At 41.0% G+C, this 269,415-nt stretch overlaps 1 protein-coding gene across 1 annotated transcript; it reads right to left on the minus strand.

Moving 5' to 3' along the window:
• Positions 1 to 2,026: 2,026 nt before the first annotated feature.
• On the minus strand, positions 2,027 to 110,204 carry LOC134576925 (mucin-3B-like). The gene is made up of 26 exons (XM_063435593.1): positions 109,948 to 110,204; positions 64,848 to 74,294; positions 63,265 to 63,386; positions 60,963 to 61,030; positions 59,671 to 59,855; positions 58,883 to 59,048; positions 48,684 to 55,381; positions 47,509 to 47,630; positions 46,052 to 46,119; positions 43,176 to 43,364; positions 32,427 to 39,688; positions 30,446 to 30,567; positions 26,320 to 26,387; positions 25,018 to 25,202; positions 24,485 to 24,650; positions 20,196 to 24,301; positions 15,261 to 19,304; positions 13,227 to 14,486; positions 12,053 to 12,156; positions 11,662 to 11,726; positions 9,209 to 9,402; positions 8,115 to 8,280; positions 5,320 to 5,484; positions 3,721 to 3,794; positions 3,282 to 3,418; positions 2,027 to 2,245 (listed from the first exon to the last, which is right to left on the minus strand). Exons 1-26 carry the CDS (start codon positions 110,045 to 110,047, stop codon positions 2,195 to 2,197), a joined length of 35,334 nt encoding a protein of 11,777 aa, XP_063291663.1. The 5' UTR covers positions 110,048 to 110,204; the 3' UTR covers positions 2,027 to 2,194.
• Positions 110,205 to 269,415: the final 159,211 nt, after the last annotated feature.

A 269,415-nucleotide genomic window follows, 5' to 3' on the forward strand; every position in this document is an offset into this window, starting at 1 on the left:
GGGTCCCCCAGCCACCCTCTTTAAAATTAAATAACCCTGGCTACCCTCGCACCCTAATAATGATGAGGGGGGGGGGGTAAATAAAACGAATACCTGTATGTTGATAAATTCTACTTACCATCAGAAAAATAATTTCTTCTAATGCTTATTTTCTTTAGCCCCGGAAAAAGCTAAATTAAAATCCATACAATTTTAGCAAATAAATCATCGCACTTATGACAAATCACGGCTTGAACTATCTTGCTTTGCATGTAATGCGTCTATCTCATATATTAGTTTCCCCTTTTACGTTGCATTACTGAAATAAATGAACTTTTGCACGATATTCAAATTTTTCGAGTATCACCTGTATATGTATCCTAATGAATTGTTACAGTCATGCAAATTGGCTAAATCAATACCCAAATTGCTGAAAATTGTTGCAATTTGTGGATTATTGTGTGTGAATTGTAAAATTTAAGATCTTATGTGAAGCCAAGCCAATGATTTACCAATTTGATTTAACATCAATCTCCTTTAGTAATATTGGAAGTGTTTGCAGGGGGTATAATAATATATGGTACATAACTGTTTAATAAATATAAGTAAAAAAAAAATTCCCATTGACCTCGATGGCTGCCAACCTCCAGTATGAGTCTACTTGCTTGTACTCTGGGAGGCTGCCTATCGCCTTTGTGCTCTCTCTGATGAAGTGCTTTCAGTAGTGTCAGAATCTGCTCAGTGTGTTTTGTCCATTACTACTAGCCTTCATCGGGGAGAATGAGCTTTAGAAAGTGTAATAGTAGAAAATAAAAATTAATTGAGCAGATTCCGTCGTTACTGGGAGAGACATTGTATCAGAGAGCACAAAGGCAACAGAGAGCCATCCAGGGTTTAAATTTGATTAATATTGGAGCTTAATGAATTGAATGTAAAGTCGGTGCAACAAAATGTGCAGGCAGACTTCTGCCAATTCTAACAGATATTTTCATTACCAAAAGTTGTCACTAGCACCATTTTCACAGCAAACTGAATGGGAAAATGACTTAAAGGAAAACCTCCAACACCATAACCACTATAGCCTAGTATAGTGGTTATGGTGCCACGTGTGCCCTGGCACCCTCCGACATTAATTCGCCCTCCTACACTGCCTGCTTCTGAATTCCAATGGATAAATGTTGTCCCCTTACCGGGGCTGCAGTAGTTATAATGCTTGGGGTAACCCTTTAAGTGAGTAACCCCGTTATAGAATTTGTGTCACACCTGACTTGTATAATAACGATGCTAGTGGTATAATACTAAGAATATATAGCATACCAGTGTATTTTAAAGGAGAGAACAGACAAACCCAAACACCATTGATAGAATGTTCTGAAATAGTTTGATAAAAATGTATTTGCTGTTATCATCTGGAAATAAAATATATACTTTACATATATCTTAACCATTAAACAGATCGTATAATCTGTGCATTATAAACATTACATAAATAATATCGTAGTAAACATTTCCGTATATTATCATCCATTAAAGCTACACATCATATAATTTCTTTTCATTCATTTAGTATAAAAATATTTAAAAACAATATATATGTGCAATTTTACTCAATAGTCATACATTCAGTAGCTATGATGGCAGCATGTCAAGTGCATAAACATAAACTAAAAAACAATTTGTTCATATATTCATTAATAATTAATTAATAAGTTAGATCCATCTTTTGTAGCCTTACTTGAGAAATAAATTTGCCTACTTGCAGTACCACATATGGCCACCAGATGAAAGCTATTATGCACCTGTGTCAATGATTTATGTGCATCTCCCTATAATAAGTACTTGGCATTTATATTTATTGAATTAGACAATTCTGAGGTATTACATAGTTTCAGAGTGCAATATGCCAAGTCAAAAATTCCCGTGTTCTCTCTATTAAACAGCAATAATAATATAGTAAGTATAAATACAGAAATGTATTCTATATATATATATATATATATATACATCGTAATATATATATATATATATATATATATATATATATATATAAAATGAAAGTGCATATGATTTATCCATTTCATATGATGAATGACAAGACCGTAGTTACATTGTTCTTTTCCATTTACATGGGGAAAATACATTTGCTTCGAATAGTTTGTTAATACCAACACAGGACAGTAAAATTCGATATATTAACTGTCATTGCGTGGTCAAATCATGTTTCCTTGTCATCTTGTGGAGCCAGCTCTGGTCTTTTTATTTTGTACTGTTGAGGGAAAAGGGAGGGGAAAAGTCTGTTAAATGTACATAGTTTTTTGTGAAATCAGAGAATATTTAGCACATATATAAATACATATACACATTAGACTTCTGCACAAGTGTGTTTCAGCTAGGACGAACGAATGTATCAATCGATTCATTTGGGATTTACCTGTAGAGACTTATTCATGTAAATAGACTCTACGTGTATTTCCTTGGTGGGTCGATTCGTTTGGGTGCAAATAAAACACATTCTATTTGTTTGTCTCATCTAATATGCATTTGTGCAGAGGTCTAATACATGTTAAAAATGTACAGACCTGTGAGAACAGACCTGTGATTCACAAATTAAATGCATTACATTATATTGATTAGTGATTTGTGTATGCATAATGTCCCCAATAAAAACTGTGATTTTGAGCTGTGGCCAACTCAGACTTTCATTATGCTACCTTTTGCAATTAAATGTAACATGGTCTGATTTCTCTTTAAAAAAAAAAAAAGCTTACTATTGAGTGTTACAAGCAGTAGACATTTTGTTGAATATTTAAATTCCTTGCAGTCCCACTTATAGCAACTAGATGACGTGTTATGCACTTACTCCTCCTTAAGACCCACTCCTAAAAAAATTTAGTTCAAATTCTGCCCAAATATATATTTTTTTATCTTCTAAGTTAAATAGGTGAATTGAAAAAAAAAGCAAATCAATTCAGCTGTCATGCCAGCTCGTTTTTTTTTTTTTTACCTAAACCTTGTGATTTTGTGAATAACAATAATACTAACATATTTAACCAGGAAAGGTACATTCAGATTACTCTGGTTTCCAGGTACGTAATGGGGATGTTACTTTTGCCCAACATCCAGGGATATATATCATTCTCTGTGAATGGATAATAAAACATTGTTCTAAAAAACAAACTACCACATCTTGGAAAGTGACAGTCCTTCATTCCTAAACATGCAAGTACGGCAATACTGCACATAGTATTGTTTATCTTCTGATCATTAATATATAGTAATCCGTCGTGTTCATGTTGCCATACCTCTTGTGAAGTATCTACAGTTTCCAATCTGGGACGATATACTCCAGTAGAAAGATCACTGCTGCCAGATTGGCTTCCTTCTAAGTCATATCTTCCAGACTTAGAAAAACTCCCAAGGGAGGACAAGGGGTCGAGATCTAAATAGGGAGTAAAAAGTGTTAGTGAGTGTAAACTGTAATACTGAAATAATTCATGAGCAAAGAGATGTCTAGATGTGCAAGCATCAATATATTCAGCAAATGAGTCAGATATCAGAAGATACAAATCAAAGTTTGTATTTACTATACCCTCCTAGCTTGTGTTCTGTAAAGCAGTGTCAATTGATAGCAAGAGAGCTAGGCATGAACTTTCAACTAGTCCACTTAATTAATAGGGTTTCCATCATCTTATGTATCAGCCAAATGATTGAACATCAGTCGGGAAACTGATGACCCATTACCTGTGTGTTTGAAATTCCAGTTCTCTTCATCCAAAGAATACCATCGTTTGGAATTCCGTCTCTCTTCAAAAAGACTACAAAATAAATAAATGATTTCATAATTTAAAAATTATTTTATATATATATATATATATATATATATATATATATATATATATACACACACACACACGAAAATACACAAGTCTACCTAATTTAAAATAAAGGTTAAGCTGTGTTATTTCCTGCAAGGCACTACGGTCTGCATTTTAGAAGGATCATCGTGATCATCGTGTTTCACTTTATATAGAGCATGGCTAGGTAACCTCCAGCACTCCAGATGTAGACTACATCAACCATGATGCTTTGCTAGCGTTATGACTGTAAGAGCATCATGAAAGATGTATTCCATAACATCTGGAGTGCCGAATGTTGCCTACCCTCGAGGGAAGAAAATCATTGTGTAACATTGCTAATGGAACAAGAAAGTTAATTTTGCTTGAATATTAAATGGGCAATTAACATCCCATTGTACTGGTTATTCTGCCAAGCGTCTATGAGTACCACCTCAATCTATTTGGGACTAGTTTGACAAAACTCAGGGTTTTCCCCAGCAGACTGCCCCCTTGTCCAGCGAACTGGTTATATGTAATTTACATTTCTGCATTATCAATATCAGTTTCATTCAACCTGGATGGTAGTGATGGACTGAGATTAGTGGAGATGGGTTATCCCAGAGCTTAAGATGTGAACTGATCACAGATGCCCGCGTTGCATGCATGAGACATGCATGCATGAGAGTACAGCAAAGACATGGGCTCTTTGTAAATGTACCCTCTAAGAGGCAAAGACAGAGGTGGTGTCATAGAAACATAGAAACATAGAATGTGACGGCAGATAAGAACCATCCGGCCCATCTAGTCTGCTCAGTTTTCTAAATACTTTCATTAGTCCCTGGCATTATCTTATAGTTAGGATAGCCTTATGCCTATCCCACGCATGCTTAAACTCCTTTACTGTGTTAACCTCTACCACTTCAGCTGGAAGGCTATTCCATGCATCCACTACCCTCTCAGTAAAGTAATACTTCCTGATATTATTTTTAAACCTTTGTCCCTCTAATTTTAGACTATGTCCTCTTGTTGTCAGGTAAGTATTTATTTATTGTTCTCCTCTGCTTCCTCCATGCAAGCAAACATGTAACTTTGTCGGGAGAGGTGGTGAGAAGTCTTTGCAAAAAAATGCATATATTCCAAATTTACACACATTAAGCTGAAAATAATACGCATTTGAAAAGAAAAATGGCAGATCGGCTTTAAAGAAAAATTGTCCTAAAAATCGTTTGAGCAGGGTTCTCGTCAACCTATTGTTCCTGTGACATTTTGTAATTCTCATTTATTGTTAAATATCCCCTTTTTATAATATTGTTAAGTGCTGCGTAATAAGTTGGCGCTATATAAACGCTCAAAATAATAATAATAAAAATGCAAATACATAACTATCAAGTGTAAGATAATAATAGAAAATAATGTCCAATAACAGTGTTACTCCCCTTCTGATTGCTATATCGTAAAAAAAATCATAAGAAAATACAGAGATGAACATATAATAAAGACTTACCGTGACTTTTTCTTATTTTTGAAAACGAATACAGCAAAGATTAAAACAATCAGGAGCAGGAGCGCACCGCCAATTACACCAAATATTAAACCATAAAAACCGGCACTCCTTTCATAAGTACTGCAGTCTGCACCACCGTATTGGTAAAAATCATACTGATAACACCTGCAAACAAACATACAAAACAAGGTTAGCTCTGCAAAGCACTGCAATCTTTCCGAGCTCCATTTTAATCTACATATGGACGTGTGTTATTATTCATTTTAATTTACTAAGAAACATAATATTTTATCATGGCCAAGATTATTTTTTTAAAATGACAGATATAGAAGATCATCTGTAACTTGGGTTAAAGGAACACTATAGGGCAAGAACACAAACATGTATTCCTGACCCAATAGTATTAAAAACACCATTTAGCATCTTACCTTTATTCCAGTCTGCTGCTGCTGACTCTGCCCCTGATCTGCCTGCTTGGCTGACATCTTCAGAAGTGGTGATCTGAGCTAATCCCAATGCTTTCCAATATGAAAGCATTGGATTGGCTGAGACTTTCACGGAGGTAGATCAGGGGCAGAGCCAGCACAAGCCAAACACAGCACTGGCCAATCCGCAATCCTCAGATTATTTGAATCAATGCATCTCTATGAGGAAAGTTCAGTGCCTGCATGCAGAGGGTGGAGACACTGAATGGCAGTACTGCACAGTGGGCAGCACTACCCCAGGAAGCACCTCTGGCAGCCATCTGAGGAGTGGCCTATTTATCACTAGGCTGTAATGTAAACACTGCATTTTCTCTGAAAAGACAGTGTTTACCGCAAAAAGACTGAAGAGAATGATTTTACTCACCAGAACAAATACAATAAGCTGTAGTTGTTCTTGTAACTATAGTGTCACTTTAACATACTTTTGCGTTATGATCCAATTTCTTTTAACATACTTTTGCGTTATCATCCAATTTCTTTTAAATTTATATAGGGAGAGGTATTAGCAGTAGAACGAGGGAAGTGCTCATGCCATTGTACATAACACTGGTGAGACCACTGTGCGTCCTACGCGTTTCGTCCTAAGATATTTTTCGTCCAAAATATTTTTGCTCTAACTTATGCACCAAGTCCCTGAGGAAGTCCCATCTTAGGACGAAACGCGTAGGACGCCCAGCGGTGACATGCTAATTGTTTTAAACTTATATGTAAGTTATTAAATTTATTTTTTACTTCACTCTGGAACTGCACTTTATTTCTCCATATATTTTCTCTTTTGAGTTAATATTTCAACCCACTGATGGGAGTATGAAGATGAACATAGAAAATATTGAAGAAAAGGATTTCATTCAAAGCTGTTTTACATCTAACAATTTGTGAGTGGCCAATTGTAAATTATACATCTTCATTTACTCTCACACAGTTAAGCGCTATGTTTTTCCATTTTATCTGTATTTAGCAGATTATCCCCTATTCTATTTGTAAGTATAAAATACCTAAAATGTAAAATAAATTGCTTGAAATAGCTAGCATTTCAAATTATTCAATTCAGTCTCTAAACTTTTTCCAAAATTTCATAAATGTTTTTTTTCTTATACAATGTTAAACTTATTATCTGATACTTCCTTAAGATTTATTGTTTATATTGTTTTAGCTTCCAGCTTTTAGGATTGGACATTTGGAAGGGAAGAGGCAGAGAGCAGCACCCAGTGAACCAGAGATAAGAAGTATAACTGATAGTAAGTGGTTTGATTACTTATATTAGGGGGGTGGCAGGACACTCCAGGGACCATAAGACTACTGGTGTCTGTACTGGTTATGGGTCTTTGCGTGATCCTTTAAAGGGAAACTATAGTGCCAGGAAAACAAAGTTGTTTTCCTGGCACTATAGCTCCCCTCACATGAGGATGTCCAGCGTCAGTTAGGGCATTATCCCCTCATTGCCCCACCAATAGGAGAAGGACAATAAACTGTCCACATCTATTTACGTATTTAAATGTCCCCACCCTATGCCAACAGGTCCCACCCCTGTCATTTCTCCATGGGATGGCTGTACATTTGCCCAATGGCTACCCAGTTGCTAGTTTAGTAAAGTTAGTTACAAGTTCTGGCTCATTGTAATATGGGGGTCTTATTAACCCCCATAGGGTTTTTTTTTTTTTTAAGTATTTAATGGGGCTGTCGGCTAGCAAGTGCTAGCATCCACATAATTAACCCTTGTGTTGCTGTCAAATAGTACTTAAAATTATTGTTTGCTTTCATAAAGGCATATAAACAATAATATGCAAATGCTGGATGCATTGGGTCCTTATTCAGTTTCAAATCGGTACTTTGTGTATCTTCTAGAACCTTTATTCATAAAGCTTTCAGATGTGAAATGAATGGTTTTAAATACATCCTAGTGATTGCTGCAGATTAGCTTGGACTGACTGAATTCCAACTGTATTTAGCTTTAGTAAATATGAGAATTTTGAGGTTGCGATGTTTAGTGAATAACCCTGTAAATGCTGTTTTAATGTTAAATAGGCTCTGGTGAAACTAAAAGAATCAGTGGAATCATAGAAGATGTATGGATGTATTTCTCAATTACATATGAGGATGGCCTATTGCAGGTATAGGCAACCTTTGGCACTCCATATGTTGTGGACTACAGATGTTGTGGACTACATCCCCCATAATGCTCTTACACACATAATGCTGGCAAAGCATCATGGGAGGTGTAGTCCAAAATACCTGCAGTGCCTATGCCTGGCCTATTGCATACACTTTCTTGATTTAATAATAATTTTACGTGCAAATGTAGATACTTACGTGCAAGCTGCACCATCATTTGTGTTTTGACAATCTCCATGATGATTGCAGAAGGCTGGATTATTTAAACAAGGTCCTACACAGAAACAGTACAGAGCATTGCATTCTATGGTGTAATCTGGATATCCCAGCGAGCAGTTCATGTATGGCAACAAATCTGTGACATCTGGGAAAGAGATTAGACAAATCTTGAAATATAGTTTGGTGACAGAGTTCCTAAAGTACAGTGAACCCTTTATGAGTGTCTTGTTCATTGAGGTCAGGGCTCGAGTTCAGCAGGAACGCGTGGGAACGGCGTTCCTGCACTTTTTTTTCAGCAGGAACGCCGTTCCCGTTGCTCCTGCAGGCACTCAAATGCCCCCATGCTCCCCCTGTCATTGGGGGGCCCAAGAGGAGGCCTGATGGCCACCTGATGGACCCCCCCGGTGGGCGGCTGTCTCCCGGTCAGACGCTGCGAGGGAGCTGTGTTCTCTCTGCTCCCTCTCGCCCACGCCATTTGTTGATGCCGGGAGACATTCTGGAGAAGAGAGAACACGGCTCCCTCGCAGCGTCTGACAGCGAGATAGGCACCCGCCACACTGAAGCCCCACTGGACCCCAGGGATAGGTCCACACCAGCTATCCAGGTAGGGAGGCTGGGTGGACAGTTGTACATTTAAAAAAAATTATAATTTTGTGTGTCTGTGAGTGTGTGTGTGTGTCTGTGAGTTTATGTGTGTGTGTGTGTGAGAGTGTGTGTGTGTATCTGTGTGTCTGAGTGTGTGAGTGTATGTGTGTGTGTGTGTGTATGTGTCTGTGTGTATGTGCACCTGTCAGTGTGTGTGTGCACGCGTATAAGTGTATATTATTTTTTTTTGGGGGGGGGGGGGTGGATCTTGGGTGAGTTCCCACACATTATTCCCCAGGACTTGACCCCTGTTTGAGGCATTTTCATCTTTGGGCAAACTCCCATTCTGCTCACTATCAAACTCTGGGGTTTATTCACTATATTGTAAATGAATAGTTGACATTTATCATTGCAGAAGCATTTAGCCCACCATGCTAACTCTACTTCAGTCAAGCTCTTACCAGATCATCAACTTAATTACTACTTACTATTTATAGAGGCAGTACTAGGTATAATATTAAGCAGTTGAGTGTTGCCATTCACCAAGCTTGTGATTTTAGCCAATGATTGCGTAAATGAACTGTTGACGGCATCCGATAAATTTGTATTTATAAAGTTAATGCCAGATTGGTTGTTTGGATAAGCATACTCTGCTGTACTGTTCACACGAATGCTCCCGGCACTGTAAAGAAAAAGTAAATATTATTGACGAAAGAGAAGGCAAGGGCCGCTAACAAGGATTTATATCTCTCTAGACAAATATTTAGCTTGTGATCACCTCATTTATCCAACATTTTCCTAGATTTTTTTTTTTATTTTTTTCACTTTCATTTCTGTAGTCTCTTTCTCTCTTTTAATCTCACTAACTTCTTATTTCTCAGTCTCAACTTCATCTCTTTTCGGAAATGTGTGTTAAAGAATGCATGTGCATTGCATGGGACTTGTAAATAGAATATTATTACATTGGTTGGAGTAGGAATTCCCCAGATCATCACTGGATTTCTGTGGAACACATTTGCTCAGAAATTCCCTTGAGGATTTCCTAAATTGACTGGACTGATTTTATGAAATACTCCAATAAATGGGGGGACCTACCCTAAAGACCTTTGCCTGTTTACTTAAACATCGTCATTATACTTTTACTCTTCTACTCTCTACCCTCTATCCCATAATATAGTATAATACAGCATACCTATGTATAGATATGTGGAACTTAGCACTTCACTTAGCACATCATGTGCTTACACAGGATACCCTACCTTCACTAGAGACTTAAACATCTAAACCCACACCTGCATTATCTGACCCCTGGCATTATCACCAACTTTTCATAGCCTCTTTACCATATCTGTTATGGCCTAGATTTTTTGAGAACTTACGCACATCTGAAAGTTACCCTTCATATCATTTACCTACAATTTATGCCAGCGGAATATTTTCTACTACATTATACCAACCAATGGGAGATTGAAGTGGGGATTTACCTATCTCAAGCACAATGGCAAAAAAATATGTATATGACTCACAAATGCTCAATGTCTTCCAGGGTTCAGGAATCTGTGTCACGCCAAGGGTGCATAATTCATTGTTACACAATAAAATATTGCCATTTAACCCCTTAAGGACAGACGACGGATATATTCCGTCATGATTCCCTTTTATTCCAGAAGTTGTGTCATTAAGGGGTTAATGTAATTTGTGTAGTGCATATATGATTTGGCCACTTGGTTGCAAGGTCAGATGACAGAAAGGACAATGTAAATTGCACAGGAATGTAAAAGGGATCAAATGGTTTACCATATAGCTTGATCCTTTGATTAATCAAAGGCTCTGCAAGGTGTGAGAAGTCACACATAAGTGGCCTGGAAGTCTGGTTTAAATATAAACTAGCTTACTTCAACCTGTACCTTTTAATTGATGAGTTAATTTCTTTGATATGTTAATGCTCATTAGCATTGAAGAAAAAACCCAAAAAACAAACAACAACTCTTGTTTTCCAGTATCATATCCAAAAGAAAGAAACATTAATATTTACCCACAGAATAATAATTGAGCCTCATTTTGTTATATTTGGAATGTGACCAGCACAAGCTTCTAATCAATCCCAAACATGATTTGGGAGGCTGCTTTTGGTTGGTTACTGTGTATGCTGGATATGAGGGAGCATGTGGTTTCTATGTATGGGAATACTCTGTGTGTTGTATGTGGGGAGGCTGTGCATGGTGTACCTGTAAGTGGTATAGGTGTTTTTTTGTTTGTTTGTTTTTTTAAGAGTGGAGTCTATGTTTAAATTATGTGTGCAGTATGTGGAGTGGCTGTGTGTATTGTGTGTTGCTGTGTGTATTGTGGGGATGCAGAGGAATCCCATCACTTTAGGCTCGGGAGGCTGGGATTTCTGGTGGTCCAATCAAAGGCATGATATGATGCCTGGTAGTACAGTGAGGGACTTTTTGGTCTCAACCTCTAGTGGGGTCTAGATCAGGTTTGATACAATTTGTCAATGTTGAATTGCTTGGGAGTTCAGATAGTGATCCATACCTAATGGGAGTAAAGACCACCAGATCCCTCACTGTAGTTGTCTCCCAATTGGCCTCTGAATCTGCACAGCAGGTTCCTCCTGACTATAAGTTCCCCTTAACCCCTCTAAATTCCACTTCACCCCAGACTCACCCTTATGCTTAGCTTCCTAACCCTAACTACCACTTATCAGGTCCCAGGCTTATGCCTCCCCTAAACTTCCAGCCAGCTGTTACTATAAACTGTGCCATTGTTAACAGCTCCATAATTCTCTGTTTTAATGACATTCCATAACGTCTGTAAGGATATCAATATTTAAAACATTTGTTTCCACTGTGATTTAGTTTAATTGCTTACAGCAGTCAATGTGAGATTGTACATGTGGAATTGAATCTACTTAAGAACAAACATTTTTTTTAATTACCTGAAGCTAAAAGATGTTATTGATACAAAATACTCCGGTGAAGCGGTCGTGTAGATCTCAATAAGCTGTAAAAATCAAGTCAATTATTTATACATATGAATTATCATACATATAAGCTTATAAAGAAACTGATTTGCTTATAAAATAAAAATAAATATTAAAATATATTATTCTTATTGGAACTTCTCACACATACACAATTACATGACTGCATTGCATTTCCATTTACTTTTTTAGTTTTTTTGCCCTACATACTTTATGCATGTATTTTCCACATCCACCAGTCAATCTCATTTTTCCTGCTCACTGTAGTGTGTTTTAAACTAATATTCAGATTACAAAATTATTACAATTCATTCTTATTACTTTTTATTATTACTTCCATACTTACAAGTGTATATAACATATTCTTCCAACTATTAATCGTAATGTTGCTGTAAGTTAAGCTTATAGATATCAATACATTTATTTGCCTCTTTGGTTGCTTCTGTGTATCTGCAAAAGGAGAAAAAACAAACATTGTTTTGAATGTATTTGCCATTTAATTATAAAGTTTGCTAAGAGTATTAAAAAATTGAAGATTATCAAACCCTTTAGGGTTAAAAAAAAAAAAATGGAGGAAGGGAGAAGATTAAAAAAAAAAGAGGAATAAAATGCGTAGCCTAGTCATTGTGCAAGAATCCGTCGGGGTATTTAACAGAACTATAACGTTAATAAATTCAGACCCTCACACTTTTGGGAAACTAACTAGAGCAGTTACAGGAACACTCCAAATCCCACAGCTTATTATAGTGAATAAGGTTCCACAGGCCACAATCAACAACCTCTATGAGAGAGGAGATGTGTTGCGCTGTGTGAGGCAAATGTTGGTCACACCAGATACTGACTGGTTTTCCGACCCCCCCCCCCCCCAACCCCCCCAGACCTTCCCAACACAGTAAAACTGCACATTTTAGATTGGTCTTTTATTGTGGCCAACCTAAGGCACACCTGTGCAATAATCATGCTGTAAAATCAGTGGATGGATTATCTCGGTAAAGGAGAAGTGCTCACTAACACAGATTTAGAAAAATGTGTGAACAATACCTATACCTACTAGAGCCCCTATCCCGGCAGTCTCCAGGTAAGTTGTCAAACTGTTCTAAAACGGTTTGACTACTTATTCTGGGAGGGCACCACGGCACTCCAGGCACCATAACCATTACATAGAGCTGTAGTGGTTGTTGTGCCTGGATTGTTCCTTTAAATAATCTACCAGTGCCGCTCCCGAGATTAGGTCCTGGATCCGCCCCGTCTATAATTAACCTTTTCTAACTCACTCCACACATTAACAATCAACTCAGCTTACGTTTTAGTTTTAAATGTGTAAATGTCAAAATACTGTACAGGAGAGTGTTAAAATCATTGAAATTTTGGTTTATAAGTGCTTTTTTTTCTACATGTATAATTAAAGTATTACACTTTTTTTTAAGGAATGATAGACAGCAAAATACAACCAATATCCAAAGGTATTATTGTGTGATTAGATGATTAGATATATATATAGACATTATCCAAGCTCTTACCTATAACGGTTCCGGTAACATTTTTTCCAAATTCACATGAATCTCCAATAAAACCGTCTACACATTTGCAGACACATTCTCCGGTAGTAGAATTATCTGAACACTGCTGGTTACTATTGCCAGTGCATGGCTTTTGAGTAGACTTGAGAGATGAAGTTGTAGGCATTGATGTGATTATAGTTGATGATAATGTTGTAACAGTGCTTGTACTGGTCAGATGTGTAGATCTGAATGTTGTAACCAGTCCAGTAGTTCTGTTGAGTGTGGATAGAGATGATGATGGCGTGGATCCATGTGTTGTGGTCAGTGTAGATAAAGAATAGGAAGTCTGAGTTGTAGGTCGTTGGGTACTGCTAGAAGCATGGACAGTAGTTGATTTATTTGTTGAAGTCAATGTTGTGCTTGAAGATAATGATATACTAGAAAAACTTGGAGATGGTTCTGTTTGAGAAGAAACTGTTGTAAGTGTGTTCATTGTGGGCTGTGTTTCGGTGAAACTCAGTGTGGATGAAATAACTGGAAGCACAGTTATGGTACCTGTGAAAGGCAATGTCTGAGAAGTCTTTGCTTGAGTTGCGGATGTTAAGGATGTAAATGTTGACATAGTGATTGGTGAAAATTCAGTTGCTGTACTGGATGAAGGTTCTCTTTGAGTCGAGGTTTTGCTACCTGTAAAAGGCAATGTCTCAGAAGTCTCTCTTTGAGTTGCACTTGATGGGGATGTACCAGTTGTGGTCTCAGTCAGAGGTGAACTTTCAGTTGCTTTACTAGTAAAATATACTCTTTGAGTTGAGCTTATAGTACCTGTGAAAGGCAAGGTCTCAGTAGTCTCTGTTTGAGTTGCACTTGATGGTGATGTAAAAGTTGCTGTCTCAGTCAGAGTTGAACTTTCAATTGCTCTACTAGTAGACGATTCTCTATGAGTTGAGCTTATGGTGAAAGGAAATGTCTCAGAAGTCTCTGTTTTAGTTGCACTTGATATTGATGTAAATGAGGATGTCTCAGTCAGAGGTGTACTTTCAGTTGCTCTACTAGATGAAGGTTCCGTTTGAGTTGAACTTATGGTCCCTGTAAAAGGTAATGTCTCATAAGTCTCTGTTTGAGTTGCAGTTGTGGTAATCTCAGTCAGAGGTGAACTTTCAATTGCTCTACTAGTAGAAGATACTCCTTGAGTTGAGCTTATGGTGAAAGGGAATGTCTCAGAAGTCTCTGTTTTAGTTGCACTTGATATTGATGTAAATGAGGATGTCTCAGTCAGAGGTGAACTTTCAGTTGCTCTACTAGATAAAGGTTCCATTTGAGTTGAACTTATGGTTCCTGTAATAGGTAATGTCTCAGAAGTCTCTGTTTGAGTTGCACTTGAAGTTGATGTAAATGAGGGTGTCTCAGTCAGAGGTGAACTTTCAGTTACTCTACTAGATGAAGGTTCCGTTTGACTTGAACTTATGGTCCCTGTAAAAGGTAATGTCTCAGAAGTCTCTGTTTGAGTTGCAGTTGTGGTAATCTCAGTCAGAGGTGAACTTTCAGTTGCTCTACTAGTAAACGATACTCTTTGAGTTGAGCTTATGGTACCTGTGAAAGGCAAGGTCTCAGAGGTCTCTGTTTGAGTTGCACTTGATGGTGATGTAAAAGTTGCTGTCTCAGTCTGAGGTGAACTTTCAGTTGCTGTACTAGTAGAAGATTCTCTTTGAGTTGAGCTTATGGTGAAAGGCAATGTCTCAAAAGTCTCAGTTTGAGTTGCACTTGTGGTAATCTCAGTCAGAGGTGAACTTTCAGTTGCTCTACTAGTAAACGATACACTTTGAGTTGAGCTTATGGTACCTGTGAAAGGCAAGGTCTCAGAGGTCTCTGTTTGAGTTGAACTGGATGGTGATGTAAAAGTGTCTGTCTCAGTCAGAGGTGAACTTTCAGTTGCTCTACTAGATGAAGGTTCCGTTTGAGTTGAACTTATGCTCCCTGTAAAAGGTAATGTCTCAGAAGTCTCTTTTTGAGTTGCACTTGATGGGGATGTGAATGAGGATGTCTCAGTCAGAGGTGAACTTTCAGTTGCTCTACTAGTAGAGGATACTCTTTGAGTTGAACTTATAGTGAAAGGCAATGTCTCAGAAGTCTCTGTTTGTGTTTCACTTGATGTTGATGTAAATGAGGATGTCTCAGTCAGAGGTGAACTTTCAGTTGCTCTACTAGATGATGGTTCCGTTTGAGTTGAACCTATGGTCCCTGTAAAAGGTAATGTCTCAGAAGTCTCTGTTTCAGTTGCAGTTGTGGTAATCTCAGTCAGAGGTGAACTTTCAGTTGCTCTACTAGTAAACGATACTCTTTGAGTTGAGCTTATGGTACCTGTGAAAGGCAAGGTCTCAGAGGACTCTGTTTGAGTTGCACTTGATGGTGATATAAAAGTTGCTGTCTCAGTCAGAGGTGAACTTTCAGTTGCTGTACTAGTAGAAAATTCTCTTTGAGTTGAGCTTATGGTGAAAGGCAATGTCTCAAAAGTCTCTGTTTGAGTTGCACTTGATGTTGATGTAAATAAGGATGTCTCAGTCAGAGGTGAACTTTCAGTTGCTCTACTAGATGAAGGTTCTGTTCGAGTTGAACTTATGGTCCCTGTAAAAGGTAATGTCTCAGAAGTCTCTGTTTGAGTTGCACTTGATGTTGATGTGAATGAGGATGTCTCAGTCAGAGGTGAACTTTCAGTTGCTCTACTAGATGAAGGTTCCGTTTGAGTTGAACTTATGGTCCCTGTAAAAGGTAATGTCTCAGAAGTCTCTGTTTGAGTTGCAGTTGTGGTAATCTCAGTCAGAGGTAAACTTTCAGTTGCTCTACTAGTAAACGATACTCCTTGAGTTGAGCTTATGGTGAAAGGGAATGTCTCAGAAGTCTCTGTTTTAGTTGCACTTGATATTGATGTAAATGAGGATGTCTCAGTCAGAGGTGTACTTTCAGTTGCTCTACTAGATGAAGGTTCCGTTTGAGTTGAACTTATGGTCCCTGTAAAAGGTAATGTCTCAGAAGTATCTGTTTGAGTTGTAGTTGTAGTAATCTCAGTCAGAGGTGAACTTTCAGTTGCTCTACTAGTAAACGATACACTTTGAGTTGAGCTTATGGTACCGGTGAAAGGCAAGGTCTCAGAGGTCTCTGTTTGAGTTGCACTTGATGGTGATGTAAAAGTTGCTGTCTCAGTCAGAGGTGAACTTTCAGTTGCTGTACTAGTAGAAGATTCTCTTTGAGTTGAGCTTATGGTGAAAGGCAATGTCTCAAAAGTCTCTGTTTGAGTTGAACTGGATGGTGATGTAAAAGTGTCTGTCTTAGTCAGAGGTGAACTTTCAGTTGCTCTACTAGATGAAGGTTCCGTTTGAGTTGAACTTATGCTCCCTGTAAAAGGTAATGTCTCAGAAGTCTCTTTTTGAGTTGCACTTGATGGGGATGTGAATGAGGATGTCTCAGTCAGAGGGGAACTTTCAGTTGCTCTACTAGTAGAGGATACTCTTTGAGTTGAACTTATAGTGAAAGGTAATGTCTCAGAAGTCTCTGTTTGTGTTTCACTTGATGTTGATGTAAATGAGGATGTCTCAGTCAGAGGTGAACTTTCAGTTGCTCTACTAGATGATGGTTCCGTTTGAGTTGAACCTATGGTCCCTGTAAAAGGTAATGTCTCAGAAGTCTCTATTTGAGTTGCAGTTGTGGTAATCTCAGTCAGAGGTGAACTTTCAGTTGCTCTACTAGTAAACAATACTCTTTGAGTTGAGCTTATGGTACCTGTGAAAGGCAAGGTCTCAGAGGACTCTGTTTGAGTTGCACTTGATGGTGATATAAAAGTTGCTGTCTCAGTCAGAGGTGAACTTTCAGTTGCTGTACTAGTAGAAAATTCTCTTTGAGTTGAGCTTATGGTGAAAGGCAATGTCTCAAAAGTCTCTGTTTGAGTTGCACTTGATGTTGATGTAAATAAGGATGTCTCAGTCAGAGGTGAACTTTCAGTTGCTCTACTAGATGAAGGTTCTGTTCGAGTTGAACTTATGGTCCCTGTAAAAGGTAATGTCTCAGAAGTCTCTGTTTGAGTTGCACTTGATGTTGATGTGAATGAGGATGTCTCAGTCAGAGGTGAACTTTCAGTTGCTCTACTAGATGAAGGTTCCGTTTGAGTTGAACTTATGGTCCCTGTAAAAGGTAATGTCTCAGAAGTCTCTGTTTGAGTTGCAGTTGTGGTAATCTCAGTCAGAGGTAAACTTTCAGTTGCTCTACTAGTAAACGATACTCCTTGAGTTGAGCTTATGGTGAAAGGGAATGTCTCAGAAGTCTCTGTTTTAGTTGCACTTGATATTGATGTAAATGAGGATGTCTCAGTCAGAGGTGTACTTTCAGTTGCTCTACTAGATGAAGGTTCCGTTTGAGTTGAACTTATGGTCCCTGTAAAAGGTAATGTCTCAGAAGTATCTGTTTGAGTTGTAGTTGTAGTAATCTCAGTCAGAGGTGAACTTTCAGTTGCTCTACTAGTAAACGATACACTTTGAGTTGAGCTTATGGTACCGGTGAAAGGCAAGGTCTCAGAGGTCTCTGTTTGAGTTGCACTTGATGGTGATGTAAAAGTTGCTGTCTCAGTCAGAGGTGAACTTTCAGTTGCTGTACTAGTAGAAGATTCTCTTTGAGTTGAGCTTATGGTGAAAGGCAATGTCTCAAAAGTCTCTGTTTGAGTTGCACTTGATGTTGATGTAAATAAGGATGTCTCAGTCAGAGGTGAACTTTCAGTTGCTCTACTAGATGAATGTTCTGTTTGAGTTGAACTTATGATCCCTGTAAAAGGTAATGTCTCAGAAGTCTCTGTTTGAGTTGCAGTTGTCGTAATCTCAGTCAGAGGTGAACTTTCAATTGCACTACTAGTAGAAGATACTCTTTGAGTTGAGTTTATGGTGAAAGGGAATGTCTCAGAAGTCTCTGTTTGAGTTGCACTTGATGGTGATGTAAAAGTTGCTGTCTCAGTCAGAGGTGAACTTTCAGTTGCTGTACTAGTAGAAGATTCTCTTTGAGTTGAGCTTATGGTGAAAGGCAATGTCTCAAAAGTCTCAGTTTGAGTTGCACTTGTGGTAATCTCAGTCAGAGGTGAACTTTCAGTTGCTCTACTAGTAAACGATACACTTTGAGTTGAGCTTATGGTACCGGTGAAAGGCAAGGTCTCAGAGGTCTCTGTTTGAGTTGAACTTGATGGTGATGTAAAAGTGTCTGTCTCAGTCAGAGGTGAACTTTCACTTGCTCTACTAGATGAACGTTCCGTTTGAGTTGAACTTATGCTCCCTATAAAAGGTAATGTCTCAGAAGTCTCTTTTTGAGTTGCAGTTGATGGGGATGTGAATGAGGATGTCTCAGTCAGAGGTGAACTTTCAGTTGCTCTACTAGTAGAGGATACTCTTTGAGTTGAACTTATAGTGAAAGGCAATGTCTCAGAAGTCTCTGTTTGTGTTTCACTTGATGTTGATGTAAATGAGGATGTCTCAGTCAGAGGTGAACTTTCAGTTGCTCTACTAGATGATTGTTCCGTTTGAGTTGAACCTATGGTCCCTGTAAAAGGTAATGTCTCAGAAGTCTCTGTTTGAGTTGCAGTTGTGGTAATCTCAGTCAGAGGTGAACTTTCAGTTGCTCTACTAGTAAACGATACTCTTTGAGTTGAGCTTATGGTACCTGTGAAAGGCAAGGTCTCAGAGGTCTCTGTTTGAGACGCACTTGATGGTGATATAAAAGTTGCTGTCTCAGTCAGAGGTGAACTTTCAGTTGCTGTACTAGTAGAAGATCCTCTTTGAGTTGAGCTTATGGTGAAAGGCAATGTCTCAAAAGTCTCTGTTTGAGTTGCACTTGATGTTGATGTAAATAAGGATGTCTCAGTCAGAGGTGAACTTTCAGTTGCTCTACTAGATGAAGGTTCTGTTCGAGTTGAACTTATGGTCCCTGTAAAAGGTAATGTCTCAGAAGTCTCTGTTTGAGTTGCACTTGATGTTGATGTGAATGAGGATGTCTCAGTCAGAGGTGAACTTTCAGTTGCTCTACTAGATGAAGGTTCCGTTTGAGTTGAACTTATGGTCCCTGTAAAAGGTAATGTCTCAGAAGTCTCTGTTTGAGTTGCACTTGATGTTGATGTAAATGAGGATGTCTCGGTCAGAGCTATACTTTCAGTTACTCTACTAGATGAAGGTTCCGATTGAGTTGAAGTTATGGTCCCTGTAAAAGGTAATGTCTCAGAAGTCTCTGTTTGAGTTGCACTTGATGTTGATGTAAATGAGGATGTCTCAGTCAGAGGTGAACTTTCAGTTGCTCTACTAGATGAAGGTTCTGTTTGAGTTGAACTTATGGTCCCAGTAAAAGGTAATGTCTCAGAAGTCTCTGTTTGAGTTGCAGTTGTGGTAATCTCAGTCAGAGGTGAACTTTCAGTTGCTCTACTAGTAAACGATACTCTTTGAGTTGAGCTTATGGTACCTGTGAAAGGCAAGGTCTCAGGGGTCTCTGTTTGAGTTGCACTTGATGGTGATGTAAAAGTTGCTGTCTCAGTCAGAGGTGAACTTTCAGTTGCTGTACCAGTAGAAGATTCTCTTTGAGTTGAGCTTATGGTGAAAGGCAATGTCTCAAAAGTCTCAGTTTGAGTTGCAGTTGTGGTAATCTCAGTCAGAGGTGAACTTTCAATTGCTCTACTAGTAGAAGATACTCTTTGAGTTGAGCTTATGGTGAAAGGGAATGTCTCAGAAGTCTCTGTTTGAGTTGCACTTGATGGTGATGTAAAAGTTGCTGTCTCAGTCAGAGGTGAACTTTCAGTTGGTGTACTAGTAGAAGATTCTCTTTGAGTTGAGCTTATGGTGAAAGGCAATGTCTGAAAAGTCTCTGTTTGAGTTGCACTTGATGTTGATGTAAAAGTTGCTGTCTCAGTCAGAGGTGAACTTTCAGTTGCTTTACTAGTAGAAGATTCTCTTTGAGTTGAGCTTATGGTGAAAGGCAATGTCTCAGAAGTCTCTGTTTGAGTTGCAGTCGATGGGGATGTAAATGAGGATGTCTCAGTAAGAGGTGAACTTTGAGTTGCTCTACTAGTAAAAGATACTCTTTGAGTTGAGCTTATGGTACCTGTGAAAGGCAAGGTCTCAGAGGTCTCTGTTTGAGTTGCACTTGATGGTGATGTAAAAGTTGCTGTCTCAGTCAGAGATGAACTTTCAGTTTCTGTACTAGTAGAAGATTCTCTTTGAGTTGAGCTTATGGTGAAAGGCAATGTCTCAAAGGTCTCTGTTTGAGTTGCACTTGATGTTGATGTAAATAAGGATGCCTCAGTCAGAGGTGAACTTTCAGTTGCTCTACTAGATGAAGGTTCCGTTTGAGTTGAACTTATGGTTCCTGTAAAAGGTAATGTCTCTGGAGTCTCTGTTTGAGTTGCAGTCGATGGGGATGTAAATGAGAATGTCTCAGTCAGAGGTGAACTTTCAGTTACTCTACTAGATGAAGGTTCCGTTTGAGTTGAACTTATGCTTCCTGTAAAAGGTAATGTCTCAGAAGTCTCTGTTTGAGTTGTAGTTGTGGTAATCTCAGTCAGAGGTGAACTTTCAGTTGCTCTACTAGTAAACGATACACTTTGAGTTGAGCTTATGGTACCTGTGAAAGGCAAGGTCTCAGAGGTCTCTGTTTGAGTTGCACTTAATGGTGATGTAAAACTTGCTCTCTCAGTCAGAGGTGAACTTTCAGTTGCTTTACTAGTAGAAGATTCTCTTTGAGTTGAGCTTATGGTGAAAGGCAATGTCTCAGAAGTCTCTGTTTGAGTTGCAATTGATGGTGATGTAAAAGTTGCTGTCTCAGTCAGAGGTGAACTTTCAGTTTCTGTACTAGTAGAAGATTCTCTTTGAGTTGAGCTTATGGTGAAAGGCAATGTCTCAAAAGTCTCGGTTTGAGTTGCACTGGATGTTGATGTAAATAAGGATGTCTCAGTCAGAGGTGAACTTTCAGTTGCTCTACTAGATGAAGGTTCCGTTTGAGTTGAACTTATGGTTCCTGTAAAAGGTAATGTCTCTGGAGTCTCTGTTTGAGTTGCACTTGATGTTGCTGTGAATGAGGATGTCTCAGTCAGAGGTGAACTTTCAGTTGCTCTACTAGATGAAGGTTCCGTTTGAGTTGAACTTATGGTCCCTGTAAAAGGTAATGTCTCAGAAGTCTCTGTTTGAGTTGCAGTTGTGGTAATCTCAGTCAGAGGTGAACTTTCAGTTGCTCTACTAGTAAACGATACTCTTTGAGTTGAGCTTACGGTACCTGTGAAAGGCAAGGTCTCAGATGTGTCTGTTTGAGTTGCACTTGATGGTGATGTAAAAGTTGCTGTCTCAGTCAGAGGTGAACTTTCAGTTGCTGTACTAGTAGAAGATTCTCTTTGAGTTGAGCTAACGGTGAAATACAATGTCTCAAAAGTCTCGGTTTGAGTTGCACTGGATGTTGATGTAAATAAGGATGTCTCAGTCAGAGGTGAACTTTCAGTTGCTCTACTAGATGAAGTTTCTGTTTGAGTTGAACTTATGGTCCCTGTAAAAGGTAATGTCTCAGAAGTCTCTGTTTGAGTTGCAGTTGTGGTAACCTCTGTCAGAGGTGAACTTTCAGTTTCTGTACTAGTAGAAGATTCTCTTTGAGTTGAGCTTATGGTGAAAGGCAATGTCTCAAAAATCTCTGTTTGAGTTGCACTTGATGTTGATGTAAATAAGGATGTCTCAGTCAGAGGTGAACTTTCAGTTGCTCTACTAGTAAAATATACTCTTTGAGTTGAGCTTATGGTACCTGTGAAAGGCAAGGTCTCAGAGGTCTCTGTTTGAGTTGCACTTGATGGTGATGTAAAAGTTGCTGTCTCAGTCAGAGGTGAACTTTCAGTTTCTTTACTAGTAGAAGATTCTCTTTGAGTTGAGCTTATGGTGAAAGGCAATGTCTCAAAAGTTTCTGTTTGAGTTGCACTTGATGTTGCTGTAAATAAGGATGTCTCAGTCAGAGGTGAACTTTCAGTTGCTCTACTAGATGAAGTTTCTGTTTGAGTTGAACTTATGGTCCCTGTAAAAGGTAATGTCTCAGAAGTCTCTGTTTGAGTTGCAGTTGTGGTAACCTCTGTCAGAGGTGAACTTTCAGTTGCTATACTAGTAGATGATTCTCTTTGAGTTGAGCTTATGGTGAAAGGCAATGTCTCAGAAGTTTCTGTTTGACTTGCACTTGATGTTGATGTAAATGAGGATGTCTCAGTCACAGGTGAACTTTCAGTTACTCTACTAGATGAAAGTTCAGTTTGAGTTGAACTTATGGTCCCTGTGAAAGGCAAGGTCTGAGAAGTCTCTGTTTGAGTTGCACTTGATGGTGATGTAAAAGTTGCTGTCTCAGTCAGAGGTGAACTTTCAGTTGCTTTACTAGTATAAGATTCTCTTTGAGTTGAGCTTATGGTGAAAGGCAATGTCTCAGAAGTCTCTGTTTGAGTTGCAATTGATGGGGATTTAAAAGTTTCTGTCTCAGTCAGAGGTGAACTGTCAGTTGCTCTACTAGATAAAGATTCTCTTTGAGTTGAACTTATGGTCCCTGTAAAAGGTAATGTCTCAAAAGTCTCTGTTTGAGTTGCAGTCGATGGGGATGTAAATGAGGATGTCTCAGTCAAAGGTGAACTTTCAGTTACTCTACTAGATGAAGGTTCCGTTTGAGTTGAACTTATGCTCCCTGTAAAAGGTAATGTCTCAGAAGTCTCTGTTTGAGTTGTAGTTGTGCTACTCTCAGTCAGATGTGAACTTTCAGTTACTCTACTAGTAAAAGATACTCTTTGAGTTGAGCTTATGGTACCTGTGAAAGGCAAGGTCTCAGAGGACTCTGTTTGAGTTGCACTTGATGGTGATGTAAAAGTTGCTGTCTCAGTCAGAGGTGAACTTTCAGTTTCTGTACTAGTAGAAGATTCTCTTTGAGTTGAGCTTATGGTGAAAGGCAATGTCTCAAAAGTCTCTGTTTGAGTTGCACTTGATGTTGATGTAAATAAGGATGTCTCAGTCAGAGGTGAACTTTCAGTTGCTCTACTAGATGAAGGTTCCGTTTTAGTTGAACTTATGGTTCCTGTAAAAGGTAATGTCTCTGGAGTCTCTGTTTGAGTTGTACTTGATGTTGCTGTGAATGAGGATGTCTCAGTCAGAGGTGAACTTTCAGTTGCTCTACTAGATGAAGGTTCCGTTTGAGTTGAACTTATGGTACCTGTGAAAGGCAAGGTCTCAGAGGTCTCTGTTTGAGTTGCACTTGATGGTGATGTAAAAGTTGCTGTCTCAGTCAGAGGTGAACTTTCAGTTTCTGTACTAGTAGAAGATTCTCTTTGAGTTGAGCTTATGGTGAAAGGCAATGTCTCAAAAGTCTCTGTTTGAGTTGCACTTGATATTGATGTAAATAAGGATGTCTCAGTCAGAGGTGAATTTTCAGTTGCTCTACTAGATGAAGTTTCCGTTTGAGTTGAACTTATGCTTCCTGTAAAAGGTAATGTCTCAGAAGTCTCTGTTTGAGTTGTAGTTGTGGTAATCTCAGTCAGAGGTGAACTTTCAGTTGCTCTACTAGATGAAGGTTCTGTTTGAGTTGAACTTATGGTCCCTGTAAAAGGTAATGTCTCAGAAGTCTCTGTTTGAGTTGCAGTTGTGATAACCTCAGTCAGAGGTGAACTTTCAGTTGCTCTACTAGATGAAGGTTCCGTTTGAGTTGAACTTATGGTACCTGTGAAAGGCAAGGTCTCAGAGGTCTCTGTTTGACTTGCACTGGATGTTGATGTAAATGAGGATGTCTCAGTCAGAGGTGAACTTTCAGTTACTCTACTAGATGAAGGTTCCGTTTGAGTTGAACTTATGGTCCCTGTAAAAGGCAATGTCTCAGAAGTCTCTGTTTTAGTTTCAGTTAATGGAGATGTAAAGGATAACATCTCAGTAACTGGTGAAGTTTCGGGCGCTCTGCTTGTTGAACTCATTGCTTGTACGCTGGTAGATGTCTGCTCTGTTTGAAAGGACACAGAATATTCTGTAACAGTTGCAAATGTCGTGGTTCCTGAAATTTCACAGTTTGTTCCATAATATGCATCTGGACACCTGTCAGAAAGAATTATTATATGTGAGACTTTATTACAATATCACAGGGTCATTTTATGTAGCTGATAGAATATTAATGTTTAAAGGTTCTAATGCATTGGTGTCACTGTCATTATATGTATGTTGTTAACAGTGGCATTAAATTGTATCTTTCAATCTTAGACGTTAATGAACTTTACATACGTGCACATTGGTCCACTGAATGTGTTTGTACAGTTGCCTCCATTTAAGCAGCTTGATGCATCAATCTGACATGGTCCCGTGCACTCACATGACTGACCATTACATTGTACACTGTAGTTTGCAAATGTTGTGCTGCAGCTCAAAAATGGTCGTAGATCAGTTACATCTAAAGGAATAAAAGATGTTTATTATAGAAGAAAAATAATACTTGTTTGATGCATTGTTCTTTGTATTATCTTAGTATTATTATTTTTACTTTTTGAATATGAGAAAAAAATGCTTTGTTTATCCCTTGCTGATAAGGTTAATATTTATGATGATCAGTGCTCTTTGGTGCATTCCACAGTTGCACTGATACAATGTTAACAGGAACAAATGTAAAACAATACAAGGAGATAACAAGTTTATTGTTGACGTGGTAGACTTTCTACAAAAGTACAATGATAATTATCAACTTGAGTTATATACTTATTTACTCTCCTAAAAAAAAAAAAAGCTACTATGAAATATAATAATAATTATACATTGCATACTTGTTATTGGAGATGTTTCAGATGCGACATTCAGGAGTGTAACGGTTGAATTGTCTATGGTTACTTGTGAATTATTAAATTGACGTTGAACTTCAGAAGTCAAATTTTCATTTATGAAGTCAATACCCGTCTGATTGTTAGGATAATCATAGACTCCTGAAGTGTTGGCTATGATACTTCCATTACTGAAATATGACAGAGGAAAGAAAAAGAAAAGATTATAAAAGATAGAATAAACCTAGAGATATTTCTATATTAGGTAATAACGCACATTTTTACAATACAATACAATTGCTTGGCAGGGTTCTAGAACACAATTTTATGTATTTCCGAAAAAAACAACCAGAATTAATACTGCACAGGAAGGAAAGTAACTTCTCTTCATCTAGAATCTTCATTCTTCATCTAGAATCTAATAGTTCCAATGTCCAAGCTATCGTCTGAGCATGGTTACTATCATCTATCTCCAAACCCATTCACATGTGCCTATTTACAGAGATACATTTTACAGGTTTTAAGGATGCCAAGGTGCTACTTGTAGATGTCACAAAAATGGTTATGAAGTGTGGGGGCAATTTGGGACTGATCAATTTGGAGCGCAAAGAAAATTAATTTGATTCGTTTGTACCAGCTAAAAATCAGTAATGTGTAAGTCTACCAAATACCCATCATTTTACATGATATGTTTAAATCAGAGCATATAAATAATTCTGATATAGGGAATGGGAAATTGGAGATGAGTAATGATATGAAGTACAGTAATTAAAGGGACACTATAGGCACCAGAAACACTAAAGTTTATTATAGTGGTTCTGGGCCACAAATACCATCTCTGCAGCCTTAGCATTGTAAACATTGCGTAATATGAGAAAGGGTAATGTCTAAACCATCTGCCTAACGCCACAAATAGTGGCAGTCACTAGTAGGGCTTCCTGGCTTCGTTACTGGAAAAATTGCAGGACAGAAATTCATTGTATCCACACTCAGCATGGAGAGGCTGAAGGCTCTACTTACAGATGCATTGAGTTAATACATCTCAATAAGGAGAGTAGGTAGGGTAACATTTTAGCTTTAGGGATCCATGTTTGTATTCATAACTCTATGGTGTTCTTAAAAAAAAAAAAAATAATTAAACTTATACTAAGTGTAATTGTGTTCTAAGAAAGGTATAGTGTAATGTTCAGCTATTCCCCAATTCATTATTATTAATAAATGTCATTGGGGTTATATGCTGGTGCCAAAAATGGATGTTGATCTAAGATATATAGCAAATATGAAAGTCGATTAATCTCATATAGATACCTGAATCCATGGATTATAATCCGTACAAAGTACAGTGGTGCTGCGTCTCTGTATTTATTGGTAAAAGTCTAAAAAAGAAGAAAATATAAAATCTATATTAATTAACCAGTTTATTATTGGTTACATAATCAGCCACTTCAGATTGGTGGATGATTTGTGCAGGGTAACCAATACATAAATAACAAATTATAGTTACTAAAATGTTATTACTAAAAACACTTTTTGAAAATTCATATCTGCCCCCTAGTGGCAGTGATATATAAGGCAAAAGCAGTAAGCAGTATATATTAAAAACCAACAACAAAAATTACTATAGAGATAACATTAAGAAATGTTTCTGGGGGGCGGGGCCAAGTCAGCAAGCTGAGAAGTCGCAGAAAAGCTGGGCTCCCGCTGTACTTGCCAATTTCTTGTTAAAAACTCACTAAGTTGAAGCCTAAAGAATCCGGGATAAGCCACCAACAACAGAGGTGACCCGGTAGCAAACCTGAAACCCTTATTGAGTGCTCGACGAATCAGACGCCCAGAATTGAAAGCCGCGGCCTGCGGGGCATGGGGACGGGGAGAGGTGTCCCCTCTCCTCGCCCAGACACTGGAGGCACGGCCCAACAGATGCCCTGCTCCCCCCCAGGACCGGTGGGGGTTATCCCGGTCCAAGCAAAGAAGCAACCTAACCACGACTGCGCCAGCTGAGACGCATGGCGAACAGCGGAACGACATGAAGCGAGACAACATGGCCGCCGCCATGTGCACCTGGCCTGCAAGGAATGCGGAGCTTGAAGCTAAACTGGACGAGCTGTTCGCCAGGTTCTGGCATCCAGGGAGCAACTGGCAGACACAAACGTACCTGCAAAGCAGCTGACACTCACCCGCACAGAGCCGGCACCACCGCGAGCTCCAGTGACACACAAGGTGAGCCACAGCCAGCAGATACGTGGAGTCTACGGGCTGAAGCAACAGCAACTGCCAACAGCAGTGGCAAACCACAAAACCCACCCGGCGAACTCTACTCAACGTCCAACGTCCAACGCACCCACAGACGATGCTGAGGAGACAGTACACCATCACAGACAGGAATGGGAGGCGGCTGAAGCTACCTGCATGGGCCGCGCCAAAACCCATATTCCGACTAGGAGCAGAGGCAAGGGCTTATTCGGACACACTCCTGTGCAAAACCCGGGCAATACGCTCGACGCACCTCACCGCACAGGGAGACCAAGCCGTTACCAGGCCCGTGTACACTTCTTACAATCTGGGGGTTCACCTGGAGGTAACCCTCCCATGCCACCCATACACCCGGGGAGGCAGCCGAGCTCCGGCGGATCCTTGGGCCCACAACCCTGTTGATGGGGTCAATGGACATGTGGCAAGAGCCCCTGCTAATGCCTCGGGCCGAAGACACACAACACCTGGACGACGGCCAACCAGGAAGTACGGGGGGAGAGCTGCAAAGCGGGGAGCAAGGCGCCTGGCGGGCCCGGACAGACACAACGATATGGTCACCACGATGGGCCAGGAAACAGTCAACCTCCCAAAACATACTAGTGGCATCGGGTGAAGCGCCCCTGCAACCCACATCTAGGCTTCCAGCCTAGACACCACGCAGGACTTCGGACACCCTCACATTCATGTAACTATATATTTGCCTAGTGCTACAAACGCCACCTCCCATGTAACTTAACTTAACCATATACTGCTAGCGGCAATACACAGCGGCAGCTCTATAAGCTTGCTTTCCCTTTATGTTAGTAAAAGGTACTGGGCCGCCTGAGCCAAAAAGTTAGCCTAACCTGTCAGCGTATACCTATCTTGTATCATGCAGGCGCAGGGTACCCACTAGCTCCATCATATATATGCTGCCTACTACCATAGCATGCATCCTTTAGACACAGTAGCACTAAATATACAAACCATAATCTAACGAGACAGTAAGCTAGTGGTTAGATTGAATACACCACAAAAATATACTACACGTTTGCCCTACAAACATTAATAGTGCTAAACATAATCCTGCTGAGCTTGATTGATTTGTTTAACTTGATGCTGTTTGGTAATCACATGTTAATATCAGCTGGCACCGCTCAACCTATATGCTCGAAGGGATTTAGCTACCAAATGTGTAACTTATTTGATGTTGTTGCTACCCAGCCATAGAGTAAACCAGGTTAGGCTTGAGACTTAATTATTTAGCCTGTTTAACCATAGCCATAACTGCTTAGCAATTTTGGAGCCTAGGGTCGTTTGCCTATAGTTCCTGTTTACACTGAGAGGCCATATGATTAAAGTATGTGATACTCAAGTGTGTCTCCAGCCAACTCTTACAATTGTGACCTAGGGCGGTTTACCTAGCTTGATGAGACCACCTGTAGAAAATGGTGATAATCAAATATATGCATCTCATGGAGCAAAGTGTTTCTTTAACTTGTGAGAAGCTTACTGTCTACCCATGTGTTACCAAATGTCTGACTATAATAATTTAGCATGTTGCCAACCGGATCTTATGATCGATCCCTAGCTTGTATTTTCAAACTAAAGTTTAACAACAAAAATTTAAAAATGAGGCATCGCAATTCTGGAAATGTAACTTACCGTATATACTCGAGTATAAGCCGACCCGAATATAAGCCGAGGCCCCTAATTTTACCCCAAAAAACTGGGAAAATATATTGACTTGAGTATAAGACTAGGGTGGAAAATGCAGCAGCTACTGGTAAATCTCTAAATAAAATTAGATCCTAAAAAAATTATATTAATTGAATATTTATTTACAGTGTGTGTATACAATGAATGCAGTGTGTGTGTGTGTGTGTGTGTGTATGAATGCAGTGTGTATATGAATGCTGTGTGTGTATGCAGTGTGTGTATGAATGCAGTGTGTATATAATGAATGGATTGCAGTGCGTGTATATGAGTGCAGTGTGTGTATATGAGTGCAGTGTGTGTATGATTGCAGTGTGTGTGTAATGAATGCAGTGCAGTGTGTGTATGAGTGCAGTGTGTATGCAGTGTGTATATAATGAATGCAGTGCAGTGTGTGTATATGAGTGCAGTGTGTATATATGAGTGCAGTGTGTATGTATGAATGCAGTGTGTATGAATGCAGTGTGTATATAATGAATGGAGTGCAGTGTGTATATGAGTGCAGTGTGTGTGTATGAGTGCAGTGTGTATGCAGTGTGTATATAATGAATGCAGTGCAGTGTGTGTATGAGTGCAGTGTGAATGCAGTGTGTGTATGTGTGTATGTATGAATGCAGTGTGTATGCAGTGTGTGTATGAATGCAGTGTGTATGCAGTGTGTATATATAAGGAATGCAGTGCAGTGTGTGTATGAGTGCAGTGTGAATGCAGTGTGTGTATGTGTGTATGTATGAATGCAGTGTGTATGCAGTGTGTGTATGAATGCAGTGTGTGTGAGTGCAGTGTGTGTGTGTGTGAGTGCAGAGCATTGGTGGGGGTGGGCATTTTATTAATTATTATTATTTAATTATTATTGTAATATATATATTTTTTTAATGTTGTTATTATTTTTTTTATTTTTTTATTATTATTTTTTTAATTTATTTTTTCGTCCCCCCTCCCTGCTTGTTAGCTGGCCAGGGAGGGGGGCTCTCACTCCCTGGTGGTCCAGTGGATGGGCTGTAGGAGGGGGGCTGTCAGGAAGCTGTAACTTACCTGCACCGCAGCTCCTGTCAGCTCCCTTCTCTCTCCTCCGTCCGTGCAGCTCCCAGGTCAGCTTCCTCTGCAACTCTCGCTCGCAGGTAAGTTACAGCTTCCTGACAGCCCCCGGTACTTGTCTGTATTATGGCAATGAAAATTGCCATAATACAGACAACTGACTCGAGTATAAGACGAGTGAGTGTTTTTCAGCACAAAAAATGTGCTGAAAAACTCGTCTTATACTCGAGTATATACGGTAATCTTGCCGATTGATGTATCAACCCTATACTGTAAATCACTCGTACATTTCCCCCAATTTCTCTTCTGTACCCCATCTTATATGCCTTTAATAAAAGAAAGATTGACAAAAAAAAAAGAAATGTTTCTGGTACTGATGAAAAAAAAAAAACACCACTAGAAATATATAAATAAACATTTCAACGGTAGTTCTGTAATATCATCTTACCTCATTTATGGTAATTGAAAGACTAATGTATTCTGCCGAAGATGCGTTTTGGAGTGCGTTAGTGAAAATTGTATTTATTGAAATTAATACATTCACAAACTTTTGTGGAACCCTGTTGGTATCTGTATAAGAATAAATAGTAAATTTGTTATTTAGTATATTTCGAACAGGAATTTAAAATAGTGCAATTCAAGTTTAAAAATCTTTGTCTTCAAAGCAATTAAACCCTTAATGAAAGTAATTTGTCAACTTAAGATAACACTCTTTTTGATTGATAACATTACAACCAACATATCACAATTTTGTTTCCCACTTGGAAAGTTTATTAAAGTAATACTTAAGGCATCCAGACCATTTCATTTCATTGAAGTGGTCTGGGTGTAGTGCCTGTGTATGTTTAAACCCGCAATGTAAAAGATTGCAGTTTCTGAGAAACAGACAGCCACTGGAGGTGCTTCCTGCTCCCTAAAAGAGTTTTACTCCATGAAATGCCATTGGACGACCTCATGCTTTGGATGATATTGCCCAACATCCAGGTGATGTTACTATTACCAAGTTAGTGGTACTCATTTTATCTACTTTGGCAGGGTGAGGGCCTGGGTCAACAATGCTAGGATTTGAACCTGTGACCCCCAAGGGTTGAACAGATTCTACTGATGATGCAGTAGCTCACTGAGCTATCTCACCTTCAAAATCCCCAAAAGAAACATTGATTCCATAACTTTCTATGGGGAAGCTTTAATGCATGTGCAGCAAGTGTCACACATGTACATTATGTAAGACCAGCGCATTGACGTTGCAGGAGGAGGAGACACCAACTAGCACCAAGGAATGCATGGCACTGGAATTAAGGTAAGTAAATAAGGGTTTTTAACCCTTTAGATAGCCAACCAGGGGGGACCTATTAAATTTGGGAGAGGGTCACTACAAGGATAGGAGTTGCAATGCATGAGACCTAGCCAACATAAGAGAAAAAAAAGTGTTTTTAACCCTTTAATCATCAGACAGTTGGGGGGAGTACAGGTTTGTATTTCTAACGCTATAGTGTTTCTTTAACATATCACAACGTGTATGCTTCATTCAATTAATCTAGAAGGATGTGATACAGGGCAACCTAGTGGCCACTTTAAAAATGATAACATCACCTTAAACCAGGGGTGGTCAGGCTTTGGCAACATGCCACCTTTGTTTTTTGTAGCAACAACTACCATGCTGTCAGTACTGCATTAATGACCCTGATCTAAGTATACTTATATTAATTATCTATTTATTTATATTCAGTAGGAAAGTGTCATCAATAGTGTGCAGTAGTCTCTTACAGTAAATGACTGTATATATATATATATCTATATATATCTATATATATCTATATATATATATATATAGATATATATAGATATATATATACACACAACAGGCCCTAGTTTAAATTACATATTATTATTACCATTTATATAGCTCCAATATATTGCATAGCATATATGTCCTTACCCCAAACATTTTTTTTTATTCTTTATTTAAACACATAAAATGGTACAGAATAAACAGAAAGGTTACACAAAAACTTTTACAAAGAGTAATGAAAACATTTTTAAAATTTTGTACGCATTTTCAAAGAAAATTACAGGATCTGGACTGAGCTCCCAAAATAAGAAAAGATAAAGGTTGAGGAAAAAGGGAGAGTAGGAAAACAAAACAGAGAAGTTAAGGAAGGAAAGACGAGTCTCACCTATTTTGTTTTGAATTTATAGTAATTAATCCATGTCACATGGAAAGTTTTTATATCGTAAAATTGTACAGATTAAAGGCCCACTGACTGTATTTTGTGAAAACCCCAAATGTGCAAGACATAATTTAAAAATGAATCATTCATATTTTTTTTATGAATACAAATCTACTGAAACCTTTCCAAAGCATAATATTTAACAATAAATTAACACATTGCACAGTAGTCTGAAAAACTACAAAAATATTATCTTACCAATCACAGCATCGACTTTCTGGTTCCCAATCTCACAGGAGTCTCCACTTGCATAGGGAGGACAGACATTTGAAGCACTGGATGTGGATGGTTTCTGACTCTTAGTTGTTATGCTAGGGGATAAAGTAGTGGAGGACTCACTAGTTGTGTTTTTTGTAATGGGAGAACTTTCAGTTGCAGCAATAGTTGGATTTTCTGTTTGAGTTGACGTTTGGATCCCTGTAAGAGGTGAAGTCTCAGAAGTAGATAAACTAATTGTTGGTGTAATCGTGGAAGACTCAGTTGAAGTTAGGCTTGATGTTTGATTTATAGTTGATATTTCTGTTTCAGCTGAACTTGCAGTATTTGTAATAGATGAAGTTGGAATTTCAGTTGATCGAGATGGAACAGATGAAGTTTCAGTCAGAGAAGTTGGAGATTCTGCAGTAGTTGAGAGTTCTGTTATTGTCCCTGTAAAAGCTGAAGACTCAGAAGTAGATATAGCTATTGATGGTGTTACAGTTGAGATTTCAGCTGAGGTTAGACTTGATGTGTGCATTGATAGCTGTGTTTGAGCTGAGATTTCTGTATGTGTGATGGATGATGTTTCTGTTTGAGTTTTAGATGATGGAGGTATAACAGTTGAAGTCTCTGTCAGAGGAGAACTTTCAGTTGATGCGATAGTAGAAGTTTCAGTTTGACTTGAAGTTACTGTTGCTGTAAAAGTGGAAGATTCGGAAGAAAATATACTGATTGTTGGTGTTATAGTTGAAGTTTCAGTTGGGATTAAGCTTGATGTGTGTGTTTCTATTTCAGTTGAATTTGCTGTATGTGTTACAGATGAAGTCTCTGTTTGTGTTGCAGTTGATGGATATGAAATTGTTGTGGTTTCTGTTAAAATAGAATTTTCAGATGTTGGAATAGTTGAACTTTCTGTTTGAGTTGACGTTTGGATCCCTGTAAGAGGTGAAGTCTCAGAAGTAGATAAACGAATTGTTGGTGTAATAGTGGAAGACTCAGTTGAAATTAGGCTTGATGTTTGATTTATAGTTATTTCTGTTTCAACTGAACTTGCAGTATTTGTAATAGATGAATTTGCAGTTTCAGTTGATGGAGATGGAACAGATGAAGTTTCAGTCAGAGAAGTTGCAGATTCTGCAGTAGTTGAGAGTTCTGTCTTTGTCCCTGTAAAAGCTGAAGACTCGGAAGTAGATATAGCTATTGATGGTGTTACAGTTGAGATTTCAGCTGAGGTTAGACTTGATGTGTGCATTGATAGCTGTGTTTGAGCTGAGATTTCTGTATGTGTGATGGATGATGTTTCTGTTTGAGTTGTAGATGATGGAGGTATAACAGTTGAAGTCTCTGTCAGAGGAGAACTTTCGGTTGATGCGATAGTAGAAGTTTCAGTTTGACTTGAAGTTACTGTTGCTGTAAAAGGGGAAGATTCAGAAGAAAATATATTGATTGTTGGTGTTATAGTTGAAGTTTCAGTTGGGATTAAGCTTGATGTGTGTGTTTCTATTTCAGTTGAATTTGCTGTATGTGTTACAGATGAAGTCTCTGTTTGTGTTGCAGTTGATGGATATGAAATTGTTGTGGTTTCTGTTAAAATAGAACTTTCAGATGTTGGAATAATTGAACTTTCTGTTTGAGTTGACATTTTAATCCCTGTAAGTGGTAAAGTCTCATAAGTAGATAAACTAATTGTTGGTGTAATCGTGGAAGACTCAGTTGAAGTTAGGCTTGATGTTTGATTTATAGTTGATATTTCTGTTTCAACTGAACTTGCAGTATTTGTAATAGATGAAGTTGGAATTTCAGTTGATGGAGATGGAACAGATGAAGTTTCAGTCAGAGAAGTTGGAGATTCTGCAGTAGTTGAAAGTTGTGTTATTGTCCCTGTAAAAGCTGAAGACTCGGAAGTAGATATACCTATTGATGGTGTTACAGTTGAGATTTCAGCTGAGGTTAGACTTGATGTGTGCATTGATATCTGTGTTTGAGCTGAGATTTCTGTATGTGTGATAGATGATGTTTCTGTTTGAGTTGTAGATGATGGAGGTATAACTCTTGAAGTCTCTGTCAGAGGAGAACTTTCGGTTGATGCGATAGTAGAAGTTTCAGTTTGACTTGAAGTTACTGTTGCTGTAAAAGGGGAAGATTCAGAAGAAAATATATTGATTGTTGGTGTTATAGTTGAAGTTTCAGTTGGGATGAAGTTTGAGGTGTGTGTTTCTATTTCAGTTGAATTTGCTGTATGTGTTACAGATGAAGTCTCTGTTTGTGTTGCAGTTGATGCATATGAAATTGTTGTGGTTTCTGTTAAAATAGAACTTTCAGATGTTGGACTAATTGAAGTTTCTGTGTGAGTTGACGTTTTAATCCCTGTAAGAGGTGAAGTCTCATAAGTAGATAAACTAATTGTTGGTGTAATAGTGGAAGACTCAGTTGAAGTTAGGCTTGATGTTTGATTTATAGTTGATATTTCTGTTTCAGCTGAACTTACAGTATTTGTAATAGATGAAGTTGGAGTTTCAGTTGATGTTGATGGAACAGATGAAGTTTCAGTCAGAGAAGTTGGAGATTGTGCAGTAGTTGAAAGTGTTCTAATTGTCCCTGTAAAAGCTGAAGACTCTGAAGTAGATAAAGCATTTGATGGTGTTACAGTTGAGATTTCAGCTGAGGTTAGACTTGATGTGTGCATTGATAGCTGTGTTTGAGCTGAGATTTCTGTATGTGTGATGGATGATGTTTCTGTTTGAGTTGTAGTTGATGGAGGTATAACAGTTGAAGTCTCTGTCAGAGGAGAACTTTCGGTTGATGCAATAGTAGAAGTTTCAGTTTGACTTGAAGTTACTGTCGCTGTAAAAGTGGAAGATTCGGAAGAAAATATACTGATTGTTGGTGTTGTATTTGCAGTTTCAGTTGGGATTAAGCTTGATGTGTGTGTTTCTATTTCAGTTGAATTTGCTGTATGTGTTACAGATGAAGTCTCTGTTTGTATTGCAGTTGATGGATATGAAATTGTTGTGGTTTCTGTTAAAATAGAATTTTCAGATGTTGGAATAGTTGAACTTTCTGTTTGAGTTGACGTTTTAATCCCTGTAAGAGGTAAAGTCTCATAAGTAGATAAACTAATTGTTGGTGTAATCGTGGAAGACTCAGTTGAAGTTAGGCTTGATGTTTGATTTATAGTTGATATTTCTGTTTCAACTGAACTTACAGTATTTGTAATAGATGAAGTTGGAATTTCAGTTGATGGAGATGAAACAGATGAAGTTTCAGTCAGAGAAGTTGGAGATTCTGCAGTAGTTGAAAGTTGTGTTATTGTCCCTGTAATAGCTGAAGACTCGGAAGTAGATATAGCTATTGATGGTGTTACAGTTGAGATTTCAGCTGAGGTTAGACTTGATGTGTGCATTGATAGCTGTGTTTGAGCTGAGATTTCTGTATGTGTGATAGATGATGTTTCTGTTTGAGTTGTAGCTGATGGAGTTATAACAGTTGAAGTCTCTGTCAAAGGAGAACTTTCAGTTGATGCGATAGTAGATGTTTCAGTTTGACTTGAAGTTACTGTCGCTGTAAAAGTGGAAGATTCTGAAGAAAATTTACTGATTGTTGGTGTTATAGTTGAAGTTTCAGTTGGGATGAAGTTTGAGGTGTGTGTTTCTATTTCAGTTGAATTTGCTGTATGTGTTACAGATGAAGTCTCTGTTTGTGTTGCAGTTGATGCATATGAAATTGTTGTGGTTTCTGTTAAAATAGAACTTTCAGATGTTGGACTAATTGAAGTTTCTGTGTGAGTTGACGTTTTAATCCCTGTAAGAGGTGAAGTCTCATAAGTAGATAAACTAATTGTTGGTGTAATAGTGGAAGACTCAGTTGAAGTTAGGCTTGATGTTTGATTTATAGTTGATATTTCTGTTTCAGCTGAACTTACAGTATTTGTAATAGATGAAGTTGGAGTTTCAGTTGATGTTGATGGAACAGATGAAGTTTCAGTCAGAGAAGTTGCAGATTCTGCAGTAGTTGAAAGTGTTCTAATTGTCCCTGTAAAAGCTGAAGACTCTGAAGTAGATAAAGCATTTGATGGTGTTACAGTTGAGATTTCAGCTGAGGTTAGACTTGATGTGTGCATTGATAGCTGTGTTTGAGCTGAGATTTCTGTATGTGTGATGGATGATGTTTCTGTTTGAGTTGTAGTTGATGGAGGTATAACAGTTGAAGTCTCTGTCAGAGGAGAACTTTCGGTTGATGCAATAGTAGAAGTTTCAGTTTGACTTGAAGTTACTGTCGCTGTAAAAGTGGAAGATTCGGAAGAAAATATACTGATTGTTGGTGTTGTATTTGCAGTTTCAGTTGGGATTAAGCTTGATGTGTGTGTTTCTATTTCAGTTGAATTTGCTGTATGTGTTACAGATGAAGTCTCTGTTTGTATTGCAGTTGATGGATATGAAATTGTTGTGGTTTCTGTTAAAATAGAATTTTCAGATGTTGGAATAGTTGAACTTTCTGTTTGAGTTGACGTTTTAATCCCTGTAAGAGGTAAAGTCTCATAAGTAGATAAACTAATTGTTGGTGTAATCGTGGAAGACTCAGTTGAAGTTAGGCTTGATGTTTGATTTATAGTTGATATTTCTGTTTCAACTGAACTTACAGTATTTGTAATAGATGAAGTTGGAATTTCAGTTGATGGAGATGAAACAGATGAAGTTTCAGTCAGAGAAGTTGGAGATTCTGCAGTAGTTGAAAGTTGTGTTATTGTCCCTGTAATAGCTGAAGACTCGGAAGTAGATATAGCTATTGATGGTGTTACAGTTGAGATTTCAGCTGAGGTTAGACTTGATGTGTGCACTGATAGCTGTGTTTGAGCTGAGATTTCTGTATGTGTGATAGATGATGTTTCTGTTTGAGTTGTAGCTGATGGAGTTATAACAGTTGAAGTCTCTGTCAAAGGAGAACTTTCAGTTGATGCGATAGTAGATGTTTCAGTTTGACTTGAAGTTACTGTCGCTGTAAAAGTGGAAGATTCGGAAGAAAATTTACTGATTGTTGGTGTTATAGTTGAAGTTTCAGTTGGGATTAAGCTTGAAGTGTGTGTTTCTATTTCAGTTGAATTTGCTGTATGTGTTACAGATGAAGTCTCTGGTTGTGTTGCTGTTAATGCAGATGAAACTGTTGAGGTTTCCGTTAAAGGTGAACTTTCAGTTGCAGGAATAGTTGGATTTTCTGTTTGAGTTGACGTTTGGATCCCTGTAGGAGGTGAAGTCTCAGAAGTAGATAAACGAATTGTTGGTGTAATAGTGGAAGACTCAGTTGAAATTAGGCTTGATGTTTGATTTATAGTTATTTCTGTTTCAACTGAACTTGCAGTATTTGTAATAGATGAATTTGCAGTTTCAGTTGATGGAGATGGAACAGATGAAGTTTCAGTCAGAGAAGTTGCAGATTCTGCAGTAGTTGAGAGTTCTGTCTTTGTCCCTGTAAAAGCTGAAGACTCTGAAGTAGATAAAGCATTTGATGGTGTTACAGTTGAGATTTCAGCTGAGGTTAGACTTGATGTGTGCATTGATAGCTGTGTTTGAGCTGAGATTTCTGTATGTGTGATGGATGATGTTTCTGTTTGAGTTGTAGATGATGGAGGTATAACAGTTGAAGTCTCTGTCAGAGGAGAACTTTCGGTTGATGCAATAGTAGAAGTTTCAGTTTGACTTGAAGTTACTGTCGCTGTAAAAGTGGAAGATTCGGAAGAAAATATACTGATTGTTGGTGTTGTATTTGCAGTTTCAGTTGGGATTAAGCTTGATGTGTGTGTTTCTATTTCAGTTGAATTTGCTATATGTGTTACAGATGAAGTCTCTGTTTGTATTGGAGTTGATGGATATGAAATTGTTGTGGTTTCTGTTAAAATAGAATTTTCAGATGTTGGAATAGTTGAACTTTCTGTTTGAGTTGACGTTTTAATCCCTGTAAGAGGTAAAGTCTCATAAGTAGATAAACTAATTGTTGGTGTAATCGTGGAAGACTCAGTTGAAGTTAGGCTTGATGTTTGATTTATAGTTGATATTTCTGTTTCAACTGAACTTACAGTATTTGTAATAGATGAAGTTGGAATTTCAGTTGATGGAGATGAAACAGATGAAGTTTCAGTCAGAGAAGTTGGAGATTCTGCAGTAGTTGAAAGTTGTGTTATTGTCCCTGTAATAGCTGAAGACTCGGAAGTAGATATAGCTATTGATGGTGTTACAGTTGAGATTTCAGCTGAGGTTAGACTTGATGTGTGCATTGATAGCTGTGTTTGAGCTGAGATTTCTGTATGTGTGATGGATGATGCTTCTGTTTGAGTTGTAGATGATGGAGGTATAACAGTTGAAGTCTCTGTCAGAGGAGAACTTTCGGTTGATGTGATAGTAGAAGTTTCAGTTTGACTTGAAGTTACTGTTGCTGTAAAAGGGGAAGATTCGGAAGAAAATATATTGATTGTTGGTGTTATAGTTGAAGTTTCAGTTGGGATTAAGCTTGATGTGTGTGTTTCTATTTCAGTTGAATTTGCTGTATGCGTTACAGATGAAGTCTCTGTTTGTGTTGCTGTTAATGCAGATGAAACTGTTGAGGTTTCTGTTAAAGGAGAACGTTCAGTTGCAGGAATAGTTGAACTTTTTGTTTGAGTTGACGTTTTAATCCCTGTAAGAGGTGAAGTCTCAGAAGTAGATAAACTAATTGTTGGTGTAATAGTGGAAGACTCAGTTGAGGTTAGGCTTAATGTTTGATTTACAGTTGTAATTTCAGTTTCACCTGAGCTTACAGTATTAGTAATAGATGAAGTTGGAGTTTCAGATGATGGAGATGGAACATATGAAGTTTCAGTCAGAGTAGTTGGAGATTCTGCAGTAGTTGAAAGTGTTCTTATTGTCCCTGTAAAAGCTGAAGACTCTGATGGTATTACAGTTGAGATTTCGGCTGAGGTTGGACTTGGGGTATGTGTTATAGATTGAGTCCTTGTTTGAGTTTCAGTTGATGGAGATGGAACAGTTGAAGTCTCAGTTAGAGAAGTAGTAGCAAGTTCTGTTTGAGTTGAAGTTATGATTTCTATGAAAGGCGAAGTCTCAGAAAGAGATGACGTAATTGTGGATGCTATAGTTGAGGGCTCAGTTGGGTTTAAGCTTGTTGTGTCTGTAACATTTGATAGCTCTGTTTGAGCTGAATTTGATTCTGTTGTAGTTGCAAATGTTGTAGCATTGAAACTTTCACAGTTGGTTCCAAAATAGGAATCTGAGCATCTGCAACAATATATTTTATTTTTAGTTTTGGCATTTCAAATCAACATCAACAAGGTGTGCTTTTTAATGGCTTTTAGATGATTTTGAAATTGTATACGTTTGCTAGAAAATGCATAGAAAATATAAATATAAAATAATGTTTTTACATTTTTAATATCTGAAGCAAGTTGAATGTGTATGGATTAATCACATCAATTTGTGTAATTACTAAATGTAGTAAACTTTAAAATCCCACCGCACACTCTTCTTACATACATATGTTTATGGAAACAAAACAAAGGAAAGTCAAGGCAAGACAGCACTATATGTTAGTGAGGGAAAAAAAATATATGACTTATACGGATTAAAAGGCTGGAATATCCTTCCAGCTGAAGTGGTAGAGGTTAACACAGTAAAGGAGTTTAAGCATGCGTGGGATAGACATAAGGCTATCCTAACTATAAGATAAGGCCAGGGACTAATGAAAGTAAGTAGAAAACTGGGCAGACTAGATGGGCCGAATGGTTCTTATCTGCCATCACATTCTATGTTTCTATGTTTCTATGTTTCTAAAATCCAACAAATAAATAGGCATAAACTGGCTACCATAAAAATTGTTGTGAAGTTTACTATGGGGGTAATATTTAATGATAGTGTAGGGGTTATTGTTAAGTGTAATTTATTATGGTAGTGTTGGGGTTTAGGGGAGGACTTCACTGTAAGGACAGCACGTGGACATATGTATCCCAGTGCTGCTATAGATTAGTGGAAGTTATAGTGCCAAGTGGCAGCTTTTTCATTAAAATGGTAGGCGAAGTGTAGTTCTCACTAATCTCAAACAGACATATATGTCCACGTTCTGCCTGTGATTCGGGCTTCCCTACTGCACAGTGGTGATCTGTGCATTGTTACCCATCAGTTATGGATACTGTTTGCTAATTATATGCTCTCTTTTTTCTACAAAACATAGCACTTAACATGACAAAAAATATCAAGATTTCATCAAGTGGTACTTTCAACTGGACACGAGGAGGTCACGCTGGGTGACTGAAAGCTGGTTGACTAAATATTTATTTATTTTTTTGTTATTGGCTGCATTTCGAAAAAGAAATGCAACCTATGTTGTCTTTAATAGTGACAAACTATTCTATTCTATTTTGTAAACAACTTGGGCAGGGCTGGATTTCCTGGTGTACAGAGTGTGCTCTTGCCTACAGGCTAGTGCCTGTTAGAGGAACTGAAAGTGCTAGAAGTTTACTCTGCTTCGGCCTACTCTTCCCGCTGTGCCTTGTTATCTCTGAGGCTGTATGTATGAGGGAGCCTGATCTCTGCAAAGCTCCTCTCTGAGACTGAACACAGCAATCTCCAACCTCAATGAAGCATGGTAGTTACATATTCAAACACAATTCTACCCAGGTTCAGACTGGGCATCAGACACACTGGGCCAATACACACATAGACATACACAACATTCTTTTATCATATTTACATAAACAGGTTTGCTTGTGATGCAAATTTGGCGCTGACTTTGGGCCTGATGTTGATAAGTTAAATATTAAGTGCACAGCTGAGTCTCAATATAGATATGTGTACAGCAGCACTAAAGAACAGTCGCTTTACTTTAAATCAAATTACAGTCAGAACATTCTATAAGCATTTGTGGCTATATCTGCTGACACAGGGGCCCTTATGAACAAATATCCACCACAACACTTACAAGAGCCTAGTAATATTTTTACACACTTACAAAACTTAGATTGAAATAGTGTACTTGATAAAGGAGCATTCAGAATTATCTGTTCATGAATGTAACTTCCCTTATGCCAATGTATTAAAAAACAAACAAAAACGTTTTTTCTATGTTTGCAAAGTTTCGGTTTAGTATTTTCAGATATATATTTATTTATTATTTGTTATTTGTCACTTTGCGGCAGTCATAGTACTCATTATATTGCTATGTAAGATTGTGAAATGTCTACTCTTTTCCTACTGGAAGGCCCACAGTCGATGGAAGGGCTACCCAAAATGGCCAGTGAGGTTGCACACCTTTTCCAGGTGGTTAATGTGCTCCCAACCAATATCAGAATTAGAATCTTCTGGTATTGGTTGGACAGAACATTAACCACCAGGAAAACCTGGAAAAACTTGATATATAGATACATCACTAACAATACTAATATTCACATCACTATCACTTTTTAAGTTTAACTGCTAGCACGTGTATAGATGTTTAGTAATATAATTTTAATGCAATTTCCTTTCTCTACCACCAGTCCATCAATTCAAGACTTCTATGCCAAAACATGATGGACATGATGGACAAGAGACACTGGGAGCCCTCCTACAGGTAAATTTCCAAATGTCCCCTCCCACACAGAAACACCTCCACCACCAACGTGGTCTACCTCCCATACTCCTCCAATGTGTGGCCTTGGGTAAATGTTCCCAAGCAGGACTAGTTCTGTGGGAAGAGGGCAAGATGTAGGTGGGTCCGGTGTTAGCGTTACATTATAGGAAAACACATAAAGCAGAATGACTAAGCAATCCCAGCGCAGAACAGAAGGAATGCTCTAACTTCATAGCTCAATAGGATCTACATATGGTTAATCAGTGCTATATTCTTTGCCTAATTAGGCATTAGAGCTTAAAAAGAACCTGTCACTACAGTTTCACTTCAAGTATATTATTAATAGTTGTGTTCAATTGTGTTGTTTTAGACATGGATTTACATACGTGCACATTGCTCCATCCGCTCTATTTGTACAGTTGCCCCCATTTAAACAGTATGATGTATTTGCTTCACATGGCCCGGTGCATGTACAGGACTCGTTAGTACACTGCATACTGTAGTTTGCGAAAGTGGTGTTACACGTCATATACGGCATGAGTTGAGATACATCTATAAGGATAACAAAATTTCACTACAGTAGAAAAAATACACTTTATTTATTAATATATAATTTTTATGAGCCTAATACTGTGGTCATTATTCTACTTTTTGAACTCCTTTTATTTTTTATTTTACTTGTGTTTTAATGCCAATAAAGTCATTGTTTAACGTTGCAAACAAACAAGGCTCATAACTATATAAAATAGTGTTTCAGGAAGTTGTCCCATAAGAGTTATACTGATAAACAAAAATGTAAAGAACATAAATGCAAGTTTCGTGTCAAGATGGGGAACTATTGGTTGAGTTTCATGGGAGTTACGGTCCAAGTCCCCCTTTACCTATAATAATTGTGATACCAGGAGTATTCAGGGCCGGCGCTACCATTAAGGCGAATAAGGCATTCGCCTAGGGCGCCGGCCTCTTAAAACCGTAAGACCTTTTAAAATCTATCATGCCACTGTATAGCACAGCAATAAATAATGAACATTTCAGGCAATCACAATAGAAGCACCTGAAAAAAGCCAAACATTAACATTAACATTAATGTTAAATAATTTGGGGCTTGACATGAGCTTTACTCTATCAAATGATAATAATCATAATAAAACAATATGTTACATACTTGATAATGTAGATGATTCAGATGTCACATTCAGGAGTGTGGCGGTTGAGTTATCTACGGTTATTTGTGAATTGTTAAATTGACTTTGAACTTCAGAAGTCAAGTTATTATTTATGAAGTCAATACCCGTCTGGTTGTTGGGATAATCGTAGACCCCTGAAGTATTAGCTATGATACTTCCACTACTGTAGAATGATAGAGATGAATAAAACAAGCAATTAACATTCTGAACTATTACTTACATTTCCCATTTATAGCAATAATACCATATTAATAAATAAGGCATATCAATTACTTAGTATAATTCCTCTAAAAAAAAATGCATAGGCTAAATCAAATAATACAAATAATAAAAACACAATAAGCATGATGACTCTCAAAAACCTAGAATCTTATGATCCACCAATTTCCGGGTTATATCATTTCTCCTCTGCCACCTTTTACCTCATTGCCTATTGTCCTTTAAGACCTTCTTCTACAAAAGTACTATATATTTAGATTAAAACCTACAGGCAATATTTTCTACTATTTTGTCTTTTAAGATTTCTAAATTATATACACCTCTGACTATAACCCAACCTATGGGTTATTGATGTATTTTGTAAAACACCTAGGGAAATTAAGAGTTGTTAAATAAATAAATATTCTAAACGTAGCAGAAATCTCTCCAAGTTACTCTTTCCCCATACGATGTAGCTTTCAACGTCTCTCCTATAGAGATGATTGAAGCAGATATTAAGTTGCAGGTCGACAATGTTCGTGATAACATCATTTTGAGTTGATACAGGTTATATATAAGTTAAATGTGTGTAAAATTGGGCAAATTTGAAAAAGTGGGGCAAGCACTATGGAAACCAAATTAAATGTTCCTGTTTATTACATCACTCTTGGACAGTTGTCCCATATCCTCTCATTATACTTGGCCTGTTTAAGTGTCTGTTCCTTGGTATAATGGTGAATGTTTAATTTGGAAATGATTTAAATGGGGAACGTAATTCCTAAAGCTATCTTTTTTTTCTATATTTAATCAACAGTGCGAGATATATATATATCAAACTGTATCCTTTATTTCAAGGTGATGGAGTTTGCGGGAAGACGAACAGCATGGAGTAGCAATTGATTACAGGTTATTAGAAGTTCAAGTCAAGAGGACAAAGTGAGGATTATGTGGTGGGATGGGAAAATAAAGATTAAGAATGACATTTACATGTACGAAATGGAAAACATATTACCGTATATACTCGAGTATAAGACGAGTTTTTCAGCACATTTTTTGTGCTGAAAAACTCCCACTCGTCTTATACTCGAGTGAGTGTCTGTATTATGGCAATTTTCATTGCCATAATACAGACTGGGGGGAGAGGGGGGCTGGCAGAGCTGTAACTTACCTTCACAGCAGCTCCTGTCAGCTCCCTTCTCTCTCCTCCGTCCGTGCAGCTCCCAGGTCGGCTTCCTCTGCAACTCTCGCGAGAGCCGCGGGGTCAGAGGGTTGCCACGGGTTACCGTGGCAACGCTCCGCGCGGCCGCGAGAGTTGCAGAGGAAGCTGACCTGGGAGCTGCACGGACGGAGGAGAGAGAAGGGAGCTGACAGGAGCTGCGGTGAAGGTAAGTTACAGCTTCCTGCCAGCCCCCCTCCTACAGCCCATCCACTGGACCACCAGGGAGTGAGAGCCCCCCTCCCTGGCCAGCTAACAGGCAGGGAGGGGGGACGAAAAAAATATTAATAAAACAAATAAGAAAAAAAATATTAAAATAATAATAACAAAAAAAATAATACAATTAATAATAAAATAAAAAAATAATTACCTAAAAAAAATAACAAAAAAAAATATTAAGATAATAATTAATAAAATGCCCAACCCCCACCAATGCTCTGCACACACACACACACACACACACACACACACACACACACACACACACACACACACACACACTGCACTGCATTCATTATATACACACTGCATTCATACACACTGCACTCATACACACACACTGCACTGCATTCATTATACACACACTGCATACACACTGCACTCACACATACACACTGCATTCATCATTCATTATATACACACTGCACTCATATACACACTGCACTCATATACACACACTGCACTCATATACACACACTGCACTCATATACACACACTGCACTCATATACACACACTGCACTCATATACACACACTGCACTGCATTCATTATACACACACTGCACTCATATACACACACTACACTCATACACACACTGCATACACACTGCACTCATACACACACTGCACTGCATTCATTATATACACACTGCATTCATACACACACACACACTGCACTCATATACACACACTGCACTCATACACACACTGCACTCATACACACACTGCACTCATACACACACTGCACTGCATTCATTATACACACACTGCACTCATATACACACACTGCACTCCATTCATTATATACACACTGCACTCATACACACTGCATACACACACACTGCATTCATATACACACTGCATTCATTATATACACACGCTGTAAATAAATATTCAGTTAATATAATTTTTTTAGGATCTAATTTTATTTAGAAATAAACCACCCTAGTCTTATACTCGAGTCAATACGTTTTCCCAATTTTTGGGGGTAAAATTAGGGGCCTCGGCTTATATTCGGGTCGGCTTATACTCGAGTATATACGGTACATATTCTACGTGGTGAAATGTATGAATATCTGTATATATTCCCTCTACCTAATGATCATTATATATGCTGGTATGCATGCTGTTGTCATTACAAATGTCAAATTAGGGTATGTTGCCATACATTTTTATTACAGGATAAATAGCAAAGTCAGGTTAATCTCATTTAGATACCTGAATCCATAGATTATAATGTCCACAAAGTACAGTGGTGCTGCTGCTTTGTATATTTCAGAAAAAATCTAAAGAAACAAAATAATATGAAAGTTAAATCAATTAGTAGGTTCATTAAATGCATTACATTTTTTTTCAAAATCAATTGACTAAATATTATAAATAATAGAAACATAGAATGTGACGGCAGATAAGAACCATTCGGCCCATCTAGTCTGCCCAATTTTTTTAATACTTTTAATTAGTTCCTGGCCTTTTCGTATAGTTAGGATAGCCTTATGCATATCCCACGCATGCTTAAACTCCTTTACTGTGTTAACCTCTACCACTTCAGCTGGAAGGCTATTCCATGCATTCCCTACCCTCTCAGTAAAGTAATACTTCCTGATATTATTTTTAAACCTTTGTCCCTCTAATTTAAGACTATGTCCTCTTGTTGTGGTAGTTTTTCTTCTTTTAAATATAGTCTCCTCCTTTACTGTGTTGATTCCCTTTATGTATTTAAATGTTTCTATCATATCCCCCCTGTCTCGTCTTTCCTCCAAGCTATACATGTTAAGATCCTTTAACCTTTCCTGGTAAGTTTTATCCTGCAATCCATGAACTCTCTCTAAAGTATCAATATCCTTCTGGAGATACGGTCTCCAGTACTGCGTACAATACTCCAAGTGAGGTCTCACCAGTGTTTTGTACAATGGCATGAGCACTTCCCTCTTTCTACTGCTAATACTTCTCCCTATACAACCCAGCATTCTGCTAGCATTTCCTGCTGCTCTATTACATTGTCTGCCTACCTTTAAGTCAGGGCTGTCCAGCCTGCAGCCCGCCAGATGTTGCTGAACTACAACTCCCATGATTCTTTCAATGAAACAGATAGCCAGGGAATCATGGGAGTTGTAGTTCAGCAACATCTGCTTTAAGTCATAAAATGAAAAAGTCAGAAATAATCACCCCTAAATCCCTTTCCTCAGATGTTGAGGTTAGGACTCTATCAAATATTCTGTACTCTGCCTTTGTGTTTTTACGTCCAAGATGCATTCTCTTGCGCTTATCCACATTAAATGTCAGTTGCCACAACTCTGACCATTTTTCTAGTTTACCTAAATCATTTGCCATTTGGCTTATCCCTCCTAGAACATCAACCATGTTACATATCTTAGTATCATCAGCAAAAAGACATACCTTACCATCAAGACCTTCTGCAATATCACTAATAAAAATATTAAAGAGAATGGGTCCAAGTACAGATCCCTGAGGTACCCCACTGGTGACAAGCCCATGCTTCAAATATACTCCATTGACTACAACCCTATGGTGCCTGTCATCTGCCACTGCCTTACCCATTCAACATAGATATTATCTCAAACAAAATATTAATAATAAAAATAATAATAATAATATAAAAGGTTTAGGTATAAGTAACCAATGCACCAGTAGAAATGTCAATATTTCCTTACCTGGGTTATGCTATTGGAAAGATTTATGTATGCTGTACTAGACGAGTTCATCAGATCATTATCAAAGTTTTTATTTATTGAAATCAATACATTAACAAGCTTCCTTGGAGCACGACTAGTATCTGCAGAAATGAATAAAGAGTAAATTACTACAAGTAAAAAATGACTTAGAATATTGTGACTATGATGTAAAAATGTGTGCCACTAACACTTTGAAATCCTTAATTCCTAACTATTATCATGGAGTTTCAATTCCTTAAGATAATGGTCTCACTCTACAGTGAAAATACTAAATAAATGATAACTTGCATTCCATTCTTCGTATCTAAGGAGTACGGGACAATCTACAGACCACGCTTATTTTAGTTTGAACTGCTACATAGGAATTTAACAATTAATAAACTGTAGGTAGATAGATAGATAGATAGATAGATAGACAGAGCTATAGATGTACGATTTAGTACTACTAATTTCATTTTGTAAAATCTGGTATGTATTAAAGCTTAATATCCCTGTTTCTCAAGTTATATTGTTATATTGCAAATTCTCAAGTAAAACTGTAATACTGCATCTTTTTCTTTATTCTACTTTATACAGGGGTCATCCCCCACAAGGAGGTACCAGTCATTAAAGGCTCCATCTTTTCTCGTTTCTTTCTTTGTCTAACATCGAAGTGTAATACTGCATTACTCAATATTTTCTCTGCTTTCTGTACTACCTCTAGTAGTGTATATAGATAAATGAAAATCTTTGCAGTGATAAGAGATATAACTTGTAAGTGATAAGTATTTTAACTTTAAACTTGTAAATTTAAGCATATATCATCTATACATGAATATTGCATTGCCCAACTGTTATCATATTGTCATTATCTGTGTTGTTCTTGACTTTAGACATTAGAATAGTCCAAATATTTCCAGTTTGTTTGCAAATTTCAAGATTAAGGGGCCACTACATCTATATATTAATAAAACTTTTTCTGAAATCATACCTAATTCACTCCTATTCTGTATTAAAATCTTGTGTTAAACTCAATAAATCATAAATTAGAATGTCAAGACTCTGAAATACTTAACATAATTAACACTCATTTCATAAAAATAAAAATAAATAAATCAAATAATTATAGTATTGAGAAAGATAATGTATTTAAAAAAACAACAACATTTTCTTACCAATCACAACATCCACGTTCTGCTTTCCAATTTCACATGAGTTTCCACTTGCATGCGGTGGACAAATATTAGAAGCAGTGGACGTAGACGTCTTCAGACTTGTAGCTGTTATGCTTGGTAATATAGCAGTGGATGTCTCACTAATTGTCCCGAGAACTGAGGACATTGATGCATGTGTTGCAGTCACAGGTGCAGATTGTGCAGCTGTATGACTGGTACTGAAGATAGGCAGAGAGGAAAATGTAATTTCATTTGCTGAAGACATTTCTAGAGTACTATGTTGACTTGTTACTTTACTTGAAACACTAGTAGTTTCTGCTAATGAAGATGTTTTCTGAGTAATGGAAGTTGGTTCTTTGCTTGATATACTAGTCTCAGTTGTCACGGGAGATAATGTAGTCAATGTAGTCTCCAATGTTGAAGAGAGTAAAATGGGACTGATTGTAGCAAGTGCAGAAGATGATTCTGTGTTAGACGTAGACTCTATACTACTTGATTGCTCATGACTAGTAGTGTTTGTGGTTATACCAGAAGTTATAAAGCTGGTGGATTCACTAGTTGTGTGGTGACTTGATGGTAAAATTGCAGATGATGTAGATGAAGATACTGACTGAGTACTTGCTTGACTGGCTGTACTAGGGATAGGCTCAGAGGAAGATGTTGTTTCTGCTAATGAAGATGTTTTCTGAGTAATGGAAGTTGGTTCTTTGCTTGATATACTAGTCTCAGTTGTCACTGGGGATAATGTAGTCAATGCAGTCTCCAATGTTGAAGAAAGTGAAATGGGATTGATGGTAGTAGTTAATGCAGAGGATTCTGTATTAGACGTAGACTCTACACTACTTGATTGTTCATGACTAGTACTTTTTGTGCTTATACCAAAAGTTATAGAGCTAGTGAATTCACTAGTTGTGTGGTGACTTGATGGTAAAATTTCAGATGATGTAGATGAAGATACAGACTGGGTACTTGCTTGACTGGCAGTACTAGAGAAAGGCTCAGAGGAAGATGTAGTTTCTGCTAATGAAGATGTTTCCTGAGTAATGGAAGTTTGTTCTTTGCTTGATATATTAGTCTCAGTTGTCACAGGAGATAATGTAGTCAATGTAGTCTCCAATGTTGAAGAAAGTGAAATGGGACTGATTGTAGTAGATACAGAAGATAATTCTGTATTAGAAGTAGACTCTATACTACTGGATTGCTCACGACTAGTACTGTTTGTGGTTATGCCAGAAGTTATAAAGTTGGTGGATTCACTACTTGTGTGGTGACTTGATGGTAAAATTGCAGATGATGTAGATGAAGATACTGACTGAGTACTTGCTTGACTGGCTGTACTAGGGATAGGCTCAGAGGAAGATGTGGTTTCTGCTAATGAAGATGTTTTCTGAGTAATGGAAGTTGGTTCTTTGCTTGATATACTAGTCTCAGTTGTCACTGGGGATAATGTAGTCAATGCAGTCTCCAATGTTGAAGAAAGTGAAATGGGATTGATGGTAGTAGTTAATGCAGAGGATTCTGTATAAGACGTAGACTCTACACTACTTGATTGTTCATGACTAGTACTTTTTGTGCTTATACCAGAAGTTATAGAGCTGGTGAATTCACTAGTTGTGTGGTGACTTGATGGTAAAATTTCAGATGATGTAGATGAAGATACAGACTGGGTACTTGCTTGACTGGCAGTACTAGAGAGAGGCTCAGAGGAAGATGTACTTTCTGCTAATGAAGATGTTTCCTGAGTAATGGAAGTTGGTTCTTTGCTTGATATATTAGTCTCAGTTGTCACAGGAGATAATGTAGTCAATGTAGTCTCCAATGTTGAAGAAAGTGAAATGGAACTGATTGTAGTAGATACAGAAGATAGTTCTGTATTAGAAGTAGACTCTATACTACTGGATTGCTCACGACTAGTACTCTTTGTGGTTATGCCAGAAGTTATAAAGCTGGTGGATTCACTACTTGTGTGGTGACTTGATGGTACAATTGCAGATGATGTAGATGAAGATACCGACTGGGTACTTGCTTGACTGGCAGTACTAGGGATAGGCTCAGAGGAAGATGTAGTTTCTGCTAATGAAGATGTTTCCTGAGTAATGGAAGTTGGTTCTTTGCTTGATATACTAGTCTCAGTTGTCACAGAAGATAATGTAGTCTCCAATGTTGAAGAAAGTGAAATGGGACTGATTGTAGTAGATACAGAGGAAGATTCTGTATTAGATGTAGACTCTATACTACTTGATTGCTCATGACTAGTACTGTTTGTGGTTATACCAGAAGTTATAAAGCTGGTGGATTCACTAGTTGTGTGGTGACTTGATGGTAAAATTTGAGATGTTGTAGATGGAGATACAGACTGGGTGCTTGCTTGACTCACAGTACTAGAGATAGGCTCAGAGGAAGATGTAGTTTCTGCTAATGAAGATGTTTCCTGAGTAATGGAAGTTGGTTCTTTGCTTGATATACTAGTCTCAGTTGTCACAGAAGATAATGTAGTCTCCAATGTTGAAGAAAGTGAAATGGGACTGATTGTAGTAGATACAGAGGAAGATTCTGTATTAGATGTAGACTCTATACTACTTGATTGCTCATGACTAGTACTGTTTGTGGTTATACCAGAAGTTATAAAGCTGGTGGATTCACTAGTTGTATGGTGACTTGATGGTAAAATTGCAGATGATGTAGATGAAGATACTGACTGAGTACTTGCTTGACTGGCTGTACTAGGGATAGGCTCAGAGGAAGATGTGGTTTCTGCTAATGAAGATGTTTTCTGAGTAATGGAAGTTGGTTCTTTGCTTGATATACTAGTCTCAGTTGTCACTGGGGATAATGTAGTCAATGCAGTCTCCAATGTTGAAGAAAGTGAAATGGGACTGATTGTAGTAGATACAGAGGAAGATTCTGTATTAGATGTAGACTCTATACTACTTGATTGCTCATGACTAGTACTGTTTGTGGTTATACCAGAAGTTATAAAGCTGGTGGATTCACTAGTTGTGTGGTGACTTGATGGTAAAATTTGAGATGTTGTAGATGGAGATACAGACTGGGTGCTTGCTTGACTCACAGTACTAGAGATAGGCTCAGAGGCAGATGTAGTTTCTGCTAATGAAGATGTTTTCTGAGTAATGGAAGTTGGTTCTTTGCTTGATATACTAGTCTCAGTTGTCAATGCAGTCTCCAATGTTGAAGAAAGTGAAATGGAATTGATTGTAGTAGATAATGCAGAGGATTCTGTATTAGACGTAGACTCTACACTACTTAATTGCTCATGACTAGTACTTTTTGTGCTTATACCAGAAGTTATAGAGCTGGTAAATTCACTAGTTGTGTGGTAACTTGATGGTACAATTGCAAATGTTGTAGATGGAGGTAAAGAATAGGTACTTGCTTGACTGGCAGTACTAGGGACAGGCTCAGAGGAAGATGTAGTTTCTGCTAATGAAGATGTTTCCTGAGTAATCGAAGTTGGTTCTTTGCTTGATATACTAGTCTCAGTTGTCAATGGAGATAATGTAGTCAATGTAGTCTCCAATGTTGAAGAAAGTGAAATGGGACTGATTGTAGTAGGTACGGAAGACGATTCTGTGTTAGAAGTAGGCTCTATACTACTTAATTGCTCATGACTAGTACTTTTTGTGCTTATACCAGAAGTTATAGAGCTGGTAAATTCACTAGTTGTGTGGTAACTTGATGGTACAATTGCAAATGTTGTAGATGGAGGTAAAGAATAGGTACTTGCTTGACTGGCAGTACTAGGGACAGGCTCAGAGGAAGATGTAGTTTCTGCTAATGAAGATGTTTCCTGAGTAATCGAAGTTGGTTCTTTGCTTGATATACTAGCCTCAGTTGTCAATGGAGATAATGTAGTCAATGTAGTCTCCAATGTTGAAGAAAGTGAAATGGGACTGATTGTAGTAGGTACGGAAGACGATTCTGTGTTAGAAGTAGGCTCTATACTACTTGATTGCTCACGACTAGTACTGTTTGTGGTTATACCAGTAGTTATAAAGCTGGTGGATTCACTAGTTGTATGGTGACTTGATGGTAAAATTGCAGATGATGTAGATGAAGATACTGACTGAGTACTTGCTTGACTGGCTGTACTAGGGATAGGCTCAGAGGAAGATGTGGTTTCTGCTAATGAAGATGTTTTCTGAGTAATGGAAGTTGGTTCTTTGCTTGATATACTAGTCTCAGTTGTCACTGGAGATAATGTAGTCAATGCAGTCTCCAATGTTGAAGAAAGTGAAATGGGATTGATGGTAGTAGTTAATGCAGAGGATTCTGTATTAGACGTAGACTCTACACTACTTGATTGTTCATGACTAGTGCTTTTTGTGCTTATACCAGAAGTTATAGAGCTGGTAAATTCACTAGTTGTGTGGTGACTTGATGGTAAAATTTGAGATGTTGTAGATGGAGAGACAGACTGGGTGCTTGCTTGACTGGCAGTACTAGGGATAGGCTCAGAGGCAGATGTAGTTTCTGCTAATGAAGATGTTTTCTGAGTAATGGAAGTTGGTTCTTTGCTTGATATACTAGTCTCAGTTGTCAATGCAGTCTCCAATGTTGAAGAAAGTGAAATGGAATTGATTGTAGTAGATAATGCAGAGGATTCTGTATTAGACGTAGACTCTACACTACTTGATTGTTCATGACTAGTACTTTTTGTGCTTATACCAGAAGTTATAGAGCTGGTAAATTCACTCGTTGTGTGGTAACTTGATGGTAAAATTGCAAATGTTGTAGATGGAGATATAGAATGGGTACCTGCTTGACTGGCAGTACTAGGGACAGGCTCAGAGGAAGAAGTAGTTTCTGCTAATGAAGATGTTTCCTGAGTAATGGAAGTTGGTCCTTTGCTTGATATACTAGTCTCAGTTGTCACAGAAGATAATGTAGTCTCCAATGTTGAAGAAAGTGAAATGGGACTGATTGTAGTAGATACAGAGGAAGATTCTGTATTAGATGTAGACTCTATACTACTTGATTGCTCATGACTAGTACTGTTTGTTGTTATACCAGAAGTTATAAAGCTGGTGGATTCACTAGCTGTGTGGTGACTTGATGGTAAAATTGCAGATGATGTAGATGAAGATACAGACTGGGTACTTGCTTGACTGGCAGTACTAGAAAAAGGCTCAGAGGAAGATGTAGTTTCTGCTAATGAAGATATTTTCTGAGTAATGGAAGTTGGTTCTTTGCTTGATATACTAGTCTCAGTTGTCACTAGAGATAATGTAGTCAATGTAGTCTCCAATGTTGAAGAAAGTGAAATGGGACTGATTGTAGTAGGTGCAGAAGACGATTCTGTGTTAGAAGTAGACTCTATATTACTTGATTGCTCACGACTAGTACTGTTTGTGGTTATACCAGTAGTTATAAAGCTGGTGGATTCACTAGTTGTGTGGTGACTTGATGGTAACATTTGAGATGTTGTAGATTGAGATACAGACTGGGTGCTTGCTTGACTGGCAGTACTAGGAATAGACTCAGAGGAAGATGTTGTTTCTGCTAACGAAGATGCTTCCTGAGTAATTGTAGTTGGTTCTTTGCTTGATATACTAGTCTCAGTTGTCACAGAAGATAATGAAGTCTCCAATGTTGAAGAAAGTGAAATGGGACTGATTGTAGTAGATACCGAAGATGATTCTGTGTTAGAAGTAGACTCTATACTACTTGATTGCTCATGACTAGTACTGTTTGTGGTTATACCAGAAGTTAAAAAGCTGGTGGATTCACTAGTTGTGTGGTGACTTGATGGTAACATTGCAGATGATGTAGAGGAAGATACAGACTGGGTACTTGCTTGACTGGCAGTACTAGGGACAGGCTCAGAGGAAGATGTAGTTTCCGCTAATGAAGATGTTTCCTGAGTAATGGAAGTTGGTTCTTTGCTTGATATACTAGTCTCAGTTGTCACGGGCAATGTGGTCTCCAATGCTGAAGAAAGTGAAATGGGATGGATTGTTGTAGGTCGACTAGATGTTACGCTTTCTGTGTTAATAGTAGATTCTATACTGCTTGACTGCTCATGGCTAGTACTATTTGTGGTTATACCCGACGTTATAGTACCGGATGATATACTACTGTCTTGACTTGATGGTAAAATTGTAGATGTTGAAGCTTGACTGGCTGTACTTGGGACATACTCCGTGTTTATTGCTGAAGATGTTTCTTGTGTACTGGAAGTGGTTAATCCTTTACTTGCAACACTCGTCTCACTTTCTGCAGCTGTTGATGTACTTAATGCAGTCTCAGATGGTACAGAATGTGATGTAATTGAGGAATATGTAGTTTCTCCTGCAATGGTGGTTTCTTGCGTACTTAAAATTTCACTTGCAGTTTGTGTTTCAACTGTTGACTCTGATAGAACTGTACTTGTAAATTTGATTGTTGAAAATTCTGTCGGATTTAATTTTGATGTTTGTGTGATAGATGATGTCTCCATGTGAGTTACACTTGGTTCTGAGTAAGTAAATGTGCTTGTTTCAGCAGAATGTGAAGTTACTGTAGCTGTTGAGGGTTCAGCTTCAGTTGGGGTTAAGTTTTCTGTGAAATGTGAAGTGTCTAACTGAGAATAAGTTACTGTTTCAGTAGAAAGTGATGATTCTGTTGTTACAGTTGTAGATTCACTTGCAATTGTTGTAGTTTCAATTTCACAGTATGTTCCAGAATACGGGGCCGGACATCTATCGGAATAATTGTTTTGTTGTTATTATTGTTGTTAATATTATTTTGTAACATATCATCCATCAATATATACACGCACAAAACTTTTTAATATAACTAGTATTTATCACAAAAAACACTGTACAGTTGCAAGAAAAAGTATGTAAACCCTTTGGAATGATATGGATTTCTGCACAAATTGGTCATAAAATGTGATCTGATCATCATCTAAGTCACAACAATAGACAATCACATCTGCTTAAACTAATAACACACAAAGAATGAAATGTTGACATGTTTTTATTGAACACACCATGTAAACATTCACAGTGCAGGTGGAAAAAGTATGTGAACCCCTAGACTAATGACATCGCCAAGAGATAATTGGAGTGAGATGTCAGCCAACTGGAGTCCAATCAATGAGATGAGATTGGAGGTGTTGGTTACAGTTGCCCTGCCCTATAAGAAAAAAACACACCAGTTCTGGGTTGCTTTTCACAAGAAGCATTGCCTCGTGTGAATGATGCCTTGCACAAAAGAGCTCTCAGAAGAACGATTACGAATTGTTGACTTGCATGAAGCTGGAAAGGGTTATAAAAGTACCAAAAGCCTTGCTGTTCATCAGTCCACAGTAAGACAAATTGTCTATAAATGGAGAAAGTTCAGCACTGCTGCTACTCTTCCTAGGAATGGCCGTCCTGTAAAGATGACTGAGCACAGCGCAGACTGCTCAATGAGGTGAAGAAGAATCCTAGAGTGTCAGCTAAAGACTTACAAAAGTCACTGGCAAATGCTAACATCCCTGTTAGCAAATCTACAATACGTAAAATACTAAACAAGAATGGATTTCATGGGAGGATACCACAGAGGAAGCCACTGCTGTCCAAACAAAACATTGCTGCACGTTTACACAAGTTTACACAAGAGCACCTAGATGTTCCACAGCAGTATTGGCAAAATATTCTGTGGACAGATGAAACCAAAGTTAAGTTGTTTGGAAGAAACACACAACACTATGTGTGGCGAAAAAGAGGCACAGCACACCAACATCAAAACCTCATCCTAACTGTGAAGTATGGTGGTGGGGGCATCATGGTTTGGGGCTGCTTTCATCAAGACATTTTTGCAGGAGAACTTAAGGCCATCTGTCTACCAGCTTAAGCTCAACAGAAGATGGGTGTTGCAACAGGACAATGACCCAAACCATAGAAGTAAATCAACAACAGAATGGCTTAAACAGAAGAAAATACGCCTTCTGAAGTGGCCCAGTCAGAGTCCTGACCTCAACCCGATTGAGATGCTGTGGCATGACCTCAAGAAAGCGATTCACACCAGACATCCCAAGAATATTGCTGAACTGAAACAGTTCTGTAAAGTGGAATGGTCAAGAATTCCTCCTGACCGTTGTGCACGTCTGATCTGCAACTACAGGAAATGTTTGGTTGAAGTTATTGCTGCCAAAGGAGGTTCAACCAGTTATTAAATCCACGGGTTCACATACTTTTTCCACCTGCACTGTGAATGTTTACATGGTGTGTTCAATAAAAACATGGCAACATTTCATTCATTAGATGATGATCAGATCACATTTTATGACCGATTTGTGCAGAAATCCATATCATTCAAAAGGGTTCACATACTTTTTTTTTGCAACTGTATTTTCACTTTTGACTTCAAATCTGGGACTATTCCTATTTACCTTATAAAATGTATATAATTTACCGGTAATTATAAAATATATTTTAAAAATATAATAAATAATTAACTTTTTAAACTATTTAAGGAACACCTCTTCTAAAGCCATAAAGTTAAACGTACAGACTTACCTTACCCTCCACTCCCATACTCCTATTTTCTCACCAATACTATCGGTGGGATTTCCATACATTAAATATACTTAATCAGATGTTTAAAAACATTGTTTCATATTTAAGTTTAAATTAAAAAAATGAAAAATGTTGTAGTTGCGCAAAGAATAAAATGCAATAAATAAATATGTGTTCAACTTTCCCTTGCATTGAGGACACCTGCTGTTCCCATAACCGAGAGCAGGGTTCATATTGCTCAATGCTATACGACTAGAGCTTTCAAAAAGCTCCATCTAAATAAGTGGCCATTTGTTCATTTTATCACATAATATGCTACTTTTGAAGTCTACAATATGAGCCTTTTACTTGTGTTTTCTTTATGATTTTGGGTCTGATATTTACTCATATGTTCTACAGAACCTTCGATAAGAGCTTGCTGCTATATACCACCAATCCTACATCAAGGTGAGGATGACCACCTCACCTTGATCCTCCACAAACAGACTTCTGTACACATATACTGTATATATTTATTACATTTTATTTTTGCTGCAACTACCACCTTTTTTATGTATTTATTTGTTTGCTGCCTACACCCCTTCCACTCTAGCGCTCCCCTACCTCTCTTTCTTGTTTCCTATTGAAGCTTACTTAGTTAAGCATGGGGAAATGACAGCAAATATATGTATAGATTTCCTGCTCCGCCATAAGGCAAAAGGACTATGTGCCAATATATCTCTCTATTTATCAGTTATGAGAAGTAGGTTTACAATTATTTGCAATTAAAAGCCGTCTTTTAACCAATTAAACACAGCCTTCTAACCACCTTGTTAGTGGTGATGTCACAGTTTGCTGTTCTTGCCTAAGGAATGAGTCATAACGCTGTGCATTTGCAACTCTACCAAACAACACAGCTGCAACATTGAAACAATGAGACACTCATTTAACCTGGAATCTCTCCTTAAGGATACGCTCAGGGCCAATCCTGAGTGGGTGCCAAGTGCCCAGGTGCTCTGTAGATAGAGGCGGATCGGTGGGTTGTACAGCAACAGGCCCTGCCCCTCATGTTATTATAGGCTCCTCTCCCTCACCGACAAGCTGCTTGGGGATGACTTGGCATACTTTCCACCCAACCAGGATTGGCCCTGGGCACACTCCGGACACCTCAAGGTTTGCAGTAATGCTTTATGTTAAAGAGTGTGCCCTATTTTTTCATTTTACAAAAAGTGCAGATTTCAGTAGAAATTCATTTTGGTATAACCCCTGACTGTCAGTCACACAAAAGGTCCAGTTACTTCCTGGTTTGTTAAGCTCAGTGGAGTGAAATCCGAGTGAAAGGCAAATGCCTAGAGCACCTTCCTTGCAAAGACTTCTCATTGATCTGCATTAAGAAGTCTGTGATTGGACAGCCACATACAGTCTGGGTGGGGTTAGAAGGGGAGGGCTTGCAAAGGCTGCTGACAAGAGATCTGCAGCTTTTGAAGCTGTTTTTAGATATGCCACTATGAATAATTAAATGCACACATACATGTTTTAAACAGGGTTATATCTGTGAATTTTAACAAAAAAATGTCATGGTCATTTCTCCAGCTGGAAGAGCATAAACATATGATGGATTTCTATTTATTAGAACAGCAATTGCTTTAAGTGTTATTAAAGATGACATCCAATTATGTATTTAATTTCAAGGATGTTATTATTTAATTTACTTACTTGCACTGTGGTCCATCCATTGTGTTTGTACAATTTCCTCCATTTGTGCAGTTTAATGGATTATCTTCGCAAGGCCCGATGCACACACAGGACTCACTATTACATTGCAATGTATAATTTGCGAAGCTAGTGTTACACGCCATATACGTCTTCAGGTCAGATACAGCTAAGAGAAAAAGAGATGTTTAGTGGGGAATACAAAATTGGAAAACACTTCTCTCTAATTCTCTCTCTGTCTCTCTCTTTTTTCTGTCTTTTAGCATTTATAGCAATGGATAGATGGAAATGTTTGTTTAAAATGAATCTAAAGTGCAGAATACTACATAGTATCACTTTAAAGACATTAAGTGTGCCCAGGCCAATAGACTCCAAGATGTTGGAGAAATACAAATCCCATGTTGCCTTGTCATTTGTATGGTTAGAAAAGCATCATGAGAGTTTTAGTACTACAAGGGTTGGGGGGTCTACTTCCTGGCCAGTGCCACCCCTGCACTAACACTGTTATTCCCAAACTACTTGCAAATATACACATTATAGAGATTATAAAAAAGACTATTCAATCTCCTGGACATCTATTGTCTTTTCTAGTTTTGTATCCCTACGCAAAACCTGAAGCAGTCTGCCAAGAAAAATAATAAAGTAAAGTTTGGAAAAGAGGATATAGAAGGAACATATGTACATTTCATACTAAATACGTCTACTGAAATCCTTGAAACGCTAATAATAAAAGACATTTGTAACAGTTCAAGATGTCTTATTTTAACTATAATTCACAATTAGTTGCCTACATGATATTGTAGAAGGGCCGGACGTTGCATTCAAGAATGTGGCAGTTGAGTTGTTTACAGTTATTTCCGTACTGTTAAATTCTTGTTGGACTTGGGAAGTCAGGTTTTGATTTAGAAAGTCAATACCAGTCTGGTTGTTGGGGTAGTCGTAGACTCCTGAAGTGTTAGCTATAACACTTCCACTACTGTAAAAAAATAAGATGTAAAGAAAAACATGAACAAACAATAAAACTTCCTTGCATTTCAAGTACACTTGCAATAGAACCATGTTAATAACATAGCCACTAAATGAGCGAGGAATTGGACAAGGTAAACTATTGTTAAAAAAAATCTGATTGGCTTATGTCACCCATGTTATATTACGGTGGGACCTGTGGAAAGAGATATGTAAATGATTGCTGCAAATAATTTACAGAAAAATTGTGATTGGATGACTCAAGACAAGGTGCTGCAGCAACTAAATAAAATTAATGTTAATAATGCTCTGGGTCCTGACGGTATTCACCCATGAAAACTTAAGGAGCTAAGTGTAGAAATAAGTGAACCTCTGTTTTTAAACTTTCAGGATTCTCTTCTTTCAGGAATTGTACCGGACGATTAGAGGAATGCAGATATGGTTCCTATATTCCAAAGGGTTTAAACTCTTTACCTGTAAATGATAGACCTGTGAGCTTAATTTATGTGGCTGGTAAAGTATTTGACGGTTTATTAAGGGATAATAATCAGGAATTTATTGGAAAACAAAAATGCTATTAGCAAAATTCAGCATGGTTTTATGAAACATAGGTCATGTCAAACTAACTTAATTGCATTCTATGAAGAAGGAAGTAGAATTATAAATCAGGGTGTTGCAGTGGATATGAGCTACTTGGATTTTGATACAATTCCATGCGATAGATTAGTGTTTTTAAACTAAAATAAATTTGTCTAGATGAAAATTCTTGAGTAGAACGATGGCTTAAAGATAGAGTACAGAGAGTTGTCATTAATTTAACATTTCAAAGCTGGACAAAAGTGGTAAGCGGTGTTCCTCAGTGTTCTTGAACCACTTTTATTTAACATATTGATAAATGATCTTGAAAAAGTAAGTGAAGATCCTGTTTCAGTGTTTGCAAATGACACAAAACTCTGTAACAGGATATTACTTTGCTGCAGATGGATTTAGATAAATTGGGGGATTGGGTAAAGTAACCCTCTAATTGTTTTCCCTTTGTCAGAATTGTGTTCTACGATCAAAAATTCAGGTTGATTTAACAACTAGAAATAAAAGCCACCCAATCTCATTTACATACCTGAAGCCATTGATTATAACCCCCACAAAGTACAATGGAGCAGCTGCTCTGTATATCTCAGCAAAAATCTGATGAAAGAAAATAATATAAAGGTATATGTTAATTGCATTATAATTAAACCTTTGAATGCACACTTACCAATTGTCTTGATTTTCACGGGACAGTTCCAGTTTTTGGCCTCCTGTCGCAATCTATAATCATCTCAGGACGCTATGCCCCTTTTTAACAAATTATCATGCATACCACTTGTTCATGCGCGAAGTGGGCATTAAAGGGCCTGTGGCACTATGACACCAGTAATACACGGCATCCTTAATTTGTAATTGTAAGTGGGATAACATTTGTTTTCTTTGTCTAACACTGGTGCTGTGCTGTAGATATGGTAGCTTGGGTGAATTAGGCGCTCGCTATATATAGTAGAGTGATGTGGCAGCAGTAACCAGTACAAGGAACCCCAACCTTGTGATGGATAAATGTGAAAAAAAAGGGAAGGAAACCGCGCCTTAAATGAAAAGATATATACAAATATATATATATATATATATATATACGTACACAGAGGTTGTAGTTTATAGTCTTCTTTACACAGTAGACCTCAAAAAAAGCATAAAACATAAAAGACAATGATAGTGTAGTATATTTAAATATGGTGGGTGGATAAATAGTTGTAGATATTCCACACTCACATGGCCCAGAGCTAACTCAAAGCTCAGCTGTTATCTCGCCTGGACGGAACAATCCCCGTCTAAGGATATATGGGGTCCTCACACTCTCATATGGGCGGTATATGTAAAATAAAAGAACTCCAAATAGTACAGTATGTATTGTTAAAATATGTGAATAAGTAATAAAAATATCGTACTCACATTTGCTAGAGCAGAACTTGCTCTAGTCTTAATGGCATAGGTGGTATAGTCCCCACCAAGGAACAAGCAGGTAACCAGGAGTGAAAAAAATAAAAAATCCGAAATATAGTAAGTAAGGATAATTTATTTAACAATAGTTAAAAGAGAGATTTAAAAATATAAATATATAGTCTCTAAAATCCACTTAAGTGGTGGGGACTATACCACCTATGCCATTAAGACTAGAGCAAGTTCTGCTCTAGCAAATGTGAGTACGATATTTTTATTACTTATTCACATATTTTAACAATACATACTGTACTATTTGGAGTTCTTTTATTTTACATATACCGCCCATATGAGAGTGTGAGGACCCCATATATCCTTAGACGGGGATTGTTCCGTCCAGGCGAGATAACAGCTGAGCTCTGAGTTAGCTCTGGGCCATGTGAGTGTGGAATATCTACAACTATTTATCCACCCACCATATTTAAATATACTACACTATCATTGTCTTTTATGTTTTATGCTTTTTTTGAGGTCTACTGTGTAAAGAAGACTATAAACTACAAACTCTGTGTACGTATATATATATATATATATATATATTTGTATATATCTGTGCTGTAGATATATCGTTCCTATCCTATGGATGTGCTTTAGAGGAGGTTTTGGGAGCTTAGTGATATAATCTACATTATAAGCAACTGTTGGGTCTAATTAACATTATTATATATTGGAACGGCTATAAATTATGTGACTTGAGTCATACGGTGGAGGTATAGTATGCTATAGTATGAAAAATGGTTGCCACGGCTATCACATCTGTAACCTGCTTACTTGATTGTTGCTAAGTGTGCCAGTACTTTTGTTCAAATGTTGGCAGCTATATAGAATGTCGGGGAGCCAGTAGATCAATGGCTTAATTTTTGTATTTAGCTCAATTAAAAACATGACCTGCCAAAAAACTGTATTTTAAATTTAAGATCAGAATAACTGAACTGAAAAACATAGCTGAAACAATTTTACTTATTTGGCTATTAAAGTCTAACAATTCAAATTGACTTTAAGTCATTTTTAAGTCTCACCAGAATAATAGAAACTTGTGAATAGATGTAAACAGAAGTCTAGATTCTATTAGATGAGATAGGCTTTTTTTTTTTTTGTAATTGAAAAGCAACGTCCAAATAGGAAAACTGATATTCATTTAAAATCAAGAGAAATCTCATCTCATCTAATATAATATCCAGAATGTAGACAAAAAATAAAAACAATTCTTTACTGAACAGGATTGCTCTTTTTCCAGATTTGCTGGTCATCCAAAAAAAATTTTTAATAACATTTTTAATATAGATATGACTACCACTTACTTTACAAAGTAAAATAAAAATACAATTTGTAATGTTAATATATATTATCAATCTTGACACGAAAAAAAACACAGAAGTTAGTTTTACCTGGGTAATAGTATTTGAAAGAGTTTGGTATTCTTCACTCGATTTGTTTTCTAAATTGCTATTAAATACTTCATTTATTGATATCAATATGTGCACTACTTTGTTTGGAACGTTGTTCTTATCTGTAAAAAATAAATCACATTTTATTGTTTTTGAGAAATGACAAAATCTAAGCGCAGCATGAATAAATTAGTGTTTAAAATAAACCAAAACCAAAACATATATATAGGACTCATACAATATATGTCTTTGTACGAAAGCCCTTTAAATGCTTATTCAAGTCACACACTTTCTACAGTTTGTTGAAGTCCAAGTAAGGGAGCATCCTATTGGCTCTGCTAAAATTTGTCATGTTGCCTGACCAATAAGACACACTGTTACATTGGAGACATAAAGTTGTGAACCATTCAGAATCAAAAATATAAAATGACAAAAAAACACGTATTAATGTGTTTATTACATTTACTGAACATATATTATGTTGGGGATTTTCGAAAGAAAAAAAATGTAAATCACTAGGAAAAACGAGTATATTAAGGGGAAAATGTAAGTCTGATGCTCTGTGCTAACATTTATGTGCGAGTTTCTAGCGCTCTTCCTTAAAAGGCACCTAGAAACATTGTCCACCATTATAGTCTGCTGTTCATAACCTAGATTTAAGAAACATTGCTGCATTTTAGCAATACCACAATACCCCAAATGCTGCTAACGCACTTTTCTGCAACCTAATCTTTAACATTTTATAATAACCTGCTAAATGCTATGAGCTCATTGCCGTACTGTGGTTTCTAGCTTTTTAGATCGTTATACTTTTTCAGATAGTACATTGGTTACTCCTGGTGTCTGTGATCCTTGACTTGGCTCACTTCTTCTTACTGTTGACCTCTGGTCCCCATCAATAGAGTTATTCCCTATCCTACTACTCTGTAATTGTGTTTCATGTCTTAGAGATTTTTTTTGTTACATTAAGTCCAACCGTGGTTAAGTTCGATAGAACATGTTTCCCTTTTTCAAATTCAGTTTCTATACTGACCTACAAATTGCATGTTCAGACTATTACTAATCCTTACAAGTGGTAATCAAAATAAAATGACTTTAGTATTATACATTAAAGAGGCATGGGAGATGTACTTAGTGAACTTTATAGTAGAATATGTATGGGTATAAAAAAAATCCACATATAACTGCATGTTATTTTTTTATAATCCACTATATTGACTAATATATTTAGTAATTGCATATTTCTCAAATTTATAATTAGGTTGGTAATTTACGCACTGGGCAGATATGTTATTGTGGTCATGTTGAGCAACAAAATACTCACAGAAATTGGCACCTTTTCCCCTTAATTTCAGTTAGGATTTATTTAACTAATTTCTACTTACAGGAATACTTTAAGAATCTGTTAGAATATACCACAATGCTAGAGTGCTATTCTAAACAAGGATAAACCGAGGGCATGCAGATATAAAGCAAAATGCATCATTATTCTTTCTCAGCAAAATAAGGATATAGAGATTTACATTAAAGAAAAGGAGAATATTAAAATTACAAAATACATCCAAATGAAAACACTGCCTTACCAATTACAACGCCCACGTTTTGATTTCCAACCTCACAGGAGTCTCCACTTGCATAAGGAGGACATGTTGTAGGTGGTTTTGTTGTTGCTGTTGTGAAAGTGTTCAGACTGGTAGTAGTTAAGCCAGAGGATGTAATACTGGTAGATTTATTAGTTGTAACTGAGTTTGATGTTATTAGTGAAGATTCAGGGCTAAAACTTTCTGTGGGTACGCTGGAGGTCACAGGAGTGGCTAATTCACTAGGTGTACTTTGTGTTGATGTTGGGATCGGAGCTGTTGCAGACAGGGCTTCAGTGTTAGTAACCTTATTACTGGTACTGCTGTGGATTGCAGAAGTTAACGAAGTCAATGTTTGTATAGATGTAGGAGACTCTGTAAGAGTTGATTGCTCACCAATGGTACCTTTAGTTGTTATACCAGAGGTGACATGACTGGATGTTTCAGTTTGTGAGCTTTGGGATGATGTTGATGTTGGAGGTGTTGTAGAGCTAGCTTCTGTTTGGGTAACTCCATGGCTTGTAGTAATAAGGAGTGTGGTAGGTATGGCAGAAGATGATGTTTGAATTAATGAAGGAGACTCTGCACTGGTGGATTGCTCATGTCTGGTACTTTGAATAGTTGTGGAAGAGGTCACCGGACTGGATGTTTCACTAAGTGTGCTCTGTGTAGCTCCATGACTGGTAGTGCTGTGAATTGCAGAAGTGAATGCAGATGTTGAGGTGTGTATTGATGTTGGAGATTCTGTACTAGTTGATTGTTCAGGGCTGATACTTTTTGTGGTTATGCTGGAGGTCAGAAGAGTGGATGATTCATTAGGTGTACTTTGTGTTGATGTTGGGATTGGAGCTGTTATAGACAGGGCTTCAGTGTTAGTAACCCCATTACTGGTTGTGCTGTGGATTGCAGAAGTTAATGAAGACAATGTTTGTATAGATGTAGGAGACTCTGTAAGAGTTGATTGCTCACCAATGGTACCTTTAGTTGTTATACCAGAGGTGACATGACTGGATGTTTCAGTTTGTGAGCTTTGGGATGATGTTGATGTTGGAGGTGTTGTAGAGCCAGCGTCTGTTTGGGTAACTTCATAAGTTGTAGATAAAAGGAGTGTGGTAGGTATGGCAGAAGTTAAAGTTTGAATTGATGAAGGAGACTCTGCACTGGTGGATTGCTCATGTCTGGTACTTTGAATAATTGTGGAAGAGGTCACCGAACTGGATGTTCCACTAAGTGTGCTCTGAATTGCAGAAGTGTATGCAGATGTTGAGGTGTGTATTAATGTTGGAAATTCTGTACTAGTTGATTGTTCAGGGCTGATACCAAGGGTACCAATGGTACCTTTAGTTGTTATACCAGAGGTGACATGACTGGATGTTTCAGTTTGTGAGCTTTGGGATGATGTTGATGTTGGAGGTGTTGTAGAGCTAGCTTCTGTTTGGGTAACTCCATGGCTTGTAGTAATAAGGAGTGTGGTAGGTATGGCAGAAGATGATGTTCGAATTGATGAAGGAGACTCTGCACTGGTGGATTGCTCATTTATGGTACTTTGAATAGTTGTGGAAGGGGTCACCAGATTGGATGTTTCACTAAGTGTGCTTTGTGTAACTCCATGACCGGTAGTGCTGTGAATTGCAGAAGTGAATGCAGATGTTGATGTGTTTATTGATGTAAGTGATTCTGTGCTAGTTGATTGTTCAGGGCTGATACTTTTTTTGGTTATGCTGGAGGTCAGAAGAGTGGATGATTCATTAGGTGTACTTTGTGTTGATGTTGGGGTTGGAGATGTTGTAGACAGGGCTTCAGTGTTAGTAACCCCATTACTGGTTGTGCTGTGGATTGCAGAAGTTAATGAAGACAATGTTTGTATAGATGTAGTAGACTCTGTAAGAGTTGATTGCTCACCAATGGTACCTTTGGTTGTTATACCAGAGGGAACATGACTGGATGTTTCAGTATGTGAGCTTTGGGATGATGTTGATGTTGGAGGTGTTGTAGAGCCAGCTTCTGTTTGGGTAACTCCATGGCTTGTAGTAATAAGGAGTGTGGTAGGTATGGCAGAAGTCGATGTTTGAATTGATGAAGGAGACTCTGCACTGCTGGATTGCTCATGTCTGGTACTTTGAATAGTTGTGGAAGTGGTCACCGGACTGGCTGTTTCACTAAGTGTGCTTTGTGTAACTCCATAACTGGTAGTGCTGTGAATTGCAGAAGTGAATGCAGATGTTGAGGTGTGATTTGATGTAGGAGATTCTGTACTAGTTGATTGTTCAGGGCTGATACTTTTTGTGGTTACGCTGGAGGTCACAAGTGTGGATGATTCAGTAGGTGTACTTTGTGTTGATGTTGGGATTGGAGCTGTTGTAGACAGGTCTTCAGTGTTAGTAACCCCATTACTGGTAGTGCTGTGTATGGCAGAAGTTAACAAAGTCAATGTTTGTTTAGATGTAGGAGACTCTGTAACAGTTGATTGCTCACCAATGGTACCTTTAGTAGTTATACCAGAGGTGACATGACTGGATGTTTCAGTTTGCGAGCTTTGGGATGATGTTGATGTTGGAGGTGTTGTAGATCCAGCTTCTGTTTGGGTAACACCATGGCTTGTAGTTATAAGGAGTGTGGTAGGTATGGCAGAAGCCGATGTTTGAATTGATGAAGGAGACTCTGCACTGGTGGATTGCTCATGTCTGGTACTTTGAATAATTGTGGAAGAGGTCACCGAACTGGATGTTCCACTAAGTGTGCTCTGAATTGCAGAAGTGTATGCAGATGTTGAGGTGTGTATTGATGTTGGAAATTCTGTACTAGTTGATTGTTCAGGGCTGATACCAAGGGTACCAATGGTACCTTTAGTTGTTATACCAGAGGTGACATGACTGGATGTTTCAGTTTGTGAGCTTTGGGATGATGTTGATGTTGGAGGTGTTGTAGAGCTAGCTTCTGTTTGGGTAACTCCATGGCTTGTAGTAATAAGGAGTGTGGTAGGTATGGCAGAAGATGATGTTCGAATTGATGAAGGAGACTCTGCACTGGTGGATTGCTCATTTATGGTACTTTGAATAGTTGTGGAAGGGGTCACCAGATTGGATGTTTCACTAAGTGTGCTTTGTGTAACTCCATGACCGGTAGTGCTGTGAATTGCAGAAGTGAATGCAGATGTTGATGTGTTTATTGATGTAAGTGATTCTGTGCTAGTTGATTGTTCAGGGCTGATACTTTTTTTGGTTATGCTGGAGGTCAGAAGAGTGGATGATTCATTAGGTGTACTTTGTGTTGATGTTGGGGTTGGAGATGTTGTAGACAGGGCTTCAGTGTTAGTAACCCCATTACTGGTTGTGCTGTGGATTGCAGAAGTTAATGAAGACAATGTTTGTATAGATGTAGTAGACTCTGTAAGAGTTGATTGCTCACCAATGGTACCTTTGGTTGTTATACCAGAGGGAACATGACTGGATGTTTCAGTATGTGAGCTTTGGGATGATGTTGATGTTGGAGGTGTTGTAGAGCCAGCTTCTGTTTGGGTAACTCCATGGCTTGTAGTAATAAGGAGTGTGGTAGGTATGGCAGAAGTCGATGTTTGAATTGATGAAGGAGACTCTGCACTGCTGGATTGCTCATGTCTGGTACTTTGAATAGTTGTGGAAGTGGTCACCGGACTGGCTGTTTCACTAAGTGTGCTTTGTGTAACTCCATAACTGGTAGTGCTGTGAATTGCAGAAGTGAATGCAGATGTTGAGGTGTGATTTGATGTAGGAGATTCTGTACTAGTTGATTGTTCAGGGCTGATACTTTTTGTGGTTACGCTGGAGGTCACAAGTGTGGATGATTCAGTAGGTGTACTTTGTGTTGATGTTGGGATTGGAGCTGTTGTAGACAGGTCTTCAGTGTTAGTAACCCCATTACTGGTAGTGCTGTGTATGGCAGAAGTTAACAAAGTCAATGTTTGTTTAGATGTAGGAGACTCTGTAACAGTTGATTGCTCACCAATGGTACCTTTAGTAGTTATACCAGAGGTGACATGACTGGATGTTTCAGTTTGCGAGCTTTGGGATGATGTTGATGTTGGAGGTGTTGTAGATCCAGCTTCTGTTTGGGTAACACCATGGCTTGTAGTTATAAGGAGTGTGGTAGGTATGGCAGAAGCCGATGTTTGAATTGATGAAGGAGACTCTGCACTGGTGGATTGCTCATGTCTGGTACTTTGAATAATTGTGGAAGAGGTCACCGAACTGGATGTTCCACTAAGTGTGCTCTGAATTGCAGAAGTGTATGCAGATGTTGAGGTGTGTATTGATGTTGGAAATTCTGTACTAGTTGATTGTTCAGGGCTGATACCAAGGGTACCAATGGTACCTTTAGTTGTTATACCAGAGGTGACATGACTGGATGTTTCAGTTTGTGAGCTTTGGGATGATGTTGATGTTGGAGGTGTTGTAGAGCTAGCTTCTGTTTGGGTAACTCCATGGCTTGTAGTAATAAGGAGTGTGGTAGGTATGGCAGAAGATGATGTTCGAATTGATGAAGGAGACTCTGCACTGGTGGATTGCTCATTTATGGTACTTTGAATAGTTGTGGAAGGGGTCACCAGATTGGATGTTTCACTAAGTGTGCTTTGTGTAACTCCATGACCGGTAGTGCTGTGAATTGCAGAAGTGAATGCAGATGTTGATGTGTTTATTGGTGTAAGTGATTCTGTGCTAGTTGATTGTTCAGGGCTGATACTTTTTTTGGTTATGCTGGAGGTCAGAAGAGTGGATGATTCATTAGGTGTACTTTGTGTTGATGTTGGGGTTGGAGATGTTGTAGACAGGGCTTCAGTGTTAGTAACCCCATTACTGGTTGTGCTGTGGATTGCAGAAGTTAATGAAGACAATGTTTGTATAGATGTAGTAGACTCTGTAAGAGTTGATTGCTCACCAATGGTACCTTTGGTTGTTATACCAGAGGGAACATGACTGGATGTTTCAGTATGTGAGCTTTGGGATGATGTTGATGTTGGAGGTGTTGTAGAGCCAGCTTCTGTTTGGGTAACTCCATGGCTTGTAGTAATAAGGAGTGTGGTAGGTATGGCAGAAGTCGATGTTTGAATTGATGAAGGAGACTCTGCACTGCTGGATTGCTCATGTCTGGTACTTTGAATAGTTGTGGAAGTGGTCACCGGACTGGATGTTTCACTAAGTGTGCTTTGTGTAACTCCATAACTGGTAGTGCTGTGAATTGCAGAAGTGAATGCAGATGTTGAGGTGTGATTTGATGTAGGAGATTCTGTACTAGTTGATTGTTCAGGGCTGATACTTTTTGTGGTTACGCTGGAGGTCACAAGTGTGGATGATTCAGTAGGTGTACTTTGTGTTGATGTTGGGATTGGAGCTGTTGTAGACAGGTCTTCAGTGTTAGTAACCCCATTAATGGTAGTGCTGTGTATGGCAGAAGTTAACAAAGTCAATGTTTGTTTAGATGTAGGAGACTCTGTAACAGTTGATTGCTCACCAATGGTACCTTTAGTAGTTATACCAGAGGTGACATGACTGGATGTTTCAGTTTGCGAGCTTTGGGATGATGTTGATGTTGGAGGTGTTGTAGATCCAGCTTCTGTTTGGGTAACACCATGGCTTGTAGTTATAAGGAGTGTGGTAGGTATGGCAGAAGCCGATGTTTGAATTGATGAAGGAGACTCTGCACTGGTGGATTGCTCATGTCTGGTGCTTTGAATAGTTGTGGAAGAGGTCACCGAACTGGATGTTTCACTAAGTGTGCTCTGAATTGCAGAAGTGTATTCAGATGTTGAGGTGTGTATTGATGTTGGAAATTCTGTACTAGTTGATTGTTCAGGGCTGATACCAATGGTACCTTTAGTTGTTATACCAGAGGTGACATGACTGGATGTTTCAGTTTGTGAACTTTGGGATGATGTTAATATTGGAGGTGTTGTAGAGCCAGCGTCTGTTTGGGCAACTTCATAAGTTGTAGATAAAAGGAGTGTGGTAGGTATGGCAGAAGTTAAAGTTTGAATTGATGAAGGAGACTCTGCACTGGTGGATTGCTCATGTCTGGTACTTTGAATAATTGTGGAAGAGGTCACCGACCTGGATGTTTCACTAAGTGTGCTCTGAATTGCAGAAGTGTATGCAGATGTTGAGGTGTGTATTGATGTTGGAAATTCTGTACTAGTTGATTGTTCAGGGCTGATACCAAGGGTACCAATGGCACCTTTAGTAGTTATACCAGAGGTGACATGACTGGATGTTTCAGTTTGTGAGCTTTGGGATGATGTTGATGGTGTTGTAGAGCCAGCTTCTGTTTGGGTAACTCCATGGCTTGTAGTAATAAGGAGTGTGGTAGGTATGGCATGAGATGATGTTTGAATTGATGAAGGAGACTCTGCACTGGTGGATTGCTCATTTATGGTACTTTGAATAATTGTGGAAGAGGTCACCGACCTGGATGTTTCACTAAGTGTGCTCTGAATTGCAGAAGTGTATGCAGATGTTGAGGTGTGTATTGATGTTGGAAATTCTGTACTAGTTGATTGTTCAGGGCTGATACCAAGGGTACCAATGGCACCTTTAGTAGTTATACCAGAGGTGACATGACTGGATGTTTCAGTTTGTGAGCTTTGGGATGATGTTGATGTTGGGGGTGTTGTAGAGCCAGCTTCTGTTTGGGTAACTCCATGGCTTGTAGTAATAAGGAGTGTGGTAGGTATGGCATGAGATGATGTTTGAATTGATGAAGGAGACTCTGCACTGGTGGATTGCTCATTTATGGTACTTTGAGTAGTTGTGGAAGGGGTCACCAGATTGGATGTTTCACTAAGTGTGCTTTGTGTAACTTCATGACCGGTAGTGCTGTGAATTGCAGAAGTGAATGCAGATGTTGATGTGTGTATTGATGTAAGTGATTCTGTGCTAGTTGATTGTTCAGGGCTGATACTGTTTTTGGTTATGCTGGAGGTCAGAAGAGTGGATGATTCATTAGGTGTACTTTGTGTTGATGTTGGGATTGGAGATGTTGTAGACAGGGCTTCAGTGTTAGTAACCTCATTACTGTTTGTGCTGTGGATTGCAGAAGTTAATGAAGACAATGTTTGTATAGATGTAGGAGACTCTGTAAGAGTTGATTGCTCACCAATGGTACCTTTGGTTGTTATACCAGAGGTAACATGACTGGATGTTTCAGTATGTGAGCTTTGGGATGATGTTGGAGGTGTTGTAGAGCCAGCTTCTGTTTGGATAACACCATGGCTTGTAGTTATAAGGAGTGTGGTAGGTATGGCAGAAGTCGATGTTTGAATTGATGAAGGAGACTCTGCACTTGTGGATTGCTCATGTCTGGTACTTTGAATAGTTGTGGAAGAGGTCACCGGACTGGATGTTTCACTAAGTGTGCTCTGTGTAGCTCCATGACTAGTAGTGCTGTGAATTGCAGAAGTGAATGCAGATGTTGAGGTGTGTATTGATGTTGGAGATTCTGTACTAGTTGATTGTTCAGGGCTGGTACTTTTTGTGGTTATGCTGGAGGTCACAAGAGTGGATGATTGCTCACCAATGGTACCTTTAGATGTTATAACAGAGGTGACATGACTGGATGTTTCCGTTTGTGAGCTTTGGGATGATGTTGATGTTGCAGGTGTTGTAGACCCAGCTTCTGTTTGGGTAACTCCGTGGCTTGTAGTTATAAGGTGTGTGGTAGGTATGGCAGAAGTTGATGTTTGAATTGATGAAGGAGACTCTGCACTGGTGGATTGCTCATGTCTGGTACTTTCAATAGTTGTGGAAGAGGTCACCGGACTGGATGTTTCACTAAGTGTGCTCTGTGTAGCTCCATAACTGGTAGTGCTGTGAATTGCAGAAGTGAATGCAGATGTTGAGGTGAGAATTGATTTTGGAGATTCTGTACTAGTTAATTGTTCAGGGCTGATACTTTTTGTGGTTATGCTGGAAGTCAGAAGAGTGGATGATTCACTAGGTGTACTTTGTGTTGATATTGGGATCGGAGCTGTTGTAGACAGGGATTCAGTGTTACTGGTAGTGCTGTGGATTGCAGATGTTAATGAAGTCAATGTTTGTATGGATGTGGGAGACTCTGTAAGAGTTGATTGTTCACCAATGGTACCTTTAGTTGTTATACCAGAGGTGACATGACTAGATATTTCAGTTTGTGAGCTTTGGGATGATGTTGATGTTGGAGGTGTTGTAGAGCCAGCTTCTGTTTGGGTAACTCCATGGCTTGTAGTTATAAGGAGTGTGGTAGGTAGGGCAGAAGTTGATGTTTGAATTGATGAAGGAGACTCTTCACTGGTGGATTGCTCATGTCTGGTACTTTCAATAGTTGTGGAAGAGGTCACCGGACTGGATGATTCACTAAGTGTGCTTTGTGTAATTCCATGACTGGTAGTGCTGTGAATTGCAGAAGTGAATGCAGATGTTGAGGTGTGTATTGATGTTGGAGATTCTGTACTAGTTGGTTGTTCAGGACTGATACTTTTTGTGGTTATGCTCCAGGGCAGAAGAGTGGATGATTCATTAGGTGTACTTTGTGTTGATGTTGGGATTGGAGCTGTTGTAGACAGTGCTTCAGTGTTAATAACCCCATTACTGGTAGTGCTGTGGATGTCAGAATTTAACAAAGTCAATGTTTGTATGGATGTAGGATACTCTGTAAGAGTTGATTGCTCACCAATTGTACCTTTAGTTGTTATACCAGAGGTGACATGACTGGATGTTTCAGTTTGTGAGCTTTGGGATGTTGTTGATGTTGGAGGTGTTGTAGAGCCAGCTTCTCTTTCAGTAACACTATGGCTATTAGTTGTAAGGAGTGTGGTAGGTAATGCAGAAGTTGATGTTTGAATTGATGAAGGAGACTCTGTATTGGTGGATTGCTCACGCCTGGTACTTTGACTGGACATGTCCCTTGTCACTGGACTGGGTGTTTCACTAGGTGTGCTTTGTGTTGATGTTGAATTTATAGTTGACATAGACACTGCTTCAGTACTCTGTATTGCAGAAGGTGATGCCAATGTTGATGTTTGTATTAATGTAGGAGATTCTGTACTAGTCATTTGCTCATGACTGATGTTTTTAGTGTTTATACTAGGACTGGATGTCTCTGGGTTCGAAACTTCATGACTGCTTGTACTATTAGCAGGTATGGAGGATGTTTTGCCTGTTGCTTCAGAGGTTTCTGTCGTATTAGACTTTGTTACACTGCTTGAAACACTGTTCTCACTAGTTGATTGTTTAACAGTTGTGCTCTCGGTTGAAGTTCTTGTTGATCCTTCTTGAACTGTTTGAGAATTTACTGATGTTTTAGATGTGGAGACTAAAGTTACTGAGCTTGTGTTGTGATCACTGCTTGTAGGCAGTGATTGGTTTGTAGTTGTATAATATATGGTTGTTGTGATTTCTGTCGTTGCTGATGTTTCTTGACTTGTACCTCTCGATGATGTGTTCTCTGAAATATGACATAAAAAGAAAAAAAATCTATTTTTACTTTTGTAATATATTATCTTATTTAACTGAATGGGAAGTGTGTTTTTCCGTGATTTATAAACTCATGTGCTATCTCCCAGTAATATGTTTGAATTTAGTGTCCACTTAACAAATTATTCTATATGGGATATTTTTGGTGCAAACTACAGTGTCTATCTGCTGTCACGCAGCCATCAAGGCCTATTGCAAGGCCTATTATAGAGGAAAATAATTATTATTCCAAAATTGGATTGTTGGAATAAGGAATAAAGAACATTTATTTTGCTAAGTGAAGTAACAGGAAAACATGGAAAACATCTATCCCTCTAGCATATACTAGTCAGCCAAAACATTAAAATCACCTGTTCAATATTGTGTAGGTCCCCTTGTGCTGCCAAAACAGCTCTGATGTGTCGAGGTATGGACTCCACAAGTCCTCTGAACATGTCCTGTGGTATCTGGCACTAGACATTAGCAGCAGACCTTTAAGTCCTGCAAGTTGCAAGGTGGGGCCTCCAGGGATCAGAATATTTGGATTGAGATCTGGGGAATTTGGAGGCCAAGGCAACACCTGGAATTCTTTGTCATGTTCCTAAACCATTGCTAAACAATTTTTGCAGGGTATATTATCCTGCAGAAAAAGGCCACTGACATGAAGTCTGACATGAAGACTGTACATGGTCTGCAACTATCTCTAGGTAGGTTGTACATGCTGAAGTAACATCTATATGAAACCAGAACCCAAGGTGTCTCAGCAGAACATTGCCCAGAGCATAACACTGTCCCTGACGACCTGCCTTCTCTCTATAGTGCATCCTGTTGCCATCTCTTCCCCAGGTAAACAATGCTCATGCCCCCAGCCATCAACCCAATCTAAAAGAAAGACCAAGCAACTTTCTTCCTAGTTCTGACTCTCATGTCCCCACTCAAGGCACTTGTGGCAGTGGACAAGGGTTGTCATGGGCACACCAGTTTGCAGCTTTGCAGCCCCATATGTAGCAAACTGTGATTCACTGTGTGTACCGACACTTTTCTATCATGGCCAGCATTATGTTTTTCAGCAATTTGAGCTACAGTAGCTCATCTGTGTGATCGGACCAGATAGGCTAGCCTTTGCTTCCCATGTGCATCAATGAGCTTGTGCACTGGTTGTCCCTACTTGCACCACTTTTAGTAGGTACTAAATACTGCATACTGGAAACACCCAACAAGACTTGTCGATTTGTAGTTGCTCTGACCCATTCATCTTGCATCACTATATGGCCCTTGTCAAAGTCACTCTGATCTTTTCAGTTGCCCATTTTTACTGTTTCCAACACATGAAATAAGAGAACTTACTGTTCACTTGCTGCCCATTATATCCCATCCTTGGACAGGTGCCATTCTAACAGTGGCGTACACATGACCCATGGGGCCCCGGTGCGAAAATTGATCCGTGGGCCCCCCCCCCTCGCGCTTACTCTGCGCGGGCCGGGGCAGCAACACATGGCGGCGGGCACCTGGTCGCAGGGGTTGCGACCGCGGTATTACGCCACTGCATGCAGATGCACACACACTTAAAGGACCACTACAGACACCCAGATCACATCAGCTCAATGAAGTGGTCTGGGTGTCAGGTCCCTCTAGTTTTAACCCTGCAGCTGAAAGCATAGCAGTTTCAGAGAAACTGTTATGTTTCACTGAGGGTTAATCCAGCCTCTAGTGGCTGTCTCACTGACAGCCGCTAGAGGCGCTTCCGCCATTTTAAGACACTGAACGTCCATAGGAAAGCATTGAGTAATGCTTTCCTATGGGCGGTTTGAATGCGTGCGCGGCTTTTGCCGTGCATGCGCATTCGGAGCTGAGAGGCGGAGGGATCCCCAGTGCCATGGGAGTCCGGCGCTGGAGAAAGGTAAGTGCTGAAGACACACACACACACACACACTCTCACAAACAAATGCATACACACTAGCTAACAGACACACACATTTACTGACAAAGACACACTCAGCGGCAGACATACATACACACTCACTTACAAAACATACACTCTCACTGACAAACACACACTCACTAACAGACATCAAACAGACTCACTAACACACACACACACAAACACACTCAGTAACAGACACACACAGTAACACACTCACTGACACTCACTAGCAGACACACACTCTAACACAAACACCAACACACACACTAACACACACACTAACACTCACTCACACTAACACTCACACACACACACACACACACTAACACACACACACTAACACTCACACACACTAACACTCACACACACTCACACACACTCACACACTAACACACACACACTAACACACTCACACTCACACACACACACTAACACACTCACACTAACACTCACACACACACACACACACACACTAACACTCACACACACTTACACTTACACTTACACGTTTTTTTTTTATTTAATCCCCCCAGCCTCCTTACCTTTTGGAGTGCTGAGGGGATTCCCTGGGGTCCAGTGGTGCTGCTGGGCTCCTGGGGGGGCCGGTCACCCGGCGGGCTGGCTGGTCCTGCGGGCGCGCGAGGGAGCACTCTCCCCTGAGTGCTTCCTCTTCAGCTCCCTCGCGCGCCGCGTACTGATACCGGCGCCGGAAGATGACATCATCTTCCGGCTCCGGTATCAGTGCGGTGCGCGAGGGAGCTGAAGAGGAAGCACTCAGGGGAGAGTGCTCCCTCGCGCACCAGCCGGCCGCCGGGTGTAAGCAGGGCCAGCCTCGGGGGGCCTGGAGGTGGCCGGCTCCTGGGCCCCCCAGGAGAAGAGGCTGGCCCAGAGCGTACATACCGGGTCGCAGGGGCGGCCGGGCCCCCTGGTGGGCCGGGCCCGGTCGCAGCCGCGACCCCTGCGACCCTGGTATGTACGCCACTGCATTCTAACAATATAATCAATGTTAAGAGTCCTGTGGGGCTGTATCGGGATGATGTTACAATATTTCAATCTATCACATTTGTAACACGAAATTATAAATTACTATGAAAGACAAGATTGCTTTTTGAACAGTCTTTTTAGTTGTATGATTAATCCACAATTCTGAGTTGTATCCAAAGCGTTCCAGTAAATCCCGAAATATAAGACAAAAAGGTTTGAAAAATATGATTAAAAACTTTCCTTTTATTTAAGTTCAATAACAATTAAAATTTATAAAAAAAAACATATGTATCTCTTCCTGGGTACATATATATAAAATGCAGACCTAATTTGATATACTCGGCGTCCTGAGTGTCCCTAGGTTCTGTCTGTTCTGATATCGGTTTAACCGATGTCTCCTGCGGGTTGGAAACCAGTAGTGGAAGTCACTTGCTTCCAAATGAGTTTCTCCGCTATAGCGGCTTTTTCAATGGATAGAGCTTGACTCGTGTAGGGTTTTTAACCCCTTAAGGACACATGACATGTGTGACATGTCATGATTCCCTTTTATTCCAGAAGTTTGGTCCTTAAGGGGTTAAAGGCTTTTCGGCTCAATTAGTATTAGTTAAAATACTGTTCAAAGTACGTTTGTATTAAATTAGGGATAGCAGAAATGAAATGGATCTACATGTTAGACTCCCTAAACCCCAAAGGATTGAATGCAGAATTTGAGTTACAACATTTTTGAGGCTGTTTCTCTGCAATATAATTTTTCACAAGCAAATAAGATTTAGTTAGTATGTACAGTTAGGGCATATAATAAGGACCATTTTCATATATGTTTTAATTGTTTTTATTATTTTTTATTTTTATACTTTATATATATATATATATATATATATATATTTATTTTTATTTAATTTTTTTATTATTTGTTATTGTCTTTTAGGTCTCTACATGAAAGATTATGTATTGCTTTTAATATATTTTCTGACAACCTTTTAAATATGACCCTTTTTAAATTAATTTTCCCCTTTTTTTTGCAAGTATAATGGTGTGGCGAAAGTGACCTTGCCACTGTTTTTTTTGTCGCGACCTGTTTGCCAGCCTCCTTCCATGTGATTATGGCTCTGTGACTTCTTGGGGTTTTAAGACACTTGTGACAGAACCCTCTGTCCCTGGATGTCATGTTTCTCCTTATTTGCTTGGATTTTATATTCTCCCTTATATGTTTGTTAATTGGTTTGGTGAATTAAGCTTCTATTACAACCAGGATAATGCTATTCAAGTAGCCAAACAAAATGCAGAACGACCGACCACCCTGCATGTGGAGTGTGCTGATTGTTAACCTCCCAGAAGCTGTGGTTAACCGCAGCTTAATTGACGAACGGCTAGTTGGTCGTCGTTCGTATGAACGAACCTGTGGCGGCGGCCATCTTAAACTGACAAACGGCCAGCGGTGTTCTGTCTAACGCGTGGAACGGTTTTCTAACACTATTCCACACGAACACCGCTGGGACTTCCAGCAATTCGTCTCTTTTTCTGCAAATGCAGCGGCGTTCGGTACATTTAAACATACAAACCAGGGACACACATAGACTATGGCCATTCACCCGTTCATTCGGTAATTTGAACAGTATTTGAACTATTGGAAATAGACCGGCCGCACAGCCCAATTCTCTGGAACTGTTTTGGGCATGAAGCCATGCTTGCGGTCTGTCAAATATGACTTCCAGGAATTTCCTGAACCCCTGCTCTGAACTGGGTGATTTTTGGATATGTTGTTCACCCAGATCAGGGCTATCAGGGGATATAACATGGGGATTTGTGGTGTTTTGGGGTGTTTTCAGTACTTTGTGAAAAATGTGTTTTTTTTTCTGCTTGGGGATAATTGAGTTAATTACAGTATCTTACTCAAATAGCTCCCAAGCAGAGGGGAGGGTTTGTGTACATTGTCTGGGAGTGTCTAACTGTACAATTCTGTTTTGATTGGCTTTGTGACTTTGTGTCCTGGGTGGTAACCTTGTGGGGAAAACTGTATAAAAGGCAGTGTGCTACAATAAACCTGGAGTTCTGTTTTACCCTCAACATAGAGCCTCGTCTCGTGTCGGGGTAAAGGTTGCATCTACACTGGGGATTGCTATTCTCTGTAGACTCCCCTGGGCTATAATCGCTAAGCTCTTTTAAGAGCTGTTCCTGCTACTCTCTCTTGGAGGAGAAGTTCACCCACTTGTCGTAGGTCCAGGGTGGCAAAAGGACGGCGAGTTCCCAGCCAAGCTGTACCGCTGGACGTGGGGACTGCGGTGCTGATGGTGCCTGGTGGAGTGCTTGGAGTCCTCGGGGAGCACTAGGAGCATCTGTCGGATGAGGTACCCAAATGGGGTACAGGAAGCTCAGTTACAAATGGGTTATGTGTATGTACTATCTTTAACATTTTTTCATCCCTTACTTGCAAGATCTTATGTTTTTGAAAGGATTTTTTTCAGAATAGGGCCTCCTGAAAATATCAAGTTGAGTCTCTAACATAGTGATATAAATAAATAATAGCTATTATGTTCCTTATGATATATTCTGTTTTCAAAAAGACAGTAATTCCAAAAGACAGGTCATCTGTAATCCCTTAAGGACGGTGGGCATTCTATGCCATCCTTAAGGGGCTGGCTCTAAACGGCGGCGGGCGGCAGAGAACGTCCTAGCTGTTCTTGCCGCCCACATGGCCGGCGCCATACACCCGCTGCTGATCGCGGTCGGGTGGCATGCCTGGCCACCCAGACAGCCCCCCTGTGGCCAGTGACAGCGATCTGCAGCCTCTGATCGCAGTGACAGGCTGTCACTGCGAACAGTGTTACTTTGTGTCAGCCTATTGGCTGACACATGTAACTGCCGCAATTATCCCCCTGCAGATCGCAGTGGGGGGCATGCCTGTACCACCTAGGCACTCCCCCTGTGGCCAATTACCGCGATCTGTAGTATGTGATCACAGTGACAGCCAGTCACTGTGATCACTGTTACTATGTGTCAGCCAATGATCTCAAATCACTGGCTTACACGTTGTCTCTGCCCCTCTCTTCACCTCTTAACCCTCTTAATTTATATATAATAGAAAAAAATAAATATGTAAATAAGTTTAAAAATAAAAAAATTATACAAAATAAATAATATATATATATATATATATATATATATATGTGTGTGTGTAATTTCGTTCTAACTGTATTTTGATATCAATATATATATATATATATTGATATCAAAATACACGTAGAACGAAATAATATATATATATCTATATACATAAGTATATACGTATATATCACTATATATATATATATATACATATATATAAATAAAAAATTATATATATATATATATATATATATATATATATATATATATATATATATATATATATATATATATTTGTGTAAGGGGCAAATAGCCGTATATTAGGTAAGGATCCAGCATAAGCGTAGGATAGTATAAAGGGAGCAAGTCGGTATATACTGTATATAGAGAGCCCCAGATGGAATTTTTTCCCACAGGTAAGTGGGTTATTCTCATAAGAGCAGACATAGATGTGTTAGAGTAGGACCTGCCAAAGATGGGGTACATTGACGTTGTGGCAGGCTTATGCAATGTATGATCATATAATGTAACTAAACCTAATAAAAAAAAACGAATAAAATCTGTCAACATTGAAGTTGCTGTTTAGTGGATAGGTGAGTGCGCTGGATTTTGTGTATTGTGTATATATATATATATATATATATATATATATATATATATATATAGAAACAGGGGGATTAGGCGCTCGCTATAGTAGTAGGCTAAAAGGTGGTATTGGGCAGCAGTAACCAATACGAGGATTCCCAACCTTGTGATAGAATAGTATAAACAGAGAAAAGGAAGGAAACCGTGCCCCAGATAGTATACTAAAAAAAAGTATATACGTACACGTCTTTTTATTCTCTGTGTAAATGAAAATACATATCCTAAATATTCCTGACTCAAAATACATCTACTAGAATGCTTCTAGAGTAGACTGAGATTACTGAGATTCTATTTGGGAAAGCTAAGAAATCCTCACGTTCTTCATAGTGGATCTGGCGTATGACTCCCATCGCTCAAAGAATTTAATTTGCTACTACTATATTTAACCCTATAACTTTCCAAGACACCATAAAACCTGTACATGATGGGTACTGTTTTACTTGGGAGACTTCGCTGAACACAAATATTAGTGTTTCAAAACAGTAAAATGTGTTACAACAATATCGTCAGTGAAAGTGAAGTTTTTTGCATTTTTCACACACAAACGGCACTTACACTGACTGTATTATTGCTGTAATACTTTTTACTGTTTTGAAACACAAATATTTGTGTTCAGCAAAGTCTCCCGAGTATAACAGTACCCCTCATGTACAGGTTTTAAGGTGTTTTCAAAAGTTACAGAGTCAAATATAAGGCTTGCCTTTAAATTTTTTCACATTGATATTCGCCAGATTGGTTACGTTGCCTTTAAGACTGTATGGTAACCCAGGAATGAAAATTATTTGCAATAGTAGACAACCCAAGGTATTGCAAATGGGGTATGTCCAGTCTATTTTAGTAGCCACTTAGTCACAAACACTGGCCAAAATTGGCGTTCAAATGATTTTTTTTTGCATTTTTCACTATCAAATATTAATGCTAACTTTGGCTAGTGTTTGTGACCAAGTGGCTACTAAAAAAGACTGGACATTTTACAATACCTTGGTTTGTCTACTATTGCAAATGGTCTGCCCTCATGGGGGTAATTCTCATTCCTAGGCTACTATACGGTCTCAAAGGCAACATAACCAATCTGGCGAATTTCAATGTGAAAAAACTGAAAAATGTAACGTGCTATATTTGACCCTGTAACTTCCAAAAACACCATAAAACCTGTACATAGGGGGTACTGTTTTACACGTGAGACATCGCTGAATACAAATATGTGTATTGTATTGCAGTAAAAGCAAACAGTATTATGACATTCACAGTTAAAATATCATGTAGAACTAAAACATTTTTTAAAATCCTTATTTTCTTCCAATTTTTTAATATATTTTTTTCATATTAAATTATGTTTCATAATACTCTGCCTCTACATGACTCCCACGCCTATCATAAGGAGCCTTCTGGGAAAGACCTTATCTACAGACAAGAGCCCTTTTTTTAAGATTTATGTTACTATGTGCATTTATTGTTTTTCATGCAAAGTTCTGTTACGGTTATTCTTTTTTTTTCTTTTTTCCTAACTCTTACTACAGTAGACTACGTTGAACCTGCTTTATTACAAAGGTAAATATGTGCAACACAAACACCAAGCTACTGATACACGCATGCTCCCATATAATACTCCTATATTGATCTATCCTCAGCCGCAGACACGTTGGCTTGCACGCACTGATTTTCCCGATACTGACCCCACCTGTCTACGCCATAGGTCTCTCATGATATAACTTAAAACTGTGCAGACATGGCCTATGCCTCTGAAGACACATACACTTATGATAGTTTACATACTCAATGCTTAAGACACCCATGTCAGACACCCATGTCAGTCAATATAGCTTGATTACCACGCCATAGTGTATTACCTACCTACTGACATTTATTACTATGTTATTGTTCCTCGCCTGTCATTTTAAAAGAAAAATTAGCAAATTCTATTAATGCTATCCTATACCTGTCTTAATATGCTTGATAGTGCTGTTGTGGCATATGAAGTTTGCTTGTTCACACTTGCACAACAAAAAGAGAGAATTTAAAAAAAGACTGTTCAAAAAGCAATCTTGTCTTTCATAGTAATTTAAAATTTTGTGTTACAAATGTGATGCATTGCAATATTGTAACATCATCCCAAAACAGCCCCACAGGATATATAGAGAGCAGGGTTAATTTATTGTTTATTATATGTGCTGAATGTAATAGGTTAATAGCAGGGCCGGACTGGCCCACCGGGATACCGGGAAATTTCCCGGTGGGCCGCGGCACCTGGGGGCTGCAGAGGTATGTGCCACCGGGTGGCCGGTCCGGTGACACACTCAGAGGGGGCCGGCCGCTTTCCACGCTGGTGCCGCCGGGCCGGTCCGGCGGCACTTCTAATGCTGGGGACGGAGCGAGGAGGAGGGAGGAGCATGTCTCTGTACCATTCTCCCTCGCGGTTCCCACAATTCACAGCACAGGAACCGCGAGGGAGCATGGTACAGAGATATGCTCCTCCCTCCTCCTCGCTCCGTCCCCAGCATTAGAAGTGCCGCCGGACCGGCGAGGCTGCCACCCGGCCCGGCGGCACCAGCGTGGAAAGCGGCCGGCCCCCTCTGACTCACTCCTCTCAGGTAAATGGAGGGGAATTATAGAGCCACAAAGGGGTGGAGGGGGAATTATAGAGCCACAAAGGGGGGGGGATTATAGAGACACAAAGGGGGGAGGGGGAATTATAGAGACACAAAGTGGGGAGGGGGAATTATAGAGACACAAAGGGGGGGAGGGGGAATTATAGAGACACAAAGGGGGGAGGGGGAATTATAGAGACACAAAGGGGGGAGGGGGAATTATAGATACACAAAGGGGGAGGGGGAATTATAGAGACACAAAGGGGGAGGGGGAATTATAGAGATACAAGGGGGGGAATTATAGAGACACAAAGGGGGGAGGGGGAATTATAGAGACACAAAGGGGAGGAGGGGGAATTATAGAGACACAAAGGGGGGAGGGGGAATTATAGAGACACAAAGGGGGAGGGGGAATTATAGAGACACAAAGGGGGGGGGATTATAGAGACACAAAGGGGGAGGGGGAATTATAGAGACACAAAGGGGGGAGGGGGAATTATAGAGACACAAAGGGGGGGAGGGGGTATTATAGAGACACAAAGGGGGGGAGGGGGTATTATAGAGACACAAAGGGGGGGTGGGGGTATTATAGAGACACAAAGGGGGGAGGGGGTATTATAGAGACACAAAGGGGGGTATTATAGAGACACAAAGGAGGGGAGGGGTATTTTAGAGACACAAGGGGAGTAATATAGAGACACAAGGGGAGGGGGGGAAATAAAACAGAGATAGGGAAGAAAGAGACAGTGGGAGAATAGAGGGAGACAGAGGGGGAGGGAGAGTGAGACACAAGGGGAGAAAGAGGGGGATAGAGAGATGGTAGAGAGGGAGAGAGAGACAGGGAAAAGAGGGAAAAAGAGACAGGGGAAGAGAGAGATACACAAGGGGAGGGGGAGAAAGAGGCAGAGGGGGAAGAGAGTGACTGGGAAGGAGAGGGGTGACATGGACACAGAGGAGCAGAGAGGGGGAGAAAGAAATATATATATATATATATATAATATGACTGGTGGATCCGGGGGGGGGGGGGGCAACGGGCAATTGCCCTTTCCCCCCCAGATGCTCTCCCCTGCTGGCCAATGCAAGGCTGGCACTGTCCAAGCACCATGTGCCTTCACCGACCGGAGGGGAGATCAGAGATCTCCCTCCCTGTTCTGGAGGCACCATGCAGGCAGCCGGCAGGGGAGGGAGGAAGAGAGGACCCGGGAGCTCAGCCTACAGCTCCTCTGGGTCCTTCTTGTGCGAGTACAGAGCGTTGCCGCGGTTACAGTGGCAACGCTCCAGCTCTCGCGAGAGTGAACTCTAGCGCTGGAGCTACGGGCTAGAGTTCACTCTCACCACTGCGACCTCTAGCCCCATACACACACCCAGACCCCCCATACACACATTGCCCCACCCAAACACACATTGCCCCACACACCCTACACACTGAACCTTTCACACAAACTGCACCCCTCACACATTGCACCACTGCTCCTATACCCTACTACAGGCCCATATCCCAGCAGACCCCAGGTAAGTTGTCAAACTGTTCTTAAACAGTTTGACTACTTACTCTGGGAGTGGGTCCCAGCACTCCTGGCACCATAACTTCTACACAGAGCAGTAGTGGTTATTGTGCATGGATTATTTCTTTAAATCTATAAGTGCCCCTCCCGAAATCAGGCTCTGGATCCGCCACTGGTGTGCGTGTGTGTGTGTGTATATATATCATGTATATTAATGTGTGTATTAGTTATATATATATATATATATATATATATATATGCCTATTATATTTACACATATATGAATGTACATATATATATATATATATATATATATATATATATATATATATATATATATAAAATATATATACGTAATACACAGAGAAATGCAATTGATATGTACCATATGTAATGAGCAGATATTGGCCCAGTCTTGTTGCTAGGTGCATACTCCAGCACAAAACAATATTTAAAGTGAAGAGCGCACCCACAGGACTTCAAAATAAACAAGATATCGTCATTTTTTACAGTTGTGCCCTACATACATTCACCATTTCAGTCCCATTACCAAGCTTTTCTTAATATGTCAAGGTAGTTGGACTGAAACATTGGTTATATGCAAAGGCACGTCTGCTTAAAATAAATCTGCACTCTTGGGTTTTTTTTAAGCCTATATGTGCTTTTTTTCACGTTGGAGTAATCATTTTTAATCTTAAATGATCTTTTCTAACGCTGTATTTGCACACTATGCTGGCGCGACGCATTATGGGGCTGGTAAATAATTTTTTTCCAGGGCTGCTTTTAATTCCCAGTCCGGCCCTGGTTAATAGGTTACTTATGTTTTACCCTTTGTTCTCTGAAGTACTGTATTTTTCATCAAGGCTCTCCACTGAACTTAACTTAATCGATATAATCAATGTTATTCACTTGACCTTTTTTTTTTTTTTTTATTCTTTATTTTTGCGTGCATAATGATAACAAACATTCCGGCACTGCCACAACAGCAGGTACCGGTCATTAATCGGCATAGGTTACATCTGCACATTTTTTGGTATTAAATTCAGGCTTGGTTCAAGGTTAATCAACAGTTATGTCAGTATAAGAGGCAATATAAAGCGTGGAAGAGCAGTATGAAAACTGACATGAAGGTTTAGTAATAAAATAATACAGTAATACAAGTACTTGCTGAACAGGCTAGCAGTAAGCGTTTAGGTAAACAAAAGTGATTAACTTGCTAAAGTTACATGAGGCTTGGCTGACTGACCCTGAGAATGGCTATAATACCTCGATTGTGCTGTGCATAGTAATATCAGTGCGGTTAGTTCTAGACAGGCTAGGTGGGGAGGCAGTTAAGAACCATATGCTTCAGGAGTAGTTATTAGTAACTTTCTGTAAGCTTAGTTAAGTTTATCCATCAGGGAGCAGCAGATCGACAGACATATCCGCAAGCATAGACATTTCAGTTAGAATAAGCAGAGATATAGAACATGTAGGGCCTAACTCATCACAATGCAAACTTTTTCAATTGTACATATTGCAATTATGCCATAAACAAGGTTCAATAACAGGGACTACAAAGTCGATTTGGGTGTTCACGTGAACGCAATATTCGGTAGGTTAGCATGAACTGTACCAGGGGTGCTAGTCATTTGACCGTGCACAGTGGCATGTCAGACTGCCATGTTGTTGCTAGTGTCCCCATTTACCCGAAGTCGGCAGGCTTTCGGTATAGGTCTGTGAGCAGTCCGAGGCTTTCTGTGTAGGGGTTATCTCCTTGGCAGCGGCTGTATGATGCTGGCTGTGAGCCGTCGCTTGAGCTTGATTGGCAGCTTGTCTGTGTGCAGTGAGGCTTTGCTGGGGCTGTGCAGGCGCTTGTCCCGGGGTTTTCCCCGCCGTTTGTGGTCGATTGAGAGGAAGAGTGCTGGCGCCTGAGGGGCAGTCCATCGCCACTCGTTGCTTTGCTCTCTGCCTTCGTCCCCTTCTGGAGGCTGCCCTGGGGGCTCGCTGTGGGTACATACATAGTTGCCGCCTGGTAGCTGGTCGGACCCATGAAGCTATTGCTTGGACTGCTTGTTGAAAGGGCCGAGCCTTATGCCGGAGTTGTGACCATAAACTGGAGCAGAGTCGGTCAAAGAACTCCTGGGTGTGTTTGGGTGGAGTGGCAGAGGTGTTGCTGGTACCATGGTTCGCCCTCTCTCTCCCTATTGCTGTTTGCTTATCTTCGCTGTGTTGTGGCTGCAGTCGGCCACGTGTAGTGAGGCTGAGCTCCTCCGCCATCTTGGACGCCACCGTTTCCATTCTGCTCGGAAGCTCAGTGGCGTCTGCTATGCTGTCATGGCTTGTGGTTTCTCGTGCTGGTGGGTATATCCCCCACCGGTCCAAAGGGGGGGGGGGGAAGTAGTGTGTGGGTATCCCCTCTGCAGCCTGAGAACCGGGAGAGCGGCCGTCTCTCCACGGCTCCCACCCGTGCAGGCCGTGAGATGTGTTGAGGGCTGTTCCTCAGCGGAGAGCCCCGAATCAGGTGTCTCCGGACTCAGCATTCCCTCCTGGAGACGAGTATGGTTGTCCGCGGCCGGAACGATCCGGTGGTCTGGCGTAAAGCCCAGAATCAAGGCTGCAGATGCGGGAGCTCCCACCATGAGCGTCCGGCTTGCTTGGCTGGTAAGCTCCGCCCCCCACTTGACCTTTTTTAACCCCTTCGCGACCGCTTGAGGACCGTTGGTATTGCAAATGGGGTATGTCCAGTCTTTTTTAGTAGCCACTTAGTAGCAAACACTGGCCAAAATTTGTTTTTTACTTTTTTCACACACAAACAAATATGAATGCTAACTTTGGCCTGTGCTTGTGACTAAGTGGCTACTAAAAAAAGACTGGATGCACCCCATATTGAATACCCTGGGTTGTCTACTTTAAAAAAAAAATATGTTCATGTGGGGTGTGATTCAGAGATTTATGACAGATAATAGTGTTACAATGTCACTATTGATACATTTTAAAAATATATATTTTGAAACAGCATTTCCTATTTGTACTTATAGCCCTATAAATTGCAAAAAAAAAAAGCAAAAAAAGCTTGTAAACACTGGGTGTTTTTAAACTCAGGACAAATGTTTTAATCTATTTAGCAGTTTTTTTCATTAGCTTTTGTAGGTAAGTAAAAGATTTCTCAAGCAAACGTAAAAAAAATGTTGTTTTTCTTCAATTTTTCACCATATTTTCTAATTTTTTTAAAAAGTAAATTCTATGAAATGATACAAATAATGGTATGTAAAGAAAGCCCTTTTGTCCTGAAAAAAACAATATATAACTTGTATGGATACAGTAAATGAGAGAGAGAGAGAAAAATTACAGCTAAACACAAACACCACAAAAGTGTTAAAAGAGCCCTGTTCCTTAACGTACAACATCGCAAAAACAGGCCAGTCCTGAAGGGGTTAATGTTGTGGCTGATCAGTGTAAATCCGATGGACCTATCTGTCTGGGAAAACAGCTGAAGACATGACGAAGGAGCTTACAAATGATGAAGACAAGATGCAGCAGATATGAGAAGAGAAGACATGGAAGAGATGACAAAGTGGATACGGATGGAAAATTATTCATTAAATAAGAGAAAAAAGAAACAAATATCTGACACTGGAGATGGAAAATTAGAATCAATGTAAATTTATCAGAGAAACATCAATTAATAAGAAACTAATAGAAAAAAATGAAGTGGTCTGGGTGCCAGGTCCCCCAGGTTTTAACCCTGCAGCTGTAAGCAGCAGTTTCAGAGAAACTGCTATGTTTACACTGCAGGGTTAATCCAGCCTCTAGTGGCTGTCTCCCTGACAGCCGCTAGAGGCACTTCCGCGATGCTCAATGCGAAAATCGCATTGAGCACGCAGAACGTCCATAGGAAAACATTTAGTAATGCTTTCCTATGGGAGGTTTGAATGCACACGCGGCTTTGGACGCGCATTTGACTCCACTCGGGAGCTGATGTCAGAGGGGGAGCAGAGGTCACCAGGGAGCCCGGCACTGGATTAAGGTAAGTGGCAGAAAGGGTTTTAACCCCTTCAGCCCAGTGGGAGGGGGCCCTGAGGGTGGTGGGGACCTAAGGATTATATAGTGCCAGGAAAACGAGTTTGTTTTCCTGGCACTATAGAGGTCCTTTAATACTGCAATAACCTTATAGAAAATATCAATGACAGCCACAAGGCATAAATCTGTAAAATCTATAGCAATTGAAATGGCATTGCTCACTAATAAATGTTATGTACAATGTGTATGCTGGGTTACAGTTAAAAAGAATAAAGTTTTGTCCCATAACTAACTGTTCTTAATTTTACATTAAAGGATCACTATAGGGTCAGGAACACAAACATGTATGCCTGACCCTATAGTGTTAACACCACCATCTAGCCCCCTGGGCCCCTCATGCCTCCATAAATATAGTAAAAATCTTACTGTATTCAAGCCTGAAGCTGTAAATCTGCATGCTGTTAGACTCAGAAAAACAAGCAGTCTGCTGACATGTGGTAGCCTGATCCATTAGGATTCCCCTTAGGATTGGCTGAGACTGACAAAGAGGCAGACCAGGGGCAGAGCCAGCATGATTCAAACACAGCCCTGGCCAATCGGCATCTCCTCATAGAGATTAATTGAATCAATGAATTTCTATGAGGAAAGTTCAGTGTCTGCATGCAGAGGGAGGAGACACTGAATCACAGGATGCTGTGCACAGTACTGCCCTGTGCTCTGCTGACAGCAGATCTGAGTGGATGGAGGAATATTATGCCTCCATCAACTCCGAAGTCCCTCTGGTTCACTCTGACTGAGTGACTGCAATTGGAGGTGTTCCTAGCTTTCAATGTAAACACTTTATTTTCTCAGAAGAAAGGCTGCAGGGAGCTATAGTTCTCACCTGAACAACCTCATTAAGCTGAAGTTGTTCAGGTGACTATAGTGTCCCTTTAATTTTCTTTATTTTGTTTCAAAATAAATAATAAATAGTTTATTCCCTCTCCCCATTTTTACCCGAAATGTTGGGGGGGGTTAGATAATTTTTGCTAATAAAGTATTGCATTTAGTTTTGTAAATTGTGGTGTGGATCCTGATTCTTATAAAGTAACATATAAACTATATGGAGGATTACAAACTCCCTCGTGCTCCTACCTGCCATGTCGCAGGTTGGGGCATGTCTACTAAATAGTGAGCAGCTAATAGAGGACCTAATGTCTCCACCCTCCCACCCACCAATAGGCGGCATGTTGGAGGTTAATATTAATACAATATACAAGGGACACAAATTTGGGGCACTTTAACCCCATTACTGACTAGGGGTCTGCAATCACCTCCAATAATATGATCTGCCCAGTGGTGACTGTAATAAAGGAAGATCTGACACAGGTACCCTAGCCCACACAGTGGGGCTACAATTAAATAAATACATTTGTTAATTTGTGTTTCGTATGATTGAACGAATTGCAAGAAATTTGGACTAATTTTCATTCATGCAAAAATAAATGGGCAAGTCTAGTAGTCACTTAGTCACTATTAAAAAATAAAAAAATAAAAGACCTTTGCCAGTCCTTACTGAGAATAATTATATTCCACAAATACTGAAAGACAATTCTGAGCATTTCTCACGTGCTAAGTTAATGATATCCACTAGGTGGCACAATACTGTCATATATTTATATGAACATTTTCTTTTTTTTTTTTTTTTTTTAGTACTTTATTTTTGTGTAAAAGTCTTGTCACAATAACAGCATACAATAGTTGGTGTACATTAGGTATAAGACATGTTCAATTACGATATTCCATACGTATTGTCGGTAGTTCTGTGTCTGCTCCTAGTATCAAGCATGTTATATAACAATGACATTTCACATTTTATGATATACTCAAAACTTGGATATCTAACTATCGGTGTTCCTGGATCGATAAACTATCTACGCTATTGTGATCCTTTTAACCAAATTAAATCCTGAATTTCGGTAGTGGTTTGTGTCACCTTTCCCTCTTGGTGTTATCCTGGTCCAGCCAGGTTGTGTGATACCTATGTTGCTTAGGGATTTGGCACTAAACCCTTTTCCGAGATTGGGATAAGAAGGAGTCAAGTAATGAAAGAGACGAGAAGAGAGAATAGAGAAAAAAAAAAGGGGGGGGGAGGAGGAGTAATATAGGAATAGTGGAGATGAAGGGGAGGTGTGCGTCGGGTCGGTGGGAGCCGGGAGTGTCCGATGCCTCACCTTTCATGCTTATCTATTGAAGGTGTCTCTTTTAAGTGCATGCCTCGCCCAAAAGGTCTTGAAATTATGCGTCATAGGTTACGTCATTCGCGGAATAGTTCGCTACTTGTCCATGGTTCCCAGATCTTTTCGAATCTAGCCATGGAGCCGCGCACCTTGGCTGTCAAATTATCCATGAGATATACTTCCTTCAAATTGGAAATCACCTTCCGAATGGAAGGTAATTTTACCTGTAGCCATGACTGTGCTAGTGTTCTTCGTGCTGCCAGTGTTACTTTATGTACTAATTTTTGTTCCCTGTTAGTCCAGTCATCTAGGGATCTATTTAGCAGGTACGTCCAGGGGTTCAGCTCGGGCGCCCTGTGGAAGATCTGTCTAAGTAAATCGTATATTTTCGACCAGTAAGTTTGTACCTGAGGACATTCCCACCACATGTGGATATATGTGCCCCTGAGGCCACATCCCCGCCAGCAGTCGTCGGATGGTGTTTGGTGCATATGAAATAGTTTTACCGGGGTGGTGTACCACCGTAACATGGTTTTAAAGGATTGTTCCTGGAGGGATACACATATGGATACTGCATTGTTCGCTTCCCATATTTCTCTCCATTCTGTTCCCTCCAGGACTTCTCCTAATTCTCTCTCCCATGTCTCAGTGTATGTGAGTGTTCCCCATTCTGCTGTTTCCGAGCATATGTGTGCGTATATTGTCGTGATAAGTCCTGCTGGTGTGGATTCGTTTAAGCACATTTTTTCATAAAATGTCAATGGGGTTTTCCCTGCTTGTTGTACGAGTGGCCGTCGTGCGAAGTCTTTAAGCTGTATGTACCGGAAAAAATCCCTGGGAGTGAGATGTGTCTCCTGTTTCAGTCTTTCGAATGTGACTATGCCTGCGCTTTCATACATGTGGCAAGCCCTCTGTAAGCCTGCTCTTTCTAGGTTTGCGAATTCCCTGGCCTCCATTCCCGGAGGGAAGGCCCTGTTTCTTAATAGTGGTAGTAGAGGGGAAGGGGAGCTTGCAAATTTATATTTGGATGCCGATGCGTCCCAAATTCTCAGTGAGTTTAATATTGCTGGGCATGTGGTTCTGAGGATGGGTCTATCTTCTCTGGGCACCCACATGTGGTATTGTGGTAGATCAGGGCCAGTGAGGTGGGACTCCAGGTCCACCCATCTCCTTACTTCTAGCGGTGTATGCCACATGGCCACCTGTGCTAGTTGCGCCGCTAGGTAGTAGAAATAAAAGTGTGGGAGCCCTAATCCTCCTCTCTGTCTATGTCTGTATAATATGTTTCGGGAGATTCTGTGGCGCCGGTTTTGCCATATGAAGTTCCCGACTGCCTTTTGCAGTGGGGCTAAGTCGGATTTTAACAGTTTGATGGGTAGCGCTTGAAACAGAAAAAGGATACGGGGTAGCACATTCATCTTAATAGTGTGAATACGCCCGATCCAGGAGATAGGTTTATCCTGCCATTTATCCAGGTCTCGCGTTAGTGTTCGTATGAGTGGTGTATAGTTTAAGTGATACAGTTTGGTATGGTCATTTGGAAGTTGTATCCCTAGGTATTTTATGTGATCCCTAGCTATGGGTATGTTATGAGTAGTCTGCAACGCCACCGTGTCCTCCGCGGACAGGCCCATGAGTAGGGTACTAGATTTTCCCAGGTTGGCTCTGTAGCCAGAGAATGTTCCGAAACGAGACAGGACTTCGTGTAGTGCCGCCATCGACTCCTTCGGATTTGTAACTGTCAGTAGGACATCGTCTGCATAGGCAGACACTAAAAATTCTTGTCCTCCCACCGTTATGCCGTTTATATTCGGGTGCTTGCGCAGCGCCTGGAGCAATGGTTCCAGGGACAGCGCAAACAACAACGGGGAGAGGGGGTATCCCTGTCGGGTGCCATTCCCCAGTTGGAAGGGGATGCACCTAGCTCCGGCAATTTTGACCTGGGCGGATACTTGATGGTACATAGCTTTGATTGTGGCTATATACTTTCCGGGTAATCCCAGATATTCCAGTAGCTGGAACAGATAGGGCCATTCGACTCTGTCGAAGGCCTTCTCTGCGTCTATTGCGACTATCGCCGTGGGCATCGCCGTGGTCCGCTGTCTCCAAATGAGATCTATATTCCTCCTGGTATTTTCGAATAGTTGTCTATCTGGTATAAAGCCCACCTGGTCCGGGTGTATTAATGTTTTCAAAAGAGGGTTGAGGCGATCTGCTAGGACTTTCGCTAGAATCTTTATGTCGTGATTAATTAGCGAGATGGGTCTGTAGTTGTCGGGGAGTAAGGGGTCTCTACCAGGTTTTTGAAGGAGTATAATGTTTGCCAAGGACATTCCGCTCTCCGGGGTGCCGCCATTCATAAAGTCGTTGAAAAGTCGTTCTAAGTGAGGTGTAAGGTCTTCTCTATACGTTTTATAGTAGGCCCCGTCGAACCCGTCCGGACCAGGGGCTTTATTCCCCTTAAGCTGTGCGATTGCCCTGTCTATTTCGTCTCCGGTGATGGCTTCATCCATGTGTGTCGCCGCCACTGTCGAGAGTTTTGGTAGGTCAAGCTGGTTTAAGAAGGTGTTGACATCAGTATTCGCCGCTGCCTGAGCGATGGGGTCTCTTGGAGAATGGTTGTAGAGCGATTTGTAGTAATCTGTAAACACTTGTGCAATTTCCGATGGGGTGTTTTTTATGGTGCCATCTCTGTGTTTGATTACAGTGATGTGTGTCCTATGTTGTCGTGGGCGCAGGGTCCTAGCTAAGAGAGTGTCCATCTTGTTGGATTTCTCGTAGAACAACCTCCTAGACCAGGTGATGGCTTTGGCAGCGTCGTCTAGAAGCAGTTCTGTGATAGAATGTCTAGTGTTTCCCAAGTGTTCCAGTATTTGCGGGGTTGGTGCCGTCTTATGTTGTTGCTCCTGTTTTCTCAGCACGTCTAACAGTTGGGTCAATCTCTGTGCCTTCAGTTTTTTCTTTCGGGTGGCCAATTTTATGCACGTGCCTCTGATCACTGCCTTATGCGCTGCCCAAATGGTGCTCGGGGACATGTCTGCAGTATCATTCGTGTCGAAATATTCTTGTATGTCTTTTTGTATCTCCTCACGCGAGTCCTGGTCCCTCAGTAAGTGAGGGCTGAGTCTCCAATTCCACGATGTCGCTGTACACATGTTCCCCAGGGTAAGGGAAATATCTGCGTGGTCTGACCACGCTATGGAGCCTATCCCCGAGTCCAGGACCCTAGCCATGCATACGTTATTCACTAGGAAGTGGTCGATCCTGGAGTAGGTCCCATGTGGGGCTGAGAAAAAGGTGTAATCCTTCGTGCTGGGGTGTTGTGCCCGCCAGGCATCGATCAGACCAATGTCCTGCATGAATTCATGCAGAAGTTTGTCTTGACTCCCCCTGCCCTGTGACCTCAATTGGCCTGGTTTGGAGCTCCTGTCCGCGGCCGGACACGGTACGGCGTTCATGTCTCCCCCCACAATGAGCATACCATGTGGGAGTGCTTTGAGTTTAGTGGATAGGGTGTCCCAAAAAGCTACGTCCGGTGAGTTGGGAGCATAAATGTTAACCAGATGTATGGTATGGGAATGCATGGTGCCAGTGAGTATGATGTACCTCCCTCCTGGGTCTTGGTCGCTTGTTGTAATGTGTAATGGGCATCTACTGTGTATAAGGACCGCTACCCCATTGTTTTTTCTATGGGATCGCGCTTCATATGAGGTGGAATATGTGCGGTCTCTTAGTTGGAGTGTCGTATTTTTGGGTATGTGCGTCTCTTGCAAGAAGGTGATGTCGGCGCCCATTCTCTTAACTTCCCTGAACATCAGTCGTCTCTTTTTGGGAGCGTTCAGTCCTTTAACGTTAATAGACGTCAGTTTTAGGGCCATACTTACGTTTGTGATGGGGGGCCGTGCTTATGTGTGTATGACGTCTGTCTTACGTGACACCTATGTGGGGTCCCTATGGGTGATTCCTGAGCACCACTCGGAGTGCCCACCGATTCCGACGCAGGTAGATGGGTGACAATAGAGGGGGCAGAAGGGAAAGTATAGAAAAGCTGAGAGAGTAAGAGAATGGTAAGAAATTGAAGACGTCTGGACTTACCAATCGCCAGACCGGAGTGGGGTGAAGTTATCCGTCCCATGTCCACACTTTCAGGAGGGATATGAGACGAAGGTTCCTGTACCACGTGGTTACCACACCGCGTATATGGTACTTGATTGTGTAACGCAAACTGTTTTTAACCTTATATGTTCAACGACAGCCCTTGCCTGGCTGTTCCTGGGGAGTCTTCAACCATGGGCCTTAACTATCATGGACGTGGGTCGGGTAGGGTGTCCTTCTGCCCTCGGTAAATGTTCTGCTGCGCGGGGGGGGGGGGGGGGGAGGGCAGAGGGCAGAGGGCAGAGGGCAGAGGGCATCACCTAGACTTATATCTCGGGGCTTTTATTCCTTTTTTTTTTTTTTTTTTTAATTTGTTATTTTTCTTTCTATTTTTGATTGTAAATCAGCTGATGTCCTATGTTTTAGTCAACATGTACAGGCACGTATCTACTCCCCGGTGAGACATGACGTGGAGCGTGAGGCATACACACGCACGTCGCAGCTGCCACTGGTATACCCTGTCACGTGTACCCAAAAAGTGGAGGGCCATCTGGGTTTCCCCGTCCCAAAAAATGCCGCAGGGCCACAGGGTTGTTACGCCCAGGGGAGGGCGGGAGGGGAGGGAGGGGAGGGAGGGGGGGGGGGGGGGGGGGACACGCAGGTCTCTTCCCTTGGTCACAAAAAGGAAAGCATAAGTACAACCTGATCTAGTCCATAGGGGCAAGCATTCGCAGTTCTAGCGGAGGTCTGTATGTTCCGCAAACACAACATTTAGTAACCACATTATCTAGACACAACATGCACTTGATCTGGTTCCCCAAACTGCAAATATTCCCGATGCGTTACCATAGATGTTAATTGTAGATGCTGGTCCCCGCCACCCGCAACCCCCCCCCCCCCCCCCCCAAGACCCCCCCCCTGACCCACCAGACAGTGCCCCCCTGTAAATGTGCACGTATGTCTCTCCCGCCGCCCATTGAAGTCCTGTCTCATGGTGGGGCTGTTTAAGCTGTCCGGATAAGCACCAGTAAGGTGTGTCCGTCAAGAGCATGGTCCGTCTACTGAGTATGTCGTGGTGGATGGGTCAGTGCTGATACAGTATTTATAAGTCACTTCTCTGTGTGCAAAGTACATAGCGGTCCCCTTGGGAGTGTGTGGGTTACCCTTCTGGCTAAGGGGTTTGTCCCCGGATGGCACGTTTACGTCAATGTGGTCGTCCGTCCGGTATTAGTCGGTGGCAGGGTCGGGTATTTATGGCGTCCTGGGGGACAAACAGTTATGTGGTTGGAGCTATCCGGGTTGGTTGTCGGCGTGTACTGCCCTCGGGGGCCTGTGTACAGTCGTGTGTGTGTGTGCGAGTGGTATGCCCGGATTAAGTCTCATATTGGGATCATGGGAAGTAGTTTGCAATAGTCAGTCATGGTGTATGTGTACAGGAGAACCAAAAAATTCAGCCGCTGGGGGGCCATGCATATCTGCCAATCAGTACATACATTGCAGTTAACATAATATTAGTGCCGCAAGTATAAGTAAGTGTCCCATATGCTGCAGTAGTTCTTATATCAGTCCCCTTATAGGTGAGCCTGGTTTCCCCATCGGGGTATGCAGCGCTAGTATGCGGCCATGTCGGAGCTGCGTCATCCCAGCCCTCTCGTGGCTTAAGCGTTCTATATTTACAGTTTTACATGTATCCCTGGCCCAACGCCATGTCTCGAGGCGGAACCTCCAGAGCCCGTTTCCAGTTTCCGTACCCCCCGTCCCCCTCCCCAATGTCCATGCCGCACACAGTTCCCGGTGAGTCCATATGTCCCACATCCATATGTAAGTCTCCCCAGTTTATCTAAGTTGGTTGATTGTAACCCGTTTGCCCCGGTACCTTACTCTCCCGCGGTATGCCATTCGCTAGGGAGAGGTGGCAGGTCACCCGCGTCGTCCATCATGGAGGGTATCTGTGCCGGAGCCTGGAGCCCAAGGGCTGCAAATAGGGCTGTCACATCGTCGCCAGGTTGGAGGACGTAGGTCTTGCCATGTTTGAATGCTAGAAGTTTAAAGGGGTATCCCCAGGCGTACTTCACGTTGGCTGCTCTCAGTGCATGGGCTTCCATTCCCGCCTCCGTTGTAGAGTAGCTGCGGCGAGGTCATGGTAGAGCGTGATATCAGCGCCTTGGTAGCGGATTGGGCCTTCCCTGCCTCTCCTGATCAGTGCCTCCTTCATCTGGAAGTGCAGGAACCGCATTATGATGTCTCTCGGGGTGTTAGTGTCTGATCTCCTGGTGCGCAGCGCCCTGTGGGCTCTTTCAATATGCCACAGGTGGTCTGGGAGCTCAGGAAGTAGAGGTTTGAGTATAGCCGTTACCACATCTATGACAGGGCCTTCCCCTGAGTTCTCTGGGAGGCCCCTCAGGCGTAGGTTATTACGGCGTGACCTGTTCGCCATGTCTTCTATGGCCAGCTCCGCTGCCGCCATTCTGGCGGTTAAGTGATTCACTTGGTGGATTGCTGTGTTATGTGCTGCTGTGGTAACCTCCAGCCTATGTTCTAATTGCGCGGTGCGTTCACCAATGGCGTGCATTTCGCTCCGCAGTACCTGTGTGGAGCGTTCTATTTCCCCTGCCAGGAACTCTTTCACCTCCGCCAGGGTCGCCAGTATAGTCGCTGTTTCCACGGAGCCCTGAGCGTCCCCGGGTTCTGCTGCTGCTTTCACTGGGGATCTAGGCGATCCGGCGGCTTCTCGGCCTGTGCCGCCGCCATCTTGCGTACACGCGGGCCCACCTCGCGGCGTCGTAAAGAACTCAGCCATCGATGTTCCCGCGTCCGGTCCCTTTTTCGGGAGTTTCTTGGTTTGCCGCCTGTCCATTTTCGACGGGTAAGCTCGGCTGTCGCTGGTTATTTTAGCTGATTTTAGCAATCTGCGGTGTGGACGGAGCGGAGCTCTAGGCACACACGTCCAGCTCGCTCAGTGTCCAGGCCACGCCCCCCTGAACATTTTCTTAATTATAACAGCATATCAGAAATTTTAACATTCTATAAACCTAGTGATTTATATAAAAAAAACATTCTATTCTAGCATATCTCAAAGTTCATTCTTTAATAGATCGTTTAAAGAAACAAAACCCTTTCACTATACCAGATGGTACTTTTTGATGAAGTTAAGGGGATGCTCTCCCATACCTCAATTACGTGTTCCTACTTCTTCCCCACCACATTTTTAGTTATGACCACTATGCTATAGGAGGAACAGTGTCTCCTCCCATGGTAACATAGCCAGCATTGTCATCATAATGATAACATACATGTAACCCCCCCACTTCTAGGTACCTTTACTTAGGTTTACGTTCTCGCTCATTCACAGTGGAGGTATTAATGTATTGACATGACATTATTGATATTACATTTATTGTATAGTTTAAACCTTTTGTATGTACGTCTGTATCGTGACTCATGCTCACTAATACCTCTTGTATGGACGTCTGTATCATGACTCGTGCTCACTAATACCTCTTGTATGGACGTCTGTATCGTGACTCTTGCTCACTAATACCTCTTGTATGTATGTCTGTATCGTGACTCGTGCTCACTAATACCTCTTGTATGGACGTCTGTATCGTGACTCTTGCTCACTAATACCTCTTGTATGTATGTCTGTATCGTGACTCGTGCTCACTAATACCTCTTGTATGTACGTCTGTATCGTGACTCGTGCTCACTAATACCTCTTGTATGTACGTCTGTATCGTGACTCGTGCTCACTAATACCTCTTGTATGTACATCTGTATCGTGACTCATGCTCACTAATACCTCTTGTATGTACGTCTGTATCGTGACTCGTGCTCACTAATACCTCTTGTATGTACGTCTGTATCGTGACTCGTGCTCACTAATACCTCTTGTATGTACATCTGTATCGTGACTCATGCTCACTAATAGTTTGTCTTGTACAATTATTAATAAAGTCTTACAGGGTCATTCATAAAAGTGAGAATTCAAAGTGAATTTAATATTGTTTCATTATATTTTTTTCACAATTTGGGTCTTAAATTTTAAATTCACTCTGAATACTCACTATAGTGACTAGCCCTGATAAATGTGTAAAAAAAAACACTGTATTTCACTGTGTTCAATCACTTTTTTGAATAACTCTTACTCTAAACCAGTTGTGTGACCTAAAGCCTTTTGGGAAAAAAAGTGCTAACTTCTCCTGAAACTTAAAAACAGAAGTGCATAACAATAAATGTTTGTACATATAAAAAGCCTATTCGTCTAACTAAATTTGTGTGTAGTTTATTTACATTTCAAGTTTTTATGTACCTATGTATTATTATTTTTTTCTTTTTTTGTCTGATTGTTATTCATATATGTTTTACTAATTATACAGATTTTAATTCTTTCCGGGAAATTCACTAAAATTTTAATTATTAAGGATTCTATTAGGCTTCAATAAAACACTTTAGTAAATAATGCTGTACATGTGTGCCGGCTTTTACTTTATAAATATTCGTAAATGAAACTGAAATGTTAAGCATTATGATGGCTAAGAAAATGTTGATTTGAATATCCGAAAACATTGTGCCAAATTTTAAATCTTGACATGCTAACAAGCTTAATCCAAAAAGCATCAGTTTCATATAAATAAACCATGGTCTATACCAGGGGTTCCCAAAAGGTAGATCCCCAGATGTTTTAAAACTACAGCTTCCATGTTACTTTGTCATTCTAAAGGCAGTCTACAAGCATGAAAAGCATCAAGGGAGTTGTAGTTCTACAACATCTGGGGATATACCTTGTGGGCACCCCTGAGCAATTGGCTATGCCTTTACTTACTCGATACGTGTTCCTAATAAATTGATCACTACAAATTAAAAAATGTAAGTGAGAATTCAGTATATATAAAATAGACAAACTGGAAAAATTATCGGTCAGCTATGCTTCATATTCAACTATATTGGCCTAAAACGTGAAATTCACTTTAAATTCTCATGTTAGTAAATAACTCTATAAGTATATAAAACATTGAAGTAAGGAAAAAGTGAGAAGGCATGACTAAATTATCCAATACACTGATGGGATAAAGAAATCCCCAGACAGAAGCTATCCCACAGATGTTCGTAAAGCTGTCCCAGTGAAAGAATTCAAACTTGGTATAAAGATTGGGTGGTTGGTTTACATTGCTTATATGTTGGTATTTTAATATCACAGTACAGTGGAGGTTTAAGCACACAACTTAATTTAATATCTTGGATTTAAAGAGATAAGAAAGCAAGTATAGAAAACGTGAATGGAAAGCCATGTTGCCTTCACATTCCGTTTCTGCATCTATCATATCTCCCACGCCTTCATATTAATCAGCCTCTCCCTCTTCTGTTCTTTATGATTGGGGGTGTGGACAAGTCTGAGGCTAAAGTTCTTGTTATATTCTGGAGGGAGAAGATTGTTGAAAGAGAGCAGAACATTTTTATTTTTTCCCTATACACTTGGATTGAATAGGGCATCACTAATGCAATTCATTGGATCTTGGAACATGGATCTTCAGGACATGACTCTTAAGAGTTCCATTGTTATGGAAGCATAGAAAGTTCTTGCAGTATTGTTACAGAAGCATAGAAAGCTCTTGCAGTATTGTTATGGAAGCATAGAAAGTTCTTGCAGTGTTGTTATGGAAGTATAGAAAGTTGCCATTTTTTTGAGTTTAAGGAACACTAAAGCGTTTGGGATAGAAAAATGTCCCCCCCCAGCAGAGTACTGATTAATGGGTTAAAAATGATTTGTACCTACGCTGGCTAGGCTTCCTCCTAATTCAACGGCACAGCAATGGTGGGTCCTAATGCACAGTGAGCGCAAAGCGTGAGGACGTCAAATATCAGGAAAGGAAAGAGCTTCCAGTGGCTGTCTGACAGAGATCGAGATGGAGTTAACTCTGCAATGTAAAACATTGCAGTTTCTGAGAAACTGCAGTAATTACATTGCTTGGTTAAACAGACAGGGACACTGCACCCAGACCACTTCAATGAGATGCAGTCAGGGTCGGATTTAGATGAAAAGAGGCCCTAGGCTATTCCATTTATGAGGCCCTTTCACCTCCCATTTTTAAGTTTGTAAATTACATGAGAGACAATAGAATACATCATTACTGTGATATATATCAATATGTTAAATGAAACATGTTGTGATTGGTACTAACCTTTATAAAAAATGTGGCACGGATAATAAATTAAAAAAAGTCGAGATGAGGAGAGGGGGGGGGGTGATTGTGAGAGGGGGGTGATGAGGAGAAGGGGGTGATTGTGAGAGGGAGGGTGGTGATGAGGAGAGGGGGGTGATTGTGTGAGGGGGATGATTGTGAGGGGGTGATTGTGAGAGGGAGGGGGGTGATGAGGAGGGGGGGTGATTGTAAGAGGGAGGGGATGATGAGGAGAGGGGGGTGATTGTGAGAGGGAGGGGGTGATGAGGAGGGGGGGGGGTGATTGTGAGAGGGAGGGGGGTGATGAGGAGAGGGGGGGTGACTAAAAAAAATTACCTTAAATCCCTGGTGGTCCAGTGGGGGCTGCCTGGTGGTCCAGTGGGATCGCTGGTGGTCCGGTGGCCCTCATTTCCAGTCTGCAGCTCCACAGAGCTGCAGACCATGGATCTCGCGAGACCCAATCAGAGCGTTGCCGTGGTAACCCGCGGCAACGCTCTGATTGGGCAGTGCACGCGAGATCCATGGTCTGCAGCTCTGCACATAGTGGAGCTGCAGACCGCCGGTCTCGGCGATCACGGCAGGAGGGGCATTGCAGTCTGCCACTAGGGCACCCCCCTAGTAAGTGGCACCCGGGGCGGACCGCCCCCCCCTTAGTACGCCACTGGTCATATCATATTCGTAGAGTTTCTCCTTATTTTCGGTTCAGTGTTTTAGTGTTCACTGTTTTTAGAATAGTGTAATTTTAATTTTGCTAACAATTTGAATGTAGGCCCCTCTTGATCTTGAGGCCCTAGGCTGAAGCCTAGTTAGCCTATAGGAAAATTCGGCCCTGGATGCAGTGGTCTGGGTGCCTTTAATTAAGACCATACATTTCTGGAGGAAGACAAGAAACATTTGTTCCACATGGCAGGGTTGCTGAAATTCACAGCATGGACCATAAAAGCAGTACTGGTACAAACTGTATTAGATCAATATAATTCCATGTCTCCCATGTGTACCTATACAGCAGTAAACCCACAGTGATGTGTATTTAAGCTGCAGTAAATGTGAATATAGGTTTGCTAAGTAAATAAAATAATTTGGTTTCCGTCTAAATGACTAATTTAATTACTTAAACAGCTAGTACTGGGTCATGAACTAACCAAAAGTTTAACGAAGCACCTTAACCCATTCACTACCAAGCATTTTTTTGATTGAAACAATAGTAGCATAACATTTATATGAAGCAAGGGAATCATAGCTGGCATATAAACATATAACACAGCAATTTTGTGTACAGATCACTTTGCAAACTTAAAAATGGAAATTGTGTAAATTTACAAAATGTTTATTTTCCACTTGTTCTTTCATCTTTCATAAAATGTTTTCGAAATGAACAGCTTTAGACAGTATACAAAGTCCTTTTTCTTGAAATAGTTCACAAAGAGTCTGAAATATTAGTGATAAATTTAAAGCAAAAATTAAATTCCTCTCACATACATTAGATGTGACAAAAATAGATAAATATTAAATCTATTCCCAAACACTATGGCCCTTAGAAATGGGAGGATTCTACCTCAATTTGTCCACCCGGATCTGGTTAGATTTATCCACCATACAGAGTAGGAAAATACGACAATAGTGTTTGAATAATGCATACGGGTAAAGTCAAGGAGCTTCGGCCCCAATATCTGCAATTTGGTGTCCTCCTTATACACTGTTCCGAGTGCTAGAGTGCGTGTAAATGGACCTCTTTCTGTGCTTCTAAAGATCCAGAATGGGACGAGACATGGTTGTCTCATGTTCCCTCCTTCTGTTTGTTTAATCGTTTAACCCCTTAAGGACCAAACTTCTGGAATAAAAGGGAATAATGACATGTCACACATGCCATGTGTCCTTAAGGGGTTAAAGAATCTTCGGATATAGGTTTCCAAGGAGTTAGGTGAAATATGCCGAGATAATTTTGCCCCATTATTATGGACCTTCACGTCAGATATAACCAGGTGGCGTCCCAGTTTATTACGTTAACTACGTGAAAATTAATCTGCTACCCAGGACCTTATACTTGTTTCAAATCATCCTCATACAATTCCATGGAGCATATTTTAAGTCACTTAAATCAGTGTTCCATTAGAAATGTCTTATAAAGCACTTATTAACGACAGCAAATAAGTTCACTCTCCAGCAGTGGATGGTGTGGGTGGTGGAAATATACTTGATGGACTTGATGGACTTGACAACGGTGGGGTTAAAGGGCACATTTAAGAAATGTGCACAGACACGGACATTATGGCTAGACTACATACCACGCAGATAGGCATAAACTGGTTTAGATACTTCAATCTCTCCTAATGTATCCAAACCTGAAAAGACCCTCCACACCCTTTATTTTGCCTCTCTATTTTTCTCTCCCATGTTCCTTCTATCTTAAGATGATATACATGTAGTTAAGCTCATACTACAATGTTAGTCAGTTGAGGGTCTATTGAACATATTTGTAGAGCTATTTCTTTATGTAAAATTAAAAACAAATCCTTGTTCTCAGCTAACGATACTCACACTACGTAATATAAATGACACGTTTATTTTATTTTCACCTGTAAAAGTACTGTATTGATTGACACTGCAAATCTAATGCCGACAGTGAAATGGTAAAATCTATTCACTCCTCTCCATTCTGCAACTGTAAGAATAAGCTGACTTATTGAAACTACCTGTACTGTTCGAAAAGAGGGGGAAAGCTTACACTTTCAGCAAATTTATAGGAAATTAATCAGTAGCCTGTGGCATCTGGCAGTGAAATGCAATTCTCTATAGGCTGGTAATCATAACTAGAGCATAACTGAGGCATTAAGGACTAAACTTCATACTACAAAAATACATGAAAATAAAAACATTTATACTCTATTTGGGTATTGAAGGTGTCAAATCAACTTTTATAAAATATTGAGATCTATAAATATTATATATATATATTTGCTTGAGGTCTGTATAACAGTATGATCTGTAATATTTTATATTAAATAATTCATTAATTAACTGTGAAGGTGACAATTGTAATGGTCGCACCTCAAAAAAATAAAAAATACTTGGCCACTTGCAGCTTCTTACACTTCTAATTTACAAAAGTGTCCATTAATGGCAAAAACCAAAATATAAAGTTATATAAATGTCCATGCCTCAAGTTTTGTCCCATATTGGAAAATTTAAAGCAAAAGGTCCAGCAATCAATGTTTCCCCTCCAACCAATGTATATATAAGTTGATAAATGTACATAGAATAGTTTGGGCTCTGTTCTAAGTAAGTTACCAATCATATCAATGCACTTAAATGCATACCTTCTTATTGAAGACTATATTCTGTTTAACTCATGTCGCTGCGCTCTCCAATTCCAATAACCATTATTGTGATCTATTTAAAGAACCGAGTTGACAAACAATCCAGATGTACAACTTATCATGGATCAGTCATTCTTGTAAAATAAACACTCTCTCCTTGGTCATTTAAATGAGGAAAACTCTAATGGTAAAAATAAACCAAGACCATCTTTTAATTGCATCTCCATTCTGCTCCCAGGAGATTCTTAATAGTGATGAACATTGGGCAAATGCAATGCTTCTCGTAGAGAAGCACAGGGGACCTATGGCACAAAGTGGTATTTGCTGTAATTTCTAACTAAAATACTTCTCGTAGAAAAGCGCAGATCCAATGCAGATCCTATGAGAAGTGCTGTTCACAATCACTTTGAATATGTTATCAAAGTGAGTGAGCAGGAAACACTCAGGACTCTCTGATTGACAGCCAGGAGTGTGGAACTAAGAATATTCATAAAAATGCCAATTTTGTCTGTTTTGTCTGTTACAGGGTTATTCACTACAGTTAGGAATTTAAGTGAATTTCAAAGTTAGGGCCAAAACAGCAGAATTGGAAACAATTCTTTAATTCATCTATGCGTCCAGTTGAGACACGATGTCCAAAAATGTGAAATTCACTTTAAATTCACTTTGAGTTCTCATCTTAGTGAATAACCCTGTTATAACCCGTCGAGTTGTAGGGCTTTAAAGGACTGGATTGCCCTTTTACATTTAATACTAAAATAAAATGTTAACAGCCACTAAAAGCTTGCAATCAGATGTTTGACTAAAATATGATACAAGTCTTGTCATGGGTAATTAACGAAAAGCTTATTAACTGGTGTTTCTATTTGAGGGTATACCCACACTTTATTTGGCATTGCATTCTGTACTAGGAGTTTGTACAAATACAAATGTATTTATGGAAAACACAGAAAATGTGGATGCTCTTTGTTACAGTTTATAAAAAACAGGCAATTACATCCATTCCAATTGAACATGTAATATCACCATTCCACTGGTAATGCCTCAATTATTGTTGTACCGTTGTCAGAGTTACTTTAAATGTTCACAGTGTTAGTCAAAATTAGATTCTTCACCCTTCTTCAACTCTTCCTTTCTTGATTTCTGTTGTGCTGTAATTGCTTGTAAGCATAGGATGTGTTCATTTTGTTTATTAATTGTATTAGCTTGTTTAAATCATTGTTATTCTATGTATCTATGATATGGTTTCTGTGTGTTTGTTCTGTGTACTGAGGTTACTATGTATTCAAATGTTCCTTCTTAGAACCATGTGAATATCTTTGAAATTGCTTATGAGTAAGCTACCTTAAAGTTGTAGAACATGTCAGACATGAACTAAGTTGTGTTTGTCTGTTTGGTCTCATCCATTTAATTGTTTTTTTCAAATATTGTTACAATAATTTAATATATTTTTGGCAAGTTGCTATCATCACAACTCCTACTACCAGGCAACAGGTACTATCTCATTGTTTGTTACTCTTTTGATAATTCTCAATAATATGTTATAGTGCATGTGCAATGTGCAACACATGAAAAATCCAATATGGGAGAAATCCACACTTACAATTTTTAGCACCACTGGCGTGGATCACCCCTCAGGGTAACATAAATATGTAAAACAAACACAAGAAAAAAAGATCATAGGGTAATATGACTTTAAAATAGTATAAGATAAAGTAAGGGGAATAAATCTCACTTACAAAGGTAGAGCAGTAAAAGTCTGCTCTAACTGTAATGGCAGAAGTCCTCTTATCTCAGGACTTAGAGACCTTTTATAATCAGGACAGCAGTTAGATCCTTCTGAAGCACTTTATTGATAAATGATATAAAATAATTCACACAAAGTGATAAAATGATAAAAAGCTTCTTGTCACCCGTCCAGAGTGATCGCTCCGAAACCCGGAAGTATCTACTTGCGGTGGCTCAATCCATTAGCCGGCGGATTCCAGCTTTATTTATCGCGACCGCTTTGTATGGAGAATCTTCTGGACGGGTGACAAGAAGCTTTTTATCATTTTATCACTTTGTGTGAATTCTTTTATATCATTTATCAATAAAGTGCTTCAGAAGGATCTAACTGCTGTCCTGATTATAAAAGGTCTCTTTTGTCACCCTGACATATAACTCACCCACGTACTAATCTTTTATGAGGGGAGATTAACATATGCTTAGAGACTGATTAGGTCAAACCATACCAATTACACTGACCATACTGACTGTGAAGTTAATATCTTGAGAAGATGAATCTATTTCACCCAAGAACACATCCTGCTATCAACCTAACCTAACAAAATGCAGATAGATAAACAGATTGGTAAGAAACCAACATATAGAAGCGTTCAATTAACATAAAATTATATATTTATAAATAAAATGTTTGAATAAAACACGCGCACACATACGTTTTGAATGAAATAATATTCTAGAACTCAGTCAAAGCAAGTGATTAAGGGGCAAAGAAAGTCCATACCAGAGGGAAATTAAGTTTGGATTTGGGGTGACCACCTAAATCAGATACACTACAGAATGAAAACAGAATTGGATAAAACTGAAATCCCAGATTGTTATAAACTACATTTCCCATGATGCCAAGCTATTCTAAATAGGCTATGTTTAGCTATGACTGAACAACAAAAAACTGAAAAATCTAAAAGTTTAAGATATTTCTATAGCTAATTCTGAACAGGTGGCAGGTGTTCTGTATCTGCTTGGCAAATATGTCCTGCAGGTTTGGCTCCTTGGGATGCACACAGGTAGGTACAGCATTGCAACAGGCAACAGTTGCCAGGCAAGAATTTAGTCTCTCTACTTGTGGAATGGTGAGGAAGCAGTTTATGTAAACTTGGTTCAAGGACAGACAGGTACCTGACAAATGGGTATCTACTATGGAAAAAGAGCATTTTGGGAGTATGTGGTTGGAGTAAACTCATCTGAAAGAAACTCCATTTTGCTGGTCACCCCTCAAAAATGTAACTAGCTAATGCCATTAAACTGCCATTCTCAAAAATTAATAAAACAAAGAAATAATAGTAAAGTTGTTTCTTTAGGTGGTCTGGGAAGTTAAAGGGATTTATATTTTAAGGACAGGCAAATCCCTAACAAGCAAGACAAGCAGGAAGTTACACATCTCCCTAGAGACGACATTACATTTTAATATAATAGCCAAACACAATATTCCTAAATTAAGGCATGCCCTGGGTATTGTTTAAATACACAGATGAAGCTTGTTATAGTTTAAATCAAGTGTGTCTAACCTTTGCCTTCCAGCTCTTGATGGACTAAATCTCCCATAATTCTCTGCTAGCAAACTGATATATACTGGGATAATGACAATGTATTGCATTATAGCGTTAGAGAATGCAGGATATAAGAAGAATAGTAAAATGTCACAATTCTGAATCTATGTGTGTCTAGTGTTGCCACTTGTCCATTTTTTGTTTTGGGATGTGCTCGAGTTCTGTTGGGTAGGTCTTGAAATTAGTGCCCAGCAATGTGTAGAATTCAACTGCCCCCAGTATGGAATGAATTATCTAATTATTGCGGGGGAAAACCAACATTAATATTTTATTGATTTCACATATATAGGCTATTAATAAGTCTATCTATTCTATCAATGTAGAATGACTCTATTTAGCATCTCTGCTAAAATGACCATTTGGCTGTCCTATAAGCTTTTCCTTGTATCTTTCTTTCAATCTTTGACTTTTCCCAAGTACTTTTTTGACTGTGATCCAGGGTCTCTTAGTTCAGTGGTAACCCATGAGAACTCAGTTCATTTGCTATATTTATATAGAGAATAGAGTTCCCACACCTCTTTATATGACAGTTGGCGCACTGCTTGCAGTATATAAAAATTCATGCAGAGTACCGCACATTTTAAAATGGCAGAAAAACTTATTAAAAACTGTTCTACCTTTTTTCATTTCTGTGCAGCTTATAAACCCCCCGTGCTCTTTATATCAATTTGACATACTGACATGCTTCTATTAGTGAGCTGGCATATTAACCAAGTCCCCATTCATATCAGGGCTTTACCTTGTGTAATCCCACTTTTTCCTAATTTAGATTAAACAGAAATATTGCGGAAGATATTTTGTTAAAAATGTGTATTGTCTGAAATAGAAACTATTGTAATATACATAATAGCAATCTAAAAATTTTTTAGTAGCTTATTAAAAAATTATTTGAAATTGTACAACAGTTATAGCCTACACAAGATTTTGTTCTTCTTGTGCTCTTTTTTGAAACAGAATGTCGGTTTTATTGATCTTTTTTCAAACTGAAGAATTACTTTTATAGAAAATGTTCAGATCTAGTGGTTTATTCCCTAAACAGCGAACAGAGTGAATTTGCCAACAAACTTTCAGAATTTAAACAAAAATGGTTGAATTAGAAAACGTCTCAAATATTGATTCATTTTCTTTCCAAATCTGTTGTCAATTTATTACATCTTACTATGTTACTATAATACACCTCTAAAAATCTATTTCATGTCATCTTCAGGTACAAACAAAAAGTCTACCAAATCTAGGTTTAGCATTAAAACCTGTTCACTTATATGATGTCACTAAGCAATCCTAGCCACATTAACATTTTAGAACGAATGCCTATACATCAGAGTTCTCACAATACCTCATGTTATCCATGAATTAGATATTATGTAACATGTGGTACTTGATTATTTAAAAATTAAACTATAGCTGTAATATTTGACATAGCTAATATAGCACATACAATTTTAAGCATGGGCAACTAAATTACTTAATTAACTACAAATCCCACTATCCTTAGTGTATTTCTCTGGGAACATGCTTGCTGGTGATAGTGAGAGCTGAAGTTTTAAAGCTTTAGAGCAGGGATTGGCAACCTTCGGCACTCCAGATGTTGTGGACTACATCCCCCATAATGCTCTAACACATATAATGCTGGCAAGGCATCATGGGAGGTGTAGTCCAAAACATCTGCAGTGCCGAAGGTTGCCTTTGCCTGCTTTAGAGAATCCTGTTGAAGTTCACTATTATAAAATATATTTTCAATTCTTACCTGTGGTAGACTGTAGACTCCATTGGCAAAGTACAATGAGGTATGCTAGAAGGTAAGTCCAAATTATTTTATTAGTTGCTAGCATAGTGTCACCTCTCATTCCAATGCAGTCTTCTTGAAAACAGCAACATTAAAAAATATCAGGTTTAAACACTTTCAGTCCACTGAGTGATGCAAATTCACAAAACTTAGATGTTTTTTTGTTTTTTTTAAAAGTAGCTTTAAATTAGTATTTCCCAAATTTCTAAATTCTTCCTGGATAAGGTAAAAAAAAAAAATGTTCAGATATCGTTCCACTGCCCCAGGTTTCCTTACTAAGGTGCTTCTGTGTCAGTTTAGAGATTGAGGTTTGAGAATGAACAATAATACACTTTAACAGTTTGAGCTAGTGACAATGAAATTGCTACACACCTTAGGCAAACTCTGCTGATTGGATTATTAGCTAATGCAGCATAAAACAAACATCGTAGATGTGTCAATATCGCATTTTCATCTTTTAAGTTTTCTACTGTAACTGTTTCCACCTGACGTCATGTTGAGCTATTTTTAACTTTTGATAGGAGAGCACATCTTGTCCCAAGCATCGGGGATCTGTGAAAGAAAGTTATTTACAGAACAATAGAGTTTATTTTTTTTCCTGTTAGTTTTGGAACAAGAGACTCTTGGTAGACTGCTGCATCATCGAATGTCTAAGGAAGAAAATGACATTGTGAAAATCTAAGGGCCTTGATCTTTTAATTTAAACCCTCTAAAATGCTTCACTTTCTGACCCCTGATGCGTAAAGTCTCCTTATTAAACACCCACAGACTGAATCCAGTCTTTATTTTCGATTTACTGTAAATCCTCCAATTAAATAAAATATGCAAATTCAGCATCCATTCTTAGTTTAATTAATTACTCAATACTCAAAAGTTTCAATATAAGGCACTGGCCACCACATTAGTGGGAGTGCAAAATAAAAAAAAGAAGTGGCCGAACTGAATCAGCTTGAGTCTATATAAGTTGAGAGAACACACAAAAAACAACAAATCATGATTCTGTTCTGGGACCCCTTCTATTTAACGTGTTTATAAATGATATAGATGATAAAAAGTCATGTTTCAGTGTAGTTATAGCAATACAAGATATTACTTTGCTGCAGAGGGATTTAGTTAGACTGGGGGACTGGGCACTCAAATGGCAGATGAAATTTAATGTAGAAAAATGCAAAATTATGCACTTCGGCGTAAAGAATGCACAAGCAATTTATACCCTTAATGGAAGCGAATTAGGAATAACAACACACAAGAAGGACTTGGGAATTGTTATAGACAACAAATTATGCAACAGTTTGTGCAATGTCAATCTGCAGTTGCTAAGGTCAGTAAGGTATTGTCATGCATAAAAAAGGGCATTAATTCTCAGGATGAAAATATAATTTTGCCTCTTTATAAATTGCTGGTAAGACCACATCTTGAATATGCTGTGCAATATATTACTTTACTGAGAGGGTAGTAGATGCATGGACTAGGTATAGGTTAACACAGTAAAGGAGTTTAAGCATGCATGGGATACGCATAAGGCTATCCTAGCTATAAGATAAGGCCAGGGAAAATTGGGCAGACTAGACGGGCCGAATGGTTCTTATCTGCCGTCACATTCAATGTTTCTATGATTCATAGTCTGATGTGAAAAATTATCAGAGTCTGCCCTTACTCTACGCCTAAATCATTTGTATACTTTACCAGTGCAGTAATCATTTGAATCACAAATACATTTTTTATATTTCCTATTCTTACAAATCTGTTGGAACATATCTAAATTTTGTTTAAGTTTCACCTCTAAATTAAGGAAAAAAATACTAGTTTTGGAGCACCCTTTCTCAGAAATTCTATTGATATTATAAATACGATTATATTGCTGTTTCCAATCCAATTGTAGTTGACTGCTGCCAGCACACTCTAGGTGTGATACCCTCAAACACACAAATTCAGTGCAAGATAAAAAAGAGTGGAGCAGTAATTGTCAGTAAAGTGGCTGTTTAGGTGATAAGCCCAAACTAAGTGCAAATAGTGAAATTCTTAAGAGATAATACTTAGTATAATTCGTCCTCCAATCGGCATCCTCTCAGCACATAGAGAAATATATACAAGAAACACATGATGGTGTAGATTGCAAAACCACAATGCAAGGACTCTAGGACAAGCAGAAATGAAATGGACTCTAGGACAAGCAGAGATGAAATGGATCTATACATTGAACACAATAACACCTGACGGCTTGAATGACTTAGAAATTTGCCATTTTTTTAAAATAATCAGGTGTTGTGTATTTATATTATCATATATATATATATTTTTTTTATATATATATTTTCATACTTACATATATTTATATATTTTTATATTTTTGTTCTTCCAATGTTTTCATCTCTGCAGGTCATTGTTCATTTTCTATACCCCCCTTTTTTTTGACCATTTTTTAACAGCATCATTATTTTTAAAATTATTTGTCACTTTTGTATTTTTAACGGCCATCTATGCCTTTTTGCCTTTTTATTGAATATTGTTTACAATTGGACACTTTATACGAATTGCAGAACCAACATCACAAAATGTTATTCATATGGAAACCTCATGCACACCGTCACGGTCACTGTCACTTTAAGAACTGCTGCATGGTCACTTTTTGATTGTAACGTTTAACACCTTTGTTAATACTTTGAAGCTATATCCCTCTGCCTTTTCGTTGGTTTTATAACAGTGGTTTAAATTTTATTAAGAGGTAGACACCTTATAAATCTATTTTTTTGTTTAACATATGATGAAAAGGGCATTTTTTTTATAAAAAAATAAAAAGCAAGTAACCTTTTTTCTTGTTATTTTCCCGTTTGAAGTAGACACGGAGGATTTATAGTAGCTTGAGCTCCATAACTGACAGATGCGTGTCTTTTATAAGCAATGTGTTTTTTACTGTACTGCAAAATTGAAAATATATTTTAGTGTGTTATTATTTATGTATCTGTTTTTATGATGATGCTTTACTGCCATATTCAAGTTTAAGGACTATAGACAGCTAAATACCTTGTGTAGAGGCTTCAATTAGAAACCTGTTGAATATAAAAACAGCTAAACCTAATACAAATGGTTCAATATTTGGTTAAATTGGACTGACAGGGGAACCAATAAGAAACAATGACTGTATGGGAACAGACTTTAAATACCCTTACCAAAGATGGCCACTGAAGCATCACATCCTGAGGAAGCCGGGTGTCCGGTGAAACGCGTTGACATCACAGAAGGGGGAGGAGACAACAGAGGCTCGGGAAGCAACTCTGCAATCCAGCATTTGAAAGCATCCTTGCAGCTCCCATAATGAAGCCAGAGTCTCCTACACCCGTTTACTAAAGCTGGGCAGTGAGCGGCGGATGCCGTGCCTTACTCACAATACTCTCTTGTAAGAGGCAGTTTTTATAGTGTATATATAAATATATATATATATATATATATATATATATGTTTTGACACGTTTTCTTTTTTAGTTCATGTGATTTTTAATTTTTAATTTGTAATAAACCTTTGCATTTCTGGAGCATTTCATAGCTCAAAACATTTAATTGAGGTATTTCCTTAGTCCTATAATCTCTGAGTATATTTGTGGGAATACCTTGATTATTGCATTGTGGTTTTGCAATCTACACCATCATGTGTTTCTTGTATATATTTCTCTATATGTGCTGAGAGGAAGCCGATTGGAGGACGAATTATACCAAGTATTATGTCTTAAGAATTTCACTATTTGCACTTAGTTTGGGATTATCACCTAAACAGCCGCTTTACTGACAATTACTGCTCCACTCTTTTTTCTCACTATTTTTAACCTCTTTAATGTATTCGCATGTTATATATTCACAAATGGCTCTCAGACATTGTAGTAAAATAGAACTTCTCTTTACTTCAGTACACACACATAATGACATAACACAAGAGAGACTAACACAGGGGTTCTCAACCTTGTCCTCAAGGACCCCCTACCAGTCCAGGGTTTAGGGATTACCTGGGTGTGTCTACGGTGTTTAGAAAAAACAAAAAAAAATGTCAGTGGCAGCAGCCATGTTCTTTTCTCCTTCATGGTTTTATTTATTAATTTACTGCAAAGAAATTGGGGAGACAACAATCACTGAGTACACCCAAACTTGGTGCTAACATCCAATAAGAAGGCTGAGTACACCTAAACTTGGTGCTAACATCCAATAAGAAGGCTGAGTACACCTAAACTTGGTGCTAACATCCAATAAGAAGGCTGAGTACACCTAAACTTGGTGCTAACATCCAATAAGAAGGCTGAGTACACCTAAACTTGGTGCTAACATCCAATAAGAAGGCTGAGTACACCTAAACTTGGTGCTAACATCCAATAAGAAGGCTGAGTACACCTAAACTTGGTGCTAACATCCAATAAGAAGGCTGAGTACACCTAAACTTGGTGCTAACATCCAATAAGAAGGCTGAGTACACCTAAACTTGGTGCTAACATCCAATAAGAAGGCTGAGTACACCTAAACTTGGTGCTAACATCCAATAAGAAGGCTGAGTACACCTAAACTTGGTGCTAACATCCAATAAGAAGGCTGAGTACACCTACACTTGGTGCTAACATCCAATAAGAAGGCTGAGGGCACCCAAACTTGGTGCTAACATCCAATAAGAATGCTGAGGGCACCCAAACTTGGTGCTAACATCCAATAAGAAGGCCGAGTACACCTAAACTTGGTGCTTGCATCCAATAAGAAGGCTGAGTACACCTAAACTTGGTGCTAACATCCAATAAGAAGGCTGAGGGCACCCAAACTTGGTGCTAACACCCAATAGGAAGGCTGAGGGCATCCATACTTGGTGCTAACACCCAATAAGAAGGCTGAGGGCACCCAAACTTGGTGCTCACACCCAATAAGAAGGCTGAGTGCACCCAAACTTGGTGCTAACACCCAATAAGAAGACTGAGTACACCTAAACTTGGTGCTAACACCCAATAAGAAGACTGAGTACACCTAAACTTGGTGCTAACACCCAATAGGAAGGCTGAGGGCACCCAAACGTGGTGCTAACACCCAATAGGAAGGCTGAGGGCATCCAAACTTGGTGTTAACACCCAATAAGAAGGCTGAGGGCACCCAAACTTGGTGCTAACACCCAATAAAAAGGCTGAGGACAATGGTCATTGTTATTCCTATGGCACTAAGTTGGCAATGCTTTACAATCCTGCTGCTTCTTTCCCCTAGCATTAAGAGATCATTAAAAAATATATAGTTGGTGCTGGTGCATACCTATAACTAAATTAGTATAATCATTGTTATTCTTTCTGATTGTGATACATCCATTTAAAGTACACACCACCTGCACTGGTATTGACCATGTTAAAGACAGACATCTCTTTATACTTAACCACCAGCACTGTTACATGTCATGAACTGTTGATGCTCGACCTCTAGATTGCTTTCTTTCAGTATTGAGTAGGGTACTATAGTGAGATGTGTGTAAGTACCTCTGCAACGTATGTTCAACATGTGTATCTCCTGCATCTCTTTGAATGTTCTGTCATTATTGTTCAGGGTTTTATTTGGGAGAGTCGTTTCTTGCTTTCTTCTTTTCTCCACTTGTTCTCTTCCTTTGTAGATTGTAAGCTTATGGGCTGGCTCCTCGAGACCTTGTGCATTGCTTTGCCTCTTAGGTTAAAATTAAGTCTTGAATTACTCCTTACCTATCGTATCTGGTGCTGTGACATTTGTCGGCAATCTATAAATAAATTATATTAATACGCAAGCAGAAAGTAGGGGGGCAGGCTATATTTATTTTTGTGTTTTATTTGTTATATCACTTTTGATCATGTATACATTTTTTATGTGCTTGCACTTAGTAAAAATGAGTTTTAGTTTTTGTTTTTAAATCCAAATCTATTTACCCTTTCTCACAATATTACATCCCTGTGTTTATGATAAATAATCAATGCTGTTGTACAACAGGGACTTCAGCGACTTAGCCAGTATATTCATAATAAATAAGTGCAGTTACTGTGTGTTGTCACTTCTATAATGTCCTCTTCTCTTTTTCTTCTAGTGCAGATTGCATTGTCAAAAAAGCTGTGCTTGAGTTTTGAAATAAGAAATGCGTGCAAACAAAAATGCAAACTAAAAATAGACAGCGGTAGATCATTCCACGAGACAGAGTCATTTGGAATGACTGAATGTAATGGAAAAGCATTTTGTATACTTTGTAATGATATTGTTGTTTGCCATACGTCAAGTGTAAAACGTCACTTGGAAACCAACCACAAAGATATCGCTGAACTTGTTGATGCTGAAAGAAAAGAATTCCTAGAATGCTTTCCAACATTGTGGAACATGCAAAAGAGCATTTTAAAGGCCAAGTTTTCTCAGTTCTGCAATATGGAGACAACCTTGTCTTTTATAACTAATCCCGATAAAGCGATTTTTGAAGTACTAGTTATCTCATGCTTTAAATGGTTATTAATGTAAATTCTGGAAATGTAAGTATTAGCGTTTCAAGAAAGCTCTGTTTGGAAAAAATAAATTAAATGATCAACAAACAACTCTAGAGCAAAAATAGAGTGATAGTATAGCAGGAAAACCATTTGGCAGAGCAGAGAATGGTATCCTAAAAGTGAGGAATCCTCTGCCAAATAATTTCAAATCCATGAGAGCTCTGGGGATTGCACTCCTTACATTTTTTGGACCATCATATGTTTGCGAGCAGTTGTTTTTGATCATGAATTATATTTAATCTGATATACAGATTGACAGATGACATGAGCGCAGCATGTGTGACTCTCAAATTGAGTTTGACAAATTGTCACCATGCAAACAGCAGCCATACCTCAAAGAACATGTTCTTTGTAGTTCTTTGACACCTTAGTGTAGTTTAAATTGTATTAACCCTGTTTTGTTTAATATAATTGGACACATTTAAACATTTTCCGTAGTATAATTTTAATGTATATGCTTGTGCTATTTAATAAGATCATTTGCATGACAGACCCTCCTTTCACGTGTCATGTGCTTAAAAATAAACATAAGTTATCTTAGTGGATTGATACACACTGTTGTGTACAGTAATTTTGTAACAAACAAACTTTCTTTCCATGTTTAATATTCAGTGTTGGCACTTTGAAGTTAACCAAGCTTGTCATACAGAAAATTGGTCAGTATGAATAAATGTTCCTTTTTCCTGGCTAATCATGGCAGCATATACACATGGGAATACCCAAGCTTACCAGGGAGGGACAGAAACATACATAACTGGCAATCAAATAACCAGAACTATTCAACATAGATTAGAAGACTGAACTGAGTATAGGATGAGACATCCAAATTGCGCCTCATTGATTGCTTCAATGTCCAGTATGTAATGCTGGACAAACGAGTTCAAAGAGGTTCAAAAGCCAACTTTACAAAGTTTCAGCAAACTGGAAGCACACAATGCTGCAACTGCACTAGTGGAGAGTGCCCTGAAATCCTTTGGTACAAGTAGGGAATGGCATTGAAAAGCTTTCACTTTAGGAAGGATCTCTGGTGCTAAATGCAAGACAAATGTATCCTGTTGAAATTCAGTGAATGGGGGTACACCGGATGCTCCTGTGTAGCCTGGAGTTCAGACATTCACCTTGCTTAGGTACCAGCAACAGCACCATCTGTGCCAATATCATGGAAACTTCTGCTAGAGGTTCGAATGATGGTTTAGTCAGACCCTGTAAGACCAGTAGTAGGTCACAAATGGACTTCAACACCCTCAGGTCACAAAGCACCAGGTTCTCCAATACTCAATGGGTACCATTCCGTACAGGTAGAGAATGACCTTGATAAGCATTCACCTTAGGTAGGACCTCTGGTGCTAAATGGCAGGCAACCATATCCTGTTGAAAATTAGCAAATGGAGGTACACAGGATCAAGCCTGGAGTTCAGACATTCACCTTGCTGAGGTACCAGACACCAGCAACAACACTTTCTGTGCTGAAAACATGGAAGCTCCTGCTAGAGGTTTGAATGGTGGTTTAGTCAGAGCCTGTAAGGCCAGAGGTAGGTCACATATGGATTTCAACACTCGGCTCGAATTTAATTGCTGCTTGCATGAATCAAAGCACCAGAAGTTCCAATGCTCAATGGGTACCCATCCATGTGGAAGGTGCCAATCTGTGCTCCTGTAGAGTGTTATAGTTCAGACCATATTAAGGCATGATTGATGAGTAATTCCAACTTCTATTCTTGAGACCAACAGACAAATGCATACCAAGTTTGTAATCTGTAAAGTATTTATAGTACTGTAAGAGGATCTTAATGACAGTCTCAGGGATGCCTATATATTTAGAGACACAAGCCTCAACACCAGAGCTTAAGGATCTTGGTGTGTCAAGGGACCTTGTAATAATAGGCCTGGACATACTGGAATTTCCCTTGGAGAATATTAGATGGAAATATTGTTCCTTTCCTTATCCACAGACCTTGTGTAACATGGTCCAGACAATGTGTATCCAATCCTTGAAAACTGGAATCCGTGCTTATAATTGCCCAATGAAGTTCTGTTCATAGGAAACCCAGAAACATATTCTCTCTTTCAGCTACCAGGTAAGGTGTAACTCCACTGATGGTGACATCATCAGTTGCTGGCTCCAATTCACCTTTCTCTTGTTGAACTGAGATAGGAAGGACCTTTGAGGAATCCGGAGATGCCCATTAAGCCCATCTGACAAGTCTGATGGTGGAAGCCAGGATTCCTAGTAGTTTCATCTACTTTCTTGCTGTTACCAAGTGGAAATTAAGAAACTGGGAGAGAAAACTTCCACCATATGTGGAACTGTTCCTGAGATAGGGGAAAGTAGAGTATAGAATACTCCACCCAGAAACGTCATCCTCTGAGCTTGCGTGAGACGGCTATTGTTGGTATTCATCAAGCAGCCAAACCTCAGGCGTTCTGAAAGAACTCTATCCTTCTGTGCGCCTGCCTTCTGTGGGTCTGAGTCTACAGCAGTTGATCATCCAGATAATGGAACCAGGTGGTGTTCTGGCCCTTCTTAGGTCCAGTATAGACTTCCATGTGCCTTTACTTTTAGCATCAGAAGAGAGGCGAACATTGTCCCAGGAACTGCTCTTGTTAAGGGACCTAAGAAATCACATCTTCGTCCAGAAGGTTTCATACATATTTCTTTGATTCATCTGTCTGAATTTTCTTGTTGAAATAGAGACTCTCAAAATACAAATACCTTGCAACCCTCAGCTGCCTTTTAATGGATTCATGAAAAGCTTTCCCAAACAGCAGCTCCCCTTCAAATAGAAGGGCAGAATTGGAGGATGAGTCATCATCCCAGAAGCAGAACCATAATGCTTTCCTAACTGCTATAGATAAAGCAAGTTGTTCAAGAGAATATCCTAGTTACATATAAGGAAGCTTCTGTGAAGAAGTCACTTGCAACCTGAAGACTACAGACTGCATCTTCAATCTTGGCTTTTAATATCTATCCACAGTAGCATTTAGATCTTTAGACACTCTTTTCATGGTTCTAAAAACAGCAGTGAAATCTACAGCTGGATGACAACCTGCATCAGCAGGTGTCTAAATTTGGACAGGTCTGCGTCCACTTTTGATCCATAGGTTTGCGTAAAAAAACCCCAAAAACAAGCCATAACATCGTCCCACCTGTGATGTGGCTGCAACAGTATAGGTGATGCTGAAGCAGCTACCTTATGGAGACAGTCAGAGCATAACTGCTTTCTCATTAGAACCAAAACATGGTGTAGATTTAGTGCTTTCCTATGGCGATTTCGGCGATGCTGGAAGTCCTCACATAGCGTGAGGACGTCAAGCATCGCTTAAAACACTATACGTGCTCTATGAACACGGAAGTCCCTCTAGTGGCTGTCTAGTAGACAGCCACTAGAGGGGGACTTAAACCTGCAAGGTAATTATTGCAGTTTATAAAAACTGCAATAATTACACTTGCAGGGTTAAGGGTAGTGGTAGTTGGCACTCAGACCACTCCAATGGGCAGAAGTCGTCTGGGTGCCTGGAGTATCCCTTTAATCATTATACAATCATAATTTGTAAACAAAACAGTGAGGTGAAAAAAGTGTGAAATCCCTTAAGAATTAATAATCAATTTAGAAAGCGAGGGTCTTTGCACTCATATTAGAAGTGATTCAGCTATTTGCGGTTTATTACTTTATTCCAGTAGTCTCTGTATCTGTGGGGAATTTGTTTACACCTGCTTTGATTGTCTTCACACTGTTTAATAGTGATGTGGCGAACATAAAATTTTCCGTTCGCGAACGGCGAACGCAAACTTCGTCAAATGTTCGCGAACGGGCGAACCGGGCGAACCGCCATAGATTTCAATAGGCAGGTGAATTTTAAAACCCACAGGAACTCTTTCTGGCCACAATAGTGATGGAAAAGTTGTTTCAAGGGGACTAACACCTGGACTGTGGCATGCCGGAGGGGGATCCATGGCAAAACTCCCATGGAAAATTACATAGTTGATGCAGAGTCTGGTTTTAATCCATAAAGGGCATAAATCACCTAACATTCCTAAATTGTTTGGAATAACGTGCTTTAAAACATTAGGTATGATGTTGTATCGATCAGGTAGTGTAAGGGTTACGCCCGCTTCACAGTGACAGATCAAACTCCCCGTTTAACGCACCGCAAACAACCGCAAACAGTCCATTTGCACAACCGCAAACTCCCCATTTGCACAAGGTTGGATACCGATCGATGGTTCGATATTCTGAGCCCTCTCTGATTTACTGTACACGACTATTCGATATTCCCACAAATTTTATATAGCATTTTATGTTTGTTTGAGACCACCTTAAAAATATTGGATATCGCTAAAAATCATGATCACTATATACTTTCTCTACAAACCTCTAAAACGAACCAAACTACTCATCCATCCGCTATACCACTTTTTCTTTAATACCTTTTCACCCTCTTTGCATGAACCCGATTTACATATATTACTAATATGTTTCTGAACATATATATTATATTATTCACTCACTCACTCACTCTCTGGGCCGGCCTAAGACATCATGCTGCCTAGGTCCAACGATAAATGACTATGGGGATAATGTATAATAAACACAGGTTACTGGCTATGGGAGGATAATGTATAATAAACACAGGTTACTGGCTATGGGAGGATAATGTATAATAAACACAGGTTACTGGCTATGGGAGGATAATGTATAATAAACACAGGTTACTGGCTATGGGGGGATAATGTATAATAAACACAGGTTACTGGCTATGGGAGGGATAATGTATAATAAACACAGGTTACTGGATATGGGAGGATAATGTATAATAAACACAGGTTACTGGCTATGGGAGGGATAATGTATAATAAACACAGGTTACTGGCTATGGGAGGGATAATGTATAATAAACACAGGTTACTGGCTATGGGGGGGATAATGTATAATAAACACAGGTTACTGGCTATGGGGGGGATAATGTATAATAAACACAGGTTACTGGCTATGGAGGGATAATGTATAATAAACACAGGTTACTGGCTATGGGGGGATAATGTATAATAAACACAGGTTACTGGCTATGGGGAGGATAATGTATAATAAACACAGGTTACTGGTTGTGGGGGATAATGTATAATAAACACAGGTTACTAGTTGTGGGGGGCATAATGTATAATAAACACAGGTTACTGGCTATGGGAGGATAATGTATAATAAACACAGGTTACTGGCTATGGGAGGATAATGTATAATAAACACAGGTTACTGGCTATGGGAGGATAATGTATAATAAACACAGGTTACTGGCTATGGGAGGATAATGTATAATAAACACAGGTTACTGGCTATGGGGGGGGATAATGTATAATAAACACAGGTTACTGGCTATGGAGGATAATGTATAATAAACACAGGTTACTGGCTATGGGGGGGATAATGTATAATAAACACAGGTTACTGGCTATGGAGGATAATGTATAATAAACACAGGTTACTGGCTATGGGGGGTAATGTATGATAAACACAGGTTACTGGCTTGGGGGATAATGTATAATATACACAGGTTACTGGCTATGGGGGGATAATGTATAATAAACACAGGTTACTGGCAATGGGGGGATAATGTATAATAAACACAGGTTACTGGCTATGGGGGGATAATGTGTAATAAACACAGATTACTGGCTATGGGGGGATAATGTGTAATAAACACAGGTTACTGGCTATGGAGGATAATGTTTAATAAACAAAAAAAAAGAATGCAGCTTTAGAATTAATCTAAATTGTATGCTGTCTAGGAGGTGGGAGGGTCTGCTGCTGATTGGCTGGAATGTGTCTGCTGACTGTGAGGTACAGGGTCAAAGTTTACTCAATGATGACGAATATGGGGCTTACCTGAACATCGCATATGTTCGCCATCCGCCAGCGAACCGTTCGGGACATCACTACTGCTTAACCATTTCCGCATTCTATTTATATTTGGGCATCTAGATTTTTAGGCTGATTGGCTTAGCCCCAGAGAGCGGTAGCCAGGCAGTGCCTTAACTACCTCCTAGTCAGAAAACCCGGACGTCCCGCCCCCGTCAACAGTTAGGGTCTCATTCAATAAACCTTTTATTGTAGCCAGCCTAAGGCACACCTGTGCAATAATCATGCTGTCTAATCAGCATCTTGATATGCCACACCTGTGAGGTGGATGGATTATCTCAGCAAAGGAGAAGTGCTCACTAACACAGATTTCGACAGATTTGTGAACAATATTTGGGAGAAATAGACCTTTTGTGTACATAGGCAAAAACAAAAGTGTTGCGTTTATAATTTTGTTCAGTGTATATACATATATATGAAACCAAGAGGGCTGCACTCACCTGAACATGCATACATTATAGGGTGCTGCTGGGGCCAAAATACACAAAATACAGCGCACTCGCTTATTCACTAAACAATGATTTCAAATCTTAGAGATTGTAATAGTTTAATTCAAAAACATTTCACCTTGGCAAAAAATAATGAGGGTTTAGTTACATTATTTGATCATATATTGCATAAGCCTGCCACTATATATCGTCCCATACTCCACCTCATTTCTAAAGTGCTGTGCTCTTGGGCAGATCACATCGTTCATCTTTTATTCATTTAACTTTTTCTTTATGCACGCCTTATATGCAGGAACAACGTTGTCTTAATGATTTTTTTGTCATGATTGAACCTCAATAAAATAATTTAAACAAAAAGAAAATCTTACTAGTCACTTCTCTATAAATTACATTTTATCATTCTTTCACCCCAGTAACCGCTACTGAAGCACTTACTGAGGTAAGTGTAGAGCAGATATAAGCAAAAAAACAGCCAGAGCTTATATGGGCTCCACCATGCAAGTTCAATTTGTGCATAACCCTCAATGGGCTAACCTGCTCACGTGTTTTTCCAGCAATTTTGTTTTGTTTTTGCGATTCAGTTTTTTATTTTATTTTAAAAGTTGCAACAGTACTTGTGTTTTTTTTACCGGACTTTTGTGGGTCTGAAGAAGAGATGTTTTAAGAAGAAAGGAGAAGTCTGATGTTTTGAGTGAGTGGTTTCACCCAGGTTATTCAAATTAGACACTCTCCTGCCACTCCTGGGTGGGGGCGGAGGTGGAAATTAAGTAGTTAATTATGGTCTGTTATTTAGTTAATTGTTCCCACTGTAAGAGCAAGAGAAATGGATAGCTGTGTGAGTAGTTTATCACTCTCAATCATTTCATTTGAAGTCTCCACCCATTACCGACAGGTGGGGACACAGGGGGACCTGTGCCAGGTATCCTCGGTATGTTATTATAAACTGAGCAATAGCTGCCCTGTCTCTTGTTTAATATTACAGCAAGCAGCCACTGGATGCTCGCTGTTTAGCAGTTATGGTCCTACCAACAGAATAGTTAGTGGGTGTTGTAAAACCTCCCTTGTAATAAAGTGGGCTTTCTGATTGACAGCCACTAGAGGCAGTCTTGGTCCTGCAATTTAATCATTGCAGTTTCTCTAAAATTGCAATAATTTACTTGTAGGACTAAGGGACACTGCACCAAGACCACTTCAATGAGATGAAGTGGTCTGCATGCCTATAGTACCCCTTTAAAGTTCTTAAGCTATAATTCAGATGTTCTCAACCAAATATATAGAGGCTAGACCATGGGTCCTCAAACTCTGGCCCCCCAGACGTTGCTGAACTACAACTCCCATGATTCTCTGGCTATCTATGTCATTCAAAGAATCATGGGAGTTGTAGTTCAGCAACATCTGGGGGGCCGGAGTTTGAGGACCCATGGGCTAGACTGAGAGCAGTTGGAACATAATGAAAGACAAGTCCAGTAAATTAGAAATGATGAATGACGAAAGAAACCTCCAGTTGCCTGATCAGATTATTTGTCTACATTAGAAGTTTATTAATTGTTACGTATACTTGTTTGCTGTTCCACTGTACATTGAACTTTATATTATTTTACAGTTCTTATCTAAAAAGTTAGAATGCTTACTTTCTCTACAGCTGTGTCCATAAACATCATATGATAAAAATGACTTATGGGAGCAACTTATACTATAGATACTAAGCAACAAGTGTGTGCCCTGCAGAGAGATTGATAGTTAATTCTGGGATGTAGGATGGTAGAAAAAGAATAAAACACATAAATGCATTAGAGTACAGATATTTCAACAAATGCAGAAAGTCTAAATTACTCTACAATTAGATGATAATTGAGCTTAACTTACGTTAATGTATGGCTTCCGAAGAACCAAAAAGAATTTCAAAACAAAACAAAAAGAAACACGGAAACAAGAGATGAATTGTGCTTTCCACTTACAATGCAGGATATTAACCCCCTGGTGACCAGACCATTTTTCTATTTTCTTACCGTTAAGGACCAGGGCTGCTTTTACATTTCTGCGGTGTTTGTGTTTAGCTGTAATTGTCCTCTTCCTCATTTACTGTACCCACACATATTATATACCATTTTCTCACCATTAAATGATCTTTCGAAAGATACCATTATTCTCATCATACATATAATTTACTATAAATAAAAAAGTGTTTGGAAACACTAATATTTGTGTTCAGCGAAGTCTACCGAGTAAAACAGTACCCCCCATGTACAGGTTTTAGGGTGTCATGGAAAGTTGCAGGGTTAAATACAGTGCTAGCAAAATAAATTCTCTGGACTTGCGGCCTGGGTTGTCAGGCAGGTCCCTCAAAATGCAATCAATCAAATTACTTAAGTATGTAAAAATATTACATAAATATGGACGTAGAATTTAAATATATATATATATATATATATATATATACAAATTTATATATTTAAAGTCTACGTGTATATTTACTAAATTATTTATGTAATTATGTATATGGATATGTATATATACATACATATATATATATATATATATATATATATATATATATATATATATATATATATATAAATCCACCAAGTAAGGTTGCTCTCCGGATTTAAAACAAAAATTTAAAAATGACGACCAACGTTTCGGTCCCCGCTCGGGACCTTCTTCAGGGTCAAAAATACAACAGGACACTAAAACATTATAAACACAATGACAATATATACCCTAATAATCAATAAGGAAACTCACCCAGGTGCTGCACTGTCCCTTCCTGCCGATGCCAAGAGTACTTCTTGGTATGCGCGCGCATCACTATACGTGCTCTGCCCCCAATTGTGCGTATTAACGTGCAAGGCAGACGGAAGACCGGTCACCTAGGCAACCTCATACACAATTTCACCTCGCGTGACAAATGAGTTATGGGCTAAAGACAGAATAAAGTGACAGGCATGCAAAAGACATTAGGAGGTTATACATTCTAAGTATAACCTATACAAATCGAAATATAGAAAATGATACTGTGAATAACTATATAGACTTAAAACTAAACTTTAGTGATTCTGATCACCAAGACCAGGTATAAAATATAGTACATATATATATATATATATATATATATATATATATATATATATATATATATATATATAAAGTGCTTATTAGAACATAGAGGGTGCCAACTATCTTAAAATGGTAAAGTGCAAAAAAATTTATAATAATAACAATAAAGTATAAGATACTATCCATGTAAAGTGCATATTCATTTATAGACAATACGCAAAGTGAAAGATGCTATAAAGTGATGACGTGAAAAAATGTAAAGTGCATGCTCATTTATAGACTATACACATATTACACTTAAACAATATATACATAGCACATACCCCTATTTCTATTCCACTAAAAAATGTATATTTACATACAAATTAAAAACATACAGATTAGCTGATAACCTCTATATAAAGGAATGATATGTGACGTTCTCATTTAATCCCTTGGGAGACACTGTATTCAATTGATATATCCAAAAAACCTCTCTTTGGAGCAACATTCTTCCTCTATCACCCCCTCTGCGGGGGAGAGGAATGTGGTCTATACCCACAAACTTTAAAGATGACAACGGATGTTTCTTATCAAGAAAATGTTGGGCAACAGGCTTGTCAGACAATCCATCCCTGTACGCTAGTCTAATACTCGAACGGTGGCCCCTAATTCTTTCCCTCAATTGCGTCTCCATTTTACCCACATAATGGAGTCCACACGGGCATGTCAACTTATAAACTATGTAGGGGGTTTTGCAGGTGATGTTTTATATTATATATTTTATTAGTGTGTGGATGATTGAACTTCTTTGCCGCAATCATATGTCCACATGTCACACACCTCAAGCACCGTACGCTCCCTCGTATGTTGTGTTTAACCGTCCCAGAGTAGCTCTCCACAGGGTCTGTGTGTACCAACATGTCTTTCAAATTTGTATTCCTCTTATAACAAATTAGAGGACTCTCCTTGAAGATTTTTGGCAACGTGTCATCTGCAGTAATCATCTTCCAATTGTCTTTAACAATAGCAGCCACCTGGTTAGACGCGTTATGGAATGTCATGGGGAATACTATTTTCTGTATAGAATCTATCTTTGGGCGCACTGGAGCTATTCTGGCTTTCGGCAGTGCATCTTCAAAGACTTGTAATTTGTAGCCCCTCTCCAAAAACATAATTTTCAATTGCATTTCAGCCGTGTTTGCGTCAGAGTTGTTGCGAATCACTCTCTGAAACTGTGCCTTCGGAATCGACTTTTTCAAAGAATGGGGATGTGCACTACTAGCATGTAACAAGGTATTTTGGTCTGTTGGCTTTGTAAATAAAGTGTATTGGACTCTATCCATCCCATAGGAAAGTTCCAGATCCAAATATTGGACACTATCCTTGCTGATGTTTGCTGTGAATTTAATGGGTGACGTGAGGAGATTAAGCTCATTAACCATGGTGTCTGCCTGCATGCGAAAGCCACGCCAGATGATCAAAAGATCATCTATATAGCGATAATAGCCAATTATATGCTCTTGGTACAGAGTCAAGATATGGGCTGTTTCATAAATGTACATGTATGCATTCGCATACATAAGGGCCATCGCGGACCCCATAGATGTTCCGGCCACTTGTAAAAACCACTGATTTTCAAATCTAAAGTGGTTATTATGTAGAATAAGAGACAAGAGTTCCAATACATACTCAACAGGTGGTCCCTGATAAATAGGGGATCCACACAGCACTTATCGCATTGCCTCAACACCTCCTGAATGAGGAATGACTGTATATGAATTTTAAACGTCCATAGTAATGGATTTTGGACGTTAAAAAACTTCAAAGATTTGATTATATGTAGAAGCGTCTGCGTGTCTTTAATACATGTATGTAATTGCTCCACAGGTCCCTTAAAAATAAAGTCCAGCCATTGTGCTATAGGCTCCAGAATACCATTGATGGCAGAAACAATAGGGCGGCCCGCAGGTTTAGTTACACTTTTATGGATCTTCGGTATACTATAAATGATAGGAGTGCAGGGATATTGCTTATTTAAAAAGTTGTACAAATCAAGGCTGATATAACCAGCTCTGAGGCCCATCTCTAATACATCCACAATCTTCCTTTGAATATCCAGAGTGGGATCACTTGGTAAAGGACAATATGTATTTCTGTCCTGAAGTTGATGCTTGAGGTCCTCAGAATAGTCAACATAATTCATAAGGACAATTCCTCCTCCTTTATCCGCCGAGCGGATAACAATAGTATGATCCTCAGCTAGAGTCTTAAGCACTTGTCGTTCTCTTTTAGTAATATTGTGTGGCTTATCTCGTATCTTAGAAAAAACATCCTGTGACATCTTTGAGGTAGTTGTTAAAAAAAGTCTTAATTGAAGGTTTATTCGTCTGTGGACCAAACATGGATTTCACTCTAAATTTCTCTAATCCAGTGTAAATATGCTGGGTTTTCTCTTTGTGCATTGCATGGAAAAATTATTTTAGCCTAATTATTTAGCCTAGTTTCTTCCTAATTGAAATAATTCTGTACTCCACTTGAACGAATTTGCAAAACTAGTGGGAACGTATGATAGCCCTTTGCTGAGGATATTCATTTCTGCTTCACTAAGTTGTCTATGAGAGAGATTGAAAATGGGGGTTATTTATGATGAGGGGCTCTGCCCCTTGGCACCACTTTGGCCCTTGCGCCCCCTCCTGTTTCTGTATTGTTCTCGCCTCTGACCTTGCTCCTTGTTACGGAACCTAGACAGAAATGAATATCCTCAGCAAAGGGCTATCATACGTTCCCACTAGTTTTGCAAATTCGTTCAAGTGGAGTACAGAAGTATTTCAATTAGGAAGAAACATGAGGCTAAAAGATTTTTTTCTTAATATTTCATATTATTTTGATTTATTTATATATACATATATAATTTAATTTAAAATATATATATATATATATGTATATATAAATATCAAAATACAGATAGAATAACATTTCATATATATATATATATTTAAATTTAAATAATTTTTACATTTTTAAAATGTATTTTTAATTATTATGTATTTTTATAGTAATATATATATATATACGATAGATATAGTTATTATATATATGTGTGTATGTGTAATTTTAATCTAAGTGTATTTTTATATTAATATATGTATATATGTATATATAAAAAAATACACTTAGTATGATGTTATATATAACATATATATGTACATATAACATAGATATAATATATGTATATATATCTCATATATATATATATATACACACACACCCATATATATATATATATATATATATATATATATATATATATATATATATATATATATATATTACTTATTTTTTTTATTACATTTTTTTTTAATTTTACAGATGCAGGGAGACTGCCTGTCAGTTTAGGCAGTCCCCCTGCAGGAAGCACTATGGATGCATATTGCGCCAAGGGACCGCTCTTTCAGAGCGATCACATGGCCTAATTTGTAGAGGTGGGACTGTCTGGGCTGTCAGACAGTCCCCCCAGACCAGGAGGAACACTGATCGCTGGCGGGGAATGGCGGCGATCGGGTAAGTACTAAGGACTATGAGGACGTACTAGGTACGTCCGCGTCCTTAAGGACCGTTTTTGTCGGAAGTACTTAGTACTTCCTCAATCGGGAAGCGGTTAAAGTAGCATGTGTAGCAGGCTGGCCGGGTCTTGGGTCATAAACCACAGAAACAGTGCTTTTATCCAATAGGAGTGAATTTTATTTAGTAAGCTGGCTTTACTTTAGCTACAACAAAACATTGTACAGAAATAAAATCCCGCCCCACTGTAGAGCCTAACTAACATAGAGTACTCTTGACTGCTGACCCTCTACTCCTCCTGCCGTTACCCTTCCCTCACGATAAATCACAGACAACCACATGTTGTGGGTAAGGGCAATGGCCACAGCTTTTTTTTTAACATACCAGCATAACTTAATAGGAGCTGTCAGGTGCTGGTATTACACAGCAGACAGCTACCAATCAATTCCAACTTCCCGAGCCTCTTCAGCCTGAAGTCCGTCCTCAACCAGACAAGGCTGCGACTCCCCAAGCCCAATGTTCTCTGTTCCAATTGCTGGAGAAGGAAAAACTGCAGCTGTGACAAAATAAACAGAAAGAAACAAACACAGAAACAACAACAACACGTTCACCAATCACATATCCCATCCCACACCTACCCAGGGAGGGCAGCGGGAAACAACATTGCCAGGTTCCCTTAGCGTGCTCTCCAGTGTTCAGTGTTCCCGGTCCAGATGCATCCCCGACATTGTATCTTTTTTGTCACCATGCCAACCTCTCTGGGCAGCAGTCATGCTCCCCCTCCTTATTTATTCCAGGGGTTGGTCTTTCTATGCTACTAAGCAGCTAAGCGGACCCAAGTAGTTTAACAAACAACAAAATAAAAGGCTCTCAAAATACCTTTTCTGGCTATACAGGTTTCGCAGTCTATTTGCCTCTCACAGTCTCCACACCAGCTCTTCAGAAGAGAGACTGATTCCCATCTGCATAGGGTTTATGTAGCTTCCTAACTGGTGTTCTAGAGCAGTCTCATTTTTAACCCCTTCTAGTCAGGGTACACTGAAAGTGCAATTCTGGGACTAATATAGCGATGTTCCCTCGCACTGCCACACAAGGTAGAAGGTCTCAAACTGTGAGGTATAACGTGTCACAAGCCAAACTACTACCTGCTAGGTACCATTTAAAAATGTTAATCCATTCCTGGTAAAATAAAACTGTGGCTCAGGGACGCAATCTTCGCCATTGTTACGTAGTTACACAGTAAATAAAGAATACTTTATACCAAAATAAAGAATGTAAAACAAAATAAAAAATAAATTCCATCAAGTTCAACCTTCAAACCCATTTTTTAATGCTGTTGAGCTATAAAAAGAAAAGAAAAATTGTAGCCATTTCCAGTTATGCCACAAAAAAAAGGGGGGAAAAATCCTTCTTAAATGTATTTTTTTGTCAAACTTTGTTTTATTGAAATAACAGCACTAAACCTACAAAAGGACATATATCCAGAATGTATCAACATAGAGCACAAAGGAGATATACAGTACAATCTGTACATGATTCTGGGTGAGTTTTTTTTTTTTGTTTTTTTAATTATAGAAGTAATCACTTAACCAACAACTGAACTACTAGTAGATTGGATATATTTACATAGCTCAAACATTCGCTCATTTTAGAAATTAATTTTAGAAATACCTTCATTTTAGAAATATATTGTTTAACTGTATTTACGGTAGATGGGGATTATGATCAAATGCAAACATTATATTTACATTCTGTTGCCGTTTCCAGTAAGCAATTACCAATATCTATAAGCAGGTTTACTTTCTGTAAAAAAATAAATATTTTCGCTTGTATACTGACATATCAGGCCTCGTGTGAAATATTGCATGATAAAGGACTAAATCTTTTAATGATAATGTCTTGAGCTTTTAATTCCTCAAAAATGTTTATAAAGAATGAAAGAAAAAATTAAAGTCGAAAATTGTGTAAATGTTCATAATTGTATTTTATGTTTGTCTGAACATTAAGCTATACTATAAATTAGCAGTTTTATTATATGTTTATGTGCTAACTATACATCCCACGTTTCAAATAAATGTTATGATAACGATAATATTTTTTCAAACTAAAAGTGTTTGGTAGTGACATAGTCAATGGAAAAGAGCATGTTGTTTTAATTTATTTAGTGTTATTTAAGAAATTCCAGAAACTTTGAAGCCAATTAGAAAAAAAAATCTTAGTGGGATGAAAATGCATGCACACATTATAATATTGTAACATATATGGAGCAACCGCATTTAAATGAAATACTCACAGATTTCAGAGCCTTAGAATGCTCACCTCTGCGGTATATTTGCTTGTGTGCATTTTAGGTTGGCAAAACTCACAAACAGTAAATACAGGAATCTCAAGTAGGAATAAAAAGTATATGTATTTTAAATATATAAAAATAAATGATGTGTTCCACCTGTGCCGTAAGGCTTTCTTAGTCGGTATTACACCCATTGCTGGTGTGAATTGGCATGGCTAGAACGAAGTGTGTAATCTCTGCTTTAGGCATACCTCCAGTTGGGGCTGATTGTGGGCTATTTCATTTGCATTAGTTTGCCACTTATATTATACCATGTATATATTTTTTTATTCCATATATGTGCTCAGATTAAATGAGAAAATAACAACTTTCTTGGTTCTCCACCGATAAATCTGTAGGGGGTGGGGTTAGAGTTTACCTCTTAAAGCACCAGAGGCACTTTACGCCTTGCGCCAGGATTAAATTGGGCTTAGTAAATGTGAGTTAATACGGTGATATGAGTGATATCCACTTCCCAGTATGATTTTAAATATACTACACTATAATTTCTTAATTTTTTTTTGTCTGTCTTGCCATAGTTTTGCCTTCATGTAGAACAGTTAGAAATGTATATATAACTATATACATCCACTATTATTTATTTATGGTGTTTTATTAAAAGGTTAACACAAGTGTGTTGTAAGCTGCTGTTTGTACTCATTGGGTTCACCTGAGAGCACCCTTCGTCACACTTCTGTATTTGATTTTGTTATACAGAATTGGCAGTTCATAAGAATGTAACATATTGTTGGAGGTTTCTGGAGAATTCCTGTAGAAATCAGGCAGGGGTGTAGCTAGGAAGCTCTGACATTTATGTTGGCGTTGTGGCTCCTTATTGATTTTTTTTACTGCATGTCAGATAATTGGAAGGAGACCTTGGAAGAAGATTTGCACCCAAATTTCTACTGGAGTACTTTGTACTGTGTTCTCACAGATGTCTAGTTAGACATGGTGTGAATTGCAAGTAGGCATTTATTAAGCAGACCTCTTTTGTAATAATGCTTCCAGAGTAATGAATCATTTCTATATACACTTATCACTGATATTATTATTTAATCCACATAAGAGCATTGCCAACTTTGCAGGGTAAGAGCATTGGATTAACCCATTCCCAGCATTCTCTTTTCAAAGTTTCCCAACTAATGTGGAAGTTCACTCCAACATTAGTCTAATTGTAGGCTAAAGGACAAGCTCTGAATTTTATGAGAACTAAAATTTTTCACTAAAACAGAGAGGAATAAAGACTCTTTGTACCGTATCCACAACATTGAACTGTAGTGGTCATAGTGTTTAAAATAACCCCTTAAAAGAGTTTACCGTATCCACAACATTGAACTGTAGTGGTCATAGTGTTTAAAATAACCCCTTAAAAGAGTTTAATTTAGTAGATTTCACTCAAATACTTCAAAAGTTATCAAAAGAACATATAAAAAAAAACTTGCATACAACCTACACATTTATCCCTTGATCCCTTTTCGATTCAAAAAAGTTGGTCCAACTGTGAAATAGACTTCCCTAAAGAACTATATTGTTGGAAAACAGCAGATAGCAAGTGAGCTAGTCTATTAGTCCAGCCAAAATACATCCTGCCCAATCCTCTTACACCCCCACCTAGGTTATGCACCTATTGTGTAGAAACATAGAACCATTCGTACCATCTAGTCTGCCCAATTTTCTAAATACTTATATATAATTAGTCCCTGGTCTTATCTTATAGCTAGGATAGCCTTATGCCTTTCCCATGTATGCTTGAACACTTCAGCTGGAAGGCTATTCCATGCATCCACTACCCTCTCAGTAAAGTAATACTTCCTTATATTATTTTTAAACCTTTGCCCCTCTAATTTAAGACTATGTTCTCTTGTTGTGGTAGTTTTTCTACCTTCTCCTTTACTGTGTTGATTCCCTTTGTGTATTTAAATGTTTCTATCAAATCCCCTGTCTCGTCTTTCCATTAAGCTATACATGTTAAGATCCTTTAACCTTTCCTTATAAGTTTTATCCTGCAATCCATGAACCAGTTTAGTAGCCCTTCTCTGAACGCTCTCTAAAATATCAATATCCTTCTGGAGATATACAGTCTCCAGTACTAAGTATAATACTCCAAGTGAGGTCTCACCAGTGTTCTGTACAATGGCATGAGCACTTCCCTCTTTCTACTGCTAATACCTCTCCCTATACAACCAAGCATTCTGCTAGCATTTCCTGCTGCTCTATTACATTGTCTGCCTACCTTTAAGTCATCAGAAATAATCACCCCTAAATTCCTTTACTCAGTTGTTGAGGTTTGGACTCTATCAAATATTCTGTACTCTGCCCTTGGGTTTTTACGTCCAAGATCCATTATCTTGCATTTATCCACATTAAATGTCAGGTGCCACAACTCTGACCATTTTTCTAGTTTACCTAAATCACTGAAGTAAGGCTTACTGGCCTATAGTTGCCCGACTCCTCCCTACTACCTTTCTTGTGAATGGGCACAACATTCTCTAACTTAATCCTCCCGATTTTTGCCTTCCCTGTCTTTTCTATATAAAGAGTACCCTGGTATTGCTATGTCCCAGTCATTTTTCTCATTATACCATGTCTCAGTAACTGCGACTAAATCTACACTATCAATTGCCATTATTGCCACAAGTTCATGGATCTTATTCCCTAAACTGCAAGCATTTGTAGACATGACTCTAAGCTTATCATTCTAACCCCTTAAAGCGGCACTGTCATGCCGAACTTACCTTTCCTCAATCTCTTCCTCTTCTCCGCCTCTCTCAGGATCTGTTATTCTTTTCTTCCATTCTTCTTTAGTTTTCTTTAAAATCATAAGACAAAGTAGGGACTCTTTGTCTTATGGAGGATTCCTCCGCTTGACCAGCTCTGACCAGCGGAGGAGCAAAGTGTGCTTCATTTCCGCTGGTCAGAGCAATTTTCCCATGATCCCTAGCTTTTCTCCCTGTTCCCACAATGCTTCCTGTCAGTATTGCCGAAAGTCCTGTCACTTAGACAGAACGCCGGCAAAACTGTTGAATTGCATCCTAACAGAATGAGAAGAGTTTCTCCATTGGTGTTAGGATGCAATTCGGTACTTTGTTCGTATCGGAATTTCATTCTAATGAATGAAACTCCGATCCTATTCATTGCTGTGGCTGCATCTTGCAGCCGCTTAGTAGATAACTCCCTAATTCCCACGGTATCAGGGAGCTATCTACTAAAAGGCTGAAATACCTGAATTGGTCTTGAAGCCAAATGTACTAATACTAAGTAAAGATTACTTAGTATTAGTAAATAATATGCCCCTACTCGCTATACCGCGAGTAGGGGCATGTCTAGTAAGCAGTAAAAAAAAAACAAAAAAACACCTAATAACCCCCCCCCCTGCGCGGGGGTTAAAGATGGGGGGGACCTACTGTCCTCCCCCCTGGCCCCCACCCCTGCGCGGTGGGTGGGGGCCCTAATAAAATAATAAGGGGGGGACCTACTGTCCTCCCCCCCTGGCCCCCACCCCTGCGCTGTGGGTGGGGGCCCTAATAAAATAATAAGGGGGGGGACCTACTGTCCTCCCCCCTGGCCCCCACCCCTGCGCTGTGGGTGGGGGCCCTAATAAAATAATAAGGGGGGGGGACCTACTGTCCTCCCCCCCTGGCCCCCACCCCTGCGCTGTGGGTGGGGGCCCTAATAAAATAATAAGGGGGGGGACCTACTGTCCTCCCCCACTGGCCCCCACCCCTGCGCTGTGGGTGGGGGCCCTAATAAAATAATAAGGGGGGGGGACCTACTGTCCTCCCCCCCTGGCCCCTACCCCTGCGCTGTGGGTGGGGGCCCTAATAAAATAATAAGGGGGGGGGACCTACTGTCCTCCCTCCCTGGCCCCCACCCCTGCGCTGTGGGTGGGGGCCCTAATAAAATAATAAGGGGGGGGACCTACTGTCCCCCCCCCCTGGCCCCCACCCCTGTGCGGTGGGTGGGGGCCCTAGTAAAATAATACGGGGGGGGACCTACTGTCCTCCCCCCCTGGCCCCCACCCCTGCGCTGTGGGTGGGGGCCCTAATAAAATAATAAGGGGGGGGGGACCTACTGTCCTCCCCCCCTGGCCCCCACCCCTGCGCTGTGGGTGGGGGCCCTAATAAAATAATAAGGGGGGGGACCTACTGTCCTCCCCCCCTGGCCCCCACCCCTGCGCTGTGGGTGGGGGCCCTAATAAAATAATAAGGGGGGGGACCTACTGTCCTCCCCCCCTGGCCCCCACCCCTGCGCGGTGGGTGGGGGCCCTAGTAAAATAATAAGGGGGGGGACCTACTGTCCTCCCCCCCTGGCCCCCACCCCTGCGCGGTGGTTGGGGGCCCTAGTAAAATAATAAGGGGGGGGACCTACTGTCCTCCCCCCCTGGCCCCCACCCCTGCGCTATGGGTGGGGGCCCTAATAAAATAATAGGGGGGGGGACCTACTGTCCTCCCCCCTGGCCCCCACCCCTGCGCGGTGGGTGGGGGCCCTAATAAAATAATAAGGGGGGACCTACTGTCCTCCCCCCCTGGCCCCCACCCCTGCGCTGTGGGAGGGGGCCCTAATAAAATAATAAGGGGGGGGACCTACTGTCCTCCCCCCCTGGCCCCCACCCCTGAGCGGTGGGTGGGGGCCCTAAATGAACCCCCCCCCATCAAGGTGACTAGGGGTCCCAAGCCCCTAGTCACCCCCCCACCCAAAACATTCTATCCCCTACCTACTCCCCTCACCCTAAAAATAGTGAGGGGGGAATAAAATAACTAACCTGTAAAAAAAAAAATTAAACTTACCATTTGACATCTTCTTTTTTCTAAATTCTTCTTTCTTCAGCCCCCAAAAAAGCCAAATAAAAATCCATCATACCCGTCGCACTTTAAAAAAAAACAAAAAAAAAACGAGCGCAAAAAAAAATTAATCCATGTTCACCCATGGAGGGCACGCCGCGTACTGAGCTCCGCAGGGCGGATCAAGACTTATATAGCCTTGCCCCGCCCTGCGGTTAGGCTTAGAACACACTGATTGGTTGGTTTAAGCCAATCAGAGTGCTCTGTGTCATTTTACAAGCGTGGGAAAATTCCAAAGAACTTTCCCAAGCTTGTAAAATTACACAGAGCATTGTGATTGGATGGCTTGAAAACCATCCTATCACAGTGCTCTGTGTCATTTTACAAGCGTGGGAAAGTTATTTGGAATTTTCCCACGCTTGTAAAATGACACAGAGCACTCTGATTGGCTTAAACCAACCAATCAGTGTGTTCTAAGCCTAATTGCAGGGCGGGGCAAGGCTATATAAGCCTTGACCCGCCCTGCGGAGCTCAGTACGCGGCGTGCCCTCCATGGGTGAACATGGATTAATTTTTTTTTTGCGCTCGTTTTTTTTTTTTTAAAGTGCGACGGGTATGATGGATTTTTATTTGCCCTTTTTGGGGGCTGAAGAAAGAAGAATTTAGAAAAAAGAAGATGTCAAATGGTAAGTTTTTTTTTACAGGTTAGTTATTTTATTCCCCCCTCACTATTTTTAGGGTGAGGGGGGTAGGTAGGGGTTAGAATGTTTTGGGGTGGGGGGTGGGGGTGACTAGGGGCTTGGGACCCCTAGTCACCTTGATGGGGGGGGTTCATTTAGGGCCCCCACCCACCGCTCAGGGGTGGGGGCCAGGGGGGAGGACAGTAGGTCCCCCCCTTATTGTTTTATTAGGGCCCCCCACCCACCGCGCAGGGGTGGGGGCCAGGGGGGAGGACAGTAGGTCCCCCCTATCTTTATTTAGGGCCCCCACCCACCCCTCAGGGGTGGGGGCCAGGGGGGAGGACAGTAGGTCCCCCCCCTTATTATTTTATTAGGGCCCCCACCCACCGCGCAGGGGTGGGGGCCAGGGGGGAGGACAGTAGGTCCCCCCCTATCTTTATTTAGGGCCCCCACCCACCGCGCAGGGGTGGGGGCCAGGGGGGAGGACAGTAGGTCCCCCCCTATCTTTATTTAGGGCCCCCACCCAGCGCTCAGGGGTGGGGGCCAGGGGGGAGGACAGTAGGTCCCCCCCCCCTTATTATTTTATTAGGGCCCCCACCCACCGCGCAGGGGTGGGGGCCAGGGGGGAGGACAGTAGGTCCCCCCCCCCTATCTTTATTTAGGGCCCCCACCCACCGCGCAGGGGTGGGGGCCAGGGGGGAGGACAGTAGGTCCCCCCCTATCTTTATTTAGGGCCCCCACCCAGCGCTCAGGGGTGGGGGCCAGGGGGGAGGACAGTAGGTCCCCCCCCCTTATTATTTTATTAGGGCCCCCACCCACCGCGCAGGGGTGGGGGCCAGGGGGGAGGACAGTAGGTCCCCCCCCCCTATCTTTATTTAGGGCCCCCACCCAGCGCTCAGGGGTGGGGGCCAGGGGGGAGGACAGTAGGTCCCCCCCCCTTATTATTTTATTAGGGCCCCCACCCACCGCGCAGGGGTGGGGGCCAGGGGGGAGGACAGTAGGTCCCCCCCCTTATTGTTTTATTAGGGCCCCCCACCCACCGCGCAGAGGTGGGGGCCAGGGGGGAGGACAGTAGGTCCCCCCCTATCTTTATTTAGGGCCCCCACCCACCGCTCAGGGGTGGGGGCCAGGGGGGAGGACAGTAGGTCCCCCCCTTATTATTTTATTAGGGCCCCCACCCACCGCGCAGGGGTGGGGGCCAGGGGGGAGGACAGTAGGTCCCCCCCCCTTATTATTTTATTAGGGCCCCCACCCACCGCGCAGTGGTGGGGGCCGGGGGGAGAACAGTAGGTCCCCCCCCCTTATTATTTTATTACTTATTATTTTATTAGGGCCCCCACCAACCGCGCAGGGGTGGGGGCCGGGGGGGAGGACAGTAGGTCCCCCCACTTATTGTTTTATTAGGGCCCCACCCACCGCGCAGGGGTGGGGGCCGGGGGGGGAGGACAGTAGGTCCCCCCCCCTTATTGTTTTATTAGGGCCCCCACCCACCACGCAGGAGTGGGGGCCGGGGGGAGGACAGTAGGTCCCCCCCCTTATTGTTTTATTAGGGCCCCCACCCACCGCGCAGGGGTGGGGGCCGGGGGGGAGGACAGTAGGTCCCCCCCTTATTATTTTATTAGTGCCCCCACCCACTGCGCAGGGGTGGGGGCCAGGGGGGAGGACAGTAGGTCCCCCCCCCCTTATTACCATTTATGTTTTTACAGTGAGCAGCCACAGGCTGCTCACTGTTTAGTGGACATGCCCCTACTCGCGGTATAGCGAGTAGGGGCATTGGGGAGATTTTAATTTCCCTTGTGCTATTATGGGGGTCATATTGACCCCCATAGAGTGAGGGGGGGACCTGGGGGGCTTATTAAGTACAGCTCCCCACCGCTTCTGTCTTTACATATTACAAGGAGGGAGCTGCACGTCGGTTGCTCCCTCCTTGTAATAAACTGATCGAACAAACGAACACTGATACTCAGTGATACTCAGTGTTAGTTTGTTCGTCTGATTTTTTCTATTCATTCGTCTGTCTGATGAATGAATGAATAGATGAAATTCCCGTTCGCATGTCCAGGTGTTTCACTGGGCATGTGCGGGAATCTCACAGTCTGTCTAGTGTGGGTAGATGACGTGTCCTACAGGGACTTTACCTACCCACACAAAGATGGCGGCGCCCTGAATAAAGATCGGGGCAGAAGATACAGATTTAAAAATAGGTAATCTGGGGGGCTTAGGGGCATTTGGGGGTGACTAGGGGGTCAATTGGATGTAGTGGAGGCGGGAGGGGGGTTAAAAAAAAAACGGGATTCGGCATGACAGTGCCGCTTTAAGGACCAAACTTCTGGAATAAAAGGGAATCATGACATGTCAGGCATGTCATGTGTCCTTAAGGGGTTAAACACACTTGCTACAGGCACCTTCTATCCTTGTTTTGGGGGGCAATTGGATTGATGTTTTATCACCCTTTTGCTCCCCCCTCCTAGTTTAAAAACATCCTAGCAAAACCTCTGAACTGCTCACTGAGAACATTTGTTCCCATTTGAGAAAGATACAAACCATCTTTTTTGTACAGTTTAATTCCATTCCAAACAGAGCTACCATGAGGAATAAAGAGAAATATTTGCTCCCAACACCATTCAGTGGCTTTGCAGTGGCTTTGCAACAGTCCCAGCCGGAGTTTGTTTACCGGATAATTTACAAATCTCAGACTTCAAAAATACAATCTCTTGCCGCAATATAGAGAACTGTCTACAGAACATAGTATTACCTTTTGCTGTTGTTGCTAAGGGAATGCTATGTTCAAGAAGCCCCAGTTATGTTTGATGTGGGGTTGTGGATGACTAAGTCCTGAAAACTATACCGTAAACTGTAGTAGATTTCACATTTGAACACAATGTCTGCCGGCTCTTCTAGACACCCTTACGCATGTTCTTATCCATACAATTTGCTGAGCTGATACTCTACGTCATATACCTAGATCATATGACCACCCACTCAATCGATCATGATTATAATTAAAAATCAATTAATATCATAAATGATAAATAGAAGTAATTTCGTCATCTCAGACATTGCTACATGTTCCAAGACTGTAAATGGAGAAAAGGCCACATCTGACAATAAACTGTACGCAAATAAAGGCTTGCCATTTAGGTAGTATGCAGAACGCACACATCATGACCAAAGATACTAAAATGACATTAATAACTGTTGCTTTATTGCTTATGACTCACAACCTTTCTTTCTCTAGAAGCAATAACTAAGATAATGTATACATCTATGTAAAGACAGATAGTTTGTCAGTTTACTATCGATAAATCAGTGGTTATCAATCACTGCATCGTGACTCACTGATGTGCAAGTCACCTCAAAGTGTACCACAAACACATAAGAGGAGTTTTATAAAAGTATAAAAGACAGTTTTCCACCATTTCATGTAGATTTTTTTGCATTTTTTTCAGCACAATTGATTAAATCTCTCCTAATGGCATTAGTTCACCTAGTTCCATGCACGCCCTTTTTCCATATCTCCCCATTTCACTTATTCCATCCCCTCCCAATTTTATTACTCCATGCATTCATTCCCTCCATACTTCATGATCTTATTGGTTTTGTTACCTCTTCACTCCACCCATTCTTGCCCACTTTACATATGCCATTAAAGGAACTATATATATATATATAGCCTTTTAGGTGACCGTCCCTCTACCACTGTAACAAAGTCACTTGCCCACCCACACCCTGTTTCCCTTCTTCTATATTACTGTCCCCATCTATCATCTCTCTATTTGCCTTTAAGTTATGTGGATTTTAAAAACATGATCTAATTACCAAAATTACATGTATTGTACTTTACTTGTTGCAAACTTGGTGAGCCACATTGTTTTTAAGTGTATATTCCAGGGAGAAAGAGAGAGGTTTGCCTTTTCTTCTCCATTTTATTTATTTTTTTAAAGGGGTGCGGGGGAGAGAGAGTGTGGCTGTGCAAGCTAGGTAGTCTGATTGCCAGGATGTCTCTCTGCTGCACAGTGACTTTACTGCAGTGATTACATTTGTATACCAGCCATCACTTGCTACCAATTTGCGCTCTCTCTCTCTCTTCTTTAAGATTAAGTGGCCTGGGTGCTGTTGTGGTCCACTGTGCAATGTCAAACATTGTCAAACATTGCTGTTTAACCCCTTAAGGACACATGACATGTGTGACATGTCATGACTCCCTTTTATTCCAGAAGTTTGGTCCTTAAGGGGTTAAGAAAAAAGCACACAAATGTTTATTTTTAAAAACAGACGACATTCCGAACTGCTGAATGCCAGAAATTAATGCCCGAATGCAGAGAGTCCGAACCGAATGCCAATCGGCTGTTCCGGAGTGCCTATCTGAACCAAATGCCTTTGGTCCGAATTGACGAAGCAATCACCTTCAGCATCTCCAATTGGTGAACTTATGCAGATTGGCATGATACAAGGCCACTTACCAACCGCTGAATTGAACCACAGGCATGCTTATAAACTGTGTCAATATTGTGGACGTTATGACCATATGGTCAATGTAACGGGACCTCGCTTCTCGGTAAACCGGACGGGTTACCTCCCGTTAGTTCCCTTCCTTCAGCCAATCAGGAACTCTTGCATGGTTAGGGGACTTAGCTCTTTGCACTCCCAGGCATAGACGACACTTAGCACTGGAAGCTCTTAGTCCTTACCAGGACTTTTCCCCGTTGCATCCCATGCAAGCTGGAACAGCAGACACGGGGGTTAAATTTAACACGAAAAGCAAAGAATACACAGTTCAGCGTCTCTGTGTGTACACCTGTGCAAACTGCCCCAAAGATGACCAAAGGGGCAGTGACAGATGCCACACAGAGACTAATGTACCGGTATGAGAATCCAGATATCTCAAAGGGGGCTTAACCCCAAGTTTATGAAAAGACAACAAAAAGTGCAAAAATGTAGTCAGTCTCAATATATTCTTGAGACTAGCCACATATCTGGAAATATCTATAGCGATAGAGTGTAAATCTATAGTCCTGGCTTACAAAACTGTAATTGTAACTAGAGACCCATAAACAGGGAAAATAATAATAATCAAATAAAGTATATACAGGTGGTACTAGAATTCCATGCCAAGCAGAGGAGGTATAGGTAGGAATATAATTATGCCATATAGCATCATGTCACAACCCTAATTATCAGCTTTATTATAGTTCACTATAAGAGTATCAAATGTCCCAACCATAAATACCTCCTAAGAGATGTCAATTATTAATATAACAGAAGCTCAAGATAGAGCTAACTCAGATATAGAGGGAGATGGAAAATGATAATATAAAGTTGTATAAACAGTCAAAAAGCATGAGAAGGGGCCCTGACGAAGGTGCTTCTCTGTAGCACCGAAACGTACGTTGGGCGTTTTTCTTCTCATATTATGTATATGAGCACTGGGCACTGGTGGCTGTAGCACCATGTTTATCACTTAATTTAATTTATTTATTTATTTTTCTCTTTTTCTTTCCTTTACAGGGAGAGAGGCTTTTTGTAATTTAAACTACCAGTCTGCTTTTTGACTGTTTATACAACTTTATATTATCATTTTCCATCTCCCTCTATATCTGAGTTAGCTCTATCTTGAGCTTCTGTTATATTAATAATTGACATCTCTTAGGAGGTATTTATGGTTGGGACTTATCGCTATAGATATTTCCAGATATGTGGCTAGTCTCAAGAATATATTGAGACTGACTAAATTTTTGCACTTTTTGTTGTCTTAAATTTAACACACCTGCTCCCCATTCACACCTGAGACCTTGTAACACTAACGAGTCACATGGCACCGGGGAGGGAAAATGGCTAATTGGGCCCAATTTGGACATTTCCAAGGGGTGTACTCACTTTTGTTGCCACCGGTTTAGACATTAATGGCTGTGTGTTGAGTTATTTTGAGGGGACAGCAAATTTACAATGTTATACGGGCTGTACACTTACTACTTTACATTGTAACAGAGCGTCATTTCTTCAGTGTTGTCACATGAAAAGATATAATAAAATATTTACAAAAATGTGAGGAGTGTATTCACTTTTGTGAGATACTGTATATATACACACTGCTCAAAAAAATAAAGGGAACACAAAAATAACACATCCTAGATCTGAATGAATTAAATATTCTTCTGAAATACTTTGTTCTTTACATAGTTGAATGTGCTGACAACAAAATCACACAAAAATGTAAAAATGGAAATCAAAATCACACAAAAATTTAAAAATGGAAATCAAATTTTTCAACCCATGATTTGGAGTCACACTCAAAATTAAAGTGGAAAAACACACTACAGGCTGATCCAACTTTAATGTAATGTCCTTAAAACAAGTCAAAATGAGGCTCAGTCAGGGCTGGACTGGGTATTCAAAGCAGCCCTGGAAAAAAAACCTATGTCAGCCCCATAAGTCATTACGCCATATATTGTCGCATGTAATATGTAAGGCTATGTCTTGCCACCCCAGATGATTGAGTAATATATATATTTATATATATATTGCTTTTTCTAATATAAAATTTTGGTCCTTCCAGAGTAAAATGTTTAATTGTACAGTAAGCATACTCACATGCAGACACAGATAATCTCACTGACACACACACGCTCTCAGCTATAGAGGCAGGGCCAGTCGAGGGGAGACCAGCACAATGTTAAAAAAAAAAAAGTGAGTAAAAACACTATTTTTAAAAACACACACAGACACACACATACACCATGACACACACATGCACCACGACAGACACACACATATACCTTGACAGACATGCACATCATGACAGACACACCATGACACAGACCCTGACACAGACAGACACACACACACACACCATGACAGACACACACACCATGACAGACAGACACACACACACACACCATGTCAAAGACACACACACACACCATGTCAAAGACACACACACACCATGACACAGACACACACACACACACCATGACACAGACACACACCATGATACAGACACACCGTGACTCAGACACACACACCGTGACACAGACACTCACACAATGACACAGACACACACACAAACACCAAGACACACACACCATTCAACCGCCGGTCCCTTTGTTTATCTCTTTCTCCCCTGCAGCACTTTGTGTGTGTCTTTCTCCCCCCAGCCACTTTGTCTATTACTTTCTCCCTCCAGCCTCTTTGTCACTTCTCCCAGTCCGTATTGTGTCACTTTCTCCCTTTCAGCCCCTTTGGGTATCACTTTCTTCCCCCAACTTTGTGTGTCACTTTCTCCTCCTCCCTTTGTTTGTCACTTCTCCCAGTCCATTGTTGTTTGACTTTCTTCCTCCCAGGTCCATTTGTTTGTCACTTTCTCCCACAGTTCCTTTGTTTGTCTATTGCATCCTGTTGCATCCTATACCTGGTCTGAAATTATTCAGCTTGCTGGGAGTAGTGAGCAGCTTCCTGTCAGATTGGGTAGAGGATGAAGAAGATCCTCTATGGATTTTCTCAGGCTATGCTACATAGAGTGACTTGCAGTAGGGGGAGGGGATGGTCCAGTGACATGGTTGCATCACTTGTGCCACCCAAACAGGTGGAGCTATCAGGAAACGGGGTGGGTTCACCCAAACAATTGCCAAGTCAGCCTGGCATGAATGCTTGACAAACTGCCTGCCACTTATCCAGCTTAGCCCATTGATGGTGGACTATGCAGAGAGCACTGTTTCAATGCTCTCTACAGTGTCCTAGTGTGTTGATTGTATCACAAGCTCGTCTAATTATGCACTTACGCTACACTTTATGGGAACCATTCCCTGATGTCCCCAAAAGCAGGTATGTTGTGATGCATGCTGCTATATTATATGCTGGTGAGCACCTAGAATGAGGCAAAGGTGACCTTTCTGCAGAACAGATGTAATATACTTTATAACAAAGTAATCAAAAGTTACTTCTATCATCGACTGACTGTAAATACGTCTATCACATAGGGCCTTATGTTAGTAATCCAAAGTACATAAATCTGGGTTTGGATTTCCAATAATGCTGCCAAAATAGTCTACCTGAATCTCAGCCAATGAAATTGTTGTCTCTGACTGGCCAAGGTGTGGTTTGAAGTGTTAGTAATACAATGTAATGGCACACATTTACCAGCTCAGTATAAACCCATTCTGTTAATTACTGACATTGTATGAGCTTTTGTTGTCTGCAACACTGTAGAATGATGTTCTCTTGTGCAGGTCCGATGCTAGGGTCACCAATGCCTGGGAGCAGGTTTTTTTTTTCCATGACCCATGTGGGCATGGTCATCTTACCAACTCTAGCCCTTTACAAATGTCCAGTCCAGACATGCATGTTTCAATGGCAATGACACCACCTCTCCATTGGAGGCTGTAGTGTGGGACTGGGGCAGTAGTGAGGAGTTTAGTGGTGTAGTGGGGGATTGCGGCTGTAGTAGAAAATAGGGGCTCTAGTGGGGGATAGGGGCTGTAGTAGGGTGGGATAGGAGGTATAGTAAGGAATAGGAGCTGTAGTGGTGTTTAAAGGCTGTAGTGGCACCTTAGGGGCTGAAGATGTGGGTTAGAAGATGTATTCTGGGTTAGGGATAATAGCATTGGGGCATAATGGCAGAAGTGGGGCATTTTAGGGGCTGTAGTGGAGTTAGACGAGTATGATTGCCTGGAAGGAAAGGTGTTTAGATAAAAGGAGGATAGGGAGGGAGGGGTAGTTGTGAGAGGAAGGTGGGTTGGGTGGGCATAGAGGATAGGAAGTGCTGGGATTAATGGGAATGTGAGGATAGAGAGCAATGGGAACAAATGGAAAGATGGAAGTGATGGAAGCATAGGAATTGCTGGGTGTGATGGGAGAATAGGAAGTGAATAATAGGGATGGATTGGAGTGATTGGATGGCATGAAGTTCCCTAGATTAGAATGATGGAAGGACATGGAATGATGGGAGAATAGGGATGTCTTAGAGCATTGGAAGAGCAAGATGGGAGGAAGAGGGATAGTTAGGAAGGAATTAGAATGATAGAAGTACAGAGTGATGGACTCTGGAGTGATGGGAGGACAGAGAAGAGGGACTGGAATGATAGTAGGTTGGGGAGGAAGATATTAGCGTGATTGGAGCATTAGAAAGGATGGTAGGCTTGTTCCTAACAGCGTTGCTCGCAACTTAGGAGGCTCTTTCTCTGCCGATCCTGAGCTCCGCCCAGGGCATCGTACCAGGGTCCTTTCCGAACTACATCCGTCTATTCCAGGTCAGTCTCCTCTGAGGCAGGACCGTAATCCTGGGACAGAACTTCTTGCAGCCTCCACTGGAACTCCTCCTCACTTGGGGATGCTAGCTCGCTCCATTCTCCCGAGTTCCTCTGCAAACCTTCATAGCGCTGATCCATCCGTCACTGGTTTCACTCTATCTTCAAGGAAGGGGACCATACCACCGCTGCCACCAGATGTGGTGGTATACCCTCTCGAGGATGGGTTACTACCACATGTGGTCACCCCATCCTAGTTGTGCCCAGCCCTATAGTGATTATAGCGCCTAACCATTATAGTCGCTTGCAGGAGGGCACTCGTGGTATCATCCAAACACTATTCGAGACTTAGTAAAGAGTGAACAAGAACTCTTTATTGCAGGCCAGATACACAGTATTTATGCACAGACCCCCAGGGGTCTCCATTTGCAGCAATACAAAACATAAGCCCACCCCGGCGTTGCTGTGTCTGGGAGATAATGGTATCTCCCGGACACAGGAAGCTGCACACACAAAACCACCAAAAATATACAGCATACAGTAATGCATCCCCACATGCCATACATCCCCAAATAGCTTGTAGTCCCAGCTGTGATCCCTGCACATTGCGGAGCTATTGGATGTACAGAGCCCAAGAAATTGTCGTACAAAGTCTGGGATTGAGGCTCTGTACATACCCAAATATAGCTCCACAGAATCACTTGGTTTCAGCCAGTGATTCAAATTTCCAGCCTAAACCATGTGGCGGCCCATGAGGAAAAAGGGCGCAAACCAATTTGCACCAATCGGTGCTCAGAGAGGGAAGTTATTTCGCCAATCGGGAGAAAGGGCGTGAAACCAGTTTGAATGGTATCCCTTCTCCTATTGGCTGGCACGGACTTCTAGGCGGCCAGCTGGACTCTGTGGCTACCCATACTGTTGCAAAACAAAAAGTGATAAAGTGGAGCGCTTAAAAAAGTGCTAGTGCATTTATATTTAGCCTTAGTACAATGGCATATCATGGGTGTACAGCGAATACATAAAAGAAGGAAACAAAAAATAAAAATATTTTTACTCATCACCAAGGGTCAGAGTAGCGGCAACCTCCTCCTTGACAGCATTTGAACGAAATTGCTTAGGCTGTCCATCTTGCAAAGGACAGATATCTAACATATACATTTCACACGCAACACACCAATCTCAAACCGCTCTCCCCTATATCTTGACCTTGAAGCATGACCTCGGCCAAGACCCTTCAGACTGGTCGACATCTGGCAAGCCACAAAATCGATATCCATTTGCATCACCCACCAGGTACAAGCATTTAAAATGCTATTCCGGTGGCACCTAAGCCCCAATGGCTTGGCTGCTATGCGATGCATGCCTAACAATCTTTGCTGGAAAATGTGCGGGGAAACTGGCACTTTCCTTCATTGCTGGTGGACATGCCCAAAAATCTCCCCCATATGGCAGAGCATAGCAACCTTGCTAACCAAAGTCCTAAACAGAATGGGCTCTGCTGCTCTCCAAACCCTTAGTACCGTTCACACGCAACAAAAACAAACTGGCAGCCCGCATTGCCCTAGCCACCCGACGGGCCATAGCCGAAGTCTGGGCCACCATTAAAATACCCTCCCAACAACAAATCACTAAAAAGATCTTAGAAAGCATAGACATGAACAAACTGACAGCACAAACTTATGATACCCCTAACACATTCCATAAAATTTAGGACCCTTGGCTGGAATGAGACACCACCATACCATGGTGACCTCCCCTTGAATCGAAAGAGATAATCCCCACTCCCTCCATGAATATTTCATTTGTGAGAGTGACACCTCTGCAACAGCCCTCACCCCCACACATTCCTCCCATCATTACCCCCGCAGGCATGCTGACCATGTCCCCACCTCCTAAACCTATCTTTATAGACACAACTCCCCCCACCCCCATACACTATCCCTCTCACCACCACCAAACACCCCAACCACTGAGGATCCTGGAAGCTAACGTTAACATAACCACAACTTGATTACCTCACAAACACTCTCACCCCATTTACGTCCTCACACCGGGGACCCAGCCCCAGTTACATTTACCCCACGTTATATAGACTGGTAGATTAGACTCCAACCCCCCTTGGACCGTGGCCAGGCAAATTGCCTCCAGAAGGAGCCTTGGTTACTGAACGGAACCACACCCCATCGAAGGGGTGAACAAGCACCCATTAGATTACCTCTCCATGTTTCACCTGTATAGCGGAATGGGCTTTGCCACAGCACTTCTATTTGTACTAGGGGCTGTCCTTACCCTTTTGTTTCTTTATTTTTCTTGGATTGTAATATTCGTTACTTGTGGAAACAAGTAACAAGCTATTATTTTGTATCGTTCGTCTGGTTGTTCGGTAAGAACCCTTTTCATCTATTTTCACTATATGGTTCGACAAACGAGCTAAGTACCGAACAAACAGGCCACCCATGAGAGGAGCATGGCACCAATTGACCTCCCTAGCCTGGTTCACACTCTCAATTACAAATCACACGAACCAGCTGGGTGATCCTCTGGGTGGCTGCCGTTTGTTATGCGAACACGTGGTGGCAGCCATCTTAGAATATAAATTACACCAGCGGTGTTTGGTCATCAAGTGTGTGGAACCCAAATCGCACACTCAGCGGCACGAACACCACAGAGACTTCCATCCTCGTGTAAGTTCGTGTAAATTCAGGGGAACAGAGCAGCATTCGGTGAAAGGAATCACACAAACGAGAAAAGTTGAACGAACCAAGGCACGAACCATGTTTTTATGGACTTTCGTGTATTTCAGACTCTCAAACGGAGACCGACCGCACAGCTCAAACACATGGAACTATTTTTGGCTTACACCTCGTGTGCGGTCGGTAAAACTAAGACCTCCATAAAACTGTCGAACCCCTGAACCGATCTGGGTGGTTTTTCAGTATGTGGCTCCCCCAGATCGGGGCTATCAGGGGATGTCTGAATTCTGGGAGTATGATTTGTTTTTGGGGTACTTCTGGAAATGTATGAAAATTTAGATTTTTTTAGTTTGGAGATAATTGTGTTGATACAGTAATTAACTCAATTATCTCCTAAGCAGAGGGCAGGGATTGTGTGAAATGTATGGGAGTGACTTTTTACCTGACTCTGTGTTTATTGATTGTTTTCTGTTTTTACCTGTGCCCAACAAGGTCCACCTGGGTGGTAACCTTTTGGGAAAAACCTGCATAAAAGGCCAGCCTGGCCATTAAAGGTGCAGTTCTGCTCCTAATACTGAGTGTCATCCAGTTATTGGGAAGGGTGATGGGATATTCGTGGATTATATTAAGTTTATGCCGGCCTTCTTGAATCATCTTGTTTGTTCCTGAGTAGCTGTTGGAGTAACCAGTGGAGAAGAAGCACTGCTATCATTAGCTCTTCGCTACAACCAGTAACTGTAAATATTGATAAATTACGGTACATTGAGTTGGCACTTACTACTTTTGTAGTAAGTTTTTGTTTTGTTCTTACTTTTCTGTCTTGACTATACTATTGTACCTGACAATGATATAAAACAAAAATAAAAAAATAGGATAGTTGATACACAAAGACAAGTCAATAACCAGAAAATGCACAATATCACGAAAAGTGCACACTCAGGTAACAGAGATCATGACAGGACTACCTCTGTTGCTGGATTGTCGTGAGGTGTCAAAAAATTCCATGCATTAATACAGATGCATCAGAGTCTGTAGGGTGTCTAAGAAATGAGACACACACACACACACACACATTTTATATATATTTACTGTGTCCCTTACATTACGTTCCATTGAGCATAATGTATATATATATACACATACTATATCACAAAAGTGAGTACACCCCTATTTACTGTGTCCCTTACATTACGTTCCATTGAGCATCTCACAAAAGTGAGTGCACCCCTACACCCCTTTTTTAACTAAGTTTTTTAATTTATATATTTTATATTTACTGTGTCCCTTACATTATATTCCATTGAGCATAATGTATATTTATACACATACACACACTATCTCACAAAAATGTTTACACCCCTCACATTTCTGTAAATAATTGATTATATCTTTTCATGTGACAAGTGACAACACTGAATAAATGACACTCTGATACAATGTAAAGCAGTAAGTGTACAGCCTGTATAACAGTGTAAATTTGCTGTCCCCTCAAAATAACTCAACACACAGTATCTAAACAGTTGGCAGTGGCAGAGTAGTACATATACACACTTACACACATATGCAGACACACACACTGACTTGCATTCTGTGTGTGTGTGTGTGTGTGTGTGTGTGTGTGTGTGTGTGTGTGTGTGTGTGCGTGTGTGCAAGTACAACATTTTTTAAATCATGTTTAAACTATCAGATTTTTTGTCAGGTTGATATTTTTTTTTGTTAGGAAGTGTGGGGTTGCTGGGGGTGCTCATGAATTCTGTGCCTACAGGTACTCATGGTGTAAATCTGGCCTTGCCCACAAAGTACATTTATCACAGTTTTCTTCAGCAAAAAAAATGCAAATAAAGTAAAGGATTTGTGTTTGGGCGAAGTAAATATAATATGTGCTATGTAGGTGTGTTACAAACATATTAATGATATCATTTCCAGAGTCAGGTCATGGCTAAATATCTAATGAAAACAGTGGAGCTATGCTAACAGCAATCACTATTTGCCAGTCCGCAGGGACAAAACATATGAACTCAACAACAGAGAGATAAAACATTGTGTAAAGATGGAAAATTCTAAATAAGTGAAATATTAGTGCAGAAAACATAACAGCTGCTGTCACTTCACACAAAGAAATCTAGTTTGAATAATTGAATAAAGTGCAGGTGTAGGTGGACATATCACCCACAAGATAATAAAACTTGTTTTTAAATTAAACAAATGATTACATGCCTCTCTACCAGAGTAATCTATATGATCACCTGTCCTTGTGGTCTAGCATTTACAAGCAGAACCACGAGGGCACTCCACACTAGGATCCAAGAACATGTGAGGAACATTAGAAGTGGTTTTGAGAAACACGGCATTTCATTGCATTTTAAGCTTAAACATAATAGCGACCCTCATTTTTTGGCATTCAAAATATAACTATAAATTGGACAAGGGGTGACCTGATAAAAATAATTGGTCGAGTGGAGATGCAGTGATTTTTTTAATTTAAACACTATGCAACCATGTGGACTTAATGATTAATTTTGAATTATGCCATTTTTTTTATAATCTAATTTATAATTATCTAATTTGGGTGTATTTTTGTATTTTGTATTTTTTATTTATATGTGTAGATATATTCGATATCTATCTTTTATTAATGAAGTATTTCATTATGTTTATTTTCTGAATATTTTAATGCATTTTATTTAATTGGTGAAATCATCACTTAATACCATATGGGGCATTTATTGTTTATTCCTATCATTATAAGATTCCTATATTTTTACTACCTGGACATTTTTTAACTACGTTTTTTAATTTATATATTTTATATTTACTGTGTACCTTACGTTACGTTCCATTGAGCATAATGTATATAGGTCTAATTTAAAGCAATATTTTATGGTAAAGATATCGTATAGTGGACTCATGTTTATTAAGACATTTTGCCAATAATCAAGATGGTTACTGGAACAAACGAACAAAGGAATTATATTTCGTTTGCAACAGAGTCAATGCCCATCCAGCCTATTCTCAATAGGGCAAAGTGATGTGGGAATCCCTATAACATAACTTTCTTGATACAGAGATCATTTATGGAGCACCAGACCAGCTGACCAAACCCGGAAGTGGAGCCAAGCGCTACAATAATTAGAAAAGGTAGAGTGTCACATGAGTACACTAAAGCCAATGAGATTTGAGCCTAACCCCCACAGGCTTACCCATGTGAGTGTATCCATTGAGCACTTTTTCACTGTATGACAACAGGCAGTCTTGCACTAAACATGTTTTATTTTATCTTTAAGCACTATATGCTTTTTTTTTTTTTTTTAACTCCATGGGGTAAGTGTTACATTCATTTTAGCACTACACACCTTTTACTATTGGTGTAGTTTCATCATATAGTATTTATTTATATATATCATACATAGTAATAATATTAGATATACAACAGCTTTACCAACCTCAGTATATAGCAACCAGAATCTAAGAAACATAAAATTACAACTTATAATGTAGTATACAAATATATAGTATGTAATAGTACAAGTACCCTATAGACTGTAAGCTTGTTTGAGCAGGATCCTCTTTAACCTATTGTTCCTGTAAATTTTCTTGTAATTATCCTATTTATAGTTAAAAAAAACCCTTTAATAATAATGTATAGCGCTACGGAATATGTTGGCGCTATATAAGTGGCAATAATAATAATAATAATAAGTACTAGAAAGGTTTTTCACTCACATACTGATGAGTAAATTACAGTTGACTCAGACTTAAGGGCTTGCAACAACTCCTCTGTCAAACTCCAGAATTCCACTCTTGGGTACCAGAGGGCTCTAAAACTGCTCACAAGATTACCGATGGCACATTCCAATGGGCCTTTTGGTCTTTAAATCAGTTAGTGCGCCACAGCCCATCAACCCATCAGTTAGTGCATCACACCAGGGCCACACATTTAGGCCATGTTGTTTCATTTATCATTATTGTATAATTCTCTGAAGCCAAAATACCTGGGTACCACACTAGCATGTAAGTGACAGAATCTAAATAGGGACTTGGGACAGGATGTGGGACAACTTTCACCTCTATAGGCTCTCCTGTGTGTAGGGAACTGTGCTCTACAGGGAATGTATGTGTTCACATGATACCTTGCATATTGCTGAGGCTGGAACTATAGTGGCACGTTAGCCCAGAAAGCTAAGCCTTCAGACTGGCGGTTTGCTGGAGCCATCCAGCTTATACAGGTGGCCTTTGACATGTCTTGTACGCCTTCATCAAGTTACTAAGCCCAGCAAGTTGAGGTCAACTACAACGATACCATAGATGGATTTGGTGGTTCTGCTTACTTGTGAAACCCATTTGCTGCTTCTACTCCAAACAAACAAACTGCTAGATTAACTAGGTGCCTGCATACCCACTAGGTGGATATTCTAATGGTTATTCACAGCTGCCCGGGTTACCCTGGGCACATCTCCATTTTCATTTTTCCTTTTGGATCAAAGGATGAGTACTGTTCACAGGAGAGCTGTGATATACCGTTAGCTCACTACGGACGATTACTGGGCTTTTCCACTTTCAGTTTCTTTTTGGAAGCTTTAGAGGATTTCATTACTGTCTCTTTTGAACTGTAAAATTGGTCTTGGCAGGCTTGGGGGGGCCTCTGTGGGAGACTGGTACATCAGACCGATGTTGATGCTCCGCTACCGGGTCTCTTGGGGAGTTACTCTTGCTTCACCTTGCACAGAATTTCTATCATGGGTAAGTTTGTTAATTGAGGTTAGATATCTCACGACTTGACTGTTTCCCCCTTTAGGGCTTTAGTGTTGACTTTACAAGAGAATGGCCAGTATCCCTCAGACACCCTAACAGTTATCAATTGTTTGGTGCTGTTGTATATACATTCTTTATTTGTGTCATGCAGTCTTATAGGAATTCAATCAGGAATCTTTTCCTTTTGAAGTAGTGACACAAGTTTATTTCAATAAACATAATGGCATTTTGTTTTCCAGTATACAAAGTCAATTATAATTGTAAAGAGTAAATAAAGAAATTAATTGTTTTAATTCAATTATCTTCTATGGAGGTACCTCTTTCTTTTAGTACAGGGGAGGAAAAGTTAATCAGAGAGGAATTGCTGGAAATTCAGTCCAGAGTCATTACCATGTAAGTCAGTCCGATAAACAAGGGATGTTCCATGAGCGTTCGCCAGATATCAAAGACTGGAAAGCATGAAATTGAGTGGATAAACATAAGGGTTTAGAATGACATGGGAATCCTTTTAACAATTCTGTGAGTTGGTGCATGGTAATCAGTCCAATAATTAATCGTGGAGAAAGAGAGTTGTCGCTCATCTTTTTCGGATAATCAAATTCTAAATTGATGTCTAAGTGCTCTATCATTCCATAGAGTTTCTCCTGCCTGTCAGGGTTCTTACCTGAGATGGGAGTCTGTAGCGCAGATATGTATGCTCACCTTTGCAGATAGACACAGTCCGAGGTGACCCAGATAAGAAGCCACATGGAATGTGAATCTGTGCATGGGGGCTGTGCAGGAAAGGTGATTCCAAGGTGATTCCAAGACAATAATAATAATAATAATAATAATAAGTACTAGAAAGGTTTTTCACTCCCATACTAATGAGTAAATTACAGTTGACTCAGACTTAAGGGCTTGCAACAAGGACACAAACAGCAGGATAGTTAAGGGATAGCCAAAGTCAAAGGATGCCAGAAGTCAGGATTAACGAAGTGTAGCCAAAGTCAAGGGATGCCAGAGATCAGGATAAACGAAGACAGAAGCCAGGGTCAATATGGAGTAAAAGTTCAAGAGACTTGAAAACTGGAACTGAACACACACAACAGGATCAAAGACTTGATGAAGTTCCCAGGGCAAGGCCAGGGCCGGACTGGCCCACCGGGATACCGGGAAATTTCCCGGTGGGCCGCGGCACCTGGGGGCTGCAGAGGTATGTGCCACCGGGTGGCCGGTCTGGTGGCACACTCAGAGGGGCCGGCCGCTTTCCACGCTGGTGCCGCCGGGCCGGGTGGCAGCCTCGCCGGTCCGGCGGCACTTCTAATGCTGGGGACGGAGCGAGGAGGAGGGAGGAGCATGTCTCTGTACCATGCTCCCTCGCGGTTCCCACAATTCACAGCACAGGAACCGCAAGGGAGCATGGTACAGAGATATGCTCCTCCCTCCTCCTCGCTCCGTCCCCAGCATTAGAAGTGCCGCCGGACCGGCGAGGCTGCCACCCGGCCCGGCGGCACCAGCGTGGAAAGCGGCCGGCCCCCTCTGACTCACTCCTCTCAGGTAAATGGAGGGGAATTATAGAGCCACAAAGGGGTGGAGGGGGAATTATAGAGCCACAAAGGGGGGGGGGAATTATAGAGACACAAAGGGGGGGGGGGGAATTATAGAGACACAAAGGGGGGAGGGGGAATTATAGAGACACAAAGGGGGGAGGGGGAATTATAGAGACACAAAGGGGGGAGGGGGAATTATAGAGACACAAAGGGGGGATGGGGAATTATAGAGACACAAAGGGGGAGGGGGAATTATAGAGACACAAAGGGGGGGAGGGGGAATTATAGAGACACAAAGGGGGTGAGGGGGAATTATAGAGACACAAAGGGGGAGGGGGAATTATAGAGACACAAAGGGGGAGGGGGAATTATAGAGACACAAAGGGGGAGGGGGAATTATAGAGACACAAAGGGGGAGGGGGAATTATAGAGACACAAGGGGGGGAATTATAGAGACACAAAGGGGGGAGGGGGAATTATAGAGACACAAAGGGGAGGAGGGGGAATTATAGAGACACAAAGGGGGGAGGGGGAATTATAGAGACACAAAGGGGGGAGGGGGTATTATAGAGACACAAAGGGGGGGTGGGGGTATTATAGAGACACAAAGGGGGGTAGGGGGTATTATAGAGACACAAAGGGGGGGTATTATAGAGACACAAAGGAGGGGAGGGGTATTATAGAGACACAAGGGGGAGTAATATAGAGACACACATTGCCCCACACACCCTACACACTGAACCTTTCACACAAACTGCACTCCTCACACATTGCACCACTGCTCCTATACCCTACTACAGGCCCATATCCCAGCAGACCCCAGGTAAGTTGTCAAACTGTTCTTAAACAGTTTGACTACTTACTCTGGGAGTGGGTCCCAGCACTCCTGGCACCATAACCGCTACACAGAGCAGTAGTGGTTATTGTGCATGGATTATTTCTTTAAATCTATAAGTGCCCCTCCCGAAATCAGGCTCTGGATCCGCCACTGGTGTGCGTGTTTGTGTGTATATATATATCATGTATATTAATGTGTGTATTAGTTATATATATATATATATATATATATATATATATATGCCTATTATATTTACACATATATTAATGTACATATATATATATATATATATATAAAATATATATACGTAATACACAGAGAAATGCAATTGATATGTACCATATGTAATGAGCAGATATTGGCCCAGTCTTGTTGCTAGGTGCATACTCCAGCACAAAACAATATTTAAAGTGAAGAGTGCACCCACAGGACTTCAAAATAAACAAGATATCGTCATTTTTTACAGTTCTGCCCTACATACATTCACCATTTCAGTCCCATTACCAAGCTTTCCTTAATATGTCATGGTAGTTGGACTGAAACATTGGTTATATGCAAAGGCACGTCTGCTTAAAATAAATCTGCACTCTTGGGTTTTTTTTAAGCCTATATGTGCTTTTTTTCACGTTGGAGTAATCATTTTTAATCTTAAATGATCTTTTCTAACGCTGTATTTGCACACTATGCTGGCGCGACGCATTATTGGGCTGGTAAATCATTTTTTTCCAGGGCTGCTTTTAATTCCCAGTCCGGCCCTGGGCAAGGCTGTGTTATTATAACCTGCTGATGACTGATCTGAGTCAGGTGAAGCACTTGCAATGACCACAGATGAAGTCGAGCCCCCAGTGCTGCAGACAGGAATAATAGGGCTAGAACAGTTAAAAAAAAAAAAAAACAGAACTGCTGTGGCTCAAAGGCAGATAGCAGGCCCAGGACAGCAAAATACCCAGGTTCAAATCCCCTGTTGTGCACCCATGGGGCGGCCATGCCTGGCTGTCTGTATGGCACTGTGAGAACCCTGACACTGCTCATCCATCTCTGAAATGAGGCTTTATTTTATTTTCCTTCGGTAAGGCGGGTGATAATAGTTTCAGAAGCTGATGTTTTGTCAGTATCATCGTACAATCTGGACAATTCATGAACAAACACTTTAAAGGAATCAACGATGGGTTCATTTGTCATGAGAAGGTTATGTGCCTACTTAGCTGGATCTCCCACAAGGAGACTAATAATCGTTCTGACTCTTATAAAATCAGAAAAATAAGTTCTTGGTTTAAGAGAGAACACAATTGGCATTTGCTGATAAAAACTCTAAAGATTGTTCTGTTGCCAGAAAAAAATATTCAGGAACAGGAATGGAACGTTCTAGGATAGATTGGATATCCAATTGCTTGATAACTACTTCCTGGAGAGTCTGACCCACACAAGTCGGGAGTTCACATTTTTAATGGTGTAAGTTACATTTGTGAGATTCAATGTATGGCTTGATTTTTAATCATGCAGCCTTATAAGAATTCAAACAAGGACATTTTCCTATCAGAATAATAACAAGTTTATCTCAATAAAAATAAGAATAGAATCTTTTCTTCCAGCATACACAGTAAATTATAATCTTAAAAGAGTAAATAAATAAATTCAAGCATTATTAAATTATCTTCTTACAGTAGCAACAGTATGGGTATAATGTTATTTTAGAGTAACGTCTTTATTTTAGAACAGAGGAGGAAAGTCAGGGAAGATATGCCAGAAATACAGTCCATAGTCATTATTATGTAAGTAAAATCAAAGTCCTGCCAAAGACCAGGGGGATGGGGGAATCAGGCTCTACCCAACCTCAAGGTAAACTATCAAGTCACTCACTTGCTGAGGACTGTCTAAAGCAGGTGTACACTAGCTGGCTAAGAGATGGCTAAGATGGGCTGACCGATGGAAGCATTTCCATGTTTCGACACCATCTAGAGAACAAGGTGGCAATCCTTCACCCCATGAACCTGGCCATATTGTGGTTTGGTATGCGCTAGCTACTAAACTGTACCTCTGTTCATTTCCACTTCCTTTCATAAAGAACCTGGTATTCTCCCTTCACTGAACCCAGAAGGCATTTTACAGGGCAGTATAGAGAATATTTTGGTGTTGATGTGAAGGAGAGTCCTACTGGTGTACGTTCCGTAGGTTGGTATTACCTTATTGTAATCACTGAAAGAAAAACAAGTTACCTGCGCTCTCTCCTTAATCCCTATGTATTTTAAAACAAATTGAGTTTTTTTTAGTTACCTCCAATGGCCATGAGAGGATGAGCCCACCTGCCAACGTCAAGGCAAACCCCCCTAGGTGGGTCCTAACTCTAACCATTCACCTTGCTTCCTTGAGCATCTGGCAAAAATCTCTAATGAGACAGAAAGGGGTATTTTTATATACACCCCTATACATGATTAACCCTTAATAGGGAACACATGGAATGGGCGGCTGCATTGTAACAAGGCTGAGTAATACAAAAAATGGATACAAATGCAGAAAGAAAAGTCCTGCCCTCACTCAAAACTTCAATTTGTTTAAAAATACATAGGGATTAAGGAGAGAGCGCAGGTAACTTGTTTTTCTTTGTTTTTTACTATATATTGGGGCTGATGTGTACTGTTATTGTAATCACTACTGAGGTTATTATTATTTTACTTTTTGACATATGTTTCAGGCTGTTACTACAATGTGAAATAGTCATGATCGCTTGGCTGGGCAGTCGCCTTACTGTCATTTATCGTATTGACTCAATTTGTGAGATTGTGAAAATTACAGAGACAATTTTATGTTCTTTGTATAATATCCGTTTCTATCACAAATCAATAAACTCTGATTTACAAAAAAACAAAAAAGGCACGCAGGATTTAATTTCACATTAGAAAGATAGATAGATAGATAGGCATGCATTGGGGAAATTGAACTCGAGGCAACAGAGAGGATTAATCCAGCCCTGGGAACAGGGGAAATGAAAGTGGCAGTGAAAGGTGGAGAGAAGAGGGACACTACTAACAATGGGCTGCGTTGTTCAAGAAGAGGGCAATGTAACTACCGGAAAAAGAAGGGGGATGCTGCTAGGGAAGGGGGATAATGATAGGTAGTGAAGAGCACATAAAGATGGGGAAAAAAGGAACATGTGGAAAGGTGACATGAATAAGAAGAGTAAGGGGAATGGGCAGAAGAGACATAACATGAATGAGAAAAGAAAGGGGAATAAAGAGAAGAAAATAGTTTTTCTTAATTTTGACCTGCCAGCTGTTTAGTTGAGAGCTCCCTAATTTGGTATACTTGCTGAAAAATCTAAATTAAGAAACGGTTTTCTTTCCTGTGTTTGCTATTATTGCCACTATTATTATCATTACCATATTACAATTGTAGCTATATAGATGAATGCAGCCCTCTATCCATTCACAAACACACCAACCTGTCCTTATGGGGAAAAAAAGTTGGCTCAATTGCTGGAATTACTTAGTAGTTATTATTAATGGAATATAATTTCTCCTAATCCTCATATATTAATTGAGCAGCTAGGTGTACTGAATGATTTATAAAGATAGGTTAAAGGGACACTACAGGCACCCAGACCACAATCTCATTGAAGTGATCTGGGTGCAGTGTTCCTGTTCCTTTAACCCTGCAATGTAAAACACTGCAGTTTTAGAGAAACTGCAATGTTTATATCGCAGTGCTAAGACTTCCTGCAGTTTCACAGAATTTGACTCCATGAGATGAAACTGGACTTTCTCAAGCTTTGCATGAGGACGTCCAGCATGTTGAAAAAACCTCATAGAAAAACATTGAACATCGTCTGAAGCCAGCGAAGAAGGACCCTGACCCAGCGCCAAGGTACATAAGCCCCTTAAGGCGTTCCTTTCACAGTGGCAGCAAAGAAAAGGAAACTGGAAATATGGAAGAGAAAGTTAGCTTCAAGCTTACATATTGTTTGCGTTGTGGGCACTCCTGTAATTCTAGCCAACACACAAAGCTCTTGACACACACTAAAACTGAAGAGCCTACTCGGCACAAACCATCTACGTGCAGTTTATAAAGATTTTTATTTCCTCTTACTGTGTCCAAGAAACTGTGCTTAGTTGGACATATCGAATGCTGCACTCTACAGCCTTCTTAAAATAACAATCCACCCTCTCTGCTGATCTCTCCATACATCTATAACCAGATAGCTAGTTATTTGTATATATAGACTATGCCAATTAAAATTGCTTTCTATTAATCAAAGAATAAAAGGATGAGTGTATAATTTGTATATGTCAAGATGACTACCTGACCATAGTTTCATTTCTTTATTGTCCTGTCTTTTGTTGGAAATTGACAAATTTGACATTGACATTATGAAATCAAATATTCTCTTACAATTTCCAGTTCGATAGACTTTATGGACCTTGAAAGACCAGAATGCTATAAACCAGTTCTATGTAAATATACTTGACAAATAAATTTTAATTGATTGTTGAACATCCGGTAAGCGAAGTATGTTTTCATTGCTTAGCAAAGAATACACCCATAGACCTTGGTTCTCTTTTCTAAGTATTGATATAGCATATAATAGCATATTCAGGGCCGGCGCTACCGTAAGGCGGCCCAGGTGGCCGCCTTAGGGCGCACCGGCCCTGGGGGCGCAAAATCAGGCTGAGCGGAAGGAGGGAAGCGCACTGCGCTCCCCTCCAACCAACGACCTGTTGTAGCGTGGCCGAGCGCCGGTTCTGCGGACGCGCGAGGGAGCACTCTCCCATGTGTGCTTCCTCTACAGCTCCCTCGCGCGCCGCATACTGATACCGGAGCCGGAAGATGACGTCATCTTCCGGCGCCGGCATCCCTACGCGGTGCGCGAGGGAGCTGAAGAGGAAGCACACATGGGAGAGTGCTCCCTCGCGCGTGTGCCCGCCTGCCAGCCTGCCTACCCGCCCAGGAGCCCAGCAGCCCCACTGGACCCCAGGGAATCCCTTCAGCACTCCAACAAGGTAAGGAGGCTGGGGGATTAAATAAAAAAAAAAAAAACGTGTTAGTGTGAGTGTTTTTTTTTTTTAATGTATATAAAATGTAATTTATTTAGGTACTGTGAGTTGGATGTATGTATATACTGAACATGGATTTATTTTGCATTGACAGAAAAGAAAAGTGTTAGTGTGAGTGTTAGTGTCTGCTAGTGAGTGTCAGTGTGTGTCTGTGAGTGTTAGTGTCTGCTAGTGAGTGTCAGTGTGTGTCTGTGAGTGTTAGTGTCTGTTAGTGAGTGTCAGTGTGTGTCTGTGAGTGTTAGTGTCTGCTAGTGTCAGTGAGTGTGTCTGCTAGTGAGTGTCAGTGAGTGTGTCTGCTAGTGAGTGTCAGTGTGTGTGTCTGCTAGTGTCAGTGAGTGTGTCTGCTAGTGAGTGCTAGTGAGTGTCAGTGAGTGTCTGCTAGTGAGTGCTAGTGAGTGTCAGTGAGTGTGTCTGCTAGTGTCAGTGAGTGTGTCTGCTAGTGTCGGTGAGTGTGTCTGCTAGTGTCGGTGAGTGTGTCTGCTAGTGAGTGTCAGTGTGTGTCTGCTAGTGAGTGTCAGTGTGTGTCTGCTAGTGAGTGTCAGTGTGTGTCTGCTAGTGAGTGTCAGTGAGTGTGTTACTGTGTGTCTCTTACTGAGTGTGTTTGTGTGTGTATTAGTGAGTCTGTTTGATGTCTGTTAGTGAGTGTGTGTTTGTCAGTGAGAGTGTATGTTTTGTAAGTGAGTGTGTATGTATGTCTGTCGCTGAGTGTGTCTGTCAGTAAATGTGTGTGTCTGTTAGCTGGTGTGTATGCATCTGTTCGTGAGAGTGTGTGTGTGTCTTCAGCACTTACCTTTCTCTAGCGCCGGACTCCCTTGGCGCTGGGGATCCCTCCGCCTCTCAGCTCCGAATGCTCTTGCCGCGCACGCATTCAAACCGCCCATAGGAAAGCATTACTCAATGCTTTCCTATGGACGTTCAGTGTTTTAGAATAGCGGAAGCTCCTCTAGCGGCTGTCAGTGAGATATCCACTAGAGGCTGGATTAACCCTCGGTGAAACATAGCAGTTTCTATGAAACTGCTATGTTTTCAGCTGCAGGGTTAAAACTAGAGGGACCTGACACCCAGACCACTTCATTGAGCTGATGTGATCTGGGTGTCTGTAGTGGTCCTTTAATTGTGTGTGCATCTGCATGCACTGGCGTACATACCGCGGTCGCAGGGGTCACAGCCCTGCAACCCCTGCGACCAGGTGCCCGCCGCCATGTGTTGCGGCCCAGGCCCGCGCAGAGTAAGCGTGAGGGGGGGGGCACGGATCAATTTGCGCACTGGGGCCCCATGGGTCATGTGTACGCCACTACACCTACCCTGGTGTCTGCCGCAGGCTGTGTGGAGGGGGCGAGGATATGAATGACATCATATCCCTGCTCCCTGTGTACCACACAGCACGGCTGGCGCCCAGTGATGGGGCTGGGCTGCAGGGCAGGACTCCAAGGAGCCAGACAGCATGCATCCAGGGGACAAGATTGAACTGATGTAAGTATGTAATTGTGTATGTCTCTGTATGTATGTATGTATGTATGTATGTCTCTGTATGTATGTATGTAGGTCGCTGTATGCCTGTATGTCTTTGTCTGTATGTTTCTGTATGCCTGTATGTCTCTGTATGTACAAATGTATGTGTCGTATGCCTGTATGTCTCTGTATGTACAAATCTATGTGTCTGTATGCCTGTATGTCTTTGTACGTATGTGTCTGTATGCCTGTATGTCTCTGTATACCTGTATATATGTATGTGTCTGTATGACGGTATGTCTCTGTATGCGTGTATGTGTCTGTATGCCTGGATGTCTCTGTATGTATGTTTCTGTATGTCTATGTATGTATGTATGTATGTGTCTGTATGACGGTATGCCTCTGTATGTATGTCTTTATATGCCTGCATGTCTCTGTATGCATGTATGTCTCTGTCTGTGTCTGTATGTCTCTGTATGATTATTTCTGTGTTTGTATGAACCTTATTTTAAACGAGGGTGGGGGGGCACCAAAATGCATCTTCGCCTGTGTAACTAAAAATCCTAGCACCGGTCCTGAGCATATTATACACATATTATATTATTATTCAATATTTATCGATATACAGCTGAGACATTAACAATGTCGAAGTGATTTAATTGCCACCATTACAATACTTTTGTGTCGTGTAACTTTGGGCTACTTAAATCCACTGTGTGCTCTGATCTGGTTTCATGTACCTTTAACTGTGTGCTATGTTGGGAAACACAGAGGCCGATTCAGTGACACACATGAGCAGAACAAACACCACAAACCATTGACTTGATGATGTTTGCTAGCAACAAATGGTTAATTGTTACTCAGCTATACCAATTCAAAGAATAATGACTATATCACATAGAAAAATTGATAAGACAACAATGGCATACAGTATGTGCACAATACCTAAAATATCAGTTTAGAGGTACCTTGAAGAATATTTTATGTTTACCTATTGCCATCCTTAATGCGCATTGCTCTCTTTAACCTTCAAAAACCTGATGACGGTTTAATTGATATGCTTTCTTGCAGAAGTGAGTTTTATTCAATGGTGTCAATTCTAGAGAACTAATATTTCCCCTTTAACAAAATCCAGAATTGCGTTGCTATTAGAATAATGAAAAGCTCAACTTAGTACTGATACTGCATCTCTGAGTTTTTGGATTCAACTTGGTACTTAATCAATTGAGCTTTCGCAAGGACAGACAGAAATAGACATAGGTGTATCAATACTTAGAAACCGTTTATCCCGCTTATGAACTCTGATTGTGACTAAGTGCCTTAAAACTGTCTTCATCAAGAGATTTATGGGCAACACCTATTGCATTGCGATAATATTAATGAAATTACAAACTGTTTATCAATTTTAACCACACAACATGCATTTTTTAAACCATTTATTAATGTCACAGCTAATTATATGATACAGAGGCTAGCGTGATTATTCTGTAAATAATGCGTCACATGCAAAAAACAGGTTTTCCTATGTATATTTGGTTGACATGTTTTCTTTGCACGCAATGTTTTACATGAATGAAAAGTGCAATAACTACACAAAGCACTTTATATTATTAAAAAAAAATTATTCACTACCTGTTAGTGGAGGTTTGTCCATAGGGGCACTTGAGATACCAGGAGAAAAATAATATTTTCAATAGTTTAGAAACACAAAGATTTATTTACTGGAGGGTAGGATGGAAATCCCGCTAAAATATGGAGAAAAAATAGTGTCTCTTCAATTCAATAATAGGTTTTAGCTTTGCAGGGCCCCTGGTTTGAAATCTACCCTGCTTCAGAACGTTTTGCACATGCCTAGTGTCCTTTAAAAACAAATTTCAGGACTTTTCATTGAGTTTCATTTTGAGAAGAACAGCCAGCTGTGCATGAATGGAGGCATGCTATTGGGCTCTCTATTCAGGGGCCATCATTGACTGGCAACACCAGGGTTGCAGAGCCCGCAGGGGAAAGAAGCAAGAAGCAAGAATGATTGGATGACTCGAGACAAGGTGCTAAAAAATTAAAAAAATTGAAAAATGTATGTAAATAAAACCGGGACCTGACGGTATTCACCCATGAGTACTTAAGGAGCGAAGTGGGGAAATAAGTGAACCTCTGTATTTAATTTTTCAAGATTCTTTTGTTTCAGGTATTGTACCGGAGGATTGGAGGAAGGCAGATATCGTTCCTATACTTAAAACGGGTTCAAAACCCTTACCTGGAATTTATAGAGCTGTGAGCTTAACTTCTATGACTGGGAAAATATTTGAAGGGCTATTAAGGGATAAAATTCAGGAATTCATTGGGAAGATTTTTTTATTAGCAATAATCAACATGGTTTTATGGTTTTATGAAATATAGGTCATGTCAAACTAACCTAATTGCATTCTAAGAAGAAGTAAACGGAAGTATAGATCAGGGTGTTGCAGTGGATATGATCTACTTGGATTTTGCCATGGCATTGGTTCCTCACAATAGGTTAGTCTTCAAACGCAAAGAAATTGGTCTAGATGAATATTCTTGTTCTTGGGTAGAACATTGGCTTAAGGATAGAGTACAACGAGTTGTCATTAATGGTATATTTTCAGGCTGGACAAAAGTGGTAATTGGTGTCCCTCAGGGTTCTGTGTTGGGACCGCTTCTATTTAACATATTTATAAATGATCTTGAAATAGGCATTGAAAGCCATGTTTCAGTGTTTGCAGATGACACAACACTTTGTAAAGTAATACAATGTGAGCAGGATATTGCTTTGCTGCAGAGAGATTTAGATAGATTGGGGCACTGGGCACTAAAATGGCAGATGAAATTTAATGTAGAGAAATGCAAAGTTATGCACTTTGGGGTCAAGAATGCACAAACAACTTACACCCTAAATGGCAGTGAATTAGGGATAACCACACACGAGAAGGATTTGAGAATTGTTATAGACAACAAATTAGGCAGCAATATGCAATGTCAACCTGCAGTTGCTAAGGTCAGTAAGGTTTTGTCATGTATAAATAGGGGCATAAATTCTCGGGATGAAAATATATTTTGCCTCTTTATAAATCACTGGTAAGACCACACCTTGAATATGCTGTGCAATTGTGGGCACCTGTTCAAAAGAAGGATATCATGGCACTAGAAAAAGTGCAGAGAACAAGTACAAAATTGATAAAAGGAATGGATCATTTTAGTTACGAAGAAAGGTTAAAAAATGTAAATCTCTTTAGTTTGGAAAAACTGAGCCTCAGAGGGGATATGATAACATTATACAAATATATTCTGGGCCAGTACAAACCATTATCTGGAAATCTATTCATAAACAGGGCTATACATAGGACACAAGGTCACGCATTTAGGCTGGAAGAAAGGAGACTTAATCTAAGGAAAAGAAAAGTTTTTTTACAGTAAGAGTAATAAGGTTATGGAATTCTCTGCCTGAAGTGGTGGTTTTATCAGAGTCCATACAGATGTTTAAACTGCAATTTGATAAATACTTGCAAAAACATAACATACAGGGATATAATTTCTAATCAGTAGAGTAATAGCTGCTTGATCCAATGAGACATCTGACTGATATTTTTGGGTCAAGAAGGATTTTTTTCCAAATTTGTTGCAAAATTGGAAGCACTTCAGACTAGGTTTTTTGCCTTCTTTTGGATCAACAGTAAAAACATATGTGAGCAAGGCTGAACTTAATGGACCCAAGTCTCTTTTTACCTATGTAACTATGTAAGAAGCCATCTTTGAAGTCGCAGAGGGAGAGCACAGCAGCAGCAGTTCCTGGCCCATGCCAAATATAAGTGTATAATATTACTTTTTTCTCTCGGTCAATATCCCCAGTGACTGCCCGAAGGGCTGATTAAGAAAGGAAACTTACTCAAATATATAATTAGTATAAATAAAGCCAGAGAAGCACATAGATGACAAGGTGAGAGGGAGGTTTCTGACACAGAGCACTGTGCTGCCTGTCACTAATACGTTTAATAACTCCTACTGCACATACCCACCATATTCTTTGAAGTGCTCAGGTTTTCTACAACTGAGACACTCATATGGTAGCTAGTTGAAAAGTTGTGAAGCATCAAATTGCAGGACCTGGGCTGTGACTCTGAGGACTGATCTGATTCCAGGCATTGACCACTGAAGCGGAGGATAGCCCAACGTAAATGGCGCACACCATCTAGACCATTTGCCTACCCTGACTTGGTTCCAGTGAATACCAGAGTCCGTGGCATAGGAATGCTGGCCCTCATACAGGCCTGGGGCTGGAGGAGAGCCCTGAATTTCCACGCTTCTGCAACAGCTCACCTGAACTCTCTCATGCACACTCCACTCCTGCCGCTGGCAGGGATCGGCTGATTGAGAATCCGGGCTGATCGAGAATCCGAGCATGCAGATTTGCCATAGGCAAATCTCATCGGGAAATCATCCTTTGATCTATTAATTTATTTGAAACCTAGTGGACTAAGCCTGGCCTTTACATGGATGTCCTGCATACCTCTTGATATGTCAAAACATCATTGTAACTGTAACGTGTGTCTCTTAATTGTTTTTTAATGTTTATCTCAATAGCAATAGCTACCCAGTCAGGTGTGTTGCTAGGGAGAGACCAACCCAGGCTGTAGCCCCAGGTCTGATTTTAGCACCGTTTTGTCATTAGAGTATAAGTTTCCGTGTCATCTGACTAATGAATGGCTTTCATGCTTTAGTATATGCTTTTCTGATTGCTGTTTTCTCTCTATATTTTATTTTGTTTCTCATGCACCTGATACAGTGCATTTCATTCCAGTAATGTTGGAGTGCCACAGTTCCAGTAGTACTATAATGCTGTCTGTTAATCTACAGTTTATGCAATATTTGATTTTTCATGTTATTTATCTTCCTGCAACGCCCATTGTTATGCCACTATTAGACACCACTCAGTTTGTTCTGTACTTAGATTGGTCTTGTTCAGATTGTTTAGCATGCTTAACTTGCTTGGTGTACTTTAAACTCTAAATGATACCAACACGCAGCACGGGACGTCTTGTTTAATAATGTCTACAGGAACAGAGCTTCTCTTAATTTATTTATTTTATTAACTTTATAAGAGTGCATCAGTCTTGACAACCCATCTACCGTGTTTGCCCAAAAATAAGACCGGGTCTTATATTAATTTTTCCCCTGAAAAATGCACTAGGGCTTATTTTCGGGGGAGGTCTTATTTCGGTAAAAGAAGTGTGCTAAAAAGCAGGTCTTTGTTCGGGGGAATTCACTATTTACACCTATTCACTAGGGCATAGAATCTTGCAAATCTATGTTCGGGGGAAACTTTGCCGAACAGAGATTAGCTTACTTGCTAATAGAATACTGGCAATCTATGTTTGGGGGAAACTTGCGAATGGAATCTTGAGTATCTATGTTCGGGGAAACTTCCCTGAACATAGATAAGCTTAATCGCGAATGGAATTCCGCAAATCTATGTTCAGGGAAAATTCCCCGAACATAGATTAGCGAACTACTGGGGCTTATTTTCAGGGTAGGGATTATATTAGGAGCAACTCCAGAAAATAAGCTAAGGCTTATTTTTGGGGGAAGTCTTATTTTCGGGGCAACACGGTATTTGCAAAACATTCTGTCACTATTATTCATGTGGACTTGTCAATCTAAGCCTGTTTGTTTATCACTGCACCAACAAAAATAAAGACTGTCATAAAAAAAAAGATATGGCCCTGTGTTTATATTAGATATATTTATATCTATTTTTTTTGTTTGGGAAAACTGGAATATTGATTGGAATGTTAATAGACCGTTGTATCAATTTTTCTTTCTAATTAGCTCCCTGCTATGTTTGCTATGCATTTGTGTTCCAATTGCCTTATATTCATGATTGCATGTGGAAATGTCATCTGCATATTTTTATTGAACATTAACATGACATTAGACTCTAGATCACTTTAATTCTGATACTGCTGAACCTTAAGTAAGGTCTGTGCTATGAATAATTCTGGAGTATTTGTCTTAAAATCAATAAATCAGGGGCGTGTCCTGCGACCGCATGGAGTAGTCGCACTGTAAGAGAGCTCCGCAACCACCAAGCCTGAAAGCTGTCACAAACGAGCCACAAACGCCACAAACCTCACCCTTCTGGAAGCCCCAACACCCTGTCACATCATGGCACCGTCCAGGCAACTGAAATTGACGGACCCGATCCGGAACGCCAAAAAAGATCGCCCGCGGCATAAACAAGATGGCGACGGCGGAACATCGGAAGCCTCTGACATTGCAGAAGCCGCTGCACTTATAACTGAAGATGCAGACCAAACCCCCCACGGAGACTCTCTGGTAACTAACCACAGCCTCCATGCCATGCTGCAGGACCTAAAAGAGTCTCTTAGGTCCGACTTTAAGCAGATTACCAGAGAACTGCGGAATGATATCCAGGAACTGGGGGACCGCACCGACCGCCTGGAAACCAGAACGGATGATATGTGTGTAGCCCACAACGAGTTGGTGGACCATCTACATCGCTTGGAGGAAGAGCAAGTAACTCTTAAGCTTAAAATGGCTGACATGGAGGACAGGGCCCGAAGAAACAATCTGCGTTTCAGGGGCATTGCCGACACAATCTCAAATGAGGCCCTCCCACAATTTCTACAAACCCTTTGCTCGGCACTGGTACCACAGCTCGGGGCTGAGGCCTGGACGTTGGACAGAGCGCACAGGCTGCCAAGACCAGCCAGGCTAGCGGCAGACACGCCGAGAGACGTTATAGCACGTTTTCATTATTACAGCTCAAAAGAAGCTATCCTGTCCGCGACGAGGAAGATGGAAACGCTACCTGACCCATACCAAGGACTCAGTATTTATGCCGATCTATCGGCAGCTACCATGGCGAGAAGACGCGAATTTATTAACATCACGAAAACCCTACGCAACCGACAGATCCCATACAGATGGGGCTACCCGACTAAACTGTTAATCTGGCATAAAGGTAAAACAGAAGTCATATCAGACCCGGAGGCCGGAATGGCGAAACTCAAAGATTGGGGCCTACACCATAATATGGGCCAGAATTCTCCCCCGCACACGCAACCAAGAAAACTGAAAGCCGACTGGATGATGGCGGGAACGACATCGAAAGCAACAGCACAAAAAGGACTTTGAAGCAGAACCAACCAAGGCCCAGGCCATGCATGCTCACTCACTTAAGTATTACTAACTTAATTACATGTTTGGCTTAACATATATCCTAAATGTACATACACAGGGTTCCCAGCTACGCCACATTAAGCTGGCATACCGGTTTTCAGTTAACGCTTAGCTTTTCCTTGCCACTCAACTCAGCCGATTTGAGATTTGAGATGTGTTCATATTATATTGGCTCAGTACCATGCCCACCGGGCACCCTGTACTAAAACTAAAACTGCCAGATACATGGTCCACTCACACCTCCGTGGCAACTCTTGCCTAAAGGGATCCACGCACAGCAACTACCAGCCTACAGGCCAGCCCGTGAGGTGGACTCCCATATTAGGGAAATATTACTCAGCGCCATGCATACCCCCTCATATTGTTTAACATGAGTCGTTGATACTGTTTGGGGAGACGACGTGGCACATATCTTGGGTTTGATAACAGCCAGATATACACCTCTCAAACTGAGCAATTTCCGGTTGTGTTTTAAGTTTTAATTTTGTTTTAGACTTAGGTCTCTGGCATCCTAACTCAGAGGTTGAACCTATTTAAATTTAAATTAACCTGGCTCCTCAAGGCATAATTAAGACAGGCTTGTCTTCGGTGGAGCCGTCTACCCACACCCCCCATCGCCCACCTACGAGAGATGACTAACTCTCCCCTGAGGCGACTTACTCCCCTGTGCAGGTCACAGGTTATCCTATGTTCTCCCCCTTCTATTCCAACCCAAGGTTTAATTGTGTTTGTATGGTATGTGTTAACGTGTACAAAAATGTTTCTAGATATTATGCGATGTATTAGACTTTCAGCACCTATACTGTGTATAACTTGCGTAACCGCTGACTCTTCCCACACTCCGCACCTGTCTGTGCGCTTGCCCACACTTGGTCATACAATATTTCCCCCAGGCCAGCACGCCAGGTCCTACGGGATCCAAGCGCTACAGCGCTGCCTACCCAAACACCACCATGACGCTACCAACATTTAAAATCCACTCTTTAAATGTCAAAGGCCTGAACAGCCCACACAAGAGGCGCCTCTTAGTGCAAGAAATGCAGAAATCAAAGGCGGCAGTTATCTGCCTTCAGGAGACGCATCTTTGTGTCCGCAAACCCCCCCGCATCTACTCATCTCACTACCCTCAGGCTTTCCACGCGCTTTCACCCCACAAATCAAAAGGGGTTGCTATTTTTTTTCATAAAGACTGGGTTTTTATCAAGAAACGAACAGGTACACTGATAAAGAGGGGCGCCTGCTAATTCTGGTGGGTAATCTGAATGGTATGATGATGACAATAGCGTCACTATACGCACCTAATGAAGCCCAGAATACGTTTATACGCAAGTCCCTGAAACATCTCAATAAAATTAAACAAGGTCACACGATAATATGTGGAGACCTTAATTGTACCCTGAACCCTGAACTTGATATACAACGAGAATGCCACAAACCACCTACCACTCAAGCGAAATTGATAAGCGCTGAACTAAGCAAACTACTATCCCATAATGAACTTTACGATACATGGCGCTCTATGTACCCTACCAAGAGAGATTATACGTTCTTCTCACAGGTACACAGAACATATTCAAGAATAGATTTTTGTCTGGTAGACAAGGTAACCCTGAATAATATCGAAGATATACATATAGGGCAGAGGACGTGGTCAGACCACGCCCCCATATCAATCACCTTCAGATCTCTACACTTAGCGAGAGGCAGGGGAAAGTGGAGACTTAATGAGAGCTTACTAGACACTCCTCATATACTTGATATAGTTGCCAAAGAAGCGACTGAATACTTCAGTATTAACATGTCAGAAGACACCCCAGTCCCAACCATCTGGGTCGCCCATAAGGCAGTCTTACGGGGCGTACTAATAAGGGAAGGGTCCAAATTTAAAAAGAAAACTACAGACAAACGTATCCTCCTACAACAAGCACTGACATCCCTCGAGTCACAAAACAAGACTAACCCAACAAAAGCCCTGACAACACAAATCACCGAGATACAGAGGGAAATACACGAACTAGACCTCTTGTCCACCGAAAGATGGATGAGATCTCTCAAACTCAAATTTTATACACAAGGGAACAAAGCAGGCAAACTACTAGCCAACAAACTAAAAAACAAACAACTACAAACCAAAATTCCTTACATAGACTCCCCCACGAGAGGCAGATTATATAACCCCTTAGACATTGTAAATGAACTGGCAAGCTATTATGACACACTTTACAACTTGAAAAACGACCCGACAACTCCCCAACCCACACCTGAGACTATAGAGGCCTTCCTAAGTAACATTTCACTACCAAAACTTTCCCCAACTGCTTGTACACTATTAGATGAACCATTCACAGAAGAAGAAGTACTCAACACTATCAAGTCCCTACCCAAACATAAGGCACCAGGCCCCGACGGGCTCTCTAATTATTACTACCACAAAATGGCGAAGATCTTGACACCCCACCTCACAGACCTATTCAACACTATTAAACGTACAGGCACGCTCCCGGCAGAGATGCTGGAGGCACATATAGTTACCTTACCCAAACCGGGCAAGCCACCCACTCAATGTGAAAACCTCAGACCAATCTCTTTACTAAACGCAGACATTAAATTGTATGCGAAACTATGGGCGACAAGACTGAAACATCACCTCCCTAACCTAGTCTCTGCCGAACAAGCGGGGTTTGTCCCAGGCAGGCAAGCGGGAGATAACACTAGGCACTTCATTAATATGATCAACTGGGCAAACATGAACAGGCAATCGGGCGCAGTTCTGGCGCTTGACGCTGAAAAAGCGTTCGACCGCCTGAACTGGCCATACATGGAAGCCACCCTACTCAAAATGGGTTTCACCAGCCAATCCCTGAGAGGAATTAAAGCACTCTACCAAATGCCCTCAGCCAAAATCTTCAACTCCGGCTTCCTATCCAACACATTCCACATAAGCAATGGCACACGCCAAGGCTGCCCGTTGTCCCCGTTACTATTCATTCTATGTCTCGAGCCACTTATACAACACCTCAAACAAGATCCCCAGATCACAGGCCTGAACACCCCAGCAGGGACCCAAAAATTAGCCCTATTCGCAGACGATGTGCTAGTGTATGTCTCCAACCCAGAACAATCCATCCCGAACCTAATGACCCTTCTCCAACAGTACGGACGAGTTTCATATTATAGGAACAACCTTAAAAAAACACAAGCCCTGCCCATAAACCTCCCACAACGCACGGTGCAGTCACTCATGGGCTCCCACCCCTTTGACTGGAGGAAGGTCTCCATAAAGTACTTAGGTATAAATCTGACCAAATCGGCCCAGCATCTTCCCAAGGAGAATCACGTCAAAGTGGCCCATACACTACAGGCGCTACTTGACAATTGGCAAGACTTGGAAATCTCTTGGCTGGGGAGGGTGAACACCATAAAGATGATGGCATTGCCCCATATCCTATACCTGTTCCGCACCATACCCATAGCAATTAACGACAAACTACTACACAAATTCCAAAGCATCTTCAATGCCTATATCTGGAAAAAAAAACCACCTAGGCTAGCTAGACGCATAACATGGCTATCCCCGAATAAAGGGGGACTAGGCATTCCAAACATTAGAATGTACTACAGAGCTGCAACCCTGGCACAAGGCCTAGAATTACTCACACGCCCCCACACACCTATATGGGCATCCCTGGAAAATGCCTGCATTCATCCACTCACTGTGCAATCCGCGCTGCGGGCGGGTGAACTAGGGACCACATCCACGAATCACCCCTTACAAAACACAAAATTTCTACTCAAGAGCTGGAAGAAATGGGCAGGCACACTCATGGGTGTGAACAATCTTCTATACTTTGCCCCTATACAAACAATCTCAGAATTATCTGAAAATATCACTATGGCAACATGGAGTGTGAATGGTATTCATTCGATAGCCCAACTATATACAGAGGCAGGTCTAAAACCGTTCCCAGTGCTACAACAGGAGTTCAAACTCCCCCCCAGGGAAGTATTCACATACATCAGGATAAAACACATCCTACACAATCTACACGCACACTACTGTGAAGAAACACAACTAACAAACTTCGGCCGACATTGCATAAGACGACCCCCACAATCGAAACCCCTATCCATGTGCTATACAGCTCTCAATGATAAGGACCCGCTCCACAAACACACCTATATGCGTTTGTGGGAACGCGAGCTTGAAGTTAGCATCCCGACGCCAATATGGCTACAAGCAATACAGACAACCAGGAAAGTGTCCCACAGCCTAGCACATTGGGAAGCCTACTGTAAAATACTTATGCGATGGTACCTGGTGCCGGCCAAGTTGTCTATCATGTATAAGACATCACCATCTACCTGCTGGAGATGTGATGCCCCCAGGGGAGATATGGCACACATATTCTGGACATGTCCCGCACTAAAAGGCTTTTGGAGACTAATAGGAGAGGCTATTAAACTGATTACCCACCGCAAAATCCCATTTACGCCAGAATGCTTCCTCCTACACCTGTCCCCGGAATTGTTAATAGACAAAGCCAAACATGTACTCCTGCATATTTTAACTGCAGCTAAATCCAGCATAGCATGTCACTGGAAGAAAAGGAGTGCTCCACAACCACTAGAGGTATGGGATAGGTTAGATAATATTGCCACATACGAGCGCATGGCCTACAAGATACAAGGTCAAGTGGAATCCTACTCCACACACTGGGAAAGTTGGCACACGACACGCACAGAAATCACGAAACTTCGAATCTTAGACAATTGACATCATTCATATCCAAGGTTCCACAGGCTAGCATCTGAGAGTCTGATCCGCTCCCCACCACTCAGACAAGTAACACAAAACGCGCACCACATGGTATTGACACGCACCACTTGCGATATATTGTACAAACACTTGGTTAATATGTTACCCCCCTGTTTGCTCCCTCTACTATGCTACCCCTCCATCCCGACCTATGAACATGCACGCAGTACACCGAAACACAGTCCACAGGTCAGAAATTAGCCATCATTTCTAAATAATTGATAGCACATAAAATGACAGCGAGAGAACCACTTGGAGATGGTTTCTGGCGGATAATGTGTGATCTGTATGTTATAAACTATGCTAATTAACTGCTAATATTCTTTCTGTTAAATATGATCAATGTCTACTGTGTACTTTGCAATGAGATAATATGACCATGTATGTTCATGTACCCCTCCCTATTTCTTTTTTCTGTATCCCTCATTACCGTTTGATAACTATATGGTAACAAAACCTTAATAAAAACGAGACATTGAAAAAAAAAAAAAAATCAATAAATCAGTTTCAGAAGTTGATTATTAATCCCTTAATAAAATGGGATAGGTTGCTGACTGGATAAGAGACATAACTGTAAAATATATGAGGCTTATCAGCTGGCAAAACATAGTAGGGTGTTCTAGAATTATTTATTACAACTAATCAACAGAACCAACGGAGTGGTTAGGGTTAGAGTGGGACTTGGGTCAATTTACCAAGTTAAAGGGACACTCCAGGCACCCAGACCACGTCTGCCCATTGGAGTGGTCTGGGTGCCAACTCCCACTACTCTTAACCCTGCAACTGTAATTATTGCAGTTTTTTATAAACTGCAAAAATTACTTTGTAGGGTTAACTCCATCTCTAGTGGCTGTCTACTAGACAGCCACTAGAGGGCCCTTCCTGACTCGTAGCAAAGATTTTCTTTGCTAGAGCGTCGCTGGACGTCCTCACGCTGTGTGAGGACCTCCAGCGTCGCTCAATTCCCCATAGGAAAGCATTGGAAAGCATGTGCAGCATTGCCGCGCATGCGCATTAGGTCTCCCTGGCCGGTGGGCGGGATCAGTCTCGCCTACCGGCCGACAAAGTCAGAAGGAGGAGCGGCGCGGAGGAGGAAGCAGTGACCACCCCTTCAGCAACTGGGGATTGGGGGTGGGAGGGAGGGAGAGGGAACCTGCAGTGCCAGGAAACCGGATTGTTTTCCTTTAAGAGTTAAAAGGGGTTACAGTTAGATATGTGACTTAGGGTTATGAGAATATCCAGGGTTAGAAGTAATTAGTATGATAATTAGGGGGGGGTGCTTACAGTTAAAGGGGCCTTAAGTTAGAATTTATTGGTATCCAACGTTTCAGAAGAGATCACCATGTAGATGTCTTAACCCTAAGCCTTCTTTCAAAATGTGGAAAAAAGACATATTGAAGGAAAGGAAGTATAAAGTAAATGTGAGAAATATATATAGTAAAAGTGCAAAACAGAAAATGCAGAGCATAAAGTGTAAATCTAGATACTGGAAATATGGAAATAAGAAAAAAATATATAATTGTTTTGTAAAAGCAAAACAATGATAAATGCATGCTTTCAAAAAAAATAAATGCATACTTAACCCCTTAAGGACACATGACATGTGTGACATGTCATAATTCCCTTTTATTCCAGAAGTTTGGTCCTTAAGGGGTTAAAGGTTTTGGTGCAAACATAGAATGTAGACTCACCTGCCAAGCCAAAGGCAAATCTCATCTGGAAATCCTCCTTTTATCTATTAGTTTATATGAAACCTAGTGGACTAAGCCTGGCCTTTCCATGGATATCTTGCATACCTCTTGAAATGTCAAAATATCATTGTAACTGTAACGTGTGTCTCTTAATTGTTTTCTCATGGTTTATCTCAATAGCAATAGCTACTCAGTCAGGTGTGTTGCTAGGGAGGGACCAACCCAGGCCAACCCAACCCAGACCAACCCAGGCCTTAGGTCTGATTTTAGCACCATTTTGTTTTAAACCTTGAGTCTCCTTAAAATCTGCGATTTGTCTTTATTTATCTTTATTTATTTTCTCAATTGTAATATTGAGAGACGAATAACACCTCCAACCGCAGACTTTCCATTAACCCCTTTGACTTATTCTTTCATAATGAACCTACAATTTATGTAATTATGTAACGATTAAACATACAAGAAACAGCATTTTAAATAGCAATAAATTATTGGGTGAAATGGGCCATAAAAAAATACCTTTAGCTGGAGCACTTGATCGTTTTTCCACCTAGCAACAGCCCTGTAATTGTGTTTTACCTGTTTGTTTTGTATTTTTTTTTATATGTATTCACGCCTACAGATACAGTGTTTTTTTCTACTTACAGCACACATATAATGCTATGAAGAAGTGTGTTCCTGTTATGATACACATAACTTGGGCTTAAATTAAAAAACATATTTCATTTATACACTGTGCTAGCAGTAAATCTAGCAAATTCATAGATTTTAAGCTAATGCACTTAAGAGTTTCAGTCTCTCTTTCATCTGTCACTGACTTTTTTGGAGTTTACATTTCATAGAATTTTCCTGACCACATATGGTAAGTTTACAGGTAAGGGTCTATATATGTTATGTTTTTGATTCCTGCTGGGGTTTAAGACCTTTCATCTCCAATTCAGCTTGTTTTTCATTATTCTTCACTGCCTGCCTATCACTGTTTTTTGCCTCTATAAACTGTTTGTCACTGTGTTCCTTTCCACTGTCCAGATATAGAATATTCTCCTGCTGTATTCTATTCCACGGTATGGAACTGCTTGTCCCTGTGTTCCATTCCACAATATAGAACTGTCTGTCCTTGTGTTCCATTACACGGTATGGAACTGCTTGTCCCTGTGTTCCATTCCACAATATAGAACTGTCTGTCCTTGTGTTCCATTACACAGTATGGAACTGCTTGTCCCTGTGTTCCATTCCACAATATAGAACTGTCTGTCCTTGTGTTCCATTACACGGTATGGAACTGCTTGTCCCTGTGTTCCATTCCACAATATAGAACTGTCTGTCCTTGTGTTCCATTACACAGTATGGAACTGCTTGTCCCTGTGTTCCATTCCACAATATAGAACTGTCTGTCCTTGTGTTCCATTACACGGTATGGAACTGCTTGTCCCTGTGTTCCATTCCACAATATAGAACAGCCTTTATCTATGTTCCTTTCCACAATATAGAACTGCCTTTCCTTGTGTTCCATTAGACAGTATAGAACTGCCTGGCCTTGTGTTCCATTACACAGTATAGCACCGCATGGCCTTGTGTTCCATTACACAGTATAGAACTGCATGGCCTTGTGTTCCATTACACAGTATAGAACTGCATGGCCTTGTGTTCCATTACAGAGTATAGAACCGCCTGGCCTTGTGTTCCATTACAGAGTATAGAACCGCCTGGCCTTGTATTCCATTACAGAGTATAGAACCGCCTGGCCTTGTATTCCATTACACAGTATAGCACCGCATGGCCTTGTGTTCCATTACAGAGTATAGAACCGCCTGGCCTTGTATTCCATTACACAATATAGATGTCAGGATCGGGACAGGGATCCAACACGCAGAGTACAGACAGTAGAAAGGTACGTATACCGGACCTTAGAATGGCCGGACTAACGTACGGAGATAGAGAGAATGGTCAAAGGCAAGCCGAGGTCGAGGGAACGAGAAGACAGGTAAGCGAGGAACAAGCCGAGTAAAAGGGTAACAGAGATAAGCAGAGTAATACAAACAAGCCGGGTCGGAACCAAAAGGATAACTGGAATACAAGAGCACTGGGTGACTAGACAGGCTAGAACCACGACAGGGCAATGAGCAAATGGAAGAAGCACTGTTAAATACCCTGGCTCAGGAGAGTAGACACGCCTCCGACGAGTCCTGATTAGTTTCTAGACAATTGAGTGACAGGTCGGTCCGGGTTGGCGTCATGACGTCGACTGCTGGGCGTCGTGTTACAAAAGGAAGTGGATCCCTCGCGGCCGGCGTGTAAATGACCGGAAGGACCGCGAGGCACGGAAGAAACAGCCCTTCTGGACGGATAAACTTCTAAGTCTCTACCTCTCTCAGAGGTAGAGACTTCAGGTACCCTGACAGTACCCCCCCCCCCCTCTCAGATACGCCCACCGGGCGGAAGGAACCGGGACGAGATGGGAAGTGGGAGTGAAACGCCCTGCAGAGGCGAGGAGCATGAACATCCTCTTGAGGTACCCAACTCCTCTCCTCAGGACCATATCCTTTCCAGTCGACCAGATATTGTACTCTCCCCCGGGAGATTCGAGAATCGATGATAGAGTTGACCTCATACTCCTCCTGACCCTCCACCTGAACAGAGCGAGGAGAGGATACCGTGGAGGAAAATCTGTTGCAGACTAGCGGTTTCAGCAATGAAACATGAAAGGAGTTAGGGATGCGTAAGGCAGATGGGAGAGCTAGACGATACGCAACTGGGTTAATTCGAGTCAGAACCCTGTAAGGTCCCCTCCAATAAATGTCTCCACTCCTTTAAAGCCATAATGACCGCTAATAATTCCCTGTCACCGATGTCATATCTGCTCTCAGGACCAGACAGTTTCTTGGAAAAAAAACCACAAGGGTGTAGTGGTTTGTCCACCCCTAACCTTTGTGACAGAATAGCACCTACGCCTGTCTCAGAGGCATCGACCTCGAGTAGGAACGGCAGAGTCGTATCAGGATGGACTAAAATTGGAGCAGAGGCAAAAAGTTCCTTGAGAGTCTTGAAAACAACGAGAGCTTCAGTAGACCAAGTCTTAGTGTCAGCCCCCTGTCTGGTCATATTGGTAATAGGCGCAATAATAGAAGAGTATCCCTTAATGAAGTGCCTATAATAATTGGAGAAACCAATAAACCTCTGAATAGCCTTGAGTCCCTTAGGCAATGGCCAGTCTAAAATAGACTGGAGTTTGTCGGGATCCATCTTAAAGCCTTCCCCAGAAATCACGTAACCAAGAAAGTCTATCTGAGACTGGTCAAAACTACATTTCTCCAATTTGCAGTATAACCCATGTTGAAGAAGTTTGTGTAATACCTTTCTGACTTGTCTGTGGTGGGTCTCAATCTCTCTAGAGTGTATAAGTATGTCGTCCAGGTACACAATAACACAATCATGTTGAAATTCCCTGAGAACTTCATTAATCAAATCCTGAAATACTGCCGGTGCGTTACAAAGACCAAAAGGCATGACCGTGTATTCATAATGCCCATAACGGGTATTGAACGCTGTCATCCACTCGTGTCCTTGCTGGATTCTCACCAAGTTATATGCCCCTCTGAGATCCAACTTGGTGAAAATTTTAGAGCCCTTTAGGCGATCAAACAGCTCGGTAATCAAGGGGATCGGATAGGCATTTCTGATGGTTATTTTATTCAAACCTCGGTAATCAATGCAAGGTCTTAGGGAACCATCCTTCTTTTTAACAAAAAAAAAACCAGCCCCGGCAGGAGAAGAAGATCTCCTAATGACTCCTTTGTCTAGATTCTCCCGAATATATTCCTCTAGAACTGAATTCTCTTTGGTGGATAGAGGATATACATTGCCCCTCAGAGGCATGGTACCAGGTAGTAGATTAATTTTACAATCAAAAGTCCTGTGTGGAGGTAGAGTATCAGCATTCCTTTTGTCGAATACTGCTTTTAAATCCAGGTACAGAGGCGGTATCTGTATATCTGTAGACTGGGTAGAACTACCTGGTGTGTTAATTACACCCAATGGAGAAACCCTCCGTAAACACCTCTCCTGGCAACCCTGGCCCCATGAGAGTATCTCCCCTAACTCCCAATCAATAATAGGGTTATGTCTCTTTAACCATGGGTAACCCAGGACTATGGGAACAGAAGGGGACGAAATAAGCATAAGCGATAAATTTTCCTTGTGTAAGATACCAACAGTTAAGTTAACGGGTATGGTTTCACGAAAGATAACAGGCTCAAGTAAAGGTCTACCATCTATGGCCTCAACGGCCAAGGGTGTATCCCTTAACTGGGATGGGATAGTGTGTTTAGTAGCAAAGGCCTGGTCGATAAAATTCTCAGCAGCTCCGGAATCTATCAAAGCCATGGTCTTTAGTACTCCCTTCTCCCAAGTTAAAGAAACTGGTAGCAGAAGCCTGTGATCTTTATAATTATGAGTAGAGGACAAAATAGAAACACCCAAGGCCTGTCCTCTAGAGAAACTTAGGTGCGGGCGTTTCCCGAGCGATTAGGACAATTCAGGCGTAAGTGACCTCTGACTCCCCAATACATACACAATCCCTCCCTTCTCCTGTACTGTCTCTCCTCTTCTGAGAGGCGAGTATTGCCTATCTGCATAGGTTCAGGAAACAGTGAGGTAGTGGAATCAGGACTTTGAAATGCGGGAGCTAATTTAAAGGAAGGTCTAAAGTTCCTCTCTCGAGTGTTCTGTCTCTCTCTTAAACGCTCATCAATACGAGAAATGAACGAAATTAAATCCTCCAAACTTTCAGGAAGCTCTCTAGTAGCAACCTCGTCAAGGATTACATCTGATAGCCCGTTCAAAAATACATCTATATAAGCCTGCTCATTCCACTTAACTTCTGCCGCCAAAGACCTGAACTCTAGTGCATAATCCACAAGTGTTCGGTTCTCTTGTCTCAGGCGCAAAAGTAATCTAGCTGCATTGACCTTTCTACCAGGAGGGTCAAAAGTTCTTCTAAAGGCAGCTACAAAGGCATTATAATTATATACTAACGGGTTATCATTCTCCCATAATGGGTTGGCCCATCTCAGAGCTCTCTCAATGAGTAAGGTGATAATAAATCCAACCTTCGCCCTATCTGTAGGATAGGAGCGAGGTTGTAATTCAAAGTGGATACTGATCTGGTTTAAAAAACCACGACACTTCTCAGGTGAACCACCATAACGTACTGGTGGGGTAATACGGGAAGAGGCACCTACAGTGGCTACCTCTAGGCCTGAACTCACAGGGGAAATAGAAGTAGTACGTGTCTCCTCTGGTGGGTTATTAGCACGAGATAATAACGCCTGTAGTGCTAGGGCCATCTGATCCATTCTGTGTTCCATGGCTTCAAACCTAGGATCGGAAGGACCAAGCTGACTGTTTGTACTTGCAGGATCCATTGGCCCTGTCGTAATGTCAGGATCGGGACAGGGATCCAACACGCAGAGTACAGACAGTAGAAAGGTACGTATACCGGACCTTAGAATGGCCGGACTAACGTACGGAGATAGAGAGAATGGTCAAAGGCAAGCCGAGGTCGAGGGAACGAGAAGACAGGTAAGCGAGGAACAAGCCGAGTAAAAGGGTAACAGAGATAAGCAGAGTAATACAAACAAGCCGGGTCGGAACCAAAAGGATAACTGGAATACAAGAGCGCTGGGTGACTAGACAGGCTAGAACCACGACAGGGCAATGAGCAAATGGAAGAAGCACTGTTAAATACCCTGGCTCAGGAGAGTAGACACGCCTCCGACGAGTCCTGATTAGTTTCCAGACAATTGAGTGACAGGTCGGTCCGGGTTGGCGTCATGACGTCGACTGCTGGGCGTCGTGTTACAAAAGGAAGTGGATCCCTCGCGGCCGGCGTGTAAATGACCGGAAGGACCGCGAGGCACGGAGGAAACAGCCCTTCTGGACGGATAAACTTCTAAGTCTCTACCTCTCTCAGAGGTAGAGACTTCAGGTACCCTGACAATAGAACTGCCTGGCCTTGTGTGTTTTAGGTGTATTTTACTGTCTAGGTGTATTTTACTATTAATCATAGGCGTGCGCACGGGGTGTGCCGGGTGTGCCTGGGCACACCCTAATCCCGCGGCACGCCTATGTATATTGAGACCGGCAGGGGAGATCTCAGGCTCTGCTCTCAGCCTCCCTCCTCACTGACCCACATGCAGGGAGGGAGGCAGGAGAGGACCCGGCGGAGCTATTGCCGGCAGCTCTGCCGGGTTCCTCTCGCGAGATATGAGCGTTGCCGTGGCAACGCTCAAATCTCGCGAGAGTGAACTCTAGCCCCAGAGGGGCTAGAGTTCACTCTCCACTGGACCACCAGGGATGGAATCAGCAGCAACAAGGATCCCCCTCCCTACAAAAGGTAAGAAGGGAGGGGGGATAGCAAGTAATGTACCCCCACCTCCACCCCCACAATCACCCACACACATACAGCACACACACACATACAGCACCCACAGACATACACAGCACCCACACACATACAACACCCACAGACATACACAGCACCCACAGACATACACAGCACCCACAGACATACAGCACCCACAGACATACACAGCACCCACACACATACAGCACCCACAGACATACACAGCACCCACAGACATACACAGCACCCACAGACATACAGCACCCACAGACATACAGCACCCACAGACATACAGCACCCACAGACATACACAGCACCCACAGACATACACAGCACCCACAGACATACAGCACCCACAGACATACAGCACCCACAGACATACACAGCACCCACAGAAATACACAGCACCCACAGACATACAGCACCCACAGACATACAGCACCCACAGACATACAGCACCCACAGACATACACAGCACCCACAGACATACAGCACCCACAGACATACACAGCACCCACAGACATACAGCACCCACAGACATACAGCACCCACAGACATACACAGCACCCACACACATACAGCACCCACAGACATACACAGCACCCACAGACATACACAGCACCCACAGACATACACAGCACCCACAGACATTCACAGCACCCACAGACATACAGCACCCACAGACATACAGCACCCACAGACATACACAGCACCCACAGACATACAGCACCCACAGACATACAGCACCCACAGACATACAGCACCCACAGACATACAGCACCCACAGACATACACAGCACCCACACACATACAGCACCCACACACATACAGCACCCACAGACATACACAGAACCAACACACATACAGCACCCACAGACATACACAGCACCAACACACATACAGCACCCACACACAGCACCCTCACACACACACAGCACACTAACAGCACCCTCACACACACAGCACACTAACAGTACCCTCACAAACACAAACAGGACCCTAACAAACACGCACACAGCACACTACCAGTACCCTCACACACAGTACATTAACAGCACCCTCACAAGCGCACACACACACACACAAACAGCACCCTCACACACAGTACATTAACAGCACCCTCACAAGCGCGCACACACAAACACCCTCACCCACATAGCACACTACCAGCACCGTCACACACACATCACACTAACAGCACACACACACAGCAGTGTGTGTATGTGTGTATGTATTTGTATGTGTGTGTATATATATATATATATATACATACATATATATACTTATATATATGCGGCGTGTGCTTGTGCTTTAGGGTGCACACCCTAATGCAATAGGCTGCGCACGCCTATGCTATTAATATATATATAATTATATATATATATATATTATCAAATTACACGTAGACTGATACTGATTAAATATATATATATATAATTATTGTTATATATATTTATATATAATATAAAAAAAATTAAATACGTTAAAAATAAAATTAAAAAAATTATTAAAAATAAATAATTAAAAAATATATAGATGTGTGTTATTTCGTTCTAACTGTATTGTGATATTAATATATATATATTTATATCAAAATACACGTAGAACGAAATAATATATATATGTATATACATAAATATATACGTATATATCACTATATATATACCTATATATAAATAAAAATATTTTTTTAAAATTATATATATATATATACATATATATACACATACGTATATATATACATATATTAATTCTACATATATATTTATGTAATATTTTTACATAATTGGGTATCTTAATTAATTACAATTAGCGGGACCTGCCTGACAACCCATGCCGAAAGTATAGGGAATTTAATTTGCTACTACTATATTTAACCCTATAACTTTCCAAGACACCATAAAACCTGTACATGGGGGGTACTGTTTTAATCGGGAGACTTCGCTGAACACAAATATTAGTGTTTCAAAACAGTAAAATGTATTACAACGATGATATAGCCAGTAAAAGTGACTTTTTTTGCATTTTTCACGCACAAACAGCACTTACACGGACGATATTATTGCTGTGATACTTTTTACTGTTTTGAAACACAAATATTTGTGTTCAGTGAAGTCTCCCATATACAACAGTACCGCTCATGTACAGGTTTTATGGTGTTTTCAAAAGTTACAGCATCAAATATAAGGCTTGTGTTTCATTTTTTTCACATTAAAATTCGCCAGATTGGTTACGTTGCCTTTGAGACCCTATGGTAGCCCAAGAATGAAAATTCCCCCTGTGATGGCATACCATTTGCAATAGTAGACAACCCAAGGTATTGCAAATGGGGTATGTCCAGTCTATTTTAGTAGCTACTTAGTCACAAACACTGGCCAAAATTGGCGTTTTCTGCATTTTTCACACACAAACAAATACTAACGCTAACTTTGGCCAGTGTTTGTGACCAAATGGCTACTAAAAATGACTGGACATACCCCATTTGCAATACCTTGGGTTGTCTACTATTGCAAATGGTATGCCATTATGGGTGTAAATTTAATTCCTGGGCTACTATACAGTCTCAAAGGCAATGTAACCAATCTGGCGAATTTCAATTTTAAATGTAACGTGCTATATTTGACCCTGTAACTTCCCAAAACACCATAAAACCTGTACATAGGGGGTACTGTTTTACACGTGAGACTTTGCTGAATACAAATATGTGTATTTTATTGCAGTAATACCAAACAGTATTATGACATTGACAGTTAAAATGTCATGTAGAACTAAACAAATAACATTTCTTATTTTCTCCCATTTTTTCATATTAAATTATGTTTCATAGCTAAATATTTGATATTAAATGAAAGCCCTGATTCTCCTGAATAAAATGATATATAATAAGGGGGGGTGCATTTAATATGAAAGAGGTGAATTACGGTTGGACAGACATATAGCGCAAATTCCAGGTTTTGTTTACGTTTTGTTTTGTTCACAACGTGTACATTTGGCTCAGTCCTTAAGGGGTTAAAATGTAAAATACCATTTTACAGTTCTTGTTACCATGACTTTTGCTCTCTGATTGGCTAGAACATGGCTTGAAGAACCAGATAACCAGATGAGAGGAAATCAGATTGGCTGACTTTTTATTAATGGAATCTTACTGAGCAAAGTGCTCAGCAGTCTTCCCTCCATCAAGCTGAGAGTATTGTTTTTGTTTTTTTTTATGTCCATTTCGAAGAGCAGAAGGTGAGGACTGTGGGGTTTGGTTGACTCAGCTGGATCTGATTGGTGCAAAACCTTTCCTTACAGCTGTGGGTTTACCATACTTATAGCTGTAGTTGCATTGCACAGCCAACATTTAGCCCCACTGATTCCAGAAGGAAACTATTATGTACTTGAAATATTGTCATTGTATGCCAATATCTGATTTTCTTTTTGTTTCTTGGAACCACGACCACATTGGTACAGTTTCACTCTTGATTAATTAAGAATCGCAAATCTTGGCAATAACACTGAGAGGATTAGGTAGGTGTAGCTGTTGTTTAAACACCGATATCACCGGTCTTGATTGCCATTTAATGCTTTAGCCTTTAACACAAACAGTCTGGATCACATAAAAGTTGTTCACATTCAGCAGAAAACCTTTGACATACATTCTCTACCAAAGTGTTATGTATCAGAAAGCTTATGTATAATAGATTTAAAAATATGCAAACATACCACCACCTTAGATATATTGATATTAAAACCACAGGAGCATCAATAGGAATCACCGGAGTTTATTTCACAATACAGAACAACGTGCCATTATTTTCCATTGCACAATATAGAGCTAGCAGCCACTGTGTTCCATTCCACAGTAAAATAAAAAACCATCAGCCGCTGCATTCCTTTCCATAGTATCGAATCCCAATCCACTGTGTTCCATTCTAGACTACAAAGACCCCTAAAGTTTTTATAGAAAAAAGAAAAAAAAAACACCTTAGACACCACTGGGTTTAGAACTACCAGGCACTGTGTTCCATTCCACAATGATGAACTGCCTGTTACTGTGCTCCATTCCACAGTATAGAACCACCAGCCACTGAGCTCCGTTTCATGCTGTAGAAATGCTAGTCCCTGTGCTCTTCTCCACAGTAGAGAACCACCTGTATTCCATTTTATTATATAGAGCCACTTGTCCCTGTGTCCCATTCCACAATAGAGTACCACCTGTCACTGTGGTCTAATCTATAGTATAAAATCGCCTGTTACTGTGTTTATTTCCACAGTGGATGACATCTTGTTTACTTACAGGGCCATTGCAGGCACCATAACAGCTTCAACTGAAAATTTTGTCATTGTGCAAGGAGGTTCCAGAGACGTGCTTACCTTCTGTAAACTTATGGTTTATGTCAGCTCTGCCCCTTCAATCCAAATGCATAAGGTAAAAAAATCAAGGAGGTGTAACTAGATGCTAAATGGGCACACACAGTGCTACAATTTATTGAAGGACCAAACAACAAATGTTTAGGGTTTTCTCGGGTATTAATATACATTTGACAAACAGTTTCCTTTGAATATCCAGCTACTACATTCATTATTCTGTTTATAGCCACACACAGCCTGCATATTGAGTGAGTGTGATTCCTCTTCTAGGATCTTACTTCAGAGCCACTTGGATTCCATATTGGAATATGTATGCAATGACTTATGTTGGCAAAGCATCAGGGGGCTGGATTTCACATTATTTGGCTTTCCTGGTTTAAAAGGGAAAATCTAGTCACCAGAACCATTATAGCTTAATGTAGCTGTTCTGATGTCTATAGCCTGTTTCTGATGGCTTTTTAATGTTCAGAGCATTTGTATCACCTCTAGTGACAGTCACTCAGTTGGCCATTAGAGGTGCTTCCTAGTCCAGTGCTACAGTGTGCATCACCTACATTCAATATCTTCACTGTCACAAACATATCTGTGCCTGGCTCCTGCGCCGCTCCTTGGGCCACGCGGGCAGAATGCACTGCGGTACTGCAGTCGTCAGGCTGCGCGGCTCGAACGTTTCACATGGCCGTGCGGCCTGAAGAGTATACTCCCCTACAGTCCCGTGAATGGCTCCCTCTGCTGGGTCGCAGGCCGAACTGTAGATCCTTAAATAATTACATTTCCCATGATGTCAAACCAGTATAGGGATCACATCACCTAGGCGACCCCATGCTGTTTTGGGTCGCAGAAATGACGCGGACCAATGAGATCTCGTTTGAACCTATTTAAGGCCTGTTATAGCCCTTACTCGGTGCTCTATCGTGGTTTCTGTCCTGATACACATGAGTGCTATATATGTTTCCCTTGTCGTATTCCTGTTATTGACCTCGGCTCATATTTGACTTGTGATGTCTGATATCCTGACCTCGGCTTTGTATTTTGACTTGTGATTTCTCATATCCTGAGAAATGGGACCAATGGGATCTTGTTTGAACCTATTTAAGGCCTGTTGTAGCCCTTACTCAGTGCTCTATCGTGGTTTCTGTCCTGATACACATTAGTGCTATATATGTCTCCCTTGTCGTATTCCTGTTATTGACCTCGGCTCATATTTGACTTGTGATGTCTGATATCCTGACCTCGGTTTTGTGTTTTGACTTGTGATTTCTCATATCCTGATCCGGCTTCGTAAATGACTTGTGATTGCTGGTATCCGACATGGATTTGTATATACTCTGTGTATTTCTGTATTCCTGACCTTGGCTTACCCGACCTTGTTTCTTGCTGTACTAACACGTTAAGTCCTGCCATTCTTAGGCTCAGTAATACGTCTTTCGGATCCACCTTTTGCGGCTTTCCACTTTCCTGCATGTTGGGGTAAGATTCCTGTGACATCCACGCTCTGCATGGAGCTGCTGAACATTCCCCATAGAGATGCATTGATTCAATGCTGTGATGAAGTGCCCTTCGCCACTTGTGCCTGGAGGGGACTACTGGCTAGCCTCCTGCCCTCCGACTATGGCCCCTGTGCTGATAGCTGTATTTTACCCTGCAGAAAGGTTTATTTGTGTATTTCTGCCGGGGTGTTCGGGACTTTCAGTATGTGAGTAGTGCTACCCCAGATAGCTATGCCATGGAGCCTATTCGTGTAACAAAAGACTATGGAAAAGACTTGGGCTACATGGCGATTGAACTGTATGTATGTGATCTGAGCGCCATTCGGTAATAATGTGCACTCAGATCTAAGCTATCTGGGGATATGTTGCATGTATATGTTTTATGTAGTAATTGTAACATTGTGTAATTTTAGGTCTTTTTGTAACCATGTGGTTAATGGAGTCTTGCCTCTGTCCTGGGAGATAATTTGATTACTTCCCAATTATCTCCAGGATAGAGAGAGGAGGGATTGTGATGTCACTTTTGTTTTTATTGTCTGTGATTGGCTAATATCCAATATGTGTCCCATTGTTCCATCAGGTCCCCTAGGGGAGTGTCCACCTGGTGAACACTTGCATAAATACCGGGTAGGTAGCCCTCAATAAACCAGACCTACTTGCACCTTTCTTGAAGCCTTGGCTCATGCTTGGGGGTAGGGATACCTACACTCTGGGGATTGCTATAATCACTTACTCCCCACAGTAAGCTCTTGTAAGAGCTTGATTTGTTCCTGCTACGCTCCCTGGATTTAGGAGAGGTTCACCCACTGGGAGCTGGATCCTGGTCGTGGATCCAGGGTGGGTGAGAGACGGCGAGACCCCGGCGCAGCTGCATTGCTGGAAGTGGGGTCCGCAGTGCTGATGGTGTTGGTTGGAGTGCTCGGAGTCCTCGTCAAGCGCTAGGAGCATCGATTGGCGGAGGTACTCGGTCGGAGTGGCAGTGGCCCGTCACAAATGCATCTCTAAAGGAGATGCTGATTGGAGCAGCAGGCGTTTTTGATGAGATTAATGAGCTCAGCCATGGAGATGGGGTCAGCCACGACAAGACCGGCCCAACCTGGGTGAAAAGGTGTGTCAAAACACCTTTTCCCATGCGATTGGAGGGGAACCAGTACCTTAACAGACACACTCATTGATTTGACACACACACTCATTGATTTGACACACTGACAGACATGCACACACACACGCACTGGCAGACACACACGCACTGGCAGACACACACGCACTGGCAGACACACACGCACTAGCAGACACACACGCACTGGCAGACACACACGCACTGGCAGACACACACGCACTGGCAGACACACACGCACTGGCAGACACACACACTGGTAGACACATTTACTCTTACTGACAGACACAGACATACACAGACACACATACTCACAGACACACACACACATACTCACAGACAGATGCACACTTACTGACGTGACACACACACTCACTGACTGACTGATAGAGACACATTTATTGACAGACACACACACACTCATTGATTTAACACACTGACAGACATACAGACACACACGCACTGGCAGACAACGCACTGGCAGAAACACTTACTCTCAATGACAGGCACACAAAATGCCGCCCCTGTCCAAATGTCCTATGAACAGGCTCGGCCCTGCCTGACACTATAGTGCATGTGTGGCTGTTTAGGTCTTAAGCCCTACTTCGATCACTCTGAAAAGGTGTTTTTACTCACTTTTTCTTCCACGTCATGCCAGTTTTGCCATGGCTGGTCCCATCTTCATGGCTGAGATTCTCAATTTCCCATAGGAAAGCACTGGGAGGCCATTGTGCACACACGTCAAAACGCTGTGCTGCACCAATCAGCATTTCCTCTTCGAGATGCATTGAATCAATGCATCTCTATGGTAAACATTCAGCTCCTCTATTCAGAGCATGAAGACGCTGGTAGCACCTGCAGTGGCGGTCTTAGTGAAAAGGCAGTGTTTACATTAAAAAGCCTACAGGAGCAGGCTACAAACACCAGGACAACTACATTAAGCTGTAGTTGTTCTGGTCAGTATAATGTCTCTTTAACCCCTTAAGGACCAAACTTCTGGAATAAAAGGGAATCATGACATGTCACACATGTCATGTGTCCTTAAGGGGTTAAGGTGGAATTATGAACACCACTAACTATGCTTTGGAAGCTGCTCTAGCCAATGAAATATGTAGAGGCATTCATTTTAAATTTCACTTTATAGAGGGGACAGTCCCTATTTTGGGCCCAAATTAATCTGTCCTTCTTTTCTATTCTAACCACATTATTGGTGTGTCTCAGTGTATAACATAGTTCTACAGAAGTAATACTCTCAGTATTGTGTCTTTCAACTACAATAAATGTGTTTACAACCAGTTTGTTTAACCCCTTAAGGACGGAGGACGGTTCAGGACCGTCATCGGCATTTTTGCGTTGCCGACCGGTGACGGTCCTGAACCGTCCTAACCGTCCAATGTACTTACCCGATCGCCGTCGTTCCCCCGGCGGCGATCGGCGTTGGTCCCGGTGTGGGGAGACTGCCTGCAGCCTAGACAGTCTCCCCATGGCGGTTTAGGACCCCTGTGGCCATGTGATCGCCCAACAGGGCGACCACATGGTCACAATAGGTGTCCAAGTATCTGCCTGCAGGGGGACTGCCTGTGCTGACAGGCAGTCTCCCTGCAACTGTAAAATCATTAAAAAAAATTAAAGTGAAAGTAAATAAAAAAATATATATTATTATATATGTGTATATATATGATATATAGACATATATTATACCTATATAATATATGTCTATATATCATATATATAATGTCATGCTAAGTGTATTTTTATATTAATATGTACATATATTAATATAAAAATACACTTATAATTAATTTACACACGTTTATATATATATATATATATATATATATATATATAATATATATATAATAACTATATATATTGTATATATATATTATTATAAAATACAAATAATAAATAATTTAAATTAAATTAAAAAAATTAAAAATAATAATAAAAATGAAAAAAAAATTATATATCTATACGAAATTTTATTCTAACTGTATTTTGATATTAATATATATATATTTATATCAAAATACACTTAGAATGAAATTGTGTATATATATCTATGTATATATAAATAAATAAAAAGAATGCGAACTATTCATATGTCCATATACAAAATGACATAAATAATTATATAAATATACACGTAGACTTCAAATATATAAATATGCATATATATTTAAATTCTACGTGCGTATTTATGTAATATTTTTACATAATTAAGTTATTTTATTGATTGCAATTTAAGGGACCTGCCTGCCAACCCAGGCCGAAAGTCCAGAGAATTTAATTTGCTATCACTGTATTTTACCCTGTATATCAAAATACACTTAGAATGAAATTGTGTATATATATCTATGTATATATAAATAAATAAAAAGAATGCGAACTATTCATATGTCCATATACAAAATGACATAAATAATTATATAAATATACACGTAGACTTCAAATATATAAATATGCATATATATTTAAATTCTACGTGCGTATTTATGTAATATTTTTACATAATTAAGTTATTTTATTGATTGCAATTTAAGGGACCTGCCTGCCAACCCAGGCCGAAAGTCCAGAGAATTTAATTTGCTATCACTGTATTTTACCCTGTAACGTTCTACGACACCCTAAAACCTGTACATGGGGGGTACTGTTTTACTCGGGAGACTTCGCTGAACACAAATATTAGTGATTCAAAACAGTAAAACATATCACAGCGATGATATTGTCAGTGAAAGTGACTTTTTTTGCATTTTTCACACACAAACAGCACTTTTACTGATGATATAATTGTTGTGATACATTTTCCAGTTTTGAAACACTAATATTTGTGTTCAGCAAAGTCTCCTGAGTAGAACAGGACCCCCCATGTACAGGTTTTATATCGTTTTTGAAAGTTACAGGGTCAAATATATGGGTCAAATATTTTTACATTGAAAATGGCCAGGTTGGTTAGGCTGCCTTTGAGAGCGTATGGTAGCCCTGGAATGAGAATTACCCCCATGATGGCATACCATTTGCAAAAGAAGACAACCCAAGGTATTGCAAATGGGGTATGTCCAGTCTTTTTTAGTAACCACTTAGTCACAAACACTGGCCAAAATTAGCGTTCAATTTAGTTTTTTACTTTTTTCACACACAAACAAATATGAACGCTAACTTTGGCCAGTGTTTGCGACTAAGTGGCTACTAAAAAAGTCTGGACATACCCCATATTGAATACCCTGGGTTGTCTACTTTTAAAAAAATATGTACATGTGGGGTGTTATTTAGCAATTTATGACAGATAATAGTGTTACAATGTCACTATTGATACATTTTAAAAATGTATGTTTTGAAACCGCAATATCCTACTTGTACTTATAGCCCTATAACATGCAAAAAAAATAGCAAAAAGCATGTAAACACTGGGTATTTTTGAACTCAGGACAACATTTTGAATCTATTTAGCAGTTTTTTTCATTCGCTTTTGTAGATGAGTAAGATTTTTCACCTAAATTTCAAAAAACGTGTATTTTTTTCAATTTTTCATCATATTTTTTCATTTTTTTTAAAATTAAATTACATGAGATTATATAAATAATGGTATGTAAAGAAAGCCCCTTTAGTCCTGAAAAAAACAATATATAATTTGTATGGGAACAGTAAATGAGAGAGCGGAAAATTACAGCTAAACACAAACACCACAAAAGTGTCAAAAAGATGCCTGGTCGCAAATGTACAACATCGCAAAAAAAGTCCGGTCCTTAAGGGGTTAAATACAATGCATTATTCTTGTTCTACATTAAATTTGAGTTGCATAAATTGTTATTCATTATTATACTTTATCAGAACATCCTCACTCCAAGCCATACTTTTTAACACCCCTAAAATTAAAGTGTCCCTCATTGTTTATTTAAATTGTTGGCAAGTATGCATGTACCCTAGTTAGACAGAATCTATACACCACCTCTTGATCAATGAGATTATCCAATTTGACTCTCAGTCAGACAATATTGGATCAATGTGATAACCTCAAGGGCAAATTGTGCTGATATCACCTGCTTCCTGACTTATCAGTTTGACTGACCTGGTTGTTTCCATTTTATAAGAACTGTAGGCATACCTGATAAAAAAAAGTTCAGAGTGTACGCATTCACTTTAGTAGTATATATTGGACATTGTTATGTGTTTTTCTATGTGTATTTATGCAGAATCTGATTAGATGGCTGGATATGTGATTATCCATGCATATGTCTTAACAGTGTGACTTCAATGTCTTTTTTTCTTGATGTCATATGCCTACCATACAAATATATGATGTAATTGATGTTTATTAACAACTGACTTTAATTTGATAGATCTTTGATGAAAATGTAATCTCTTCCTATTTATTACAAAAGTCTGATCATTTGGCAGTTTTTAGTTTGTATTTCCAAGATTTTGTGATTTGAAATCCGCTACCCCTCACTAAACCCTTATTGGTTTGACGGTAGAGCATTGTCGAGGATATATCATCCTTTAATTATGTTCAGGGGAACCCAAATCAATTCAAGCGCTTGGAGAAGCAATAAGGCACATGACACATGATATTTGTGCAATTCTTTTTATAAACTAGGGGATATGTGCAGGGGCGTACCTAGAGCATGTGGCACCTGGGGCGGATGCTGCATTTGGCAACACCTTCCTCCCTGCAAAAAAATGTAAATGGATGCTTTTTTACATTTTTTAAATGTATTGCACAAATTTGTAAACTTTTTAAAACCCCTGCCCCTTCTACAAAATCCCTGCACCCCCTCACACACTTACAGGCAGACAGTTACACACACACACATTTACAGGCAGACAGTTTTACACACACACACACACACATTTACTGCAGACAGTTACACACACACACACACACATTTACAGGCAGACAGTTACACACACACACACACACATTTACAGGCAGACAGTTACACACACACACACACACACATTTACAGGCAGACAGTTACACACACACACACACACACATTTACAGGCAGACAGTTACACACACACACACACACACACATTTACAGGTAGACAGTTAAACACACACACTCTTGCTTACAAACAGTGTGGGCTGGAGCAGTGGATTCCCTGAAGTCCTTCCCTGGAGCCTGGTAGGTGGAGGAGCAGGGATTTCTACTTGCTGCAGCATTAACACCCAAATGTCAGTAGCTCCGCACACTCCTTCCTTCCGTGCGGCCAGTTCAGTTTGCTGGTCTCTGCGTGTGAGCTGTGCGACACCCCAGCTGCCATGGGGCGCAGCTCACACATTCCCCTTTAGCCCTCAGACCAGGGTCATGGCACCCCCCTACCTGTTGGCAGCCCAATGGACGTGCAAAACATATTTACTGTTTTTAAACAGTCATAGGAAAGGAATGTAAGAAGAGACATATTTCTAAATGTCACAAGATAAGCAATCTACAAGAAGTACTCTGGTGGGGGCTAGTTTTTACAGGGAAGAAGAACTGATAGAGGACAAAGTTCATTTAAACATAAAGCATATCATGATCCAAGTTAGCCAATTTTATTACAGACTGGACCGGAAATGGCATCTGTAGCTAGAGCCTTGGAATTAAGGTGCATTCCTTCACAAGCATACCAACATAGTGTCAGGACCTGCTCTGTCCTGTTCAATATCTGACCTTGGCTTCTGGTATCCAGTACTCTTACAATTCTTGTTTAGTTTTTCTTGGTTTTTCTGGTTCTCTCTTCCATGTCTGGTTTTCTTTATGCTGGGTTTTCTGGGTTAATTCCTGTATTCCGTTCCTGGTATTCCCAGTCTCCTGGATTCCTTTAAATGTTTGTTTTTTGTTGCCACACCCATTCCTTCTCCATTAATCCCTTTTTTTCAGTTGGTTCCTGCAGGTAGTTGCTCCAAGTCATCTGGCCCTTTCTTGCAGGTAAGTGATGTGTGTGTGTTTTATTATTGTTTATTTAGTCATGCATATCTAGGTAGATAGGACCCACCTTAATTGGAGTACTTTGACGCAGTGGTGGGCTGCATACATCTTGGCCATTTATGTATGTCTAAATTTCCAATGTTTTACATATATAGTACTTAGTTTTGTCTCCTCTTCTTTTGCCTATTATATCCTGTCTTGTTTTATTTTGTATTCCCAGTCCATGTGCAGTCCTGTCCTGTTCTGTACATGCTCTGAACATGTTCTGGGTTTAGCTTTCTTTCCTTCTCTGGTTCTGGGTTCTACTAGTTTTGTCTTGTTTTCTTGTTTAGTGCCTATCCTATCCTTGCCTTGTTTCTAGTACTGAATACATCTCAGCATGTTATCTGTTCCTCGCATCCACTAAGCTGCATCGGGGTCTTGGTAAGTGGCCGCACAAATGCTGGTGCTCAACACCAAGGGGTGTGTGGTTACCCTGCACTAGGCCCCACATATCCACTACCACGGTGAAGACTCCTCATCAACTACATCAGGCACAGGGGTCCCGATCTTGGTACAGCAACCCGTGACACATAGGAAGTGAGCCCTTAGAAGGAGTAACTATAATTTAACCATGGATATCACCAGTCATGGAGGAAAGCTGAGAGCTTTAGAGTTAAGCCCGAAGAGTTTTAAATCCATGGCTTGCCTTCATGTTTAATGCCTATTCAAGTTGTCTGCATTGCATATATACATTTCCAATGTAGATTACTGTGAATTATACTTTACAATCTTCTTTATATATTTTAAGTGCTTAGTTAGTCATATTGGAGCAAACAATAAACACAGGTCATTTCAATATCATAGATTATGTCAAGCTTTTAAAGTTCCACTTAAGTTAAATCTCTGTACACAAAGTGAAATTCATTGTGTTTTACTGTTTATATGTACACAAATACTAGACAAAAAATGTATGATATGTTTAGTCAAAGTGTGGAACAATTCCTCATGATCACACCCTCAGCGCTGGTTTCTATAACACAGATGACTACATCTGACTGGAGATGACATATCCATAGACAACAAAGATAATGTTATGGCACTTGTTCAAACTGCCTCTGTTATGTTTGTGATTATATGTGGTTTGTTTAACAAAATATACATGTGAAAACAGTTTGACGCAATCAACTTGACCATTTGTCTTCCAAATGAGCAGCAAATAAGCTATTTTTGCAAAACTAAAGGAACACTATTGTCCCGCTGTTTTTTAAAAATCTTTGTTAAAAAAAAGCACTTAAACGTCTTCACTGCATTTCAATTCACTTCTATTGAAGTTATCAAAACTGATGACTTTTGCCCCGTCAGATGCTTCTCATGTGTTGAGGACACACATGGCATGTGTGGCAATCGTTGCTATCTGCAAGTCCCATACTTCTCCTCGACAAGCACTGAATCCAATGCTTTTCACAGATAAGCAAAGGAAGCACACAAAATAAATCTTCTGTATACTTTGCATGATGATGCTAAACATCAAACAGATTAAACAAATTAATCTATGTTAATCCAAAGTCCATAGCGGCTGTTTGTCCGATAGCCACGAGTAGACATGGAAACTGTAAAATTTAAATAGTGCCGTTTTGTTTACAAAGTTGCGGGGCAGCATCTATGCTGTCCCTTTAATTTTCCATCTTTTGCCAAAAAAACAGCAAATGTATTCCCACAAACCTAGATATGCACAGCACATTTTATTATAGTGTGCAGTTTGTATTAAATAAAAGGAGTATATTTATAGAAAACTCAACTATCGATAGCTCCATTTGTGCTCATCAAGCAAATTCAAACTTTTTTAATTACCAAACTACCACTTGAACACATAGTTCATAACAAAAACATATACAATATAACAAAAAAAACTTCTCTCATCTAGTGATAAAAATCATTTATGGAGTATTGGTCTTCTAGTTATTATGTCTGTATCATAGGAACACCTTCTCTCCAAAGTTGAATTAAAAGCATTTACCCCACTATTAACCAAGGTAGGCATACTGAATCATGACACTTTTTTTGGTGGTGGGTTGTAAGGTAATAAAATAATGGGGGCTAGTTACTGTCTAATTCATCCATTATAGTTGAACAGAGAAAAGACAAATGGAAAACTAGAAGCAAATTCTTTCCGTCATTCTTATTAATATTAATATGTAATAAAGATTGTTAATGGTCAAAAAAATAGAGTATTAAAGAGATACTGAAAGTTACATATTGAGTCAAGAGATTAGGTGGATAAGACATAGTACAATGTCGCTATGTGGAACTATATGAGAGTGGGCCATGTATATTAAAATACTACATGGTGAATATCATATAATGAGCCTCATATGTTCCATTAAATTGTAGATATGTGTACTGGGGACCTAGGCTATGGGCTAAACAAAATTTCGCTAAATATTTCACTAGATATTAACAAGATTGGAAGAACTAAAGGAACATGGAATATACCATTTGGTCGTTGAGGCCTCTGGGTACCACTGTATTCAAACGATAGATCCAGTATGCATCTCTTTGAAGCAGCAATCTCGACCTATCACCCCCACGGGATAAAGGGGGGATATGGTCTATGGCAATAAATCGAAGGGTAGGCAGTCTATAAGATGCTGCTAAGTAGTGTTTAGCAACGGATTTATCTGTCTTCTGGTCTCTGAATGCCATCATGATGCCAGACCTGTGACCTCTGATACGGTCACGTAAAGTAAGATCGGTCTTCCCCACGTATGATAGTCCACATGGACACGTAATTAAGTATATTACGTGATCCGTCATATAGGTGATGTATTGTGTGATGGGGATTCTTTTGTCACTGTGAGGATGGACAAAGGAACTGCCAGAGTTCATATGGCTGCATGTAACGCAGCCACTGCATTTGTAACATCCTTTTTTCTTGTGCATTGTAGATTTGTTAAAGCAGTGTGGGGGTCACTGCAAACCAACATATCTCTCAGATGTTTACTCCTCTTGTAGCTGACGACCGGTCTTCTTTGAAATATAGGTGGTAGGTTCTTATCTGAATGTATTATACCCTAATATTTATTGATGGATTTGCAGACTTGGGTAGCTCCCATAAGGAATGTCAGGGGTAAGTAAATCTGGGCTACATTTTGTGTGTATTATGCTGGATCTTGTTTTTCCAGGACCCATTTTTCAACTTCAAGTGTCTGAGCACAATATCCTCTGGCTAAGTATCTGTGTGTCATTTCTTGTAGTTGTTTCTCTCGATTTCTGGAAGCATTGTTTCACCAAGAAACAATGTGTAAGACAAACTTTAGCATGGCCAAAATTGAGTTGTGAACCTTGGAAGGGGTTAATACCCACATCAATGTATTACCAAGAAACAGAATATTAGATGATTATATATCACCTAAGAAAAACTCAATAATGATCTAATATATATATATATTACACTTTTAGATAAAGGGAAACCCCAAAACATAGTATAATTAGTTATGTGTTTCACACACATATTGTGCTATGTTTTATTCTATAAAATTCTGCAGGGAATATTCCTAGTTGTGTGCAGGGCTGCTATCTGTGGGCATATGCTGTAATATGTTAAGGGAAGGAAGACCACCAACACTGGGTGCCTGGCGACCTGAGTGGGCAGTGAAACAGAGAAACCTAGTCATGCATTCTGATTAGGATGATGGAAACATCTCTAAATAGGGGTTATTAATGCCCTGTTTCTCCTGAACAAAACAATATATAACAATATATAATAAGTGTTGATGCACTGCATATGAAAGAGGTGAATTATGGTTAAGCAGACACATAATCAAATTCCAGGTTTTGTTTTGATCAGAACAAGTATAATTGCCTTTGTCTTTAAGGGGTTAATATATATATATAATTATTTTATTTTTATTATTTTTATAAAATGAAACTTTATTTCCCCCCTACCTTATTCTTACCTTTGGCCAGGGAGGGAGGACTTTGAAAAACATGGTGGTCAGTTGGTACTCTAGAACTGCACCTCAGCTGGGTGTTGGCGAGTTTTAAACAGCCAGAGCTTGCAGAAGGAATACTCTGCACTCTCTTTTGATCTCCCCACCGGCCATTAATGCATGCAGCAAGGTTGGAGTTTGGATAGCACAAACCCCTATGGGCTGGCAGGCACAGTCATCGCAGCTCACCAGACATTTGTCTGATAGTCAGTTCGGGCCTGGGTGGGAACGTCTGCAAATAACTACTAGGTAGGGAGGTTGACCCAAAACTGCATTTAAGGGTCCATGTTACATAGTGAAAGGTATCTCTTTTCTTCGTCTGGCCATGGGAATGGATACAGCTGTGTATACACTTGTGACAGAGCCATGTGAATCTGGCTCTGTCTTGTGAACTGGAACTTCGTAATAAAAATATTACTTGCACGGCAGTGAAACTTCAGAGGCATGATGTATACACAAAAACTACTTCATTAAGTTAAAGTTGTTTTGGTGACTATAGTGCCCTTTTAAGGAATACATTTTTAAAAGATTGAATTTTGCTCTTTACCTACTTCTATGATTTGATTTAGGAGTGTGTTTTTGCAATTCATAAATATATGTATGTTACTGTAAATATAATAAAAATTTCAAAATTCGCCCAATAAAAGCTTTATAGTCAAAATTAAATACAGACTGACCGGTTGTAAAAACTAGCAATGGTAAGACACATCCTGCAGTAGAAGAACTATTATTTCCAAATATTTTCATGAATACAAATATAGATCTTTGAGTTTGCTAAACACTGTTTTTTATTGTGTGGTTCACCTATGATACAGCTAACTTGAGCCAAGATTTTTTTTTTTTTTTTTAATATTGCTATTGTTGAAAATTTGCCTTTATGATTCCTTGAAGAGAAAGCTTTTGTAGAAGTCACAGTCACTACTTTCATTTCTCTTTGTATGACAAAATGGAAAATAAATAAGGGTTTACCATTACCAATCCTAGTTTCATGTCATCATACCAAATTAAAACAATACTTAAATATAGTCACATTACAGCTTATTGTATTTGTTCTGGTGAGTAGATTCATTATGTGACAAAATCCCCTTATTTTGTGTGTACCAGTGCCCTTGTTATATTCTGTTCGAGCATTTGGTACTATTTCCCTTCTTATTTTGTTTGCCGAACTAATCACTGAACCCTCCTGGCTCGTTAAGTTGAAAGAAACCACAAGAATGCAGTGTTCTCTTTGTGTGGCTGCCGTTCGTATAGCCCAGGCATAGGCAGCCTTCGGCACTGCAGATGTTTTGGACTACACCTCCCATGATGCTTTTCCAACATTATGTGTGTAGGAGCATTATGGGGGATGGAGTCCACAAAATCTGGAGTGCCGAAGGTTGCCTATCCCTGGTATAGCCTAACGCAACGTGGTGAAGAAAACTGTGGACATCTTGTCGCACAAAAGCAGGCAGCGGGACTTGGTCGTCGAATGCCTGGAACTCTGAGGCAGCCACTCGACGACCTGAACACTGGTCAAAACACACAAACGCCTGCTTCTGGCTGCGGCAAGCTAGGAGAACCTGGTTCGACGGTTTGTTCAACTAAAACTTTTGATTTCACTACTTTCCGCTTGGATGAAAACGCACAAACTAGATTGACCCCTATAGCTAAAATCATGGAACTATTTTTGGACAGACTTATTCAGAGCGGTCAGTCAAATCCTTTAACCCCATATATAAATATACACACATATAGAAATACCTAGGTAGAGTGCACTTTGAGGACTCGGTAAGTATCTTTAAAGTAATTCTGCTTTACTGTGCAGTTACAGGCATATGCAGGTCAACGTTTCAGTGACGACTTTTATGAGGTGTTGATAAAAGTCCGGTAATGGATTGAAACATTTATTTGTATTGCCCTTTGAGTGTGCTCTATCAAGGTATCTGGCTGAAGTCATGAAGTCACGTAGCACCAAGGAGCTTAAGACTAGGATACATGCAGTACTAGGCCTAAGGAAATGATATATAGTAATTTATATCAATCAACAATAATCATTGTTGCCCATATCTGCCTATGGGTTTAATCACAAAACTGCAAGAAATGCACGCACATTCCTGAATAACGAGAATTAATCACTAAAAAAGTAACCAAGATGGAATGACAATTAAGTACGATAGTAGCTGTAGGTGTGTGCAGAAAAGGATATGATGAAGCACTTTCATTTAATTTAAATATATACATACAATGTTTCCTAACTCCATCAAAGTGCTGCAGTCAGTTTTTAGATTTTCAGTTTTTACCTTTTTTTTTTTTTTTTTTTGTGGATGGGGAAGGTATGCAGATCCTTGTAGACATTTAGAGGGGACAGGTTCCATTTTACGACAATTTTTCTTCATCTTCACATAGACTGTGGGATGCTCACTGCAAATGCCTACTACCCATTTCACAAGATTCGGAAACTATGTCTGAGAATAGAGATTTTGTTTAATTATTGCCAGTTCACCTTTAAGTGCCTGCTCTCACTTTCTGATAATATCAAGAATTTCTAATAAAATAAAAAAGAATTCCTATAAACATTTTGTTACCAAGGTGATTTTTTTCCTGGTTTGATTAGTGAACCAGATACATTTAGAAAATAATTTAATTGTGTACACATTGATTAGATTATATCACACAATGAGCACTGTGTATTATATGCAGAATATTGAGTAATACCCTTTCTAAAATGAAATCTGTTGTAATGTCTGTGTGGTGGTTTTATAGCCATGGCGAGCTGTTTTGTATTCTTGTATGATTGCCACTGCTGAAACTATAGCTCCTAATAGCCATGACTATAAGATTTCTAGTGGTAAAGCTGCATATAGGGAGGAATACGGAAGTCTTTTGGTCTGCGGACAAGTGCAAACAAATGGATCTCTGTGTGTGAATGGTCCTACTCACGTGGAACACAAGCGGTCTGTGACCTTAAGGCCTTCCTTCTCTGACTCTGTTGGCGACTTAATGCTGCCTTCGGCTGATTGACAAATATAGGCTGCTGAAGTTGCAAGATTGACTTCATAAATGCTAGCAGTATGAATGAGCAATTAATGAATATCTATGTGTGTATAAGAGACAGGGATTCTGTTTACACTAATGTCTTATTTAACATCGCAACCACATGTAAACACTAAAGAGACATTATACATACTACATCACAGTATGGCATCAAGTTGTCCCGAGATACTGCGGTCTGCCAGGAAATATACCTGTGGGTCAGTCGAGTCCAGAAGAGCATTTTACAGGGTTACTTCAGTCACCATGAACACTTCTGCTTTTTTAAGTGGTCATGGTGGAAGGAGTCTGGATGTGCAGTAATTCAGCTTACAATATTACACTTCCAAAATAACTGTCACTTGTGTGCTGGGGGGGGCTAGTTGCATCCCTGGCACATGTGACATTGGCAGTCCAGGACAGCAAATGTCAGTTATGTGCATATTTTACGCACTGCATACTGGTGACAGACATAATGCGGCTCTGCCTTCAATGGGAGTCTTTTGTGTCCCCTCCCCGTATCTCCACCCCCCCCCCCCCCACCTCCTGATCTCATTTAAATACTTTAAAATCCCTCCCCAATCCCCCTCCTCTCTCTTCCTCTTGCTGGCTCATAGAGCATGCATGCACTCTGAGCCAGCTGAATGGTTCAATCAAAGGCTTCTTTATAGGAAGCTTTTGATTGGACGTGCATCAGGCGCCATGACATCAGGTGGGGGCACTGATAGTCGCGCCGAGAACTGCATCCAGCGCTGGATTTCAGGTGAGTAAAACTTAGTTTAAAATAATTTTTATAGTGATTGGGAGGGGGTACATAAACAATAATGCCCAATAGGGCATTTTTCCTTTTTTTTTTTTTATAAATGTATTTTTAAGGGTGGGCCTGCAGCCCAAGCACAAACTCATACATCACCCTGCTTATTTCCCACCTGCTGCCTCGCACGGGCAGTACTGTGCCAACAAGTATTCCAAAACAGATCTTTCTGCTTTTCATCAGCTCACAAAGGTGCTGTGAGACTGAAGTCAAAAATCCTATGTACTATTGGGCCAGGTGGAATTACGCCTCCCGCCCCACCCCCCAACCCACCCCACTCCATTGTCAGCCCTCTGCTGACTGCAGATAATATCGTTTACATTATTCTTGAATGTAAAACAGAAATTCTACAAAGTGTGATATCTACCTAATATTTAAAAATCTACAATTCTAAATCAGGTACCTAGAGCCCTACCTATTGTATATGAATATTTATATTATGAAACGATAGCCACCAATCTATTCATGCTTATCTATTTAGATAGTTCACTTACCTTCTACGTGTATTAATTTAGCCTATTAACTTCCCATTTCCTTATGTATTTTCTATAACAAATGACGGATATATTTTATCTTCATGTCATGTCTATGTATTGACATTACAAAATACCTTTTATTTTATTTTATCTTTTATAAGTTTCACTTCTACTATTTATTATTTGAAACCACTCCTTTTAGCTAGTTCTTCCTTATTTTCAGTAATCAAGCCTCTCTTTTATACTGTATGGTAGATTTATGTTCATTCCTATGATTAATGACAGAAAAGTCCAAAACACATTAAGAGGTGTTTTTGTCTTTTGAGCGGCTCCCCTTGTGATTTTTTTCTTTCTCTATTTTTGATATCCTTCTTTGAAGTGCCGATTAAAGTTCTCTTACAATCTTAAGGAGATATCTATTATGGTGTGCTTTCTTCATAGATTACTATATTTTTCTGTTTGTGTTTATGGATGCTGTTACGGTTACCCTTAGTCTTGCTGAGAGCTGGACCGCTTAGTAGTCTGGATTCCTATGCTCCCAAGTATTTAAAGGTACACAATTAAAACTAATGCTTCTGTAACAGATGCCTAAAAAATTAAAATGATGTATATGTACACAAAATGGCTCCTTCAATCATTGATCTATTATGGAAGTTTTGGGTGGATAAAATGTTTTAGAGATTATAAGTATCACATTATTCTAATCCTGATTATGAAATATTAGCATATTTGGTCAAAAAATCAATAATAAATTGGTGTGTTAAACCATTATATTTATGTCATTATTCTTAGTGTTTTCAACCTTCATAATACCTATTATAAAGAAACAATGTTCATACTATAACGCAATTTAACATTTATACTTGCAAAAATATAATTTTCAATATAATAATTTTTTAACTGAAGGGTAATAACTTCTTGATCCAAGGATAAATCTGACTGCCATTCTGGGTTTTCCTATTTTGTTGCAAAATTGGAAAAGCTTCAAACTGGGTTTTTTGCCTTTTTTTATGATCAACGTCAAAAAACAAATGTGAGGAAGGCTGAACTTGATGGGCACATGTCTCTTTTCAGCATCAGTCACTATGGTACTATGTAATGTTTCCCACACCCCATCTGAAACAAAGTAAAAAAATCCAGAGTGGTACAGAGCCACTCACGCTCCTTTGCATGGGGAGGATCAGAATCTCGTTATCGGTGATCCAACAACAGGGTGTCTTAGATCCAAGATTCTTTCTTGTTGTTTGCGTTTAATCATAAAAATGAAAACTTTAAAAACTACTCCAGACACGGGGGCTTATTGTAGAGCTTCCCTCCGCCACCTTACACTGTTAATGTGAATCTGATAAAAAAAAAAAAGGTAAAAACTGAAAATCTAAAAACTGACTGCAGCACTTTGATGGAGTTAGGAAACATTGTATGTATATATTTAAATTAAATGAAAGTGCTTCATCATATCCTTTTCTGCACACACCTACAGCTACTATCGTACTTAATTGTCATTCCATCTTGGTCACTTTTTTAGTGATTAATTCTCGTTATTCAGGAATGTGCGTGCATTTCTTGCAGTTTTGCGATTAAACCCATAGGCAGATACGAGCAATAATGATTATTGTTGATTGATATAAATTACTATATATCATTTCCTTAGGCCTAGTACTGCATGTATCCCAGTCTTTAAGCTCCTTGGTGCTATGTGATTTCATGACTTCAGCCAGATACCTTGACAGAGCACACTCACAGGGCAATGCAAATATCAATGTTTCAATCAAGGATTGCTCCCGCCTTGGAGCTTTTCCAAGTATAATGCTTGTTCAAAGGCCACCTGCTAATTCTCTAAAATATATGCTTACCATAAGACACAGGTTGCTGATAGAAAGGAGAGCTCTGGGAATTATATGCTGTGAAGAATGCAGTTAAGGGAGCACATTTGAATTGCATCCACTTATTTTCTCTTTTCTCCATTTTCAAGTATGCTCTGTTATTTCAAATAAGGCGGCAGGATATGCCATTCTAGCTCAGTGTCTTCTGTCTCATTAAGTGCACATTATCATTATATTACTATAGCTACAGGTTAGAGTTATGGAAATGTCATTGCCGCAATACAGGGGAACCCAGGTTTGCTGGTCAGACCATCTCACAAATATCCATGGGCAACACACCTAATAATATTTCTGCTTTGCAGTTTGCATTTGCCCAACTATTTCAATTGTATAATCAGAGAAACAACTATAGTCACCTTGTGACATTTCCACAGAGGGGAAAACATCCCTGCTGATCTATGTATCCACATGGCCCTTAATTCTGACCATTGCTAAGGAAAAAAAGAGAACCTGGATCCACATATGTGCTGTGTCTCTCCCACGTGCATCTTGGAAAACTACAAAGGGGATTTGATATAGTAAATCACTTCTCATGGAGTGTGGGTTTGAGGGTTAAAAGAACACTATAAGATTAGGAATACAAAAGTGTATTCCTAACACTGTCATGTGCCTCTTGCCCTTCTCAAAAACTGCAGTAATTAACATTGCACTGTTAAGGGAACAGGGACATTGCACCCAGACCACTTCAATGAGATGAAATGGTCTTGATGCCCATAGTGTCGCTTTAACGTTTTCCCCAGGATAGCTTCTCCTATTTCAGTACCTATAGAGTTACTGTTTCTTCTCTGAGAATTGTCCTCCTTACCCAGTTACTGAGTTTTGGTGGACAGACACCTGTAGTTGCAATTGTACCATATTCTTTTAATTTTTTATTTTTTTTTGTGACAATCTTTATTTTCCTTTTTTTCATTTTACAGTTGTTGGAGAACAAGGGTTCTGAACAGCAATATCGAAGTGTTTTATAGCGATAGAACATACGAGTGTCAGTAAACATATTTACACAGTAAGACCATTTGAGAAAAAACCAAGAATGCAAATTCAAACATATTTTCTGCATTAGTAGGTGATCAATTATACTTAACGAAGTTGTGAGGTGCGGAGGTACACTTAGTCCCGCGTGGCTGTCCTGTCAGAGTGTTTAGTAAATCGTGTCGTGACCTCCACTGGTATGGTGTGTTCGGTCGCCTCCTCCCCCTGAGAACCCATCAGCTTCCTAGTTATCGTTGTCGGGCGCTAATTTGGTAGGTCCCCTTCGGTACTGTCAGTTGTAGCTGCTTTCTTATTTTAACTTTCAGTTGTTAAGAGCCCTGTGGGTGGCTGAGTCAGGTGTTTTACCGTTGTATTTGTGGAATGTATGTATACCTAAGTCTCGGTGTCACATAAGGTCTTGTGTTTCACTGTTTGCAGTGAGGTGTCTACTACTCGATTGTACTGCCGGTATAGCGTCTACTGGTTGGGGCAGGTAAGCCCCTTGGGTTCTTGTTGCAGGCAATCGGTCTTTGCGCTGGGCAATTCAGACCTAGGGAATATGTCTGGGTTTTTGCCCGTATCCGAGACGGGTGGGTTGTCAGCGTGGGACTCTGGGTTTTCGGTATCCGTCAAGTTTGGTTCCCATCTCTGGGGCCCCTCAGGTCTTCTGCCATGTTTCACTATCTGGTGAGTATACGGGGGTCTGGTGTTATGTCCTCGTCCTGGTGTGTTTACCCAGTGCTCGTGTTGTGAAAGTATAATTCGTGTTGCCCACTTGGGTCAGCTCACTGTAGAGTGTGTCAAGTCCTATCCAGGACTGGTCGTGTCCATTGTGTGGTTCTGTCCGTATATTGATGTGTGTCTTCTGCGGTCTGTTTTGGTCGTTGGGAGGGGGGGGGGGTACAGTCAGAGGTCTCATCAAGAGGCAAGTGGGGAGGGTGTTGCCAGCATAGGGGGTCGGGTAGGTGGGGGGTTCGGCATGTGTGTTCTGAGTGTCTGAGGGCCCCTGGGGTGTCAAATTTGGGGTTGTCAATCTGTTGGCTAGGTATGTTGCTCATGGGTACCAGGTCAATGCACACTGCTCCTGTCTCCCATGGAGATCAGCCGTCAGAGATTCCATGGAGTGTATTTCTTCCACCTTAGCAACCCATTGCTGGAGGGGGGGCGCCCCTTTCTGTAGTGGTAGCGTTAGGGACTTCTTATACGCCTTTAGGGGTGTGTGGGTGTGGTGTAGTAGCATTGTTAGGGGGTTTAGAGGTATCTCTGTGCCTGTGATTATGTGTATCTCTCCCCTGATGTTCTCCCAGTATGGGGTGATCAAGGGGCATGTCCACCATATGTGGTGATATGTGCCAGGATGAGCGTCGCATCTCCAGCAAGTATCCGGAGTGCTCTCGTGTATGCGGTGTAATATGTCAGGAGTTCTGTACCAGCGGGTTAGGATTTTGTAATTCAGTTCCTGGAACTTCGAACTGATTGAGCTTTTGTGCATGAGGGTGAAGATCTTGTCCCATTCCTGCGCGGATAGGGATTCCCCTGAGTCTGTCTCCCAGTGGTTCTTGAATCTAAGCACCACGTCGCTACTGGTCTGGGTCGTGAGTAAGGCGTATAATGTTGAGATGCCCCTGGGAGTGTGTGTACGGTGTGTGCACAAGAGTTCAAAGCTAGTGAGGGGCCTGAGTAGGTGCCCTCATCCCAATAGTGATTGATAGTATGTTTTGATTTGGTGGTATCGAAACTGTTCGAGCAGCGTTGGCGTTCTATCTGGGCAGAGGTCTCTGAGTGTTTTAAGTCCTCGTGGACCGAACCATTGATGTAGGTACGTCCAGTCGGACCCTTGGAAGCTAGCCAGGTCGCTATGGTGGAGGGCATTGGCAAGGTCCGGGTTGTGCGTGATGGGCGTCAGGGGGCTAGGCGAGGAGGTAAGCTGCAGTCGGTAGCGTGTAGCCATCCACACTCTAAGCGTGGCATCAATTAGGGGTTTTTTGGTGAGCAGGTCTGCGTTAGCGGTGGTGTGTAGCCAAAGTCTGGAGGGTATTATCCTAGCTGTCTGCTCTAGTTCCAGGGTCACCCATTGTTTTGAGGGGTGTTGTACGTGCCAATCAGAAAGTCTATGCAGGTGTGTGGCGCGGTGGTACGTCTCTATTGAGGGTAATCTCATGCCTCCCATCTGTTTTGGTAGCTCTAGGGTGGTTCTTTTCGTGCGGGTAGGGCGGGAGTTCCAAACAAATTGGCGGATGGCGGTCGTCAAGGAGCCAAAAAAGGCTCTGGGCACAGTAATCGGCACTGTCTGGAATAAATAAAGTATCCTGGGCATGTTCTTTTAACCGCATTGATACAGCCAAACCAGGAGATGTAGTACGGGGACCACCTCCCAAGGTCTGTCTGCAGTGATTACAGTAATGGGAGGTAGTTAAGTTGGTATAGTTGTGACAGGTCTTTGGGTAACCCGATTCCTAAGTATTTTAGTTTGGCGTGGCACCATTTAAATCAGTATTGGGCATAGAGGTGTGTCGGGTGATTGCCAGGGGATGGTAAGTGGAGGGCTTCGGACTTATCGGTGTTGAGCTTAAGGTTAGAGATCAAATGCAAGACAGAGAAAAAGTATTTAGCAATCCAGAGAGGAGGAGGAGAAACACCCAAGAAAGTGTCTCATTATCAGCTCCCTGACTGGAGCTAATACAGTGTAGGCAACCCTTGAGCACCAATGTCTAATAAATGGTTAAAATATAACTTTTAATAGAAACATTAAAAAATTTCCAAATAGTATATTTAAGATGAGAAAAATAAAATAAAAAGGAATTAAACTAAATAAAGGCTGAAGTCACCAGCCTGTCAAATCTAATAGTTAGAGGTTATATAGCCTTGAAATCGAGGCAACACAGGGTGGATATGGTAAGGGAGTAAAAAAACAAAACAAAATAATTGGCTAAATGGAAATCAATTCGGAGAGGTGTAGTCTATCCTCCCATATATTACCATACCCCAAATACCCCAATAATGAACCACCCTGGAGTCAAACCTCCTTATAGTTAAAATTAGCGTTCCAGCAGCTAAAAAACCTCAGCAGGCTATCTATTAGAGCTCGTTGCAAAACCCTAGCTTAGGTAAAGTAAGCGGAGAAAAAAGATCAATATACTCCGCTATCTAAGTGCCAACCGTCCTATGTGGTAACGAAAACTCCTAGTAGCTGTGCGTTCTAGCGGCTAGAAAATCGCTTGATAATGAATTCAACTCGTTAGTCTAAGCTTGAGCTAGTAAATCAACTGGAGAAATAAATTGGAAATACATCTTATCTGTCCCTTGTCTAAGGCTTCCATTACTAGCTAATACAAAATAGTCCCGACGCGCGTTTCGCCGATAGCTCGGCTCGTCCAGGGAATTAGTTTAATTCCTTTTTATTTTTTTTTTCTCATCTTTATATATACTATTTGGACATTTTTTAATGTTTCTATTAAAAGTTATATTTTAACCATTTATTAGACATTGGTGCTCAAGGGTTGCCTACACTGTATTAGCTCCAGTCAGGGAGCTGATAATGAGACACTTTCTTGGGTGTTTCTCCTCCTCCTCTCTGGATTGCTAAATACTTTTTCTCTGTCTTGCATTTATTTTCTATAGGGGTTACCCCCCACAGCTAGTAGCAACCTGACAATCTCTCTCTACTCGTTTTTCTCCTTTTCATTTTAAGGTTAGAGATCGCCCCGAATTCTTGAAAAGACGCGAGGAGGTTCGGCAGCGAGATTAGCGGCATGTCGTCTGCATATGCGGCTACTCTGTGATCCGTGCACCCCATATCGAATCCTGTGATTCCCCCATTCCGTCTGACCACCCCCAGGAATGGTTCCAGGGAGAGGGCAAACAGGAGGGGGGAGAGTGGGCACCCTTGTCGGGTGCCATTGCAGATCGGGAAGGGGACTGAAAGTGCCCCATTGATGCGAATCCTTGCCGTGGGAGTCGTGTATAGGGAGAGCACCCACGACAGCATGTGTGGTCCGAATCCCATGTGCTCTAGTGTGCTCTCCAGATACATCCAGTCGACCCGGTTGAAAGCCTTTTCTGCGTCAGTCGACAATAGCAGTAGTTCCGTTTGACGCGTCCGCGCGATGTGCAAGATGTTCAGTGCTTTGATTGTGTTATCTCTCCCTTCCCTACCTGGGATAAATCCGACCTGGGGCAATGGCAATCCGCAGGGCAATGGTTTTAGCAAATAGCTTCAGGTCCGCGTTCAGCAATGATATGGGGCGGTAGCTCGCGCAGTTCATCGGATCCTTGCCCTCTTTGGGTATTACCGTGACTATAGCTGCTAGTGTGTCAGTGGGGAAGCGGCCCTCCTCTATTATGGAGTTAAGACCTCGGTGGAGGTCCACCGGTGTGCAGTCCCCTCAGGGTGTGTCTCTGGATTGGCCTCCGAATAAATGTACAGTGTGAGCCTGTCACTTGGGTAGTTGGCTGGTCGGTCTGGAGTGTTCGGTCGTGTTTATCGCGCCACTCCCACGGCACCCAGACCACTAATCACGTCCATCGGGGTTATATCTTCCCAGGTATGGGTGTGGTTTGCGGTAGTGCTACCCCATATCGGTCTGTCGCCCTGGGCTCGCGGGTCCCCAGGTTCTCTTTAGCGAAGACTGGTAAATTGTCGGTTCTCATGGTATTATCGAGGCCCGGTCTCCCCTAGGGCAACCCCCCCCGGGTCAGACCACCCCCGCAGCCCGCAGAGGAGTTTCCTCCCTGGTGTGCATGCGTGTGAGCATAATGGCGAACTAGGAAACTGGTAAACATTGCAAACATTATAAACATTACAGATCGTACAAACCACACCGCAGAGTTAAACTTTCCCTCCTCCCCCTCCACTATCGGTCGAGCCTTTCCCCCCCCAGCTGCCGCCTGGTGAAGTGTCAGCCTAAACAGCCAATGTGCTTGCTAACCCCTCCGGATTAGGCCAGAACCAGTCCATGTGCCACCTAGGGTGTGTATGTGAAATCCCAGCCCCTGGCAGGGGGTTCGACCCGGGTAGTTAGCAACTGCTGAAGCCCCCCTATGTCCCAGCCTCCCAAAAGGTGGGTCTTGCCTGTTGGGGTGGCCCAGAGCTAGAGATCCTCTCCGCATGGGGTATGTCCCTCTTTAAGCATACTTGAATGCCTCCTCTCCCACTCAAACCCCCGCCCCAATGGTCTGGTACCCCAATAGCCAAGTCTCAGGCAACTCTGACATGGATCCATGTGCTACGGGTCATGGGCTGGGGTCAAGTACATACCCATCGATGTAATGGCACCTCCGGAGGCGAGTGGTGTGTTCTGTACAGGGTGGTTATCTCTCGGGGGAGTATCTAGGGTGTCTTGGTGCGGTCTGTCCAGCTTTCTGTGCCTTATTGTCCGGGTGGGCTCGCGGGTCCATAACGGGGGTGCCGGCCCCCCAGGGGTACAGGCCCAATCTACTGGAGCCTGTTATTCCTCGTGACTATCTGGGCCGCATCTTCGGAACCGCGGTCCCGTGAGGCCCGTGCCTGGCCTCTCGGTTAGTGCATGTGGGCGCTGTGGCTGCCTCTCCAAGATCCAATTGGAAACCACTACAGCCGGGAGGCTCGCGGCTCGGAGAAAGCGCGGAACATCTGCTGGCCAGCGTATAATGTGCCACGTGTTGCCCACCTTACCTGCAAGCTGAAGGGGAATCCCCACTTGTACTGTATCCGTCGGTCCCTGAGCAGGGTGGTTAGCGGGCGTAGCGCTCTTCTTGCTTCCAGGGTGAACACGGAGAGGTCCTGGAACAGGGAAATCTGAGCGTCCATGTAAGTGAGGTTCTGCTGATTCCTTGCTTCTCTCATGATTTCATCTTTTAAAGTGTAAGAGAGCAGGCAGCAAATTATGTCCCTTGGAGGGCCCTCTGCAGACGCAGGACGCAGTGCCCTGTGTGCTCTTTCTATTCCAAAATCCGCCAGTGCTCTGTCTCCTAATATGTGGGTGAATAGACCTGGCAAAAGCTCTGGCAGTGCCTCCTCAGCTGACTCTGGTAGGCCCCGTATGTGGATATTATTTCTCCGCCCACGGTTGTCTAGGTCCTCCAGGTGCCTCCTGAGCTCGAGTATAACTTCACCTTGTCTGGTGGTGGCAGTATCTGTAGCTTGGCGGTGCTGTAGGTGTTGGGCTCGGTCTGCTTCCAGGTCCTCCACTCTGCGTTCCAGAGCCGACAGGTCCCTTTGTACCTCCATGATTTCTTCCCTGATCGCTGTCCTGATGTCTGCCAGCATCTCTGACTTGTCTGCACGGGATAGCATGTTTGCTGAGATTGTGGCCAGGTCAGCCGCCATTTTGGTTAGGGATTCCCCCCTGCCCGGGCCTTGTGTCAGGCTGTCATTACTTCTTGAGTCTGGGGAGGCCGGCACCATTTTGGCCGCGGTCTGGGCCCTACCGCATGTCTCGCGGTGTGCCGAAGTACCCTTCCATGGGACCCGAGGTGTGACCCGGCGACCCTGTCTGAGAGGGGCCAGGGGTGTTGGGTCGTTTCGTTTTCCCCATCCTGGGTCGTGTTGCGCGGGTGTATTGGTGTTTCAGTGAGCTGGGGCCTAGGAGCTGCAGGGAGATGCGTCCTACTCCATACCCGGTCAGGCCATGCCCCCCCCCCTTTAATTTTTTTTATTGACTTAACTGTGCTCTAGCATGTTAAATAATGTTGTTGGTTTTTCCATGTCCTGTCCATGATTGGTGTTTTTTCTAATCTTTATCCTGGATTGGCTTTGATAGCTTCTTGGTCTTTGTTAATCAGCTGTTTAGATAGGCAGGGGCTTTCCAGTAGTTGGTGTATTTGTTTTGAGATTATGAGAAACTTTAATTGCACACAGGTTATCTACATTTATATATCGGACGGTAAGAGCAGTGGTAACATAGTTACATAGCCTTAGTAACATTGCTTACCAGTAACTGTCCCCGAGCAACTGGCGCAAGACACCTAATGACAGATTGTAAGTTTATTCGAACAGTGTCTTCTTCACCTCTTCTCCTTTCTATAATTTCAAAGTGCTGGGGAATATGATGGTGCTCTATAAATAGTATTATTATTTTTTTTTTTATTGTTTTTTTTTTTTATTATTCTTTATTTTTTCAGTGCATTTGATAACAGTAATGCAATTTGACCAAGCAAAGGTGAAACAGAAAACAGTGTATAGCATTATATCACAGGTGCTTGGTTTTTGCGAGCATCGCACTTTTTTTTTTTTTTCAGAACAATCATAACAGACAGTTACATGTCAGTGGTGCATGTTTGTGGGTATACATGTGAGGACTGTAGTACTGAACATGTGGCTTGGGTTACTGTGCTCAGAGCGACATGAGGTTGGGGGGGCCTGTGTGACCCGAGTATGTCAGGAGGGTTTGATTCGGTCAAGCCGGCGCTTCATGACATCGGTTATTGTGGGCGTTGTGCCAGGCTAATATAGATGTCGAAGCGTGTGCCGGGACCTAAGTTGTGAGCTAGCTACATGTGTTATGTACATAGAGATGGTGCTCCTAACCAAGGGAGCTGCGGGGGGTGGTGAGTGAGCTTGCGGCGTACCGTCCCTCTCTTGTGCTGTTGTATGTGTGGAAGGGCTGGTGTATCATCTCCCAGGGGAGCTATCTCCTGTTGGGTTGACTCAGTAATGAGCCGCTATGTCTATGGGCATATGTATGTATGTAGTGTTGACAAATAGGAGGAGAAGACATAAAGTGAACTTATCGGAGAAAAAAGAGAAAATAAAATAAAACTTTTCGTTGGTTCAAGAGATCATAGGACGAACTTGGTGAGGAAACAGTTCCAGGGGACGTTAAAGCCTCTGCCGGCTTTTGCGGTTCAGGTCCCGGTAAAGTTCGAGGTGCCTGCTCTTGGGGTAAATGGTTCAACCGTATCCGGGTCCCAGGTTGTTGTGCCGGTCGCGGCTGGTCGAGCTGGTGTCTGCGGTGTGAGGCCCAGGGTTGTCGAGATTGCAGGGATTTCTTCTGGGGATCGTATTATATGGTAGTATTGTTAATAAAAGGAGTTTATTGAGAAGTTTGAAACCAATGAGAGTAAACTCTCATCAACTCTACACTTACTGCTATATATGCAGGTCCTCAAAATAGTACCATTAATTCAATATCACAAATAACACACCATTAAAATAATGATTTTTAAAACCAAAGAATACGCCTTACCCTGTGCATGTCATATAAGGGAGTCTTCCTCTGAAATCACACAGAAATAAGCCCTGCGCTCAAACTCCCAATAATCTTGGGCAGCAGCAATGTCTATAGTATTCATTAGTCTAAATATTTAAAGGAACACTATAATGTTCCAAAAATGCATTCCTAACACTACAGTGTTTTTCCAGCTGTTTAGATCACCAGCTCCCCCATTTTTGTTTGTGTGTGACGAGTATGTATGTGTCCACGAGAGAGACAGCGCCTGAGTGTTGGGCTGAATTTTCTAGGCGCCTCTATGTATAAAAATAGATCTTTTGTAAATAACATTAAGGCACACAATAATAGGTAAGCACAACATTGAATGAGGGTTATACGGTGAGGTATGTAAATCTTTGTTCTGTTTTTAATGATGTCTTCCCTTCAAACAAGTACTTCTTACCGCAAGTAAACTGAAAGGGCAGGGCGACAGAAACTTATGATTACTTTCTGTCCATACTCGTAACCGCATTGTTTTCTGTGGGATTATTATTTGTAGCGGTAAAATTGTCTCTTAACAGAAATGTCTTCTGTAGAACAAAACCCAGCTCTCTCAAGCTAGAGCAAACACAGAAACTCAGCTAGCGTGGGGTTGTATTTGCCAAGCCTGATGTTGCAAGTTATGTTGTAAGAATTCTCCTGTAGATTAACAGAAATCTACAAAAATCCATTTGGTATTTCAACACATTTCTGGCACTCAAATGGTTAATATTTTTTTTTAAGGAGGTAAGCGCAGATTATTTGCTTTTTTATGTGCTACTGTTTTGTGATGTTTTTAATCTGATAAATAATTTTATCTTATAATAAATGTTGTAAAAAAAATTAAATTCTTTTTTTACACTATAAAGGTAAATTCTGTAAAAATCAAATACTTTGATTTCATTTATATTCAGGTATTCATTTGTTTAGTTAATAATCCAAGAACACCTAAATTTGAGATCCATGTTACATTGAATTTCTCATTAAGCAGATTCTATTCACCTTTTCGAAGATTTATATACAATTACTCTATTGAGTAATTGTAAATAAAAAAAATAATAATCATTTTTATTTTCCCTTTCAATTTCTTATTCCACAGTGAAATAGCGCGCCTGCCTTTGCACTACACAATTTGAGGGCCAAGCCGAACCACCTACATTCACGTGGCAGCTCACCCACTGCCCAACTTATGTGTTTGACTCGATTTGCCTACATTATGTGCCATCTTAATTGACCATTGCTCTGAGCACATTCTGTGAGCAGAGAGATGTTTGAGACACCTTCTAGAGAAGCACCAAGGGTGGAGTGGACGCTGTTGAGTGGGTGCTATCGAGCTAGAAATCCCAGTTCATGATTAGTCCAATACAATCCGACCCATGAGGTTACTCTGTAGTATGTGAACTGTTTCCTCTCTTTGCATTTTTTCACATGAACTGTACTCAAATGTATGTACAAGTTAACCTGTTGTCACTTGTGATGTTGATTGTCGATATTTGCTGGGGAATACCACCTCTACCCCTTTCCCTCCCCTTCTTCTATTCTGTAACCTTGCATCATTTACAAAATTAATAAACATTTCAAATGGCTAAAAAAGAAATATCGTGCCTGCAACCTTATAGAACTTAGTTAATACTAAATAAGTAGGATTCTCTATACCAGACCAGGGTCTCTGATTGTCAAATTGTTATGATACAACAGTATTAAACTCGGCAAGACTCTTACGATTTTAGGCTCATGTTCCACTGTATTGGCTTTGTTCTCTGGTGTCCCGTATCCAAGGACACCAGAGAATAAATGCCCCAAATTACCCCTAGCAAGTGCAACGGGAGTGAATGACTAGATGCAGTTACCCAGTGTTGAATGGTTTTGGGGCATTTCGACCATGCATATAATAGTTCATCTGCTTTCTGCTCATAGTCTGCCCTAAGTGAGACCTTACAGAGAGGACAAATGAAAGTCCTAGTATAGTGTACATTTGTAATGGAAAAGAATCAGTTATTAACAAAATTACACTGTATGTGCCATTATGTGCAGTCAAACTTCCAAAATTCTAGTCAAAAAGGTACCAGTTACAAGTATGGCAGAATTATGTATCCATTTGTCTCAGAATACAAAACATGGCAATGTGATTGCAGAACTGGGAATATGTCCACAGTCAATTGCATAGATGATAAAACAAAATGGCGGGTTCAATGTCATGTTACATATAATTCATCTGTAGTGCCAAGATCAGCTGTTATTTGTACAGCCTGCCTCTTTTTCAGTATTTTAGTTCATATTTGACTCTGATTGTTGATTTTCTCTATTTCTTGCAAGATAGAGAAATTTCTAAATACCGTTCGTGTTTCCTATCTCCTAAAAGATTACTATCGTTGCATGCAAATAACAAAGCTGGTAAAAATGCCATTGGCAATGATACAATACAATTTCTGAGATAAGCTGGTCTCGCCTTTAGAAATAAATTGCAGTATGTTTGCTGATTTCAAACATTTATTGATAAATTATCAAACTATGACAAGGAAATACAGGACTACAATCCTTTAGCTTGGACTTGGGATAGTTCTGCTTCCTTTAAAGGGCTATACTAAGCAAAAACTGTTTTATATTTAAATGAAAAAAAATAATAATAACTCAAATGTTAGTTGTTGCACCAAAGTCAAGTTCTCCCTTCAACCCAATACCCGATACCCATTTTGTGAAGTCACTCCTCCTCGCTGAAGGGGTGCCACAGAGGTAGGACTGATGAAGGACTTAGGTCGGCACAGGTGGCCATGTTAACTTAGGTTGTCCATCGACAGCATGCCATGCGTGCTGATGACAAATTACTTTTTGCACGAAATTTATAATAACAGACTGGAACTCTCGATCTGGACTGCTAATGTGGGCTTCCAGCTCTGGTAGCAAAACAATATTACTTTGTATGTGCAGAGTTTCTTACTGGATAATAATTGAAGTAGTCATGGTGCTTGGAGTAACCATTTAAACATACTGAACTGATAGCAGGACTAAGATAAAAATGAACTTTTTATATATTGCAGCATAAGCAAAGATGTTGAAACCTTCTCTAATCAATGCATACCAGGCTACTGTCAGTGTTCCAAACATGTATCAAGACCAACTGCTGTCTGTAGAATACTCAGAAAACAAAGTCACTTGAACTGGAAGAAGGAAAATCAACCAGAATCAAAAATCCAATCCACAATAGTAAATATATTGGGCATAAAATTAGATTGGACATTTACACAGAAAGGAAAAATAACACCCACTGCTCTCTTTAGAAGTGTAAGAAAACGGAGATAGTTGAAACAAATGTGGGATCCTTGATACATTAGTAGCAGGTGAATGATACATTGTCCCATCTGTGAGGATATTCAGGGAAGCTTTATAGTGGGTAGGGGTCTGCAGAGTAGCTACTTCCTTCCCCTAGGTGGGCTGTGGAGTACAGGGTAGTTATTTACTGGACAGAGGCCTTATCCCTCTCTACTAATAGGGCAATAGAATATCAGGGACTAGGGCTAGCTCCTAAATCCACTAGCCAAATAAGAAAAAGACCAACAGGCGTTCTGTCCAAGGATCTTTATACCTATACAGACAGAGAATGCCTATACCACCTGGCCTTAAAAAGAGAGAGAAAAAGGGGAGTGGTTGACTACTAACCGCACCAGATGTCTTTCCGTGTAGCTTTGTTGAGGCCCCACGAAACAACGACAAAAACCTCAAACATACAAGCCAACCAGGCAAATAGACCCCTACATCCCCCAGGAGACATGATGGGGCACAAAAACAGAGAATAATCGCCCAGAAGTCCCCCGTTTGCAAGATATAAGACTCTCGTTAGAGAGTCCTACACTGCAGCAACTCACCAAGATGGCACCTGAGGCCCACAATGACCTGGAAGCTTCAGACGACTCCCAGGAGGGAGAGTTAAGGGGTGTACATACCCCCCACAAATAACCTCCTCATTCCAAGTGCGAAAATCCGCTGCAGCACCCAGTGAAGCCCCAAGAGACACGATTGCAACCATCAGAGATATAGCAGTGAGAGCCGCAATAATAAACGGATAACAGAGTTTTGGAACCACACGGTTCGAGGGCACAATGCTGGCGATTTATGGAGACATCCCTTTTATGGTCCTAGCGGAGAAGAAGAGACTGGCTCCAGTGGCGAGGAGGCTGAGGAGACCACTTGCTGAAATACCGCTGGGGAGTGGAGGGATCCCTTCAAACTCTGCTCTGAGGTGGGTTCCGCACTCTTACCTCAGCGGAGGACCCAGAACCCTTCTTACAGAGACAAAAGGAAGCGTCAACCTTGACTGTGAAGACCACAATTCCCGCCAGCATCATCCACCTCATCTAGAAGTGCTACCCGAAGGCGGTAAACCAGGCTCAGAGGCACAAAGCCTGGTACCCTGCCTACCTATACCAGCGAGCATCTCTGAACACAGTATCACAATTGAGTCCAGTCACAGTAGACTAATAGACTGACCCTGCTTGCTCCATTCATTTGTTTCTATTGATTTTTTTATTTATTTATACGTGCTTGATTATATTGTTTGTTGCATGCACCCATGCTCAGCATATGTGTACAAACCAAAGAAATCATACATTTTTTTTTTTTTAAAAAAAGAGAAAAAATCCTGGGTGATACAACTTTTTCCATCAACCTGTAAATCTAACTGAATATACGGTTAACTAAATGATAATTAGAACATCACATAGTAGCACACAATATATGCTACCATATTCTAGAACTTAGTTTTGTGTAAATCTTATGAGATTACATTGTGATTGGGCAATACTGTAACCATGAACCTTGACATACTGTCACCCCGTAGGCTTGGTGGCTGCGTCACATTAAAATATTCTGCACATGAGAAAGCATGCTTTCACAATTCTTTTCTGTTTGTTCTGTGTCTTCACCTCTAAGGCTATTATGCCTTCCTGACAATGTTCAGTAAACAAATATCACTATATGATAATTAAACACAACATTACAAAGACTTAAAGCGTATTGTGACAGCTATAGCTATAGCATCTATTGCTTTACAAAGAATGTGTACATTTACAACAATTAAAGGTTAGTTTGTCTTATGAGTCAACAGAAACCAAAGGTTCAAGAGAGTAAATTATGCTGCCAACTACTGCCGACTACACGGCAGTGCTGAATAATGTACAATGACTTTGTAATATTTAACTATAATATTTAACACCCAAAGGGTTGACATATTTGCCATACTTAAAGATAATTTTACTGTAGGAAAAAGAGAATTCTGCAGTTTTTATATAAAAAATTTTATTGAACATAATGGCCACTAGTTTTATATGGAACATGCATTTATGGTCGAAATGTATTGTTTGTAAGGAAATGTTTTCATTTTAATTGTGTATGTTATCTTTTTTATCAAAGCAAATTAAAGTGTGACTGTAAAACATGTTTCATATGACAATAGAGTAAATTGAGCTATAGTATAACTCCTTAACACATGCATTTCTATATCAGCGAGCTGGCCACGTGTGCTTTTAATGGTTTGTACATGTGATGTCTTAGGGTAAGGGTTTGGTAATTACTTTTCTTAATTAAGGTCCTTTCCATTTAGTGATATGCTGGGATAGGAGCTGGCGAGATATAAATGCACTGTCTCCCACTCACTGTCTTTCTGACGAATGAATGAATAGATGAAATTCCCATTTGCATGTCCAAGTGTTTCACTGGGCATGTGCGGGAATCTCACAGTCTGTCTAGTGTGGACAGATGACGTGTCCCACAGGGACTTCATCTACCCACACAAAGATGGCGGCGCCCTGAATATAGATCGGGGCAGAAAATAAAGATTAAAAAAAGGTGATCTGGGGGCTTAGGGGCATTAGGGGTGACTAAGGGGTCGGTTAGATGTAGCGGAATCGGGGGGGATTAAAAAACATGGGATTCGGCCATGACAGTGCCGCTTTAAGATCTTGTTTTGGCACAGTACTACTAAATGGTTGCCTACCCTACTCTAGTAGCTTTATCTCTTTTTTTTCTGGATAAATTAAATTAACTAGCAGAATTTCATAAAGACTGGTGTTCTTGTCCATGGTAACGCGTGTAATATATTAAATCCGCTCACCTATATTGGTGTAATCATTTTGAAGATATCCATTGTATAGTATTGTCCAGTACACAACAGACACATTATTCACCAATTAGTCACTGAAAGAAGTTGTGCACAGGATACATATGAGTCATGGTTGGTAAAAGCAATCATTGGCACTCCTTGAAAAAGTGGTATGTCCAATATTACACCACCTGTGCTGTTCGTGAAGTGGCAATAGTTTATGTTACTGTTAACATCACGGACCGGTCTCTGAGCAACAGGTTTGCAATTGATATAATAATTATCACTTACTTTTAAAGTAGAAAGCCTGCCTGGAGTAATAAAGACATATAAATACACTGTACAGTCAGTTTGCAGAATTCATTTTGTGAAAGTGATACATGGTTTAAGAGGTATGTCCCTGCAAGTTCTATTACCAGGAGCTATACTTCAAAAGCTTTTCGACTTCCCAACATATACTTCTACAAATGGTAAAATTCCCTGAATTTCTCACCTTAGTGAATGACCCTTAAAGTTATATACACGATTTCAATTTCAACTACTAAATATAAAACGAATAAACACACGCTATACTTGTTACAATATACAGATAAATGTGACAAGTTGTGTAGTCTGGAAAATGAAAAAAATAGCCCGATTATAGTAGAATATTCAGTATAAATACACAAAAACCTATGTTCAAAAATAAATGGAATGTCAAAAACGATCACTATTAAATGATAGAAATAGAGTCATCAAAATTAAAAGGGTAATAGAAGTGAAAAATTCAAAAATGCTCCACAATATACACACATATATAGGAGTACTTAAGTTTATGGGTTTCTAGTATCTATATATGTGAACTTTATTGTGTCTGGCTCTCAGGGCTGGCATCAGGGGGTGACAACCATGACGGTTGTCACAGGCCCGGCGGTCCTGGGGGGCCCGGACTGCTCTGGCAGTCCTGGGCCCCACTTTCCCTTTCTGCACACATAGATAGCGAATAACTCTCGCGAGACCCGGTTACCATGGAAACACTCCGTGGGTCTCAGGAGAATTATTGGAAGAGAGAAGAGAGGAGAAGCAGTGTGCTGCCTGGGCCCCCTCTGCGGTAACATGGAGCCGGGGGCCCCCCGTGCCACCTGACCACCAGGAATCATGGAATCTCGCCCCTCCCTGGACACAGGTAAGAAGGGAGGGGGGAATAACATTTAATTTAATTTAATATACACTAACACAACACACACTGCATACACTAACACAACACACACTCTGCATACACTACCACAACACACACACTGCAAACACTACCACAACACACACTCTGCATACACTAAAGCAACACACACACTGCATACACTAACACAACACACACTCTGCATACACTAACACAACACACACACTGCATACACTAACACAACACACACTCTGCATACACTAACACTGACATTAATAGAAAGAAGCAATGTTAATATGCTGCCAGAAAGTATGGCAGTAGATTATAAATTGTAAATCTCATGTATCAAAATATCCACAAACAGATCTAAAGCTGATCTCTCCCAAAGGCTGATTTTTAAGTTGACAAATGTGGATATTACCTTGTAGGTTATTTAAAGTAAAAGTTACCAAGTTATATGTTCTGTTGGCAGCATATCAAAGAGGTTTAGTTTGTCAAAAGGTTAGAAATAGTTACAAAGTAGAGAGTAAGGATATAAGAATATGTTGCTAGAAAAGCTAGCAATGATATTAAATTACGAAAGCCTCTCTCCCTGGTAAACTATCTAGACAGAAGAAGGAGCAAAAAGAAATTAAACATAATTATAATTAAGTGAGAAAACCCATGTGAGGCAAACTAATGTGCCATGTTAAGTGCCCATTTAAAATCTAAGAAGAACAAGATCAATGCCTGACGCGCGTTTCAGTGCTATGTATATCGCGCCTTCGTCAGGCCTTAGTTGGCCAGCCTGTATTATTGGCAGGCAGCCTGAAATGAATTCACGCCAGGCTGACCTTATTCCTTGGGGCACGTTGGGGTGGTCTTGCAAGTTATATAAGGTGCCGTAGTATCGAGCAAATTCATTACATATTTGCGCAGGTTGCATTACTTTTTGCCCAGAATGTGTGTAAACGTATTGTGTTCTCGTTTGTGCCTGCTTGTCGCGAAGTCTTTGTGCTAATAGTTTCGTAGCCTTGTTTCCCATTGAGTAGGAAGTGGCTTTGAGTTTTCTCAGTGCCGCTTTTGCTTTGCGGAGGTGGATTTCTTGGATTTCAGTTTGTGTGGTTTGTATTTGTTGTTGTAGGGCCTGGGTGGGGTTCGCCTGGTTTGATCTGTGAAGGTCTTGGACTTTTTTGAGGAGCGCGATCATAGCGGTGTGGCTGATCTTTTTAAGATAGGCTGCTCTGCTCATTAGTATCCTCCTAATAACTGGTTTGTGTGCTAGCCATAGTGTGGTAGGGGTGGGACCTTCAAGTACGTTGGTTGCAAGGTAAAGGTTTATTTCTGTGCGTGTTGTCTCCATGAAGGAGGGGTCTTTGAGAAGTTGTTCGTTTATTCTCCAGGGGCTACGGTTTTTGTATTGGTATGTATCTGTGAGGTGTAACAAGACTGGTTTATGATCCGATATTGTGGATGTGTTTATCTCACATGACCTGACCTGTTGTAAGTGAGCATTGTTCATTAGGAACCCGTCTATGCGGGAGTACGTATTGTGGACCTGGGAGTAGTGGGTACATTCCCTGGTGTTAGGATGTAAGGTTCTCCATATGTCGTAGAGGCCATATGATAACAGTAGTTTATTCATGGAGTTGCAGTATTTGTGTAGGGTCTTTTTGCGTTTTGTGGAGTGTCGGGCTGTGGAGTCTGCATTGGGATCTAGTATGTGGTTAAAGTCACCGCTGAGGACTGTAGTGCCTGTCTGGTGTTTCTCCACTTTGGAGAGGAGTGAGGCCAGATACGATTTCTGGTTATCGTTAGGAGAGTAGGAGTTCACTATTGTGTATATATTGTTGTTCAGGGTGCATATTAAAATGATGAATCTGCCTTGCGGGTCGAGTTAGAGGGAAATTAGGTCAAAGGGTAGAGAGTGGCTCAGCAGGATCGACACTCCTTTGCTCTTGGATGGGGAGGTAGCATGGAACTGGTGAGGGAAATTCTTAAGCGGTCTGCGTCGGAGTCATAGTCGGCACCATCTTGGGCCTGCTGGTCAGCAGTTTTATGTTGCGGCGTCCTAGCTGTAAAGAAGGCTGATTTTTCCTTCGCCTCCGCGGCTTTCTTCGCGCGGTGTTGGGACATCTTCCTCGTGGTCTGTGACGGAGAATATACCGAGGGTGGTTGTTTATTAGCCGTTTAGTGGAGCCTGTAGCAGCGGAGCTCGTTTACAGTGCTGCCATCCTGTTCGACGTCCAGTCACGCCCCGAGAATTCAAATTTAAAGTCAATATAACTGGAAAAATGATCTAAGTCAACGCTCTGATTGGGCAGTGCTCGCGAGACACATGGTCTGCAGCTCTGTGGAGCTGCAGACCGCCGGTCTCGGCAATCGGCACAGGAGGGGCATTGCAGTCTGCCCCGGGCACCCCCCTAGTGAGTGGCACCCGGGGCGGACAGCCCCCCCACCCCTCCCCCTTAGTACACCACTGGACTAGTGACAGTTGCAGAAGATGAATCAGTTGGGAGCTATTAACAGTTTAATTGATACGCTTTTATGAAGAAGTGGGTTTTTAACAATTTTTTGAAGGAATGGAGACTGGGTGAGCATGTAACGGAGGAGGGAAGCAAGTTCCACAGGAACGGTGCAGCCCTTGAGAAATCTTGAAGGAGAGCACGTAAGACCACTGAGAAGCGGATAACAGTAGTCAAGGAGAGAAAGGACAGTGGAATGGACCAAACCCTTAGTCGCATCTGGCGTTAAGTAGGGGCGGATGCACGCAATGTTTTTGAGATGGAAATGACAGAATTTGGCGATAGATTGAACATGAGGCTTGAAGGAGAGGTCAGAATCAAAGAGAACACCTAGGCAGCGAGCCTTCGTGGTGGAGCTGATGGTAGCACCGTTGACTTGGAGGGAGAAAGACACAGGAGTTACAACAATTGAGGGAGGAAAGACCAGAATTTCAGTTTTGGTCAAGTTTAGTTTAACCCCTTAAGGACACATGACGTGTGTGACACGTCATGATTCCCTTTTATTCCAGAAGTTTGGTCCTTAAGGGGTTAAGGAAGTGGGCAGCAATCCAGTTAGAAACAGCAGAGAGGCAGTCAGAGACACTAGTCAAGAGGGACGGGGAGAGATCAGGAGAGGACAGGTAGATTTGCGTGTCATCTGCATAGAAATGATATTGGAAGCCAAAGGAGCTAATGAGTTTACCAAGGGAGGCAGTATAGATGGCGAACAGTAGGGGACCAAGGACTGAACCTTGGGGGACATCAACAGAGAGGAGTTGGGGAGAAGAAGCAGAGCCAGAGAAAGAAACACTGAAAGAGCGCTGGGAGAGGTAGGAGGAGCACCAGGAGAGAGTAATATCTTGTAGACCGATATTGTGGAGGATGAAAAGAAGCTGTTGATGATCAACAGTGTCAAAAGCCGCAGACAGGTCAAGGAGAATTAGGATAGAGTAGTGACCACGAGATTTTGCAGCGAGTAGATCATTGGATACTTTGGTCAGTGCCATTTCCACAGAGTGCTTAGCGCGAAACCAGACTGAAGCGGGTCTAGCAGAGAGTTGGACTCGAGGAAGTCTGTCAATCTCGCATACACAATTCTTTCAAGGATCTTGGATGCAAAAGGCAGTAGCGAGATAGGACGATAGTTGGATGGGGAGTTAGGGTCAAGATTGGGCTTCTTTAGAATTTTGGTTACAGTTGCATATTTGAAGGGCGATGGAAATATACCAGAGGAGAGAGAGAGAGATTGAGAATTTTAGTGAGAGGTAGAGAAAGAGAAGAAGACAGAGTACGGATGAGATGCAAGGGAATTGGATCTAGGGAGCAGGTGGTGGGGCGGGAGGACTGGAGCAGAGCAGAAACCTCTTCCAATGTAGCGGGTGCGAATGAACATAGTTTTTTAAACTTTTTTTTTTCTTACGAAGTTCTATATCTTTAAGAACTAGTTTAAAAGTTCAAAACCCCTTGTTTTTGATCTCTATGTACTGTCACGGCCAAAAAAACCTTCATAACATATATCCCTACGATAGGCTTAGTAGCTCTGCCCATAAAATTTATGTCACCCGATGCCTCCCTTTTGTTCATTTCATTATGAAAATGCAGCCCTGTATTATCTAGTATTTAAGGACTGCAGTTTGGAAATCCAGTCAACAGTTAATACAGTACATTGACAGCCTTCCAGAAGGGTGAACTGCAAAGTGCAAACCAAAATAATAAATACTACATACTTTTGATGGGCTTCAATTCAACATGTATATGTGATACTCGTCTTGGAACCAATCATGGTCCAGACTAATTACTATAATTTAAATGTTTTCAATGTGTAAACAAGAAGAAGTTTCAAATTTCCTGTACCGATTTAAAAAAAGACTATGTGCCACAGCCATCACATTACACTTATTGTGTAAGTCCCCCTTCTGCTGCCAAAACAGCTCTGATGTATTGAGGCGTAGACTCCATGTGACGGAGCTCCAGTACTCCGACCGAGTACCCCACTCCACAAAACCTCTGAAAGTGCCCTGGCATATCTGTCACCAAGAAATTAGCAGTAGAAGTTGCTTTTGAGGTGGGGCTCCCATGGATCTTTTTTTTTTTTTAGCCCATGCCACAGATGCTCAATTGAAGATCTGGTAAATTTTGAGACCAATGCAACACCTTGAGCTATTTGTCGTGTTCCTCAAACCATTCCTGAACACGTTTTGCAGGGTGCATTGTCCTGCTGAAAGAGGCCACTGCCATCAGGGATCATAAGATCAGTCTCAATGTTATGTTGAGGGACAAAAAGCTGTTCAATGGCTTTTAAGTTATTTCTAATAATATATTTCCTCTGAACTGCCATGTAGCTTGTGTAAATACCTTTCAAAATATGTATATAACTCTTGCTTTCTCTGGTGTCTGCAGGAGCTTTAAAAAAAAAGAAAGCAAACAAATAACAAAAAAACATCTAAGTAGCCCATCAAAAAGTGAAGATGTAAGGAGGCAACAAGTATTTTCTATGCTCAAAAACTCACATAATATAAATGGTAACATGGAGAAATATTAAGAATTTTTTTTTAAAAAAAAGCTACTAGTATATAACCACCTCTCCCTTTCCACTTTATTCAATAAACACTAAATGTTAGCAAATTAAAAACTAAATTGTAAAACAACAACTCTTGCTGTGGTCTCATCAGGCCTTGTCTTTATTTGAATCCATTCAATTTAGCTTCCCTCTAACCAGTGGCGTACACACAACCCATGGGGCCCCGGTGCTCAAAACTGATCCGTGGGCCCCCCCTGCACTTACTCTGCGCGGGCCGGGGCCGCAACACATGGCGGCGGGCACCTGGTCACAGGGGTCGCAGGGCTGCGACCCCTGCAACCGCGGTTTGTACGCCAGTGCATGCAGATACATATACACTTAAAGGACCACTACAGACACCCAGATCACATCAGCTAAATAAAGTGGTCTGGGTGCCAGGTCCCTCTAGTTTTAACCCTGTAGCTGAAAACATAGCAGTTTCAGAGAAACTGCTATGTTTCACTGAGGGTTAATCCAGCCTCTAGTGGCTGTCTCATTGACAGCCACTAGAGGAGCTTCCGCGATTCTCACTGTGAAAATCACAGTGAGAAGACGCTGAACGTCCATAGGAAAGCATTGAGTAATGCTTTCCTATGGGCGGTTTGAATGCGTGCGGGGTTCTTGCAGCGCATGCGCATTCGGAGTTGAGAGGCGGATCGGGCGGAGGGATCCCCAGCGCCAAGGGAGTCCGGCGCTGGAGAAAGGTAAGTGCTGAAGACACACACACTCTCACGAACAGACGCATACACACTAGCTAACAGACACACACATTTACTGACAGACACACACTCAGTGACAGACATACATACACACTCACTGACAGACAGACACATACACACTCACTTACAAAACACACACTCACTAACAGACACCAAACAGACTCACTAACAGACCCACACAAACTAACACACTCAATAACTCACACACAGTAACACACAAACTAACACACACACTGACACAAAAACGAACACTAACACACACAATCTAACACTAACACTCACACACACTCTAACACTAACACACACACACACACTAACACTCACACACACACACACTAACACTCACACACACTAACACTCTTACACACACACTAACACTCACACACACACTCCAACACTAACACACACACATGCTAACACTAACACACACACACTAACACACACACACACACACTAACACACACACACACATGTTTTAAAAAAAAATGTAATCCCCTGGCCTCCCTACCTTTGGGAGTGCTGAAGGGATTCCCTGGGGACCCCCTGAGTACTCCCTGTTCAGCTCCCTCGCGCGCTGTGTACTGATGCCGGAGCCGGAATATGATGTCATATTCCGGCTCCGGCATCAGTGAGGTGCGCGAGGGAGCTGGGCAGAGAGCGCTCAGGGGAGAGTGCTCCCTCGCGCGCCCGCCAGCCAGCCCACCGGGTGACACCAGAGCCAGCCTCGGGGGGCCCTGAGGTTGCCGGCTCCTGGGCCCCACAGGAGAAGAGGCTGGCCACTCTGGGTACATACCGGGTCCCAGGGCGGCTGGGCCCCCTGGTGGGCCAGGCCCGGTCGCAGACGCGACCCCTGTGACCCCGGTATGTACGTCACTGCCTCTAACCACTTAACAACACCCCAATATAACTGTAACATCCATAGTTGAAGGGAGATTATCTAGATAATTTTGTGAGGAGATAAGAGGAGATGAGTATTCTCAATCATGATGGTCTGATAAAAGAAACACTCCATAAATTATAACTGCTGCGGCATGGTGTCGGGAGTGCCCTCGCAACCCATCATTGTAAATAGTCAAGCTGCTATATGGTTTGATTGCTTACCTTGAATCCAGTAGGCATCACTCCCTGCTCAGCTGGTGCAGGGCTTGCACATTGGCTGACGCTCTGCAGGGCTTAACTCAAGAGTACTAATGGAGGCTCCTAATCAGATGTAGAGGAGGCAGGAAGTTGTGCCCAGCAGATCCCAAGTAAAATTCTAAATTAGTAGTAATTATTTTACTACTTATAACAGGGCACACCTGGCACCATAACCACTACAGTGTTCCCAAGTCATGATATTATCATCTATAGATGTTAAAGGAACATTCCAAACACCATAACCACAGCATTGAGGTATAGTGGTTATGGTGCCAGCAATGGCTGGCACCCTCATTATACGTAAATAAACTTTGTACATTGGTTTGACATATTAGCTGGGGATGCTTTCTGTCTTCTAAACACCTGAGAAACTCCTGCAGTGCAGGGCTAGTTCACTGGCTGCTAGAACAGGCTGATTTCCTTTCGGCCACTGAGCCATGCACTGCACCACTGAGCAAAGCTTCTGGCTGTCTTTTAGCCGTAGTGAAACTGGGGAGTGATGGTAAATCAGTTTTATTACGCACAATGGGGGGTCACCAAGGTCCTCCAGGCATCATAACCAGTACAGCGTACTGTAGTGGTTGAAGTGTTTCTTAGAGTGTGCCTTCAAGAGTGTATGGATTACTTTTTAAATCATATCAAATAATTAAATAAGAAAATATTATATATATATTATATAGTGGCAGATGAGAGCTCTAATAAATTTACAGACGTGTTTACCTGGTGTCCACCAGCCCCTACCCGTTGGCAGTAATTGGTGGCTCTTAAATTTATTAAAGGCAGGGAACATAATGTCCCCACCCCAGCCTCCACCCATTGGCGGTGGGTGGGGGCTCTAATAATAATAATAATAATTATTATACAAAAGCGGGCTGGACATTCCACATTCAACACTTCCCACTTGGTCTAGAGGTCATCACATTTGCGCATGACTTGATTGACACTCCAAGTTTCAACAATCTCCTTCCCTTGTTGTTGATTAGTAAGCTCACTGCTCTATATACATTATTGTTGAACTTGATATAGGTATAACATATTTTAAACAGTATACCTTAACCCCTTAAGGACACATGACATGTGTGAAATGTCATGATTCCATTTTATTCCAGAAGTTTGGTCCTTAAGGGGTTAAAGGGACATTATAGTCACCAGAACAACTACAGCCTATTGTATTTGTTCTGGTGAGTAGAATCATTACCTTCAGGCCTTTTGCTGTAAACACTGTCTTTTCAGAGAAAATGCAGTGTTTACATTACAGCCTAGTGATAACTTCACTGGCCACTCCTCAGATGGCTGATAGGGCTGCTTCCTATCTCAGTCTTGCCTAGTTTGAATCACAACATTCAGTATCTTTTCATTACAGTCATTCATTGATTCAATTCATCTCTATGAGGAGATGCTAATTGACCAGGGCTGAGTTTGACTTGTGCTGGCTCTGCCCCTGAACTGCCTACTTGACAGTGTCAGCCAATACTATGGGGAAGCACTGTGATTGGCTCAGAACAACACTTCTGATGATGTCAGCAGACAGCTTGCCTGTCTGAGGCAGACAGGGGCATAGCCAGCAGCTTCAGACTTAAATACAAGTAAGGTTTTACTATATTTAGGTAGGCAAAAGAGTGCCAGGATGGCTAGATGGTGGCTTTAACACTATAAGGTCAGAAATACAGTTGCAAGAAAAAGTATGTGAACCCTTTGGAATGATATGGATTTCTGCACAAATTGGTCATAAAATGTGATCTGATCATCATCTAAGTCACAACAATAGACAATCACAGTCTGCTTAAACTAATAACACACAAATAATGAAATGTTGCCATGTTTTTATTGAACACACCATGTAAACATTCACAGTGCAGGTGGAAAAAGTATGTAAACCCCTAGACTAATGACATCTCCAAGAGCTAATTGGAGTGAGATGTCAGCCAACGGGAGTCCAATCAATGAGATGAGATTGGAGGTGTTGGTTACAGCTGTCCTGCCCTATATAAAACACACCAGTTCTGGGTTTTTTTTTCACAAGAAGCATTGCCTGATGTGAATGATGCCTCGCACAAAAGAGTTCACAGAAGACCTACGATTAAGAATTGTTGACTTGCATAATGCTGGAAAGGGTTATAAAAGTATCTCCAAAAGCCTTGCTGTTCATCAGTCCACGGTAAGACAAATTGTCTATAAAAGGAGAAATTTCAGTACTGCTGCTACTCTCCCTAGGAGTGGCCATCCTGTAAAGATGACTGCAAGAGCACAGCGCAGACTGCTCAATGAGGTGAAGAAGAATCCTAGAGTGTCAGCTAAAGACTTACAAAAGTCACTGGCAAATGCTAACATCTCTGTTAGCGAATCTACAATACGTAAAACACTAAACAAGAATGGATTTCATGGGAGGATACCACAGAGGAAGCCACTGCTGTCTAAACAAAACATTGCTGCACGTTTACAGTTTGCACAAGAGCACCTGGATGTTCCACAGCAGTACTGGCAAAATATTCTGTGGACAGATTAAACCAAAGTTGAGTTGTTTGGAAGAAACACACAACACTATGTGTGGCGAAAAAGAGGCACAGCACACCAGCATCAAAACCTCATCCCATCTGTGTAGTATGGTGGTGGGGGCATCATGGTATGGGGCTGCTTTGCTGCGTCAGGGCCTGGACGGATTGCTATCATCGAAGGAAAAATGAATTCCTAAAATTATCAAGACATTTTGCAGGAGACCTTAAGGCCATCTGTCTACCAGCTGAAGCTCAACAGAAGATGGGTGTTGCAACAGGACAATGACCCAAAGCATAGAAGTAAATCAACAACAGAATGGCTTAAACAGAAGATAATACGCCTTCTGAAGTGGCCCAGTCAGAGTCCTGACCTCAACCCGATTGAGATGCTGTGGCATGACCTCAAGAAAGCGATTCACACCAGACATCCCAAGAATATTGCTGAACTGAAACAGTTCTGTAAAGAGGAATGGTCAAGAATTACTCCTGACCGTTGTGCGCGTCTGATCTGCAACTACAGGAAACGTTTGGTTGAAGTTATTGCTGCCAAAGGAGGTTCAACCAGTTATTAAATCCAAGGGTTCACATACTTTTTCCACCTGCACTGTGAATGTTTACATGGTGTGTTCAATAGAAACATGGCAACATTTCATTCTTTGTGTGTTATTAGTTTAAGCAGACTGTGATTGTCTATTGTTGTGACTTAGATGATGATCAGATCACATTTTATGACCAATTTGTGCAGAAATCCATATCATTCCAAAGGGTTCACATACTTTTTATTGCAACTGTATATGTTTGTGTTCCTGACCCTATAGTGTTCCTTTAATGTGTAGTATTTTGAAGAGGTTTTTTTTTTTTTTTTGAAATTCTTTATTTTATTTGTGCGTGAAGGAACAGCGAGCGTGCAGAGCCACAACAGCAGCTGCACGCATTTTCACGTCACTACAAAGTGTGGCAAGTTAAAACAGCACATTTTTTTTTTTTTGTTTAACATGAAAAGAACAGGTTGTGAGGCATCAGTAGTGTGTAGTATACATGCTAAGTTAAAGATTCATATAATGATGTCTGTTACGTTTAAGCATCTGGTATGATAAGTAACATTACATTTGCAAGGGGGGGAGATGAGTATACGTATGGCAATATTGCAACGTTATAGAGGATTGCAGTCTAAATTAATGCTTGCTACCGAGGTGATGGGCTAGAGAGCCTAAGGTGCCTCTCTATGCGTGTTACATGTTGGGAATTAATAAAAATAAGAAAATAAAAAAAATTAACGATTGTGATTTAAAGTTAAACCAGCGTAAGTCATATAACTGTTGTTTGCTAGGCGAAGGGCTTTAGCTTTTAGACAGTGACATTTGGTGTGAAACAAAATAAGCTATTACAAAACATTGGTTAGATCTCTGAATGTCTAGTTAAGACTTTGAATGATAAAATAATATAACATATATCATATTCTTACATCTAGTTGTGCATTATGAAAAAGTAATTTTCGAACAGAGTGATACATGTTAGTTTTAGCTTTTGTGAAAGAGTAGGTAACGTTTATGCAATCTGAGTTATAGGTAAACCTGCTATGGTAGTAGGGCGTAAAAATTGCGATAGGAGTATACTGTGCATACAGGATACGAGATAGGCATGAAAACAAATCAATTTAAATAAGCATTTGTGTCTCTTGGCGCTCAGCTAATTGCAGCACTTTAAGAACGCCTGAAACTATCAGGTACATTTATGTGCTAGCCTACGGCTGTGGTCTCATGGGGGCTGAGCATGGCACATTCAAAGTAATATAATGCAGTTGTAACTTAAAAAAAAAAAAAAAACAAAAAAAAAAAAAAAACAGTCCACTGTCAGAAGAGGAATCACAATAAAAAAGGAAGAAGAGTTCTATTCGAGCCAGGTGGTGATTAGACGGGCCCAGAAGGAAAGTCATATGCAGTTCCTCACGTGTTGGCCGTGCTGGCAGGCACTCTGGCCGGTAGTCTGGGTACGAATTCCGCTGCCCTGGCCGGGTCCCAGGACGGTGGGTTCTTGGGTCTTTCCGCCGGTACAGGTAGCGGGTCCGTGGGTAGGTCCAGCTGCCTCAGAAGTGCCGGTGCCTCAGTTATACAGCGTGCTGAGAGTGTTGTGTCCCCCTTAGTGACCAGCAGGGTGTGTGCCGGGCCCCAGCGGTAACGTATGTGGTGAGCCCGCAGGGTGGAAGTTAGCTGTTGGAGGGTCCTTCTCCATGCTAGGGTCGCCCCCGATAGGTCTGCATAGAAGTCAAGATGCATATCTTCGAAGAGGTAGGGTGAGTTGTTGCGGACGGCCGCCAGGACTGCAGCCCTGTCCCTGTAGGTCTGAAATTGTATCACGACGTCTCTCGTGGCAGCAGTCGGCGCTTTGGCAGGTTTTGGGACCCGGAAGATGCCGTCGATTGTTCCAGCTTTTACCATCTTTGGTTGTAGTAGGGCCGTGAGAAGCCGCCTGACGACATGAGGCAGCTCAGCTTCGGGTATGTTTTCACTGATGCCCCTGACCTTGAGGTGCTTTTGTCGTCGCTTATCTTCGAGTTCTGCAAATCGCATGTCACTCAGAGACAGTTGTTGCTTTATCTCTTGTACCTCCTGCTGGAGCTGACAGAGTTGACCAGTGTGGGTGCTTGAAGTGGTTTCTACAGCTCCCAGTCGTCCAGTGAGGCCCCGCAGGGTGTCCCTAAGCGATGCGACGTCCGCTGAGATTTTGGCATGGTGGTCTGCCATGAGGTCCCTGATGGCCTCCATGCTTACTGGCGTGGGTGCCGAGCTTGGCAACTGTTGTGTCCTCGCTGGCGGCGAAGGTCGGCTTGCCTGGATGTGTTCCCCTCCTTCCTCATCCGACGTCTCGGTATAGAAATCCGAGCATCCGCCGTGTAAGGACGCCATGTTTGAACCCGCGGCTCCTCGGGCCTGCCGCCACATCTCGTCGATGTTCATGCTGGCCGCAGGCTTCTCCGGTTTGAGCTTTTTGTTTTTCTTCCCCATTGGGAGCGTGTGGGCTTAGGGATGGTTCTGGGGAGATTCGAACCTTTAGAGGTGGGTATATTGGGTCAAATTCACTTTCTTCGCTCAGAGCCGAGCCGACATGCGACCGCTCTCTTCCGTTGCTTAGCTCCGCCAGCCTGAAGAGGTTTTTAAATATTAGTGTAGATAAACAAACACAGGTGTTGCCGTATTACATTAGCTGTGACAAAAATAGAAATAAAAACCGTCAAACAACCTGCTTATGGATTTTTGTAAGGAACTTGCTGGCATTTTGGGGAGTTCAACTGCCCAAAACATGTCCCCATAATGTAAAAATAATGTCGTTATATAATGTACAAAACAAAATGGATAAAATAAGGTTAAAACCATGCTCGTATAGTATTATTAGTATTATTTATATTTGACCAACATATTCCAAAGTACTTTACAAGGAAAATATATAAAACAATAAATAAATAACAAACTGGTTAAGATGAACATAAACAAAATATACCTTGTATATGTACCTTGCTTAAATTTACCTATCTGGAGGAAAAGGGTTATAATAATTAACAGTGGTGTCTCATATATAGAGGCACCTAAGGCAGCACCCCTTAGCAAACTTTTGTCACGATAAACGAAAATCTATTGCCAGTGGTAAAACAGTAAACTTTGGGGGTAAGAGCCAACGGTCAAGATAAATGGATAATGTCTAACTGAAATTTAAGTTAGTAGGGTACACATTTCAAAGTATATATTTAATGCAAAGTATAGTCTGTCATAAGAGACTACCTCAGCAGAACTACCACATCTTCGTAGGTTACTTACCTAACTCCTCAAACCTAAGCATGCTAAGCTCATACAGTTTGATGGCATGTTTGATGGCCAAAGCACTAGCCACACCACTCCTCCAAGGGACTTAATTCTAATTTTTAAAACCAACTTGCAGGGGAAGACACCATATGATTTTGAAACTTAACTGCATTTTACCTGGACTTGTCCAATAATTCACCATCGTGGAAGAGCCTTCTCTGGTCACGGACCCAGCTCCTGGGGGCTCAAAATATATGAAAGTCATGGTAGCATCACATAATAGCGTTACAGTTTGATTTGTGGAAGCAGCTGTCTGGTGGACTTTCCTTCACAGTTGACTCAACTGGCCACAGAGTTTGTTGCTTTACTTAACTCTATATTGCACTAACCAGCCATTGTAGTCTAAGCCCCACCAGGCTACTATCTTTTGTTCCCTTTTAAACACAAAACCGGGCATAGCCTCTCAATAGCACTATTTACTAGAGTTAATTTATTGTATATGATGCTTGTTATGCTATCTGTATAATTTCTTTGCCCAAACATAGCTTTGCTGTGTGCTAATAATGTTATTATTCCGTACTGATTTCCCTATGTATTACAGTTACCTAAATATTTCGAATGTACGTTGCATTGAATGGAATGCTTTGAATGTGAAAAAAATGTCTTTAAAAAAATAAATTTTATTGGATCAGGGAAATACATTTCAGGTAACCTTGGCATTAATAGGAAATATGATCTGTCTCTGTTTGAGTCACCTCTGTATGTTCATTTTTTAATATATTTTTGTTTTCTTCTTCATCTCATTGTAGGTTCATTATTTATTGTCCGTGATGCACAAGTGATATTATTGGTTTTTCACAAAACCTGGAGATTCAACTACGATTACTCTGAATTTGGACCAAGCTTCAGGGATAATGCTTGGGATCCAAAAACATCCTCTGCTTGAGCCCTAAAATTATTTAGTGACTCCTTTCTAAACCCCACCCTTGCCCCTCCCCAATTCCCCAATTTCACATGCCTTGTGCCCACTCACAGTTACTTACAGACAAAGTCATAGATACATATACTCTCACACATATACACAGAAGGGAAAACACAAACATGCACAAGCATACACTGGCATAGACACACACAGACAAGCAGCATCAAACACATACACAGACAGGCATACAGAGATGCATATAGGCACATGGACACAGACAGGTACATACAAGCACACGCCGACATACACACAGACTTACTACAGCACGCCCAAGGGAAGCAGGAAGGAGTACCTGCTTCACCAACCACGGGGCCCCGGTGCAAAAATTGATCTGTGGGCCCCCCCCCCGTGCACTTACTCTGACACACACACACTGACACTCACTCAATAACAGACACACACATATTTTTAACACTCGCTAACACACTTACTGATGCTCACTAGCAGACACACACAAACTAACACTCACAGTAACACACTCACTTACACACACAAACCAACACACTCATTAACAGACACACACAGTAACACACACACTAACACACTCACATATTTTTTTAAAAAAAATTTAATCCCCCAGCCTCCCTACCTTTGGGAGTGCTGTGGGGATTCCTGCTGTCCCTGGGGTCCAGTGGGGTCCAGTGGGGTCCTGCTGGGCTTCCGGGCGCGCGTGCGAGGGAGCACTCTCCCCTGAGTGCTCTCTGCCCAGCTCCCTCGCGCTGCTTACTGATGCCAGAGCAGGAATATGATGTCATATTCCGGCTCCGGCATCAGGAAGCAGCGCGAGGGAGCTGGGCAGAGAGCACAAAGGGGAGAGTGCTCCCTTGCGCGCGCCCAGCAGCCGGCCGGACGCCCCAGGAGAAGAGGCTGGCAAAATGTGGCCCCACTGCCACTGGCATGCATACCGGGTCGCAGGGCAGCTGGGTGGGCCGGGCGACCCCAGTATGTATGCCACTGACCTTGGACTGTAACTCTGATTCTCCTCCCATAAATGTGTCAGACAGTGTTAATGAGTGTGTGCCTGTGACTATGTGTGTGACTGTGTGCCTATGATTGTGTGTTTGACGGTGTACCTGTGACTGTGTGTGGTCCTGTGACTGTGTCTGACAGTGTATGAGTATGACTGTGTGTATGAGACTGTGTATGTGACAGTGTCAGACAGTGTATGAATATCACTGTGTGCATGAGACTGTGTATGTGGCTGTGTCTGGTAGTGTATGGGTATGACTGTGTTCATGAGACTGTGTATGTGATTGTGCCTGACAGTGTGTGAGTATGACTGTGTGCATGAGACTGTGTATGTGACAGTGTCAGACAGTGTATGAGTATGACTGTGTACCTATGACTGTGTATGTGACTGTGTCAGACAGTGTATGAGTATGACTGTGTGCATGAGACTGTGTCAGATAGTGTATGAGTATGACTGTGTGCATTACCTGTGTATGTGACTGTGTCAGACAGTGAGTATGACTGTGTGCATGAGACTGTGTATGTGACTGTGTCAGACAGTATGTCTGTGCATATGTGACTGTCAGGGTTATTCACTAAAGTGTAAATTCAAGGTGCATTCAAAGTTAAGTTGAAAGTTAAGTTCAAAATAGTGTAAGTCAGCTATGCTTTCAGTTCATTTACTGAGGCCATAAATCTGAAATTAACTTTAGAATTCTCACTGTAGTGCATAATCCTGTGTATGCATCCAACCGTAGGACTGAATGTCTGTGACTGTGTATGCAGAGGTGGCTCTGCAGTAGTTAGATGTAGCTCACCTAAGTGGAGAGTTATGCAGTCTGCCCCAATGTAATCTTGTGGGGAAGCCCAGAAGCCTCTGGTTTGCACCTTCATCAGGTAAAAACCATGAAAAGCTGTTCCCAAGATCTGGCAGATCAGAGCAATGCTGCCGGTTACAAGGCCAGAGATGACAGGATGGTATGCTCCATGCACCAAGCCTAGTTGCAGATCAGAGGCCTGAGCTCCTATTCACAACATTACCCATCACATTGGACCAGCAGGGATCAGAGAATCCAAACTGACTAATAACTTTCAATGATGCAGCTGCAGGTGAAGATACACCTCCGGCAGCAGTGGGTTACTGCTGCACATACAGACTCTAGGCACCATTACCTTTTAAAATCACTGAAGTGATTATGGTGTTTTGAGAAACCCTTGAGATGATATTGCACATATATATGTTTTTTTTTTGTACTTTTAAAGATATTTATAGGGGCTAAGGACAATATCCCTCTGATACTTTTGATTTACGATTAAATGTATGTATCTTTATAACTATTCATTTATTACATGAACTTATAACCTTGTCATGTATTTATCATGTGCTAGTGTCATGTGTTTGAATTAAAGAAAATCTGTAAGCACCAAAACCACTACAGCGCACTGCAATGGGTATGGTGCAAGTAGTGCCCAGACACCCTCCCATGGGTTGTTCGTTATTCAGATTAACCGCTGAATCAGACAGATTTCATCTTAAACTTGGTCTGTCCTAATAGAAAAGCACAAGTCTAACGTTTATTATTGTACTCAGTGATGTGCACATTAGATTTGATAGGATGTAGGTTCAATTCCGCTGTGATTCCCATTGTGATTATTTTTCTTTTTTATTATGTTTTATATTTTGTTTTGTAATTATTAAATGTATACTCTACTGCCATATATGTATATTATCGTAATATTTTTCGTAGAATCCTTATTGAGTCTTGGACAAACAATATTAATTGCACTTATTGAGTGATAAAATATCACAGGGTGTCTGACTCCTTGCTTGGGATCCAGACCTGTCCCGCTACAATGTTTGTCCCACATTCTCCATCACCAGGGACCCCAACCATCTTCTAGGAAGAAATCGATTCCTGTGCCCGCTCTCTCCTGTCAGGCAGGTATTGATCCCGATGCTTTCCCTGTCCACTCTGCTGGAAGTATTTCCTCTGCCTGCTCCAGGCACCATCTTTATAAACATGCTTTTTAGCTCTGAAGCCTAGCTTTTGTAGTTACGGGTCTTACAACTCTGTAGCCAATCCTAAACACCCAAGGAGCAGTGCAGTCAGAAACAGGCACTTAGACTTTGTCACTGGCTCATGGGAAGATCCACATTTAGGCACTGTTCCAAAAGGAACTGTATAATCTCTTAATTTTCAAACTGGGACTAACCTTTAACTGTACTATATTTAACTTATGGTGAGGAATTCAAAATAGTATATAAAACATAAACACAAAATAAAACATAATGGTACAATAAAATACATTAAATTCACATAAAGGAGCATTAGGGAAACTTACAAATTCCAAATCCCAGAGAAATGTGCCTGCATTTCACACATTTGCAAATATATGCAGATCAGAGTCAATGCACAGAAACAATCTTAACCAACAGGTGCATCAAACTCCTTTATATTGGAATACAGATTTTTGAGTGAATAGCTTTACTTCCTTATGTATTGGTCCATGTAAAATAATAAATTTACTGCATGTGCCATCTCAAACAATGTTTGTTGTTGTCCGATTCAACAAAAAACATGCAATCAATACAAGAGTTAAATTTCACCTTGTCCATCTATGTCAATAGCAACATCTTTGTTTGTCAATGTGGACAGTCATGCAGGTGAAGAGTATGCTTCTTCAGTCCCTGCATTGTTTAATATTTGTAAACAGTTATATGTGCCACTGCTCTGATTACGTAAATAAAAATGGACGTATGTGACTAGACTTGCCTTGTAACATGATTAAACTTTAATTTGAGTCATTGGTATTAGTGAGATTTAAAAGTGAAATTCCATCCTGGGCTCAACCGACTTCCAGAAAAGTTTGCTAAGGTTGATAATTTCCTGACTCATGGCATTATCAATTACCGGTAATTAATCCCTGGTGTCTGGTTGTATACCTAATGCTGGAACATGGGGAGTGAGCTGTACAAATGCATAAAGGTGTTAACAATATATTTATAATCTAACTAAAGAGTGATAGCAAATATTTTAGTACAGTAATTCTGGGACTTGAATTTACAATAGACTGAAGTATGTCATGGCATAAGCAATATTCATGAAAAATTAGCTAAGAAAAACATTGTTTAATAGTAATACATCACATATTAAAATTAAAGGGAAACTAGAGGCTAGGAATACAAAATTGTATTCCGAGCCTATAATGCCCCCTCACTTGTGCTCCTTCCCTTAAATCAAACAATCTGCACTGTATTATAGGAAGATTATATCTTTAGAGATTGAAAGATTAATATCTTAAAACAATAATTTCTTCAATATTGACAAAACAGGAGCAATAGGATTCAGAGCAAAGCCTGAAAGACTTACACTAATCTCCAAGTAAACCATAACAAACAAAAGTGAGTAGGCGTTCAGAAACGTTCAGAAACTTATCTCAAAATGTCTCAAAAAGTGAGCACCAATAAAAGAAAACAGTCACTTATCATGAATATATTGTAATGTTACTTATCCATCTCTGATTTTAGTTTACATAATAAAACTATACTTTCGTTAAGGCAGTGGTTTTCTCAAGGTCTCAAAGTCTAAAATCACCTTAGACTCAACTGGGTTATCCCTAAATCCTGGACTGGTAGGCGTGCCTTAAGGACTGGTTTGAAAACCATTGCGTTAAAGGATGCCTCACTTTTACAGGGGTATTGCCTCAGTTCTCCAATTTCTGCATTCCTGAATTGCTTTATTTGCTGCCGAGACCTGCGTGTCGCTTGCGTTTATACATTCATGGAGATCTGCGTATCTCACCTTACAGCACTCATGTTATACAATGTTGGAGACCTGTGTGCCTCACCACTTTTTCACCACTTGTGAATTAAATTTTTTTTTAAAATAAAAATACATTTACAAAAAAACAAAAAGCTAAGTATTATACCAAACAATATAGTTAAATAGGCTGAAGCATATTGCTTTTATAAAACGCAGCCTAAATCTGCTGTTGATCTGAAAACAGTTTGAGGCCCTTTCCAATTTTGCAATAAACTAGGAAAAAAAAGCTTTTCTACCCCAGAATGGTAGCAAGATCTCTCCTTGGATCAAGAACCCACATAACCCTCATATTAAATATTATTTTCCTAAATAAAGCGCTCTGAGGCAATTCCTGTTTGGATAAGAAAATAGGTTATACAATCAATGATAATGCTGGTGATAGATAATGGGAATGTATTCACCGTAAATTCATTTCGGTGAAACCATCACTATGCTGGTTTGTTATATTATGCAGGTTGACTAAATGGCACATTTGGTCAAGAACGATACATCTGATAACATACCGATGTGGGAAAAGGCATAGGAAGTAGTATTAGTGGCTAACAGCTTCAGAAGGCAATGTCTAGCACCTTGACGGCCTACAGAGAGGACATAGCAATGGAACAAACCATCGAAGACAAGACAGAGAGCATTCAGTTCCCAGGAATTGTAACTATATTTACTCATCACTGTATTTAAGAAATCTGTATTTGGTAAATGTGAAAAAGAATATTAAATGTAGAAATTCACACCTCTTTATCCTGCAACTAGGCACCTCCATCTTAGCTCCCTGTCAATCTTAATTATATGCTCTGTCTTTCGCATCTGGCAGTCAGCACAGAGAGAAATATTTAGAGAAGAGTTGAAAGGAAACAATGCTTCTGTTTCTCTTATTCATATGTAATATTTGCACTGGTTATGCCTTTATTTGCAGGGGGAAGGGAGCAGCTCCTTGAGAGAGTCTTCAGATCTAGGTCAGTAAGAAACAAGAAAAGAGGACAAAAAAGGGGGGAGGGGGATATAGTGTAGTACATTAATCATTAATTGTATAAAAAATAAAAAAAATAAAAGGGAAATGAACTTACAGAGTGTGTGTCAGGGTACCTGAGGCCTCTACCTCTAAGGGAGGTAGAGACTTGGTGGTTTATCCGTCCAGGCGAGCTGCTCCCTCCGTTCCTCGCGGTTCATCCAGTCACTTAAACACCGGCCGCGAGGAATCCACGTCCTTTTCTAGCAGGACGCTCAATACGTGACGTCATGACGCTATCACGAGCGACCTGTCACTCAAGTGTCCGATATCCAATCGGTACTTGTCAGAGGCGTGCTTACCATCCGGAGCCAGGGTATTTAAGCTTACTTCTCCCTTCAGCTCATTGCCCTGTCGTGGTTCTAGCTTGTCTAGTCACTCAGTGCTCTGGTATTCTCGTTTGCTCTATTTGGTTTTGACTCGGCTTGTTGTACTTTCCTGCTTTTCTGTTATCCCTTGACCCGGCTTGTCCCTCGCTTATCTGTCTTCTCGTTCCCTCGACCTCGGCTTGTCTCTGACTATTCTCTATTACTCTCGGTACGTTAGTCCGGCCATTCTAAGGCCCGGTATACGTACTTTTCCACTCTTTGTACTCTGCGTGTTGGATCCCTGTCCCGATCCTGACATTACGACAGGGCCAATGGATCCTGCAGGTACAAACAGTCAGCTTGGTTCTTCGGATCCCAGGTTTGACGCCATGGAGCATAGGATGGATCAGATGGCTTTGGCACTACAGGCACTTTTGTCTCGTGCTAGTAATCCACCTGAGGAGACACGTACTCCGTCTATTTCTCCTGCAGTCTCAGGTCTAGAGGTAGCCACTGTAGGTGCTTCTTCCCGTATTACCCCACCAGTACGTTATGGCGGGTCACCGGAGAGGTGTCGTGGCTTTCTGAACCAGATTAGCATCCATTTCGAATTACAACCCCGCTCTTATCCTACAGATAGAGCGAAGGTTGGATTTGTTATTACTTTACTCATTGAAAAAGCTTTGAGATGGGCCAATCCTTTATGGGAGAATGATAATCCACTAGTCTATAATTATAATGCCTTTGTAGCTGCGTTTAGAAGAACTTTTGACCCTCCTGGTAGAAAGGTCAATGCAGCTAGATTACTGTTGCGCCTTAGACAGGACAATCGAACACTTGTGGATTATGCACTAGAGTTCAGGTCCTTGGCGGCAGAAGTTAAGTGGAACGAACAGGCTTATATAGATGTGTTTCTGAATGGGTTATCAGATGTAATTCTTGACGAGGTCGCTACTAGAGAACTCCCTGAAAATTTGGAGGATTTAATCTCTTTTATATCTCGTATTGATGAACGCTTAAGAGAGAGGCAGAACACTCGAGATAGGACCCGTAGACCCTCCTTTAAACTAGCACCTACTTTTCAAAATTCTGAGTTCGAGGACTTACGTATTCCTGAACCTATGCAGATAGGCAGTACTCATCTCACAGAGAGGGAGAGACAGTACAGGAGAAGGGAGGGTTTATGTATGTATTGTGGAGTCAGAGGTCATTTACGCCTAAATTGTCCCAATCGTTCGGGAAACGCTCGCACCTAAGTTCCTCTAGAGGACAGGCCTTGGGTGTTTCTACTTTGTCCTCTATTCACAACTACAAAGAGCTCAGGCTTCTGTTACCCGTTTCTTTAAAGTGGGAAAAGGGAGTAGTTAAGACTATGGCACTAATCGATTCTGGAGCTGCTGAGAGCTTTATAGATCAGGGTTTTGCTGCCAAGCATGCTATTCCATCCCAGTTAAAAGAGACACCACTGGCTGTTGAGGCCATCGATGGTAGACCGTTACTTGAGCCTGTTATTTTCCATGAGACCATACCGATTAACTTAACTGTTGCCATCCTACATAGAGAGGACATATCCTTACTGCTCATTTCTTCTCCGTCTATTCCCATAGTTCTGGGGTACTCCTGGTTGAGGAGACATAACCCTATTATTAATTGGGAGTCAGGGGAGATAGTGTCGTGGGGACAGAATTGTCAAGAGAAATGCTTGCGGAAGGTCTCACCTCTCGGCTTGACCAACACATCGGCTAACTCTGACAATCCTACAGAGACACAAATTCCGTCTCAGTACCTAGATTTAAAGGCTGTATTTGACAAAAAGAAAGCCGATACCTTACCCCCACACAGGTCCTTTGATTGCAAAATTAATTTACTTCCTGGTACCATGCCGCCCAGAGGTCATGTATACCCGTTATCTACGAAAGAGAACTCAGTTCTAGAGGAGTATATTCACGAAAATTTAGACAAGGGATTCATTAGGAGGTCCTCCTCTCCTGCCGGGGCTGGATTTTTTTTTGTTAAAAAGAAGGATGGTTCTTTGAGACCTTGTATTGACTATCGAGGCCTAAATAAGATAACCATTAAAAATGCCTACCCGATTCCCTTGATCACCGAACTCTTCGATCGTTTGAAGGGCTCTACAATTTTCACCAAGTTAGACCTCAGAGGGGCATATAACTTGGTGAGAATCCAGCAGGGACATGAGTGGATGACGGCATTCAATACTCGATATGGCCACTATGAATATACTGTTATGCCTTTTGGGTTATGCAATGCGCCAGCTGTATTCCAGGATCTGATAAATGAGGTTCTTAGGGAATTTCAGCAAGATTGCGTCATTGTATACCTAGATGATATACTCATTCATTCTAGTGAGATTGAGACTCATCACAAGCAAGTCAGGAGGGTTTTGCACAAGCTTCTCCAGCATGGCTTGTACTGCAAGTTGGAGAAATGTAGCTTTGATCAAACCCAGGTAACCTTTCTCGGCTATGTGATCTCTGGGGAGGGATTTAAGATGGATCCGGATAAGCTCCAATCCATTCTAGAGTGGCCTTTACCCAAAGGTCTTAAAGCCGTACAGAGATTTATTGGTTTTTCTAACTATTATAGGCGCTTTATTAAGGGCTATTCTTCCATTATCGCACCTATCACTAATATGACCAAACAGGGGGCTGATACTAAGAATTGGACTACTGAAGCTCTCCTTGCGTTCAAAACTCTCAAGGAGCTTTTCGCTTCCGCTCCCATTTTAGTTCACCCCGACACTTCACTGCCTTTTCTACTTGAGGTAGACGCATCGGAGACTGGTTTAGGTGCTGTCCTATCTCAAAGGTTGGGTGTTGATAAACCATTACATCCATGTGGATTTTTCTCTAAAAAATTGACCGGTACTGAAAGCAGATATGACATTGGTGACAGAGAATTACTAGCGGTTATCAAGGCTTTGAAAGAGTGGAGACATTTATTGGAGGGTACATTACATCCTGTTACCATTCTAACTGACCACAAAAATTTGTCTTATATCGGAGAGGCCAAGCGTTTGTCCTCCAGGCAGGCTCGTTGGTCGTTGTTTCTTACCCATTTCAATTACGTTCTGACTTACAGACCTGGGTCAAAGAATTCTAAAGCCGATGCGCTATCTCGCCAATATGAGCCCTCTGCTTCAGTTGAACCACTTATGTCCTCCATTGTACCCAAATGCAATATTATTGCTAATACCAGTCTCAAAATTCATTCCCCGCTACTTGACCAGATCTTGAAGTCGCAACATCTAGCTCCCGAAAACACTCCTGAGGGAAGAAACTTTGTTCCTCCTGAACTTCAACTGGAGCTCTTACAATGTTTTCACGAAAGTAAAGTAGCTGGTCATCCTGGTATTCGCAAGACATACTCTCTGATATCCAAGGATTTCTGGTGGCCTTCACTTCGAAAAGATATTGAGGAGTTCGTCGCAGCTTGTGAAACTTGTGCCAAGACTAAACTACCTCATGCTTCTCCATGTGGCCTGTTACACCCCTTGGACATTCCTGAGAGACCTTGGTCCTGCTTGTCCATAGACTTTATCGTTGATTTGCCTGCTTCCAAGAGACAGACTGTTATTCTCACGGTGGTGGATAGATTTACTAAGATGGCTCATTTCGTGCCATTACCTAAACTTCCGACTTCTCCTGAATTGGCGGAGATTTTTGCGAGAGAGGTTTTTCGTCTACATGGGATTCCTTCGGAGATTGTTTCTGATAGAGGCTCTCAATTTGTCTCACGTTTCTGGAGATCCTTTTGTTCTCAATTGGGCATCAAATTGAACTTTTCCTCTGCCTATCACCCTCAGTCTAACGGAGCTGCTGAACGTACCAATCAAAAGATCGAACAATATCTGCGTTGCTTTGTTTCCGAACACCAGGACGATTGGGTCGGTCTGATTCCTTGGGCGGAGTTCGCACACAATAACCTTGTTTGCGATTCAACTCGCTCTAGCCCTTTCTTCATGAACTATGGCTTTCATCCTTCGATTTTTCCTTCGGTTTCCTCTTCTCAGGGGATACCGTCGGTTGATGATCATGTCGCCAACCTGAAGAAATTATGGGATCAGACTCGGCAAATTCTATTACATAGTTCCTCGTTGTTCAAGAAACACGCTGACAAGCATAGAAGAGCGGCTCCTGTTTTTGTCCCTGGGGATAGGGTATGGTTGAGTACTAAGAATGTTCGCCTAAAAGTTCCATCTATGAAATTTGCTCCTCGCTACATAGGACCTTACAGGGTTCTCACTCGTATCAATCCGGTTGCGTATCGCCTGGCTCTGCCACCTGCCTTACGCATTCCTAACTCATTTCATGTCTCCTTGTTGAAACCTCTTATTTGCAACAAATTCTCCTCTAAGGTTTCCTCACCTCGTCCTGTTCAGGTGGAGGGTCGGGAGGAGTACGAGGTCAGCTCCATCATTGATTCCAGAATTTCGAGGGGAAAATTGCAATATCTGGTCAACTGGAGGGGATATGGTCCTGAGGAGAGGAGTTGGGTACCTCAGGAGGACGTTCATGCTTCTCGCCTTCGCAGAGCATTTCACCTCCGCTTCCCATCTCGCCCCGGTTCCTTCCGCCCGGTGGGCGTATCTGAGAGGGGGGGTACTGTCAGGGTACCTGAGGCCTCTACCTCTAAGGGAGGTAGAGACTTGGTGGTTTATCCGTCCAGGCGAGCTGCTCCCTCCGTTCCTCGCGGTTCATCCAGTCACTTAAACACCGGCCGCGAGGAATCCACGTCCTTTTCTAGCAGGACGCTCAATACGTGACGTCATGACGCTATCACGAGCGACCTGTCACTCAAGTGTCCGATATCCAATCGGTACTTGTCAGAGGCGTGCTTACCATCCGGAGCCAGGGTATTTAAGCTTACTTCTCCCTTCAGCTCATTGCCCTGTCGTGGTTCTAGCTTGTCTAGTCACTCAGTGCTCTGGTATTCTCGTTTGCTCTATTTGGTTTTGACTCGGCTTGTTGTACTTTCCTGCTTTTCTGTTATCCCTTGACCCGGCTTGTCCCTCGCTTATCTGTCTTCTCGTTCCCTCGACCTCGGCTTGTCTCTGACTATTCTCTATTACTCTCGGTACGTTAGTCCGGCCATTCTAAGGCCCGGTATACGTACTTTTCCACTCTTTGTACTCTGCGTGTTGGATCCCTGTCCCGATCCTGACAGTGTGGAGCTGTTAATAAGCTCTGATTGATGTGCCTGGGCAGTATAAATGTGGATATGAACTAGGTATCGAGAAACCGCTTATAAAAACAAAAAAAATAGAATAAAATAACAAACTAACACGTTTCACCTAGTAAACAGGCTTTTTCAAAGACACTTTTAAAAAGCCTGTTTACTGGGTAAAATATGTTAGTGTTACTCTCTTTTATTTCAATTGCTTTTATAAGCTGCTTCTCTATAAAATTTGTGACTTTTACTAGCTTGGATCTTCTTGTTGTTACACTGACGTTTGGACATTATTTTCCTTGGTGCGGAACATACCACCTACGTCTTTTCGATTGAGCAAATCAAATTTTTGCTCTAAGTCAGTGAGTACATTTCCTATTATTTAATTGGTTTTAACATACAATGAGCACCATATTTTATTTCTTGTATTACCTATATACACTACAGTGAGGATTTCTACCGTATACAGCCAAGAGGGGGAAACGCACATATATTCAAGAACGAGGATCATTCCACTCCACGCTATTCTCTTGGAGCCATTAGAAGGCTCTAATTAATGTGAGTGTGCACTTTGAATATATTAAATCCATCCAATATACTTAAAATACAGGGTGGACCAAAAGTAACGTTACCATTTAAAAAATTCTTAGATGTTTAAAAAGTAACCTTGGAAGATAGGACAAAAACATTTCCAATCTGTGTTGAAAGTGCTACCAAACATCTAATTTCATACTGACCTGGATCTGAGGACTCTCTCAAGGCGTTGCTCCCTTCCCCTGAAAACAAATAATTTACGAGGTAAAATAGGATAGATTACCTACCCTTCTACAAAACAAGAGCTAGAAACGTAAACAAAAAAGGTTTTATTCAATGTTGCAACTTCCAGAGAAGTGATAGTTCCTGTCTACATCATTGTAAAGAGAATTAACTGGCTAACCTTTCAGTTCAGACAAACACTTTACCTTTCTTGCCTGGTTCATTAAACCTCTATAGAACTTTCCCATGCTACCTGAGCAGTATGCTTACTCCACCTGTAGCCTTTGATCTGCTGCCAAATCTTTACTTTCCATCCGTTATTACAAATGAAAAATGTATTGAGCAACCTTCTCAGGCAGTGCTTCACAAATGTTGATAAACCCAGTAAATCTCAAACATGTCACCTGTCTGACGTCCCCGAAAACATATCCATCGTTGTATCTTTTATCAAAAAGCAGCTCCAATCATTTTTAACGTGTACTGTAGTGATTACGGTGCCAAGAAACTGTTCCTGCAAAGCCAGTCTCTATCCTCTAGGTAGCAACTCTCTTGTTACTAATTATCAGCTGATGTTAACCCTCAAATCACCGGCCTCTTGCCTAGTGCACAGACGTTAACAAAGACAACTCCCTATAGATCCTATCAAAAATATACCTTTACAGAATTACTCGGGGTGGGAAAATGAAAGTGATAGAGTGAGCAGTGTAAAGAGTGGGGATTAGCAAGCCATATACAGGGATGTACATAAATATAAGGTGGAGTTTCTTGTTACAACTTATATGTATGTATGTATATTTATGTTTATTGTGAGATTTAAGGGAAACTCACTAAGGTGTTAGAGTTTCAGTTGTTATTCATACCACTCACTGGGATTCTGTCACTTTCTATTGATACATTTTATATACAGGGATGTATCTACAATGAGGCAAACAAGGCATTTGCCTTGGGCGGCAATTTCCAGGGGGCAGCAAAAAACGGCGCCCCCAAATGCCCAGGCAAAAACCTTGTTTGCCTCGTTTTATGAAAGCCCAAGAGATGGCCGGCTGGCCACCTTTGGGCTCCCCTGGGGCAGTCAGGCAGTGGTTTCCTGGGCGGGCGGCAAGGGAGCACTCCCTGTCCAGAAGCCCCACTGGACCCCAGGTGAGAAATCCACGCAGCTATCCCAAACGTAGGGAGGCTGGGTGGATTTAAATTAAAAATAATAATAATAATAATAATTGTGAGTGTGGGGAAATGTGTGTGTCAGTGACTGTGAGTGAGTGTGTGTCAGTGAATGAATGAGTGTGTGAGTGAGTGTGTGTGTGTGTGTGTGCCAGTGAATGTGAGAGTGAGTGAATGTGTGTGTCAGTGAATGTGAGTGAGTGTGTGTCAGTGAATGTGAGTGAGTGAGTCTGTGTCAGTGAGTGTGTGTTTCAGTGAATATGTGTGTCAGTGAATTTGAGTGAGTGTGTGTGTCTGTCAGTGAGTTTGTCAGTTAGTGTGTGTCCGAGTAAGTGTTTGTCTGTCTATCAGTGTGTCAAATCAGTGAGTGTGTGTATGTCATTGTTTGTCAGTGTATATGAGAGTGTGTGTCTGTCAATATGTGTGTGTGTCTGTCAGTCAAAGTGCGGCCTTGACAGGAAGGGGTGGGGAAAATTTAAATTAGGCAGGTATGCCCGAGCACCGTCCTGCCTAGGGAAGCACAAAACCTAAATACACCACTGGCCATATAGCTAAAAATCTTTACACTAGCACTGTACATAGTGTTCTGAGCTGGGCAAAGAACTGAGCTGTGTACATGCATGTGCTAACCAAAACTCTTGCTACTGAAAAAGATTGACTTGAACTGTATTATTTGGATGGTAGAATGGGGATGTTGCACTACAAGGAAAGTACTGGTTTAGAGAAGGTTACTGAAACCTCTGTTGGTAGGGAGCAGTGGCCTACCAGTGGGGTGTTCCCAAGATGCTCGTTTTTCATACCAAGGCAAAAATCATCGTGTACAGGAGTTTTCCGAGTTGGAAACCTGTATAAGCCTTCTGGGCCTGTTACCACCTAATGGAGCTACAGACAAGGGGCTGACCAGTCTAGACTTAAAATATTTGACTCCGGGGCACATATAAGACACCTGGGGACAGATGCGTTATATTCTCAGTAAGAATAATATCTAAGGAAAGAGGTGGAGGTGTTGTCTTGGGTGACATTTGGGAAGCGGTTGCCAGGGTAACAGCACAGAAACTTTTAATAAAAAAACTTTAGCAGCCATGAAGGCATTCTGAAGGTCAGAGCTAAAATTAATAATTTCACAGGCCAGCTGTCAGCCACGGTGCGTAACACTCTACCCTCTTTCTACAAAGTCTGGGATCCAAGGTGGGAATTCAACTCTTCGTTAGCTTATTTCCGAATGTTAACCAGACGCACTAGGTCTCATCACGATGGTACTCTCTATTTTCCTCACCCTTTTTTTCTCCACATAGTTTTATTGTGATTGTTTGCTGTTTTGCTCCCTTTAGTTTTTTCCATGTTATACAATAATTGAAATATAGGACAAATTTTCTGTTACATGTGATGGCCCTGCCTTGTGAAATAGTTGTTGAGATTGAATTAAAACAAAACAAAAAAGAAAATCTATTAGTATTTTTAACTAAACTACCCTTTAATTGTACAAATATGGAAACAATATGCGTCAACGTATTCGCATAGGGCAAATTGAGATAGAAATATGAACTGCTGCACTGATGTAGGTTTTTTTTTTAATAAAATTATAGCATTTAACCCTTTACATTTTAAAAGGTTAAGCAACAGAATATAGTGCTAGCTGTGGATCAACGGGTTAAATTAAATTTGGGGTTGCATTTGACCCAGATGTTCAATTACAGATTATTATTATTATTAGAATTTATACAGTGCTGATTTATTTTGCATAGCTTTCTCTTTGCAGCATTAAAAAACAACGTTTCGACAGAAAGTCACATGTACAGAAATCGAGATGTAGATTGCAGATTAGAACCATTCAGTTTATAAAAGAAAGCTTAGCATAATCTACTGTAATCATCTATTTATAGGGCCTGTTCAAGAAGTTTTGCCACCCTAGGCAAATAAATATTTTTCCTCCTCCCGAAAAGCATTAAAGAAACACTCCAAACACCATAACCACTAGTATTATCATTTACATAGCATCAACATAATCCGCTGAATTTTACAATTATAGAATGAAGATATTTGCCAGCAAGCAATTGACGGAAAAAAATAGAGAAGAGGTAAAAAAAAGGCTCTGCTCAAGCAAGCTGACAATCTACAAGGAAGGGGTAAAGAAATACGCGAGGAGGAACAGTATATCAGAGAGGGAGGACTGAATTGATGAATAGAATGCGTGGGTCATAAAAAGCAAGTAAAAGTTGGGTGTGGAACAAGGGAATAGTGGAAGGAGAGAGAGTGAACTGGGCTAAGGAAGTGAGGGAACTGAGGAGGACAATTGTAATGAGATAAGAGTCATCGAGGAAGATTCAGGCTTTCCTAAAGATTTATGTATACACACAAAAGCGATATTCATACCCTCACCAATCTGTGAATAGTGTGGCAAAAACACTTATCTTAAAATTATATACAACTTCCTCTAAGGATATCCCAGAGAGTATCCCTTTAACAGCAAATACAACCAAAGAGATAAAGAGGATACAGCTGTGGATCTACAAAAAAGAAAATATAATGTAATACGGTATAACATACAACCATATGCACTGACAGAGTTGCACTCACAGAATGAAGACTAGTACTATTGCCTTAGGGTGCCTCCCCTTGGAATGGTGGGGGGCTAATCAAGGACTCCTCCACTGATGACAGTCGTCACATCAAATGGAAGGCAGGACTAGGGGTATTTTTCAAATAAAGATCTGCTTTATTTAATAGGAGAAGTATAAAATAAAATACAACACTTAGCCCTGCGCGTTTCATCCCTCAAATGGGACTTCTCCAGAGACCCAAATAAAATAATTTAAAACAATAAATCAGAAAAGCAACAATAATATATATATATATATATATTTTTTTTTTTAATACTTTTTTGAAGTAAAGAAATACAGGTACAAGAGAAAAATACATCCGCCTGGTTACATTATGGGATGAAACAAGTATAAAACATCAGATAAGGAAAGATGTTGTCGTTTCGGTGAAAGTGTAGGTATTAAGATAACTTATCTATATGTATGTTAAGAAAAAATATAGGAGACCTATAGGAGATACAACAAAATATTAACGGAAAACAAGAGGTTCTATAATTGCCTTTTGTTAGTTTTACAGTAACTAGCTAACTAGCTAAATAGATCCATTATCGCTGAAGGGTAAGAAGCAGGCAGGAGTGTAGAAAGGGAAAGGAAGTTGAGAGGAGGTTTAGGACCTGGCTTCTTTCTGTACGTAGTTCAACCATGGGTCTCATATCTTTTTGTAGAGGAAGTATTTGTGGGAGATGGAGAAGCAAAGTTCTTCCATGACTCGGATTGACTACTTTGCGGATTCCATTCCCGAATAGTGGATGCTGTGGATTTCTTCCCGGTTAGGGAAATTAGGAGGTTGGCAGCTGTCAGAAGGTGTATAAGTAGCGTTGAAGTGTGTTTAGGCAGTGGCGAATGAAACAAGTAGAACAGGAAGGGCTTTGGGTCAAGTGGGATACGGCCATGGTATGAATGAGTTTAGTTATGTGTTCCCAAAAGTTTGCATTTGACCCAGATGTCCATCATATATGGCCTAAAGTGACGATATCCTGACTGCAACGCCAACAGTTCTCAGTTGTCATTGGGTATGTAGATGAGCTGGCGAAAAGTGCCATCTAGTGATTCTTTTATAGTTGCCCTCCTTGATGTTAGAATTTTTTGAGGATTTGTGCAGTTGGAGGAATATTTTTGTCCATTTCTGGAAATGTCTATATTAAGATCTGTGGCCCAAGATCGGGTGAAAGATGGGAGTGCATGGTCGATGTCTTGGCAAAGAAGTGTGTTAAATATAGAAACATGGGTTGTACAGGGTAATGTCTCATTTGGAAGCCGTCAGTTTAGGCATAGAGGAGATGAAGTGTGTCAGTTGGTTATATCTGAACTGTTGCAGATTTGTTGGGCTCCCCTCAGGTATCAGTTCATGTAATGGGGTTGTCCCCCTGGTTTGTTGCAATGTACCTAGGATTAGGTATTTGGAATCATGGAATGCCGGAAAGTTCTGGTTTAAATAGAGGGTTTTGGGTCAACAGGAGATGGATGAGGAGAAGTTGAATTGAAATGTCTCACTCTCATCCAGCTCCTCAAGGTAGGAATGATCGTCAGGTGAGTGGCTGTGAGGAACTGACTCTGCTGGGTTTCGAACTCTGGTTTACATGCTGCTAAACCTCTTCCTTACCAGTACACCAGCCTGCCTTTTGCAAATGTACCTGAGATCTGGTAACCTTGACTCTACACGCATTGGTATCAGTGACAAGTCTCTTCAGCTGTGCCTGGTCATGTGTCTGGTTCTTGGCCTATAAAAGCCACTTCCTGTCTCTGTACCTTTGCCAGATTATTGTGGTTCCTGTACTCTCTAATCAAGCTTGTTCCTGTTTCTCCTACCTGTTGCTGATTTTGGACCGTTTTGACTTTGCTGCTTCTCCTTCCCACTGACCTCGGCTTGCCTCACTACGATTATCATCTCTCTGTTCCAGTCTCCCATCTCTGCTTAAGACCAGAAGGCCACTCAAGGCTCAGGGGCTCAACCACCTGGGTAACGAGTGGCTACATCTGGCAGAAAACATTGCTGATCTGGCTACTGGACTCCAAAACTTTGTAACATCAATATCATTACAGAATAATCTGGCCCATTCATGGAGACCGCCAGATCAGATTCTGCATTGGCCCAGCAGGTTCAGTGGTGTATCCTGGTTTTGTGCTGCCCTAGGCAGGACAAAACTCAGGCGCCCCCCCCCCCCCCCCGCGCGCGCCCCCCACCCAACCCTTCCCCCCCCCGTCCCGCCTTCTAAATACACACACACACACACAAATTCACTGACAGATACGCATACACTAGCTAACAGACACACACACACACACACTCACTAGCAGACACACACTCACTAGCAGACACACACACTCTCTGATATATAATATAATATAATATATATATATAATATAATATATATAATATAATATATAAATAATATATATATAATATAATATAATATATAAATAATATATATATAATATAATATATATAATATAATATATAAATAATATATATATAATATAATATATAAATAATATATATATAATATAATATATAAATGATATATATAATATAATATATAAATGATATATATAATATAATATATAAATGATATATATTATATAATATATAAATAATATATATATAATATAATATATAAATAATATATATATATAATAATAATATATATAATATAATATATATAATAAATATATAAAATATATATATATAAAATATATATAATAATATATATATAACAATATATATATATATATATAATATATTATATAATATATATGTATATAATATAATATAATATATATATAATATATAATATTATATATATATAATATAATATATAATATTATATATATATATATAATATAATATATAATATTATATATATATATAATATAATATATATATAATATAATATATATATAATATATATATAATATAATATATAAATAATATATATAAATGAATAATATATATAATATAATATAATATAATATATATATAATATATATATATAATATATATATAATATATATATATAATATATCATTAATTTAACCTACCCCCCCAGCCTCCTTACCTTTGGGAATGCTGGGGGGGGGTTTCTTTACCTCCCTGGGGTCTAGTGGGGCTGCCGGTCGGGCTGCTGGGCTGGTTGCTGGGCGGGCGGCTGACGAGGGAGCTCTTCCTCTGAGCTGTCTGCTCAGCTCCCTCGCGCGCCGCAGAGTGAGGCTGGGAGCCGGAAGATGACGTCATCTTCCGGCTCCCAGCCTCACTCTGCGGTGCGCGAGGGAGCTGAGCAGAGAGCTCAGAGGAAGAGCTCCCTCGCCAGCCGCCCGCCCAGCAACCAGCCCAGCAGCCCGACCGGCAGCCCAGTTAGCCGCAAGGCTAACAAGGCATTTGCCCTGGGCATTTGGGGGCGGCGTTTTTTGCCGCCCCCTGGAAAATGCCGCCCAAGGCAAATGCCTTGTTAATGCAAGAACTATGCAGACCCAGGCACAGACCATTCAAGTGCTGCAAGATCAGGTAGCTGAACTGCAAAATGAAGTTCGATCAATGCATAGTGAGCTTACCAGCTACAGGGCACATGATGTTGTGGCTGCTGCTGCTACTACTGTTACACCTGCACAAGATGCCCGCTTGCCTCTACCAGAAAAATTTGGAGGAGACCGCAAAAAATTTAAGGGTTTTCTAAATCAATGCCGTTTGCATTTCATGATGTTACCTAACCGTTTTCCATCTGAAAGAGAGAAGGTGGGATTTATTTTCTCCCTATTCAAAGACGAAGCCCTGGCTTGGGGCTCCCCTTTTCTGGAACAGGACAGTCCAGTCTTGGGAAATTTAAAAGACTTTCTTGAGGCCATGTGCCTAGTTTTTGATGACCCCAATCGCTGTGCTACAGCAGAAGCCACTCTCCTTCATTTACATCAAGGGAGCCGCTCTGTGGCTGAATATGCTGCTGAATTCAGACAGTGGGTTGCTGATACTACTTGGAACCAATCAGCCCAGAGGTTCCACTTCAGAAGGGGTCTCTCAGAAGCTATAAAAGATGAGCTAGCTCGTGTTGATCTTCATGTTGAGTTTCATGCATTTGTGCGGTTGGCTATCCGTATTGATCGGAGACTTTCAGAAAGAAGATTGGAAAGACAGGGCTCTTTTAAACCAAGTGCTACTCCTACTTTCTATTCAAGAATTTCTACTCCGACCCCACAAACACCTACAGACTCTGAACCTGAGGCTATGCAGGTAGATCTAATAAGAGGGTCATTATCCAATGAAGAAAAACAGTGGCGACGCACTCACAATTTATGCCTGTATTGTGGTAGTGCAGGGCATTATGCCATCAATTGCCCTAGCAAGTCTAAAAGAACAATAGCTATGACTGCTGAGGGTGCACAGATTCAACACCAATCCCAGATTTCAGACCAACTGGATTCTGTCACACAACCCTTGTTTTCTCTGGCTCAGGGTGAAGAGGGTATGATGACTCAACATCCTCATTTGGTGGTGCCTATCACTTTGCAATATGGTGATAATAAAATTTCAACTAAAGCTATGATAGATTCTGGAGCAGGCGGAAACTTTATGGATATTACATTTGCAGCAGGAAATAAAATTCAGTCTATCCCTAAATCTTCACCTGTGTTAATGGAAACGGTATACGGTTCTCCACTTACGTCAGGCCCGGCTACACATGAGACTGTGCCCTTAAAATTGATTCTGGAAGTGAATCACCATGAGTCTATATCTTTCCACCTAATTTCCTCAACACAGTTTCCAGTGATTTTGGGTATACCCTGGCTTGCTCTGCATAACCCACAGATTGATTGGAAGACTAGAACTTTGTCCTTTCCTTCAGAACACTGCTTAATGAATTGTCAACCCTCTAAGGCAACACCTGTTGCCACAACAATTAATGAAATGGTTGATACAAACTTAACTAATCTTCCTCTACAATATCGGGATTTTGCAGATGTCTGTGATAAGAAGAATGCTGATCAGCTTCCACCTCACAGGCCTTATGATTGCCCCATAGAGCTGCTACCTGGAGCTGCTATCCCATTTGGCCGTATATACTCCCTTTCTGAGCCTGAATTGAAAGCACTTCGTGAATACATACAAGAAAATCTTGCCAAAGGCTTTATTCGACCATCTACTTCTCCAGCAGGAGCTCCTATATTCTTTGTAGAAAAGAAAGATGGCAGTCTACGGCCATGTGTCGATTACAGGGACATTAATAAAATCACTGTTAAAAACCGCTATTCCTTGCCTCTCATTCCTGAACTTCTGGAGAGACTTCGCTCAGCTAAAATATTTACGAAGCTTGATCTACGGGGGGCATATAATCTGGTTCGCATAAGACCAAATGATGAATGGAAAACAGCTTTCAGAACCAGGTACGGACATTACGAATATCTAGTAATGCCATTTGGGCTTTGTAATGCCCCTGCAACTTTTCAGCATCTAATCAATGATGTACTATGGGATCTCCTGGATCAGTTTGTTGTGGCATATTTGGATGATATCCTAATATTTTCTGATAATCTTGAAAATCACAGAAAACAGGTCTGCATTGTTCTTGAGTGCCTTCGTACCCACCACCTATACATTAAACTGGAAAAATGTGAGTTTGAACAAACAGAACTTCAATTCCTGGGATATGTAATAACTCCTAAAGGTTTAAGTATGGACGCAAGTAAAATTAAAGCTGTGCTGGACTGGCCCATCCCCAAGAATGAAAAAGATATTCAGAGATTTGTGGGGTTTGCCAATTTTTACAGGCGTTTCATTAAAGGACCACTCTAGTGCCAGGAAAGCATACTCGTTTTCCTGGCACTAGAGTGCCCTGAGGGTGCCCCCACCCTCAGGGACCCCCTCCCGCCCGGCTCTGGAAAGGGGAAAGGGGTAAAAACTTACCTTTTTCCAGCGCTGGGCGGAGAGATCTCCTCCTGCTCTCCTCCTCCGATCCTCCTCTTCTCCTCCCCGTCGGCTGAATGCGCACGCGCGGCAAGAGCTGCGCGCGCATTCAGCCGGTCACATAGGAAAGCATTCACAATGCTTTCCTATGGACGCTAGCGTGCTCTCACTGTGAAAATCACAGTGAGAAGCACGCAAGCGCCTCTAGCGGCTGTCAATGAGACAGCCACTAAAGGACATAGGGGGAAGGCTTAACCCATTCATAAACATAGCAGTTTCTCTGAAACTGCTATGTTTCTGAAAAAATGGGTTAACCCTAGAAGGACCTGGCACCCAGACCACTTCATTAAGCTGAAGTGGTCTGGGTGCCTAGAGTGGTCCTTTAAGAATTTCTCTGCCGTTATTACACCGATCACTGAACTTACACGTAAAGGGACTCCTTTTCAGTGGTCCAATAAGGCTGACACTGCATTTTCCAGATTAAAAACTCTGTTTACATCTGCCCCTATCCTGGTACATCCTCAGCCAGAATTGCCATTTACTGTAGAGGTAGATGCTTCTGATTCAGCTGTTGGGGCTATACTGTCTCAAAGGACTGGACCTAAGATGTTGTTACTGTCAGGGTACCTGTTGTCTCTACCTCAGAGGAGGTGAGACACTTAGACGTTCATCCTCTCAGAGGGGTTGACTCACTCGTTCCTCGCAGTTCTTTCGGCCGTTTACACGCCGGCCGCGAGGGATCCGCTTCCTTTTATGACGCGGCACTCAGTAACCGACGTCATGACGACAATCCGTTCCGACCTGTCAATCAAGTCCCGAGCACGAATCAGGACTCGTCGGGGGCGTGATTACCTATCTAGAACCTGGGTATAAAGTAGGGCTGTCTGCATTTGTTCATTGCCCTGTCGTGGTTCTAGCTTGTCTAGTCACTCAGTGCTCTTGTTTTCTATTTGTCTCTTTGGTTCTGATCCGGCTTGTTTGTTCTACCCTGTTTACCTCTATTACCCTTTGACTCGGCTTGTCTCTCGCTTACCTGCTCTCTCGTTCCCTCGACCTCGGCTTGTCTCTAGACCATTCTTTGCTTACTCCTTACGTTAGTCCGGCCATTCTAAGGTCCGGTATACGTACCTACCACCTGTTTGTACTCTGCGTGTTGGATCCCTGTCCCGATCCTGACAGTTACATCCATGTGCCTTCTATTCCCGCCAGATGTTACCAGCAGAAAGAAATTATGACATAGGGAATAAAGAACTTTTGGCTATAAAAGCTGCCTTTGCCAAATGGAGACATCTCTTGGAGGGAGCCACCCATCCAATACTGTCCTCACAGATCACAAAAATCTGGAATGCATTCAATCAGCTAAGAGACTGTCAGCCAGACAAGCACGCTGGTCCCTATTTTTCTCAAGGTTTAATTTTTTGATTTCATACCGCCCTGGTTCCAGAAATGGAAAGGCAGATGCCTTGTCTAGGATAGCTGACCCCCTCCATACTACAGTAACCAAAGCCACCATCTTGCCTGAGAGTAGATTTTTAGGAGTTACCTTACCTTCTGATCTAATGTCTCGCATTAAAAAGGGCTACGCTGAAGATCCAGTTTTTCGTCATATGACCATGCTTAATGGGTTTTGGATTTTTCAACAACGTCCGTTTGTTCCAGAATCAGTGCGACTGGACGTTTTACATCTCTACCATGACTCAAAACCAGCAGGTCATCCAGGAATCCGAAAGACACAAGAACTACTTACCCGATCCTTTTGGTGGCCTAAATATTATGAGGATGTTAAGAAGTATGTGTCCTCTTGTGATGTATGTGCCAGACATAAGACTCCTCGCTCATCCCCTGTTGGCATGCTTCAGCCTCTTCCTATTCCTCATCGTCCCTGGGGATCTATATCCATGGACTTTATTGTGGAACTACCTCCCTCTAAGGAACACACTACCATTCTTGTTGTTGTGGACCGGTTAACTAAGATGAGTCATTTCATACCAGCTCGTGGTCTCCCTTCAGCTAAAACGACTGCTGACCTAGTTATTCGGGAAATATTTCGCTTGCATGGAGTGCCTGATGAAGTAATTTCTGACAGGGGAGTGCAGTTTACATCTCATTTTTGGAAATATTTTTGTTCTATTCTAGGTATTAATGTAAATCTGTCATCAGCTTTTCATCCACAAAGTAATGGACAGACTGAGCGAACCAACCAGACTTTAGAACAATATTTGCGGTGCTATATTAGTTACCTGCAGGATGACTGGCTGGATTTTCTACCCACGGCGGAATTTGCCTATAACAATGCCCAACACTGCTCCACTTCTCTGAGCCCATTTTTTGCTAATTATGGTTACCATCCAACCTTTCTAGTGAGTCTCCCAATTACTACTTCCATTCCTGCAGTCACTGACCGGCTAACCGCCTTACGAGATTCCCAAGAACTGTTGAAGAAGACTCTTTCGGAGGCTCAGGAATGTTACAAAATAGCTGCTGATAGGCATAGAAAGGAGGCCCCAGTTTATCATGTTGGTGACAAGGTTTGGCTGTCAACAAAAAATCTTAAGCTTAGGATTCCTTCTCATAAATTGGGTCAAAAGTTCATGGGACCTTTTGAGATCATCGCTCAGATCAATGCTGTCACCTTCCGTCTGCAACTTCCAGATTCCATGAAAATACATCCAGTGTTTCACGTTGCACTGCTTAAACCTTTTCATGAAAATACTTTCCCTGGTCGAGCCCTGCCTGCCCCACCACCAGTCCTCGTGGATGGTGAAGATGAATATGAGGTGGAAAAAATTCTTGACTCCAGGATATTCCGCAACAAGCTTCAATATTTGGTTCATTGGAAAGGCTATGGTGAAGAGGATAGATCGTGGGAACCAGTGGACAATATTCATGCTCCTGATCTTCTTCAGTCTTTCCATGCACAGTACCCTGCTAAACCAGGAAATAGGGCATCCAGAGGCTGCGCCTATAGAGGTGGGAGTAATGTGAGGAACTGACTCTGCTGGGTTTCGAACCCTGGTTTACATGCTGCTAAACCTCTTCCTTACCAGTACACCAGCCTGCCTTTTGCAAATGTACCTGAGATCTGGTAACCTTGACTCTACACGCATTGGTATCAGTGACAAGTCTCTTCAGCTGTGTCTGGTCATGTGTCTGGTTCTTGGCCTATAAAAGCCACTTCCTGTCTCTGTACCTTTGCCAGATTATTGTGGTTCCTGTATTCTCTAATCAAGCTTGTTCCTGTTTCTCTACCTGTTGCTGATTTTGGACCGTTTTGACTTTGCTGCTTCTCCTTCCCACTGACCTCGGCTTGCCTCACTACGATTATCATCTCTCTGTTCCAGTCTCCCATCTCTGCTTAAGACCAGAAGGCCACTCAAGGCTCAGGGGCTCAACCACCTGGGTAACGAGTGGCTACCTCTGGCAGAAAACATTTCTGATCTGGCTACTGGACTCCAAAACTTTGTAACATCAATATCATTACAGTGGCATGTTGTGGAAGTACGAATGCCCTGCCTGATTTGTAACAGGGGATGGTATATATTGATACTTGGAACATAAAGTCCTCCAATTTCATCCACTGTTTTGTAGCGTTAGGGTCTGACCATTCATATATCCTGGTTAGAAATTCTGCTTTTTGATAGATTTCCAAATTAGGAAGACTCAGCCCTCCCAGAGATTTAGGCCTGGTCAGAGTGAGTAATGGGATTCTGGGATGTTTGTAGGCCCAGATAAATACCGTAAATAGTTTTTTAGCCTCTGTGAAAATTATTTAGGAAGGCTGATCGGAAGGACTTGTAACAGATAGAGGAAGCGGGGAAGAACGTTCATTTTTAGAATATTTACTCGACATAGCCAGCCACAATGTGGTTTATGCTACAGTGGTGGAAAATTGAGCTCAAATAATTTTGACAGTGTGTGAGGTATGAAAACTCCTTGGTATTTAATGCCCGTGGGGGCCCACTTAAACGGGTAATGACTTTAGATAGTGGTCCACACATTTGGGGCTACGTTCAATACCAGATTTTTGCTTTTAGCGAAATTAACTTGAAAGTTAGATATTTCGTTGTAATTTGAAATTTCTTGGAGAAGATATGACATGGAATCTATCAGGTTGGAGACCATAAATAACAAGTCATCAGAAAACGCCGCAACTTTGTGGTCATCTTTGTTTTTTTTGCATCCCCTGGATATTGGGATTGTCCCTTATGCCTTGTAAGAATGGCTCCATAACCAGAATGAATAGAAGAGGGGAGAGGGGGCATCCTTGTATCGTGCCATTCCTGATGTTTACTGAGTCAGATAGCTGTCCGTTAATTGTAAGTCGAGCTGTGAGCTCGGAGTAGATCGCCGGGAGCCACTTTATCCAATTAGGGCCAAAGCCCATGGCTCGCAGCGTGCCTAGCAGCATGGACAAATTCACCCTGTCAAACGCCTTCTTGGCATTAATAGAGAGAAGGAGAGATTGAGCAGAGGTTATTTTAGAGAGATATGTCTCTAAAAATAGGCGATTGGCTAGGATCTTAGTGAATATCTTTAAATCAACATAAATTATGGAGATGGGTCTGTAGCTATCGCAATCTGTCAGGTCTTTTCCGGGTTATAGAAGTAGTGTAACGTGAGCTTCAAGTGCTGAGTGAGGGAGGCCTATGTCAGAAGTGAGCGAGTTGTACTCTGTTAGGAAGGGTTGTGATAGTTCATTTAAAAACTATTTTATAATATTTGGCCGTGAATCCATCCGGACCTGGACTATTACCAGGTGGAAGATGCTTAAAGGGCCACTATAGTGCCAGGAAAACATACTTGTTTTCCTGGCTCTATAGGGTCCTTGGGTGCCCCCTCACCCTCAGGTCCCCCCTCCCGCCGGGCTCTAGGGTGAGGAAGGGGTTAATCCCTTACCTTTTTTCCAGCGCCGGGCTTCCTCAGTGCTAGGGACTCTTCTCCTCCTTTCCCGTCATTGGCTGAATGCGCATGCGCAGCAAGAGCCGCGCGCGCATTCATCCAGTCTCATAGGAAAGAATTATCAATGCTTTCCTATGGACGCTGGCATCTTCTCACTGTGAAAATCACAGTGAGAAGCACCTCTAGCGGCTGTCAATGAGACAGCCACTAGAGGCTGGATTAACCGATTTGTAAACATAGCAGTTTCTCTGAAACTGCTATGTTTACAGCAGAAAGAGTTAATCCTAGATGGACCTGGCACCCAGACCACTTCATTAAGCTGAAATTGTCTGGGTGCCTATAGTGGTCCTTTAATTGCCGTACGCAATTCATCAATTTGCATGGACTCATCAAATACCTGTAGTGCATTACGAGTGATTGTGTGTTTGAGCTTAGATTCTAGGTATTGAGTTATGCGCTCCTTGGGAGGTGGCACATCTGTAAGGTTATAGAGGGCTGTGTAGAAGTCATGGAATGCTTTCATGATGTCGGGTATCATGTATGAGGTGTTCCCTGTGCTTGTTTTGATTTTTTTCTATAAATGTGGACTGTCTCTGCTGCTGGAGGGCCCAAACCAAAAGTTTCCCACATTTGCTCCCCTGGGAGAAGTATTTATGTTTGGTAAGCAGCAGCGTCCGATTGGTTAGCGTATTTAGCAGGATTTGAAGTTTGGATCTCACATCTATTAAGTTTTTAAAATCTGTTAGTGACAAAGTGGCTTGGAGTTTATTTTCGAGGTCCCCGATGTCTGAGATAAGTTTTTTAATTCAGCTTTTCTCGTTTTTTTCATTTGGTAGATAATGCTATCAGGACTCCCCATATAACACATTTATGTGCTTCCCACGTAGTGGTTGGGGTGGTGGAAGAGTTTTCTGTGAAATAGTGGTTGATAGTTTCCCTGAGTGTGTTTAAAACATCTGGATCATTCAGGAGCATGTCATTCAGCTTCCACTGAATTAGCGTAGTGGGCAGGGACCGGATGAGATCAGCAAGAGATAGGGGTGCATGGTCAGACCAGGTGATTGGCCCATATGTGCTCGATTGTATTAAATGTAAAAATCTGTGGGGCATAAATAGCATATCAATACACGAATAGGAGGAGTAAAAAGAATAGTCCTGCCTAAATGGGTGAAGTATGGCCAAGCTGTCATACAATTGGGCCCGATCAATTAAGTCAATGAGGTGTTTCCGTGTGGATTATTGATATGAATGTGTTGTAGAGGTCGAGTCAAGGACAGTGTCTAGTGTGGTATTCAAGTCACCCCCCAAGATTAGAACTCCCTTAAGCAAATTCGTCAACTCGGCTCAAATATTTGAGTAAGGACCTGCATTGTTTTCTATTTGGTAAGTACAAGTTAACCAGCGTAACCAGCGTTCTTCCCATCTGACCTTTAACCATGATAAATCTGCCTGTGTCGTCAGATTCATGAGCTTTATAAGTGTAGGTGTGCTGCTATCAATATGGCCACTCCTCTGGATTTAGATTCGGTGTAGTTATTGAAGTACCCCTCTGGAAATCTATAATTTTGGAGTTTCGGGCTGCCCCTTCACGAAAGTTGGTCTCTTGGCAAAAGCCCACGTCAGCTTTTAATTTGTGGATTTCCAACAACGCCAAGAATCGTTTTTCCAGGGAATTAAATCCCCTAACGTTAAGGGATACCACACAAACGGTGGCCATTACAGGTTGAGTTGTTTTAGGGGGGTTTGGTATCCCACTTCCCTGGTAACTATGTGCCAGAAAGAGAGGAGGCTAGAGATAAGTAGAGGATAAGTCAATACTACGTTTCAATAACTAAGAAACTTAACAGTGGAGTATGTAGATAGTTTGTAAATTGTGTATTGAGAGCATTGGTGTCAATCCCTGAGTGGATGAAATGCCAACAGAGATGTGGACGTGACATGGCTTGGACTAATCTAGTATCCAATAATTGGTCAGTAGATACGGGGTGTAACAAGTACCTTAACTAAATAAGGATTCAACAGGAGGATTCTCTGTCTTAGAATGAGGAAAATAATATTAGTAGGCTGTCAAGGGTGGTGGTCCAGTCTCAGCGTGGAAATGGACAAAAAGGGTCTGGTGCAGGGTGTTGAACACCATGGTTTGTGCGGCCACATACCAGAACCCTGATGCAGCTTAATCGGAAGCCAGGAGATAGATGATATGATGATCTCCCAGGATCTGGGAGGCCCTGCAGCAGATATGTAACCAGTACTAGAAACAAGGTAAGACTAGAACAGGCACCAGACAAGATAACAAGACTAGAAGAACCCAGAACTGGAGCAGGACAGAAAGCAGAAAACAGAACATGAACACAATACACGAGGGAAACATGGACAGGACAAAAGACAATACAAGACAAAATAAAACCAGACCAGAGATACAAGGAAAAACAAGAGGAGAAATAACTAAGTGATATATATGTATTAAACATTGGAGATTTAGGCATACGTAAATGGGCAAGATGTATGCAGCCCACCACTGCGTCAAAGTACTCCAATTACGGTGGTTCCTAACTGCCTAGATATACACAGGGCCGGACTGGGGATACAAAGCAGCCCTGGAAAAAAAAAATCTATGCCAGCCCCATAAGTCATTGCGCCATATATTGTCGCAATATATATATATATATATATATATATATATATATATATATATATATATATATATATATATATTGCTTTTTCTAATATAATATATTGGTCCTTTCAGAGTAAAACATTTAATTATACAGTAAGCATACTCACATGCAGACACAGACAATCTCACTGACACACACAAGCTCATTGATACACAGCCTCATAGACAAACAATTTCACTAATATACATAAGCTCATTGACATAAAAACACAAGCTCACTCACTAGCAGGCACACACACACACACACACACATACACATGCAAGCAAGCTCACTAGCAGGCGCACACACACACAGCTTAATGTAGTGGTTCTGGTGTCTATAGCCTGTCCCTGCAGGCTTTTGAATGTAAACACTGACTTTGCAGAGAAAAGGCAGTGTTTACATTGCTTCCTAGTGACACCTCTAGTGACAGACACTCAGACGGTCACTAGAGGCGCTTCCTGTGTCAGTGCGGATTGGCTGAGATCATCAAGCTTGATGATCTCAGTCATAGAGGCAGAGACCAGCACGACGTTGGGAAAAAAAAAAAAGGTGAGTAAAACACTATTTTTAAAAACACACACAGACACCACGACTGACACACACACACACACACCACGACTGACACACACACACACCATGACACAGACACACCGTGACACAGACAGACACACAGCATGACACATACAGACACACACACACGGCGTAACACAGACAGACACACACACAGCGTAACACAGACACACACACAGCGTAACACAGACACACACACAGCGTAACACAGACAGACACACAGCATGACACAGACAGACACACAGCATGACACAGACAGACACACAGCATGACACAGACAAACACACAGCATGACACAGACACACACACACAGCATGACACAGACAGACACACACACACTGCATGACACAGACAGACACACAGCATGACACAGACAGACACACACACACACTGCATGACACAGACAGATACACAGCATGACACAGACACACACACACACCGCATGACACAGACAGACACACACACCGCATGACACAGACACACACACAGCATAACACAGACAGACACACACACACCATGACAGACACACACCATGATACAGACACAGCATGACACAGACAGACACACAGCATGATACAGACACACACACACCGCATGACACAGACACACACACAGCATAACACAGACAGACACACACACACCATGACAGACACACACCATGATACAGACACAGCATGACACAGACAGACACACAGCATGATACAGACACACACACACCGCATGACACAGACACACAAACAGCATGACACAGACAGACACACACACACCATGACAGACACACACCATGATACAGACACAGCATGACACAGACAGACACACAGCATGATACAGACACACACACAGCATGACACAGACAGATACACAGCATGACACAGACACACACACACAGCATGACGCAGACACACACACAGCATGACACAGACACACAGCATGACGCAGACACACACACACAGCATGACGCAGACACACACACAGCATGACGCAGACACACACACACAGCATGACGCAGACACACACACACACACACCATGACACAGACACATACACACACACCATGACAGACAGACACAAACACACACAGCATGACACACACACACACACAGCATGACACACACACACACAAACACACACAGCATGACACACACACACACACACAGCATGACACACACACACACAAACACACACAGCATGACACACACACACACTTCCACTGACATACCGTATATACTCTAGTATAAGCCGAGTTTTTCAGCACATTTTTTGTGCTGAAAAACCCCAACTCGGCTTATACTCGAGTCAGAGTCTGTATTATGGCAATTTGCATTGCCATAATACAGACTGGGGGGAGAGGGGCTGCAGAGAGATGTTACTTACCTTTCCTGCAGCTCCTGTCAGCTCTCTCCTCCTCCGCCGGTCCGTTCAGCTCTTCTGTCAGCTCACAGTGTAAATCTCGCGAGAGCCGCGGCTCTCGCGAGATTTACACTGGGAGCTGACCGAGGTGCTGAACGGACCGGTGGAGGAGGAGAGAGCTGACAGGAGCTGCAGGAAAGGTAAGTAACATCTCTCTGCAGCCCCCACAGCCCCCTCCTACACAGTGCCCATCCACTGGACCACCATGGAAGGAGAGCCCCCCTCCCTGGCCAGCTAGCAAGCAGGGAGGGGGGACGAAAAAATGTATAAATATTAATAATAATTAAAAAAAATAAAAAAATAATAATAAAATAAAAATAATAATAAAATAAAAAATAATAATAAAATAAAAAAAATAATAATAATAAAAACATGTAATGAAACAAAAAAAATATTAAAATAATAATTAAAAAATAAAAATGCCCACCCCCCACCAAGGCTCTGCATCACACTCTGCATTACACACACACTGCACTCATACACACACACACTGCATTCATGCACACACTGCATTCCTACACACACTGCATTCATACACACACTGCATTCATACACACACAGCACTCATACACACAGCATTCTCATACACACACACTGCACTCATACACACAGCATTCATGCACACACACAGCATTCATACACACACACTGCACTCATACACACACACTGCATTCATACACACACACTGCACTCACACACAGCATTCTCATACACACACACAGCATTCTCATACACACACACTGCACTCATACACACACACTGCACTCATACACACACACTGCACTCATACACACACAGCATTCATACACACACACAGCATTCATACACACACACAGCATTCATACACACACACAGCATTCATACACACACACAGCATTCATACACACACACAGCATTCATACACACACACTGCATTCATACACACACTGCACTCATACACAGCATTCTCATACACACACACTGCATTCATACACACACACTGCATTCTCATACACACACACTGCATTCTCATACACACACACTGCATTCTCATACACACACACTGCATTCTCATACACACACACACTGCATTCATTATATACACACACTGTAAATAAATATTCAATTAATATAATTTTTTAAGGATCTAATTTTATTTAGAAATTTACCAGCAGCTGCTGCATTTCCCACCCTAGTCTTATACTCGAGTCAATAAGTTTTCCCAGTTTTTGGGGGTAAAATTAGGGGCCTCGGCTTATATTCGGGTCGGCTTATACTCGAGTATATACGGTACATATTTTTTAGTACCTGTGGGCAGGGGCGTACCTAGAGCATTTGGCACCCGGGGCGGACCCTGAGTGTGGCAACCACCCCCCCCATAATAAAAATGTAAGAAAACACCCACATATTTATTGCACAAATTTGTAAACTGCTTGTAAAATTTGTAAAATGCGCCAGTTTTGTAGAAGGGGGAAGACCAGTGCTTTTGTAGAAAGGGGCTGGTGAGAACCTTCTAGAAAACTCCTGCCCTGCCCCTTTCTACAAAGCCCCTTGTCTCGCCCTTCATATAAAAACCCTGCACCCCGATCACATAAATTTCAGACACTCCCTACACATAAAAACCCTGCACCCCGATCGCATAAATTTCATTCACTCCCTACACATAAAAATCCTGCACACCCCCTTAATAAAAAACCCT

The sequence above is a fragment of the Pelobates fuscus genome, chromosome 11 (assembly GCF_036172605.1).
Source record: "Pelobates fuscus isolate aPelFus1 chromosome 11, aPelFus1.pri, whole genome shotgun sequence".
Taxonomy (NCBI): domain Eukaryota; kingdom Metazoa; phylum Chordata; class Amphibia; order Anura; family Pelobatidae; genus Pelobates; species Pelobates fuscus.

Coding starts and splice junctions, on each gene's coding strand:
- LOC134576925 (XM_063435593.1), bottom strand. CDS start 110,047: ATGAGAGGTGACACTATGCTAGCAACTAATAAAATAATTTGGACTTAC. Junction 59,856..60,962: donor GTTATAATCAATGGCTTCAG/GTATGTAAATGA, acceptor ATTTTTTTACAG/TAGTGGAAGTGTTATAGCTA. Junction 25,203..26,319: donor ATTATAATCCATGGATTCAG/GTATCTATATGA, acceptor GTCATATTTCAG/TAATGGAAGTATCATAGCCA.